At 35.2% G+C, this 288,358-nt stretch overlaps 3 protein-coding genes across 28 annotated transcripts; 2 read left to right on the forward strand and 1 right to left on the reverse strand.

Moving 5' to 3' along the window:
- Positions 1-70,270: 70,270 nt before the first annotated feature.
- TSPAN19 (tetraspanin 19) lies at positions 70,271-81,696 on the reverse strand. Of its 15 annotated transcripts, none has more exons than XM_031553803.2 (11): positions 80,679-81,694; positions 80,235-80,281; positions 79,649-79,710; positions 78,488-78,580; positions 78,313-78,385; positions 77,234-77,364; positions 76,186-76,260; positions 74,284-74,394; positions 73,009-73,152; positions 71,727-71,810; positions 70,271-70,721 (listed from the first exon to the last, which is right to left on the reverse strand). In XM_031553803.2, the coding sequence occupies exons 3-11, from the start codon at positions 79,670-79,672 to the stop codon at positions 70,653-70,655; spliced, it is 804 nt and encodes a 267-aa protein (XP_031409663.1). In that variant the 5' UTR covers positions 79,673-79,710; positions 80,235-80,281; positions 80,679-81,694; the 3' UTR covers positions 70,271-70,652. The 15 variants fall into 15 exon arrangements, with proteins under 15 accessions (XP_031409663.1, XP_031409660.1, XP_031409662.1 ...); XM_031553800.2 differs by having other exon boundaries at positions 80,235-80,284; XM_031553802.2 differs by having other exon boundaries at positions 80,235-80,322.
- LRRIQ1 (leucine rich repeats and IQ motif containing 1) lies at positions 81,503-185,864 on the forward strand. 11 transcript variants are annotated; one of them, XM_085222174.1, is made up of 27 exons: positions 81,503-81,661; positions 82,085-82,247; positions 83,048-83,159; positions 84,088-84,182; positions 85,308-85,407; positions 86,154-86,383; positions 88,193-88,267; positions 88,465-89,667; positions 90,645-90,797; positions 92,797-92,947; positions 97,125-97,318; positions 98,132-98,259; positions 103,454-103,527; positions 104,305-104,398; positions 107,866-108,042; positions 116,552-117,016; positions 118,715-118,856; positions 121,049-121,168; positions 133,193-133,282; positions 134,126-134,241; positions 134,836-134,928; positions 135,302-135,387; positions 140,325-140,423; positions 159,539-159,668; positions 161,147-161,207; positions 166,262-166,382; positions 178,782-179,356. In XM_085222174.1, the coding sequence occupies exons 2-27, from the start codon at positions 82,119-82,121 to the stop codon at positions 178,919-178,921; spliced, it is 4,578 nt and encodes a 1,525-aa protein (XP_085078300.1). In that variant the 5' UTR covers positions 81,503-81,661; positions 82,085-82,118; the 3' UTR covers positions 178,922-179,356. The 11 variants fall into 11 exon arrangements, 10 of the variants coding, with proteins under 10 accessions (XP_085078300.1, XP_085078317.1, XP_010707085.4 ...); XM_085222191.1 differs by lacking the exons at positions 81,503-81,661; positions 178,782-179,356 and adding exons at positions 81,690-81,888; positions 183,943-185,864; XM_010708783.4 differs by lacking the exon at positions 81,503-81,661 and adding an exon at positions 81,690-81,888.
- A 4,635-nt stretch (positions 185,865-190,499) lies between these two features.
- On the forward strand, positions 190,500-221,405 carry ALX1 (ALX homeobox 1). Of its 2 annotated transcripts, XM_085222379.1 has the most exons (6): positions 190,500-190,621; positions 192,266-192,392; positions 192,878-193,150; positions 195,320-195,624; positions 199,273-199,401; positions 210,982-221,405. In XM_085222379.1, the coding sequence occupies exons 3-6, from the start codon at positions 192,919-192,921 to the stop codon at positions 211,300-211,302; spliced, it is 987 nt and encodes a 328-aa protein (XP_085078505.1). In that variant the 5' UTR covers positions 190,500-190,621; positions 192,266-192,392; positions 192,878-192,918; the 3' UTR covers positions 211,303-221,405. The 2 variants fall into 2 exon arrangements, with proteins under 2 accessions (XP_085078505.1, XP_010707096.2); XM_010708794.4 differs by lacking the exon at positions 190,500-190,621 and having other exon boundaries at positions 191,749-192,392.
- The last annotated feature ends 66,953 nt before the right edge of the window (positions 221,406-288,358 follow it).

Here is a 288,358-nt window from a genome sequence, read left to right on the forward strand (position 1 = left end):
TGTAGCCTTAGCTTTCATCACTGCCACAAGCCATATGGGGGTGAAATCGGGATATTTCTCTTTAATCACCCCGTAAGCTTCCTATCACTCTCTGTCCACTGGCCTTGTACTGTTTTGCTTCTTTGCAAGCCTTTTTCTCTAAAAATGTTCATCAGTTCTGGTTAGGAGAAAGGCAGATGATAAGGAAGCTGCTCAGGGGCACACAGCTGGCTTAGGAAGGCAGGTTTGCTTTGCTGAAGATGGACACAACGGAATGGAGAATGAACCTTCCTAGTGTTCACTGTGAATTAGTGCAACACTAATTGCAATAATTTAATGCATGCTGAAACTGAATAGAATTACTTTACGCTGCCCAAATCAAAGAGACTTTTCTTTAGTGTTACACTGTCTCCCTAACTAACTTGAATTTTGCTGAGAAAGGTGTGATGCAAAGTTCTGTTCATATTTCTACTTCATTATCAGAAGCAGTTTGTCATTGTGTGGTATATTCCTCATCGTTTGTGGATTTTAATAAGAATTTCCACAAGCAGTTTCAGTTATATGCAGAAACAGGCTCCATCCATAAAGAGTTCAAGGATGGAGCTCTGAGCAACCTGATCTAGCTGTAGGTATCCATGTTCATTGCAAGGGAGTTGGACCAGATGACCTTTAACAGTCCCTCCCAACTCAAACCGTTCTATGATCAGATACTGCTTGGAGCTTAGTAACAATGAACTTACCTTAAAGATGTTCTAAATGTGAACCAAACTTCTTTATACTAAACACCAATAAGCAGAAGAATTTATATTTTCTACTGTCACATAATATGAATTAGGCTTTTTTTTTTTTTTTTTTGGATTAACCAATGATGTTATCATATGACCACATAGCTTATTGCCACAGAAGAAAGTCATTCCTGAATCCTTTTGAATTCTGTGTACAGTTAATGATGAGCTCAGGTCTGTAATCATATGGTCAATTATCTGATGACTAATTTCACTGTGAGAAAGGCATCGTTCAATTTCTAATGTCCATCAAACAGATCATCAGTTACTTAGCTTTTCTTTCAGCAATTGCAATTCTGCTAATAACATTTTAGTAAGCAAATATAAAGTAACACAAGTGTAATCATCCAGCAATGTTTTCCTTTACAGAGTTTCTGCAATCCAAAAACTTACATTCTGAATAGATGGGCTGGGGCACTTTTACTGCAACTCTTGCAAATAGGATATTCTTACTGCAGATCTTGCCATCACCTTTGCCATCTTATTAAGTTTACTGAAACTTAAAACAATCATCTTCAAATCTTGCACTGATTTAATCTTGAAAAGCAGATATTTCCAGATTCAAAACTAGAAGTGAATGTGTATAAGTGACAAAAATATGACTTGCTGATTTTGGCTGTTGTTTGTTTTTTTTTTTGTTTTGTTTTTGTTTGTTTGTTTTTGTTTTTTTTTTTTCCATGTTTTTAAGCACTAGAAGCCATTGATGGACAAAAATATTGTGATTAACCCTTACAATGTTGAGACATTGTAGGCTATTCTATAAGGCAAATGACTACACATATAGAGAGAATGCCTCATTTGCTGGTCAGACTTGATGCATCTGCTTTGTCTGTGCTGGTGATCTGAGGACAGAAACAGTCTGAGGGGGAAGCAAGAAAGGACAGCATAAGAAATGTCCTAAAGTAAAGCTACATTTTGCTGGATGTAAACATGTCTAACATCTTCTAACTATTGAATAACTGCAGTCTTAATAACATACCGAGTTCTTTAAAAAGCCCTTCTGCCCTGAAGTATTTGTATTCATTACTGTGATAGTATGTCATTCCATAAGAGGTGAAAGTAAATAGCATTCTTTTAGCTAAGATGAAGTAGACTTGCACATACCAAAATTAGAGTAAATATGAGTGTGCAGCAGTAAATTTGAATGGAAACAGTGGTAGCTGACTGTCATTATTACTGGTTAAATCATCCTTCAAGTTCATTCATGGTCCAGGGCATGAAATTGTAGGGCAGAATGGTTTAGTGGTTTGAACCTGTTCAAACTCTGTAAAATCTGTTGCGTGATGCTTCAGTTAAAAATGTCACTTCTTGTTAAATAAGTCTTTTGTATATAGATATAGTTGATAATCTCAGTGCATGTAAATGATACTTTTTCACGTGGGGACTAAATATAAAATCAGATAACACAGCATATCTCACACCTTTTGAAGCTGTCAATATTTTTAATGTTCTCTCTATCTCTGTGTTAATATTGAAATTTAGCTTCAGCTATTCCACTCAGAATATTGCATATTGTAAGCTGATATACATAAGTAATTATCCACTGTGCCAATCTGCTCCAGCTGTACTGTGATGGCTTAAGTCTCTGGGAGACTGCTTTACACCAGTGTTTTATATTTACAGATTTTAAACTATGACCTGATGCAGAGTAGGAATGCAGATGCTACACACAGAAAGTCAGGTATGCTGTCAATAGCAATCCTAATGTTTTGTACTTATCACCTTGATTGTTCTGATGACTGTGTTCCACATGAATATTGATTCTATGCTTCTTTCAAACTTTGATAGAAATCAAACAAGAAAATATACTTAGCTTTGTTGGTATAGTTTTTAAATGCCTTTTGTCAATGCCAATGTCAGTTCTAGACAGCATTGTTTCTTAATGTCTTGTCAGTAACTCTCAACTGGCTGTTGTTTTGCAACACCAGTTTGGGACAACTGAATAATTTCTCAACCTATTAAAACAGATTCAGCAGATGGTGAGCACATTTCTGAATGCATTAATTGGAACTGCTGCAAAGGAGAGAAGATTCTTGGATCTATTGCTTAACGTGGCTTATCTTTCTTAAAATGAGAGAAACGTGATAGAGGAACGTCCTAAAATTTAAATCTGAAATCTGTGTCACATATAAATTTATACAACACAGGCAGCTGGATTTGATGGTGACTTCAGTGTCCAAGCAACCCAGTCCAGCTGCCTACCTCATTTTAGTGGGGTATAGCATTAGAAATGAAGTTGTGAACTCTCATACAAATCTGTCTGGATTAAATGTGCCCTTCTGTCCCCTATTGGAGAAATAAAATGTCACGGATAATTCCCAACATGAAACAATACCATCATGTTAAATAATAAAACAGAACGCTGGAAAGACGTGCAAATCACAGATGCTCATAACTCCACAAGATTCATTGCAGGTTAAAAATACACAATCCAAACCAAGAATACTCTTATAAAATCATATTTTAACAGTTACATCTAACAAAGTTGATTATGGTACTTGTGAAAATGTGGAAAATGAAGATGTAATTCCAGTAATTGGGCCATTCTCTATACCTCTGATAATGTGAAAATATATCATCATATCTCAGTTGATGGTAGCAATGTAAAAAGCTAGCAACCACTTAGCCACATATTTTCTTGAAGATATAACAACAGACATAATCGCTGTAAGAATTTATGTCATAGTATACAAATGAAATTTCAAGACAACAAACTTAAAAACAATGGGCTTGAGTGAGCTGAAAGTTAGGTTAAGTAGTTAATAAATCACCCGGCAAATGCACAGCAAGTGAAAAAATAAAATAGGCCATGCTAAACATTAGGCATGGTAGCAAAACACTGAAATAGATCCTGAACAAAAATAAAATGTGAACTTCTTTTTAACATATATGTGGGTCTTTCTAAAAGTAATGCCTCCTATTTATTTCCATGGAAACTACAACAGATACGAAGAGCACAATAACACTGCTTGATAGGTAAAATTTTCAGCCACAGAACGCTATTGTTCAACATAGTCACCACCATTAGATATGCATTTTCACCAGAGTTTAAGAGCTTGCATGCCATTCTCATAGAAATCTGCACCAACAGAGATGACCAACTGTCACTGTCGTCGCTGCTGAAATGCATCACTCTTTGACTCATCGTGTTCACATCCACTGTTTCATCTCCATAAGCATTCGGTTATGTCTATGGGTGCCATTTTTTTCTGTTCATGAATATATGATAAGTCTTGAATGAAGTGATGAAATGGCAGAATGTTTTCTGCTTGTTTGTTTATTATTTTTTTAACTTTATTACATAATAACCCTTTAAAGAAAGGGGTTTATTTGCTTGTGGAACCACACTATATTCCTTATTTTGAATATTATACTGTAGACTTAGTTCTGAATGTTATTTTTGCTCAACACAGAGAAAAAGTATCTGATACTCGGGATTGTTCCTTACATTTGAGGTAGGTAGACTGCTTAAAAGATATACTTTCACTGTGCTTTACTGTATTTTTTTCACTTTAAAATGAGGTAAGCCAGAATGAAATCTTACCCTCACAAAGGTGTATTCTAAAATCTAGGACAGCATGGGCTAAACCCATATTAATTTGGACACTGCCTGAAGAAAAATATTAAAAATAATTAAAAAATATTAAAAAATTAAAAAAAAAAAATAAAATTTAATAAAAAATTAAAAAAAATTAAAAAATATTAAAAAATATAGAAAAATATTAAAAATAATCTACAGAGTGTCTGTGTCTGTGTGTAGGGTGTCTGAGTGAGACTTCAAGATAATTAAGTTTGAAAATGATTTTTAACATATGACCTCAGGTTACAAGCTGCTGGGCTGAGAAATTCCGATGTATTTCTTAATCTGAGAGTTGACAAGGCCAAACAGAGGGCTTCACTCATCTCTGCAATCCTACCAGTCATTACTGCCCACAGAATCTGTCATTCTCTACTTGCAGCATAACAACTGGGGAGTGAATAGAAAATCCATGTTAGATTTTCTTCATGCCTTTCTCATGCCATTTCTTATTTGTTTATTTATGGCCAAGGATGAAAATTACTCATGCCTAAATTTATCATGTTCAGCCTTAAAACTGCTTAGAATTCACCATCACATCTTGCTGAAAATTGATCCAGAACTTCTCTCTTTTGATGATTGGAGGCCTTCTTTGAACATCCAGTCGCAGCCTATTCATGTGCCAAACTTCCTTAAACAGTTTTCTGTCTCTGCATTTCATGTAAAATAATGTATATGGAGAGCAAACCTATCCCTTTCTGGCAGAGTGTATGAGACTGAGATCTTTTAAAGGAATGATAGATATTATGAAACAACACTCATGCATTATGTGCACACACTGGTTATACACAGAGTGAAGAGAACTCTTTACTACCTGAGCAGTGTTCAAAATCATGTATACTACTTTTGGTAGCCTGGGATAGAAATAATGTGGCTTTTTCCTCCCTCAGCTTCTTTCAGCTGCACAGTAATTGAAGAGATACTGTTGAGTTTTGCTCCATTTTATTTATGCTCATTCGCAAAGCTCTCTTTGAATCAAGAATTTCACCATCCATTGTTTGAAGGCTCAAGCAAGCTTGAGCATATAGAATTTTTGCATATTTTATTTAAATAGATTCTGTACTTAGGCATAGTAAAAGTCCACAAGATCTGGATTTCCAAAAATCTGCGTCTGCAGGTTTTGTAACTCCAATTACCGATTTAAATACTAAAAGCAAGGCTAGCTGGAATCTGCTAAAACTCCACTTGGGATCAGATTTCTGCTCTAAGAACTGCTGGGCTGGCAGAACTCTTGAGTTTATTGACTTTCCACTTCCATAAATATTTCCCAGATCTGCTATTTATCCATGTTTTTCAGGAAGTTGTTTGGCCAGACGTGAGGAAGAGACAGTGATATTTTCCTGTTTGAATCTTTTTCAGTCTACAGTTGATATCTTAAATCTTTGTTGTATCTGAATCTGCTTGACGGGCAGGCCTCCTTATACATCTTCATTTAGAATTTCTAACCGCAAAGATCTGACTCTTGATGTAGTGATTATTCCCCATCTGGTTTGTTCCTGTCTACTGATCATTCTGCCTTGTAGGCATTCTCATGTTTCTTAACATATCATGCTGTCTTTTCATCTGCTTCTGGACTTTCTGTCCTCTTCCTTAGATTTTACTACTGAGATGAGCAGCCCTCCTATATATATATATAAGTATATATATAAAGGATAAGTATATATTTATACATTTATATTATAGTTTTAAATCATTTTTCTATCTTTTAAACAAATATTTTGAACTTGTCTTTCAGTATGCCTGTAATTCAAATAATGTTAATCACACTGTCTGTGCTGAAACTCCCAGTAATAAAATACTGATTTATGTCATAGGAATTAATAGTTTTGAGACAAATAATGTCAACATCAGTACATTTAATCAAAAACAAACTATGCATTTAGTAAATCCATATTAAAAGAATTTATATATAAAAGAAGAGCATGAATTAAAAAATGATAATAATGGCATCTTATACTGCTAGACTATGTAAAAATGCAGATTTAAAAATAACAGGCTATAGAAAGATTGGCTGTGTAAACTATTTGGGATTCTACATATTATTTTGCTTTATATTTATTGTATTTGTGAATATTATGCATATGTGAATATTATGACTACAGTGATTCAATGTAGTCATAAAACTTGCTCTTTTTTTTTTTTTGAGAATGTTTATAAATGTGAGAAATCAGCAATTAGTGTTTTCTTGAAAATACAGTTAAAACTGACTTTATGCACTTTATGTAAAACAAAATGTGCAACACCCTCATTAACATTATTGCAGAGTGTGTTATTTATTGAGCACTCTAGTTTGGTTTCCTGTTACTGCTATACAAATGATGTATCAAAGAATTCATAGAACTTCAACGAGGCTTTTCTGTGAAATGGACTTTGAAGAGTTCTTCTAACAGCACAGTTTAAGAACAAAGTTTCAAAATAAGAGATATTCACCTACGCGGGGCTTTTGACTCAAAAGTTGTAATGCAATTTATAAGCGGTGATATGCAAGTTTTGAGTTCTTAGTTATTGTTTGTTTTCTTAGAGCTGTTGATTTATCCTGAATGCTACAATAAAACTGAGAGCCGTGTGGACTGTAGAAATGAAATTACTAAGAAATGAGTAGGTTGTGATTTTAGTTCTCTGTAAGTATCCTTTCCTTATGATCTTGCCCATCTTACAGGGTTCTAGACTATGAAAGTAGAGATTGATCACGTGCTTAGTGAAGTCAGTGGCAACATTTCCATGGTAAATAACAATTAGAATCTCCCCACCCTTGGCAATGAGTCTGTAAGCACATGAGAACAAAATCTCTAAATTACTGCAGGTATAAACTAGCAGGAGCTAGCTCCCCAGAGCAGAAGAAGTAGGCAAGAATGTACACTGCAGGAATGTGTGCCTCGGGGCAGACATTTGTAGTACTTAGAAGTTCTGTAGCTTTATGCATCAGGCTTGCTTTGAACAACAAGTACCTCCAGACTCCAGGGAAGTAATGCAAATACAGCCACATATCTAGCTGCAGGACTGAGCATCTGTTACAGGCTGGTAGAGTTTGGAAAGCATGATATATTTGTTCAGATGAGGTATACAAATTAACAAACGGAGTGCTTATTTACAAATATATGTTTTGTTCACAAAAATAGCATGTACAAAGTAATTAATTTATTGTGAATATCTACAAAGAGAAAACTAATGCAGGATTCACATGAAAGCTCCAGTTACAAAGCTGATTTTCCTGGTCTCTTATCTTTAAAATGCACTAGTCTTACCTGGACGTGACAAATAGGCACCATAAGACCTTGCAAAGCAAGATTTGTCTACTTCGTAGTACTGATAGCATTGTTAAAAAAGATGGATTTTGTTGTAAAGAAATGAAAATGTATCAGTGATTTACTAATGGATCTCAGTGAGAAAATATTCAAATAATATTATCATTCTTTTACCTATAAATGCAAACAAATTACACACAATCAAATGCTAGTCTTTAATAAAAGGAAATGTTTATTCAGATTGGGGTCAGATGATTACAGCTATGTTTATCAAATCGAATTGAACTGCTACTAAATTAGTCTGAATATTTTTCTGACTGTTTTACAGAGGATTATGTATTTCTGAAAGATTTTTACAAATTTTATCAAAAGCTGTAATAATGTGGAAAGAGAATAGAGCTTCTTACTATAAAAATAAGCTAATTAAAATGCCAGGAGGTAGAGTTTCTGCTGAGTTATGGTAACAACTTGAGTTTTGTGCCATTTTGGCAGACATGTACATGCACAACAACTAGAATACTGACTGAAATAGTGCAAACAAAGAAGCAGCAGCATCCAGGTCTCAGCATTTAACAAGAGAGACAAGAATGTACTATTGAAGGAGGAAATTTAGTTTGGAAAGTGCAGTTCTTCAAACACAGATGCACTCACAATGCTTACGCTCTTATATAAGAGTAATGTCTTGTGTTTCAGTTTTTATTCATCAGTATTATGTGCTCACTTGGGGATTTTTGCAAACAGTGAATCTACTAGTCGCTGGAATTTAATTATTTCCCTTATCTCTAGCTACTTCCATAATGATAATATTACTTTAAGTAATAAGGTTAGAAACATTTAATAAAATGTTAAAAACAATAAAAAAATAAATTGTTAAAAAAACACATTTACAAGACAAATCTTCAGAAGTCATAGATAGTTTGATCTTTTCTCATTATTTTAACCTAATTACTTTCTGTACCAGTAGATCTCAGCCTTTTTATTTAAAAGTGCATGCTATCTGTCTTATTAGTTCAATATGTGAGTTCCTTAATTCATACAGTTAGGTAGGCCTTTTTAATTTAAAGTTAAAATGTGGGCAGAGAAAAAACAAATAGGGTTTCAGCCATTTTGGATTTAGTTTATTTAGAAAGTCAATGTAGATAATAAATATGTTCTTATTTTCTCTTTACAGTACTTGAGAAGAATCTATGTTTAGTCTCTGTAGAATTTTCTCTCATATATGAACTAGAATGCTGTAATCTTTTCTGTGTCATCTCCTTTGATGTGAGAAATAGAAGGATTGCAAACCACAGAATTCCTGCAAGCAGAATCTATTAGAGGCTTAGTACTATTGCCTAAATGAATTTAGATGCACTGTTACAAAATACAGTTGATAATCTAAGAAAAAAAGAGCTCTTACTTGCAGACACCAGCCAAAGAATTATACCTATTATGTGTGGAGTGCCTAACATGAAAAAATTATCTGTATTTTTTTTTTAACACAGATTAGCAAGTAAAGGGAAAAATTAAAAAGAAACATAATAGATGTAAATTCATAATATGAGGTCTGGAAAAATTCTTAAGAGTCTATACAAGATAAAGCTTTATCATTATAGAAAAGAGTGTGATATATTTGAAAATTATAAGCTAAATGCAATTAAATTAAGGGACTAGCACATATTTCTTTCTGCTAACACTTAGAAAATTATTTTTAGTGGAAGCTAGTATACATTCTATGTATGTAAAAATGAATAAATATATATGTACGCTTGTATGCATACATGTATATATGTGTGAATATATATGTATATATATATGCATACAGCCACCTAAAAATAGATTGTACATCACTGAGAGAGAAAGAGTTGGACAGACAGATGTGTATCCTTCTGTCAGATCCACCAATTCTCACAACTCTTTGAATGCTATAGCTGTGAGGAATAAGGCTGGCTGTTTTAACAACATGCAACTAAGTACAATACGGATTTACTGCAGGAATCACTTGGTGATATTTCATGACCAGGAGAGTGGTCAGAACTAATGGTCATTAGAGAGGATGATGTCCAGTTTGGAGCTCAGCATTTTCCTCTGGAAAATATTCATAACTACAGTGTCTCCTAAAGAAGGTATCAGAATAAAGTGATATTTTGTTCATTTTGCATAGTAGAAATACTATATGCTACCAGTCTGTCTAAGACTTGCATGAGTTAAAAATAGGTCACAGTAGCGTGATGGTAAAACAATATGAAGAAAATCTACTTAACTGATAGATTTGCTTGCTTTTATTTATCTGGCTTAATTGAGGAGCCAATGCTAGATTCTAGGGCATATATTAGAATACATTTTGTCTTTTGTATGTAACGAGAAAGAATGATATTCTGCCAGCTTCACAGTTGTGAGCCATAAATGTTGTTCTCTGGCTACACAAAACACAAATTCAAAATACTGTAATAACTTCCAAGAATGCAGAAATTATTTACTTTGTGCATTTTGTTAGGCTAAGTATGATCTTCACCATTTATTATTTTAATATTCATTTATTTCTTTTCCCATGTATTAAAAGAAAGCTGTAGGAGATGAAGATCTATGCAAAATGAAATCTGAAATAAAATTGTCTGAAACAAGCTGCAAAGTTATACATTACCCTGGCATGTTGTGGTATATGGATTAGAATCTTTTCCCTTAGGATATAATGCTACTCTCCTGACAATAGCTTTTTGCTCCTGGTTATGATTTCCAAATGCAAAGAAATTACTTCAAAGCATGATTTTTATCAATTGCAAATGGAGCAGTGCGTCTAAATTATGGAGATACTTTAAAACTGCTTTCCTTTCACTTCAGTAGAAGTATGCTTAGATTCTCCGATATATGAACACAGACTACTTTTTATCTTTGAACCATTTCTACATGAGAAAGTACGTGTTTTTTTATACTGCATATAACCTTGCTTTATTATTTGAGAAACAAAGAATTCTTAGATGGTATATCAATTTAGGGTGATATTATAGAGAGTATCCCATAGAGGAAAGCATACTTGTTGTGGCATCTGAAATAAGACGTGATGACAGTAAAATAAAATTATTACTCAACCACATATTTAAATGACTGAGCATTCATTATTTTAAGAGGGCACAAATTTTTGATCACAGAAATGTCTATATTTGTTTGTTTGTTTGCCTGTTTGTTTGTTTTTAATTGTGAAGATAAATTCCAGCAAAATATTCATTGTTTGGGATGTAGGATGTAGGACAAATTTCATATACTCACTTAAATAAAATGTATTTTCTAATACATAATTAATTCTTTTTTTCCTTCTCTCTTATCTGCAAGATGAGTATTGAGTTATAAAGTAGAAAAACTACTAATATCTATGCTGAAAAATGGACCACAGGGGGCTACAACTCTGCAATACAAAGCAAGGCAATCTTGGAAGACATAGCGAAGAAGGTTGTGTCCCTTTCTATTCCACATTTATTCTCCAGTGAACCAGAGCCCAGTTGTCTTCTTTTTTGAGGTGTAGATATGTGCCATCAGTTTGGATATATCATCCTTCAGAAATTAGATAATCAGAAAGGAGGCCCAGAAGGTTCAAGATTCTGAGCCTGTGCTCTGGAACTGTACAGATCATTAGATAATGCCAAAGAGTATAAGGTCTCCTTCCTAGGGTCAGGGTAGTAAGTCGTAGAATCATAGAATCATAGAATGGCCTCGGTTGAAAAGGACCGTAATGGTCATCTAGTTTCAATCCCTCTGCTATGTGCAGGGTTGCCAAACACTAGACCAGGCTGCCCAGAGCCACATCCAGCCTGGCTTTGAATGCTTCCAGGGATGGAGTCATCCTCATCTAAGTCTGCTTACCATTGGCTTGTAACAATTGTTGGGTGATAGTAAAGGGCAGACAAATTTGGAAGTGGTTTCATTACAGCACAGGTAAGTAAGAATTTTTTGTATTTCCTTAAATTTCACATATTTGGCACCCCAAAGTCATTACCAGACTGATGGCTATTCAGGATCTTCCATTCTTTAGCCTCCTCTTCCTAAAGTACTCCGGTACTTCTTCTAGGTATGGCTGTAGGTCCACTCAATTTTGCAGTTCTTTAAGTGATAAAAATCATAAGCCAAGATATTATGTGTGGATGTTATAATATTCTGATTTCGAACGTACAGATATATTTCCTAATGACAAGAATACCTGTTAGCAAAAGAGATACACTTTTAAAAAATAGTTCAAAAAATCTAGCTATTTGATTCTTTTTTTCAGAAAAATGTTTCTTCAAATGATATCAATGCACAAACAGAAAAATGAAATCCATCAATTTCAAAGTGTATTTTACAGCTGTGGAAGATTACACTTCACAAGCAAATACGAATTGTTTTGTATCACATCTAATTGAGCCTGAAAATAATAAGAAGAATAAAAAAAAAATGAAAAGAATAAAAAAAAATGAATCAGAAGATCTTTATTGGCTAAAATAGAGTCAAAATTTAAGTCAGAGTGTGTATATTCTTTCCACTGACATCTAAATACATGCAGAGGAAGGGAAGAGCTCCTATCTAATTTCTATGCATGCAGATAACCAGAAGAAATGAAGATAATTGAATCTATTACCAGACAGTTGCTGCTGGAATAGAAGAGGCAAAATACATTATTTTCATATATACATAATACAATATTTTCATATATGAATAAAAATGAAGAAAAGCAGTGTCTCTTAAAGAAAAAAGGCAATAAGAAGATAAAAGGAGTAATGTGAATCAGTTACTTTTTCATCAGAACTTTCAGCTGAAACATGTATTTCATTAAAACTACGATTTATTAAAATACTTCACGTAAAGTTCAACAGTTTTAACATTTTGTGAAATATCTCAAAGTGCATCAAAATTAATATCTTATTGAGCTTTGTGGGGGTTTTTTTGTTTTTTTTTTTTTTTTCCTGCTGTAATAGCTCCTTAGGAGTACTTCATTATGTTCAAAGTTCAGGGCAACATTACATGCTACTCTGCATGTCTTAGCCTGGCTGAAAGAGGTTTTTGTCTTTACTTTTTTCCCCTCCCATCTGATTTAGTTCAGCCATTTGCTTCCTCTTGCCATAACAGAAAGTTTGTTTACTCTTGGCTGATGCTGTGCATTTTACTAGCAAGAGTGAACTGGTTTCTGACACAGCTCCATTAGTACTGAGAGAAAGCCACGTGGATGCTTGCTCCTTCTATTTCACTCTTTTTCATTCTTTTTTCTCTGCTTATTACACAACATGGGTTTTGAAAGACATAATATACAAGCTCTTTTCTACCTTGATCTGTGAAATCTAATAAAAGTTCAATTCAAAATGGTGACTAACAGCATTTTCTGCTAACTTTAGATATGTGCTAAGAAAAAATGCCCAAAATATCACTAGAATTGAATTTGCAGTTTTCAAGGGGTTTAAAGAGAGGGAGAGATCTGAGAACCTCAGAAAAATACCATGTCGTGGAAGTTTTGATACTGTGGTTTAACAGTGTAGAAATTTTGCTTTTTAACTTTCTCATCTGAGAATCGTATCAGGACACTAAAGATGCTAAGTAACTGTACACTTACTATACGCACACAAAGATAGTGTACTAAAAAGCTTTCTATTAGTAACAGAAATTTGAGATCAATATATGAATTCTTTAGAGATCTGCTTCAAAATATTTCAAGCACTGCAGACCAATAGGAAGCAAATGTTCAATATGCTGTCTTTTTTGTTGGCATTTCTGCAACTAGTAGAATTTTATGAGTTGTTATGTTATAAGTTATAACATATAACATAAAGTTATAACATGTAAAAGTTCAGATAAAGTAAATATTGAGTAGAGAATTTATAACCTAAATACTTAACTTTTACTTATATAAAGCATGCATCCTTGGATCAGACAAGAAGCATACTTTTCTTCCTTGTGACCTTATATGCTTTTGCATATTGCAGCATGACTCATGGCAGCACAGTGGTCTGCATGAACATCAACGTGCCCACAGTTGTCCACTGTATATCTCCAGGTAATCATACCATGAACGAATGGAGCAATTGCTATGATTCACCTGCCTCAAGCATTGAGTCTCCTGTTGTGGTCTCTTCCTCTGTTTACACACAGATTGATATGCACACACTTGTACACTCCTTTTCTTATTCTGAGTGATTTTCCATAGTAGGATATAGCCAACGATAATCTGAAATCAAACAATGCTATGCGGCCTAGTGCGTTCTACTTCTAACACATTTGCAACATACCAGTACTCATCCAGACAGAGTAGATTTGCTTACTCATGAAGAGAAACATTACTCAAAGAATAATTAAGAAACAACATATGCTTTCTTTCCCTAGATTTCCTTCATGTATTTTCTTTACAAGTCTCCATTCAACTTTAATTAAGTTTTGCCTTGATCTTCTGAGCCTGGAACACTGGATTTTTTTTTCTCATAATACAAGTAATCAGCAGATCATAGAATGAAAGGATTATGATGATATTATAGTGGTTAAAAATCTTTGAATCTGTTATCCTTTTATAAGTTTCACATACATGTGAAATATCAAGTTAATAAAGACTTATTTCATCTGTGGATAGTATTAGAGGAGTCTTAAGTGAACTCATTTAGCTCATGCTCAGTTTAAGAGTTTTTCAAGCTAACAAGGTCTGCAAAGTGACTAAGGCCCAGAAGACCCAATTGGCTTCAATAGTTAAAATTAATACAAGCAATAGGTTTTGGTAGGGGTTAACATATATCTGATTATATTTAAGATGAATAACATCACACACACACACACACACACACAGAATTGAACTGCAATGTATGTAACTCATTTATGCATCTCTGATATGAGTACTGTAATTCCTAGCTGTTTCTTTTATTTTTTTCAATGTAGAATTAGAAGGTCTAGTCTATTGCTCATTATACACTTCTGTGTGGGAAATCTAACAGGAATAACTGAAGTAATAAGATAGTGAAATGCAGAAGTGGTTATAGCTCTAACAAACCAAAGAGAAGGCAAAGTAATACAGTAATACTTTCTGACATATTAAACAGGTAAAAAAAAAATCTCTCTTTTCTGCTATACAAATGCCTGTAAAACTCTTTAAAGAAAATGCACATAATCATGAAATGTATTGTTAAGCAGTTCTACAGGGTTTTATATTTCTGAGCCACATTTGAAAATATTGATTTCCTTGCTCCTAGAATGAAAGCATGGGTTACCATGCAATCATAAGTCAATTCAATCTGTATATGAGAATAGTAGCCAAAGGATTCAGTGTCGAAGGCATAATTTATACTATACATCTCTGCTGAAAATGTATATAAGGGAATATTTTTCTGTACATGATCAGAAACTCAAACTCATTTTATAGTTTTGTATCAAAATTCTGTACTATAGGTGGCTTTTCCATATAATTTCTGAACATTTAATGTTCCAGTAGCATCCTGTTACTAAAACAAAGAAACATGAGTGGATAAAACAGAAAGCCAGATTATAACAGATAATTATGTGAAGGGGTGCAGAAATGTGTAAATCGATGCTATTTTCAGAGAACAGTCTGACACATTCCAAATCTATTTTTCCTTTCTGTAACTAAGATTTATTCTGTATGCTCAAATAACTGCAGTTAGAAAGGCAGAAAAAAATACTGTCAGTAATGTGATAATGTTCTATCTGATCAACTAGATAGAGAATTCATAATCTTGCTGACAGCTTAAAGAGGACTTTTTTTTTTAAATAAAGATTATTTTTTGAATTGTGAAAGCTATTTTATAGTTGAATTTGTCTGAACATTCAGTTATCACTTTTTAATATTTTGCCCCTGTGATGTTCAGTAATTACGTCCTTGCTATCTGTGTTTAATAGTTAAAGTCATCAACCTCTTCATAAACTCTTTTCATCTCATTCACCTTCTTTCTATGGCTGTCAAAACCTGCTCTGACTTGAACATTAGAATAAGCTTAGAATAAATGATATTTTGAGTAAGGGAAGAGTATTGTTTTCTTCAGTGCCACACGAGACATTTATTTGTTCTTCTCAGTTTGTATTCACTACTTGAGGTGTTGTGTTGTTGGTTTTGTTTTTTTTCCCACTGCCTATATCCATCAACATAAAAAAAAAAAAAAAGCCCTGCTTAGCCAGGTCTTCCCTTTTTACAAGATAATTTCCATTCCAAATTACTAGAGCTAGCCATATCATTAGCAACATTTTTTTTATAAGAAAATCCCAAGCAAATATTAGGATTTGAGCAACCAATTATTTGTATTGCAGACTTCATCATAGTCTGTAGCACATGAATGTCCTCTTTAGTCAGTCAGCACTTTATTATGTGCTGTTTCAATTGGTGTGGAGACCCTGAACAGCAGGGAAGCTACCAACATAACTCCAAATACCTTTGCCTTCATTAAGGATGCTACTGATCAGGTACATCACAGGTAGATCACAGGAATACCAAAACTATTTGTATGTAGAGCAGGAGAAAGGTTGCACATTAGATGGGAGAACATTTGTGTGACTCTTGAGCCTGGCACTTGAAAGGCTTGAAGTGTGGACCAGAAAAATGTTCACTCATGAGAGTAGTTGATTCCTTCATTAGATCCTGAATCTGAATAATCTCAGTGGCAGCTACAAAAGACGTTATTACCTGTGGATCTGGAAAGCCTTGTTGGGAAGCAGATTTATAAAGTCTGTCATGAAAGAGGTATTTTTATCATGTTGGATTTAGTATAATTCTAATATTTCACTGAAATGTGCAGTAATAGCTTAAATAATGTAATTATAATTTAATTTTGATGACATGCTATTACAGAAATATTGTAAGTTTTAATACTGATGGAATCTGTGGAGTAAGTATCCACATAGTTATTTACCTGAAATTTGCTTGACATACAGTAGATTCCTTTGCTTTTTGGCATCTTTAAAATTAAAATGTTAAAGGAAAATACATGTAGATAAGAATAGAATTTCATCTCTCTACTGTTTAAAGCAGTTAATGGCTACTTTTTAAATATAAGTAATCTTGCTAATACCTAATTTTTAAGGTAGAGACCCCTGAAAAATCAGCATTTTGTCTACTACTGCAAATCAGTTTTCCAACATGAAAGAATTGAGCTTCAATTCTCAAGTTGGCATTTCCTAATTTTTTTTAATATTCCCACTGTTTTTGTCAGTAATTTGCAAATAATATTTACACAGACGAACTAGGGAAGTACTTCAGCTCAGATAGTTCCTCCTTTCCATCTGCAGGAAAACTATAAATGATGCCAGCATCAGATAACTCTACCAATTGCATTATAAAATACTAACAATAGTCAAATTTTCACTTTTTACATCTGAGAAAGAAAAAGTGTGAAGTGATGCCTGTTTTGGTAAAGATGCTTATAGGAAAAAAAGGAATAGCTATGTTTACTCCATTTGTATAATTTATTTACCCACACTAAGAAAAGCTCAGTCTGTTTTTCTAGCTCTTACTACCTGGCTCTGTTTTCACCTGTTGAGCTCTTGAGTTAAAAGCACTGCATCTTTTGGGTTCAAATGACACCATCTACACAGTTGCTGATTAATCCTGCTATCCTTTTATTAAAGCACTTTTTCATTCAGTTTCCTTTTGAGCAGATTGCAAAGGTCATGTGTATGAGAAGGTAAATTCTGAGAAACATGGTGATGAAAGCACTGTGGTAAAACAGTATACTGTTACATGAAATAATACAAGGGCACAGACTGTTGGACTTTTTATAAAATAACAGCAGGTGTTTATTTTGACTGCACAGACACAAAATTTTTCTCCTTAGCCATATTAAATTCATATTGTCAGTATGTGACATCAAATAATAGAAATTAATAGGACATTCTGCACAAAAATGAAGAAAAGGCACTTTCTATTAAATGCATAGTCAAGCCAAGAGAGAATATGAGTTATTTTACTGACAGTCTCATGCAGATTCTTGTCCTTATAAAATATTTTTATTATTACTGTTTATTAAGTCAAGGGAGAAACAATGGTTTCTCTGTTCACTCTTAGACCATTTTGCAGTAAGAAAATGTACATGAGCAAGACTGTTTCTTCATCAAAGCAAGTGCAAGCTACAACCTTTACAATATTTAAGATGCAAGAGTGCATATTTGACCAGTTCTATGTGTTTCTTAATGTTTTGGGTTTCTCTATGAGACATATTTCATACAACATTTCACATAATCCCAGTAAAAGATTCATATTCTTTTATGAATTTTTTATTTCAGTAGGCTGATACAGCTTGATCCCTGGATCCAGGGTCTCCAGAAGGACCTAAATGCTTTAAAAATCAAAATTTGATTTGGCTAAAATGAGATTAGAAATTCCATTCTTGAAACAGATGTGCAGCTTTAAAAGAGAGGAAACTGAAATTACAGAAGGAAATAAAGTGAGGTTTTTATATACTCTCCTTCCAGTCATGTTCCTGAAGGCTGGCCTTTCGTGTTGGTTAGTTCTTGAAGGTTGGTCACTCTGAAGTCAGTCACTTTCTGAGGAACACATCCTCTGCTCTGGTCCTAGGAAACCCTTTCTGCTAGGATAGATCTGTCTATTCCTCACTTGTCTCTACAGTCTCTTTAGTCTAGTATGAGACAAAGCAGCTCTCACTGTTGCCTTTTCCCCTATGAGCTCCCAAAGGGAGCATGCCACCTCAGGATACCAACCTGATCTCATCTTGCAAAGTACAACAAAGCCCACTCAAAGCCGAGAAGGAATATCTAATACTTTGCCTCAAAGTAGGTCAAGAATCTCCCTTTATTTCTTTTCCAGGCAGAAGACAGTGTTCTCTGCGCTCTAAACAGTCAGATTGTGAGCCAGATCCACAACTATTGCTCTTCTGTGTCAGGGCAAGCTTACATCTGACTATCTTAGTCAAGTGATGCTCATTCATGTCCGTTTGCAAAAGATAATGAAGATACAATCAATAATAAACACTGGGCATGTCAGCATGAACTCAGGGCTAATTTAGAGTTTGCTCAAATTGAATTTGTATACGCAATTGTGTATTAAGACAGCCTCTAGTCACTACTGCTAAGTTATTACATGTATTTACCACTCTTTTTTTTTCTTTTTTTTTTTTTTTGCTGTTGTTGTTAACATGTTATTGCTCTATTTAGCAAAATGTTATGTCCAAAAAAAAAAAAGTTGTCTTTCTATGAGGCATTGGTGGAAATGAGTATGAGTGAATACAACTCTTGAGGAGTTTTGGCCCTCCAATTATCTCTAAAATAGTAAAAACACAGAAAGCTTCAAAGCAGTCATTTGCTGTCCTACCTTGTCAATGAAACTGGTAGTTCTAATAAAAGACAAGCAAAAGAAACCAAGTGCATCTCAGTCCTTTACCCTTTCTGAGAATAATCACACTGAAGTAAAGAGATGTAAAGGATTGGATTCCTCTTTAAGATGCAGTATATTAAAGTTTCATTTCAGGAAATGTACACCAAGTTATAGGGATGTGGTTTTTTTGTTTAGCTTTTCAGAGGGATAAAAAAATATTGTACTAAAAGATAAGACCCATGTCTCACGCCGGGTATATAATATTAAAAGAACCTCATCTCCCTTCTATAAATCAGAGCGAGACAACCCAGCAAATATAAATAATTTTGCTAATATATTTTGCAAAATACATATATATCACACTATTTTACCAACATTTTAATATACTTCCATAATAATTTCCTTGGTGAAATTCAGTTATTTATTTCCACTGTATCATTCATAATAATTTTTTTACCTTGAAGAACTTCGTCACCACTCATAAGTTCAACCGATTTTAAGATATTCGCTTATGAATCTTTATTACCATAAATTAAAGCAGAATTTTCTAATGTACAGAGAAGTGTTGTTCTAAAATATGTTTTCTGAGAACGTTACAGAGGGCTTTCCAGTTCAAAAAAGACAAGGATCTCCTAGGAGCCCAGTGGAGGGTCACAAAGATATTAAGGGGCCTGGACCATCCCTTGTGTGAGGAAAAGCTGAGTAACCAGGGTCAGTTCAGCCTGGGGAAAAGAAGACTGAGGGGAGATCTGATTAGTGTTTATAAATATATAAAGGGAGATGGGAGACAAATGATGATGAGGCCAGGCCCTTCTTGGTGTTGCATAACAATAGGACAAGGAGCAATGGCCTAAAACTTGAACATAGGAAGTTCTGTACTAACACGAGGAATAACTTCTTTATAGTAGGGGTGATAGAGCACTGGAACAGGCTGTCCAGAGAGGTTGTGGACTCCATTTCTATGGAGATATTCAATACCTGTCTGGGTGCCTACTTGTGTGACCTACTGTAGGGTACCTGCTTTATCAGGGGAGTTGGATTCAATGATCTCTTGAGGTCCCTTCTAACAGCTGTGATTTTGTGATTTATGTGTCCTTTAACTTCATAAACTGTATTTAAACTTTATTTATTTATTCATCAAACTGATTCTTGATCAATTTTTTCTTCTCTTTATTGATTTATTTGTTCTACAATAAGTGCTTTGTCACCTGTTTAATTTGACCTGCTGACTTTTCAAAATATAATCTGGGAGCAAATACTCCACCCTGGTGTATGGATGTGAGAACCACTGGCAGATGGAGTAATTTCTGAGGCAACTGCTGTTTTCAGAGAGACAGTGCTGCCTATGGCCAGTTGAACTGTGACCATATTGCTGTAGCTGAACTTTTTCATATCCCTCAGCTTGATTTCAGCTTCTCCACCTTACAAACCTTTCAGTCCTTACTAATTTTAATTAGCATTAAAATAACGTATGCTTGTTAACTGCTTGGCAATAAATTCAGGTAGTAGGAATACAAAAACCAATTTAAAACATCTTAATTGATATAATCTTGATATTTAAGCATGCAATTAAATAAATTCTCACTTTTGACTTAACTAAGTTCCTATTGTGTCCTTATTTTTTAAGAAGATTTCATTGCATTATTAAATATATTGTTATTTCATTGGGAAAATGAAAAATAAGTATATGTAAGTACCCATATATTTCTTTTAAAGATGTACATTTTTTTCTTATGCAAAGATTGTGAAATTTTGTGATACTATTTTTTTATAATACTTTAATGGGTATTATTTTTTGTACAACATTTTAATGCTGTACATGTAATCCTGCTAGAAATCACAATCCTTTTTAAATTATATAGCATCATTGCATACAATAAATAATGTTCCCTTCACCCCAGTGTATTCCACAGCCAATATCAGCAATACTTTATTGTGAAGGAAAGTTATTAGCTGCGGTCAGGAGCAATATCTCAAACTCTTGCTGGTTTATAGCTGATAAAATATTAATTCTTATGTCTGTCACACAAAACTGCAGTTGCTGAGTTACCACACTCACCAGACATTATCACATCGTAAATATTTCATAAAAAATGATGTAGCAGATCAGTGCTATTATAGATTGCTGTATTTTGGTTTGTTTGTTTGGTTTTAATCATCATGCATCTAGATATCAATACTGCCCTCTGATAGCAGTGTATTTGTTTCTCTTTATGAAGTCAAGAAGTTCCACACTTGGACATGTGTAACCCGCAGCATGTTGGCAATTAACCCTAAACATGGGGTCCAGATATCAACGGGACAAATTTCACTAAGCTTCTCAGGCAGCATCTTTTGAGTTGCTACAGAAGAGAGTCTAACTTCCTAAGGGAAACTGAAATTGGTGGTGGTTTACCGTAATGTGATAGGCTGGGAATTGCTTTGGTTCATTATTTCAAAAGCATCTAAGAAACCCAACAGCTGACTGGGAACTGATAGAGCAGGGAGAGTCAGGTAGCATGGACTGCAAAGAAGCTAAAACATAAACCTGGGGAAGTAAATGTTTGCTGGCTCCTCACTAGATATCCCCTCTAGTGAAAACTCCTCGCTAGATATCAGCTTTTGTGTGCTCTTGAAGGAAGGATACTGAAATAGACAGTTCTTTTTTTTCTTTTGCTCTTCTTAAGATTCTGTTACATACCCTCTAACATCACTGGCAACCAGTCAGAAATATCCAGAATACTTTTATCAGAGAGAGAGAACAGTGTGGCTAGCATCTAGATGATGCCTCATATTGAAAGTCCAAGTTTTTTACTAACATCAGGCTACCATAATGAAACTAATTCCGAGTTCTCAGTCTCTCTGCTGTCATGGAGTACTTTGTGCTCTGTCTTGTGTGGTACAGAAGTACCTTTCTTGCAGAACACTTTCCTATATAGTTACAGTCTTTGTGTGGTTACTTTGCTTCTTTTACTTTATTAATTTGTTTTTATTATTATTGTAGGTGTGTCTGCATTTCAGATTTGGCGATTTTCTTTCTCCAAGATTGAATTAAATTGCAGCCACAAGGCTTGGACATTGAAACAATACATCTATTTCCACTAAATACTGCAGGTATAGGGTGATCACTGAACTTCATTTTTACAAACCAAAATTGTAAGAAATGAGTATTTTTGTGACCTGAAGACCTTGATGTTTTAGTTATAGCCCATCTAATTATTATTCTCATTCTGACAGAAGCACAGTTTTCACGTTGCCCTGCTCATTCTCTTTCTTTAAGGCTACGTACACAATTTCTTCTAATTCAGATTTGCTCCACCACATGTTGTCATTTCTTCATGCTAACTTAGGCTGTGACAGAGATTTTCATACACTCATTAACTGAATTAGTTATTGAATAGATACATCATTTTAGTGTATCCTTTCTCTTTACTCAAGCCTGTATCCCATGTATGGCAGGGACAGGTTTCTGTTCAGTGAACTGCACAGATACTGCACATAGCCCTCTGCATATGTTGACATGCAACCAAATCTTTGAAGAATCTTTAGCCTCATTCTTGATGAAATACCCTCCAGATTCAGATAATGTTTTGTTTGGTTTGTTGGTTTTTTTGTTTGTTTGTTTGTTTGTTTGTTTTTAGTGATTGTAGTGACAGTCCTGCTTTCTAAAAGTGACCAGTCTTTTTAGTCCAAATATTTACATTGGTTGAATTCAAAGAATTCTTATTAATAAGAAGGGCAGAGCAATTATCCTGTGAAAATCAGATCTCCCTTGAATATATAAATCCATCTGTATTATTTTCTTTTAATAGCTTAGTATCTTGAGAAGTTAAGGGACAAATAAGCATTCCCTGCCAAGCACTCTGTGAAGTAACTACCCTTTTAACGAAGAGAAGCTTAGGAATGCATAATATATATACTTCCTATCTCCTATATGTGCCTTATTTTTCCACATTTATTCCCAGAATAACTTTCTTATTTTGTAATAAACTTGGCTCCAACGGGTTTTTTGTTTTTTTGTTTTGTTTTGGTTTGGGTTTTTTTGTAGAGTGTACCTGAAAAACACTATTTCTGAAATCTGCAAGAACACTAATTCTGGGAGTTACCTTTCTTTTCTAGTTCATTTGTTTTTTTACCTGTCATTAAGCATTCAGAAGACAATATGTCTTTTGATAGTGTACATATGATACCAAATGCATGTAACTTTGCTCTTAACTTGAACTAACTGAATAGGAAATTGTCTATAGGTTTATAGCAGATGTCCAGTGTACTCCAAAGAAAAGCTTTTTGACAGAAACAATGGCTAGTAGACATAAAACTTAATTTTGGAATAGATAATTTGACTTATAATAACTACTGAAACTAAGGTGTCTTAAAGCTATCCTTTTAAAAACAAATATTTTTATTGAATCCAAAGCGACTCCAATCTGTAGAAAAATGTCAGTAGTGTGCAAATTCAATTTTTATATTATAATTCAATTTTTACATTGACATGCTGACATTTTTCTAAGGAAATGTTCTAAACATTTTATTTTTATCCAAGAGCAATGATGCATGCACAAATATGTAATTCGTTGGGTAAAACAGCAAAAAACCTTGCTTATTTTTCAAGATTTTTTTTATTAGATTTCAGGTTTTCAAAATACTTTAAGTTTTTGTTTGCATTATAAACATTCTTAACAATCATAGCTGAAGTCCAAGATCTCTTTAAATAGTCTCTGTCAGAATAAAGAAAGGACATGGGCATGGGAAAAGTTCCAGGTGCAACATATATTTTGACTAGATAAAATATAAACAGATTACAGTTTTTCCTGCTTTTTTTTACTTGCAAAAGTCTAAGATTTATAGGAAATTAGATAATTAACTAATAATTTATTTCAATGAAAGAAATATTTTAAAATTCATTAACCTATTTGGTTGGATATTTGTCACGATTTTCAAGCATTTGCTTATTTCTTATTCACAATGAAAATCATTCTGTATATAGAAGAGTAACTGAGTATTGGTGGATAGTTTTATGTGATATGCAGATAAATTATGTAGGTTTACAATTTACATAATGCTCATATATGTCTTTAACATATTTAACTTAATATTAGCATAAGTTATTTTTTTTATTAGCATAATTTTTTTGTTTCCACATGAGCACATTTAAGAAGTGACTGGTTTCCACCACCTTTCTGATTTAAAAAAAACCCTGACACTAGCATAGATTTCAGGATCATGTTCCTCCACAATAAAACTTAACAACTTCTTTTGTGAATCCTTCTGCAAAAGTAACATATGAACTCAAAGTAGAGCTTTTACACCTGAAAACAGGTAACGATGTAGCTTGAGGACAACTGTGGCACCAAAAGGAATATACCACTGATGGGATTCTTCACAGCTGAATTTAGTTGTCTGTAGCATGGATACTGACAGCTCATTTGTTCCTTAGTCATCAGGGAGAGAAACAATCAATTTTGCCGTGCAACTTCCCTGTCCTCAGGAGAAGGTGAACTTTCTGAGATGCCTCACTTTCTCTCCATTGATTATAAAGGCAGTATATATGACTCAAGATGTCGTACATCGGGTGAGATATTCTCAGACTTGGTGGGAAATACATAAAACATTATACTGAAAATAACAGGAAAAAAAGTAACTGAAAACATGAAATTTGTATCTTTAGAGGAAAAAAAATCCTGTAATTTCTTCTTTAAAAATTTGGCCATAAAAATATGGCCATAAAGTGCATTTTCAATGAATGAATTAAATGCATAGGCCAAATCAAAATATGACTAGGATCTTTTCCTGATCATTTTAACTGTTCCAGCATGATCCATGGGACTTTTAGCTTCTGTTTAAAAAAAATAAAATGGCTTATCTATTCCTCATCCTGCTCCCCTACTTGCATATTTTACTAGTCTATAAATTCACACAATTGGTTTGCTTGTGGGATGTATATCAAACATTTGCTGCAGTTCTTCAGAGACAGAGGTGCTTATGTACCAAGACAGCATTTGTTTCTAATTTAAGAGTGTCTTAGCCTGACTAGGACTGATGAAATCTTAATACCAAACAGTTCTACTCATAAGATTTTAATTACTTTATACTCTTATATACATGCTAACTTCAGTATTCATATGTAGTTGCAATTTGAAACATCATCTTACATAAAAGTGTGTATGAGTAGTTTGAATTAGTACAGAACAAATACTGTCATCACTCATCCATGAAATGTTTATTCCTTTGTTATGTCTCCATGACTCATGATGAATTGTATATAACCCTTCAATGAATCCTGTTGCAAACCCCCTGGCAACTTGTAGATGAAAAGAAATTTGAAGATAAATAAAATATTTTGAAATATCTACAGTTCTGATTTTCTTGCAACTTGTACCAAAACGAATGTCATTTTCAAGCTATGCAACAAGCTTGGCAAGAAATAGGGAAGAATTACCTCTTACTTAGCTCTTATGATAGAATTTCTTGTGTTTCAGGAGTTTTGTTCATTTGTGTATATATATCACTAAGTACGTACCATTTTAAAAAACAGACTATTCTGATTTTCCTCCTCATTTTTAAGGATTGCATGTCTTTTTTCTCTGCAAAGTAAGTTGGAATTAATTCATATGCAGTTTGGTTTGCATAGAAGAATCCAGAAAAATCTGATTAGTTTTACATGAGATTGTTTGAACAAAGATTCATGGGACCTCCCCTCCCCTCCCCTCCCCTTCCCTCCCCTCCCCTCCCCTCCCCTTCCCTTCCCTTCCCTTCCCTTCCCTTCCCTTCCCTTCCCTTCCCTTCCCTTCCCTTCCCTTCCCTTCCCTTCCCTTCCCTTCCCTTCCCTTCCCTTCCCTTCCCTTCCCTTCCCCTTCCCTTCCAGCTCTTACTCTTTCATATTTTGATGTATGAATATAAACCAAAATCAGAGGAAATTATTATTCTTGCTCACTCATGTATGGAAACAAATCATTCCACACTTCAGTTGGGAAAAAAAAAAAAAGGCACAAAGTAATTCTCTGAAAGATCCACTCATTATGGTAGTCACTTCATTTCAGTCTTTGATTCTTTGAAATCAATGTGTCAAGAAGTTTCATTTTTTCATTTTTAGATTTTTTTGTAATACCTTAAAAAATCTTTCAGACACAGTGCTCCTCTTAAATATATTAAATATATTAAATTAAATCTATCAAAGTGCTCAAGCAAGTAGATTCAGGAGGTAACTCTCATTGCCAACTTCCAAGTTTTTTTTTTTTTTCAGTTTACTAAGATCTTCCAAGGATTTCTCCACAATCAATTGACAAATAAATTCTGTTATTCTCTTTCCTCCTCTGCTCAGAAACTTGATACAAACGGTTTCTATTATCTCAAGCTGTGTTTATGACATCATCTGTGACAGGAAATAAAATTTTAGTTGTTGTAACTCCTTTTTTTTTTTCTGTGGGTATGGGATAGGTGGGAGGAAGTGGGTTTTACAGTTGCAAAAGTGTTAAAGTGGATCCACTAACAGTCATGGCTTAAAGCAGATTTTCAGTGACATGGGCTATGACATTTGGGGAAATGTTTAAAAAAATAAAAGACAGTAAAAGCATGATTTTTTTCTGTAATGTGTACGCAGGATAGCTCTAATCTCAAATTCATAAATCACTGTGTTCTGATGCTTTATGCAGGTACAGAGTGATAAATGTAAGAATATACCTAGAGAGCTCTCTCTGTTAGGTTTCTTCAGTTTAGCACTGTTTTGAAGCCTAACATCACGCTGAACTCATAGCCTCAACAACTTGTAATTTATATGCCCTAGATGAGGAAATATAAACCTTGTGAAGTATGTTGCATGCAGAAATCTTGCTAAACCACTTTTGCTCTGAAGAAATCATAGTGATAGTGATAGGAACCCTTAACCATTTGGAATTTCATAGGTCTAGACCTGTACTGAGGAGTGAAACATGGTGAAAGGCATATGATAACTACATACATCTTGGAGATCAGCAGGCAAGAATTTAAAACATTTACTTGAAGAGTGAGAGACCTAGCTTGTAGGCTCTACTCAACTTAAAAGTGCATCAAATGACATCTTTCACCAGGCAGATGATTGTTCCAATCAATAGATCATGATTCAGTACAGATACTCTAGAGCAGTTCTGAATTTGGTGCACCACACTGCTGGGTGTTGATGGGTCATACCCTCAAAGTGAAAAACAGGAGTAAGTTCCTCAGTTCTGAATTCCAGTCCTATTTCTCAGATCTTTCAGTTATCACCTGTACTATAAAAATAAATGAGAAGATACCTTTAATTTGATTAAAAGTTGTTTAGTCACTGCTGAGCTAACTGAATAAAATTCTAACACATACTGAGAATCTCCTGAATAGCAGAATGAACACCTAGCACACTCTGAGCTCAGCTGTGACAGGAGTATGATGGCTTCAGCTGGCTAGTTTCAGCATGAAACAAGACACAATTAGTGAGGTCATCTCTGTCATTTTATTCAAGGTCAGATACATCATTTGACGTTTCTTCACATCATAAGGACTGAAAAAAAGATCATGTACCTGTTTGTCTTTTCAGTATAACAGCTAAGAGAACATAGGGCACTTCACATCAGCAGAATTCAGTTATTGGCTAGTACTCATTCTCACAGACCCGATTTGGTGCAATTTTAAAATATGTTTCAGTCTGTTCTTGCAGTAGAAATTACTGAGGTTTTATTTCAGAGACATCTTCCCATGGAGGTATAATCTCCTATGACTACAATTGTGATTCAGTAAATACAGAATGTCATTTAGAAGATTTCTATTTTTAAGCATTAGTAATGTATTTTAAAGATTACACACAGAAGTGTCTGAATCTTTACATAACATGTTGAAATTGAAGATGTATTACATGATATGCTGTAAGTTATGCCACAAGTAGCTCTCTTTTTTGCAGGACAACAGTAACTCAATTCTACATCTTTCTATCATTTGGGGTGATAAGATGAACATAACATGTTTTGTTTTTTTCTGTGTATCTTGTGCTGGATATGTCTGTCATACAGGTCTCTCCTCATATTTTTTCTTTCATTTCCCCTGCAACACAATGTGTTAATCATTCTCAGACAGAATATCTACCAAAAAAAAAAAAAAAAAAAAAAAAAAAAATCATTTGTGGCAGATATTTTGAAGCGTTCTCTTAAGGTCATCTTAATACTTCTTCATTTGAAGTGTGGATATTCACATGATGTTCGACATTCCTCTGAGAGACCACAATTTAAACTCCCTCATTTGTTCTTTCATGCCCTTTTGAAGCATTTATCTTTTACAGTCATACAGGAAGACTGAACATATGTGATCTCTTGAGATTTTAGTAATGTACACATTTGAGAATGAGTAATACAAAAATCACTGTCTGCAGAACCCATTTGGAAGATACAGAATTAACATCTTTCAAGTGGTATCTTACTGTTTAATCTTTGGAGATGTGACTATTTGTATTTAAAAGAAAATGAACTTTGAACTTAACTTTAAAATGTGATATAAAGTAAAATTAATCTACTTGTATACTTTTCCTAATGTAACATCCAGTGATATAGCTCAAGGAGGGCAACCCAACAAGAAGGACAAAATTTTTTGGTCTAGGAAAAATTATTTGATTTGTGTCCTGTTGAAAAAAAAGATCGTCTATACTGTACATGGGAGATAGTCTTCTGTTTCACCAGTTGCCATATGAGAAAACTTGAATTACTGTAAGTAGTAAAATAGAACTGTTGAGAAAAAAAATACAGATAGTCCTTTTAGTTTTTGTAATCAAAAGAGAAATCTTCTAGGATATTTTAAACTGCCTCTTTTAACAAGTGATTCTCAGTGAAAATGAAATCCAATTGTATTATGAGATTTATTCCTAATACTTAGCTAATATAAACTATTTCTGTCAGATCTCCTTGTACAGCCTGAGCAGCTCAGACTTAAACACAAAAAATCCCTTCTGGAGACTAATTTTTAATCTGCTCTGGTGTATGCATATGCATCTGTCAAAGGATATTTGTCACTTGATTACCAGTTTTCAGCTACAAATTAAGAGTCAGGTTTTCTGTTCTGTTTGGAAAGCTACAGATGTTTTTATTTGTCAGCAGAATTTTGCTGGAAAAAATGTAAACTATGAAGTAAAAAATCAATGAAGGCATTTAAAAGAACATTTAAATGGAAGATTATTAAAACTCAACTGATTACTACATTACAATTTCAGTAGCAGTAGCAGATTCTCTAAACAATAAAATAGCAATTTTGAAAATAAATTGTCACAAGGATTCTCGAGAATGTGAACAAAGTAGAATTTCACCACTTCAAAACGGACATGAAAGGTGCTTGTGCCACAGTGAGGAGAGGTATAAGGGAAAGTGCAAGGACAGGAATAAGGGCAGGCATGGATATCCTGCCCTTGGAAGCATCAGAAAATCATTGAATAAGATGACTACAGGCAAACTCTGTTTTTTGTTCCAATGTGTTTCCTCAGCAGAATCCCATCCCACCTCTTCATTTTAATATTTGCTGAGCAAATATTATAGTGAAAATAAAGATGGCTTTGGCCAGAACAGAAAGGAAAGGGAGGGGAGGGGATTGTTGAATGCCAAATGTTATGTGAGAAAATAGTTTAGGAAATCCACATTGTGAATTATCCCAGGGAAACAGAATATCCTGTAGTCCTGTCCTACTTCCACTGAATTCAAACAACTAAATTCCCACTAGCTTCATGGGAAACAGAACCGAAGCCTATTTTATGAAAAGAGTAAATGTGTTGTAATTCATGATTCATTTTCAAATTTAACTTCAAAAAATAGTTTTGCTCTTTCAGTTTTTAGGGTTATATAGGCACAGAGAAAATAATAAGAAGAGATTACTGAAAAAAATTGGACATCTATACTCTTACGCTCATGAGAAAACAAATGTAGAAATGTTGTAACTAGCTATTGAAAGATACACAGGAAATCACCACTAGGTCTTAGTATAGGCAGAGGACAATAAAAAGTTACTCTTCCCTCAGCAACATAATAACTTGATATTTGAAACAAAGAATGCCTTCAGAGAATTTTCTAGCAATAGTGAAAGGTCACCTGGACTTCCTACAGTGTGATAGACTGAAGTCTGAAGGATTTGTTTGTTTGTTTGTATATTTTTCAAATCTTTTTCCACTCTTTTCTTAAAGCAAATAGATTTTTTTGGCCTTCCTTGTAAATTATGTTGGTTTCCATAAAAACCACTCAGTTGACTGACACCTATAGTTTTCAGAAGCAGTTGAAGGAATGATTCTGTTCTTTTCCAAAACTCAACTATCAAGTGAATCTACTTGAGTCAACAAAAAAAAATTTCAGGGGGAGTGTATGGACTAACTGTATACAAGCAAAATCTAGTGGAATCTTGTGTTTAAAAGGGACTTAAATTGTAACCTAAAATTTAAATTCTTAGAGTTCAAATGAGTTAGAATTAGGGAAACGAAAAAGCTTCATCTTCCAGCTATAGGATTTTTTTGAGAATATCTTTGTTATTTCTGTTAAAACATTTATAGGCAAGCCTCTTCTTTATTATTTTTTTTTCCTGTAAGTAAAAATAGCAAAAATAATATAATATATATAATAATAATAATATATAATATAATATAATATAATAATATTATATATATATATATATATATATATGTATAATAATCTGATCAGTGTGTGACAGCAAGTTTGAACTCCATGAGCCTTTCATACCGAGATTAAGAATTTTGACTCTTTCCTTTGATCTGGATTCTTGCTTTTGGCAATTGGTCAGTTGCCAAGTGGACCTTGACAGCACTTCATGTCCACTCTGTGCTCATATGCTCAGGTTCCTCTGAAACTGTGCTGTAATTAAATCTAAGTCTGTCAACAATTGTAAGAGATTATTTTATCCCATGGGGTGGGATGAAATATTTCTGGCTTCTGACCACAGACTGAAATTTGAGACCTCAAGGCCTTACCTTTCTCTTGCTTAGTCATAAACCTATATTAACCCTAAAATAAGACATAGCATAGCAGATATTATTCAAAATGAATGCAACATCAACAAATAAAGGGAAAATACAATCAAGTTAGGGTCAAATCTGAATCCTGATAGAGGAAAAATCAAGACTTTACATACTTCAGAACTGAGTTAATTCTAATTAAAATATATTCAGTGAGCTTTTTATTTTATTGCAGAGATTTGAATTTTTTTTTTAACTAACAGCTAAAAAAAATTACTCCCCTGATTCATACTATAATCTGAGCAAGCAATTTTTATTGTTTTCTGTAACTTTTGCTCCATTAATTGACCATCTGAAGCTCAGTGTGTTATGAATATCCGTTTTCATTTTCATGAAAGAATGCACTGTATTTACTGAAAATTTGTGAGCCTGAAGGAATTTTGAATAAAATATTTCAAGTGAATTGGCATTGATAAATGAGACATCATTTGCTTAGAAAACACTTTACTGACTAAAACATTAAATACGTATTCACTGAAATCTGATTGCTGGTTTTTACTTAGCTATCTATGCCTTGTTATGGAAAGCAGGGATGTAAATCTCAGAAGTACATTTTTTTTAGTGACATTCACTGTAATTTTCATGGTAGTGATAGTTCACTTTTGAACTGAGTCTTGCATTTCTGCCAAAGTACTTCATGCTTGACCTGCAATGCCCTTGCTATTCCAGTCCTAAACCTCTCTTGAGCAAACTCTGACAGTCATGCAGACTATGGCATTGTGGATCTGTAGCCAGTTAACAAGCTTAAATAACACCAATAAATTCATTTCCACTTGTTACTTTAAGCAGTTCTTCAGAAGAGATAGCTTAGGGAAGTAGCCCTGTGTTCCCTAACCTAAATAACTTGTTAAATTGGTTATAATTCTGAAGTGACTACTTCAGAATTATAATTTCATGGTAAAACTAAATCTGAGATACTGTCACAGTGCAAATGAATAGATTAAAACTAGCACAATACCCTTTGATTAGCTGGAATCCCCTTCTGTGTAGCAGAAGTCAGGGCATGTGCTCCAAAGCAGTTGCTAAACAGGTCTGTTGCAGTGGAAAGAAATAAATGATTTTCTTTTTGACTGGCACTACCACAGTTCTTGTGAGATCATGTGATCTTTAAATCAGCTCCAGCAATTCAAGGAGGGGCCGACTGAACCCATTGTATGTTGCAGCATGCCATGTGATGAACACGAACCAGCTCTTGCCCTCTGCGCTGTTGCACATAGCAACAGGAAGACATGTGATGGCTCTTATGTGCTACAGCAAGTGCTCAGATTTAAGTGAGAGGGGTGGAAATACAGATTCAGACAGCTGGAGTTTTTTGGTCCATTGTGGTGCTAATGTTGATTGATAATTCTGGTGGAAAAATGGACAGATAAAAAAAAAACAAAAAAAACCCAGTGACCAGAACAGCTAATTAATTTTCTAAGACAAAAAAAATTCTAATAAATAAACAAATGAAATAACCAAAATCAGTAGGTTGTTTTGGTTTGGTTTTTAATATATGTTTACTATATGATAATGTAGGCAAAAAAGAATTGCTAGCAGAGGAATTGTCCCATATTCAGTAATGAAAGTAAAAAATGAAGTAGAATTTATGAATGTTTGACAGAAAAAAGTAAGATTTATTCCTTTTCCAGAGTTCTTTTTACCCCGAGATTTGAAATAGTGATGAAGAAAATTGAAGAACAAAGTGTAGAAATAGTCCTCATAGGCTTCAAGTCAGACATACACTCGGATATTGAATTTTATATATATATATAAATTTATATATATTAAAAAAATTAAATTTGAATTAGTCTACTATCTAATGGCATACTTGTGCAGTTTGGAAGAACGATGTACTCCTGGTATATCTCACAACCTCCAAAATATGAATTTAATTTTTCATTAATCTTAATTTCAGTAGATATCTAGCAGCATTTATATGTTCAGCAAGTTAAAATCTCCAAGCAGGATATTGCTGTCAGAAAGTGGTACATAATGCGTTTGGATCTCATTTGCAATGTAATAACTCAGCATAGCCTAACAAGATGGATATTCTTCAATGTTGATGGTTCAGTGATTAATTTTTTTAAATTTATTTCATTAAATAGCATTTTGGGTAACATGTTACCTCCAGTTTTGGTTCAAAACACTTTTTAGGTGTTTGAATAACTCAAAAATAATTTTGAAATTTCACGTCATACAAAATCTTTTTTTTCCCAAACAGAAAAAAAAAAAAAAAATTTGCAAATGTCTACAGAAGTTTAAATCCCATTTTGCTCATAATCTTACATTTACAGCAAAAAAATACACTCACTAGGGTATAAAACAGGATAATATTTTATATCATTTTTCCCTTATACTTTCTGAGTATGTATGTATTTGTCAAAGATACCTAAATCATACAACTATGCAGTTGATAACAGTATATGTTAGTGAATAAAAATATATTGTAAGATATTTTAGTCTATGTTCAAGCAACAGCAACAAAAATCACTCAGAATATGGTCTGCTGAATAAGGTATTTAAAGTGAAATTCTCCAAAGCATTCAAGCAAATTGGGAATTTTAGGATTTTATTAAATTCCTCTGAGATCTACTGCAAATACTATTGCAATATCTATGCAAATATTTATGGCTTAGATACCATTAGTAAAAATAATTTTGAGGAAATATTTTTTTTATTTTTTTATGAGAGAATTGCATGCAAATCATAGAAACTTATACCATATGACCATCACATTGCACAATGATTCAACTCTAATTCACTCCGCAGCACAAGCTTTCCTGAAGGATGTAACATGGACTTTGGCAAATCTAAGCTGACTAAAACAAAAAATCCCCTTATACACCCACAAAACATTATCAAACCCTGGAGGCTGTTAATATCCGTTGAACTTAAAGTTCTCTACCTCTTAAAATTTTGTTTCAGTTCCTGCCCAGGGCTTCCCCAGACCCAGTAGCTTGATGTTTATCTCCTGCCTGTGCCTGATGAAGATCCAGAAATGAGGCATTTTTCTGCCAGACTGCTTCAGGGTCTGACACAGGCTGACAGGACCTCACAAAGATGTTGTGGCTGCTTTCTTTTGAATTCCAGCTGGAGGGAGGTGGTAGTAGCCACAGAGATTCAAGAATTCAAGCAGGAAACAGGAGATCTGGATCAAGTTCTCTCCTTAGCCTGAGGGATGCAAACGCACACCCCCAGCCTCCAAGAGAGTCATGTAAGAACAATGCTGTAGGTTATTTGAGGGAACAGAAATAAAGTATGTGAAGGGGTTCTCTTTGCATTCTTCCTGCATTTTACTTCTGCATGGAAAAAACAGAAGTCAGATTGGTTTAAAGTTTTTAGCTGGGCATTCACCTGGGTATGGAGAATGTGGAAGACCCTTTAAAACAAACACTTGTTTTTATCTCAGTAGGAAGAATCAGCAAATGTTCCGGGCCTTTTCATGTCCTAGTTATCAGTGTAGGGCACCAAGCTCCTCTTCCACTTACCCTGTAAATTCCAGTGCTGAAGTGCACCAGGTAAGAAAAAATGGCATCTAAAAATGTATGATAATCATTGTTCATTGAATGTGTGGCCTTGTTGTCACATAATGAAGAGAGCTGAAGTGTAAAAGACAATTGAATATCCATCACTACTTCCCTCTCTCATTCCTTCCTCCCCTCTCTAGCCCTCTTAGAAGAGAAAGCCTTTTAAAAAAGTTGAAGGATATGTCTGCAATATTTCAGATGCATTTATATGGATCTTTTAAAAATAAAGTCATAGAGTCATAGAATAAAATCATAGAGTGCCTTGGGTTGGAAAAGACCTCAAAAACCCTCTAGTTCCAAAGCCTCTGTTTCTCAAGGCAGGGTTGCCAACCACTAGGTAAGGGTGCCCAAGACTTTACCCAGCATGTCTCATCCTGAAAACTTTGATCAAGCTCTTCATTCGCTAACTGCTCTCAAACTCTCCTTAGTGTGCTGCACAGACCAGTCCTTTCCCAGTGTCTTTTCCTTTCTGGATCCTGTACTGAAATAATTCTTCTCTTTCTCTTCATAGGAATTCTAATTGACTGACTCAAAACTTAGTTTCTAAATATAAAAACTGTATAAAAATGAGAAGCTTTATTAAATCTTATTCATTAAATACACAAATTTAAGAAATGGAAAGAAGCTGACTTAATACTTAAAACGTGCAAAATAATTAATTAGAAACAAGCCATGCATTATTTTATACCTAAGCTAAACATTTTTGATGTGAAAAGCCCTCCATTACATTCAGAATTAGATAACTTCTTCATTAGACTTGCTTTCTTGGTGCCATCATTACTGGAAATCACTTTTAAGCTGCGTATTCAGCTTGTTATGTACAAATGATTCATTACACTGAAAGTGAGATGCCGGTTTGAAATGGGATGATTATAGCATTATTCCTTCACATCTACTCAATCAAAGTAACATTATGAAAATAATTTCTGTGAATGTTTGAATATTTTGTATCAAGATTATTCTCTTGATTGTTGGAAGATCAGAGATTTCAGAGAAGTAAAGAGGGAGTCTGAAGGAGTGATTTTATTTAAAATACTGTCTCCATTCTTAGTAACTGCATAATTGGGAAAGTCATCAAAGGAAGAAAAAAAAAAAAAAGATATGATTGAAAGAAGTGAAATAGTTTTTAAAAGTTCTGAATACTTCAGCAATGGGAAGAAGAATTCAAAACAATGGACAGCAACACTTACATACATGTACATATGTATAAGAATGAGCATACTGGTTTATGTATAAATATATATGTACATATTCCATATAGATCAATATAATAAAAGATTGGTAACAAATACACTTGTGTTTCTCAGCACATTTATATGACAAGCAGTTTCCATTTTTTCTTCACCTACTTCTTGTTTCTGGATCTTCATATCCTTAAACAAATTCTGAACAATTTTTACTGTTTCATATACACAACACTTTGATGAACCCCCAGTTTTATTTTGAGTCTTGATTTACCTTGTGCAAGTGTCACTGTATACCTTTGGACTGCTGTTTCACTGAAAAATAATATTTAATTCAAATGAACAATAACCAAATGCATTTGAAGAGTCTATTGCTTGTCAGCTTGTTAAACTACCTATTGTTTAGCCAGTTTTTTTGGAAAACTTGCAGATGAAGTAACTAACAAAGAAAGAACCTGAACATCTCCTGACATGCATTCTGAATTTATTTCTCATGGCTTAGGAATTTAAAACTGCGGAGGATACAGGCCAAACAATATAATATAATTGTGATTTGTATTTATGTAGCCAAAGTGCAAGCTAGTAGATTTCAAGACTATAATCACAATAGTCGTTATTTAGGAGTAACTCAAGCCAAATGTTTAGAGGAACTTCAGAAGTTACAGTAAAGTATAAGTTGATATAAAAGAAAGAGAGAAAGAAAGAACAACCATAATCCTGATTTCACCTCAGTACTTCTACCTCTTCTCCAGGATCACAAGACTAGGTATCAGATATCTGATTTATTTTTTTTTCCAGTTCATCAAAATTTTCCCAAATGTCAGTAATGTTAGAAATGGTCAAAACTGAGAAACAAAATATTATTATTTTCCTTGACATATTCTGTTAAAATTTCAGAGGCCTCTTAAATTCTGTTTTCATAATCTTAGGTTGAGACAATTTGACAGGGTGTACTGTGCAGATCAGTAATGGGTGAAATCTCTGTATAGCTATATACTTTAGTCCCATACTATTAGTCCCTTAACCACTCTTAACAGTCTCTGTAAAAGACCAAATAAGTCCTCATGAGAAAGACTTATGAACATCTAGTGGTCCCTGCAACAAGGAACAACCCTTTCAGTACTCCAAGTTTAATCATCTATTCAGGATGGAAAGCAAGCTGAAAAGATGAAGAAAAACTTTCCACATATCTTAATGAAACTTTTTTTATTATAGACGTTCCTTGAAGCATTTTTTATGCTGACTTTAAGTCCAGCCACTTCTTTTGGTATTAATAATCCCTCACTCCTAAGTTGTAAGAAATACTACCCACATTTAGTCTGCCTTAGTTTTCCAATTTTGATATTGTGTGTGCTGCTCTATTACTGCAGTAATAGAGACAGGGAGGAAAGAACAGCACTGTTTGATTTGTTCGCAGTTAATATGTGATAGCCCTGTACTTGTACTTAATGTTTATCTGAATTAAAAAAATATGGGGACTGTTTTCTTATGTATTTGAGCATGGGTGTTGGATCCTTTGGTATCTAATTAGGCATGAGAGCTCCTAATCTCAAAGGAACTCTCTTCTGTGCAAAATGCTTATTCTCAATGACTATTTCTACAGACCTAATAGAGGCCCTTATCTCTTTTTCATATTTGATATTTACCAATGGATTCAATGCAGGAATGTCCTGCATACACCCATAAGAACACACATTAATTATAGCTGCATTGGACTTCTTTTCTTGATGAAATAGAAATCCTGTTCTCTTATTGCGTTGAGTGGCAATAATGGAAAGAAATGTCCTTCTTTATTTTATTTTATTTTTTTTAATTTTTATTTTCATTGCCAAAATATATTCTATTATATGGAAGATAACTTTTTAAAAATGTAGTTTACTCCTAAATGTTGTCAGAAATCACAGAATCATAGAATGGCCCGGGTTGGAAGGGACCTTAAGGATCATGAATCTTGAACCCCCCTGCCACAGACAGGGCCACCAACCTCCACATTCAATACTAGACCAGGCTGCCCAGGGCCCCATCCAACCTGGCCTTGAACACCTCCAGGGACGGGGCATCCACAACCTCTCTGGGCAGCCTGTTCCAGCACCTCACCACTCTCTCTGTAAAGAAATTCCCCCTGACATCCACCCTAAATCTTCCCTACCTTAACTTAAAACCATTTCCCCTTGTCCTGCCCTTATCTACTCTTGTAAAGAGTTGACTCCTCTCGTATTTGTAGGCTCCCTTTAAGCACTGAAAGGCTGCAATGAGGTCACCCCGCAGCCTTCTTTTCTCCAGGTTGAACAAGCCCAGCTCCCTCAGCCTGTCTTCATAGGGGAGGTGCTCCAGCCCTTTGATCATCTTTGTGGCTCTCCTCTGGACCCTCTCCAACAGCTCCATCTTTCTTGTACTGGGGACTCCAGACCTGGACACAGTACTCCAGATGGGGCCTCACAAGGCAGAGTAGAGAGGGACAATCACTTCCCTGTCCCTGCTGGCCACCCCTCTTCTAGTGGAGCCCAGGATACCATTTGCTTTCTGAGCTGCAAGAGCACACTTCTGGCTCATGTTAAGTTTTTCATCCACCAGGAGCACCAGGTCCTCCTCTGCAGGACTCCTCTCAAGGACTGCTCCTTCCAGTCTGTATATATGCCTGGGATTCCTCCAACTCAAGTGCAAAACCTTGCACTTTGCTGTGTTGAACCTCATTAGGTTCACCCAGGCCCACCTTTCAAGTCTGTTGAGGTCCCTCTGAATGGCATCCCTTCCTTCCACCGTGTCAACTGCACCACTCAGCTTGGTGTCATCAGCAAACTTGCTGAGGGTGCACTCAATTCCATCGTTGATGTCATTGATAAAGATGTTAAAGAGCACAAGTCTGAAGACAGACCCCTGGGGGTTGCTGCTCGTTACCAGCCTCCACCTGGACATAGAACCATTGATGACCACCCTCTGTCTGCGGTCTTTCAACCAATTTCTTATCCATTGGGTGATCCACCCATCAAATCCACATCCCTCCAATTTGGAAATAAGGATGTGGTGGGGGACCATGTCAAAGACCTCGCTCAAGTCCAGGTAAACGACATCAGTCACCTTCCCTTTGTCTGTGAATGCTGCCACTCCGTCATAGAAGGCCACCAGATTGGTTAGGCATGATATTCCCCTGGTAAAGCTGTGCTGGCTGTCTTGGATCACTCGTTCTTTCCTTATGTGATCAAGCATGTCATCCAAGAGGATCTGTTCCACGATCTTCCCAGGTACAGATGTGAGACTCACTTGTCTTTAGTTCCCCAGGTCCTTCTTGTTCCCTTTCTTATAAATGTTAGTGATGCGACCCTTCGTCCAGTCATCCGGGACCTTGCCTGACAGCCATGACTTTTCAAATATGATGGAGAGTGGCTCAGCAACCACCTCAGCCAGCTCCTTCAGAACCCTGGGATGCACACCATCCGGCCCCATAGACCTGTATGCATTCAGTCTCATGAGGCGGTCTTGCTCTGCCCTTACAGTGGGGGGGATTTACTACCCCAGTCCCCAAACTCAAGTGTTCAGAAAGGTGTTATGTCTGATTAGAAATGTGTACAACATAAGAAGCTGATTTATTTAACTTTATAGATAACCTGGAGAGTTCACCTAGTGAGAATCACTTTTCACCATCCAAGAGCTGAAAATTGTATCTGAAATGAATATCTCTGATTAAACTTGTCATTTCTCAGACTCCCATTGACTATGTCCAGTTTTCTTAAGCAGTGACCTCAGTTCATCCAAGAACATCAATGCAGTTTTAGTTCTGTACTCTGTTCTATTCTACTTTTATAGGATACTTTTACAGTATACATCTCGAACACTTCTCCCAGACACAACTATCAAGCCATGGAAGTACCTTGAGAGTTTTTCCTTCCACTTCTGCAACTCACACTGAAATAGCAGGCAGTGTAGTACTTGAAAATTTCTACTTTCTTTTTGGTATCTATTTCAGTTCTACTGATCACCTGCTGTTCTGTTACTGCCTTGTGACCACTAACCATCTGGACTTCACAGTGCCAAACCTATGATTTTATGTTATGATATCATTCTGATACATCTACATATTGTCCTAGATATGTTTTAAGATAAAGTACCAGTCAGACAGAGTCACACATCCCATTCTGTAAATGTAAAAAACATCTACTACAACAAAGCCACCAGACAACTACATTTGCCTTCGGCTTCTAAATTATGATCATTTTTAGTGGGAAAAAAATGTCTTTTTTACTTTTGAATACATTTAGATGCTCCTTTGCAAAGTGCTTCCAAAAAATAAAACAATTCCATATTTCTTCCTTTTCTAAGTGAAAGTAATAACATCTTCTAGTTAAGAGCGTTGAATAAGATCAGAAAAAAAAACCCAAAACTGTTTTTTTTGTTTGTTTGTCTGTTTTTTAAATCTTTAATGTGTTTTCTTTCACCTTAGAATCACAGAATCATAAAATCACCAAGGTAGGAAAAGATCTCCAAGATCATCTAGTCCAGCCACCCACTTACCACAAATATTTCCCCACTAAACCAGGTCCCTTAGTACAATATCCCCTAGCACAACTTGAAGCTATTCCCTTTAGTCCTATTACTATCACGGTGATTTAGCGATAGAAAACATTATTTGTACTCTCAAGTGAATAGAACTTGTCTACAAAATTAGACTTTAGTTGAAGAGAAAGATACTAGCTATGTAAAAGCTACTGCTTTTGCTACTTTAGAACAGACTTGCAATTAAGCAGCTTTGTAAGACATTCCACTATCCTTTTCAGAAAAAAACTAACAGCAGTAAGCTACAGCTGACTATAGTATCTCAGATGATAATTAGCTGCATGAACTGAACTGCATCAAGCACAGGTGGTGTGAGCAGAGATTTACGGAAGTAGCCTCCTCTGAAGAATTACCCCTGAATGTTTGGATTGCCTGGCATTACAAACAATAAATAGTAAGTAAATAGAATAAACGTTGTCTTCTATCTCTCATTTATGTGACAGCCAAAAAAACAGTGCAATCATCTCAATTTATACAAAAAATTTGTTTGACAAGCTTAACGTAAGAAAGGACTCTACAACCTTTCCTATAGATTAAATGTACTCTTTTCTACTTAATATAAGATTTGTTTATTATAATGTTTTTTTATATATTTTACAGAAAAGATGCAAATTATGAATAGATTTTGTAAAAAAAAAAAAAAAGTGCCCTCCCTGTTTGTTTCTGTTTCTGGAACTCATCTTTGCTGCTCTTTATAGTACTCTATAGAGTATGGCACTAATTACTGTAACTCATTATATACAAACTATGTAACCAATTACTAATATATCTGAAATTTTAGTCCCTGTCCCAGGCATTACAGTATAAACCATCAAAGCACCTACATCTCTACAACAGAGATCAGATTTTCTTGGACCAGTAATTGCTCTGATGTCATGCAAGGTGGTCATCTCCCCTTGGAACCATGTTTTTGAATAAATAAGCATAATTGATAAAATTAATATTTTTTTCCATAAACTGAAACTAACTGCTCGGGTTTTTCACAAAAGAAAGCAGAACATCAGTAGATGTGTGCTTCAATGTATATCAAAGATAGTGTTATCTGGCAGATAGGTGCCCTACAGCTGACAATAGCATATTTTTTTATTGTGCAGTTTTCAAAAAATAGACACCTGGAGAACTAGAAGGTAGACATAATGATTTTATGAATGATGTTAAGAGTTGGAGATCTGCGTGCGGTCACATGGCTATGATCTCATTGCAATCACAGAGACATGGTGGGACAGCTTGCATGACTGGAATGTTGTCATGGAGGGCTATGTGCTTTTTAGGAAAGACTGGCTGGCGAGGCAGGGTGTTGGAGTTGCTCTTTATGTGAGAGAACAGCTAGAATGTATTGAACTCCACCTGGGGGACAGTGGTGTAGCAGTGGAGAGCTTGTGGGTGAGAATCAAGGGGAGGGCTGGTATGGTTGACACTGTTGTGGGGGTGTACTACAGGCCCCCTGATCAGGAGGAGGAGACTGATGAGGCCTTCTGTAAGCAACTGGAAGTAGTGTACGATCCCAGGCGTTGGTGCTTATGGGGGACTTCAATTATTTAGATATTTGCTGGATGAGAAACATGGCCAGGCACGTGAGGTCCAGACGGTTCCTGCAGTGTATTGAAGACAACTTTCTGATGCAGGTGGTGGAGGAACCGATGAAGGAAGGGGTGTTGCTGGACCTTATTCTCACTAATAAGGAAGGGCTTGTCAAGGAAGTAAAGGTCAGGGGCAGCTGGGGCTGTAGTGACCATGAAATGGTGGAGTTCAAAATCTTGAATGGAAGAAGCAAAGTGAAAAGTAGGATTGCTACCCAGGACTTTAGGAGAGCCAACTTTGATCTCTTCCGGGACCTACTTGGAGCTATCCCGTGGGCTAGGGTGTTAGAAGATAAGGGGGCCTGTAAGAGCTGGTTGGCATTTAAACAGCTCTTCTTCCAAGCTCAGAATCAGTGCGTCCCTGTGAACAAGAAATCAGGAAAGGGCGTCAGGAGACCTGTGTGGATGAGCAAGGAGCTCGTGTACAAACTCAGAGGAAGAAGAATGTCCATGAAATGTGGAAAAAGGGTCTGACTACTTGGGAAGAATATAGAAATGTTGTCAGGGCCTGCAGAGATGATGAGTGATGAGGAAGGCTAAGGCCTGCCTGGAATTGAATCTCGCAAAGGTGATAAACGATAATAAAAAAGACTTTTTTAAGTATGTTAACAGTAAAAGGAAGAGTAGGGAGAATGTGGCTCCCCTACTAAGCAAGGGGGTGTTCTGGTAACAGGGGATGCTGAGAAGGCGGAGATAATGCTTCTTTGCTTCTGTCTTCAGTGAAAAAGCTCCCCTTGGGAATCCCACACCCTGGAGGTTAGTGAGAGGATCTGGGGAATGGAAGACTTCTCTTTAGTAAGGGAAGAGGCGGTCCAAGAGCACCTAGGCAACACCAATGTTCATAAATCCGTGGGACCCGATGGGCTGCATCCACGGGTCCTGAGGGAGCTGGCAGAGGTGACCACTCTCTGTCATCTTTGAGAGGTCTTGGAGAATGGGGGAGGTGCCTGAAGACTGGAGGTTAGCCAATGTCACTCCAGTCTTCAAAAAGGGCAAGAAGGAAGATCCAGGTAATTACAGACCAGTCAGTCTCACCTCTGTCCCTGGAAAGGTGATGGAACAGCTTGTACTGGATACCATCTCCAGACAACTGGAAAAAAAGGTGGTTATCAGGAGCAGTCAGCATGGGTTCACCAGGGGGAGGTTATGCTTGACCAAGTGTTGTCACTGGCTGGGTGGATGGGGGGAGAGCAGTGGATGTAGTACACCTTGATTTCAGCAAGGCGTTTGACACTGTCTCCCATGACATCCTTATAACATAGCTGAAGAAGTGTGGGGTAGATGAGTGGACAGTGAGGTGGGTTGAGAACTGGCTGACTGGCAGAGCACAGAGGGTCGTCGTTGGCGGTGCAGAGTCCAGCTGGAAACCTGTAACTAGCGGTGTTCCTCAGGGGTCTTGTTCATCAGTGATCTTGATGAGGGGATAGTGGCCACCCTCAGCAAGTTTGCTGATGATACGAAGTTGGGAGGATTGGCTGACACACCTGAAGGCTGTGCTGCCATTCAGAGAGACCTGGACAGACTGGAGAGCTGGGCAGTAAGAAACAAGATTAAGTTTAACAAAAGCAAGTGTAGAGTCTTGCATCTGGGGAGGAATAATTGCATGCAATGGTAGAGGTTGGGGGATGAGCTGCTGGAGAGGAGCTCTGCAGAGAGGGACCTGGGCGTCCTGGTGGACGACAGGTTGGCCATGAGCCAGCAGAGTGCCCTTGTGGCCAAAAAGGCCAATGGCATTCTGAGGTGCATTAAAAAGAGCGTGCACAGTAGGTTGTAAGATACTATTCTGTTAACATCAGTGTCTCAAAGCTTGCTGAGGACACAGATGGACTTGTCCGAGTCCAGGCAAGTCTTGGGCAAAGGTTGTGAAATCCTTTGTATGAACAAGTCCAGGCAAGTCCTGGGCAAAGGTTGTGAAATCCTTTGTCTGGAGAACTTTGATGGACAAGACCAGGGGCAAGGAGAGAGAGATAACCTGCAGCTAAATAGCTGTGAAGCGGTCTTTTATGTGGACTTATCTCAGGATGATGGCCATATCATGACTCTTGCTCAAGCGCCCAGGGATGTCACATAGGCAGGAGGAAAAGGAGGATAAAAGGAGGAACCGAAAACCTTGAGAGCAGGTGTCTGCCATCAGATCCCTCACCACAGAATTCCTGCGTGCTAGTGGACTCTCCTGGGCCTGCTACCTGAGTCCTGCTGCTTCCTCCTGGATCGGCTCCACAACTTCCTTCTGCCACTTGCTTGCTGCCCAAGGCCGGCCACACTGCTTCTCTCTCCCCCCCCCTGCTGCTTCTACCTCGGACCATCGAAACGTCGTGCAACGGGATGGCTGCTGGATCCTGGTGGTGACTATCCCCACTTTACGCAATTCTTGCTTCTTTCCTCTCTTTTCTATCACCCTCCTTCCCTTCCCTATCTCCCTGATTAGGATTATAATAAACTGGTTGGACTAACATATGAACCGTTGTTTCTTAATCTCATGTTGGGTATATAATATTAAAAGAACTTCATCTCCCTCCTATAAATTGGAGTGAGACACAGGTCAAGGGAGGTGATCCTCCCCCTCTACTCTGCCCGGGTAAGGCCTCATCTGGAGTACTGTCCAGTTCTGGGCTCCCCAGTACAAAAAAGACAGGGATCTCTTGGAAAGAGTCCAGCGGAGGGCCACAAAGATGGTGAAGGGCCTGGAGCATCTCCCCTATGAAGAAAGGCTAAGTGAACTGGGTCTGCTTAGCCTTGAGAAAAGAAGACTGAGAGGGGACCTGATCCAGGTTTATAAATATCTAAGGTGTGGGGGGCAGAGTGGTGAGGCCAGTCTCTTTTCAGTGGTACGTGGAGACAGGACAAGAGGGAACAGCCAGAAACTGCAGCATAGGAAGTTCTGCACAAATGTGTGCAAGAACTTCTTTACGGTGAGGGTGACGGAGCACTGGAACAGGCTGCCCAGGGAGGTTGTGGAGTCTCCTTCTCTGGAGATATTCAAGACCTGCCTGGACACCTACTTGTGCGACCTGGTGTAGGGAACCTGCTTTGGCAGGGGGGTTGAACTCAATGATCTCTGGAGGTCCCTTCCAACCCCTACGATTCTGTTATTCTGTGATTTTAAGCACAAAGAGTGATAAAATTACTTGGACAGTAAGTGATAAGGATGATTGCAGCCTAGATCTGACCATTTGCCTTATATTATTTTCCAGACAGCCTAGTCACCCCATAAGTTGGATTTCTCACTTGAAGCAAGTCCTGATTCGCTAATCCTCAATGGCCACAACAGCCATATACCCAGTGCTCCTAAGCAGGCACTTTGAAAAGGCTGGCATTTACTGCATCTCTGACAAAGTATGGTCACCTTGTGCTCCTGGCTTGATACCTAAGACCATATCCACACCAAATAATTCATTGAGTGCAGGAGAATCTGACAGACAGAGATGATAAATTCAGAGGTTAATTTTGTTACATTCCTACCTTAGTTCAGAAGATAGAAATACCTAAAAATAGCTTTTCAGAGGTAAAGCAGTTCCATGTTGTCTCATACAGCCTCAGAGATTTTGATGCTGGTAGGTTTACAGTGTGCATTTATGGCTGCCAGGAGGATCAGGAATTTTTTTCACAAAGTGACCCAAGGAGAGCAGGAGAATTGACTGTAGATGTGAATTCCCTTGCACAGGTGATCTCTCCAAAAGAATCAGTGCTGGTTACTAATATCCTCCCTTCGATCTCCAGGTCAAGACAGAAAATTACACATGAAGTGCTGTAAGAATAAACTGCACATGTGCTGGATTGTGCTGGCTGACTGGCATTTGTAGCTACGTTACCCTGTGATTGTGCCTGTAGCTTAGCTAAGACTGGACAGGGAATCATGACACTGAAATTTTGTAGAGGACTTGCAAGCTGCAGAGTAGTTATTCAATGATATGTTTTCTGGATTACTCTTTGTACTTTCCTCAATTCTTTCTCTTTTTTTTTAGTTTAGATGTAGTGAAATATTAACCTGTGTGCATGCTTTTATTGATTCATTGGAGACCATTTGTGCAAGAAATTGAATAAGTTTCCAAAAGTGATATTTATGTTTCTTGTTATGGAATGAATCTCATTTGAAATGCCATCTTTTATGTAGGTAATTTAAAGACATACAGAGAATTCTTGGAGTAAATGGCTGGGTTACTACTAGGGATTTCTTTTAGTGGTGGAGGCTTTTTCTATTCATAGAGATGATTATTTGCATTTAACGTAGAAGCTGGTAGTTGGAAATATTTTTCAATAAATATAGAAAGTTCTTCTTTAAGAAACTATTTGAATATCATCTTACATATACACTTATAATTAATAGGCATCCACACATAAACCTTGCTTGAATTATGTTTTTCAAATTCAAAGTAATACAATTAACTGGTCGAGTCCCTTCATCCTGCTTAGGAATTAGTACAAATTAGATTGGACAATGTTGATGAACCCAGACATTTTCAAGGGTCATAGCTGTTAAAAATTCAGATAATATGTTGCAAATTGCAATCCTATTAAAAGAGTAAGAACAAATCTTGTGGGAAAAAAAAAAAGGAGGACTTGTAAAGAGACAGCTTTGTAGAAAGTGACTGTTACATTTTATGCAGGTTTAAGACTTCAAAGTCTTAATTGGTTAATAATCTGAGCTTCAGTGTCAGCTCATGACATAAATGCAGACTACGTAAAATTTTAAATGACCTTCCCAGTGAACGTAGTAGCCATGATTAATGAAGTTATAATTCTACGCAGAGGAACTATGGCTAAAATTGGTTGACAATCCATTAATCTAATGGAAAATTAAATGTTCCTTTAGAAAACATACAAAAACAAACAAACAAACAAACAAAACAAAACAATGCGGACACACAAGAACACAACAAGTGTGCAAAAAAAAACAAAAAAAAAAACCACCAAAAACCCAAAACCAAAAAAAAACAAATATAGGGACACTCTTCTGTTTCGTTTAGTGATTTGTACATCCGATGATGATAACCAGTTAGCAATATCTGAGAAACTACTGTCAAATTTCCTTTCCTGATCCACTGCTCTTCTTCAGAGCTACTTCTTGCCTTAGTAAAGAGCTAAGGGATTTCAGTGCAAGAGCATATCATAGCATATCTTGTGAAGTGCTCTGAAGAAAAACATGAAGAGAGAAATTTATTATCTTCATAGGGAATGTACTTAGAATAGCATAAGGAAAAATCAGATTTGAGGAGGTTTCTATTCACAACACTGGAATAATTGAAGAGTGATTCAGAAAGGATAAAAATGACAAATAACTCTTTGGAGATAAAAGAAAAATGAAGGAGCCTGGGAAATTGTATAAGTGCACTCACCTCATCCAAAGCATTGCCAAAGTGTGCTTGCACTGCAGACACAACAAAAAAAGATCACGTCTACCTCAAAACTTTAACATTAGGTAGCTTATGTTTCCTGAATATTTAAGAAGTTAGATGTATAAGAATACCCTCTTTCTTCCTCAGTGTGGTATTTTGTTTTTGTAATCTTTTTTTTTTATTTATGTTGTTATGAAACAAAAATGGAGATGTTACTTTTAATTTTAAGCTACCCAGTAACATAACAGTATGCATTTTTGCAATCATTATTGCATCCATGGAGTTAAGAGGAGATTGTGATATAGAAATAACATTGTGAATCAGTCTTCTCATTGCTACTCAAATCTTGAAGTATTTTAGAATGTATGTTAGATTAGAGTCATAACATAAATTTAGATTCATAATATAAATTGCATAGATGCAAATTGTTAAGTCCAAATGCCTCCTAAACTAGAATTTCTTTCAAAGATTAATTTGAGATAATCTTCAGTTTAAGATAAATAAATCCTATTTTCTTTTTATAGAAAATTTTTAGAAATGCTCTAGGCAAAGCCATTTATAAGATATTAGTGGCATACTGCAGAAACATATCATAAATCTTTTCTGAGAACAACACTCACAACATTGAATGTTGTTGCTTTTCCACAGTTCTTTTTATTTCTCATCTGTGCTGCAGTTTCTTTCTTTGGAGTGTTCTTTTGCAAAGATACAGGGTATAGACCTCAAATGGATCTTTTGGCTACTGAAAAAAAAAAGACAGGGATCTCTTGGAAAGAGTCCAGCGGAGGGCCGCAAAGATGGTGAAGGGCCTGGAGCATCTCCCCTATGAAGAAAGGCTAAGTGAACTGGGTCTGCTTAGCCTTGAGAAAAGAAGACTGAGAGGGGACCTGATCCAGGTTTATAAATATCTGAGGTGTGGCGGCCATAGCAGTGAGGCCAGTCTCTTTTCAGTGGTACGTGGAGACAGGACGAGGGGAAACGGACATAAGCTGCAGCACAGGAAGTTTTGCACGAATGTGCGTAAGAACTTCTTCACGGTGAGGGTGACGGAGCACTGGAACAGGCTGCCCAGGGAGGTTGTGGAGTCTCCTTCTCTGGAGATATTCAAGTCTCGCCTGGACGCCTACCTGTGCGACCTGGTGTAGGGAACCTGCTTTGGCAGGGGGGTTGGTCTCGATGATCTCTAGAGGTCCCTTCCAACCCCTACAATTCTGTGATTCTGTGATTCTGTGATATCATCCCCTGGATATAATTACTATATTTCATTTCTTTGGAATTCAATCCCTGATTTTACTTTTCAAGAATTAAAAATGGCAAAGCATCTTCAATCATATCACATACTTGTGCAATATCACTTATCTTGAGGATGTGAGAAAATGATATGAATTACAGCTTAACTTAAACATAAGTATTTCAGACCACATTTTTTTCTCTCTCTCTTTGGAAGATAGTACTTGCTGTTCAACCCACATAATGCATCGTGTAACCTTTAGGCTAAGGACTGTATCTTCCTACCTGCCTGTGGTTTTGTACCATTCAGATTCAGTACAGTCAGACAAAAATAATTTTATGGATAGCACTTGAAAATACTTATAATTTGATACAATGGTAATTCTTTCAGGAGAATAACTTCATTTACATAACATTTTTCTGCACTTCTATATACAAAGACAGATACACTCAAGAAACCTGTACCTCATTTAGTGGAAAAGATTTTTTTTGAGAGAAAAGAAGAATATAATGAGTTAATTCAAAATAATTTTATAGTCTTTTTGATAGTGCTGTTTTAAGAAAGCTTTTGTTAGAAATATTTAAATTTTGTCACTGTATTTTTTTCTATTATTTATCAATTAAAGAAGGGTTCTCATAATAAAGAATGATAAATATTTTTTCTTGTGAGTATGGGAAGGGTTACAATGAAGAAAAAAAAAAGTACATGCAAATTCTACCACGGGTGAAATTTGTTGTCATAAATTGGAAAGTGAGTCTATGAGAACTTAATGGGATTCAACATGGTAAATTACAAGGTGTTGTGCTTGGATCAAGGCAATCCCAGGTATGTGTACAGACTAAGATTGAAAGCAGACCTGTGGAGAAAGAAATGGGGGTTCGTGTGGAGGAAAAGTTGGACATGAGCCAGCAGTGCATGCTTGCAGCCTGGACGGCCGACAGTATCCTGGGGCTACATCTAAAGAGGGGTCACCAGCAGGGTAAGGGAGGTGACTCCACCCTTGTGACAGTATTGGAATACTGTGTTCAGGCCTGGGGCACTCAGTACAAGAGGGATGCAGAGCTCTTGGAGTGGGGTCCAGAGAGGAAGGCTGCAAAGAGAGCTGGAGCATTTCTCCTAAGAGAAAAGTTTGAGGGAGCTGGACTTATTCAGACTGAAAAAGGGAAGGCTCTGGGAAGGCTTCATTGCAGCCTCACAATATTTAAAGAGAGCTTACAAAGAGAAGGGAGACCAACTTTTAACACAGTGTGATAGTGGTAGGACAAAGGCAGCTGGCTTTAAACTAAAAAAGGGGAGATTTGGATTAGATATTAGGATAATTTTTTTTCTCAGAAGACAGTGAGGCACTGGAACAGTTTACCCAGAGAAGCTGTGGATGCACCATCTCTGGAGGTATTCTCTGGATAGCCTGACCCAGTGGATGTCAATCTTGCCCACATGAAGGGGTTGGAACTAGATGATCTTTAAGGTCTCTTCCAACCCAAGCCATTCTATGATTCCTTCTATGATTCTAAGAATATTTAACCTGTCCTGTTGTGCTGCTGAAAGTAATTATCCAAGTAATTGGAGTACCAGATAATATGGCATATATCTTCATCTCCTCTGCTCTGTGTTGAAGTAAAGATGTGATTCTTTGTTGCTCCAGCTGAAGTGGATGGGACAGCCTCTGAAGGAAAGCAGGAAGTGTGCTAGTCCCAGATTCTGTGTCCTATTCTTGCTATGTCTGCAACGAAGACGCACATTTGTTGACATTGCCATGTTCCTACACTTCAAGTGACCCAGCATGAAGGTGTTATCTTCTGATGCTGAAGCCACAAGAAAAGGAGTTCATGCACAGGACAAGATTGAGCATCTGGGAGCTGTCTCGTAGAAAACTGCAGAGAGAAATGACATTATATCTGATCTTGTAGAAATTCCTCAGAGCTTGATAAGCATGAATTTCTACTTTTCTAAGATAGTACTGTACTGTAGTGGTTATGAATTTCCCCTTTTTCTTGACATTTTAGCTTGTCTGGAAGCCTGCTGCTCTGTCCTCACCATGTTATCAGTTCCTATTACCTTACTGCAAACATCATATTTATTATTTTTTAAGTTTTTCCTCCAAAATTATATGATTAGTCGAGAATTTGAGTCTTGATTACGACAACGCATTGCTCTAATCCAACCATATGTTGGTAGAAAAGAGAATCACAGAATTATAGAATAGCCTGGGTTGAAAAGGACCTTAAAGATCATGTAGCTTCAACTCCCCTGCCATGGGCAGGATCACCAACTCTGCCTAGACCTGGCTGCCCAGAGCCACATCCAGCCTGGCCTTGAATGCCTCTAGGGATGGGGCCTCTACAACCTCTCTGGACAACCTGTTACAGTGTGTCACCACCCTCTGAGTGAAAAAGGTCCTCCTAATATCCAACCTAAATCTTCCCTGTCTTAGTTTAAGAAAAAGAGCTTCAACATGTAATCTTTGTTTAGTCTAGAAGCTCTGAAATTATAAATCAAAAATAAATGTAATCTGCTTCTTTTCTTTGTCTAATTTTATTAGATTCTTTTTTAATTCTAGGAGTTTCATGTCAGACACGAGATATTTTCAGACTACACATGATTGCCACATGCTTGGAGCCAGTAAAATCAAGCTCCCTTGCAACCTACTCTCTTCCTCATCAGCTGCATCAGAAGAAGAGGGTATATTGCTACCACTGTCTCCAGGACTGCCTTGCAGGGCTATCATGAGGTTAGTGCTTTCATGATTCCAAGACTGTACAGATCTCCTGAGATGAAAACTACCCCTAAAAATTAAGCGCAGACAGGGAAAACAGTTTAGTGGGAGAACCTGTATTAAACATTACTACTTCCTTGTCTTTACAGAAACAATCCTACCCTGTAAAAGATACAAATCTAATTTTGACTAAATCCTCAGACACACTCTACAGACAAACAAAAGAGGGATAAAACTACGTTTTGTTCCTGTGATTCATAACTGATAGATGAGTCTGAAATACAAAAATCCAATCAATGTCAGGAAGGACTGAAAGGTTAAATAATTTCTTCTCTCTTTTCTGGGAAAAAAAAACAAAAAACAAAACAAACAAAAAAAAAAAAACAGAGAGAGAGAGAGACTTTTGAAAAACACCACATGAAAGTATCTGAATAGCCCTGACTTAGCATTACTTTTTAGGAAAATAAACTGTCTGAATGCAAATGACAGCTGACCAGTGTTTCACTGGTGTCATTTCCTTGCTTATCAGCCTCTGCAGCAATGGACAGTGAACTTACTCACTATTCTGCTTTAAGGTTTTTCTTAGGAGTGGGAAATACTATAAGCTGTAGATCAGCTTCATGGGAAATTTTTAGCATGGCAAAAGCATCATTTCTATAAAGAGATCAACTGTCCTGAGAACATTCACTGGCTGGAGAGAAAAGAAATCCAAGAGATTATCCTTAATTCAGTGAATTAATATGACACATTTTGAGCACAGAAAAAATAAAAACTTGTAATGCTAGATAGTTTCTGACCTGAATAACCTTGAACATGCTAAATCTTTTTTTTTTTTTTACATTATAAATTATTTATAAATATGTTCTTTGACATAGATTCACGCGTCATTCTCACATGTCAGAAGGAACGATGTGATTAAAGCAAAGTACTAGGAATTAGAAGATGTGTTGTGAAAGCTGAAGCTCGGAAGCACTAACCTCATGATAGCCCTGCAAGGCAGTCCTGGAGACAGTGGTAGCAATATACCCTCTTCTTCTGATGCAGCTGATGAGGAAGAGAGTAGGTTGCAAGGGAGCTTGATTTTACTGGCTCCAAGCATGTGGCAATCATGTGTAAAGTCTGAAAATATCTCGTAAAGTCAAAGAAACATTTTCTATTGCCTTCTGTGTTTAAGTCTTCATTCTAAAATATATGAGCTCTGCTAGACCATCCTATTATTATGATGGGAAAATGGTGTATTTTCCTACACAGAAAAAATACACTTAACTTTAATACATAAAAAAATTCTATTTAAGATTTCTGTCTCATTTATCCTTTAGTCTGTAATAAACATGGAAAAGATTTTGTTGTCAATCAAAAGAAGTTTTAAAAAACTGCCATCTATGCATGGAAAACAATCTGCAATATTATCATTGCAGTGTGTACAAGAAATCTATTTTACTGTCTTACAGTATTAATCCTAATATGATAGAGATACCACATCTCAGGCAAGTTTTTATAATGTGCATTATCACCATTATTTGATGTGAGTGAGGAACGAGTCTGACCAGACCCAAACATGGATGCAGATTCCCCAGCTCAGTGGAAGGTACACTTTAAATTCCCTCACATTTGAAATCTCCCAAACAACATGCTGAAAAGTGAGATGGCCAAACTCAGAAAGCCGAGAATCTATGTTATCACCTTATTTTACACCACCTGAATGCACTTTCTTCCTCTTGAGGAGAGAGATCCTGATTCCTTTCCTGAAGACAGCTGCCTAAGTCTTTCTTTCAAAAATGGAAAAGAGGTTGTTCCTTCCTCCTAAAAAGCAGCTGTAGATTTTTATAATTCAGTAGTTAGAGTACTCACACTCATTTGCCTGAGAGCTGTGTTATAACCTGCCAGTACTCCAGCTGCATCTACGGTCCTACCCACCACTCATTAAGTTTTTTAAGAGAGTATGTGAGAGGGCAAACTTCACCTCTGCCTTTGGAAGGGCAATTCTCTGAAAGAAAACAATGCCAGATTCAGTGGACCGCAAACAACTGAAAGCTTGACTGTCTCATCCAGGGACTGGGACACTCTTAGGAGTGGGAAAACCTAGTCTGATCTTTAACCTCACAACCCGCCTCTTTATTTTGCTCTAAACATTCTTTTGAGGAGGTTTGCCCATAGATGAGTAGCTAACCCAGAGAGGCTTGTTAACTCCCGTTTTTAGGCTGAATGGACCATGATATCATACAATCACACAATATTATGTGTTGGAAGGGACCTCAAAGATCATCGAGTTCCAACTCCTCTGCTGTGGGCAGGTTGCCAACCACTAGTCCAGGTACTAGATCATGTTGCCCAGGGACCCATCCAACCTGTCCTTGAACACCTCCAGGGGCAGGGCATCCACAACCCCTCTGGGCAGCCTGTTCTAGCACCTCATCACCCTTTCAGTGAAAATTTTCACCCTGTCATCTAAACTAAATCTCCGCTTCTTTAGTTTAGAACCATTCCCTCTTGTTCTTTAGTTTAGAACCATTCCCTCTTGTTCTATCACTGTCTACCCATGTAAAAAGTTGATTTTTCTTCTGTTTATAATCTCCCTTTAAACAGTGGAAAGCCACGAAGAGATCCCCCGGGAGCCTTATCTTCCCAAGATTGAACAAGCTCAGCTCCTTCCAGCTGTCTTTGTAGGAGAGGTGCTCCAGTTCTTTTCAAGGCCCTCCTCTGGACCCTATCCAAAAGCTCCACATCTTTCCTGTGTTGGGGACCTCCAGTCCCAGACCTGGATGCAATACTCCGGAGAGCAGAGAGGGACATTTGCATCCTTCAGACTGCTGGACAATAAAGATTATGTCCATAGTATGAAATAGATTTAATGCAATAACAGAAAAATGTTCTTTTCTCTCCACAGATAACCTGTTATTAGAGTGCTGCTCTGAAGCTGAGAGCCATGGACTTTAATCCCCTACAATCGCAAAAATATTTGAAGCCCTAAGGCAGTTCTAAAATTCAGCTAGTTCTAAAATTTGTCATTAAGCCTACCTATTTACTTCCAGCTATCACCACATCTTATTCCAGAAGTGCTCACTACCTCTGTGTACTGAGCCATGTAGGAAACTTCTGTTGCTCTCCTCACTCTTAACAGAATCAACAGAATCACAGAATGGTGGAGGTTGAAAGGATCTATAGATATGATTTGGTCCAACCTCCATACTTAAGCTAGGTCCCCTAGTGCAGGTTGCCCAGGACAACATCCATTCAGCTTTTGAAGATCTCTAAGAAGGACACTCCAGAACCTCTCTCGCCAGTGCTCAGACGTCATCAAATAAAAAATGCTTCTTGATGTTCAGATGCAAATTCTTGTGTTTGTACCACTGCCTCTTGTCCTGACACTGGGCATCACTGGGAAGAGCTTGGCTCTCACAATAAGGAAATTCAAAATTAACTGTTTAAAGAGTTGAAAATTCTTCAGCTGAATATTAGATAATCCTTTCTATTTTTCCTTTTCCTTGTTTGAACTCTGTAACTCCTGGCTTGCATCTTCTTATCTCCTGAGATTAATAGTTGCCTTCTCTTTCTGGATGCCAAAAATGATAATGTCATGATAAAAGAGCAGTAGCAACATGGAAGAAGGACAAAATCACTTGCTTGGCACCAAATAACTTCATCATTTTTCCATGTCCTGTTATGCAGAATTCCACTCCCTAGTCCTGTCTTTACAGCATCCAGTTTGCAAGCACACACAAATCTTCCACATGCTAGGTGAGTGTACAGCTACACCTGCAAATTTGTTTGGCCAGAGTCCCAGGGAGCCCTGAGGGCAATGGCTGAGCTGTGCCACTCAGAGGACAAGATTTAGCTAGTGAATTCTGATCAGGCTTAGATACAAGCAACAATCTGTGCTTTGGTTTTCTGAGCTCACAAAATAGAGTTAAAAATGTATATATATTTAAAAAATAAGCAAGAAAAATCTAGTGATTTTTTAGATCCACATCTTTGGTTTTCCAAAGTGTCTGTTTTTGTTCCATTATGTTTCTGACTTTAGCTTTAGTTAAACACAGATCCTTTTTTAAAGTTTGTATTACCATGTTATTTGTTAACCTGAGGGCACTCAGCTGATTCCTGGTTATTGCTTGATATCTTCAATAACAAGACTCTTCTTGTACTTACAAGTGTTGTAATTGTCAAATATGAAATGCTATGCAGAACCATTGTGAAGCTATGTGTCTCATGACACATCTGTCAGTAGGCACATTAAAGTAAGTTTTTTCAGCCGTTTGGGATTTTGGCCTTTTTAACCAGTAAATTGCATTTCCTAGTACAAAGTCTTTGTAACTAAAATTATGTAAATGATAATTAAGACTCATTAAGCTTCTACAAGTACAGATATGAAGAGGTTTACGACGTCATTGATAAAAGGAAAGAAAATGAACCAAGAACACAAGATGCATGCTGTCATTGTTTCCTTGAAAAACATGAATAAAATCATCTACTAAAGCTATGATCTCCCTCTTAGAAACTCAAAAGTTAATCTTTGTTTTGAATTCCAAAATCAATTAGAAATAAATTTGTGGAGAAATTTAGAGAGTCATTTATGGAGAACTTGCTGATGGTAGTAGACCTATTCATGATTTTGTTTTCAGTATTAATTCTCAAGATTTTTTCAAGTATTTTCTGTATGATTCAGTATAATTTCTGAATTTTCACTTACTTCCATTCCATTCTAAATATGAAGGCTTACTGACACCAAAAGCAGAACTCTACCCTCACTTAAATGGGCTGTAATTCCCTTCTCAGTTATTTATGACCTTACCTTTCCTATTTTTAAGCAAGCATAATTTTTTAGATTTAACTCCCAAAAAATGAGGAATTTTGCTGTTGACCTCTGGTGGTGGACAAAGAAAAACAATGTCCCAGAGCTACATTAAGAACTCCAGACAAAATCTGCAATTTTGGGTAAGAAAGCCCTCCACATTTCTGTTGACAGTATTTTTTTTAAAAACTACAGAAAAAAAGACAACGTAGCTTTGTTGTCACTGTTGTTTGTAAAATGCATATAACAAAATAAAATTAAAAAAACCAACAAAAAAATAGAAGGAAAGAAAAATTGATATAAAAAACAATTATATTGTAATAGAATTTCATTCTGATATAATTTACCAGATTTATTTATTCTGTGTTCCTGTTGTCTAAAGCCAGTAGTTCAATGGCTAGACTCTAATGAGCCTTTCCTAGCTAGCTTATTTGGGCCACATAGTAAATCACTTTTCTTCTCCTTCTCCACGCTGTGAGATCTTCAGAGGTGACAGTCGGGTCACCTGACTTTCAGCATCAACTAAATTGGGGCAACAGCTGAGAGATGAAAAAAAAGAGTCTTCCCAAAACCCTTTCATGAGGAGAGGACTGGGTACAGGACCAGAGAATCCAAAGGAATCACAGAATTGTATCACAGAATCACAGAATTGTAGGGGTTGGAAGGGACCTCTAGAGATTATTGAGACCAACCCCCAAAAGGAAAGCAAAGGAAATATTCAAAGGAAAGCAATGCCTTTGTATATATGATTTCAAACTTGTTTTAAAAATCCTTGGAGTTTTATTTTATAATCTTTTTAACTCACTGGGAGAAATCCAGTTTAGATTTCAGCAATTCTTAGGATTTTAAAATGTTCAGTAGGTATCCAGAAGTATCTGAAAATTCATCAGTTCCAGTGGAGCTGACCTCCTCATCCTAGTGTTTACTGCTGATGTAAGAAATTCATTGGGAGCTGCTGTTAGTCAGCTGCCCTTAAGGCTTGTTTATAATTATTGAAGACAGTTACAAGATATGTTAAATTATTATATGATGTTATTTCAACAGGTTAAAACTCATTAGAAACCACATAAAAACTTTTCATTAATACCATTAAATAACCTACCACCTTATTTTTGTGTCATAGGCAATTTTCTCAGATGTTACAAACACACCCTCTCATGTACAGTACTGATCTACAATGATGGCCAAGTGGATTAAGCGTAGATTCAAAATCATTAGATGTAGGTTCTAATTCCTTTGAATGCCATTAAGGTGTAAGTTGGGCAGTAACTTTTTAGTAGCAATGAACTAAATCTCTTTTTCTTCTTCAATCTCTGTTCAAACCTGTTTGTGCTTAATGCCAGCTGCAGAGACTCTTGCATAACTTGCAACAACAGCCTGAGTCTCTGCATGTGATCTTACAGAAATCATTTACACTTTCTGAACAGGAGGTTGTAGTCAGAAAGGATTTCTGGGAAACTTTTCTTATTATATCTATTCACAATTTGTCTACAAGGTTGGTCTTAGTAAATGACTATTGAGCACTTAGCTGAAATGAACCTCAATTGCAAATCAAAGAAACACCACACTGGGTCAGTTGCTGACTGATGACTTTTCTCACATTTCAAATCTTTATTTCACATAGATATCATAAGTGTATCCTTCCATTCTGCAGGAAGTAAAACTTCTGGGACTACATAAATACAGTTATTCTATGAAATAACATGTTTAATTGTCTTTAAATGTCAAGAGCCCAAAAGACAATTATGAGGCGTAAAAATTTCTTAAATTCCAGAATTTAAAAGCAAGCAGGTAAGCAATAAAACAAACAAAACAAAACAAAACAAAACAACAATCAAATAAAGAACTTAAAACTGCAAAACTATGGCACAAAACAATAACATACCTTGAATTCGGGAATATTTGTCCCAATCTTGCACACTCGAGTGAGTAATGAAGGTAAACTATGTAAGGATTTATAGCCTTTCATTAGCTATGCAAGACTCAAATTTGAGATTGCAGCATTAATCATGTTCTAGCAGTAACACTTCAATAGGATTACAGTTTATAAGTCCCCTAGTTACATTTGGAGTGTTTACTCTTCTTCCAGTTTGAATTAGATTAGTAGGTAGTGATGAGAAATGCTAGTGATTTCTGCCTCCAAACTGACAGAGTTGAGCTGCAGACACATTTCTTTTGTGAGAACAGGAATAGAACAGAAAAGTAACTACCAGCATGATGGTTATGCTGAGATCATGGCACCGGAGGGACCTTATAGAAGCCATCTAGTACCTGAAGGGGACCCACAGGAAAACTAGGGAGAGATTTTTTATAAGGGCATGTAGCAACAGGAGGAAGGGAAATGGCTTTAAACTGGAGTAAAGTAGATTTAGATATTTAGATATTAGGAAGAAATTCTGTACTGTGAGGGCGGTGAGACACTGAAACTGGTTGCAAGAGAGAATGTGGATGACCACTCCCTGGAGGCATTCAAGGCCAGGCCATGAGCAACCTGGTCTAGATGGAGGTGTCCCTGCCTATAGCTGGGGGTTGGAACTAGGTGATCTTAAATATCCCTTCCAGCTAAAACCATTCTATGATTGCATGTATTTGAAGTCTGAGAAAAACAAACAAATAAACAAACAAACCAAAACTGTTTATGAATTATGAAAAAATATGAAAGATGGGTTCAAAGATTTTCTGATTTGAACCAATGGCAAGTCTGGCCATTATTGATAGAGTCATCCTAATGTGGGTAGTTGCTGTATCAGTATTTACACATTCAAACGAGTTCTTATGACTCATGTGCTGTTTAGAAACAGAACTGTAAGACTAATTTGTTTTGGTAATCTTAAAAATTTGTACTTCCGACAGCTTAGCTGACATAGTTTTCCAGCTTGTGAGGTGAACTTCACAGAATCACAGAACCATAGGGGTTGGAAGGGACCTCCAGAGATCATTGAGTCCAACCCCCCTGCCAAAGCAGGTTCCCTACACCAGGTCGCACAAGTAGGTGTCCAGGCAGGTCTTGAATATCTCCAGAGAAGGAGACTCCACAACCCCCCTGGGCAGCCTGTTCCAGTGCTCCGTCACCCTCACCGTAAAGAAGTTCTTGCACACATTTGTGCAGAACTTCCTATGCTGCAGTTTCTGGCTGTTCCCTCTTGTCCTGTCTCCACACACTGCTGAAAAGAGACTGGCCTCACCACTCTGCCCCCCACACCTTAGATATTTATAGATCTGGATCAGGTCCGCTCTCAGTCTTCTTTTCTCAAGGCTAAGCAGACCCAGTTCACTTAGCCTTTCTTCATAGGGGAGATGCTCCAGGCCCTTCACCATCTTTGTGGCCCTCCGCTGGACTCTTTCCAAGAGATCCCTGTCTTTTTTGTACTGGGGAGCCCAGAACTGGACACAGTACTCCAGATGAGGCCTTACCAGGGCAGAGTAGAGGGGGACGATCACCTCCCTCAACCTGCTGGCCACGCTCTTTTTAATGCACCCCAGAATGCCATTGGCCTTTTTGGCCACGAGGGCACTCTGCTGGCTCATGGCCAACCTGTCGTCCACCAGGACACCCAGGTCCCTCTCTGCAGAGCTCCTCTCCAGCAGGTCATCCCCCAACCTGTACCAGTGCATACAATTATTCCTCCCCAGATGCAAGACTCTACACTTGCTTTTGTTAAACCTCATCTTGTTTCTTACTGCCCAGCTCTCCAGCCTGTCCAGGTCTCTCTGAATGGCAGCACAGCTTTCAGGTGTGTCAGCCAATCCTCCCAACTTTGTATCATCAGCAAACTATCCCCTCATCAAGATGAAGATGTTGAACAAGACCGGACCCAGCACTGACCCCTGAAGAACACCGCTAGGAACCCTGAGGAACTTGTCAAATATTATTCATAATTTCTATGAAACATGATGTCAGAAGTCTGACTTAAGCTATAAAAGAAGAGATTCAGATTTAGCCTTCAAACTTCCCCACTCTTGCCTGTATCAGATATCAGAATTCATAACAATGATTATGCATCATTTGATATACTGTAGAGTAACACTTTTTTTGCTTTGTTGAGTTGGGATTTCCTCTTCGTTATTCCCTGAGGGCTAAATTCAGTAAGAAATAATCCACAACCAGAAGTGAATTAATTTAAAATTCAGATGATTATGTTCACCTGAATCCTGTATCAGCGTGGGAATATAGCTATCAATAACTACTTAATTGCAAAAGTTCTTTTAAAGAACCTTTGCATAAAAACGCAAACAGTTTAAAATAGTAGTGATTTCAACCAGGAACACAAATGTATTCCACTTTGCAAACACCTGGTACTGCATAGTTCAAAAAAAAATTATTTTCAGCACTTTCATAAAATCCTTGCTTTCTCAAGTCAGACACTAATGAAAATGTCTACAGATACTACAGTATTAAAATGAATTGGTAAAAAAAAAAAGTAATAAAAATGCTATCTAAAGTTGTGTCTTTTTAGTCTGGATTTACTATTGATGACATAAGCTTTGTATAAATCTGTGGATGAGGTTATCTGGCCATAGTCTGGTTTTAAGCAGCTTTAGGAAAAGTGTGGAATACCTTTCTCACTGATGGAGAGCAGAAGCACTAATTGTTGCTAATAGGAGCAGACATAGACTACTGATGGCACCTGAGTTTTATAAATGAGTCTGTTATGATTCTAGCATGTGAATTTTGACTTTTACTTATCAGGAACCAGACTCAAGTAACCTTACTAGTGACAGTGGAACTATATCTGCTGATGGGAATTGCCTGTTTCCAAAAGGGAGATGGATACTTGCCCAGGAGCTGGGGGGACTTGTAGAGAGAGCTTTAAACTAGATAGGAAGGGAGAAGAGGATAAAGCCAGGCCTACTAGAGATCAGCCTGGGGAAGTGGTGTTGGGATTAGGTGAGAGGCGAGGGGCTCAGCTGAGGTGCGTCTACACTAATGCACGCAGCATGGGCAACTAGCAAGAAGAGTTGGAAGCCATTGTGCAGCAGGCAAACTATGACCTAGTTGTCATAACGGAAACGTGATGGGATTGCTCCCATGACTGGAGTGCTGCAATGGACGGCTACAAACTCTTCAGGAAGGATAGGCAAGGAGATCGGGGTGGCGGCGTGGCTCTCTACGTTAGGGAATGCTTTTATGCTACTGAGATTGTGACTGGGGACGATAACGTTGAATCCCTTTGGGTAAAGATCAGAGGAAGGGCTGACAAGACAGGCACCCTGGTGGGCGTCTGTTGTAGACCTCCAAACCAGGATGAAGAGACAGACGAGGTATTCTATAAGCAGCTGGCATGAGCTGCACAGTCGCCAGCCCTTGTCCTCATGGGGGACTTTAACTTCCCTGACATATGCTGGGAGTACAGCACAGCACAGAAGAAGCAGTCTAGGAGGTTTCTGGAATGCATAGAGGATAACTTCCTGATGCAGCTGGTCAGAGAGCCCACGAGAGGAACTGCCCCACTAGACCTGCTGTTCACAAACAGGGAAGGTCTGGTGGGAGATGTGGAGTTGGAGGCTGTCTTGGACAGAGTGACCACGAAATGATAGATTTCTCCATTCATGGTGGAGCCTGGAGGGGGAATAGTAAAACTGCTACCTTCGACTTCAGGAGGGCAAACTTTGAATTGTTCAAAAGACTAATAGAGGGAGTCCTCTGGCATTCAGTCTTAGCGAGTAAAGGGGTCCAAGAGAGCTGGTTGCTCTTCAAGAAGGTAGTCTTAAGGGCGCAGGAGCAGGCAGTCCCCCCCTGAGCTGCAAAATGAGCTGGCGGGGAAGAAGACTGGCGTGGATGAATAGGGAGCTATTCTTGAGGCTCCGGGAGAAAAAGAGAATCTACCGCCTGTGGAAAAAGGGACAGGCAACTCAGAATGAATACAAGGAAGTCATTAGGATGTGTAGAGGTGAAATCAGAAAGGCAAAAGCCCAGCTTGAATTTAACCTGGCCGCTGGGATGAAAAGGAATAAGAAACTCTTTTATAAATACATTAACAGTAAGAGGAGGACAAAGGAGAATATCCACTCTTTGCTGGATGAGGCTGGGAATGTGACCACTGAGGATAAGGAAAAGGCGGAGATTCTGAATGCCTTCTTTACGTCTGTCTTTAAAAGTCAGACCAGTTATCCTCAGGATACTCCTCTCTCTGACCTGGTAATCTTGGCTGGGGAGCACACTAACCCCCTTGTGATTCTGGAAGAAACAGTCAGAGACCTACTACTCCAACTGGACTGCCACAAGTCTATGGGGCCAGATGAGATCCACCCAAGAGTGCTGAGGAACTGGCGGAGGTGATATCCGAGCCGCTTTCCACCATCTATCAGCGCTCCTTGTTGACTGGTGAGGTCCCAGAAGACTGGAGGCTTGCCAATGTGACTCCCATTTACAAGAAAGGTCATAAGGAGGATCTGGGGAACTACAGGCCTGTTAGCCTGACCTCGGTGCCAGGGAAGGTTATGGAGTAGATTGTCTTGAGGGAGATCATGCAGCATGTGCGGGATGACTGGGGGATCAGGCCTAGCCAGCATGGGTTCATGAAAGGCAGGTCCTGTTTGATCAACTTGATCTCTTTCTATGATCTAGTGACGCATCTGGTGGATGAGGGAAAGGCTGTTGATGTGGTCTACCTAGACTTCAGCAAAGCCTTTGACACTGTCTCCCACAGTATTCTCCTGCAGAAGCTGGCAGCCCGAGGCTTGGATGGGTACACTCTTGGCTGGGTAAGGAGCTGGCTGAAGGGCCGGGCTCAGAGAGTGGTGGTGAATGGAGCTGGTGACTGGTTGTGAGTTGTGTTCCCCAGGAGTCAGTGTTGGAGCCTATCCTCTTCAATATCTTTATTGGTGACCTGGATGAGGGCATTGAGTGCACCCTCAGTAAATTCACAGATGACACCAAATTGGCTGGAAGTGTGGATCTGCCTGGGGGTAGCGAGGCCATACAGAGGGATCTGGACAGGCTGGAGAGCTGGGCTGAAGTCAGTGGGATGAGGTTCAACAAGACCAAATGCCGGGTCCTGCACTTCGGCTACAACAACCCCAGGCAACGCTACAGGCTTGGGGCAGTGTGGCTGGAGGACTGCGTAGAGGAAATGGATCTGGGGGTATTGATTGATGCTCGGCTGAACATGAGCTGACAGTGTGCCCAGGTGGCCAAGAAGGCCAATGGCATCCTGGCTTGCATCAGAAACAGTGTTGCCAGCAGGAGCAAAGAGGTGATTGTCCCCCTGTACTCAGCACTAGTGAGGCCGCAACTCGAGTACTGCGTCCAGTTTTGGGCCCCTCACTGCAAGAAAGACATTGAGGCCCTGGAACGTGTCCAAAGGAGGGCAACAAAGCTGGTGAGGGGTCTGGAACACAGGCCATATGAGGAGAGGCTGAAGGAGCTGGGAATGTTCAGCCTGGAGAAGAGGAGGCTCAGGGGAGATCTCATTGCTCTCTATAACTTCCTGAAGGGAGGTTGTAGTGAGCGGGGGGTCGGCCTCTTCTCTCGTGTCATTCGTGATAGGACCAGAGGGAATGGTTTCAAGCTATGGCAGGGGAGATTCAAGCTGGACATTAGGAAGTATTACTTTTCAGAAAGGGTGGTCAGGCACTGGAATGGGCTGCCCAGGGAGGTGGTGGAGTCGCCAACCCTGAGGGTGTTCAAGGAAAGACTGAATGTTGTATTGAGGGACATGGTTTAGTGGGAGCTATTGGTAATAGCTGAACGGTTGGACTAGATGATCTTTTAGGTCTTTTCCAACCTTGATGATTCTATGATTCTATGATTTATTAGAGTAGCGCCCAGTGACTCCCAACAAAGATCACCAAATAAGCCCTATGTACAAATTAACAAATTAACAAAAAAAAAAACAACTAAGAAAAATTACAAAATAAAGTGTTCTTATTCCACTTTACAGAGGGAGATTTGAAACAGTAAGAGATGAAAATATTTGCATAGAATGACCCCAAATGTCAGTGGCGGAGATAAAGAAAAGAATCAAGAATTTCTGAGTCTGAGATTATTCTTCTATGTAGAACTTCAAAACAGATTTAAACAATTTATATTAAATCAAGATACAAGTAACAGTGGTCTCAAGTAATTGTTTTTAGCTTAAGGTTATCCTTTCTGGTTATGTTTCTAATAGCTTCACAATATCTTTCCTTTTTTTTTCATATCATGTAATACATTCAATGTATTACATGATATATCATATGCAAAATATGATACAAAGCAGTTCTCAACACATTTATATCATATAAAAAATAAGATGCGAAGCAGTTCTCAACACATTCTGACACATAAACAAATATTTACCCATTGATATGATGACAGCAAAGGAATTACATACCTTCAATTCTTTACACGTTCCTCCATTCTCCAGAAAAGATGGGTAAAGCATTGTGATTCAGGCTCTATTCTTGATCACATTATTGTTCATTTTGAAGAATGAACTTCACTTCACAGAATGTGGTGGAGTCTAGCCCATGCGAATTGCCCTTTCTCTTGAAGAATTTATATTTTACAGTTAGACATGATACAATGAAATGCATGCAATGCAAAGGAACCAATTACAGCATTATTTGAAAGTTATACTCACTATGAGCTTAAAATAAATTTGTCTTTTTGGTGGAAGAAATTGAAAAGACTGAATGCATATGCAGAAATTTTTTAGGGGACTACTTTCCCTTTGTGTTTGTACAGCCTTGCCAATGTGGTAAGCACATTTACTCTTAGATTTTTCATTTATATTTATTACCTTTTCAAAACATAATAAATCCGTGTGGAAAAAAAATTATATCCTGGATGATGTGAGCTGGTACTTAAATCAAGAATGAATGTGATCTTTAGCAATGACATGACATAGCACTTTTGAAAGAGCATACCAATCACTGTTCTATTTGCTATTTGGATTGTCTCTGCTATGTTTAGTTTATTTTCTTTAAAACATAACTACTTTCTTACATACAGACCAGACTCTCACAGATGACTGAAGGTACTGGAGTTACAGTGAAGGTTTGAAAAATACTGGTGTTCACAGATATTTTTCAGAGATAATGAGGAAGAATCCTTTCTAGTAAGGGGAAACAATGTTAGTATTTTGAGATATTTACTTACAAACATACTCTACCACAATGAGTGATGATCATGACATGCAGAGCTATAAGACAGCAGATTTAAGAAGTGCCTAACAGTCCAAAAATTCAGCTGCATTTCTTATAAAAATGAGACTCGATTCCATGTACACATGGCTACGAGGGTGTGTGTGCAGGGACTTGCACATAACACCTTGCATGAGTATCTGTCATTCCTTCCTCATATTTTTTGCGACTGTTGGATATTCTCGACCAGGTTTGCCAGAGAAAGGTTTGAAAAGTTTGAGTCTTCAGGTTTCTACTAGAGTAAACTCAAGGGAAGGATTGTTACATAAACATACCCTTGATTAGAAGCATAAGTAAAGCATATTACAGGAAAGAAAGGGTCAGAATTCCTAAGTATGAGAAAAGGCCCATCTGTGGGGCTCTGCTTACAAGTAGCAAAATGTATGCAAGATCAAGTGGCTGCTTGTTGCCTTTGCTCTCTGTGGTGAATGAGGAGTTATTACTTCATTCCATTCCTTCCTCCACAAATGATGGAAGTCTGTGTGTGAATTATCTAAGGAAGCAACAGTTTCACAGAAGCCTTAAAAATGTGTCTAATCCTCATCAGCATATGAAACATTCAAAATGAGACAATAAAATCTAAAACCGTTATGAAATGGCTAAAAATTGATTAATTGAGTTAACTTACTGATGGCTGTGATATCAGAACATGAACCAGACTGGGAATACTGTAGATGAAAGTAGCGAAGGGTGTAGCAGCCATATTCATCCAATATTTCAGCACTGAGTCTTGAATCAGACTCAAAAAGCATTGAGAAATGCTTCATTTACATTCTGCAGCAGTATTTTGTTTCACAGAACCATAGCTATTAAATGAAACAGTGATTTGCCAAACTGCAGCAGTCTTTCAAGAACAACAATTAGTATTCTACAAAGCACTTCAAAAATATGTATGTTGCTATTCACATTCAAACTAGAATGATGTTCAAGATCAAACACTCAGTAAATTCATGGTGTTTGCAACTAACATAGTATCTAGGAATCATATGCTGTAATAGACTTTAACACTGCAGGTTGACGTTTTCATTCTGTATTAAATTAGGTCTGATCTGATAGACAGTAAACCTTCAGCTTCCCCTGCACTGGAAAAGTGTGAAATTACAGGCACATATCTCAAGAAAAAGTTAACCATCTGCATTTGTTTTATACACTGGATAGATTATGGGATGTACCACCCAGGCATTTTGGGCATTATGACATTCTTTGTCCTATGTCCAATAAACTGGGGAGAAGTGGGAATTGTCTTATGAACCCTCCTCTTCCCATGGTCTTTGTAAATGTCTAATATTAAAAGTCTAATCCTCCAAAGTCATCACGCCTTTTGCCCTTCCCCTGCGAGGATCTTTAAGTTCATCTACATTTCCAGATAACTGATTGCATAGGAGTGGAACTGAATTTAGGTAGAAATATGTGTTTGGTATGATAATCCTACTATAGCTTTTACAGACAAAGAGGCATGTGTTACAAATGATCTCTCTTGCAGTTTTGAGTTTCATTCACTTAATTTGAACGTACAGTTCAATATGTGCCCTTCTGCATGTTGTAATAATGAGTTGTGTTGTGCCTGCAAAACATAGAGATAAGAGAGTGCTTAGCAGTTGGAAACCCTTACTAATATAAATTCAAAATAGCTGCAGTTAGACTAGATCCTAAGAGATGCAGTATTTCCAACTCCAGCCAAATCCAGGGCTCAAAAAAAATGTGATTTGATCAATCTTCACAACCTTTTAAAAAAATACAGTCTGTGCCTCCCTCCCACACTCAGTCTTTTTTTAAACCTGTGTATCTTGCTGTAAACTTTTCTTTTCTGGCAGGATGAGTAGAAGTGAACCTTTAATTCACACATTATAATCTAGAACCTAATTTACGTTTGACAAAGCAAAAGAATTAGCAATGCTCCAAGACTGTGGAAAGTTTCAATCAAACTAAAGCCAGTATGCAGAATGTGCTTACATACAAGAAAACACCATAAGCTAATTGTACAGCCATTTTCTAGTAGTTCAAGATTTTGAAACTATCAGTGCATGTGAAAAATGTTGCTTATTTACAGATAGAAGTATTTTAAAGACCAGTTAACGAGCCCCAAACTCCAGCAATTCATAGGATAATTTTTCTGTGTTGGAATGCTTTACCCAGTTGATCAGAAATAAAACACTTCTTCGTCTTAAAAAAAAAGATATAAGACAATATTTAAAAATATATAACGTAAGAAAAAAATAGTTTGTACTGGGAAAAAAAACATGAACATAAATTGTTTCCAAAGGAAAATCCATGATGGTAATCTAGCTTTTTTTTTTTTTTTAATTATTAAATATACAGATTATTGTGATGACTTTACTGTCATCAGAGATAAATTCCATAAATTTTGTGATCATAGCATGATGCAGGATTGTCTTTATGTGCATTTGGCAGGTACTTGAGGCTTAAGAACGTTTTTTAAAGAGAGAAATGTCATTTTTCATTCTGAAATATCATTAGAGCACTGGGATCATATATTAATGTCACTAGATCTGCTAAAGAAAAATAACATTTACTATGTTTTTGGAATTCTAAATATTTTTATTAAGTATGGAAAATAGGATCTTGGTTAATGATTGTTCAAAGAGTTACTGCCTCAAAGAGAAATTGCCTCACTATAAAAAAACAGCTATTGTCACTTTCTTAAAGTTACATTCTCAAGCTAGGTGTTCCTTTCTTATTTGTTTATTAATGAACAATAGTGTCCTAACATCTAGTATTCTTCTATGATAAAGTAGTTTTCAAGCTTTTCATCACAGCCAAATTTTTTATTTAACTTGCTCTTTTGAGCTTATATCTTCAAAGTCTTGGATTATTAAGATAACTTAATACCTAAATTATCACATCTGTTCTAGACCAAATTGGTATTTAAAATATCTGGACATATTCTCTATAACTTTTGTACTGGAGTAGTTTATCTGCAGGTCTGCAGAAGCTTCCAATTCAGAACACAGACATGACATTCAGTGAAGAACTGACATTGGCTTAAATTAGCTTTGGATAAGTACCAAACAGAAATTAGAGTTGTCCTGTGAGAACTGCATATTCTGTTCTCTTGGGAGCTGAGCAGTAAGTGGAAACAAGATAACTATAATTTTTATTTCTTTCACAATATGAACACAAATCAATCAACTGGCATTCACACTACTGTTTTTCTAGGACTGTCTAGGCATGTAGGCACATCATTTGTGCCTCCTTACCTTGTCCAGAAATATTTTGGGAGCCTGACTTCAATTACCACGTGATTTCAAAGCACCTGCTTCATTGGTACCGGGGATCTAGCTTGGAACTCTGCCTTTATAAGAATTCAAGTTTGAACCAAGCAATAGAGTCACTCAAAGTCTCCCTAAAACCCCCAGAAAATCCCAGAAAAATTAGTCACCTTTTGTCTATGACTAACACTATGACTAAATTTGGTATAATACTGGCAGGGATTCCAGCCCCACGTATATATAGTATATATATATATATAACATTTATATATATGTATTATACATATAGTGTTCTAACAAGTGGAGCCATTATACAGATTGGAAAAAACAAGTTTTCAGTTTTGCTCTTTTCCAGAGGCTGAGCCCACAGATCTCAAGACAGCATCCTAGTTCTGAGATCACAAGGTGCTGAGTGAAAGCAGCCAGTGTACTGGACCAGTCACTGAAGCTGAAACAGTGTTCATCCAGGCACATAATGTGGTGGGGTGGATGCTGAGAAGGTAAGAGGGACATTCATTTTTGCATAGGAGTTAGAAAACTTTATGTACAAACTAAAATTTGAAGCCCTGAAATTTGTACGTACTTCATTCTTGACTAGCACTGGCCAGTAACTACATAAACAATACTGCACCAGAAATGATATAAACAGACCACTTTTTTTTCTTTTTCTTTCTTCTTTTTTTTTTTTTTTTTGGATATTTTTAGATCAGACTGGGCTTTGAATTAGTTTCCAACAAAGCTGTATGTGTACAAGTGCCAATGCTCAGGCAGAACATGAAGACAACGAGGACAGTCTCTTTAGCAGCAGGGTGCTTTTAAGCCACATGAAAGACCACAGTCTGTGTTTCTTTTCTTTAATCACACATATTTGGAATTTATGCAGTTATTATTTCCCTCTGCACTCTCACATCATATATCACTTTAGGGACATCTCCTAATTTTGGCCATACATCTTCTACATTAGCTGAACTGTAATCACTCATTACCTTTTTGAGCTTTAATACAGTGACAGCTGCAGTGAATTTTTTGCTGTGGCACAGACCACTGAAGCCACTGTCTCTGAAAACTCTTTTCTTTGAAAGTGTAGTGTTATGTGGTTCAAATCTTCTGACTTAATATGTTCTAAAGTGTAGTATACATATAAGGCAAGTACATCATGGCTTTCTGTGAATTTTGTGTTTATATTTCTATGTCTTGTATAATACTTTAGCTCTCTGTGTCATCTAGTGTCTACCTATCAGCACTGCACAAATTAGCAGTAAACAAATACTTAACTCCATTTTCTTATCTCAAAAATGAAGCTTAAAACCCCTTTTTATACAGTAGATTTTATTCTCTTTTCTTTCCGAAACTTCTTAGTAAATTCTATACTAATAATGATGTTTCTATAATTACTCCTGTTAGCAGCAGCAGCATGTATGGCAGTATGGCCAGTCTTACACGTTATTTTCATACATATGTCTATTATCTATTTGCCTATATGCTTGATTCAGCAACATTTTATGGTGAATGTTCATGAGAGGTCTTGATAAGTATTAAGAAAATACACACACCGAAGCACATTCTCCTCTCACTTGGGCAAGCCAAGTTGTCACTGAGGACAATAGGAGCTGCTTCTATTCATGCTTAAATAATATTTGCATTAGGACAACAGTTACAGAATTTGTAAATCTGCCTGGTGGAAAGACAATATGAGATCACATAATTAACAACTATTCTGTAACAAAGACACATTAGGAACAATTTTAGATTCCATAGCTGACTTTGTTTTCTGTTTTCTTGACTACATAATATTACAGTGGGATCCATTAATCAAGTTTTAATCATTTCAAGTTGTAGAAACTACAGACAAGTGAAACCAGGCTTACACTCAAACCAGAAAAATACAAGTATGTGAAATCCTTTTAGAGGACACCATAATAAAATACCTATCCAGAAAGGGAGGATGAATAAACTCTATGGGAGTACCTTAGCTTCCGCATACTCATCCAGCTGTTACTTCGCTGCATTTACTCAGATAATCCTGTTCTTTTTATCTTTTTAAAAGGAGGGGCTGAGAGGAGGTTTCCACGTGTAAATTTTTTACGTGTAACCAACCAGTGAAGCACGAATAGGTGTACAACTTACTGCACTAATGAAGGAATATCCCAAGTTAACTGAATATGAGTACTTGTATATCTGCAGAAGCCACTTCATGCTTGCCAAAGTATTTTTTATTTCTGAAAATGTATTTCTTGGAGAGAAGGCTGCATCCCCTTGCCAACTTGACTCAATATTTTGGGAAGAACACACAGAGTTTTACCAATCAAGAGTTTACAAGAAAGGATTAGAGGGCATACTAACACAGCTGAAGTTTTATTAACCATATAGTAAAAGGTATAGTACTTAACACTTTAAAACACAGTTTTGTAGCATATTGCTATATCTGTAACTATGATCAATAATCAAATACATTAAAGCCCAAATGTTAATATCCTGGTGATTACAATACATACAGTGCAATGTGAACTTTTGTTTATTATCACAGGAAGGGAACAGATCTTCTTGCACAACTGCAATGCCCAAATGAATTCATCATTAATTTGGCCAAATACTATTCCTTCTGATGTTCATAAATAGCTTCATGGATAATGTGATCACAAATACCTGAGGAAGGAGAAAGGACAGGCAAAAAACAACACAGAAAACATTGATACTTGCTCATGACTGAGTCAATCTGACTGCTGATATACGAATGACAGTGCAGAACGACGTAAGGGAGAACGACTGAGAAATATTTCTGAAGACAAAAGCTGCTCAAGCTTAGACTTGGTATGTGACCTTGAGCAAGTCAGTTAGGTCCATATCCCAGAAGAATCTTGAAATCTATTTCAAGTGACAATAACTTAGTTAAGAGTTTCAATGCCCCATGAATTTTGGTGGTGTCCTTTAGAATAGATGTAACAGTTCTTTCCTACCTGACAAGAAAGTGCTGTAAGCTACACTATATTGAAGATCATGACATACTCATATCCTGTGCTAATGAATTATGTAGTCCATAGAGTGTTTTTACTCTCTACTTTTGAAAGATAGTATTACATGTAGAAGAGACAAATTAGGTATAATTTTAATTCTTTTGGTAAAAATAAACTAACCCCATTTTCAGCTTCATGATTTAGATACTACCTAAACTTCCTTCCACCTTCTTGATAATATTGAGTTTCAAGATGTTAGTGGAATGAATTTTTGTTATCATTATTTTCTTTTATCCAATAAAATTTTCTTACAGATACATGAGGAGAGGGTTTATATGATTTTGTGATGTTTGTTTTAGCACTTTCTCCTAGATTAGGTTCTGTACAAATTCAGAGCAAAAGTCTTTTGCTCTTCAGAATTTACATTTTCATAACAGTTTCCGGCCCTTGTAAAGCAGTTTGTTTTCGCAAATCAGATCAAACATTTCCTTCAACAAGCTTTGGGCACCAACATCTGTGATGTTGCTTCACTATGTGGAGGGCAGTTAATAAACATGGCTAGATTTTATTTCTAATGAAAATTGGTGGAAAGCTTCATAAAATTTCTGAGAGCATGCCAAAGCCAAATGGCACTGAATTGATTTTTACCCCAAGCAGAATGTCTCTTTTTTTTTTTTTTACTTAAAAGTGCTCTTACCTGTGTAATTAGCAGACTGATACTAATTCCATTTAAGATCAAAACATTATTTTCAAACCATGTATCTAAATATTCTTCACAACCCTAAAAAAGTACAGATGAATATATTTAAAGAAAAATCATTTTGACTATTTAATACACATTGCATATTTATAGCATGTTGTTAGAATATATGGAATACAACTTTCTGCATTCCAAGATGGGATATTTACTTACCAGAAATCAAATAGTGATGTGTACTGCACATCTAATGATCTACATCAAGCAGATTGTAAATCTGATATTTTTGTATGGAAATGTACCATAGTCTGTAACTTAATCAAAACGATACTGCCGTTTCTGTAACTGAGAGATCACTTTACCAGTAAAGGAAAGAATATTTTCAAGTTTTCAGCGATTCTCACATTTGCAACCTGATGTATATTTTTCAGATTACCGACTATGATTATTATATTGCTGATTTTAAGAATATGTTAATTATTATAAAGCTTAAAATAGCTATAAACATAATAAAACATATAAATAAATGCTTTCTATACATTGAAGTGATGATTTGATGACAAGGAACAGATTAAAATTCCAATCTGAAAAAAGGAAGAGAATACCAGATGTCATTTGACAACATCCTTTTATTTTCAGTCTTGAATTGCCTACTGAATTATTATTATTTGCATTAGGCAGTCCTCTTAACACAGAATAATTTTCGAAGAAAATATTATGTATCTTTTTGCTTCAGATATATTTTATCAGGTGACGAGTTGGTCTCTTTGTATTAAGATATGGAGATATTAACATGAACTGCCCTTGAGGAACACATCTCACATTCCAGTATCTTGCTCTTATTCTGTGCTGAGGATACTTTGGAAATGAATAACTTAAACAGGTGAAGTAATTGCTGTCATTCTATAAATAAGGAATAGTAATTACAAGCAGTACAATACTTTTCATATACTGACACTTCCCATTATCATTATTGATTTTCACAGCATAGATTATTGAATGCCAAGATGCTTACTACATCATAAATCATGATTAAATATCCACGTGATGTTGATTGTCTGATATTTGCACTCTTGTTTTCAAGTATCTGCCTACATGACTGACATCTAAAGAGTAAAAAAAAAACAAGGCTTCGGGGTGACAAGTGACAAACTAATGATTATTATTAATATTTTCATATTTGCAAGGCAAGTCTTGATGAAAAACATGCTTTGAATATTTTTTCCAAAGTCAATTTAGTAGCAAAATTTATACCCTGCAAGGTACTTTTAAAATTTCTTACCATAGTATATGTTGAATTCCTTGGGATATCACAAAACCATTTCTTCAGGTTAGATTTTGTGCATGAACATGGGATCTGAGCATGGTTTTCCTTGTTTTTATTCTTTTCCCACTGTGTGACATTGTATCTTCCACAGCATTCCATCTAAAATAAAAGTGCTATAACTTGTAACTCCAACACTTAAAAAGTCTGTCTTGCAGAGGAATTTTACTTCAATCAACTGCAATTTATGACACTAATGACTAATTCAGTACAAAAATTGTGTGTAAGCAGTTAGCAAGGATGTGCTCAACATGAATTTCAACAAAGGAAAACATTATGAATGCTTTCTCTAATGAATGTAGTAAAAGCAGACATATTTTATAAAACGTATTAAAAAAAAAATACACAAACATTGCTTTGTTCCAACCTAGGAACTTAAAAAACACAGATTTTGAAATTTTTTTTTTCCTTTGCCGATTCTAGAATCATATCTGCAAAACTTCTTTTTCTTAACAAGAGATCTTTAGAACATCTCCCTGTTTCAACCTGTGATTTCATGGAATTGATCTTGACATTTAGGAAATTCCAGAAATTTTTCATTCTGAATTATGATGAAATTTCAAAAATGTCTATGCTTTCACTGTTGATTTTGTTTGTTTGTTGTGGAATTGTCATATTTTGTCTTCGAGACTGCTAAACAAAAATATCTAGTGTTAGTGTTTTGAATGGTTAGCGCAGAATATGTTATTCATGGTTCGGCCAGAAACTTTGGTAACAACTTCCAAAATAAATGATCTCATATATACGTTCTTTAAAGGACTTTTCCAAAAAGGAAACAAATTACATATTTGCAGACCACAAAAATGATTAACAATTAAATTAATTTGAGACTTTAAGCATTATTTCTGAGAAAGGCTTGCTGCAGTATTTATTCAAATGCCTTCACAGTAGGAGCTCTGATTTGACCTGATATCCTTGCTACTTGCCAATTGTACATGTTAGCATTCAGACATATGCAGACCAAGTGTCTTGTGATATCACACACTGTTGAATACATTAGGGAACACATATTTTCTCCAGCTGCAATAAACTTCTGTAACAGGAACAGCATCCATTCCTAAATACATAGACAAGTGTGCCAAACAGCTAATCTCAACCATGCCCGTGTAAATTAAGTAATCTGCACACACACACACACTCACCCCAACAGATATTAGTAGCAAATCCTAAAAACTCCATTTATTAAAGGAGTTATTTTGTACTTAATTAAGTTCTGATTTGTGTTTTCCTTACATTCTGCTGCACAGCATTCAGAATATTCCACACAGGTTCCTTCTCAGCCAGACTCTTATTCCCATAATCAGAAATAACTTCATCAATTCTGTTGTTCCACTGATGGTAGACCTGTCAATAAATAAATGTTTAGAGCATTTGGTAAGTGCTTATATAGATAACAGTGTGAATGCATTGTATAATCCTTGACCTTTTATTGATATTCAGATTTTTACAAGGGTCACTTGCAAGCAATCAGTTTGCTAAATATGATCTGAACCATGTCATAGCTATTGGACTCGTAGTAAAGCTGAAAGCAGAAGGAAAAGATAAAAGAGGAGATTAAAGCACAAATGTAGCGTAGGCAGACAGAAGTTGCTTAGCCCAGATGTTGTCAGATGAGCCAAAGAACATAGTTTAGATGCACCTTAGCTGTCCTGAAATAAAAAATCCTACCTGTTATTCTTGTTAGTAAGCACAGCACCTTACAATAATAATAATAAACAAACAAAAAACAAAACAACAAATGTGATGCAAATATGCATAAATGCCACACTCTTTGGTTAGGATATGTATGGCTTTGGGCTAGAGTTGTTAGCAGCTCATGTTGAACCTAGATCAGAGATCTTTATAGAACTTCTTAAAATATACCTTCAACAGCATTTGAAACAGACTACCTGATCACAGAGTGTTACAGAGAATACATGCATATGAGAACTCCTAGCCCACTGAAAGTTTTGATTAAAAAACAAAGCAAAATAAAACAACAAAAAAGCCTTCTTCAACTTAATTCAGTTGCTATTGCTGTTTGAATAACGAAGTTCAAAAGCTTGCACAGTGAATGACAAATTACTACAATTTAATATATTTCAGCAGTACTTTAATTAAGGTTGAGATCAAGTGAAATTACAAGTGAAATTTAACTGCAGTCTTTCAACCATTTTTTCAGAACAAATAATCAACTCTAGAATGCATCATTCAGTTCAAATCTTGCAGTATATAGAACCACAATATAAAACAGGGAGTACTCTATCATTACAAATTAACTTTTTTAAAATAAATCTTGATGATACAAATTGACTTTGATGGAGTAAAACTAATTTATTTGTGCTGTGCTGAACAGCAGCAGGCTTTGAAGAACCTTATAATGTTTATGAGGCAAGTGTCATGGGAGTTTTCTCAAACAACAGATTTTGGAATTGCAGAACAGGGAAGAAGCAGAATCTTTATGTATTTGGTACAGAGTGCCTTCTGCACAGTACTTCAAGGGGTGCTAAAGCTATTGGAATTGCTATTTGTAGAGAAATAAACGTTGGACAGTTATTACATAAAGTTTTAAGGCACTACAATTACTAGTGATAACAACTATGTTTGTATTTATCATAGAATCTTGTTTTTAAAAGCAAGGATATTCCATACAATTGATCTCTACGTGGATCTAAAATACAGGCTCAAATAATAAAACTAGTAATTCATTAGTATACATTAAATGCCAAGATACAAATGACTCCTAGCAATGGCACAGTAGACTGCCATTATTACCCACAAGAAAAGACTGTCATCTAATGTTTTCTCCTATGTCTTCTGAAGTCCAGGAAAAGGGGACTTTTCAGGTCATCTTTCAAAATAAAAAAAAAATATATAATAAAAATAAGCTGTCCCTGTGTCGCTGTTGATTCGCCTGAACAGAATGTTTTGCTGAAATACAGAAGATAAATTGGAAATTTCTCTTAACAATCATTTAACCATACTGAAGTCTTTAAATTCAAATCCTCTGTTGTGCCTGGTCAACATATAGAATACTGAAGTCCAAACAAATAGTGATACATCTGCAGTGAGAACTATTAGATTTTTTTTTTTAATTGACTACAAGAAAGTATTTTGTAATTAATAGCAGTCCTATGTAATAATTTATTTACTTACCACTTCTTTCTTCAAAAATATCAGTGCTGATATGGCAATCTGGGTGAAAAACACTAGGACTTGAAAACACACATACTGAAAAAAAATTTACAGATTATTGATTAACAATATTGGATAAGCAAGTGTCTTAGTTTCAGCTGGGACGGATTGTTTTCTTCACCACTTGATATGATGCTGTGTTTTAGTTCTAATAGAAAAAAAATGTTGATAACACATTTGTATGTGTTTATAGCTGATGCTTATAGTTGATGCTAAGCAGTGTTGTACAGAGGCAAGGCTATTCTCAGTGAAAGGCCCAAGGAGCTGGGAGGGAACAGAATTAGGACAGCTGACTTGAACTAGCCAAAGGGATATTCTGCACCATATGACATCATGCAGAAGGAGTTTTGAAGGGAGTGTGAGTTCATCTCACTCTCTTATGCTGCTCGCTCATAGTCGCTTTTAACATTAGATAGGCTTTTAACATTAGATCAGGCTTCAAGCAATGCACGACTCATAGTTCAGGGCAGTGTGAAAGCCACAACCTTCAGGGAAGTGACCACAAGCAGCTGTGCTCCATTGAAGAAAACTCCTGTGTCGTTATTTCCTCTTTCAGTTCTTACTGTGAGACCTGGAAGTCTCACACTTAGGTAAGAACTCCTTTGACTAGAAGATGCAGAAAGAAGAAAACAAAGCTAGTTCATGAATTTTGTTCATTTGCACTGAGACAAAATTTTCATGCCTAATTTTCATACAACTTCATGAAAGCTAGAAATGAGACATTTCTTTATCATCATCTAATAAGCCGTCAAGCAAACACTAAATATAAATAGGGTAATAGCCAGAAAGAAGTAGAAAGAAGATTTCTGGAGTCCTCACATCTTTCTGCCTCCTGATACATTTATACAGAAGACTTCAGTTTTGTTCAGATTTCACTAAAATTAGGACTTTATCTAACAAGATCTTTCTATTAGCCTGCTATTTAAATACAACATCAAGATAGGATCACTCTGGTTTCACTCACATTTTCAAATGGGTTAATAACGTCTGGAGTCTGATTTACACTTACTGTAACTAGTAGGCATCTGATTTTCTTAACATTTCCAAGGAATCCCACGACTGATGTAAAAATAATAAGAGATCCAACTCCAAGTAACATAAAAGAAACACGTACCACCAGTTGGTTCTCACCTGAAGAAACTGCATATACATTGTGTTACTTCTTTTTACTCAAGACTTCCACTTGCAAAGCGTAATCAAGGAAAAAAATAGATCAAAAACAAATCAAACCAACAAACCACTAAACCCTTTCAATGCCATTATTGAAAAGGTGGAAACAGAAGAATGATGAAAGGACATTCTCACTGCAATTAGACATGGAAGCCAGAAGATGTGTTTCATAAATTCAGATGATGGCAACATATGAGACATGAGCAGAACATACTCAGCTAAACAATGTGAACAACTGTTTGTTCACCAAAAGTTAGTAATGCATGTGCAAATCCTGTGTGGATATGAATAGAGTTCTTCCAGGTGTAAATTCAGTGCAGTCCTCCCTCCTTCTAACTGGCAACTGTCCTCTTTCCCTTTTAATCATTTTTGCCCAGATATAGAATCTAGCAGGGGGTTATCATTATTTCTATCTCAAGTGCTCTATCTCAGAAGTCCCTTACTGGATGGGTGAACTGGTGCTCCTCAGCAGAGCTGAGAAAAACTATTCCTTAAGAGCATGGGTGTTGTCATGCAACTAAAACAAAGCACAAGTGCCAGCTGGCATTTATTCTGCCCAAATACCCAGTTATATTATCTATAATCTTGCCAAATGTGGTCCAAATGTGTTCTGATAAATTATTTTTTAAAATATCGACAGATCTGCTTTATATTTCAATAATTCTTCTACAGGGCATACACAAGTTAAATAAATAAATTGTATAAATTGTAATCATAAATAAATTTTACATATATACTGATATGTGCTGTATTTTATCCTTTTTGAAAATCATACTGATGGAAAACATACCCAAAAGAAAAACAACCTATGCATTTCAATTCGACACTGCCACCTTGTGAAAAAGAAAAAGTAGCTGTGTTTGTTCATTTACCTTACAAACATTTCAATCAAACAAGTGAAAATCTATTTATACTCACATAATACACCAAATAAATTACTTCTGTCAAATAAAAGCCACAAACCAAATGTCAAAATCATAATACCCAGCGCCTGGAAAAGAAAACAAGGATTATTGTTTTCACTTAAATTATTTTTAGTAATTAATTTTAAGTTGATAAACAGGAAAGAAGAAGAAAACACTTTTTTTTTTACCAAGAAAATTCCATTGAAGACAGTTAAGGTTATTTTCCACGTTACTAATTTATCTCTTAATTTCATTCTTCTGTTTTCTGTTTTGAATTGTAGCTGAAAATATAATAATATATTCAGTCCATATGAAACAGATATAACTAAACCTATCGATATTTAGGTGATTTATTTCTTTCAGATCAAATTTAGACAGTCATCTGATGTTGAACAAAAGCTGGAAGCAACAGCAGATGCATCAACAAGGTGCATGATTTCAATTGCCTCTAACATATTTTACACATTTATATATATATACACACACACATATATATACTTTAACATTTTTTTTTCTTAACTGCTGAAGACATTTGGAGGTAGCATATATGTAGGAATACTTAGACTGAAGAGATGGCAAGAATTACATAGTCTGTCATACCTTGTCCCTAAACTGCAAAGAACATTTCATTTACAAATTCTTAATGATGCTAGCTGAAAGGAAGGAGAATCATAACAAAAATACAAGCTCCCTCCATCTACACAACTTAAATCAAGTGGGTTCGTTTTTGAAATGGTACATGCAGATTAGTGATTTCAGTGAGATCCAGCACCCAGCTCTAAGAAAACCATGAGAGCTGTCAAATGGTGTTAACAACTCTCATGTACTGAAACCAGAGTATGCTTTTCACTTTTGAAGTTAATCTCCCAATCATCCCCACTTAGTTCTTATCTTTGTGAGCTTTTTTGTTGTTGTAGATTGTAATGGGATGTGAAGAGCTTATCTCATTTCAAAGTAAACCAAACCAAGAGATGCACTCTGTCAACGATAGTATATGGGCTCTCAGTGGAAGGACAAGCCCAGATGCTAAGCAAATCAACTACCCTTGAACAGATGTGGTGTGCATTAGGACCTGAGAACCAACTGTATCACTCTACCAATTAAATTAGTATGTTATAGCACTTGCAAACATAGACAAAACCTTAATGAGTAACATTAGCATTGATGCTTTGAGCATGCTTTAGCTTATTTCAGCAGGTAAGTCTCTTAGCATTGTAAAGTATCTGAAGCAGGGCTTTGCTTTTATGTATCAGCATTACTATTATCATTATTAGATACCCTACGGGTCTATCAAGATTTTTGCATTGAGAGAAACTCATATGTTTGCCCCCCCACTGGTTCCCTTTCACCTGTCTTGTATCTTCTGTAAACATACTCCAGCATTCCGGTCTGCCTGGATTGGCGATATAAGCTGGAGAGAGTCCAAGAGCAGGGTTAGAAGATGGTGGCTTCTGCAAGAGCAGCCTATTGCAATTGTCCCATACCTTTCTCTTGTAAGGCAGACAAGCACACAAACGTGTACAGACTCATGCACATAGCCAGCATGTGCATACTCCTCAGAAAGTATTTTTAAATCCAAAGGGATGTTTTTAAAAGGAATTGTGTGTGGTTCTCATCTTTTATCAGAATTACTACAGATTCATCCTCCACTATTTGTAAAATAGAAGAAAATGATGAAGATGAAGCATTTATAATCAAAATCTATCTTGCATTAATAAGAACTTATTTTACATACAAAATGCACATTACATATGTATCAAATTTACTGATGAAAAGATTCAGCAAACACCAGTTTTTTATTTTTTATATTCCTGTTATCTGAATTATAAAAATATAATTGCTGAATTGCAGAATGAAGAAAGCTAAATCCTTCTCTAACTAGCTCTGAAATGGACTTGGCTCTATAATGCATCATGTAAACTTCAAAACTCTTACCAGATAGATTAGATAAATGCTTTTGCGCTTTCCCAGGAGAAGATCCACTGCTTTTAAGAGCAATTGAATTTCATTAGAATTTTCAAAGCTGGAATGTATTAAACCATTAATTTTATGTATTGTTTTCATTTAAAAGAGCAAAAAAAGCCTTAAATGGTTGCAAATTTCACTTGAACTCTGGCATCAAAAATGGTTCTGTTGTAATCATAGTAAGTAGACCCTTAAGATCATCTAGTCTACCCCTCTACTATAGGCAGGGACACCTATAGAACAGGTTACTCTAATAATTACATAGTTGCAATGCTCTATTTTGAAGCATTTTAACAGTGATTCAATTTCTCTTTAGTCACTTATCTAGAAAATATTGCCTTTAAAAAACAATATTCATTTTACATTTAACAGCTACAAGAAAATCTTTAGCAACTCTGAATATTTCTGTCTTACCTGAGAGAATACAATCTTATAATGATATTTCTTCCTTATGTGCATCTTAACCACATGTTTACACCTCTGTTGACCACCCCTTACTTCCTGGTTACAGAAGGCAGGCGGACAGATACTTCTTTTTTCCTGGCAAAGCTGTTTGCTGAATGCAGGACACAGTGTCTTGTGATTCCATCACCATGACAACAGTTTATTTTGCATTAAAAAATGTGTACCAAAGCCTGAATTCAGTTCAGTGATTGAACATATTTTCTTAATACAACCATACTGACACATTTACTGGTTGCATGACCCTGCAAAAAGTTAGACTGTGGATTTCAAATGGACACGTTTTCATACTATTAAGATTTGAGTGTCTTAGTGATTGCTAACATCTGCAAGAAAATGCAAGGCAGCTGCCCTTGAGTCCAGTACCTCAAGCTTAACCAGCATATGTCTTACAGTCTAGTTTAAAGATGCTGGGAGACAAAAACAAACAAACAAACAAAGAAAACAACAACAACAACAAAAAACACCCCTCTGTGCCTCCTGTGAATGGCAGACCCTCCTCAGTACCCACAACATTTTCCATGCAAATCCTGCCTGTCTCTGCCTGCCAGCTCTCGCTGACAGGCTACAGGCATTCCTTTACTCCTCGTCACGCCTTCAAAGACCACCTCACATTAAACCTATACCACTTGCACTCTCTCTGTCTCCCTAATTACTTCTGCCTAACTGAATGACGTGGACTCCTTCCAAATTAGGACAGGCTAATTTCCAGTCCTTTCCAATGAGCACCACCCCCCAGGCCCGGGCGCGAATCGCCAACTCCCGGCGCGGGGCGCGCCTTCCAGCCCGCCGCCTGAGCGTCCCGTTGCCATGGTGACACGCTCGGCGCGGTGGAGGCTCGCCTTTCCTTCCCGGGGACTGCCCGACAGCGGTTAGCGATTGGGGGGTTTCAAGGCGGAGGGGCTGTCCGTTCTTCTCTGCGGCCAGCAGCAGAGGTGAGTAGCTCCTTGGAGCTTGGAGCAACTACCCGGAGGGGGCGGGCTGCAGCTCCCAGCACGCAGAGTGCAGCCGCAGGGAATTGCCCTTCCGCGGTGCCCTCTGGAAGGAGTGGTTTTTATCAACATATCTCATGCCTTGCGCCGAGAGGAGAGCCGGGAGGGAATGAGGGTGCTCTCTCCCTGCGAATGAGCGGTTGTGAGCTGCTTCCCTGTCCCCGGGTTGGGTGAGGAGAGGGATAAACATTTTTCTTACCTGTTGCTTGCTTCTTCTGTGGTCTGAAGTGCTTAGAGCAAACTTCTGCTGCTTCTCCTGAAATTTAAAGCCAGCTATTCAGTATTTATATATTTAGCTCGCATTAAATGAGCACACTCTTTATTTTGGCTGATGTGGTAGTGATAAGTAATATTTTCTTTGCTTAGCTTTGAAAGCAGACACAACTCTACGGAAAGTAGAATGTCAGAAGATATTGAAGGAATTGAAAAAGAAATAGAAAGTGAATTAAGTAGAATCAGTGTTTCTTCCTTTGAAGCAGATGAACCTGACACAGTGGTACCAGAGGAATCTGTGAGCGACACCGAGTCAGTAAGTGTTCACATGGCTTATACTGCTTTTACTTGTGATTAAAAGTTGTACGGGATCTGTAGGATATTCAAGTAGATCATCTAATATCCATAGTATATGGTCATACGAGACCATTAATCGTATAAATTTGACACAAATGGTGGTTGACCAAGGCATCAATGGTGATTGTTTATGCGCTCACATGTTAAAAAGCCAGCCGTTTTACAACAATTTACACATCTACAGAAGTCCATTATCCCTAATCTTTGAGAAGATGATATTTTGAGTAGGAAATGTCTGTATGGGAGAGAAAGTTGAAACATCAGATGTACATACATACCTTAAATGTTTATTGCACTAAAATTAAGATTAATTTTGCTTCTGAAGGAGTTGTGACATCCTTATGGAAAAGATTCCGTGCATTGTATGTTTTAGTTTTTAATATTTTTTATTTTATTTTTTTAATTTTTGTTTCAACTTTTAATTTCTTTATCTGTGACAGTTACAAAGGAAATATTAATTGAAACATATTTCTGAAGTTTTCAGAAAATAAGCTACTAAAATGTGTTCTAATTAGAATTTAATTAAAGTGTAAGAATGGTAATAATTAATTGTTCAGTGGATGATAAGACAATGGGAACCTTGAGAATTCCCAGCACTAAAACTGTGAATAATTTTGGTAGAAAGTGCTGCTAAGTTTTCATTGAAGTTTTGTAGATTAATCCTAATTGAATCAGTATTCTTGCATATTAAGTATTTACCTTTTGCTGTAACAGTGAGATGAAAATGAAGAATTTACATGAACTGTCTTATTTTTCTAGATTTCAGATGATCTCCCAGATTCAGTTCTCTCCTATTTAAATTTCATAAAGAGCAGAAATCAAGATGCTGAGAAGGTTATACTGCAAGACTTGGAAGATGAAGAAACTACAAGTAAGCAGGGATCACAGCATATTTATGCAACTCATATTGTCACTAACAATCATCAATAAAACAATGAAAACTTTTAAGTACAGCAAGCTGTAAAACCTATTGTATCAGCTTCTGAAAGCAAACTGAGTCTCTAAGAATAAAATTATGTAATGCTGTATTCTCAGATTAAGTTTTGTGTTTGAATTGATTTTTTTTTTTCCCTAAAAGTTCATCTCATGCTAGACTACAGAACAACACAAGTTACTGAATCATTTTCTGAAACAGAACCTAGGACAGATTCTTCATGAGAATATGATATGAGATGAGGTCACTACCAGCTAAGAGTGCAGATACAATTGATACCCATAGGATGTTTAAAGTCTGCAGAATTATCAAACCAGCATTAAATTGGGAGCAGCCTTTCTGTGCCAGATGTGTGTCTGAAGCCAGGCTCAGTTCTGGAATTCTCTGTTCCATTTCAGTTGTTCACGGAACTGTGGTCTTCACATACATTTGATGTAGTTGTTTGGGAACAAAAAGTTCAATATTGTCTTTACATTTTGATATATGGGGGAGGTTACTTTACATCTTCCTATTTATAATAAGCAGTCTTTTGTTGTTGTTGTTATTTCTGTAGTTCTATGTCAGTTTTTGACCTGTTTGTCACAAGTTCTACTAAGTGTTTCTATGCCACGCATTTGATTATTTTATACTGTTTCTTTCACAAATGCAGTTTGCTCTCACTGGGCTCTTATAGCATCATTGTGTGTGTTTGTTTCGGTTGTTTTTTTGTTGTTTTTTTTTTTTAATTTTTGAAGAAAAGAATTAAAAGGAAAAAATGCTTTTTGAAATATAAAGAAGTATAGTAGTTAGGTAGTATAGAGCAGAACTGGGTACTGCTAGTGGATTTTCTTTCTGTGTACTAAATTATATATTTTTTCTTCTTCAGGTAATATTCATGAAGTAATTCCTTGCTATGCGTCAGAAAACTTGGCAGAATTGGCTTCTGAGTATAATGAAGATCCAGAACAATTTAAAAAAAGGGTATTTACTATTTAAATGATGTGTATATAGTGAACAAAATTCTATTCAGTATAGTAAATAATTTACACTTGTTTAGATAGCTTCCTAATGAGACATATAGATATATTCAGTTTTATTTGTGTTAGTCTATCCATATGGTTATCCATATGGATCCATAAGTTGCTTTTGTTGATGCTGTTCTTTGGAAATGGGACTCAACTGCAGTGCACCACATTTATAAGTTAAAATTTGGATTCAGTTCTCTTTATCAGTCCTTGAGATGTTTAGCACAGCAATTAACAAAAACAAAACTGAATAATCATTTCTTCTTTATTCCAAGAATAATATCTCAATAGTATTTTAACACTTCTGACACTTCAGTCTTACTCTTTTTGTGATGATTAGAAGGATGTTAATGCCTCAAGGACAAATCAAGAGTTATGAACCTCGGTTCTTTTATATTTTAATGAGATTTGAGAGAATACTTCGCTGAAAATTTTATAAAAACACAAACCTGTATTGAATTTAATCACTTTTTGTCATCTGTTTTTTATTAGTGAGCACTTTTGCAAACATGAATTTTTATTCTCTGAAGGCCATTGTTTAAAATAGCAAAATTACTTTCTGTGTGAATTTAGAACTTAATCTGTATCCAAAGCATGTGAGGAACATGTAGTAAATAAGCAGGAATAGATTAATTCTTGACACTGAAAAAATGAATGAAATACAGCAAATCTTTGTGTCCATAGCACTGTTTTCAAATAGACTTTTTAAAAATGTACAAGCGACTCATTCTTTGACTATCTCCGTAACAGTTTGGATGCATAATTATAGTGCTCCCATAGAAAGTAGGACAAAAACAACCCCCAATAAAAAGTTTATTTTTCCATGTTAAAAATGCAGTATACACTGAAGTAAATAAATAACACAGAAGTACTGTTTTTTTAAGGAGAATTATGGTAATATTTCTTGCTCTAGAAAATATCTTTTGACTGATCCATTTGCATTATTCATGTTCTAAGGATAGCAGTCAGCAGTGAGTTTCATTGTAAGATGAAAAACATTATGCTTGTTCTAGGAGATTTGTATAATGTTTGCTTTTAATTTTTGTTTCTTGTTTCTTGATGTCGATCTAAACTATGTTAGGTACTATTTGAAATTGAAAACGAAGACTTGAAAGTTCCTACAACTCCTAGTTATAATGAGTCCATCAGTGAAGTAGTCACTGATAACCTCTTTCTTACAGGTAAGCAAATGCATTATTCATTTGCTTGTGTTGGTTACTACTTCCTACTTTTCTGTTTTCATAAGAAGCATAATACTCTGTGTAAAAAAAAAAAAATACACATTAACAACCTGCAGTAGCCTTCATGAACTGCTTGGTTTATCTAATTTTGGAATCACAGAATTATAATTGTCTTCAGTGACTCGATAGAAATTTATTTCGGAAAATATTACCCTAGAAATACTTAAGTAACTTAAAAAAAAAAAAAAAAAAAGAAAAAAAAAGAAAAACCAACAAAAAAACAGCCCACAAGTGGAAGCCAGACTGGTGTCAGTAAAATTATGCTTATTCTTTAGCCACAACTTGTTTTATTTTTTTATACTCACATTGGTTTGGATTGTGTGCATTTGCCCCAGCCTTTGCATGTTTTTGAGTGGAATACATCAGATATAAAAAAAAACCCTGCTAATAGCCAGAGAAGGCATTTATCTTGAACACAGAGTGTAATCCTGGCACACTCACTGGTAGAATAGATATTGCTGTGGCAGTACCAGAGGTTGCAATAATAAGTGTTCATAATAATTCATATGGTACAGTATAAATCATTGAAAGAAGGTGCTCTGATTTCGTTGGGGTTATATATTGCTGGCTATATCAGCACAGAATCCTCCAGGTTGTATTTGTTTGTCAATGCATTAAGACCATGTCCTCCAAAGCTTATTATTAAATCAAATAAAAGGTTTGTTTGCTTGATTACAAATTTATAGCTGATGTTGAAATGAACATAAGCCTTACTTACCATGAAGTAGAAGAAAAATGTAGACAAGAATTTGAGCAGTGGGAAAAAAGACAAAGTGAGATTGAAGATGACAAGAGGAAAAAGTGGAAAGCTGAGAGAGAAGCACAGGAAAAACAGAATGAAGAAGACCATGCCAGAAGGGTGCAGCATATGGAGAAATTTGAGGCTGAAAGAATGGAGTTAGAGCTTGTGCACAAGGTGATTAATGATACTTAGATAATGGTTTTGCCACCTAGATTAATTGAATTCAAGACCAAATGTGAAAAAGAGAGTGCTGTCCCAGATTTTATGATCATCCTGCACTCTACCTACCTTTTTGATACTAAATGGACACATAAGACATATTTAAGAACTATCTATTGAGATATCTTTTTTATTGCGTTGATTGACAGTGAATCTATGTTGAATGATAAGTTATTCTTTTGACTTTGCCTGTACAGAATTTTTACAATACTACACCAGTACTGGAAATCAGAGTTGTACTAAATTACTCTCAAACAAGAAGTGGCCACTGTGTGTTAATGGAATGTACTCTGGATCACCCACTCCAAATATACATTTAGATGAAAAATCATAGTTAAAGTAATCTGAACCAAAATCTTTCTGTTCATAAATGCTCATGTTGGGCTTCATCTAGGTGGAAGTTAAAATACTCCCTTTTCTTGTCTGTGTCTGAGAGACTGAGTCAGGATTCACGTACTGAGTTCCATCATGATGGAATATGGCTTCACACTTTGGTTGCATTATTAGAGAATCTAGTCGTGTGTTACCATTGTGTAGAGTCTGTACCAAAGGATAACATTTGGTAATTTTCTGCAAAAGAGAATGAGAAAATTAAATAATTTAATCTTCAGATCATAGTATTTGTGAGGCCAAGATATTTTCTTATTTAGCCTAAATATTTCTGTAGTAGGAGACATGTTAATACTTCATATTCAGATAACTGATTTGTTAATAGCTGAGCATCTTGGTTGCAGCAAGGTAATTCAAGTCACCAAATTTAAGGACTTAGTAAGTGAAAAGACTATTCATCTCTGAAACCCCATGAAGTATCTGAGATAGCTCTGTTTTCAGCAGGCCACTGAATTTGTTTTTCTCTTCTCTGATTTCCTGAATCATTTTTGGATGGAGAATGGCTTTCTTTCTCTAGACAAAATGAATTGTGTCATGTTCCTCTTGGTGATAATTTGTTAACTCTATGACTAGCAGAGGTGAACTCACTTTACAGAGATGAAAGATGTAGACTAACACTCTGTATTAGAGAAGAATTGAGACTTCCGTGTTTCTAAACATGTATGAAAAGCAATGTTTATCTACCTGACTCTAGGGTGAAAGAAGTGCTGGCTTGTTTTTACTGGTTTCTTCATGTACTGCTGCCTATTTAATTTGGCTGATACTGATTTATCTTGCTTACCAGGAGTCAGGTGGTTCTGGATCAGCCTCTGGTTTTTACATAGTTATTCTCTGTTAATTGTCAATCAGATGTAATTTTAGACACAGACTTTCCTTTTTTCTTCCCCTGGCAAACAAGTTCAGTTAAAAACTTTCCTTCAGCTTCACTGAAAAAAAATTCCTGTTTGAAAGGATTATCAGAAACATACCAGCACAAAGTTGATGTTTATGCTACTTTCAGAATTTTCATTTATGATATGTTGCTGCTATAATGTACCTCTTCTTTGAATAGTGTTTTCATATGCATAGCTTTCATTTTCAGTAGTACAGAATTGAAGTAGTACAGTAGTGCAGAGGAGAGTGGCAGTTGTTTGGACCAAATACTGAGATGGTAACGCTCTGAAGGTACACATCTTTCAGTACTTGACCAAATCTGCTTCAATTTGAATGCCAAATTATTTATTTTGGTACTCACACAGCTGAGTTTCTCATTTGAATGCAGGCATTCATTCACCAAAGTGGGTAATTTCAAAGTCAAGATGGAGGAGTTGAAGGAGAGATCATTTTGTAGAATATGTTTTGTACAATAATCATTTAAGTTGATTTATTGTGCAGAAACAACAAACTGTGATGGAAGATGAGTTACAGAAGGAAAAGAAAGCTTGGAGAGACAAAATGATGCAACACGAGGTAAAGTTGTACAATGAGTTTTTCTCAAAAGACTATGAGTTCGCTGTCATATTAGAGAATGTATGTTATTGTATAACAGTTAATACACTAATTGCTGTCTATTAATAGTAAACTTGTGCCAACACCTGCCCTATTTTAAAAGTGGCTGTAGTCTATCATAATTGTTGAAGTCTATCATGATTGTTATTTTGGCCTAGGAATTAATCATGAAGCTACAGCTGCAAATAGAAGAGGAGAAAAGGGCATTTGAAGAGCAGAAAGCAAAAGAAAATAAACATCTGAGAGAACAACGGAATGCAGCAGCTGTGAAAATCCAAGCTAGATTTAGAGCCTATTTAGTCCATAAAGAGTATGCTCCCATCTTAAAACAGAGGAAAGATGAAATAAAAAAGAAAAAGAAAATACAAGAAGAAATTGAGAGAGAAATGAAAGTAAGAGAGGAAAAAATGAAGAGGCGAATGGAAGAAAGAATGCAAAGTAAAAAAGAAGAGAAAAAGAGACAAGAAGAGCTCGAAAGACAGAAGCATTTGGAACAGGTAGGGAGACGTAAGGAATATGAGAAAAAGAAGGCAAGTCTGAGGCTGGAAAGAGAAAAACAACTGCAAATAAGAGAAGAACAGAGAAAATTAGGAGAAAAAATAGCTAAAGCTGTGATAACTGAAAATGGGGAAAATAATAAAGAAAACATAAAAGAGGATAAATTGTCAGAAAATGTGGATGTATTAAGAGATGAGAAAAAGGAAGTAAATAAGCAAGTAGAGGAACAAAAGGAAGAGCAGACTGAAATGATGGGTGAGACAAACAGTGGGATGATTTCAACGGAAAGAAAATTGACACCAACACTGACTGTGCTAATCTCTGAGAAGGAGGACTCTTGTCGAGTGAATAATGAAAACATAGGTATTAATTTGGTAACATATGTAGAAGAAAATTACTCACAAACAAAAGAACTTAATAAAGAATCTTCAGGTATCCACACTTTGAAGGATGAATCTGTTGATTTTGGAGCAAATTGCATGGTAGAAAATAAGTCAAATGATACATGCAGCAGTCAGTCAAATGTCCAATCAAATACAGATGACCAAGATCAATTTTCTCTGTCTGAAACAATAAAGAAAACTGTATTTCTAATGGAGGATGCTAATGAGGAAGTCATAAAGAACTGGGACACAGTTCAAGAAGTATCTAAGTATTCCAATAGATTAATTCTTCCAAATGATATTGAAAAAAAGAGAACGAGTTGGATGAGCACATGTAAATCTTGGTCTAAAATATATGAAGAAAACAAAAGAAAGATACCAAATATTAAAAAACGATTAAGGAAAACTCCAGTTAACAAGATGCCTCCATTAAGTACACAGAAGATAATTCATAGTGGTCCTTGGAGTACTCTGCAGCAGGTAACTCAGCAGATTTATAATAAACTGGAAGCTGAACCATCACTATTTTTTGGGGGTTTTCTGGTGATTTTTTTTTTTTTTTTTTTTTTTTGGTTAGCTGGTTCGGTTTTTTGTTTTGTTTTTTTTTTTTTAATTTGTTAGTTGTGTTTTTTTGTTTTTTAAAGCAGAATGCTATTCTGGAAAAGAAGTGCTATTTTGGGGGAGAAAATTATCATTGGGAAGGATATAGATTTCAGTGGGAGTTGTTCCTCTGCACAAATGGTAAATAAGGCCAATGAGGATGATGTTTGAATTCCTGTTGATCATTTTGGAGCAGAGTGATGTATCTTCAGATATAGTATCTTAAAATTATAGAAGGTAGGAGGTCTTAGCTTCTATTTTCAGCTTTCCTTTTGTATATAGCTCTGCATTTAAGCTCCTTCCACATCTGTCTTCTTCAGAATTTTGAGAAAGACTAGTTTCTTCCTGAATCAAGACATACTTGATGGTCAACTTATAAGTGTTGTTTTGCCATAAAGAACACCTTGGTTCCCAGCAGTTAAGGAGTATCACTGTATTTTTTTCTCTATGCTCTCATCTTCATATCCACTCTAAAGTGACATACTGGACTACAAAATCCTTCAGTATGAACTGTTTCCATCTGTTCACATGCACTCATGATAGCATGATGGGAAATAATTGATGCTATTAATATAATTTTTTTTCTTCCATTCAAATTCAGTATCATTAGTACAGCATCAGTTTTATTTGTTTTAAAGTGAATGTTGAAATCAAACTGTCTTTTTATATTTTTTCCCGTTTAATAAATCAGACATATAATGTGAAAAGATTAACATATTTGTTATTTACATTCTCTAAAGTGTCAATAAAATGTAGTTTTATCTCTATCTAGAGAAAATAACCAGAATATGACGTTCTATAATAAATGTTCAATATAGTAACAGTTAATCTTCTTTATCACGTTAATTATCATGTAGATCACAACACTTACACTTGAAGATTTGCCAGCTTGTAGCCTCTCGACGCTGTCAGAGTGTTCAAATCTACAAGTTTTGACTCTGAGACGCTGTGGATTAGTTGCACTGGAAGGGCTAAGTAGCTGCAAAGACCTGAAGTATATCAACATGGAGGTACTAAGCATATTTGATTCTTTATCATAACTGGGTGAAAGCTGTCAGTGTTGCTGTTAAGGTGGTTGTGCAGTTGCATCCAAATGAATTTAGAGTCACAGAAACATAGTACCATTTAGATTGGAAAAGATTTTTGAGAGGGTCAGAGCTTGTGGTTTGCTCCTACTGCCACCCTGGACAGCGTGTAGATTTTAGTGCTTTGAAAAAAGCATAGGAGTATCAGTAAAGTACTCCCCAAAATAAACTAACAGAAGCAGATCTGCATTGTACATAGCAATTTGCGTTGCACTAAAACAGCATCCCACAAATGAATCAAACTATGCTAAGAAAAGTGATAGTATCAGCCTAGTATTATATACTAGTATATATAATAATTAGTATTACTATCACTTGATGGGTAAGTGACCTCAGTCTATCTGAGATCACGAATGGATAGGTAGGTACTGTTCACCATAGCAGTTGTTCAGCTTAGGCAGGAGTAGGTCCTTTGAAATGCAAACCCTGGATATTAGTGAAAAATACTCACATAAATGCTCTAGGAATTATATGGCATGTTACACTAGAGACATGATCTCTGGATACTTGTTACTGCACATTATCCAACACGATCTTCTAAATTTAACTTTTAACAAAAAAATTTCTGTATGCTATATCTTATTTCTGGAATTTAATTTACATGAAACAACTCTTCAATGTTTTTTTATGTTGTTTAACAACACTCACTCATAAGAAAGTTAGTGTGCCCTCATTATTCATAGTAGACTTGTGAGTAAGTAACATCTGTTCTTTCCAATATATTTTTTTCCTTACTTTTCTCATTTGACATCAATTCAGAATGTAATTTCTGTGATTCATTAACATGATCGATCTATGAAAGCACAATAACAATATGAGAGCATAATATGCGTATCTAAGCTGACAGTCTTTCTAAGTCTGGTATTTATATGCAAAAAATTCTAGATCAAATAATGTCGTGTATGGAACTGTTTTGTTTTTTTTTTGTTGCATTTTGTTTTGTTTCATTTTTATTTTATTATGAAATTTTATACCCTAAATAATATACAGGATTGTCTTACTAGGATACGTCAGAATACTTTGATGAAGGAGGGGACTTTTAGAAGATTCACTTCTATTTATGCTTTACTCATACCTTAATAATACACACTGATAATAATAATACTTTGACTGTACAGGCTGATTAGACTGTTGTCTTCCATGCAATCTGAATGCAGAAACAGCCTCTTCTGTGAGGAATTGGTGTTATGGCTTCCATAGGAGGCATTAGTGCATCTTTGCCTGCAGCTGAAGCTAGCACCTAAATCTTGGAGGCAATAGAAATTAGTCTTTTTGGTTTAATCTGTTGGTTGCAAAGGCAATTTTTTTTTTTTTTTCTTTGGTATCTGCTGGTGGAAGAGCAAAAACGAACATCAAGGGCAGCGAATAGCAAAATGAAAATCAGACTAAGCATTATTAAAACAGCCAGAGGAAGAGATGTTAAAAGAGCAAGAACTTTTGGAGAAAGAGTATTAGCTAAGAACTGTTAATGTTAGTAACCAAAAGACCTCTAAATGCAAATTTTCATTTTTAGTGCATAAAATTCCATTGAAGTTAACACTGTTCTCATTAATATCTAGACAATATAGTTTTTGCTATGGATTTTTCAGTTCAGTTTCCTAGGCTTTGAGAAGCTAGCAAAGTGTATTTGGAAAATACCCCTGTATCCTCAGATTCTCCTTACATTTTTTGTTTCAGCTTCTGGGTGTTTTCAGAGCCAGAAAGCAGTGTGAGTTACATCTTTGTTCTATACCAGTTGAACACAAAAATGCAGGTTCTGATTCATTAACGTATTTTCTTAATGGAAAAAAATAGAGATGCCCTTACTCCTAGCTAGAAGTTTAAGGTAAAAATAAGTGATGGTGATAATCTTCTCTATTTTTACATTTAATTCTGCTGATTCACTGCAGATGCTATTTAATATTCTGGTTTTCCTTTGTTACAGGAAAACAACATTCAGGTAATTGACTGTGAAAATCTGGAAAATCTCTGTATTCTGATTTTGAATAAGAACCATCTTTCATCAGTTTGTGGCTTGAATGGTTGCATAAATCTCCAGAATCTTGAACTTTCCTACAACAGAATCACTCGAATTGGTAAGAAAAGTAATGAAAAGTTATTTCAGTTTGAATAACTGAATATCTGTACTGCTTATATGCAAGGTTATACTTCCCTTAGATTCAAAGCCAGCCAACAGCTAAGCCCAAGGAGATTGAAGCAATGGATTTAGGACACACTTGTATTTTAAACTGTACTCAACTTCAAATTTATTCGTAGTATGGCTTAGCGACAGCAAGTATTTCTATGTATAAGTCATTATCTGAGTGTGCTAACCATACTAACAGTGGACGACAGCCTTTCTTTCTGCTAACATGCTGCCCATTCTGGTTCCAAACTATTTTTCCATACTTACTTCTCTCTCTTGCTCTTCATTGCTGCTGATTGCCGCAAAGCTGGAAAAAAAAAATAAGTTTAACGTGCAGTTATGCAACTCGTTTAGGAACATCTAGTATGCTAACAGCTCTTATAATAAATTGCATTTGTAAATAGTAGTTGTTAGGTCTGGCAGATTGTGGACCACTTAACATGCAGTCAACCAGGTAGCAGCATTCACATAGCCACAGACAACAGATGCATCAATACTTAAAAATTTTGGACCAAGAGGTACCTGTTGGCCAGCCGGGAATTTTTCATGTAGTGAACAAGGACTTACTTCTCTCCCTGTTGCACTGCTTGTCTGACTATGAAGTGCCTAAGGGGCAAGTATTGTGTCTCAGCTTCTGGCAAGCCATAAAAAATTGTATTGTGAGCCTTGTGTTGTATAGATTTTGTATAGAATGTTAGTAATCAGGATCCAGAGCTTTTGCAGCTGACAAAAAATTGGAAAGAATAGCACTGTCATCCTTGCTGTACTTAGTGGAGAAGCTAGTTTTTTTTGGTTTTAGAATCATACACAGAGGGAAGACCATTAGTGGTCCCTCAAAAGCAGCATTAACAGTTGAGAAAACCTAGTAGAAAATTGCCAGATTGTTACATGAAACGAAGGTCTCCAGGAAGAAAGGAACAAATTTTCCCCAGGTAAGTATTGTAGCAGGTTGAACAGACCTAGATTTAACTTCCCTATGGTGCTAGTGGCTTGGGTTTTGGTACATGATACACTGTGGTATTTGTAAAGGCCATTAAAATAGAAATTACTGTATCACTTGAGGGTTACAATACTAACACAAATTAATCTTCAGAAATTTATCTGTTAAAATAATACTTTCTTATTATCAAGAAGAAATTCCATGTGGCAAGTAATAACTTTTGTTTTAAATTGCAAAATATTTGAGGGAGGACTGAAAAGGCAAATTTCTAGCTATATTCTTGTTCCACACTGAATTTGAAAGCTGTATTTGGAAAGACATCTGAACAGGAGTAAAAAAAAATTAAGGAGATTTTTTTTCATTTCATTTGCCCTGGTTTATGTTATTAATTCTTTTTAAAGTATGTGTAGTGGAGAACTAGGTGTACAGCTGGAAAACAACTGGAAAACTATTTTAAGCTGCTGAATAAAACAATTGATTAAAGATTGTTATTAAAAATGGTTTCTGTTGTGTAGAAAAAACAGCCATAAAACACAAAATTGCAGCAGTGTGAAGATGGATAGTGAAATTCTGTAGTAGCAAGTGTATTGCAAATAAAAATAGGAAATCTAAGAAAAAAATGTTGATACATACTGTCTATAAATTTAGGATTCATACTGATATTTTGTTGTTTTTTTTTCCTAGTATATGCAAAATTAAAATAATCGTATTTATGAAGAATTTATATTATCTACAAATAAAGATACTGGAGTACCAACGTTTGCTATAAAATCATATCAGTATGCTAATGGAAAATGATTTTAAAAAAAGTTATTATTAAATGTTTGTCTGTCTTTGTGATCATTCTTTCATGTGTACTTTATTTGATAAAAATGTCTGCAAGGTTTCTTTAAGAACGATCTTTAGGATTGGAGCAACTGTGTGGAACTGTATCTTTGTACGGAAAATGTAGACTAAAATCCTGATGTACTTTCTGTTTTATTCAATATGGTGTTACATTTACTAAGTTTCTGATGAATTTGACTGGGTACACATTCACAATTGGTTTGGAATCAGTCCTCCACAGCTGCAATACAATGCAGTGTGCTTTGTTCATCTTTAACAAAGGGCATATGGTGTTGCTTTTCGTTTTTGTTGTTTATATTTGTAATACTTGCATTTTAATAACTTATTGTTATTAAAATTGTTGACACATTTTTTCTCTTTTTCTTTCCTCTAGCTAAAATATAGCTTTAGTAGGGAAAAAAATGGGAGTTAACTGAAAACCCTTTAATAATAAAAATATGAGAAATACATCTGTTATGTTTTTTCACTTAAAGATGTATGCTCACAAACAAAGTCGTTGAATCAGTAGTATATTGAAGTTCAGTGCTTATGTATTTGAAAGATGATTTACACAAGAAGTTAGAGGAAAAAGTAACATTTTGACTTGATTCACAAAAATGTGCTTTCTTTGCCTAAATTGTCTGAGTACGTTGGCTAAAATCCCCACAGTGCTAAGAATAAAAGTGCATAACTAGCAACTCTTAAATGTTTCTTTGGACCTATTGTTTTTAAGAAAGCACACCAAGGATTTTTATCAAACATCTTTCAATTTTATTTATTTTTGTTTGTGTGTATGTTTTTCATCTTCATGTTCATAGTCACCTTTTAGTACTCTTGCATCATTCATCTTTGTCATGCTTACAAGTTACTTCGGAACTGCATTAATAGCTAAGACAGAGTCCCTAGTTAACAGATTGGAGCTCTACTTAGCCAACTGGCGTGTTACTTAAGTGAGAGTTCTCTACAAATTTTTCTGAAACCATGTGCTTTCTTTAAGAGAATGGCTTTTCCCATTCCTGTTGTTGATTGCATCATGTGAAAAACAGACAATATCTTCTGGAAATGTGCACAAGATTTTCCTGCTTATTTTGGATTTTGCATGTGTATGGAAGAGATATTAAAATACCAGACATTTGTATTATATTATTCTCTCTTTTGTATTTTTTTATTGGACTGTATTTGATAGTTCAGAATAGACTGTGGTCCCACTTGTATTATAGTGTTGATGTGTCTGTTTTGAGTAATGTTCACTCTTTCTATGACAGGTGATGAGGATGAAATGTAACAAAAAAAAACTCACAAAATTTGTGCAGTACACCAAATAGGAAATTTGTAGATTCTGTGTTAACTCCTTGTATTAACCCCTTGCTTTTTTTTACTCTATGTCTAGTCTATCCTCATTGTTCCATTCTATGCTAATTTGGTGCTTTTAAATTTATCAATACTGCTACTATGAACATTTAAATACTGCTCTTGTGAGGAAGTCTTGGAAGACATTAATTTTTAATGTTCTCTGAAAGGAAATTGTTTTGAGGCCACTAGATGGTGCTAGTTCCCTTTTTATTCTTACCTGAGCATGGAAAAAAAGAAAATATAGAACTGGATCTTGCAGTCAGGATAGTATGTCATAGGTATACTTTAATTTCTTTTAGAATAATTAAAAATCTGTATATTTATACCTAAACTGTTTTTAAGAAATACTACATAACATTTGTTTCATATACAGGACGTTGTCTCTTTAATATCCAATGTGTTATGTGATCGTGTTATTTTGACTAAATGCTTCCCATTTTTAAAATTACTGTAATTTGAAGGCCTGTATTTTTTGTTGTTTTTAACTGCACTGCTAGCCTTGGAATTTAATCTTTCATTTCTTTTTTTTCTTTATTTTTTTCCTTTCCATATTCTAAATAATTGATAGTGAAAGATGGTCTTTAGTCTTGTAATCTAGTTTATTCCCAGAAGTTTATTCACTTCTGCAGAGCTTGCTCAGCTTGCTTATGGAAGTTTTGGGTAACATAAAAATGAGACGAAGTATTACGTCAAACCTGTGAGGATTACTTGAAAGAAAAGTACTTAAAACTACAGTTATTAGTTGCTCAAGCATAGTAAGTGCAGTTTATCAGTTAAAAAAAATGTTCTGATCCAAAGTGTTTTTGAACTGGTCTATTACTTAGTTAATAGGATGAGAAATTTATGAACTATACACATAGTATTTTTGATAATTTTTTAAAATATATAACTAAAGCTAATTGTTACTATATATAATACAAGTATATTGAGACCTCTTTTCTTGGTAAGTAGAAACTAGCTTTTTTTATTTTAGGATGGCTTAATTCAGGTCATACCTTTTAATTTTCAGGTGGTTTGGAATCACTGAAAAAACTTCAGCAATTAACTGTGGATCATAATCAGTTAATTAGCACAAAAGGTCTTTGTGATGTACCTACTCTCATACATCTAGACTGTTCTTTCAATCATCTGACACAAGTTGAAGGTATTGAGAGTTGTGGACTGCTTCAAATTCTGAAGTTACAAGGCAATAACCTCCAGGAGGTAAAATCCTTGAATTAAGTGGTTGTTTATTGTGCCTACATCTTTCTTACCACAGTAATGTGGTTCAGTCTGTTGATCATCTGCGCACTGCTTGCCTGGGATGCGTGTTGTTTGTTGGTTGCTCTTGTTCTCCTTTTAGAGATTTTTTCAAAGGGAAAAATTTTCATCAATGGTAGCTAAGTATTTTCTTGCTCCTAAGTCCTTGGAAAATTGGATGCTCAATAATTATATTTTATATCCCTCAATAATTGTCTCCTTCCTTGGTTTATCACATCTAGTCTTCAGTTTGTATCGTGCAATCATGACTGCTTAACATGTCACAAAATACCATTGTCATTCCAGATGTCGTGCCAGTTTAGTTTCAGGAATTTCTATTCAGCAATTCCTGAAAGTAATCTAAACTGGCACGACATGCTGAATAGAAAGGTAGTTTGCTAAGTGGACAATTAATTGTCTTTACTGCTAATGATTCTCTTACACATCTGGGAGCAGAAAACTATTGTCAATAAGCAGCAGAAACAAAATATTAAGAGTATGGCTCTTGACTCCCTTTTTTGAAAATTTTTCTTGACTCTTCAAACTATGTGGAGAACACTGAAAAATATTTACCACCTGATTTGTAGCAGTTGTTGGACAGTTAGTGAGTACATAATAAGAAACTGATATATATATATATATATATATATATATATATATTCAAAATGTGTTTTTTGCTTGTATTTAATAATGATTGATGAAAAGCATCTGTTAAAAACTCTGCTGTTGTTTCTCTAACTTACACTAATTTTAAATAATATTCTCTTCTCTACTTAGCTTCCAAGGCTGGAAAATCACGTTCTGCTAAGAGAATTATACTTGGATGACAATAGCATTTCTGCTGTGAGAATGCTTTCTTCGTACTGGTTGCCACTGTTGCAAATGCTTTTGCTGTCTCACAATAGGTAAAAAAGAACAATTCTTTCATTTATGCAGTTGATACAGAGTAATTTACTAACATAACACTTAACTAATAAGTGTAATTCTCAGTATGCTTAAAATATCACCAGCTTTTTCAGATATTCTTCGAAAGTGTGTTGTTGAGAAGTAATGGCACTGGCTACCTTTAATTATGAAAATTCAAAATAGCAGTAACTATGAAAAGTATTCTTTTTGTATTAGATGATAATTTTTGAGCATTATAACTTTATTAAAACCTTAGCGTTTCTTTTTTTTTCTTTATTTAGCAATTGTTTCTAGAGTATGTCTGTCAAACTTCATATTTCTCAGCTAGTTTATTCAAAACAGACTTTAAATGCTATTTTGAATATAAGTACTAGAGCTAAAATGTCCAAGTTGGAATGTTCATTAGGCTGCTTTTTTTTGTTTCATGTACATGATGTATGAATGCTCACAAAACCAAGTTTTAGTACTGCATACCTTCTTTCAGTCTTCAGTTTAACAGTTCAGTTTGAAGGCATAGATTAGTAAGGAGGGACCAAAACAAGCATCATAAAACTAGATGATGCCTTGAAGTATTACATAATTGTCTTTCTTTTCCATTTAAGGGAAAAAAAATGAATAATTACAATAATTACAATTTAGAAAATGTATTTTCTTATTATGATGTGTTTATCCTGAATAGGATTTGTCTCACCTAAACAGGTAGAACATACTGTTACACACAGTATAAACAATATGTTCTCTGAACTAATAGGGTTTTTTGGAGGTTGTTTTCTTTTGTTTTTGACATTTAGTTATGGCTATGTCTGTAATGAAAAATTTTTAAAACTGCATGAAAACCTGAAGTGCCTACAATGAAGACAAAATCTTAAGAACAACACAACAGGTTGTGTTGGTCTGGCCATGTAGATCTACCTTATGTCACAAGATCTTACACTTCTTATTTACTTTCCATTGCACTACTTTGTTTGTTCAGTGGCCACACTGTCTGGTCTACTAAAATTCTTCTTCTGAACTGAGAGAAAGCACATATAAATGGACGAGCAAGTTGCAAATTAGCAAAACAAAACAAACAAACAAACAAAAAACCCAATTCTTTATTTTCTTAATAAGTATTTGTACTATATGTCCAATCTTTGAGACGAACAAGACAAGATAGCCTTAAATGCACATTAAAGGCCTCAAGATTCCTGACATTTCAGTAGCCTGATCTTTTTCACCCGCTTTACGTATGCCTATAAGCCGCTCCATGTGTCTGTGCTATAGCATAAGTAACTCAATGTTCTGCATAGCAACAATGAATGTAATGGAGTAATCTGCTGAAAGAAAAGCTGTTTCTTTACTTTCATCCTGCAGCTAGAATGTTTTGTGGGTTTTTTTTTAATTATTATTTTTTGTTTTTTAAGAATGCATTGAGTGTCATTTTATTTTTACTGGTTGCAGGAAGCCTGTATAGTTGTAATGCTGAAAATCTGTATTTTTTAAAAAATGAAGTACTGCTGAAAGAAAAAAATTTACACTAATTAATAGGTCTTTGTTGTTGTTATTGTTGTTATTTATTTCTCAGATGTATTGTAAACCAAAAATTGCTACAGATAAAACTCCAAAAATATGTATTTTTTTTTAACCCTAGTGTAGCAACAAGGAATTACAGCATGTAGTGATGAACTACACGTGCATCAAATATAAAAATGCCAACAATTTTTCCACCTCTGCTTTTATTGAGTATTTTGCTGTGGCTTTTGCAGAGGGAGCATGTATTTGATTGATACACAGTTGACTGAAGTCAGTGGTGAATACCTACTTGGATTAGTTAATGCAGCACTGTGGCTATGAAAATCTGCACTTTCTTTTAGACCAACTGGAAAGCACATTCAGTTCATTTTAAAATGGAACATTTTCTTTTTTCTTATACTGTAGATAAAGATTCAAGTATGCATGAGAAAAAAATTACATATTTAATACAGAGTCAGATTTCATGTGATATTTCTATTTACAAGTAGCGTCACTTAATTCTGTAGCTTACTGGTTAGTTGATTTTTCATTAAAAAAAGTTCTACAAAGTGACACTGAATCAATCTGCCCTTCAGTTAGTCTTTACATTTTTTTTGTGCAATATCACAATAGACAAACATCCCTCTTAATTTTTGTTTTAATATGCCTAAATTCCTTTTGCTCTCTGATGTCTTCATTGTGATAACTTAAGTGTGGTATAAAAAGAATTAAATTGAAATAATGCAGTCGGCTGCAAAAATACTGTGACATCTGGGAAACTGATTTGACAAGGATAAAATTCTTTCTGAATTTGTTGTTCATGTGTTATTGGAACTAAATACATACTACTTAATAGATTTTTTTTTTTAATAGAAATAATAAAAAAAAATCAGATTAATTCTTTCTTCATGCATATTGTTTTCCCATCTTAAATATACATGGTATGTCTTTTTTCACCTATTTTCTCAGTTCATTGTAAGGCATTCTGTTTTAAGAATTTAACAAATTTTCCAGAGTCAGCATAATATGTATAAGTGTCATGGGATATAGAATCCAGTCAATCCTGAAAAAGTTATACTTACTTATAGTGTTGAGTCCTGTACTTCCCCACTCTCTTCCTAATCTAGAGATTTTTTTATTTATTTATTTTCAGTAATTTTTTGCTAATCCTATGTTTAAGGGTGTAGCACTATGTACAATACTGATGAAAGGTACTTTTTCTAGGCTATTCACGAAAAAAAGTAAATAACTGCTACATTGCCGACATTGTATTTAATTATTAATTCAAAGTATGATGAATATTGCTAATTAAAGTGTTCTTACTCTTAAACTATGGAAAAAAATAAACATTACATAACTATCTGGATTAATGTAAGGGTTTTTTTTATTATCTTTCCCTTCCTGTGAACATCAGTGATATTTTTTTCCTGTGGAAAAGCTGATTGACAGCAAGATTTGCACCATCCTAGAGTTACTGCTATCTGTGTTAAGAAAGCAGTTTTCATTTTCTGTTGCATACTTGCTACTATTCTAATCTCTTAAATCTTTTTTTCTGACTTTTTTTTTTTTTTTGGTGACTATCTATGTTCTGTCCTGCTACAACCCTAAAAGGGAGCAGAAAGAGGAAACCATTGCTTGCTTTTTTTCAAATGTATTTTACTTTTGTGTCTTCTTTGTAATTTATATCTCTCATATGCCCTGGGCTAATGTGACAAGGTCAAGTAGTATTAAGTTTTCGGTAATGTCCTTTGTCTTTCTGGTTTGAATTTTCTTAGGGGGAAAAAATTAACAAAGAATGTCAGTAAAGGGAAAGCTAGAGAATGACAGGAAAATGTTTTAACTCTCATAATGCCAACATGCCAACAACAGGCAAGGATAGTCTAGCAGTCAAATAGAATTCCTCATTCACCATATATACTTAGAGAGATCCACTAGCCCAACTCACCATAAATAAAATATTTAAGCATCATTTGTAAAAAGAAGAGTATTGTAAAAGCAGTGTTTCAGTTGCTCATATCAAGTATGGCATTTATTTTCCTAGATATTCTTGAATATGTGAATCTACAAGTATAATCTGTGTCATGGATTTTCAGTCTTTCAACCATACTGTAATTATATTTGGTACAAGTATTTAATACTGTGTATGTATTGTGTAATTGACTGGTCATAAGAACCTAAAATACTGATATTTCCTGTACTGAGTACAAGACTTCTTTTAGGCTCAATGATTCTTTAATTAATGCTTCTTCGTATTTTATTTGATTCTGTGGAAAAGCAGTAGGGAGGTGATAGAAATAAACAGAACTAGAACCAGGCCAACATTAACATATGGTTTGAGAAAAGAATTGAGTATGATACATACTCAATTGGTTTTATTTCTGTTTCTCTGAATTTACTATTAATACATTGTCACACATAAATATGTTTTTGCCAACTGAATGAGGAAGTTTTTTTTTACTTTGTTTACGTATATGGCAATTATCAGTGGGAATAAAGAAACAGCAACCAGTGCTTTGTCAAGAATTTACCCAGAATTAAGTCCAGTACTGTACTTCAGTTCTAATGCCTGTACTGGAGAGCAAGATATAGTCACACATTTCAGCAACAAACAAGCATTTTTGGTTCTGAACAACTGTAAATTTGTATAGTAAGTAAGTTACAGATTTTGAATGGTCGTGTTTGTGACCATAGGAGTTGTGATTTAGGGCTTACAAAGACAAATAATACTGCTATATGAAAAAAATACTGCTTCCCATGAAGATTAACCGTTAGAAAGTGACCACACCCAGTGCCACTTATAATACCATTCTCCTACTATGCTTAGAAGTTGTCTTTGCATGAATGGAATAAGTTGCCTGAAAGTATGTTTTTAGAAAATATAGATTTTGTATGCATTTATACGTAAACATTCAAGTTTTAATTGAAGATTTTTAACATCCCGATTCTTTTTTTTTTCCTTCTCCATATGTATTTAACATAAATCAAAAGTAACTTTTTAAGTCCAAGATCCTTTGTACAGATGAACATCAGCTCAGTTTCCTTGTGTTTATTCTTCAGCAATACAAGTAGGAATTTTGTCATGGTCTTGATGCTGATTGTTGTGCAAGAAAAGCTCCAAGTGCAAGAAGTACTGTTTCGTAGCTGTATAACTGGCACTTTATTGACACTGTCTTACAGAAGTACCCTAAGAGAGGGAGCACTGAAAATGTACTACAAGAAAGGGTAAACTTGACTATTTAGGAAATACAACTTTGAAAAAAATTACGTCAGTTTTAGGATCTAAGAAACAAATGAGTATAAAGGATGAGCAAGCTGATGATAAATGAATGAAATGGGCTAGGGAAAAGCAGATTTTATTTTCTCTCCCACATGCAGGTCTTCTGTGTTATTCTAGCTATCATGCTTAAAGAAAAGCCAATTGAAATTTTTAAATTTTACAAGACTTCAGATTCTGTTAAAAAAAAAAAATGGAATGAATTATTTACTGGATGAAAAAAAATAGTAGCATTTAAATAGTAAAACTTGAGCAGCTGTGAAGGCTAAGAAGTGCTTTTAAGTTAAAGGAGGAATTTTGGTAATTAATTCTATCACTTGGATAGCTTAGTGAGTTAGATTTAATAAATGTAAAATATTCTGGCTCCTGTGTATTTATGAACTGCTATTTTCTTTAATTAAAAAAACAATCTTCTCTTTTGTTCTTAGCTTAACTGAGCTTGTACCTTTAAATTCATTTGTATCTTTGGAAAAGCTGGATATCAAAAATAACTGCTTATCAGGTGAGTTTGTAGAATCATAGAATGCTTTGGTTGGAAGGGACCTTCGAGATCATCTAGTTCTAGCCCCCCTGCTATAAACAAAGACACTTCCATCTAGATCAGGTTTCTCAGTGCTCCATCCAGCCTGGTCTTGAATGCCTCTGGGAAGTGGGCATCCACAGTCTCTCTTGCAATCTGTTCCAGTGTCTCACAGTAAAGAATTTCCTCCTAATATCTTGTCTAAATGTACTGTCTTCCACTTTAAAGCCGTTTCCCCTCATCCTCTTGTCTTTATAAAAAGTCCCTCCCCAGTTGTCTTGTAGCTCACCTTTAGGTACTAAAAGGCCGCTATGAAGTCCCCCCAAGCCTTCTCTTCTCCAGGCTGAAAAGCTCCGATTCTCCCAGCCTGTCCCCATAGGGGAGATATTCCAGCACTCTGATCATCTTCTTAGCCCTCCTCTGGACCTACTCCAACATTATTGTATAAAAAACAGTAAGATTTGTATGAAAGCATTTTAAAAAGCTATGCAAACAAGAAGTTCTAAGTTATATTATAAAATTATTTGAATATTGATTGATTTAAATATATATAGTTCAAATATTATTTATGAGGCATACCGATAATATTTACATATTTTTCAAACATAGGTGTTCCAGATACAGCTAATAATTGTACTGTATTGGTAACAAAATTGTTTGCAATGCTTCTTGGTTTTGGTGTTGTTTGTGATTTTCACTAGAAATAGTCCTGTTTCACATTCAAATTGATACATTATTTTCTTTCCTACTTGATCACAGACCTTAAAAATGTCATTACATGCTTAAGTGGATGCAATCATCTAAGGGAGTTGTCACTCAGTGGAAATCCTCTTCTCCAAGAAAGGAATTGGAGGTAAATAAATAAATAAATAAATAAAATTACTAAATTAAAAAAAAAAATCAGCAAAAAACTGCAAATAAATGTTTTTAGTCAAAATACGTTAAATTTGACTAACATTTCTATGTTAGAGTAAATATAATTTTGATTAAAGGATTTAATGATTTTTCATGTGGGAAAAAAAATGTTAGGGCAGTGCTAGCCTTTTAGAGATTTTTGTTTGGATAGGACTTCTGTGAATGTAAATATGCATCTTTTCATGAGTCTCCTTAAAAACAGAAAGACCTACATAAATATGTAACTAAGAGAATACTGAGATGTGATATGGCATTCCATCTTGGAGAAATACATATTATTTCAACTATTAATTATCCTACACTGGTAGTTAATTTAAAAAGAGGCTGGTAATTAGTTAACCTGTCTCTGACTAGTGACCAGAGATTCTTCTGGAACTCTGGAAAAATATGCCCACTGTGGGACTAATAATGGTAAGTCCCATTCTGTAGTAGAAAAGAGATTATAGAACGTAGTGTAGGTAGCAAAGGAATTAAAACTGTGTCTTCAATTGCAAACTGATATTATACTCCTAAAGCTGTTTGCTGTCATCTATTTGCTTATTTTCTCATGACTTTAAATAGCTTTTAAGACTATAGTTTTTGATAAATTTAGGTTTGATTTACAAAAATATATGTATATATTTTGTTTTAGTGGAGATCTCCTGGTTTGTTGATAATTTTTTTTTTTATCTGAAGCCCAATATATAAGTCTGTCCATGAACACTTAAAAGTTTCTGAGAACTGTTCAGTTAAAGTACAGTAGCAGTCAATGTACAGTGTGCTCTTTTATCTTCTCTTGAATTATTGCTTTGTAGTACACAGGCCATTGAGAGCAGAAAGACAAGTTGGAAATGCAATTCTAGACTTTTGGGTGATGTTTCAGGGGTTGTAGAAGTAGAGTGTCTGTAAACACTTAGTGTGATTCCATTAAATGTACAATGAACTTTTTTAATCAGTAAGACTTTTTTTACCAGTCCTCTCAGCTAAGGAGGTCAAGTATTTACCCGGAAAAGACCTAACATAGTAAAATTTCTGAGGATGTGAAATGGAACACAACAGTTGGACTTTCTTTTCAGATGCAATTAGAAGAGACTGATGTTTTGATGAAGAAAATGCATTGTTTGGTTTTTTTTTTTTTATAATCTTAGCACTTTGAAACCATTTCCAGGCCATTTCTATAAAAATACTATCAAAGTCTGTAATTCAAAATTTATTATTTTTAAACAAAAGGTGATTAGATCCTTTTTTTAAAAAATTGTCAACTTAGAACAATTTCTTCTCAAATGACAGAAGTATGCTCCTGGTAGTACTAGATATATTTGATCTCCACTTAGCATATAAGATCACTTCCACAAACATTTACTTCATTGTTTATGTACATAATAATTTTTTATAATTAAAACTAATCCTCCTGTAGTTGCAGGACAGTTAAACATGAGATTTTACACTGCAGTATTACATAAGGATGCGTTTAAATTGTGTACGTATTTGATACTTCAGATTACCTAAGTATAGTATCAGTGTTTAGGGTATTTGTTTGTTGGCTGTGTAAATAAATTCCTGTGGGTTTTTGGTTGTTGTTGTTGTTGTTTTTTTTTCCCCTTTAATGAACAGACTTATTTCCATGTTTCATGCAGGTAATTTTGTTAATAAAGTTCAGTGACTGTGACAATATGTTAAATTCTCATTTGCATTGCTTTAATTCTTAATTTTTGAGAGAACTAGCTGTTATTTCCCTTGTAATCTTGAGGGAAAAAGCTTTCTGATTTCTCATTTAACTATATGAATGGACACTTCGGCTTACTTGACTCAATACAACTTTTGTGATTAAACAAGAGTATCATTTGTCTCAAGGACTTAAAGTATGAGATGGTAAAATATGGATTTGCTGAATACAGCATTGACCATAACTTCAGGCAGAATGTTCAGCTGAACTTTACATAACCTCTTGGTACCAACAAAGGAATTAGTTGTAAAATTTCCCATTCGGTTTAGTACTTTCATGTTCAGCCAGCGATAACACCAACAAAAGTGAAGTAGTAAGAAATTGCTTTTTAAAAATTGAACCCTTGGATCAGTCTGATCACTCCTATGGGAATGTGTTTCAATGCTGTGATGATTAATAGAGACTCTTAAGTGACAGAATATTCACCAGGAAGTTTTCACTAAGTGAAATATTGGCTCAGCCCTTCACCGAGAAAAGCCCAGCTGGAAAAACTAGCATTGAGATCCCATAGCTCTAAGAGACAATACTTCCAGCATCAATCACCTTTGATATGGCACTTTTTTAAAGTTTCACTATTCAATATCTGCTTTGGTAATTCCTCCCTATCTGTTCAAGGATTGTCTGTCTAAAATTATCAATTTATTTCAAATCTATTTCTGGCAGCATTGTTCTTAAGTTAATAAACACTGGAAAAGGAAAGTTTTATATTTTCAAAAACCTAATAATCTATTCTATTGAACCACATTTTGGAGTTTTCTAACTCAGTCATAGAAACTTTTGCTAATTTTAAATGTAGTGTGTGCTATCTGAGCAAAGTAATAGTCCTTCACCTTCACAGAGAATAATGAGGAAGTTCTAACATTTTGAAAGCTGTTATCTCTTTTTATAGCAAAGGAACTTAAAATCTACACTAGATACTTTTTCCTGTGTATCAATAACTTAATGAAAATATTGAGTGTTGATGTGTTGCTTTGAATACTTTAGCAGTATTAAAATTTTAAACGAACTAGTATAAGAAATATGTAAAGCAAGATCACAGACTACAGTAACCTAAAAGTGCGAGAATTGTTAAGTAATTTTTTTAAATAGCACATGAATTTCATTCTTAAATAAGTGGCTCCTACTGTCACAAAAACAAAATGTTATCTCATTTGTCATCCCTTTCACTGTCCCAAGTTCAAAAGTGGATTTTTTCATGTTGGTCATGCTGAATATCATATTGCTTTATGTAAATTATTATGCAAATGACTGCAGTATGAAGACTGACAATGTTTTGTATTCAATGCTGTTTTTAAATCTAAGCCTCTAAATGTCAGCAAAATCAGTACGGTACAATCCTGTGTATTGCCTACTAATCAAATACGTTGCAGGTGCTTATGCACAGGAGTGTCAAATTTTCCCGTTGATCAGGCTGGTGAAGTACTAGACATAATGAACTGAAAATATTTTTTACCTTCTCGTGTTCAATACTTCAGCAGTGTATACCAACAATGTATTGCTAAGAAAGTGATTCTTCATATCAGTTCCAAAGTTTATTAATGATAATTTTATAGTTAATATATTTACATGTGAAATAAGAATACATACGAATACTTTGTTAACTATCATTATGTTCTGCTTTGTTATATGTTTTTATTACTAAAGTGGAATTTTTAACTTCTTTTAAAAATGAAATTAATAATGACTTTTTCTTTTTTAAGACCTTCCCTATGTAAGGTCCTTCCTAGGTTACATTTTCTTGATGATGAAAACTTGCATTATAATACTTTACCCACAACTGAAAGAATCAAAGCATCGGAATCAAGAACATTTCTTGAACTTTGTCAAGTTCAAATTGAAGAAAATGTTTTACTGAAGAAAAAGGTTGTTGAAGAGGGGTATGTATTTATATGGACATAAATTGCTTGAAAAAATATGTTTTAATGTACTTTTAGTACAGTTCTCTATGTTCTTATTATGAATTTTACTTACCCTTTTGCCTGGAAATATATATTTATGTTAAGAAAGAGATTAAGATCATTAACTACAATGCAAGGAATATTTCACACATTAATATATTTGTTGGTCTTGACTTTTTTGTTTTAAATACAAGAGAAGAGGTTACTCAACTCAAAAGATTCTTGAGGTAGTAGCAGCTGGATGAGTTCTTACACACAACATAGTACAGTGGAAGGTTAATATAGTTTCTTAAAACAAGAAAGTGATAGAATCATATTAGCATGACTTCCAGTTTCAGCTTAACCAAACCTAGTTCGGATATAAGTGCCCTGATTTTTTTTTTTTTTTTCCTACTTTTTAGAATATTATTCGTATTCTAAATGATTGGAAAGCTGAAAAAGTTGCATGCTGTTTGCTCTTAAGGAGATGGGTCGTATGTCTTTGTTTATAGGTCTTTGATTTTATCAAACTTGCTACTTCATTATTATCACAATTAGTCAACCTGTAGTAAAAGTTATTTGTACCTCTTATCTTTTCATTGCTTTGCAATATATAGATATCGCAAACCACACGTATTTTCACACTTGGGTATATTGCCCATTTTCTTATTTCTGAGTTCTTTCACATTTTCTATCAGATTTTACAACATCCTTGTAGTTCTTTTAATATTTGACTTATCTGATCATGTTTGGAAATATAATTTCCTTGATCATGCCAGGTACTGAACCAGAACAAGTGGAGCTTGTGACATTTGACAATACTAAGTCTAAATTTCTGCTTGTGTGATTTGTTGGGCTGGGAAAATTACCCACATTTTCTCAGCATCTAGCTATTACCTATTGTGTCTTGTTAATGTTTAAAGGGATATTATTTTGATTTATCATTGGATGTTTTTAAAGTGCAGTAAAATCTTCATTGCTCACAGAACTGAGATTTCTTTGAAAAGATACTCATACTAAGAATTAGATTAAAATTGGTCTGGGAGAAATTACGAAGTTTTCTTTGACAGATGAAGTGTTTAGATGGTTCTTGGAACTCATATATTTCCCCTTCAGACCCCTCAAGAACACTTCTCTACTTTAATTTTTTGTTTCTGGTTTGTAAATAGGAAACGGACACTTCCTAATCCATTTATCATTTGAAATGGTACTCGTGCTTGAAAGGAAAACAAGGGAGAAAAGAAAAGTGTTTCTCTTCCTTAATTGTAGAGGAAAAAATTCTTATATTTAGAGTTCATACCTGCTTCATTGCAGAAAAAAATGCCATACTATAATTAGAATATGAATATAATTTATCTGGAGTAGAATCTCTTATAGATACATTTTTGCAAGATGATAAAATGTGTGAAGGAAAGGTAATATTCACAAAATTGAACTGTTTATTTAACCTAGGTCTACAAGAATGGACAGGTTAACAGGTAAAAAGTTGTTAGATAGTAGGAATGAGACCATCTATTATTGTAGTTAATGGTTCATGCTATTCTCTTGAGATTGAGACTTATCATTCAAACACATTTATTAATAACCTAGAGCAGAAGATGGAATGCACACTTACCATGCTCCTAGATGACCCCAAATCTGGGGGAAATGGTTTATATGCCTGAGTATAGAACTGCCATACATGAACCTAAGCATGTTGGAGATGCAGACAAACAGGAACCTTGTGAATTCAACAAGAACAAGTACAAAGTTCTTTACCTAAGGGATGACTCCTCCCATCAATAAAGGTTCAGACTAGCTTACTGGGAGTGTCTCTGCTGAAAAAGACCTTTTGAGTGTGGATGAATAAGAAACTGAATATGTCAGCTATGTGCCCTGTTATCAAAGAATTTTAACAACATCCTGGGCTGCAGCTGCAGAAAGATGGCCAGTAGATTGTGAGAAGTGGGTATCCCCCCCTTTTTTTTTTTTTTTTTTTTTTTTTTTTTAGCCCTTGCATCTAGGATACTGTGTCCAGTATTTTGGATCATCAATAAATATGTGGGTCTCTCTGAAAATACTGCCTCCTATTTATTTTTATGGAAACTATAACAGATGCAAAGAGCACAATAGCACTATTTGACAGAGCAAATACTCAGATCCAAAACACTATTTTGCAGTGTAGTCACCGCCATTAGATATGCATTTTTGCCAGAGATGAACAAGAGCCTGCATGCCACTCTTGTAAAAATCTGCACCAGCAGAAATAACCCATTGTTTCACAGCTGCTGTGATGGTGTCCTTGCTAGGAAAATATTGTCCATGCAGTCCATCTTTCATAGGCCTGAACAGGTAGAAGTCAGACTACATGAGTGTGATAGGACGGTCCAACTAAGACTGTCCCTGTTCTCCACAGTCTTCAAACTGGTATTAGGCCTGGTGTTACTGTGTTGCAAGAAAAACGTTTTTTTCTCTGGCCGTACTATGGAAGTTCAAGTCTTCAGCTTAGTCCATGCTGTGATGTAGTAGTCAGAGTTGAAGGCTGGTCTGGGTTCTAGGAAGTCCAGAAGGATCACCCCTTTCCTGTCCCAAAAGACAGTGTGCATCACTTTATCTGCTGACGACTGTGACTTGAACTTCTTTGATTTGTATGTCACCACTCCATGGACTTCTCTTTTGACTCCAACTCAGCTGTGACACCTCATCACCAATAATTATGCTATCCTGGAAACTGTCACCACCAACCTTGCATTGATTCAGATTTGCATTTGGTGTTATTTCTGTTTTTGTGTGAGCATTTCTGGGACCCTCTTGGTGCAAACTTTGTGATTTTCCAACATTGATACCATCATTTCCATATTGAAGCCAGTATTCAGCTCTGTACACATAAAACATATTGATAAACTGGAACAAGTCCAGTGCAGTGCCAGTGAGATGGTCAAGCGTTTTGAGCACAGGCCTGAGAAAACAGAACCAGGTTCTTCGCACGGCAGGAGTGACTGACTAAGACTGAGTGACAGGCTATATCTGAGAAGTTCAGACTGATTTGATGGGTTCAACCTAGCCAGTAACTAAGAATCCACAAGCTGTTCATTCACTCCTCCCCAGCCACCACAAGCAGATAGGGGATAATCAAAAGAACAGAAGTGAGAAAACTCCATGAAATAAGATAGAAATAGCTTAATAAGTGAAGGAAAGGGGAGCGAGGAGGGAGAGTAAAACAAAAAGAAAGGAACCAACAACACAGACAGAGGTTGTGCAGTATCCATTCTTGAAGGCTTTCAGGAGGTCATTGGAAAAAACTCCAAGAAACCTGGCGTGATATCAGAGCTAACCCTGCTTTGGGCAGGAGATTGGATTAGAGACCTCCTGAGGTTTCTTGCAGTGAGAATTCTTCTATGGTTTTCTGTAATTTTAGTGGAAAGAACTTGCAGATGTTTGAGTCTTGAGTGTCTTTTTTTTTTTTTTGGTCTTGTATCTTTTTGTTGTCGCTGTTAGGTTTTGATTTTCTTAATATTTTGAAAATTCATCCACCAAAATTTTGAAGTTGCTGAGATATTTGAAGAATGTCTTATCATATTTAGTCTTAAAATAAATTTCTTATACATTAAAACCCTATGTTTTGGGTTTTTTTACTAAAAATATATTTTCTTGATGACTTGAAACAGTGAAAACTGGAGATTGTGAAGGAAACTTTAAACAACTTGCTTATGTATAAGCCTTAATAGCATAGCTGCTCTATGTACATACTGGAATACTTTTCCTAAACTAACTGAATTAATATGACATTGCTAAAGAACAGGCCAAAAAATTGAGCAAACTTCTCTCTGTTTCCCATCTTGCTAAGTTATGAGCCCCTGTAGGTGCGACCTCTAGTATGTAAACTGCCAAATCTAATCACTGCTCACTTCCCTAATCCATGTTTCACAAACTACTGCTGCCTAGTTCAATTGTCTGTGCTGTTTCTGCCTGCAAGTTTACCACTCTTACCATGCTTAAAATTGCATTTATTTTTAAACTAAATTTCTCTAATAAATATTTTATATTCCATAACTTCTATATGTTTTGTAGTGAGTAATGGTATCAAAAACTAATATGAAGACTGCATCAAAAGTAATTTTTATCATATATTTTTATCATATTGGCACACATGTTGATGGTATGGCAGTAGAGGTTGAACCTTTCTACCAGTGTTCCATTACATTTTGTTGCTGTGTGACAGATGGCAGCAGAGAGGCAGTCTGACACAATGGCATCTTGACATGGAAGTGCATACGAAGCAAAGGTGTGTCACTGAATTCTCTCATGTGGAAAAAATGGCACCCATTGACGTTCATTGATGCTTGCTGAGAGTTTGTGGAGACCAGACAGTGGATGTGAATGCAGTGAGGTGCTGAGTGGTACAATGGTAACAGTGATGTGAAAGACAAGCCACATTCTGGACAGCTGTGCACTGCAGTCGCACCACAGAATGAAGAGTGTCTTGATCAGCTCACTCATGTGAATCAGCTAATGGTGGTGACTATGTTGAAAAATAGTGTTTTCTAGTTAAGAATCCCCTCTACCAAATTGTGTTATTGTGTTCTTTGTATCTGTTGTAGTTTCCATGGAAATAAGTAGGCACCATTACTTTCAGAGCAATTTACATAAATCACCTTGGCTGCATTAATTTGTTTTCAGTAATCAGATATGCAGATGTCTGGCTAGTGGAACTTTTTAAATACTATTTGTATAATATAGTGAAAATTACAAAAATTTCTTAAGCAGGGTTGCAGAACAGAACATAGAAATCATGACCTCCATCATGTATTTGTAAGATAACTTTATGACCTGCAGCTAAGCATCAAAAATAATGCTAGACAATGTTACAAAAAAAAAAGCTCAGTTAAAATTGGAATGTACTATTCAAACATGCTGTATATCAAAGTGTGCACATTCCTCTTATAAACAGGAAAGAATAATAATTTGTATTTGAAAAAAAAAAAAGTTAACTTCTCAACTAATTAACTTATGAAAATCACAGTAGAGCTGCAACAATAAAAATATGACATTAAACTAGCACACAGTTAGGAGCAGAATTATATCTATGCTTTAGTTGCAGTGGTTAGGAGAAAACTGCCTTTACTGGGCACATCTGACTTTTTTGCTACCTATCTTTTTGGCCTCTGTGAGATTTTTTATGCTGAATTTTAAGTCATTGTGTGGGTCACTACATTTCCTAGGTGTCAGTGGAGGTTCCCCCCAGACACTGCATGTTAAACTGAGAAGAGTTTGGTCTAATTTTATGAAGACATTGATGAATACTCTTGGTGGACTGATGTTATGACTGGAACTGTGATAGTCATCAATGGATGAATGACCTGAATTTCCCCATGGCTAATAATCTGTTTCTAGTGCTTTTATCTTTTCCTGAGGTCCCTGGAAGAAGCCTAACACACAGCTTTTGTTAAGAAATCTTTCTGTTCTAGCATTTGTTTGTGAAAGTAGCGTCTTGGTACTTAGGTACTAGCAAGGCTGCTATACCAGCACAGTCAAACCTTGTGATTGAAGGTTGACCTTTTCCTCTTCTGGTTTGTTCTCTCTTTCTTCTTCCACAAAACCAGTGCATTCTTTCTGACTGTGCTAAAATTCACATGGAGCATAACATGCTTTTGGTTGTTATGCTAAGTTGTTAAGGTCAAATCAAGGTGGTGATTAAACATAAGTATGTGTGCTCATCAAAACCAAAAGCCATAAAACTTCTGCTGTAGTGAGGCTGCTGTATTCAATTTTATATGACAAACTAAGCAGCCAGACAGTATGAATTCTGGTGTGTCCATCAGAATAACTGCATTTCTTGTTTTTTCTAGATGCCAACTTAAAACCTTGCTTATCATAGAATGTTATATTTAACAAAGTTATATATCTTAATGAAGAAGCAAAGCAAACAAGTTAGTATGAACAGATCCCTTTACCTATAACACCAAAAAAGTTCTTAAAGACAAAAACGAATTTACATTAACTGAAAAGGAGATCTTTAGGTGTCGAAAGTCTTAATGCTTACATATTTCTTTCTTTGTCTTCTGTAATATGTTTTGTGGTTGTTTTTTGTTTGTTTGTTTGTTTTTTAATTTTGTTCCCAAGAAGAAAGTAAATCAGTCCTGCATGTTTTCTGTGATTGCTGCTTCCTTTCTATGGTTTGAGTAACTGATCTTCAGGACCAAGTTTCTGGTATCAGGAATGCAGTCATTGAGGCACTGAGAAAGAAGCAGCTTTGACAGGATGGACGTATCCCAAGCCTATACTATTTCTCTTCCTCTCCACAGGTGCCTAAAATCCCTTTTGGCCCAAGGGAGACACTGTCCTGATTGCCACCTAATGCACAAACCCTATTTTAATAGCTACTGTCTGTTCTTTTGAGCTTCACTTTTGCAAGAGAATCCCAAATACATTTACAGTTAGCTAGCAAGTCCCCAAGAAGTTGCTTCTGTTAAAAAAAGTAACATAAGGCCTCTGGTGACCACATAATTATTTTCCACCTAAATTTTCAATTGCCTTCAGTCTTCTCTGCTGTTTCTACTTGCCACATGCATAGCCACTGAAAAAGTGAAACAGCTGTTCGAGATGCTGCTGGAACTGACAAAGGAGAGGATGCACCAGCATCCTACTCTGGTCACAGTTTTGTTTTTTTTTTTTCTTTGCTTGTTTCCATTTGTTAAGAATGAAGAATACTCAGAATAATAGTTTTAAGAGTATGTTTTTTATACAAAAGCTTATTTTGCCTAGTATGTAAAAGTCTGTTGTTTTCCCCAAAGTTATACTCCTAAGCCTCAGCAAAAATAAACAAGCAATCAAACAAGCAAAACAGTGTAAAACTGAAGTTAGGAAAAACAAAAGGATGGGGAAGAATCTGTTTTCCACCACACCTCCTCCCACCCCCCCGTCTTCTCTCTGTGTTTTGTAGAATTTTGAGAAGACTTCCTACTAAATAGGTCTTCCTAAATACCAGTATTTCATGGTGAAGAAATTACTTTTCTTACTGTGTAGGAGGAGGCACTCAGAACTTGTTAGATTCCCCAGCAAATACATATGTTGATTTAAATCTTTTTAGGAATTGCTACCATATTTGTTAAATTAAAAGGAAAACAGTAATGTGTATTGGGCAATCAAATGTAGAGCTAATGCATAATGAGTTGTCTAATCAGATTGTGGGAATTTGGCTTCAGATTTAGCCGTTCATATTTTGGATGACTGCACTGAACTTGTACTAGCAGAGAAAGTGTCTTTTTTCCTCTAATAAGGTCTGATCCTAAGTGTTCTTAACAATTGAACAATTTCTTAGTTAAACTTCACTAGAGGAAGTGGTTGTTAAGGTAACAAGTCTTTTCAAAATAAATTGTTATAAAAGCTTTGCCTTTCAAGAGTGATAAACAGGAAATTCTGTTACTCAAACTGTTGTCTTAGAACTTACTTTTTCCAGACCCCTGAGAGAACTGATTTTATTTCAACTTTTTATCTTGCATTGCTGACCTAGAATTGACTTTTTGCTCCTCTGAAAATAGCTCCAGATTACAAATCTCTGCAACTATCTCCTCTATCAAAGGAAAATGTTTTGCTGGTTCCAAAAGTACCTGCTACCTATTATAACAGCTAAACACTGTCTAAATACAGACAGCCTTCTGTATCTGTAACAATTAGTTCATATTTGCTCTTACTTGCCCTAGTCCTAGATGGTGTGGCACAACTAATCAGAGCCAGACTTCATAGGTTAATGTTCCTGGATTCTTTCTAACAATCAGATGGGAAGTCAGATGCTTTGTATGATTCTTTTACTCAATTTTATTGCTATTCCAGACTAATACTCACAGCTTAATATAAAACCCCAAGTCAAAAGTGAGCAAAGATAAGCAGGAACTTGACTAGTGTTTAACCAGGAAAAAAAAAAAGCAGAGAAATTTAATATTTCATGAACTTTAGTCTAGCACCATCCCCTATATTATAAAAGTGTTTATATTTATAAGTTTTCTCTTTTCCTGTATTCTCTCTAGTGTTGTGGTTTGTTGGTTAGAATCTAAGTTTGACTTTTCTTGCCGTAATTCTAATCAAATTTTTTAAATGGTGTTATTTTTATATTAGCTTTCATAGGCCCTAAATAAAAAATGAGTTAAGAAGACTGTTGTAGATTTTGTAACAAGATTGCATCAAGTCTTCTAACATTTTTGGCTTTGCATGACTCTAACCACACAGAAAAAGAAAGTGAAATATATGCCATACTGCCTATTTCAGACTGAAACCATTAAAAATGTTACAAAAGCATAAAATAAAATAAGCAGTCTAATATATATTATTACATTTTCTATATTACTAAAAAAAGGAAAATGTATTTAAGGTTGGCAAATACTGAAACTGATTTTCAGAGTAATTATTGTTCATTGTAAGTGTATAGAAACGTAGGGATATTTCAGAATATAGAGTAGTTTATAAAGAGAAAGTATTTTTTAAACTGTTCATAGTCTGAAATATATGTAATAACATTTTTATCTTCCTTCAGAATTATCTCTTCCATTGATGCTGTGCAGAGACAATGCTGGTATTTTAATCAGTTGATGAAACTTAGCATTGAACATCGATGCGCTCATGAGTATGGTGAACTAAGCACTACTGACAGAGATAGACCAGAAGCACTGCAAAATCATTTAAAGCGAGCATCCACTGGCTGCCTACAGGAAAATAACCTCTCTATCATGGGTGTGACAGAAAATAAACAGGTCTTGTTGGATCCTTCTGAAAGATGGATTACTACTGGCCATTTTCAGGCCACATTCATTAACTCCTCCATATCTGTGCACCAAAAGGAAAATAAAGAAGATCACAGAATGAAGCAGAAAAGCACTGAATCTTGTATTAATTACAATGGGGAGAGCAATGGCAACAAGAACATATCTACTCAGTTCACATTGCAACAGTCGGTTATAGAAAGTAATATGGGAAGAGATTTTGAGAATAATACAGAAAGGTAAGACAGATTTTGGTTTGCTTTCAAATAGATTATATGGATAGGCATAAAGAGTAAGGATTCTCTGTTTAAAACATACACATTGAGCAGATAGTATGAAAATAATATTTTGAAGTTGATTAGAAAATAAGGAATTACTTAAAAGTGATGCATGCTGGATCTCCATCTTAACAATTCCATATGATATTTAATCAGATAATATATTATAGACAAGCATGCACTTAATTTTAAAATACTGTCTAATAAGAGAATTTTAAAACTTGCTCTTGATCTCCTAACTTGCAATGCATTTATGACACCAACCTGTCAAGACACAAGTAACATTCAACATTAGAGGTGAAAATACTAGGTTGTTTGTTGAAATCTGGGGAGGATTTAAACTACAAACTAGTGTAATGTTTTCTATTGTATTGTTCACTAGACATTCAAGGCTCATCTATGTAGAGTTTACAGTCAGTATCATTTAGAAGGCAAGATGTAAAAGTTGCTTAAATCTACCATCCTACTCCCTTGACCTTAGGCCAGTCTCCTGCTGTTGTGATGACTGAGGAGCTAATCTGCCCTGCCCTTGATACTCCTCCAACATGCCTCAACTCACTTCTTACAAGTAGAGGCAGAGGTGAAGGGCTGGTTCAACTTGTTCTGTGCCCCCCAAATATTCTCTTGCATAAAACAAATTGGTTTATTACCTCTTGGGAATGTATTTGCTGCTGGTGTATGGTTCTGGTTTTGCATTCAGAGAAAACAAAGGCTGAAGTTATTTTCTCTAAGGATCCAAAAATTTTGTTATGAATTCATAATAATTTGTTTTCAAAAATACACATTGATGGGTAAACTTAATAAACATATTTTAAGAAGAAATACTTGAGTACTTTGTGCACTGCTTTCCTCTGGCTTAACCTCTGAAGTATGCTGTGACTTGTGCTGGAGCATCTTTTTTGCTAAAAGTACTTAATTATTTAAATAAATGCACTATACGAAGAAAGAAGATATGTAAATACTGGGAGAAATTTAGATATATTTTCTTAAACTCAGTGGCGAACTGTAATGTGAATTTTGTGGAGGATTCCAAGATAGTAACGTGCTAATGCAGAACTGCATTAAACTTTTTCTCCCTCAAAAACTACATATTTAGAAAGCTCAGGCACTGAACAAGCACAGGTAGCTTCTAATCAGTGCTTTTTAAGCAATAGCCAACTTAGAAAATGTACACATATAATTAGTGGCCAGTAGTGTTAAACTGGAGGTAAAAGATTAAATGGCACTTTGTCAATTTTTTTGTTTCTGCTCCACTGGAGATATTTATATCATGCAGTTTTCAGTATTCAACTTAGCTACCTCTAATATTTTTCAATATGGAAGATAAATGCCTCTCTTCTTCCCCACCTCAGACAGATTACTTAGTTATTATTAAACTATTTCTGCTCCTAATCTTTGCTTTCAGGACACTCTTCCTCTCCAGTGAATGTAGAATCTAATTAACATTGTGAATGAAATCTTTCCAAAGCTATATGGAGTGAATATGCGCCTGTGTTTCTGAACATTTATACTGCATCTAGGTTGTAATTTATAGTTTAATGCCAGAGCCTTCTAATACATAGTGCTGTTCTTTCAGTGCTTTTATGATTGGGCAGCTATGATAACCCAAGTTTGCTGATGAGGTTATGTTATTCATGAAGGTACTTATTTTAATACTAGGTTATATATGGCAGCATCAGTGATCCAGTCTCATTGGAGAAAGTACCATACCAGGAGGAAGGCTGATTGCATCAAAACAAGGAATGATCATTTTTTTGGAGAGATATCAAGACAGAAACATGCAGCTGCCACAGTAATCCAGGTTTGTTTGCAGCATTCTCTTTGCCGATTTTCAGATTCAGTAAAGAAAATATCTTACTTATTTTGTGTACTTTATATCTCATATATATTTTTATTTATGATCTTATCAATAGATTTGTTGTTAAAGTTTTTTTTTTATTCAAACACTCTAATAGAGAGCCTTCTTTACAAAATGTTTTGTAAAAGAATAAAAATACTTTCACTTTATTCACTGTTTCCCTGAATTAACTGTTATTATTTTAGTTCCAGTATTATGTTTAAGACATATTGTGCCCAAGCTCTTACTGGTGCATACGTCTATGCTATTTAACTGGCAAATGCTGTATAAGTGATAGAACATGCCTTGTATCTATACAACTAAGCATTCAACCCATTTCTCCCATTCTACTTATTTGTGCCTTACACTGTTTCCCCCTCTCATCTCCCAAAATAAAGGATACCCTCATTCATACTGCATTGGCAGTCCATCATTCATTGGCAGCTCACCGAGGCTTAAAATGTTCTATGCTAGATACTGGCCTACAAGTTAACTATGTGTGTGAATTCAATTCCATGCCTTGGCTCTGTTTAGTTTTCTAAAGAGATACTGCATCTATATGCCATGTTGCCAAGGTCCATAGATTTTTCTACATTTTTAGGCTACTTTTTCCACTATTGCTCAATTTGTTTCTTGAGTATAGTGTAGTTAGTATGCTAAGAGTTATCTGCATAAATTTATTTAATCCATTTTTCTTTGTTTCACACTTGATTTTTAAAGTTAATGTGGAAGTAAATAGACTTTTCTCTGCATTTTATGTGTCTGTATGTCTTTCATATCCATCCTTATATTCACTCTTTCCTTAATGAGTTCAGTCCACTTAGTCTCTTTACACTACACTCTACTTATCTTTTTCTCTCTCTATGAACCTTTATTCTGTTCTATCCTTTTTTAAAGGAGTAACTAGAACTGTATTCCAAAGGTAAGTATATCAGGAATTTATACAGTAAGGCAGTTAACTGTCTCATTTCCTTAAAACTTCTATAATATAATTTGTCTTTTTGATCTCGATTGAGTGCTGATCTGCATTAACAGATCTGTGTTAACAGATGTCTTACAGTTTATCATTCTGTATGTACTATTAAGAATGTTTTTTTTTTATTCTCCATTGCATTTGTAAAAACTAATGTATTTTTTGAATGAAATATATTTTTTGCATTATCCCTCAGTAATGCTCTATCTCGGTGTTTATGAATATCTGTAGGAAAAAAAACCATACCAATGAAATGATAAGAAAGCAGATGTAATATACTTAATCATTTTTATAACAATGAGGAACTGTGTGTCTTAAGCCAGCAGTATTTTTAGCATTTTATGAAGCTAGACAATCATTTAAGAAAAATTAACAAGCTAATTGCTAAACCAGAATATGAGATTTATCCTTCATGTTTTATTGCCTTCATTTTAAAGCTGTTAAATGCTGACATTTTTCAAGAGAGGTGGTTTTTTTGCATAGTATTTTAAATGTTTAGGGCATCTTTGGCTCTAATTATGTCAAAGAGTGATTTGGGAGAGAGTTGCTGTGTTGAAATTAGTTTTGCTATTTCCATCTATTTCATCATGATCTCTGGATCTGAATCTGTAGGTTGATATGTGTTCATGATATCTTGCTACTTTTTCTAGCACATAATTCCTAAACAGCTCCTTTGTTGTAATATTCCTACTGGTATTTTTATATTTTTAAATTAAGATCTTAGACAGTTAAGAGAGAGTAACTGACCTAGGTCAATTTCATGAGAAATCTCCAAGAATAGCTACTTGTAAATTAAAGACTTTTGTACAAGTGTATTTTTACTCTCAGTGATTTGGAAGTTAACACGCAGCTTTTTCTTATATAGTCTTTCCTTTCAGTTTATAGTAGTCCCTCAAGGAATTGTCAAATAATTAATTAGTTGACTCATGTTTATAGTTGAGGGAGTTGCGGGATTCCTTTCTGCTTACTTGTGGAGAGCCTCTTGAGTACTCTAAGCTTTAGACATATGCTGGCATTTAATTTGTCTTGTAGTTTTAAATGTCACATAAAGTTCAAAAAACAGATCATTGAGCTATTAAACCAGGACCCAAGATGTTTTATCTTCCTAATGGGATAACATAGAGAATCTGGATTTGGGTTTGATCTATGACTTTGTATAACATGCTTTAAATTTTTTGTTTAGGCATCTTGGAAGGGCTTTCTTTTGCGAAGGAAACTGGCAAGTGCACTAGCAGCTGTTAAAAGTGATGCAGTGGATGATAACTATGAAGAAATAAATGTGGATGATTTTATACCTCATGAAGTAAGCACATCCATTAGCATAAAAATTTCATGTCAAGTGTAAAGTATACTTTCTCTAAAATGAATATGTAAGTGAGTGTTGAAAATAAAAGAAATTGAAAGGACTACCAGGGCTAGAATGTTCAATGTCCAGAAATAAAGAAGTGTTTAGTATATATAACTCATTTAAATGTATTCATCATGGATTAATTGCTTCCTGCTCTTTGAGATTTTCTGGTAGTTATTCTGCTATTAATTTCAAACACACCATAGAACCCCATATATTTCTGTAGTTAAAGAACAAATATATGAGAATAAGGAAACAACTATTTTTCTTTTAAAGTCCTTAGTTTTTTAGTATCCTAGTAACTGATTATAATGTGTGTATAAATGTACATTTTGTTCATTTTCATGAGAGGCTGACAACAGTAATACATCTGAAAATATAGAAAATATATTGATTCAGTGTTACAAGAATCCAATAAAAGGTAACGCCTCTCTAGTAACAGGCTTATTAGCTCTACATTTATCCCATAGGTAAAGTGCTAAAGATAATGAACAAAAATACGGATAAATCAGGAAAAAAATATTCTTCTATACTTACTCTGTAGGAAAATAAATAAATAAATCCAGAAATGTTTACTAGTATAGATTTTGTTTTCTTTTTGTTGCTTTTTTTTTTTTTTTTGCAAATTATGTGGAGTTAATAATGGCCTTTAAGTTTCATAATGTTGAAATTGGGCCAGAAGTTTTGCTTTCATGAAATAAAAGCAACAAAAGAAAAAAAGAATAAAAGGTGGACAGTTGGACCGGATGATCTTGGAGGTCTTTTCCAACCTTACTGATTCTATGATTCTGTGATTCTGTGAAAAAGAAGGTCCAAATTATGGAATGTTGCTGTCAAAACTCTTATCAGTAATTAAATTAAAGAAAAAAAAATTTCCACTGGATCAACATTGTCATTGAGTAAGCAACAAAAATTTTGTGCCTCAAAAGACATATTCTACATTGGTTCTAGACTCAGTATGCATGATAAGGCAGCTGTTAATTATCTATTCACATATTTACTTGTCTGAAGCACTGTTCTCTCACATGCTTGTGGGGGTCATAGAAAACTAGATGTATCGTTAAGTGTGCAGTTCGTCAGTCTTTGATCATCTGAGTGTCATCCATCTTAAATCCCATTAGAAAGTGGTCAGACTTTATAAATAATTTCTGGTGACTTGATGACTGGGACAATTTTTTTCATCCCTTTTTCAGGATCTATCTTAAGATTTTCAGAATTGCTATATTAGAACATGTAAAAAGTTTGAGGTAGTAGTACCAAGAATCCTTTGGTAGACTGGAAATATGTATTTTTAAACAGAGATCTAGCTTAAATTTTAGGGTTGTTTTTTTAGTATTCATTTTAAAATATATACAAAAAAAAGAACAGTCTCATTAACTGACATTCTCTGATCCCTGCCTTCTTTCTAGGGTAATAAAAAGCAGAAAGTGAAAAGATTTACTTTTTTTCACCAGAAGAAAGTATGTGTTCATATGTAGAAAACAAGGAAAATGCCCTGTTTTGAATTATTCAGCCTGTAGTCCAAAATCTCATATACTTCAAGTTGGTTGAACCAGGCTTGCTTCACTCTCCTGCCCAAATAATCTTGTTTGGTTTGTTTGTGTTTGCTTAACTGAAAATTACGTGGGCAATTTTGTTCCATCTGACTGTCAGCAAGATAATCACGTCTGTACAGGTTCTCCTGAAGCCAAGGAGAAAAGAAAGGAATGAAGGAGTTAGGAAAATAAACGCCAGGTGATTTGAGTGAGTCTTGCACTGCATCACTTTCTGGTGTTACCATACATCTTTTTTTTTTTTCCAGAATCACCAAACTAGCATTTTAATTTGTGCACCAGACTCAAAGGCTGAACTGGAGATTACTGTTGAATAAGTTACTCAGTCCCTTAGCTTGTTGTGATGAAAAATACAATACCTGTTTTCTTCCACTTTCTGTATGTAGTAAATTTAAAATGTTTAATCACTGATATCCTTTCTAGACTTAAACATTTCAGAGTTCAAAATTAACTGTAAGTGGAATTCAGAAATTTCTCATATCCTGTGATGTTTATCATATTTTTTCCTCTGTTTGTTTGTTTGTTTCAAGCATATTGTGTTCACTAGATTGTACGAAATATGTAGTAGTCTTATGACTGACCTACTGAAAAGTTTGTGTGAAATAGTGATGATTGATACAGTTGTATCATATTATTAACTGTGTGCAATATAAGGAAATCACATGGATGTTTTACTTTAGCTGAAACTAGAAGTCTGGAGAAGTCTTTGCTTCTATATCCCTCCTTTCTGGCCTCGGTGTTTTTATAGCAAAGTGCTGATGCAGAGCCAAATAATGACACATTATAATGACAGGCTACCTGTTAGGCCTCAAAAAAGTGTGCAGGGAGGAGTACGTATTGCTGGGCTAAGAGATCCCATATGCTGGAGCGTGAAGGAAGAACAAAAAAAAATCTGGATGCCATTTTGTACTGCAGATTTTACTGTTGGTTAGAGTGAATGTAGTGAGAGAATAACCTTTTCTAATTACAACATAAACAAAAATAGTAAATCATGTCTAATAAATCATAGTTCACTGTTTTGTGGTATGATCATTATTTTTATATCCATATTTTCAATCTTTCACAATCTTTCATAAGATTTCAGTTACAGTGATTTCATTCTGTATTATCTAACAATTCACAAAGTTACCAATGTGTAAGCTTCTATTTAAATAAGTTGCAAACACAGTGGTATAGTAAGTCACTCGTTAGGTACCAGTCTTCATTAAATAACTTTTTAATATCTTAATTGTAAACTCAGTGTGTCTTCTGCTTTGTGGAAGTTGAAGTTTTAAAACAGCACTGGGAAAAGTGCAGTCTTTTCCAAAGATCTATTTTATCCACTTATGCATGTTGAGCAATGATATATTATTTGTACAAATCTCTGGCTCCATATCATGTCAGAAATTGATTGCATGTTATTGAACTGGAGGAAAGATCTTTATCTTACTCACAATAACATGAATAGTAATCATTTCACCTTTTCTATTACTGCTAACTTCTTGTATTCATCTCTGTTCCAATAAATTGCCAAAGGCATTCAGAGGCAATTGATGGCATTACTGTTTTATGTCTGTTTTTTATGCAGTGTCAAACAGGCTATTCCAGATGAGATGAAAGATCTGGCCAGCAGATGTCTCTGAAAGTATGAGGCTGGTATTTGGTGATATTTTCATGTCTTTCATGTGGACTTTGGAGAATTCCAGCCAATATGCTCCAGAAGGTTGAGTTCAGGACAATCTTTCATCAGCAGTCCATCCGTATAGCAAATGTTGAGCTCTACAAGGCAGAGTTCTTTATCTCTGGTGGATGATAGTTGACAATACATTTGCTTGACATAGCTCTTACTTTCTATACCATGCAACTTTAAGCGTTGTTATTTTCATTATGAAAATATGGTGTGAGTCAAATGCAAAATGTCACTGTCAGTAAGTTGAACTAATTTACTACAATCACTTTTTAAGACAATTATCTTCTGAGGACTGTGGTCATTGAGCCAACTACTGTTGTCATACAGTAGGTCAACATACAGTCAAATATCTTACTTTCATCAGCTACGAATATTGATGGTAATTTGGCACAGAAGGTACTATATTTTTGCAAAACTAGGTTTGAGTTTTGTTTAAATTAAGGATATCTAGTCATACTTTTTCAAAAAGAAAATAATGTTTTCTAAGTTTCAGCCAAATTAAAAAAAATAATAATTCATCACAACTTCCTTCATCAAAAGGAATCCACTGTTCTGAGACAAAGCGTTCTGCTTCTGATTTCTTGAATAGAATTTTTAAACCACACTCTGTTTGATAGCTTTTAAAGTTGTTTACTAGTCTTCTTCACATTTTTTGCATAACCACATCCAGACAAACTTTTTTTTTTTTTTTCCCCTCCCTCTCCAGAGCAGCTGGGTAGCAATTACACATGTTCCTAGAGTATATAGGAGCATATAGATACCTTTGTAAGGCATTTGTATAAGGCAGTGACCTATTAGTACATGGCAATTTCTTGTTCAGGCTGTCTGACTGCTTGGAGAGCTTCTAAACAACCTAGTCACCTAAGTTTGAGATGAGCTGAGGTGAATTTCTGTATTTTTTCAGGTAAATAATAACAAATTCTAGTCTATGAAATCAGCCTTGAAGTACACTGAAATATACATGAGTATTGTATTTATATATACTATATACATAGTATGTATATATGACTTAGAACTTATCCTAGCTCTGACTTGTCCTTGGGAGATCATTCTTCTTTTCTTTTGTTGTTTTTTTCTTTGTTTTTTGTTTTGTTTTGTTTTGTTTCCTTTTTGCTTTTAGAGTGTAGGATGAATAAAAGCTAGAGCATATTTTAACTCTTGAAAAGTAAAAAGCATGTGGAACAAATTTTTTTCTTAATATCTCCCACCTTTTGCAGACTTACCACTTGTCCATACTAGACACGTGCAGTGTTTTGTTTCCTTCTGGGATAATGCTGCATGATGTGGTTTGTCCCAGGTTGTGAGCTTGTGACAGTGATTCTTGTTTTCTGGCTTATGCCAGGAAAATCCTATAGGTTAGAGGGTCCCCATAACTTGACCAGATCTTGACAATTAAGCGATTACAAGAGCATGCCTGTGAATATCAGATCAGAATCAAACTTTTGTATATTTTGTGCTGCAAAGAACACAATCCCTTTTTTAAATGAAATTTGTTATGAAGTTACAGTGGAAATGGAAAAACAAAAGAGTCTCTAATGAAAATTTCCTCAGATTCATCCTTTTCTTTGAAAAAAGAAAAAGGCTCAGGTAACATATTGGGAGCTCAGTCTTTCAAATGAATGTATATGAGTAATATCTTCATATGTTTAATAAATGCCATGTTAATCTGTGGTCAGATAGGTAGGTTTTATTTTCTACCTTTTTTAGCAATTATTCTTATCTAAAATGCTGGAATCTTGTTTTCTTGTTATGTAGTAAATAGATATTCTAGCACTAGAGGTAGGTTTTTGCAGAGTCAATATCTGATAAACAGAAACATAGGCACTAGAAGTTGTGACCTTCACAGCTTATGCAGAATCCAGTCTGATTGCTTTCTGGCTTTGCATCATGTGATCTCTGTTCTATAATGCCACTGAACTGCTTCTAATATATATAGTATAACATAGAAAAGTACAATTATATAATTAATTATGCTTCTCAGTCTTGTTTCTCTAAAAATGGTTAAGTGTCACAATTGAATAAACAGGCCAAAACCAGGAAAAAATGTAGGAAAGTGAAAAAAGTCCTCAGTTCTGTGTAGTTTTAGACTCATTACTCAGCCCAAGTTTTGGACTCACTAGGAAAGTGTTCATAGGCCAAATGCATGGCTGGACAACCACATCAGCCAGATCCTTCAGAGCCCTGGAGTGCATGTTGTCTGGCCCCATAGGCTTGTACACGTTCAACCTCATGAGGTGGTCTCAGAGTTGCTCTACTCTTAACGTCGGGGGGATTTTACACCCTCAACCCCTGCTTGGAAGTTTTGGGACACGAGAGGTGTGAGAAGTCTGACTGGCCTTGAAGACCAAGGCAAATAACTCTTTAAGTGTCTCAGCTTTCTCTGTGTTTGAGGAGGACAGTTTTCCCTTTTCAGGGGAGAGTGCATTTGAGGTCTTAGAGTTATTTCAGGGGTGGGCTAAAGGAGACAGGAGCTTAGTGAGGTTGGTGGGAATTTCAAAAGATTTTTGAAAAATCCATTTCTGATGCTTACTTGAACCACTTGTCTAACTTCTAAAGCTGAAGTTACTGTTTGCCTATCTGTACTTTGTATTCCTGTGTTTAATAAATAAATAAATAAAAAGATGTAGGACCCAGAGCTTCCTTTGAAAACTGTCAGGCTTAAAGCAGAAATGCTTTTCTGAAAAAAAATGTGGGTCATGTAGGTAATGAAAGACTTTGATAAACTACAGTGGGTTTCAGACTTGTGGAGTGTTAAGTATGTATGTACTCAATCAACATTTTTTGTGAAAGAAGAATTTGTTGGTCCCTGAAATTTTCATTATTCACTTATTTTGTTAGTTGCCAAAATTATTTCTGTTGTTTTAGTCATATGTATTTAGAGAAATCACATCTGTACGTATATTAAGTGTAAGAATTCGAGAGAACAATCAATTTTCTGACTTTATTAATAATTTTGGGAAAAATACCTTTGGAGAAGATATTCCCTAATAATATATTCTGAAATGTTTTTCTTTGAAGAGTATTGTGATTTTTTTGAGTAAATCCTAATACATCATTGTTACAATTAGGCAACTACACCACTAAACTATTCTAAATTTCCTGCAAGAATGTACTCTATGGACAAGTTTTCTGAAATTTAAAAAAGCTTTTGGGCTCAATTCATCATTGTGATGTTTCTTAGGAATATATATGGCACGTGCTACTTTTTTGGCTTATAGCATTGGTTTTAGCAATCGTGAGAATGAAAGCATGCCCAGCATTCCCTTCCTACATAGAGGCAAATTGTAAAAGAAGCATTGCCAGAGGTTAAAATAACCCTTATTAAAGTGCTACTTTATTTTATCATCACCATATAACATACATGAAAATGCATGAAAGACAACTGCAGAGAAAAAGGCTATTTTTGCTATTGCTCACAGTTCAGAGATTTGTTCTCTATAAAATGACCTGTGTGTCCTGCTAAAAATATATATATATATATATACAGGTTTTTTTGTTTGTTTTTTTTTTTTGTTTTGTTTTGTTTTGTTTTTTAATAAAGTTGGTCAGATCAATGCATTTACACACAGTTTTGGAATGGCAGAAGTTTAGCTGCCTTCTATAGCTTCTGTAAGAGCTAAAAATTCGTGATTTCCTAGCAAGTTTTCAAAAATGTATATTTTAGAGAATACATTTTTAGCAAGGAATACTTAGGCTTTGGCAGAAATGAAGTCCAGTGAAAATTAAGTAAAATATTTTGTGCTAGATCAGCACTGAGTTTGAGTGAGATGCACCACTGATGCCAGGAATCAAAAGAAAAAGTTAACAGCTTTCTGCAAGATGAGAGACGGTCCAGTATGGCTTGCTCTCTTATGCCCTTTTCTACTGTGAATATCCACAGGGTTAACATTCAGCGTATGATGCCTTTTTCCTCACCACTCACGCTTGCTGCCCCAAATCCCAGATCGTTCATTCAATTTACAGGATTTCTAATACTAGAAAAGTATGTGGCGTGCATTGCTCAAAAATGGATTTTGTAATCTTTTTTGAAATAGTCATAGGATGCTGTTTAAAATTCTGCCTTGTGTTAAAGTAGCTTTCCATTTGTCTTTTTGATTTATATATCAAATATTTTCATCAGAAGATAACAAAGTAGAAAGCAAAGACATCTCCACTATGAAAAACTTCATGCTTGTATTCTGTAAAGAAAACTAGTAGAAAGATTCATTCTGAGTTTTTTTATGTATTTATTAACTCTTGTTGCCTATTGTCTTGTCTTCAAAACTATTTGGAATGTAGAGAAGGCAGATACTTTGCAAAATGTGGTTGGAATAAGGCTGTTCTTTGATGTTAAAGACCAAGAATATTATAAATGGCCTTCCTCACTAAGGGAAGCAAAAATCCAGAGAAACAAATTAGGCAAACCAGGCAGATGATGTGCAGGGTGAATTTTTTGTAAATGGAAAGAATTCTATACACTATATATGTGAAATAGTAATGTAGAAAGATTTTTTGAAAATAAAACTATGTTTTCTTTATCCCTCCCATTCTCAATATTTATTGTCATTTCCCAGGACCAAGCATGACTCAGTTCAGAGTGAGTTTTGTGTATTAATCCCCTCTTTTTGCAAAAATATTCTGTTGACTACATTTTAAATTTTATCTTAAAATACCATATGAATAAAATCCCTAGATAAATATCAGTAGGATAATTACTCTGGCTAAACTGTTACTGTCTTGAAAGCAGAGAATGAGATAATGAGAAAATGAAAGTAAAAAGATATAAAGAGTAAATTCTCCCTAATTCTAAAAAGTAGTTTCACAGTTTTGTCAGATCATTATCTTGTGATTCTGAGGCCTACCACATTTGAAAACACAGGGTAGCTTCAGACTCATAGACCTTTCAGAGTTAAACTACTTCTTTGACTTCAGAAATAAACATGAATATAGTAGTAAATACCTGCTTACATAGAACATGCAATCAAACAATATCATTTTATTTGTTTTGTAATTCATCTCAGACTGCATTTTTTTCTCTTTGTCTATCTCAGTAGAAATTGATCTAATTTTTAGCCTTAGTTTTTGGCAAATAAACTTTGCATTAGTTATAATTTAGGACAGTGTTTATGGGAAAGATATGGACAGAAGTTTCTTGAACTTACTGCTATCTCTCTGGGCATAAACACATTGAACAACATGAAAGATAATACATTTAAAAATCAATTATGTGTTTATTTTTGTTGGCCAGAGCAGATGACAGTGTGGTATATTTTTATAATATGCTACATACTTATATTAGTGCCAAAGATGCTTCTTATCAGTGGATATAATCTTAGTGATAAATCAGTTTTGTTTTTTGTTTTGTTTTGTTTTGGTCTTGCATATTTCTATCTTGCATCTTCTTTTTCTATTTTCATTGATATTTCTTTTCAGCGCTTAGAACACTGAAAGACATTTTTTAGGCTATGTAAAAAACAGAAACACATTGGAGAATATTAAATTATTAATTGTCAAACATTGGGCTAAGAAAGTATTTGTGAGAAAAGTTTCAACCTGAATTTAAAAGAATTTTAACTGAATTATGGTGCAAGCATATAAAACAAAAAGATTTGATCTATGCGCTACTTGAGTGATTTCTTTTCCCTGAAATTGACTAGAACTGCGGAATATTACTTCTCATGTTTCATGACTTTATTGATTTCTATCAGAAACAAATGCAATGAAACAAATTGGAGAGCAGAAATTCAGATAGCTAGGGTATGAGCTTGACCTGAAATCTGACAGTCAATCTTGAATCATATTCACTTTTAATGTAAGACATATAAATACCTAAGTCATTCTTGGACACATCATTGTACAACAAAATTAATTTGATTGATATTTACACGAAGTAGGAATCTACCTCTCTGCAGCTCTATTGGTTCTTGTACAAAGAGAGGAGGAGAAAAATATTTAAGAAAATTGCCATTTTCGTATACCTTAATATACCAGCAAAGATGAAGTCCCATTTTCACTGATTATCAGCTTTGGGATTTCAGGTGCCCAGAGTAGCAGGACAATAACTGTGGTAACAATCACAAGTCCCAGCCAACCCCAAACTTGTGTGGGATTTGCTGCTTCACCTGAGTACATAGAAGTCCATGGGGCTCCATGGGATCTATCCCTGCTCAGAGAGCTGGCTGATGTCACTGAGAGACATCTGACAAGTATTTTTCAACAGTCTTGGTTATCTGGAGAGGTCCCAGTTGATTGGAAGCTGGCAAACATTGTTCCAATTTTCAAGCCGGACAAGAAAGAAGACCCTGGTAATTACAGGCCTGTCAGTCTCACTTCAGTGCCTGCTAAAGTTATGGAAAATATTATGCTGGGAGTTACTGAAAAACACCTGAAGGGCAATGTGGTCTTTGGTCACAACCAACATGGGTTCATGAGGGGAAGGTCACAATCACAAATTGTGATCACAAAATCACAAACACAATCTTCTCACAGTATCCTTCTAGACAAAATGTCCAGCAGAGCACTGGACATAAACATAATGTGATGGATAAGCAATTGGCAGTAGGGTCAAAGGGGCACTCTTGGCTATACATACAGACTAGGAGGATGAGAAGTTTGTGAGCAGCCCTTTTGAAAGGGGTCTGAGGCTCATGGTCAACAGTAAGTTGAAGAGGAGTCAACACTGTGTTCAGGCAGTCTGAAAGACCAACCATACCTTGGGGTACATCTGGCTCAGCACTGCCAGCTGGGTAAGGGTAATGATTATCCTGCTTTACACTGCACTGGTGCGGCTTCACCTTGAGTACTGTGTGGATTTTTGTGTGCCAAAGTACAAAAAGGATGTAAAACTATCAGAGAGTGTCCAGAAGAGGGTTGCGAATCTGGTGAAGGGTCTAGAGGAGCAGATGTATGAGGCAGCTGAAATCCCTTGCTCCGTTTAGCTTAGGGAGGAGGAGACTGAGGGGGGACTGTGGCTAATAGCATCCTCATAAAGGGGAGCAGAGAGGCAGGTGCTGACTCTTTGGTGGCAGAAATATAATCTGAGGGAATGGCATGAAGCTGTGACAGAAGAGGTTCAGGCTGAGTATTGGGAAAATGTTCTTCATTGAGAGGGTGGTCAGGCACCAGAACAGGTTCCTTGGAGAGCTTGCTGGAGTTCAAGAAGCATGTGGACAACCATCTCAGACACATGGTCTGATTTTTAGACTGTCCTGTGTGGAACCAGAAGTTGAACTCAATGATCCTTACGGGTCCCTTCCAACTCAGAATATTCTGTGATTCTATGGCCTTGCAGACCTTGAGTGTACTTGCAACTGGATTGCATGCCCAAGCTTAAAAAATAAATCTGCAACTATTATCTGAAAAGCTAGAAGTATGACTTAATGCAATTAAAGACTAAATTCAAAGAAGACAAGTTGGAAGGAAGGTCTGATTTCACTGAGACATTTTGGTCAGATTTTCTCCCTTTTTCATCGCAGACGCAGACACCTGCAGAACTTGAATATGCAATAGTTTTGTCTCTGCAGTGATATGAACAGAGATATGATACAGTTTTCTGTATGTGAATTATACCAATGTCAGAACTTTAAATGGTAGCTTTTGCAACTGGGTTTTGTACAATCTTCCAGAAAAAAAAAAAAATAAACGTGGCTTTTTTATTAATGATTTTTTTTTTTAATCAACTACTCAGTGTTTATCAGCATGAGAATAATAACTGAGAAGAGATATGTTAGTAGTTTGCAGGCAAATATAACAGATAATTTTGTAACATGGACAACCACCTGAAAGAGGAAGTGGGGGTAAGATGGATAATGTATATTTTAATCATGAAATGAAAAAATAAGGAGAAGACTGGTAAAGAGACATCAGCAATTTCTGATGACAACATAGAATCAGTCTGGATTTTGTAAATAAAATGATAAAAATCCAAATATACTGTAATCAAAGAACAGAGAATTCCAGAACCAAGGAATCAAACATGCAAGAATGAATCACTTTTAGTGCTTGAAAATAAAAATTCAAATTTCTGTTCAAATTTAAAAATTTTTAATTAAAATCTAAGTTGGCAAATTGAAGATGTATCCAATGAACCTAGGTCAGAATGGAAGAACAGTACTGGTTCACCAGTACTCACTTACCTTGTAAATAAGAGCTTTGCTTTTAGAATCCACAAATTATATATAACCACCGTTTGAATTAAATTTTTCAGAATAACTGAAATGTCATCCTTTTTTCTCTTACAATTTCAAGGGGCTTGAAAGGCCTTATTGTTCACCAGACTTTACTTTTTTAACCCCAGATTTCTGTGAACACTATTCAGGAGTTCCATTTAACTCAGGAAAAATAAGTTTGGCAGGATCAGGCACCTGTATCTAGGTATAAAATACCCAGTTGCTCAAAAATGAGCAATTGACTCCTTGTAGTATTTAGGCCTTTAAGTATCTCATGTCTGTATTTTTTCAGAGTTTGCCAGTCATTTTTTATAAATCATGTTTACTAACAATGTTGATATTAAATTCCAATAATTTGAGATATAGGAGATGCATTTCAACAACAATAAAAAATACAATTAAAAAATCTGTTTTGTTTTAAATCAACGAGTACAGCATAGAATCTTCAAGAGTGTTTTGAGTGTGATTGCTCTGCAGGTGGCAGTTCTGATATATGATGTGAAAACACTTGAAACACAGTACACAAGACAGTTGAAAAGAGACTTTGTAAAAGTTATCAAAACTAAACTGATTTTATCAGTGCACTATTTGACTTTACTCATTTGTACAGGCTGCAATAGGGAATGAATGGCTAACTCCAGATTCCACCCATTTCCCTTCAAAAACACTCCTGATCTCAAACCAGCTGCACTGGACAAAGGTAACGTCACAAAACTTTTTACTCGTCAGTCTTTGTTCATTTCTTAGTGGTATGGTCTTCAGTCTTTATTTATTCCTAAGGGTATGCTATTCTGCAGTGATTAATATGAAAATCTATTGACATGAAAAAGACACAATTACTTTTAGAAGTCTCAGACTTCCTCCTCATTCCCAAATGTGATTTTTCTTTCAAATATTCTTTCATTTGTTTAAGTTTTTCTTTATTTTGGATTTATTTCAAGACTTTACTTCACGGTAGCAGGAAAAAAAAAAAAAAAAGATGATGTTCTTCATCTGTACATTTGGCAGTAGATTAAAAATTGCTAGTTGACACAGTACTTTAAAAATACTAAGATCTGCATTATATGACAACAGCTGAATGTTTTCAGAGCAGCTAAAGGTCATTGAGCTGTAATGTCTGCTAGTTACTTGATAAACTTTGAAGTTCTAACTTTTTGTTTTCTTAAGGCTTTTTTTCCTTGTTCAAGCATACTATTACTAATGTTTTATCTCCTACAGTTAAAATAAAGAAGTCTTATAAATGTATAATTCATTATATTTTAGGACTTTAAGTATAACTGAAGTCACCTTTTTGCCCTGTTTATTTAGTTGAAGGTAAAGTTTCCAGTGCTCATTGCACTACTAAGAATCACTTCTGTTGCAGTAATAGATTGCAAACTCTTTCAGATTTACCTTCACATTTTGGAGTCCTAGATGTGTGTTGTCTCAGTCATGCTCAGAAGTCTGTTCACATGGATAACTTTTGTTTTTTTAATAATTGTTTTCATGACTTGTGACAAATTGCAGGAGTTACCAACTGCATTTTTTTTTTCTTACTGAGAAGCATGCTAGGCCTTCAGATTCCAGTGAACATTTAGATAACTTGCAATTGTCACCACAAGCACCTTGGCAGTGTATTGACAGACCACATTCATACTCAAATACGCACTATCATAGAAGGTAAGTAAAGCAATTGAAGTGGAGGAAGGGCTAAGGAAAGGGGAGGATGCTGTTTTTTTAGCCCATTCTGTTTAGTTTATTTTTATTTTACAGACTTCATAAGGAAGAGAAATTGAGACTGTTTTCTGATGCTTTTTTTTTTAAATGATATTACCTTAAAAACTAGGTATCTTAAATGTAATTATAATTTTTCATTAATTAAGCATATGTGGATATACACATATATTTTATATATGTGTTTGACTATAATCCACAAAAAAAGAGTTTCATATAATCACATGTAGATGTTGAAATAGATATTTCTAGGACTAGATAAAGATTAAAAGGGATTTCTTATGCAGCTGTATTCTTTTGGAGAGAAAGGACTGAAATATGCTTTTATTAATTGAAATGTAAACATTTCAAATTAATGGCAGACTTTTATTAGTCTCTGAGATAAAGCTTTCCTGAGTATTAAAATAGATTTGTTTTGTATTATTTCCAAGCATCCAAAGGCACAAACAACATACCGAATAATAAGAGCTGCAAAATAGTCACACAAGACCCTCACTTATGTATCAATCTTTAAATATTGCTCCTATAATTTGTTTTCAGTTCAGAAAAGGGAACAATGTCACAGAACTCTGACTTAAAAGAAAAAAGGTTTTCATTCAGGTCTGATAAAGAAGAGAAAATTTCAGAAGAATGGTATGTTAAACTTCTGTGTCTTTTTTTTTTTTTTAATTATTATTATTTCCTTCAGTAAGAGATCTGGTCGGAAATAGGTGTTGTATATTTGGCTGTTATACCTTGCTTATTTTATGTTCCACTTTTCAAGAATCTGTTTTCTACCAAAGTAAAAGTTATTGTAGTTTCTTTTAAAAGTGTCTGAAAAACCAGCTTTGTACATTATAATTTTAAGATACGAATTATACAGACTCCTGCAATGCTTAATATTTCTTACTATGCATATGAAGTACTAAAAACTTACACTCTTTTTGAAAAGCGCATTATAAAATGCTGTGCAGATGATCTAGTGTAATATATGTGAAGTGTTTAGTATGCTATTTCCTTCCCATAGGGGTTTTAAAGATATTTCTACTGCACAACTAATGCTGAAGAGGGCCCATAAAATGAAGCCCAGAAAATACAGTAATAAAAATGTGGGTAAGTCAACAATAAATAATGATTGTAGTAATTAGATATTTCTATTCTTAAATCTCAAAATAGAGCATCTCTTTTAAAAATGTTGTTTGCACAACATTAAACATTAATTTGAATAAAGGGGAATGTGGTTTAGTGAAGACAGGTCACACTTTAAATGTCCATAAACACATCATTTTCTTTCAGGGATAAATTACTCAGTTTTTTAAAATAAATTCTGATAAAATTGAGTATTTTACAGCTGTATTAAACAGACTTTGTCTTTTTTCTCATGTATCTCTTTTCTTTATATATATATATATATATATATATGTATCTTCTAGAATTTGTAGTTCATATATTTTTCTTTCGGTAGAATCAACTTAAAATTATTTACTTACTCAAGTTAATTTTGGATTTATTTCCTATGATTAAAATGTTGTCCTTAGAATAAAATTTGTGCAGCATTATTCATATATCCATAACAAGCTTGTTTGATTGTACAAGAACTCTTGCACAAAAAAAACAGCCGGATATAATGTTGATATAATGTTGGAAATATTTCTGCTTATCATGGGTGCATAAAATTCTTTAGAAATTCTAATTAAAATTCTAAACAGAGCAGGCATTACCACACCTTGCTGTGCTTAAAAACTGTCTATAATTTGTAACAATTCTAGTTTCCTGAAGATGCATTAGCACAGCAATATAGAATTTCTTACTTAACTTTGAATTTCTTAGGTTATGTGGATTTTATATTAGACTCTGAAAGTGAACTTTTTTTCCTTTTAAGATATCTGGAAGCCTTGTCTGGCTTTCAGCTGGTCTCTGCTACACTACCGTATTACTTAGTGTTTATCCTTTCCCTCTCCAAAGGAAAACACTCTTACCAGTGACCGTCAGCATGATATGGTAATACTTGCTACCATAAGAGTGAAAAAGGCAAAAACTAGCTGGAGTGGACCTTGACTCCTAGAACTAAAGGAAAATGATTAAGATATTTCATAGGAGTCAGCAAATAATTTTTATTTTGAGTTTAGAATATAAGACAACAAAGCAATACAAAACAAGCAAACAAAACAACAACTAAGAGTAACAACCACAGAAACATAAAACCCAGAATCCCAGAACAGATGATCTCACTATACAGTATAATTTGTTAAATTAACAACAGTCAAAATAAAAACCTAGGGGACTATATTATTTCTTATTACACATTAAGTAAATGACCATTAATCTATATTTTTCTAGTAGCAGAAATGAAAAGCTACTGGTGTTGTTGCTATATATTCCATGTAGCAGTATAATCTGGGAATTCAAGCCATGGATGAGAATCCCATGGTTCTAATTGCTGTTCAATTATGGAACAAAATGCGGACTTTCTTACAAATTAATTTACAAACTGAATTTTCTGTTAGATGCTCATCTGTCACAATGCTACTGTGTTTTATCAGCTCTTTAAAGTTGGTATAGATACATGCTAATGTTTTTCTATGTTTTATGGCAAGCTTTGAATTTTTTCAGTTTCACATATTATCGTGACGTTGTTTAGTAAATGTGGCAGATCAGGCAGTAACTATTCTTTCCATATTGTTTTTATAATATTTCTTGGATTTGTCCAACTAATCTTCTATATTAGGAATCTGCCAAGCAATGTGTATTAAATTATGTCCTTGGTTTCTAGATTGCCCACACAGATCATTGTCTAATAAGCCACATTTAAATGAGTATGCAAGAATCCAGGAATATGTTTATATGATTTTGAACTATTGTACACTTTAACAGTTCTCTGTGTGAAATCTAAAACATTTGATTGCTTGTCATCAAAGCATACATACAGTTCATTTCCCCATCTCTTTCAGAGACTGAAAAGCACTGGTATTATAAACTAATCTTTGTAATATTGCCTACATTTGGGACTAGATAAAGAAAAAGGCTCATTTTTAATAACAAAAGAGCTGTAGGCAATGGATGAGGTGATCTAGGTAGGTACAAATTCAGTAGTCTGGCACTGAGTTAAATCCCTGAAAATTATTTCACAAAGACTCAGAGATAAATCTTCTGATAGAAATCCCTTAGTAAAACAATTTCCATCATTTCCCTCTGTTCTTAGCTCATGTATTGCTGATGTCTTTGTGCAGAAGTAAATATTTGAGAAAACTAGAATAATTCTAGCAATTTCACGTGACTTCACTTGAAAGTCCTTGGCATAGATTAATTTCGTACTGGTTGGATTTTTCAGAATTGAATGGTAAGCTAGATTAAGGGAAGATGACATTTTAAAAATGTATTGGAGCAACTTCAGTAGACCATCATAGGAAAACAGTGTGCTATTGTAGAATTTGCTTTTTTACTTGAAAATGGTTTGAGAATGCTCAATTACGTTCTGTCTGAAGATATTTTAGTCAATTTTGAAACTTTGTATTTGGTTGCCTGTGGAAGAAAGACACTGTCTTTCATTTTAGTGCAACTACCTCTGTAAGTCAGAAGTCCTTTCGTCAGCTCTGTATCTTATCAACAGTATCTCCAAACATTTTGCACTCTTTAATCCATGTGTAGTACTCATACGGCCATCTATATTACATGTATGAAAATATTAATATATACTTCAGTTACAATATTTTTGTAACTTCTGTCATTTAAAAGTTCAGACAGAACTTTTTAAATATAGCACATTATTATTTTAATACTTTTTTTTCAAAATCTTATTTTGATCTATTGTCTCAAGCATTTGCTAGTCTGAAGATCACAAACTTATTGCAAATTTATTTTTTATTTGAGATGAATGCCAATAATGTAATTAGTCCTTATGTGCAAAATGAATGTATCTACAAAGCTAGTAATCCAGTTATAAATGATTTTAATATTCTCACCTTAAAATTAACTGAGCTTCACCTTATTTACTGTACTTCTTCAGTCATTTCATTGGTCTATCTGATGTGGTTAGTAAAAGTGGGGTAAAATGACTTCAAATCTGGCATCCTCTGAATTAATTTGGGAGCTGCAAACATCACACAACAAGAAGAGAAACTTTCTGCTAGACAACTGGAGATTAAAAAAAAAAAGTCTAAGGTGTCACTGATTCTGCCTCAGGAAGTAGGCATGGACTAAATTACTTACTTTCATAGATATTTTCCACTATGCTCTAGTTAGTCTGCTTTGCTGCTTTGTGAGAAGTTAGCACCATCAGAACACACAGTTAAACAAAAACTGCTGCACTATGGACGTTTTTTTTTTTTTTTTTAATTTTACGTGTTTTGTCAATGCTTTATCTCTTACAAAGTCCATAAGCTGTTAGAAGTCTTAAGCAGAGTTACAAGGGAACAATTCTCCCAGGAAGAAAGTGGTACTCTTAGTATTTCTTTGTGGTACATTACTTTGTAACTTAAATGTCTATTGCAAATATAAAGATCTGTTCAAAACCAACCTTCTATGTTGCTGCCAATAAATTGCCTTAGTTAACAGAGCATCATGATACTTGTTTTCATAAATAGGGAAATAGCAACAACAACAACAGGCTATTTACTTGGCTGCAGTGTTACAGTTTGTTCCATATATATATATATATATACCTAGGTCTCTTATAACCTCTCTCAATAAATATGGATGATCTGCTACAAGGTCACCCAAGTAATAAGCTCGAAATGAGACGTCGGACATAATTACTTTTGTAAATTTATTCTTTTTGAATACTCTTTCAGTCTATCTCCTTTGTTTTCCTGTTCTCCGTCTTCTGGCAGTCTCACATATTCACTTTTGCTATGCTTGCATTGGTTGTGAACATTTAAATCCCCTCCATGCCATGTCTAATTTCTTTCTTAATTCTATTGCTAAACTGTTCTCTCTTTGCTATTAATTTCTTTGCTGTCACTTCTTTAGACAAACCTCTTCTGCCATATTGTTTCTCAGTTATTACAGAGTGTATTTGACTGCTTATGCTATGATCTTTTAACAGTTTGAAACATTTTATTTGTTGTTTTTTTTTTTCCTTTGACTTTCTGTCTCTCATGTCTTCATGCTCAATGTCATAATTACAGAACCTTACATACTTTTTCTCCTCATTATGTATCTGCTTTTCTCCTCTTTCCTTTTTTTACTTTTTTTTTTAATTGAAACTGACTAATCTATTCTGCTCAGAATAGAATTTTCGTGTTCCTGCTAGCCCATGGTTTCCTTTAAACTCCTACTTTCTTCTGATGTCAAGCAAACAATTCTTCCTTTTAATAAGAAATCCCTGAAAATTACCTTCTCTGATGTGTGTGATTTTGCATTAGTTCAGCTTGTGTTAATTAACGACTAAAGTTTTTACAGTTTAGGATTGTATTTATGTAGATTTATATACAGAATTGTACTCATCTTTGCTTCTTTGTGAAGTTTTCTAATTGAAAGGTTTGAAACCAATTAAGATTTTATACTGTAGTATTTGGAAGTGCCTATAGACTTTCGATGTCTTTAATTCTGTGAGGATTGAAAGATGGTTATCTACTGTCTGCATGTTTAGCCTCAAAAAATAACTAATAAGCTGCCCCCTGTTAACATTCTTTAGGTGTAAATAACTTGATTTAGACCACTGAATACTTATGGACCAAAGCTTTCAGAAATAGTACTTGTCATATATTGTTAATATTTCTGATTGAGTTTCAAGCTTTAAAAGCAGAATTTTGAAATATTTTGTGCAAATTTATACTTTAGAATTAATTTTCAATTTTCAGAAATTAGCTAAGCTAGCTAAGCTAGCTAAGCAGGGATCAATGGTGTTAAATTCTGGTAGAACAGTGAGCTTGATTCTCAGTTACACTTGTATTTACGTAGCTTTTTTTTAGAAAATGTAACCTTCTGTGAATATAAAACCAACGCATAAAGGTCTTTTCAATTATTAAGTGTCTAAAAGGTGAAAAACTGCTTGAAGGAATGGATGAGCCAAGACTGACCTTTGATTTTAACTTGTTCCTTTCGTCTAGACCCAGCTGTGCGCCTGGCGTTGTTCAAAAAAAATGAAAATAAACATCTCCGTGTGAAACCACCAAAGATACAGTCTGTAAATGCTGGTTACTTTGAAGGTATGAGCAAGAATTTCACTTTGTCTGTATGCATATAAGGATATATGTCCCCTAATGTCTTTTAAACAAGTCTACTTGAAATATACAACAATATGAAGAAATTGAAGAAGGCAGGATTTTAAGGTCCTTATCGATTCCTCAATGTTTCAAGTTACAGAAGTGAAGAATTTCAATTTCAATTCATTTGAGGGAGTGTGTTCTGAGATATTAATTCATAATGAACTGGCACATTATTTATTTATTTATTATTATTACTAATTTACTTTCAAGGACATAAAAGCATGCCATAAAGTAGCTAATTTTGTAAATGAAATATCACTTCAAATTTTTCATTTCATAGTCATCTTTTCTCAAGCTAGCCATTAATTCCTGATGATTGATAACATTTTTTAAAAGCAGTTATTTTGACAAATATTCTCTAAAAATCCAACATTTGACAGAAGACAAAAAAAAAAAAAAAAAGCTTGAACATGCAAATGTGTTTACTTCAACAAGCAAAAATGATTCGCTTTCCAAAAATCCATAAATGCTAATTTAGTTCATTAACTTATGAGATCACTGATAAAGCTCTCCTTGGTTTCAATACAGATGAAAATTTAAAATACCCTTCTGTTGAGAATATGAGTATTTCTGGGGCTCTTTTTTTGCTATTTTCATTACTTGTGCAACTCAAATCTGTATTCAGAAAAGTGTCACCTTTGCCATTTTATCATTTTTTATGACATAACTATACAATATCTTACTTATTCCCAATTCTATAAGGCAAAAGAAAAATAAGATAATTCACATTTACTGATTAGTAAAAAAAGATAAACCTGAGACAGGTATGCAACTGAGCTGGGTATATCTTAAATGAATTCTGTCCATTAACTTAGTCACATGAAGGGCCAAATTTGTCTCACATTCATGAGTCCATGCTCAGATTTAGCTGGAAACAGTTCTTGTGAAATTCTGAAGAGGAAAAATGTGTTTGCATCTCTGTTTTCCTTGCATTCCAGCACGAATTTGTATAAAATATGGAGTCTATATATGTGAGGCCTGATTTACCATTTCATAGACTAAGTCAGAATCACAGAAGGGTTTGGATTGGAAGGATGCTTAGAGATTATCTACTTCAACTCCTCTGCCATGAGCAGAGTTGCCACCTACTAGATACAGCTGACCAATTTCCACTGAGTTTCATCTGTTCCAGTGGCATATGCTTATATGCCACCACTTGTTGAAGTCATCGTATGCTGATGATGGACATGCAAACTGCTTCTGTGTCCTTTCAGCCAGTATCATGACTGTTCAAACCCATACCAAAGAGAGAAACTTGATCCCAGGCTAAGAACCTGTCTTTAGCCTAGCTTTCCTGCCACTGGTTTATCTGTTACTGCCTGTAAACATTTTCTTCATTGTGGAAAGCTAATATATATATATATACACTAAATATTATAGAAATTAGTTTTTAAATATATGGAGAAAAGGCACTGTGGCAGATTAGATATCAAAAGGCAAGTGCTGTATTGGCAATCTTGAACTTTGTCTTTCATTTCAAGAATGATTATACTTCTTTGGACCACTAATAAGCATGACTTCTTTCATCAACTTTATATGAGATGCTTACATGCTATCTGGTGAGCTTCAGGAAGACAAGATGTGCTGTTTGACCAAAATATGAAATTGTCCTTTTACCTGAGGCATTGCTACTACGGATAGCATGGTCAGAAAACACTAGGATATTTATCTCTATCTAAAGTGCAGTACAGAGCATTAACTGGCATACCTCTCAGTCAGAATTCAGATCTTTTGAAGTTAGAATTTGGATAACATCTTACATGTAATCTACTTCAAATCAAAGCACCTGCATGATGATTTCAGAGTTATGTTACCAGTCATTTCTGCCCTCACTCACAGAAAAATTTGCTTACTATTTCACCTCTCTCACTTTTTAACCATTTCTTCCTCTTTTTCCTCGAATAAATTTCTTTGGGTCTGTTCTGAAGTGCAAATTATTTCCATAACAAGAAGCTGGAATTACTTCATTCTTTATCCATAAAACTTGTGGACACCATGTTCTAAGTCAAGAAAGAATACAGTCCAATTCATTTTGCAGTGGAAATAAACTTCCTGGATGTAACTGTTTAATCCCTTTTACCTTCACAGACTGGTAGTCAGTGTTCTGGCAGAGAATATGAACTCCAGTCAGTCTCCTGCATAAATTAGTAAATATATCTCAAAGAAAAGGAAAAAACTGTGTTCTATACATTCCCACTTTATTTCTTTAAAGTGGGAAATGAGGGAAGAAACTTTAGCATCAATAGTGAGTACACATATGTTATCTGTTAAATAACAGAATCACTACTTTTGAAAGGAGATGCCCTCGGAAGTGAAACAATTAGACCAGTTTTAGATTTTCAAACTGGAACACATCATGGTAATGAATATTTAGGAGGTAATCTAGTTAAAGTGTAGGATGAATGTCTTTTGTCTTCATTGTGTCTTTAGCTTGTGTTTAACAATACAAGTAGAAAAAAAGAATTAAAAATAAGAGCTATAAAATAAAGGGTGGAAAGGAATGAGCTTAATATCTCTCACATAAAGCATCTTTATGCCTTAATTAAACATATTTATTTTTACATATAGTTTGTCTTGAGTATGTAAATAATTAAAATGTCAGCTCTAAATAAAAATATTGTTTTATTTGTACAGATATGATTTTCCACTGTTCATTGTTTCAGAGATTATTGAATGGTATACAGTTACTAGACAAATGGAAATATAGCCAGGCTATGAGACTTATTTGTTTAAAGTGTTATAAAAGGACTGATTTTTATGAAGATCATCTTGTTTCCAAACAGGAGGAAGTGATAAGGAAAATAATATCCTATTTTTAAAACTTGTGGAATTCTTTGATCCTATGAGACAATTAATGCATTTTTAATTTTATATACACATTGAACGAAAATAATGAGATTGAGGAGATATATGTGAAAATATCTTTTAAAATTTGAGTGACATCTTATATTTTTGTTAATATGAGTCATCATCTTTTGTTCAGCAATGTTATAATAATCTCCTAAGAGAACCTTTTTTTCACATCTGTACCATGATAGCACACAAGATAGACATAAGCAAATTCCTTTGTATTACATGCTTCATTAACACATAAGGAAGCATTATTCCTACAAACAAGAGCATACCGTTTAAAAATACAAGCAACATATGAAGGCATGGGAATGCAATTAAATGTGTGTTTGTATTTTATATATATATATATGTGTGTGTGTATGCACATACATACATGTGTGCATACACACATTTATGCATATACTCTGACTATAAATTGATATGATTTAAATAGTATAGTCTTTCTATGTTTTTCCATTTGTTCTGAAATAAAATAAATTATGAACAATTACTCTGTAGAGTCATTTGTAGTATAATTGTGCATTTTATAATATGAATGCTGCCTGTCAATCTGTTTTAGTTTCTTTAAAATTAGTTTAATGCCTGCAGTCATATAGATTTGTTGAAACTGAAATTCAAATAAGTAATATTTTTGGGCTATGGTCATATATTGTGACATTAGCTTCCAGGCCACAGAGAATGCTAGTGTGCTCTACTGCTTCTCTTAAGAGACTGGTTTGATCAAAAACTCTGAGTTGTTATCTGGAAAGCTTCACATCTTTTGTTTGGGTGGACTTTTCCTGGAATTATGTGTGAAATATTATGAAATACTGCTTCTTCTGGTGTCATTGGGTTATGCTTCCAGACAAGTTGTTGAGTTTCATTTAGCACAAGCTAGCTGATAAAACATGCGTGATAGGTTTTGTAGACAGTGATATTTCAATGGTTTCAAAATCTTGAAAAAGTTATAAAAAAGCATGCAAAAAAAAATCCATCATTTCCTATCCTGTGGCAAAGTGTGTTTTTAGGAAGTTTTACTGCTGCTTCTCTTGTTATCTAAAGGCTGTTTCAGTCATTAATGTAGTATAAAATAGCCTAAATGATTTTGGACAAAGTAGATCAGAAATTTAAGGAAGAATCTGTCTTTAACTATTCTTTTCATAGGCAGTTCCAATTAGTCTTGACTGAATGTGTAACAGAGCATCTCTACCAGCCAATGGGTTGATAATTACAGGGTGTGTAATTCCATTTATACAAAGGAAGGATGTCTGCTTCTGCCAGCCAACAGTGTGACTGCTTTGTCCTGGTGCAGTAGTACAAAACTGCAGAAGGAGGCCACTTGCCTAGCACATTGTTTTGCTACAATCTTTGGAAACAGTATGCATATTTTGGAGTCCTCTTTAATCTGGGTACCTCAACAGTTTTGTTGGGTTACCCAAATAGTTTATGTTCAATTCAGTTGAATGAAAACCTGGATTCCTGTCTGTAGAGCAGATCACATGGGGGAGTCCAGTCAAGTTATCTAAGTGTTTATTATTTGCATATGATTCATCTAAATGATTGCTGTGTTTCTCAGAATTTCATATACTATGTTCTCATTTATTAATTTATTAAAACGTATGGTTTTTTGGTGTGGGGTTTTTTTGGTTTTTTTTTTGGTCATATTTTGTCATAGCCATCAGTGATATGTGTACCATACAGTTCAAATAAGTGGAAAAAATATAACTTGGGTCACCCTGGAATGCATACGATGACCATTGCCAGGAAGTTTAGTTATATTAAAAAGGCATTGGAATGTGTTGTCAGGATACTGAAACTTGGGAATTTGTACTTCCAATTGGTAGTACTATATTCCCTTTCATTTTATGCTCATTGGTGACTAATCAGTGAAATGTGAAAAGTAGGTATATTCTTAAAACATCCTTCATCAATATGATTTTGATAATTAACTTTGATAGGTTGTTTTTTATTATGGAAATATTTATCCATTTCCCTTCAAATTCCAAGTAGAAATAACACCTCGTACTTGAACGAGAGTAAGACTGAATATAGTCTTGTGGTTATGTGTTATTATCGAAAGCTAAATATCAGAAATTCATTTAATATTTTCTAGTTTTCATCTTTCTGGTACTTCACAGTTATGAAACTCATTGTCAGTCCAAGTGAGAGTATGTAGCAGAGCATTCTTATAGTTTGTTATTACTCGTGCTAATTGGAAAATAGAACTTGAGACTTTGGAAAGTGGTAATTGTAAGATCTCCTTTGAGTTAATTATGTGGGTTTATTAAAATATTTCAACATAATGATAAACAATTTCTTAGATATTGTATATTCACAGCATTGAAGAAAAAAAATGTATGTTATTAAATAGAATTTACCCTGATTCAGATCAATGGTGCTTTTAAATATCTGTGTGAGAGTTAAGAGAAAGCACTGAGAGTAGAATGCTAATATTAAATTTTAGGTATACTTAAGTAAGTTAAGTAACCAGACTTAAGTAAAGTAAGTTTAAGTTACTAGTTATTTAAGGGCAATTAAAAGTACACTGAACTGTAGCTAATAGCTCTTTGTTGGCTGTTTTCATCTTTATAAATCAGTTATTTTCACTGGGAAAAAAAATGAAATAGCATCAGCACCCAGGAGGCAGTTTGTAAATTTTATGTTGTTTGGAAACATCCATTTCTAAATTAAATCATCATTAATTTATCTATGGTCTGAAAGGGATTATTAACCACATTCTAAATCTGATGTTCCTGCAGTCCTACTGTCTGAATTGCCATGTTTACAGTAAGATGCATTTATTACATATCTCCTGGGCTTCAAATTTGTATGCCAGATTAGGGAAGCAGTTTCTTAAGCCATGTAAAACTGACAAAATTGACAGAATTACACATTTCTAAAGAATCTAAGGTCTGTGTGACGAAATGTGATGAAAATGTGTTACAGAAATAAGTAGTGTGGAAGAGAATCTATTTTTTAAAATCAGAATTTTCTGGCTTTGTTTCTTATTATTTAGTGTGAGCTCACACAACAGAACTCTCACATTGAAATATTTTCTCATTTTAAGGAATTAATGGCTCTCCACCAACCCTATAACATGTAAAATGAGTAGGTTACTTATGTCCAGTACATCCAAAAAGAGCCAGGATAAAATAAACATAAGGAGTTGGATATCTTGGAAAAAATCTGTCATGGGTTTGGGTTAATCATCTCCAGAAGAAATTCAACTTGATGCCTGAAATGTAAGACTTCTTGGAGAAAGCAGTAAAGCCTGAGGCAGTGTTGATCTGAAGGAGTGCTCTCCATGGGTCAGAGCTGCTCTGCTGGCAGAGTGCAAACCTAGTTCACAACAGCGGTACGCTAAAAAGTTGTAAAGGACTGCAGGGGCCTTACAGTGCACGCACTCAAGCTTCAGTTACATAGTTTCAGTGGTCCAGTTTCTTATTATAAAACAAAACTAAAAAATAAAATCTGGGCCTAATTTTCCAGCCTCCTGTCCATCAATAATAATGTACGTTTTTTTCACTATTCATGGAATGAAGCAATCCTGAAATTATAGTGTAGGTTTAAAAATGAATGAATAAAATGTCACTTACGTACATTCAAGCAGTAAAGTTCAGCATCTGAATACTTATAAATTATATAAACATATGATATTTTTATTAATATTTTTACTTTTAGCATTCAGCGATTTTTTTATTTTTTTATTTTTTTTTAAGAGAGAGATAATAAGATTTTATCTTTGCCTAAAATTCTTCAATAGAAAGTTTTGGCCATAGATACTTACTATTATAAACTCTCACTGTGTTTCTAATCTTTAGTGTTCCACTGTTCTAATATTATGGGTTTCCGATTTTGACCACATATTTCACCTGCATGTGTGTTAGCTCTTTGTTCCCGTTTCTACTGTTTTGCAGACTTGTGATTTGTTGTGGTGTATATTCTCTGACCTAGAGAGATTATTTGTTCCATCAAACTTAGATTTTTATACAATATATAAGCTCTGTCACCTTTACTTTCCCACCATAGTAGTTTACCAACCTTTAACTAAAAGGAACTTCACATTAAGGGAAAGAAAAAGTACTACTGCTATGTTGCTAATGACTACCCAGTGAAGAGTTCAGAAGGAATGAGATTTCACTCACAATGTCATCAGAGGTTGATAACTAGTTTATGTCATTGTTGAATAAGGTAGCTCAATAGTTTGGATAGTTTTATTTTTATCTTCTGAGTTCTTTGCACTACTTTTTCTGTTTTCCTTGAACTGTGTGTGCAAAAGCTAGGTAGTATGGCTATCCGCTCAGCCAGTATATACATAAATAAGTTGACTCCATACTCAGATCCACAGCATTTTATTCTACATAAGGCAATCATTTTGGATGAAAAGACCCCTGAGTACTGAAGCATTTCAAATCCTTTTCCATTTGACCATTCAATGACCTGATAACTATTTCCTGTCCCTGAGTAAGGTTGTGACCCAGGTCCTAGAGTGCAAAAGACAGATAATTTTAGAAACAAGTTAAATCCAAATGGATTTGGTTGGAGGGGGTAAGGGAGAGAAAATTTGGCTAAATTCCTCTAAAATAAAGTGTTAAAGCACTTGGATTTAGTAAGCCTCATTGAAAACAATTATTGAATTTATTGTCATTTGTTTCGATGTCTGGAGACTGTGATCAATATTGAAATTGTTTGTTTGTTTCTTTTGCTTTTACTAAAAAAATATCCAAATGCAAGTAGTTCTTTTTACACTGAAAAAAAATAATTGCTAATGAAGATATCATTAAAAGGTATTTTCAGGTATATCCCAAGCCTTTTCTGGTGTAAATATTTCAAGCATTAAATAGATCTTGGTAAGTGAATTATATTTTAACAAAGGCCACAAAAAAGTGTATGCTCTGTGTCCATAGAAATGTCACAGCTGTTGCATCGCACAAAAGTTCATCTTGCAAAAGTACTTGCATTTCATGTGGAGCTATGAACAAAGAATATAATGTATACTAAGAGTCAGTTATAAGTACAAATTTTGTTTCAGTTGCACAGCATGATGCTATGTTTAATAGCAATGTCTCTGCAAACTTTTCAGAAATGTAGTTAGGAGGCCTTTATTCCAGAATATTTCATTGATTTGAGAATATATTTTTTTCAGTTTTCTTTATGTAGAAATTCTTATTTTATAGGCGTGCTAAGGAGAACTGATAGTATTTGTAAGGTTAGAGATCTACAATATTCCAATAAGGCTACTTTTCATATGACAATGCATTTAATATTGACACACATCTTAATATTTTCTTTTTTTTATAACTAATGATGTTGTGAATCAGACAGATAATTTATTTTGTTAATACGCAACATTTTTCAAGCAAAGCATTAAAATTATTTTAAAATTGAAATCCAGTTATTAAAAAAAATAATGCCATTCAAGGCTAACTCTAAGAGCAAATTCCTATGCCTACAGACTACGTTTCATGTAATCTATAAAAATAGACAGTATGTATGTTAGATGATTTTTCAAGGAATCACAGGAGTGCTTATAAATAATTCAAATATTGTATTTCACAACTGTCATTAAGAAAGGAGAATATGATTTACCTTAAGTTTTATAAATGGTTTCTAAGAGCAAATTGATTATCAAGCTTACTAAAATTGACTGTGGAAAGTCATTTCCCTAAAGCACTTTCATGCTTTTTTTTTTTCATATGGAGCAAGCTCAGTAATTTTTCAAATTATGAAAATAACAGAGATCTCTTTGTAAAAGATAGAATTTAATTTTAAAAAATTTGAAAGTTAAATTTACTGAGAATTTGCTTCAGTATCTGATGGTGTATATTTTGTAATTGAGAAATTAGTAGAAAATATAAAAAGAAAAGAAGCTATGTGCTACTAAGGCATAAAGTTCTGATTTAACCTACCAATGACCTGGCTTTGTTTGTTCAGATGACAGTTCTAAAAGTGTGCAGAGAATATTCCCCTTTAATACAGTTATTTGCCGCAAGCCCTGACCTCACTGCCTGTAAGGGAGCAGGTCTGAATTGGCCCTTTCTCTGATATCGTGACATTGCTTCTGTTGCCTCGATTGTGACCTCTGATTGCATGATACCCCTGAGAGTTCAATTTAATAAGCGTGACTCCTGACTCTTAGCCAGGTCTGCCTTCTTAGGTTTTGTCAGACTCTGTAGACCAGAGTACAAGCATATGCTAAAACATTGCATAGGCTGTCATCATAGTGTGTAAGTTGTGTGCACTGTATTCAACGTTCTCTTTCAAAGATATTTCATTTATTGCAAATGGAAATGTTTATTAAAAATATTTGGAATAAATTTTAATCATCTATTTATGTATAATTACAATTGCTCAGTATTTTTAATATATATTCCTTTGCAAATAGTTACTACTATTTCACTGTTTTACTGAGCATGCATGTTATGTATGTGTCATGCTAATTCCTTTCTTTGAAATTTGTTTTATTTCCCCTATAGAGCATTACATGTTTCTATAACTTCCAGTCAATAATGCGTTTGTTCATTATAGAAGTGTTTGAATTGAATTCCCTTTTTTTGTTGCGTAATTAATACAGTTGCACAATGAGACAGTACTGACAAGCACCCTGAGCATTATGTGATATAATTATTCAGGACAAGTCAGGTGAAAACTGAAGAATCTGATTGGAATTTGGGTGAAGGTAAGTAAAATCAAAACTTCCTAAGTATCATTGAAAATTACTAGGTTTTGTGACTATTTTGCTACCTCATTGTATTCTTTTCTCCTGTTTTCCTTCTCTTCTAACCAGAATCGTGAAGGAGACTCTGTTCAGAGACCCAGCTGCCTTGAAGATGATGATGCTGTTCAGACGTTGCTTCAGTTTCAGTGTACCTTGATGCATTCGCTGAAGCAGATGTGGAGAAGTTCAGATTTGAAAGAAAGTTTAAGCACTGTGTTACAAATGGCGGAAGTTTATCTATATACTAAAGTATATTTTTTGTATTCTCATTCCTATTTTGAGTACCTTTCTCTGTATCAGTATGTCTAATGTTTCTAATGTACTGTATTTAGGTTTCCAGACAAGAGAAGCAGAAAAATCTTGCTGCAGCAATAGAATATTTGCCCACTTTTATGGTTACATTAAGGGAATTTCTGTAAATACTTTTTTATATTTCTCCATTTCAATTGTTTTAAAGAATTCTATTTACCTTTCTACTCAGATTCTTTTGTTTTACAATTGATATGTCATGTCTGAAGAATGGAAACTACATTAGAATCTTTCTTACAAAATATGTTTTCCAATATAGGGCATTGTCTTTTTACATTCAGTCTTCCCAATGAAATGTTTTTCGTTCTTTGTAACAGTAAGCATTACAAATCCTACCTACTTTGGTCAAGTAAATCTTTTTTAATTGTTTCATTTACTTTGTATTTTGTTTTGCTTTGATTTTTGTATCTTTTCTAAGAATTCTTGTGTAAATTAATATAATTGTAATCATCTTATTTAGTTTACAAAATTGTGAAACCTTTGATTACCTGTTGCCTTATTCTCTAGTAAATTTTATAAGGTTAACTATTGAAGCTCTTTAATATATCAAGTATAATAAGTTCAGTCACTAAATTGGACTTCATGGGCTTTCACTGTTTTTTGGACCCTGTGCTAATTTCAAGTGCTTAGGTAAGTAGTGCAAGTAAGCAAAATTGAACAACTGACAAATGATACTTTCAGGTTTATTAGTTATGGCTGTCTTAACAGTTTTATCAAGTATAAACATGAGGGAAATTTAGCCATTCAGAATCATCATGCTATTTAACTTATTTATATGTCTGTGAGGTGGAGTTTGGTGAGCATTTTAGCTTAGAAATTTAGAAAGAAAGAGACTAATTTAAACACCTACTTTAGGAGTGAAATATTACCAATCAAGCTTAGGGACAATGAAATTATGTTCAGTAGTAAAACTGGAGTGGTTGCTTGTTTGTTTCCTCATTAAAAATAATTTAAATGAAGGTCAAAACAAAAGTCACTAATGGAACAGAAAAGGAATTTATTCCTTTTTCTTCATTTAGTGAGGTGAATTATTGAAACCTCCTTGAAATAAAATATATTATAAATAATATAATTAAATAGATAACGATGCCACTGTAACAATAACTGCTTCAAAATCAATATAATCAAGTTACATTCCTATAGGTCCAAATACTGTGTGAGTAAGAATGTGTGTTATTTAACTAAAATTATATATATTGTGTTTAAGTTATTGCACTTTTAATGTGTTTACCAGCTGAAAATTTCAATCCAGTTAGTAAAGAACTCTGTAAAACTGGTAGCTCTTTGAGCCACATCAATTAAGAATTAACCTGGGGCAAGTTTCCAGCAAATCATGGTTTGTTTTTTTGTTTGTTTGTTTTACTTTTTTTCCCTCTACCTGTTCTTTTTTACAAATGAAATTCCCTTTTATGAATAAATCTTTGAAACAGTGGAATTTCAGATTGTTTATTTTCTTCCAATTAAACATAACTTATTAAGAACTGGTATTTGATGTCTGTATATTTTGTTTTTTCCTTTTAAGTCTCTTGTATTTATAGTTATTTTTAAGATGAAGATAAATATATAAGAATTTTACCCACTTGGGATTTGCCTCTCTTTAGATGTAGAGTCTATCTGAGACTTTTTTTTTCCATTCAGTTCAATAAGCATTAAATCAAGCCTTGTTTATACAGTGTTTGACATAATGGCAGACCTGATCTTCAGTGGTACCTCTGGGTTTTACTAAAAAGTAGATTAAACAGCAGCCTTGGACTTAATCCGCGTAGATTTTTTGTATGTATTTGAGAATGTAAAGTTGTTCTACTGTTATGCATTACTGCACTGACAAAACTAGGAATTGTTGTCCTGGTACCTTCATCAAATGCCAAGAGCTATTTCCATTCAGCATTAGAATGTAAGCCAGAAGCAGTTTCACCCACATGGAATAAATAGCTTTAAATTGAAAATGATATGTATACATAGCAAATAGAGTAGATGACCAATTTATAAGTATTCATAATTGAACTAAATATTCACATTAATACAAGAATTTCATTAAGTTTTATTTTCAATGTTATTCTGCACTGGTAAGTATCAATCATCTATGATGCTTGTGAATATCACAAGAGTTGAGGAATGTTAAGTTCTTAAAAATAAGTTCATATATTATTCAGATAACTATCTAGAGAATATATTTACTATCAAGGATGAACATAATTAAGACTTTTTAAAATGTACATTCCCAAGCTGTGATACAACATTACATATTTTAATTTCCTGCTTATGAAAGTTATGAGGTAATATGGAATAAGTCAGCTTTATTAACGTAATATTGCTCCTGATTAATGATTTATTTATTTATCTATTTATTCTTGGCAGAGATGCCTTCTTAAGACAAAGCCGTCTCAAATTATTTTTGTGTTGTGCTTGGATTTCTCTGTCCCTGTCTTCTACTTTTAAGTCCTTCAGTATAAACAAAACTTACTGTAATGGTTATCATATTCGATAAAATTTACTCTCTTTGTAGTTTTTGCACACTTCATAGTGAGCAACATAGTAGTTACAACCTCCTGCAATCTTACAATATGTTGTGGAACTTTTTTTCTTTTTAAAGAATTTCTGTGGAAGATCTGGTGTCTTAATTCATTTTGTTTGGTTTATTGAATATAAAGAAAGATACTTATCTTACTTGGCCTCAATACAAAGTGATTATTTTTTGTCACTTGAAAATGCTGTTTCAATGAGTAACTAAGCGTGTTCTTGACTGCTCCTTGATTGCATATGCCAATCTTAAGAACTGGGAATGTATAAAATGATGTAAATCTAAAGATCTACTAAAAAAAGTTATAGAATTATTCATTTTCTCTTGAGCAATATGAACTCCATTTCTATTATTCGTCGGGAGCTTCCATCCTTAGGGAGTTTAATAATTGCCATAGAATATGAGAAGAACAGGAGATGGAGTCTGTACTAGGCAGATTTTGGGAATGATAAAGAATGTGAGTGTAGGCAGTAAGATAAACATAATAGGTTCAATCTGATTCCAGATTTACTCCTTACTCTTTTTCTCCTAGATAACTCAGCATGGAAACATTGGACAAACAATTTTATAGTAATTTTTTACTTTGTAATTTCTTAAATTCTTCAAGGGCTTTGACTATCCAAAGATTTTTGAGTATCTCTTAGCTGTACTCTCAATTTACTCTTTTGGCAGCCCTGTTGATGAAATTTGCTTATGCTGAGTTGCTGAAACAGTTAGTACATAGTCTATAGAACACCCTGTTCTACACATGGGAATAATGTGAAAGGACAATGTAGTGCTCTAAGGCTTAGTATTTGCTTCCTGTAAAAGACTTGTAAAAACTTGAGCAGATCTTGAAGAGTGCTGTTTGCAGGAGGCAACAGTTTGCATCAGGAATTTGCCTCCTTACGTATATATGGCTAGGATATCACCCCAGTAGTTTTTTTTAGAGCTGTTTTATATTCTTAAGCAGGAACCAACTAAGTTTGGCAAACATGAAGCTATTAATATATAAATAGTCCATCTATGGGTGGCAGATTGCCATTATTAAACCACTGCACTACTTTATTTTTAATTTCTTCCTCTATCACTAGCTTTTAATTGACCCAAATAAGCTATTCTTATATTATTATAGTTATTATTCTGGTCTTCAACTATTTAATCTCAATCCTTTTCCCAATTAGATCTTCAAGTCTTTTCACAAGAGTCACTGCCTGAATCAGTTCAGTACAGTCAAAAATCAGAAAAAAATTAAAATCAGTAATTGCATATGTGAGAGCTTCTGGTATATGCTTCAGATTAAACATTTCTTTAGGCTTATAGATAAGATCAGAAAGATGTCCAGGTCTTAAAGAATGGCATGAAATGAAGCTGATATTGTTAACAATGAAATTATGGAAGACAAATGAGAAATTGCATTTAACATAAATGATGGAGTGGGCAAAGTACTGACTGCCTATAAAATCATACAAGTTGGATAGACCATGAGGAACAGATTAAAGCTATCTTGAAGTCAGTGCCAGGAAAGTAAAGCTTATGAAAAAAAAAAATTGAAGGGGAATGTACTATGTCTACAGAAAGAGTAAAAGACCTTTTATGTAGAATAAAATTTTATGTAGAATAAAATTTTGTAGTTTGTGGTATATCTGTATTATCAGATAGCTGTGGTGAAATATGTTAAATAACCAGAAAATGCTGAATGAAGAATTAATTGGCCAGATTGCAATATAAATAGAGAGAATTAGCTTTCAATAAAGTGTCTTATAAGTGTATCATTGAATATAAAGTAAGACCTGAATTTGTTTCAAGATGGGGTACCGGACAAACCAAGAATAACCAATTGACTGTCTATCAGTACTGATTGCTATTGACCAACAGTAGTGGTGCTACAGAGGCAGGAATAAGCAGTGAAAGAGAAAAGAATATTTGTGAAGTCCCAAGCATAAAATTTTGTTTTCCTTGAATTCAGAAGCTGAAATTTGTACAATTTCAGTGGTTTAGGAAACTCAGTGAAAAGATTCAGCTTTTGCATAATCTAATAATAAGAGTTCAGTAAGATAACACATATGGGAGAGGCTGAAATATGTCAACTATTGACACAGAACAAACTAAGTAGGTGAAATTTTATTAGTGATGTGAATCACTCTGAAATAGATCATAATGTAAAAGACAAAAAGTAGGGAAGAAAATAGGGAGAAGAAGGGAATCCAAGAAAAATAAAACAAAACTATGGTCTTAAGGCATTTTACTCATGACTAAGAGTGTTAAATACCTGAATTCCAGGAAGGAAGAATGAATTTGAGGTTGAGATCAAGAACAGTTATATGGTGAAAAGGAGATAATTGCAGTAGCAGATGAAGAATTTAGAGAGAAGAATGTTCAGAGAAGGAAGAGTGATATAGTAGACCTTATTTTTCTTGAAAAGAATCCGAAATGTCTGGTAAAAAGAGAAAAATAGCAAAAGTTTTAGGAATACAAACACTGAGGAATAATTGTATTTCTTTCCTTTCTTTGCTTTTATAATTTTTGAAGCACATACTCCTGTGAGTTAATCAACATTCCTATATTCAAAACTTCTTGTGATGTAATTTATACTTGTGAAAGCATAAAAAAATTTTGCAGACCATTACTTGATGTGGTATTCTTTTAAAAAACATCTGTTGCATCTTTTATTCATCTGTGCACTCAAATGCTGCTATAAAAATATCTCTATTTTTCATTCATTCTGGCCCCAGATATGCAAATTTCTTTCTTCAAAGTTACTCAAATGAAAAAGTGTAACTACCCAGTCTTTCTGTGTCACAAACAAGTTTATATATTTTTAAGGTAGAAATGTGTTTCACTATCTGAAAATTCTGAGTTGTAGATGAAGAAAGATGATCTGGAGATATTATAATTTTAAGTGAATAAAACTTTGCATCAGTTACTGACACGTGGTGCTACCAACTGTCTGGAAATCTTAGGAATATTGGTAACATATACACTGAATACCTGTGGATAAGCTAAAGACCAAACATCATTCATTTTTGAAAAACCAAGATTAAAGACACATAGTGATTTCTCTTTAAAACTTAAGAGAATCTAGTAACTTTTGACAAAGTGGACTTGCAAAAATGTGTCAAACTTTCTATGGGAGAGGAAATCCTCACTTCTCCTATGCTTTAGCATAAGTTTTGTTATTTGGTCTTTTAATTATTTTCTGGTTTGTTAACAAATTTTTCAGGTTTTTACCTTGATATCAATGTTATCGCTTACGTTGTTCTTGCTTTCTGTTCTGAAGCTATTATACAGATTGTAACAAGAGTAATGTCCTTTTCAGTTGACTTTAAGTATGGAGAAAATGAAATAAAATGTTAGATTTTAGGCTTAGTATTTTTAGATTTTTTTACTAGTATTTATTGTAACATAACTTTATGGAAGGCCTGAAATATTATAAAAATCCTTTTGAAGTGAGTGGATATATAGAATTTTAATTTTTATTCAGACTAATCTCTTTATAGATTTGATACACTTCCACACAAACTCATACATATACACTCTCGGGATATATATTGCTGAATGGTAATCTGAACCAGAATACAGACAGATAAGAAAAATGTCAATGTCTTAATAGCACTGACATGAATTTTATACCCAACTCAGCTACTTAATTCCCTTATAAAAAGAACCATTTCCAGATTACATATTGAGAAAATTAACTCTGGTCACAGATTTTTTATATTAAAGGAGGAAAACTTAGAATGTTGAATAAATTCTGAGCCCTTCTTTCATATTGTAGATCTTAGTTTTCTTAGTCTATAACTTTATTTGTATTGTACTCAGTACTAAGTGAATTTTGAAGTGAATTAAATAGCCCTCTAAACTCAAAATTTAACCATATATGTTTGAACATAGTGCAGACTTCACAGTTCTGTTTCAATAAATGTTTATCACGTTAAAACTAAAACTTCTGTCTTTCCATCATCAAACAAAATCGATTTAAACAAACGGCACTGAGTCAGGTTCCTCAGCACCACTTTGCATAAAATTTGGCAAAGAGTTCAGTTGCTAACATGGTTTCAGAGCAGTCAGACTTCGTGTTTTCTGGGCATAAAATCTAGAAATGAAAATGCAAATCTGAAAGATTGCTCTGAATGTAGATGTTATGTAATCATCTTTCTTCTTTTGTGTACTGGCTTTCTCTTAACACATGTGCCTGCAGTGAGGAACTTGAGTATGAGATACTTCTAAGGCTGTGGAAAACATGCATTTGGATACTCCTTAGCTTGATTTGAGTCTCAGGCTTCTACATCCTAAGCTATAATTCTCGGGTATGTTTCAGCCTCCTTTTTAAAGCTGATTGCTACAGCACAAGGTGCCTCGATCTTGAAGAAAGACTTGGGAGAAAAAAATATTATCTAGAACTTAGGGCACTTCACCAGTAGTTCATAGATTCTTAAACCTTCTCCTATAACTAACAAGAGATTATCCAGATATAGTCTAATGTTAAATATATAAAAAGCATCATATTTTAAACTGGACAATAGTTATGCTGTCTCAGAGCACACTCTGCAAACAAAAAAATGTGACAGACTGAAATTTACATTTTTCTGGATCCTAAAATTAAGGTTTTTATGGGTCAGCATGTTGGTTTGAAGACCTAGAAAACAGTCTGTTCTTTTCCCATAATGTTCAGTTCCATGGACATTGCAGTTGCCCAGATTCTCCCGAGTAAGTGCTCTCTACTCAGATGCTCAAATTCTTCAGAAAAATGGCAAAAGGTGCCCCTGATTCAGGCCCCAGTGTGTAGAATATATAGAGGTTATTAATTTGTAACACCTAAAAATCATTACTATACTAATGCCAACTGTAAGTCTATTCCAATGGTAAATTATTACCGTGTGTGTTGTAAAAAAATATCCAAAAGATTGAAAGCTTAGAAATGATAATCTAATGAGTGTACAATACTTTAAATACTTCTGTGATGAATTTGTTTTTTGACAGAGTTTTGCCTTCTTTGATGTGTTCCTTTCTTCTTTGATATTCTAAGAGTTGTCTGGCTTTAACAATTAAAGATTATAGATCTGATCCATTTCAAAGTTGCAGAATGCTTACAGGTCTTATGAACTTCTGTGGAATTTGTGAGTGTTAGTACTTCTACGAAATCAGGTCCAGGTTTTAAAAAAGCCAGAGCTCTAATTTAAGAAAGCTATCAGGCAAATGCATGTTAATGATAATGATACATGAGATTCTCAAACACATGGTGTTCATAACTGGAATAGGAAAGTGATAATGCTGTGTTTTAATTCATAGCATAGTATTTTCATAAGAATTATATAAAGAGAGTTGGATATTTGAATGTGACTGGATACGTTTCAAATTAAAATATAGAATATTGTTGTCTGCACTTTTTGGGCACTTTTTTTTATCACTTTCTCATTTCAATAATATTTCAATAATTCTAGTATGAATGTGTATATGATACAATTTTAGTAAGTAAAACTGTGTTTCAAACAGAATTAAGTCAGAAATTCAAACTGAAACTAAGGTGCATTATTAACAATCATTTTGGAAGAAAAAAGAAACTTGCTAATTCAAAAATACACTTTTTATAACTTTTATCATAGCTTATTGTATGTATATTGTCTTTTATCACTAACTCTCAGACTCAGGCATGAATTTGTAATACTGGTTTTAAATCCCTATATAGATTTCCCTTGTAAAGGAGGAGAAGAATACAAGGACTTTAGCAAATGCATAGTTAATACTGGTTATTTTACTAGGAAGAAGTAATTCTCCCAAGAAAGATAGGTAATAGTGAGCCAAAATTTTTGTAAATAAAGATAACAAGGAACCTAGAGTTAATTACTGTTTAAGCTTATTTTTCCTCACTGGAGAATGTGTGCCAATATAACAGGAGACTCTATCTCCTAGACTGCTGTCTTGAAGTCACGTAAAATGTTTTTTACTCCTGTTAGAAATCAGATTTTTTTTTCGTCTGAAGAGATATAAGCGTACCAGTGTAGGTGCAAACTTGGAATGTACAAATGTTCAAAATGTCAGAAAGCTTTACTCCAGAACTAGGAACACTGAAAATTAATATTATAAACCTAGGAAAGAAGTGGCTTTTGCTTTATTCAAGGAAGATGAAGAAGTCTGTTATTAGAACTTTTTTCTATTTTAATATTTGGAAGTGACACTGCTTGATCTTTTTAGAAAGATGTCACATCTTCATTTTGGTAGATTCAGTGACACTCCATACAAGATTTTAATTTTGTCTTCCTGAGAATGTATGCAATAGCAAGGACATACATTATTTATGACAACTAAGGGTAATTTTTTTCACCTAATTACTAGGCTGATGATCACTATCAAGACATTCATGACTTCATATTATGGGTAAGGCAGTTCAACAGGTTCAGCCTCAGGAGTGGATTTGTTTTAATAAACATTCCCTATACTGATATAAATGGAGAACACAACCAAAAGACGATTTTATTTCAAGCTGTGATATAAGAAGTTACAATACTTTGACAATGTTTCCTTAGAACTAAAAGATGAAAGCAGTGACCCCACTGCAGCGCCAGATAAAATGGAATTGAGAAACTACAATTTTCTGCTCATGCAAAGAAAATTATAATTTTTATTCCAGGAAAAGGAGAAAAAATACTACAGATAATGTAGCAACTCTCTCACAAGCTCTTTTTTCCTCCCTAGGTGAAAAAGAAGAAATTACTCAGCTGGATACTACTTTAGATGAGAAACAGAGGAGAAAACACTTTACATACCAATGGCTTTGTACACAGCATTCGGATTATGAAACAGCAAGTTCAAAAAATATGAAGGGGTGAGATCATTGCCTTTAAATTAAATTTTTTATAGTTGTAAATTCATTTTGTAAAGTGTAACCTCGGTTAATAGTAATGAAACAAACGTGACTACGTAGTTAGCAGATCCTACACTGTATTTCTAGGTTTCAACATGGTACTTTTTAGCAATGTTTTAGTCATTGAGTAGATACTTCTTCTACAGTGATGATTAAATGATACACAGAACCTTATGATAAACAATAATTGTAGGCTTACTTCAGCAGTGCAGTCAGTTTTGTATTATAAGTAGTATTGGAAGGAGAACTTCATATACCTTGCAACTTTAATGGTATATATTATGTTTTTATGTAATTAGATCAACTGTAACATTACTTATATTGACTGATTCAATTAAGGAAGTAAAACATCCACTTTTTAACCAGATACTGTGTATTAATATTTTGTCACCAAACATAAAACCTTCTTTTACATATTCGTGCTGTATATTAATAACATGTTATAAACATACTCTCTACTTAATTTTTGTTATTAAACATGTATAATATCAATACTGTTAAAGAAAATATTAATTTTTTTCCCTAAACTATCATTAAGACATATGTAAATATATAAATACAATATAAACCATTGATATCTCTGTGAAGTCATTAATAGACACACTGTCAGGCATCTCTAATAGAATTAAACAAAATCGTAAGTAGGCAAGAATTTTAACTTCATTTTCATTTAAAAAGTTATTTGATTATTAATAAAAATTGACTACATATTATTATGTTTTATATGGAAAAATATTCCACATTTCTAAACTGTTGAAGAGTCAAAGAAATACATGTAGCAGATATTCTTCAGAAAATATGTCAGTCGTGTTCCATAATAGTAAGAGTTCAAGAACTTGTTTAAAATAGCTGTCATGAAAACACGGAGCAGAACATATAATGATGTTTGAAATAAGATGTAGAAAGTTATAAAGGTTCTTTGTTTGATTTGTTGGTTGTTAATGTTATTGTGTTACCTCTGCAAGTGGGTGTTGTACACTAATCTTTGTACTGTCATTTTTAATATTATGGTACCTTTTCTGCATGTAGCAAAACTTCAGTGGAACATCACTGATAGACTGTTTAGAACAGCTGATACATTTATGCAACTGAAAACTATTTTATTCTTATAGAAGATGAAAACTGATATAGTTACCATTTATGTCAGTGCATGTAAATACAGTCATATGTTGTATTTATCGATGTCTACAATTTGAAATTCATGTTTTATGATTGATTAAACAGCAAATTCTTAATTTTAATACTGGGAATTATTAATTATAATATTAATTTCTCTGATATTTTAACATGTATTTTAACCTTGAAATTGTTTTAAATGCCATAATTTCTAATTTGCTAGATTTGAACCGGAATGTTTCTTTGAAAAGACTCTACATAGATATTTTAATGAACCCATTACGATGATATTTATTAAAATTTCCATTTTACATTTTTCCTAGCTGTTGTTTTTTGCCTGAGTTGAATCATGTGATCTGCAACAATGGACAAGTACAACTTGTGGTAAGAACTTGTTTCCATGTGAAATTTTGCATCTAGACTTTTGACGGCATTCTCAAATGTGTATTTGGTATAAAAGCAAACAGGAGGGATTTTTTTGATTGAGTATAATTCTTTAATGTTGTCTCTGTTTCACAATCAAGTTAACCATTGATGGAGACCAGAGGAAAAACTTCAGCTGTGGAAACACGTATGTGAACATAGAATTCTGGTTTCTGGTGAGACACTGTACCAGGCTGTCTAGAGAAATAATGTATGCCCCATCCCCTGAGGTGTTAGAGACCAGGTTAAATGGGACTTGGAGCAGCCTGACCTAGTGAGTGGCAACTCTGACCACGGATCTTTAAGGTCCCTTCCAACTAAGCCATACTGTGATTCTTTGATATTTCTAAATCAACCTTCAAAATGCTTTAAAAAATGAATATGGTTCAGCACCAATTATTGACTGAAAACGTGTATTTTTGTAAATCAGATAAGCTTAAATGTTCTTAAATTCTGTAAGTCACATATCTAAATCAGTCTAATATCACTGCATTATATGATTTACTATTAATATTATTATTAAGTTAGAGTTGTATATTAATATAGTGACATTAGTAAGAACAGTGTAAAAAGAGATTTATTTCTATCATTTCTTTACTTTTTTTTTTTTTAAATTGGCCTCTGACTTTTTGTGATCAACTCTTTTCTTTGCAACCTTTAAAAAAACTTCTGTATTTCTGAAATGGGTTATTCTGTGGGCTGGCAAGAGAGGAAATACAAATGATTTAACAATCTCTAGATCTACTAGATGAAAAAACTTAGTTTCATTAATATTCAGAATTTCTTTTGATAGTAAGCAGAGCAATTTATACTGTATGACTTATTCCCAAGCTGACAATATTCTTTTTAACATAATTATGAGGATATTAAAAAAAGAGAACTTTCAAACAGTGTAGAGTTTTGCTTTATAAATAATATTAATCGTAATTTTAATTTTGATGTAGCTGTACTTTCATTTGAATGTGTTGATTCTAAGTATCTGTTCATACTGAGTATGACAACATATTTCTTGTGTGCAAAATATGGCATGTCTATAAATTATGATTGTTTATAAAGAATATGTTTATAAAGTATGACAACATATTTTTATGTGTTTCTTTATGCTGCTTGTTTTGAGCTGCTGTTCATACAGAATTGTACTAAGCTACTTCCAAATTGATTCAGTGTTAAATTTACAAGAACTATATCGTATTCACATACATAGGTCACTCCAAAATGTAATGCCTCATATTTTTTTTTCTTGGAAACTTCAGCAGATACAAAGAATGCAATAACACCATTTGATGGAGCAATTTCTCAGTTACAAAACATTATTTTTCAACTTACTCACCAACATTATTTATGCATTTTCATCAGCAGTAAACAAGAGCCTACATGCCATATTTTTAAAAATCTGCACCAGCAGAAGTGACCAGTGGTTCAAAGTTCCTGTGTTGGCATTGTTGCTGAAATGCACCACCCACCATTTCACTGTTTGGTCTCTATAAACATTCAGTAAGCATCAATGAATGTCAATGAGTGCAATGTTTTCCACATGGTTCATACACACCTCCATGCTAGATGCCATTCTGTCAGACTGCCCTTCTGCTGCCATCTGTCACATGGCAGCAAAATATAACAGAACATTGGAGGGAAGTTTCAACCTCCACTGCCATATCACCAACATCTGACTCTGACATCATGGGCCAAAGTAATAAAATGGGCGGTATTACTTTCAGAGCAGATCTCATGTAAAATGGAAGATGTTACATAAAAAAGTTTCCACTAGTTACATTATGTGTGGTATGCTGCTAAGATTACATACCTCATTCTGTTTTTGGGACAGTCTTGGCCTTTTCCAACATCTGTGGTCCAGTTTCAGCACCTTTGCAATGCTGCGTTTTAGAAATGCTTCTATAAACTCTTATAAAATTCATGGTTGAAAAAATGCAATTCTTAGGTTTTTTGAAAGTTCAGTGGCTTAAATCATGATCTGGATAACGTGTGATGAGTTTTAGGTGCAGGTGCACTAACAGTTATTTTCTAAGTAATGTCTAAAGCAGTAATTAATTTGAAGAATTACTTTGAATAATGTTATCTAAATTACACATTAGATAATTAAATTAGATGAACATGTGCATGTAAGTAGAATGTTTGCAGTAAACATGTCTGTCCACAAAAGTCTACAGCAATCCCACAACAATATTAATATTATGTGGTTTACCCGCATAACAAGAAATGTTATGGGATTGTCACATCCTGAACTATATTACACAGCCGTTCCACATGAATGAAATGTTGAGAAGAATGCAACAGGTCAAAAAATAGAAAAAGGGCTAAAATGTATATCTAATATAGAAAACAGCATTATATAGGCATTGAAATAATTATATGGTTTCTTTGCTTAGATGTCTATAGACTTTTGCTTTAAAAATATATATACATTTTGTTAATATTTTAAAGTTCAAATTGATAATTTTGCATAATACGGCCACGTAAGTGCATAGGAAGGCATACTAACTTACACTATATACTAGGCACTTTAAATAAAACCTTTCCTGGATTACAGAATGGACTTGTCCAGTAATTTTTGTTACATATTTAAGTTACCCACATGGTTAAACTATTGTTCAGCATCCAAAATGATTAAGATATAGCTTGAATTTAAACAGTACTTTTCACCTCAGAAGATTAAAGAATATGTAAATAATTTAACTTAGGACTAGGGAAATATTCAGGTGCAGAACTGTTCTAAAGGCAAATATTCCTCCTGACAAAAATTAATTTCCAACTATCTAAAGAGTTAAATGTAGTGACCAGTACAGTCTGAAGTCCAACGCAGTACTTTGTGAAAAAGTGTACCAGTATCTTAAATTTCTTCTAAATTTTGGCTTTAAGCTATAGAAGTAAATGGCAAGGTTTTAATTATCTTCAGAGGACTTTTAATGAGATTCTTTACAAACCTGAAATTAAGTTTGCTTCAGAGATTAATGCAGCTTTAAAAATTACTTTGATTGTACTTGTGTAAAAACACTTGTCTTTGTTTGAAAGAATGTAGCATAAATTTTGCATGAGAGACAGCCCTATTAGAATCTCACAAATGACCCTGAATAATGTTGTCTACAAGATTATGACACCTCAGCTTTTATGGTGGTATAAACTGGATAATAATTCCATGGGAAGATTAGTTGCTTAGAATACTGTGGCCTTCAGGGTCTTTGGAAACAGGGACATGAGAAAATTTCTACTGTGGGTTGAAACAGGTTAGATGGAAATAAGAATGATCAATTGCATTGTTTTGAATCACGTTAATCACGTTAATTGCATTATTTCAATTTAGGAGGAAGTAAAATCTTTCTAAAGATTTTGAACACACGGAGATTACAAAGTTATGAGGACTGTAAATAGGAAGGCCAAAAATGTAGAGAGTTGCCAGGATTCTTTTGAAAGATTCTTAATACTGTTCTTGCAAATAAAATAGTAACCTTAGCAACAATAATGCAGCCTGCTATCTGTGCAAAATAAAACTTTGTAAAGTCATGATCATTAAACATATAACAGACAGACATCAGGAAGTAAGAAATAAACTTTCTGTGGCATCAAGGGTATGCAGTCACTAAGGAAGAGCAAAAAATATCTGTATCTTTGGAGTTGCTGGTTTGAAAATTGCATGAAGTTTTTAAATGAATTTTACATTAAACAGCGCCTGGATAAAGACAAAGAAATAAAACAGGTCTCTATTTCGACTGAGTTAGACTGGACTACAAAGTTTGTCTGCATTGGAGAAATGCTTCTTTTGGTACAGTGAGCTGGTTTGAACAGGAAGTCTGGAGATCGTCTCCTCTAGAATAACCTACGTTTACGGTCATGACATTTTTCCTCAGAGCAAGGAACTGCAGAACTCAGCCACCTGAGGAAGGAACTGCGACTCAGTCTCTCAAGGCCTGATCCAGCAGTCTGGAAGATACTAGTATATTGTGCAAAAGTTTGGCAACATTACCACCAGCACCTTCTTTCTGAAAGGATTCTGAAAGGAATTGGGTCTTTTCAGCCTAGATAGAGAGAGGACTTAATTTGCATCCTGGGCTCCCTTCTCAAGTGCCAGAAACTAGAAAATTTTAATGTACCCCTATGGTCGATAATTCCAGCCAACTAGGTCTGCATTGGGAATTTTGTAGCTCACTCTTCAATGTCTTTTCCACGTCAATGCTGCTGGCCCTCAATATCTGGTTACTAGTATTGTTAGCTAACTGCTTTTGACGTTGAATAGCTTTTTATTTCAAAGAAAGATCCAAAAGTTGTTGTTGAATAAATATGAATTAATTTCTAGGAAAAAAAATTACTATCTACCGTTTTCAGTGTGTGGTATCTTTCAGGTCAGTATTTTTAACCTTTATCCTACGTGTTGCCATAACAAGGACCTCTGACTAAACTGAAAGATTATTTTAATTTCTATTTTGCCATACTGAGGTACTGGTAGCATGCCTCATTTCAAAAAGTAGAAGTTGATAATTAATAAAACACTGTTACCTAATGTATGATATAAATGCTGACTGATGGATATGATTTTGTAGCAAAAAAACTACAAGATTAGATTACTTACTGGGTCTTTGATTGACTGAAGTGATACATGTTCTGGATAAAACATAAATATTGCAGAAAATAATCCAATATGACATCTCTGACATTCAGCTATAACTTAAATTATAGACTGGTCAGTAAATGATCTTAAGCTGTTTAAGGTTTCATCAACCGTCTGCAAGATTGATTTTCTTCAAAATTACTGTACTAAAATGTTTTCTTTCGTTGCCGCACTGACTCAGATCAAAACCACAATTTTAAAATCGGCTCCTATTTACAAAAATGCTTTGACATAGTGCATTTGTTCAGCCTAGGCAACAATAAAGGATTGTGGTATCATTTTGAAGAAGGTTGTTTGACAGACTCTGTTTGTTTATTTGGGGTAATGTGAGCTGCATTCAGAAAATGTTACATTTTATTTCATGATTGTGTACATTCTCTCCCACTGCTTCCAGGCAAGCCCTGTAAGCAGAGAAGACACAGAGTTAGACCTTGTTTCTCTGGCCAGTGGAAGTGCTTTGACTGTGAAGAGAGAAAAAAATAAGCAGCCACACAGGCACTCAGCAAGATCTTCAAGTAAGTTATAGATCTTTTAATTATCAGCTTTAAATATCACTTTAAAATGCTTTGGGGGAATTGAGCATGCTTGGAAACCTTAATATTGCATGGTAATTATCTTTCTGTTACTTTCTTACCTGAAATATTCTCATATATTTTCTACAGTTCTGTTTAAAAGCTGCATCATCAGTATCAATGGCCTTTCTTCTTGTAATTTTAACCCACAGACAGTCATCTGTGACGTATGCTAGGTCTACTGATGAGCAAGTTGTTATTTTTTCTTTATATTATAGAGCAGAAAAATATTTTATCCTAAAAGTAATATTTTTCTATATTCTCCTTTTCTTCCTTCATTCCTTCCTTCCTTCCTTCCTTCCTTCCTTTCTTTCTTTCTCTTTCTTTCTTTCTTCCTTTCTTCCTCTCTTCCTCTCTTTTTTTCTTTCTTTCTCTCTTCCTCTCTTTCTCTCTTTCTCTCTTTCTTTCTTTCTTTCTTTCTTTTTTCTTTTTTTTTTCTTTCTTTTTCTCTTTCTTTCTTTCTTTCTTTCTCTTCCTTCCTTTCTTTCTTTCTTTCTTCCTTTCTTCCTCTCTTCCTCTCTTTTTTTCTTTCTTTCTTTCTTCCTTTCTTTCTTTCTTTCTTTCTTTCTTTCTTTCTTTCTTTCTTTCTTTCTTTCTTTCTTTCTTCCTTTCTTTCTTTCTTTCTTTCTTTCTTTCTTTCTTTCTTTCTTTCTTTCTTTCTTTCTTTCTTTCTTTCTTTCTTTCTTTCTTTCTTTCTTTCTTTCTTTCTTTCTCTTCCTTTCTTTCTTCTTTCTTTCTTTCTTTCTTCTTTCTTTCTTTCTTTCTTTCTTTCTTTCTTTCTTTCTTCTTCCTTCTTTTTCCTTTCTTCTTTCTTCCTTTCTTCCTTTCCTCCTTTCCTCCTTTTTTCTTTCCTCCTTTCCTCCTTTCCTCCTTTCTTTCCTCCTTTCTTCATTTCTTTCCAAAATGGAAAATACTGCTTCACTATAACACCAATCATAATCAAGCCACAGATTTCTTTCATGTCAATTACCAACTGTGCTGTAATGTATGCATCTTACAGAACTTACTGTAGATCAGTGACAGAGAATCACTTTATTTTTTAATCAATCTTCAACATTGTACAAATTACCAGAAGAATCTGAATTTGAAAGTAAAAGAAAAAATTGTAAAATGCTAGCATTTTCAAATTCATGTTTTATTTTGTATAACGCAGCAGGAGAAAATTTCTAATGTGAAATACTATGTTTTGTCATTTGTGTACAATGTGACATTTCAAAATAAATAAAACTTCAAAGCCCCAAAAATTTATGTTATAGAAAATATAAGCAGTATTAAATAACTGCAGCAAAATTATTGACATTTCTAAAACTATCTAAATAATGAAGTTCCTTGATAAGTTATGTCATAGTATAAATTATATTGCTTTATAAATTGGATATAATTGCCAATTTTTTTATTATTATTATCTTTTTTTTATTATTTAAGCTGACTTTTCATTTTAAAGGAAAATTAAAAGAAAATTCAAGAAAAACATGTAAAATTTTTTCTGTCTATTTTTTTGAAAATAATTTGGATTAAAGATCTATTTATATTGTATTAATGCACCAAGGGTAAAAAATAACAGAGTACAATTTGTCTGTGCTTATTTCCTAGATTTACATTCCTAAAATTAGATTTGATTTAAATTAGCATCCTAAGCTCGATTAAGTGCAACCATTGAGAAAAAATAAAATTCTTTGTCTGCCTGCCATATTGGAAAAGTTCTAATTGCATCCTGAATTTTCCTGTTTCTCTACATTGATTGCTGGTGAAGAACCACATTTAAATTAGATGAGATTCCTCACTACTATAATCCTGAATTTAGTGGCTGAGCTGCAAATATCAGTGGTAAAATTATCATAATATTCATATGTTCAGAATAGAATGTTCGCTTATCTGGAATAATTGAGTTAAGTATTATCTGCTACATTCATATTAATGTGTAACTGCTGTCTAGATTGCAACCTACACTATATTTCCATCTAGAAAAAAAAGTAAGAATCAACACAGAACTGCCACATAGAACTTAGGAGCTTTGGTAAAGAAAAAAAATGCCATTCCTTTTGAAAAGAAGAGACTGGTAGAGGAGCAGGGAAAAGCAATCCAACTGGCAGAGCCAAAAGTGTGAGAGGGAAAGAAACAGTTTACTGCATCTGATAATATAGGTATATTTTCACAAAAAACACAGATGCTTTAGCATGTTCATTCTCGTTCCTATATTCATTCTCCTTTCCATAGTCAAAGAACTAAGGAAAAAAGAGCCCAGGTCTTAATTCTTTCTATATATGTTTCTGCATGTATATCTACATAATTTTTTTCATCATGGATTTGAGGAAACTAAACAGTGATGATACATTACATTGAAATGCATACTATTTATTAAACCAGACAATACTTTTATCTTTATACAATTCATCTGCCGTGAATAAACTTTTATTATATTAGTTCAATTTGCAAAAGACTGTTGCTCTTCAGTAATTTACAATTAATTATTAGCTCTGTAGTAACCTTCATCTGAAAACACTAGATGTTTGCATATATTTTTTATATGAGAAACATATTCATTATAACATATTTTCTTGTGTATTCTCATTCATCTTAATTTGTCATTCTGAAATATTTAATTAAGAAGCCTGGAAAGTATTCTAGTAATTTATTAAATGTATTCCTATTCAACTAGCACTGAATTAGTATTGCCAAAGAGATTTTAAAAAATCCTGTGTCCATGGAGGTGCTTCCGTTTGAATTAATTGTTAAATCAAGTCTTCATACAGTTTTCTTTTTCAGAAGAATTTGATCTCAGTGATCTGGCAAGTCATAATCAATAAAATGGTCCTAAATTTATCTTACAACAACCATAATGCTTGTTGGTATTCAGAGTTCTTTTTAATTGTTGATAGGAAGTCTTCAGAAGTAGGTGCCATATGGCAGAGAGATGTTCGTGTCTATCAGAGATGTTAGGGATATTATGTATGTTTCATAAATATAATTTAATTAATATAAATTAATTCAGTAACTGCATCAATAAATTTTTCAGATCCTTCAGGTTCTAAAGGGAGGTCTAAAAATGCAGAAGTTATTTTTACTTACATTTACTCAAATAAAAAAAGTACCTAAAATATGTGCAGTACTGAAAAAAATGCATTTTATGTAGCACAACATGACTGATCATATTTTTATAAAGATACAACATGCAATACTTGCATGTTTTAATTTGGAGTTTCTGGAAAACTACTGAACTTCAACATACTTTTTGAAGACTTCTTTGGGGGTGAGTTCACATCATTTCTGAAGTTAGATCTGGAAAGGAATTTTAACGTTGTTACATCAAAAATTAATAGGTATTTCCAAAAGACATGGATGGAATAAATTAATTCTAAACTATCTTTATTCTGTTCTGTTATTATTGTTTTGATAACTAGCTAGATAGTAATTTTTATACTAATAAACAGTTTTTAAGTGGGTTTTGACAATCATCAGTTCTATCAGCCTATTCTATGTCGATGCAACCAATGTTGCACATTTAGTCTCCCGTATATCTGCATTGTCCACCACATTGTCCATATTATTTTCTTTACTCTAAAATGGTCTTAATTTTCTTTTCCATCTTGTCTTGTGAGATTCAATCTTTTGACTGGAATTTACAGAATAACAGAATACAGGATTTGTAAGCGGAATGTGATAGGGCTTCTAGTTGTTATTTAAAATACTACCTGGTATTCTTAATTCTTCTCTTCCCTGAATTTTAGTCTTTCTGATTTCAGTAAAACAATGTTTTTCAGGAAACAAAGCCAGAAAGAGAAGAAACAAAATTTGAGGCCCAATTTTGTCACCCCTTGCTCTAAAGATGGCCTTTAAATATGGCATCCACTGCAAAACATTCATCATTTCTCAGATAAATTCTAACTCTACCACTTTCTTAATCTGTGAAATTAAATTAATGAAATTTATTAATAATGTTCTTACAGACTTTCAACTCAATGGAAAACAAAAACTGACAAACTCCTGCAGTATTTTTTATTTGGCATTCCTTTTTACATATTCCACTTCTTATTCTTCCTTTTGAAAGAACCTCGCCCTTATTTTTTTATTGCCTTCCTTTCTTTTGATGAACCAGAATCCCTGAGAAAGTGTTCACCTTTATCGTAGGCTGTGCATGATGCAGCTTTACTTCTTAAAAAAATTCTGCTTTTCTACTCCTTTCCTATTAGTATTGTCTGTATATCCAACATGTCATTTTTAAGTTTTCTTTTCATTCCTTTATTCAAGAAGGTTGTCAGATGTCTTTTTTTTTTTTTTTCTTTTTTTTTTTTTTTGTTCTTAGTCTCCATTGCAAATTAGAAGTTTGTCATAGAAGTTACAGAAACTAAGGAACATTTTGGAATCATGGGATCAAATATAGAGATACTTATTTAGCAGTCCTTTCAATTTTTTTGCCATTTACCTACTTAGTAGAATTCCTTAAAGATAACAGTGAAGTTTTTGCTTTCTTCTTAGAAATACATAGAAATGCTGTAAACATATGAAGATATTTATAGTACTTATTACTTTTCCACAGTAAAATTCTGCACTCAGTCTACCAAAACCACAACTATATTAGGAATAAAGCCATCTCTACTGTAAGCTACATCTGGCAGTATGATCACATGAATGTTAGGACATGCATTTTGTCCAGTACAAGATGATGAGACAATTCAATATTCTGAATATTTTTTTGCTCAGACAATGAATAAATAAAATAGATGAAAAAGAGTTGCACTGTTCTGAAGTAGTTAAAATTTACTCGGTTTTGTTGCTTATTGTTTTGAACATAGCTTCAGTATAATGGAAATTAAAAAAGAGAGAAAATCCATGTAGTGACACTGACATCCATATAGTTTAGATACTCACTTGAAATCTTGGAACTATTAGACCTACTGCAAGGATTTCTGCCATGTAAGAGTAAATAGCAGCAGTTTTAGGTTCTCTTTGATGTGAAAGATTTGTCATATAGCTTCAAAAATATTTCTCAAATCAGTGCACAGGAAGACGTACAATTCTATAGGGTTGTTGCAGTGTATGGCAGCATTTTTTTCCCCAGTGCAATCTTTATTTTCTTTCCTTATTCTCTTTTTCATTGCTAACTTTACCTTTACTTTCTAACCCTTCCTTCAAATATGAACAGTTCTTATTTCTGCCTTGTTCTACCATAAGCTTTCTCTCCAATCCATTCTTAGGCTTTCTTTTCCATCATTGAGTTAAGTCTGTTTCTGCAGATCCTTGTCTGATTATTTGTTTTCCCTTGTCTCTAGTCCCTATAGTACCTAGCTTGCCAATATTCCTAAGATTCAGTATTTCCTAGTTTAAATTTTCTCCAAGTTTATTTGGTGTGTCTTAATGTACTATTTAGGCATTAAATAGCAGACTCTTAATCTACTTATTCTCTACATCGTTTATTATCACTACCTATATATATCCACTACTCTTGATAATTTAAGGGAGTTAGGGCCAATCTGGTGCCTCTAGTGCCTTCTTTATTCTTTCTTAATCCGCCCTTGCCAGTTCACAGTGCCTTATTTCCCATAGTTTATCTCTTCTCTCAATGTCAGTCTGTTTCTTCTGCCAGCTATGTCAGGGTATTGTTTCAGTGCACTTCCAGCCTTAATTTCATTTCTCTCTCAGATTTTAACCCCAAATCTCTGCTCATTCTTCCAGTTTTCTTCCTATAAAAGCTTCTTATCCTCATCTTCGCAGTTACTGTAGCTAGAATCTGAAAGTATATAATGGAGAGTATATAACAAGCAGGCTGTTTAGTTCCCTGACCTAGCATGACTTTCAACACTATTTTTAGGAATAGTCTTGATTAGCTCCATGTAACATCACAGTAAAGCCTGTTTCCTTGTTGACCGATGTTTTAGGGAATCTAGCCAAAAAAAAATCAAGAACATTGCCTCCAATCACGTAGAAAATTTAATTTGTATATACTTGATCAAATTTGGGCAGATTCTAAAAGCACAGATCTGCTAGTTGGCAGATTTCAAGTCATTTCTACAAAGGACAACATAAATATCTCACATGTTTTTTTCTTAGAAGTGACCAGTCTTTCAGAAAACTTCAGCCAAAGGCAGTTACTCAATCTGCAATTTTTGTCCTAAATTATCAAACTCTGGAAATAGGTAAGGAACTGGAGTAGAAAGGAGATACTGAACTTTAATAGCCAGTGGTGCTAAAAGTCCTCTTTATGTGAAGGCCGCTCTGAAACTAGTGCCTCCTATTTTATTATCTTGGCCCATGACCTCAGAGGCAGATGTTGGTGGATAGCAGTGAAGGTTGAATCTTCGTCAAAATTCCACTACATTTTGATGCTGTGTGACAGATGACAGCAGCAGGGCGGTCTGTCAAAATGGCATCTGACATGGAAATGCTTATGAAGCAAAGGTATGTCATTGAAATCAAAGGTGTGTCATTGAAATGCTCCTGGTAGAAGAAATGGCACCCACTGATGTTCATCAATAATTGCTGAATGTTTATGGAGACCAAATAGTGGATCTGAGTGCAATGGGGTGTTGGTTTTCGTTTCAGCAGTGCTGACAGCAACATTGGGTCACCTCCAGTGGTGCAGATTGTTGTGAGTCCAGCATATAGGCTCTTGTTCATTGCTGACAAAGATGCATAGCTGTTTTATTTGAAAAATAGCATTTTATAGCTATGAATTTGCTCTATCAAGTAGTGTTAGTGAGCTCTGTATCTGTTGTGATTTCCATGGAAATAAGCAGGAGGCATTACTTCTGGAGAAAACTGTGTAGTTAGGATTATGTTGTATTTTGCAGGAACATGTTTGGGTTATTATAGTTTTTGTGTTATTTTGTTTTCATGTGTAGAAAATGATTAATAAATATTGTAACTTATGTCAGTATTTTTGTAATTTCTGTAGGAATTCCTTTATGTGTGTGAGTTTCACGTTAAGAGTTTAGATTATTCAAGTATGTAATTTCCAGTATGATCTGATCAGAATAGCATCAAGGTATGATTTAACAAAAAACTGTTTAAATGCATTGTTTCTATAAAATATTTAGATTAGTCTCCTACAAACTTGAAGTCAGAGACACCTAGAAACAAAATTAATACGTTTCTCTTCACCTCTCCCCTTCCCCCCAAACCCTCATCCAAAAAAGATTACATTTTATGTTCAAATCTCCACAGGGAAGGGCCATGCATCTTTACATATTACGTGGGATTTCATGTAAGATGCTCTTGAGTCTTCTCGATATTATTAAAATATAAGTCTGAAATATAAATACATTATGTAAATTTAAAATGCAATAAATACGTTCTTCTTTTTGTTTTAAGGTTAATAAGTCATCTAAAGAAAATAAATAAAAGGGGGAACTAATATTTTGTGATCTGACTTCAATATGCCCATAAATAACAATATTAAAAAAGCAACTTATCTGAGATTTTAGCATTCACCTTTTTCATAGACCTGCTGAACCTAACTTCTTTCCAGAGCTCAAATTGATGTAAATGCTTTGCTGCTAAAGATTCGTTCTGGTCACTTTCATTAAGATGTTGAATTTTTCTTCCATGCATTCTTATGCTGTATTTGCTCTTAAGTAATACAATATGGTAAGGACTTTGAAATTATCTCTCCAGACACACAATGTTAGGTGGGTCGATAAATACCCTATGACGTCTACTATGCATCATAAAATTTCTATCATAACCTGTTTAACTAAGCTTTTCTTCTTGAACACCGAGAATTTTATTCAAAGCATTTTACATATTGCATTACTTATCAAAACAGAGGATATGTAAACCTTGACATTTGTTAAAAGACCCAGGCTTTAACCAAAAAAGACCAGAACAAATCAATAGCAGAAAACAGATTAAACAACAGAAAAGTGACTGCTTAGAAATAGAAGCATGTTAACCAAGCCCATGACAAGCTTTCAGCACGTAGTCAAAGGAAATGGTTATTTGATATATACAGGCATCTGAATGTATCTCAGAATATACTGGAGACTCCTACGGTTGAAAGTTACAATTAATTGAAAGTATAGTACATTACTGTTACAGCCTCAATCTCCTGAAGCCTACTTTGGCATAAGAGAAATTAAATTGCTTTTTTTGGCTATGATTTTGTTCCCATATGAGGGGGTATTAGAATAACTATATATCATGTTGAATTACACTTAATACACTTTATCTGGTCCTATTTAACTCTAGTAACCCTATATGTTAAGTATTGTTGCCATTGTTGTTATCATATCATTATATTGATAATAATTATTATTACTATGGATGTCAGAAGTACTGATATTTTACAGACTAAAACCGATATATTACTTCTAGTTTCTATTTAGTAAAGATATTTATGGGCTTGAAAGGATGTGCAACTTTCTGTTGCCTTTTATTTAGTCCTGTTACAAATACACTCGTGGAAGATAACATGGCAAAAAATATTATTGTCATGATTGAAATTATTCATAAATCAGAAACCTGGATGTGCATACCTGTGCACACTCGAAAGCTATGCCTTATAGATTTCTATATAGAAAAATCAAACTGTACATTTTGTTTTTCCAATCAAAAATTTCTGATAATATTCATCTTATTCATTCATTAATGCTAATATCTGAAATGCTTGTTTGCAAGATACACATTGTCTCAAGGGAAAAACGGAAGTATTGTAAATATAACTTTTCTGTAAAAACTGTGAATCTGTATTGCTATTAGTAACTCTACAGGACAAAGTTAAAAGCTTTCTGGGGAAAAAAAAATAGAACTGGGATGTAAAGTAAAACTTTCAAATAGAGCACATTCTGAAAAAGCATGTAAAGTATCTCACTATTTTTAGATATTTTAATAATGCCTGAATATCTGACCTTGCAGCATTTTAGACATATGTGCGGTACAACAAAATGTTTTCATTTGCAGTTGTTTTTTAGTGAATCCTTTCTTTATTCTTCCATACATTGAACCAAGCACCTTCCCCATTTTTTGTTATTTTCTCACCTTTTCTTAAATTAAAAAAAAAAATCTCATAAATCAATAAAATTGAAAAACTTCCCCTGAGCAGGTGTAAATACATTTATCTCCAAGGAGATAAATAAAAGAAGCCCAAGAAGTATAAATAAATACAACAAATATAAATACATTAAAAAATATAATAAAATTTCAGTTATCTATTAATTTTAGTATGATTTTTAAAAATATGTTAAAAAAAAAAAAGAAAACAAAGCTATACTTGTGAGAATCATTTGTAGATGTAATCTCTTAATTCAAAATGTTGTCATTATCTCTTACCTTCATTCCCTCAATCTAGACAAAGTTCTAACCTTCTGATGTGAACCGGTCTTTATCAAATATTTCTGAAGGAAAAAATTGCCTGCTTTAAATTAGAAGACCTTTTGTCAACATTGACAATAATTGAGCTAAGTTAATTTTAATTTACACAGGGTGTTTTTATATCTCACAGGACTCTACCTAGGTGTTTGCTTTAAACTTGCATACGGGTGTTGCCCTAATGTTTGCCACAAAAGTGTTCCTGCCTGAATTCTTGATGAAACTGCAAAGGACATGAATTAAAAATAAGCATGTAACCTTAGGGGATCAATCATTTTAGTCCTATATTTGTGGTGCATTCCATTTGTATATTTTCAGTGTTCTTTCTTCCATTAAACTCTATGAGAAGAAAATGCAATAAAATTCTTTCTCATAGTTGTCTAATACCTTCAACATAAATGAACTTTCTTTACCTACAACTTTCAATCATAATTAATATCTAAGCCACTAGCAATTCTGTGAATATAATGTCTGAAAATTAATTATAACATGAATAGGAGTAAGCAAATTTCGTTATGCTTCTATATCAGTCTCACGCATATCTCTGAGAATTCTTCTGTAGGATACTGTTTGTTCGTTCCCCATGCCAGTTCTGTTTTTCATCACTCCAGCTAGACCAATAACTAGAACAGCGATGCTGATATTAATCTCTTAATCTCTTAATATTATTAAGCTCATATCACAAATACATTCTCAGAAAAGAAGCATGGTTATATCCACTTCAAAGATGGGAAGGTGGAACACAGAAAGGGAGCGAATGAGGGAACTGGGGCTGTTTAGTCTGTAGAAAAGGATGCTGAAGGGAGACTTCATTTTCTATAACTACCTGAAAGGAGCTTGCAATGAGGAAGATGTTAGTCTCTTTTCTCAGATGACAAATGATAGAATGCAAGGCATTGGCCTCACATTACACCAGGGGAGGCTTAGATCAAATCTCAGGAAGAATGTCTTCTCAGAAGGGGTGGTTGGGCACTGAAACAGACTTCCTGTGATTGAGTTCCACTCTCCAGGTAGATGTGGTGCCTATGGAAATAATTCAGCAGTAGACTTGTATTGTTAGGTGAATGGATGAACTTGATGATCTAAAAGGTCTTTTACAACCTAAATGATTCCATAGTTCTATAATTTGCAAGGTGTGTACTTTTCCATCCTATTTTCAAGGAATATTTTCATTTTAAATTTGTTGATTGTTCCCTATAATTATCTTATTTTATTTGTCTGAATGTTCTAAGAATCATGTAAAGGATGGAAAGGATACAGAGTAGTCTGTGCTTTGATAAACACTGTCTGGATCACTACTGTAGGTAACATGTAAAGCAGACATTAGGAAATCTAACCGGCACTTCAGGCTGCATAAAGGAAAAGAGAGCCATGATGACCAGACTTCGAGATATCCTGTGGTTTGTTAAACCTGGATTCAAGGAAGCAGAGAGTATTTGAGATTTTGAAAAAATACCTTCAGGCTGAGAAGTTATCCTGCCCTATTACTGAGACCACAAGGTCAACAAATTCTGAACTGTGATTCTCACATAGAAAGTTTTGTCAGATTATATGCCCTCAAAATTAATAAAATGTTACATATACTTACAAAATATTTTACAACAATACCCTCTAAGCAATGTATCAATCAGTTGCAATTAAAAATTAAAAAAAATAATAATTTGTAAACTATTGACCCTGTAGTTTAGACAAGCATAATTCATGCTATGACAGATGCAGCTGTTTTCATGCCACAATAGAAGCATATATTACTAACTCATAAGGACTTTTTAGAAGTATCTTGTAGCAAACTACAGCAAGTCTGTAGGGATTTTTTAATGGAATAATAATATACCTTTGGTAGTAATGGTAAGGCTATATATCACTTCCAAAGAATATTAAGTGGAAAGCCAAGACATCTACATTTACAGGTTTCTGAAGTCCATCATGAAAATAATACTTAGCAGCATAGATAGGTTCATAAACAAGTGAGGCTGTTAGTCCAGAAATAATCCAGGTTAGACAAGCAGAATGTGGTCAACTTCCTGTTTTGCTGCATTGGACTCTATCACTCTTAAACTAATTTTCAAATTTATTATTGTTGGGTTTTTTCTGACATTTCTGTTTATTCAATTTTCAGAATTAAATAATAAAAATATTTCTTTAATCAAAATACATAAGTAACTCATATGTCTAATTTATCTTTATTATTGATACAATCTTAAAGATGAGTGCATAGGAGAGTCAATCTTTATCATTTTTTTCAGTCTAAACATGTAATAGATACTTCATTTTCATTTTCCTTTTTTTCTTTTTTTTTTTTTTTTTGAGGCTTTTTTTTATGGGGAGAGACACTGAACAAAGCTTATATTGTGCAATCTTTTTGTTGTTTGAAAACTTTTCCAACTACAGAAAAAAATCTTTAAGCAAGAGGCAAGGCACAATATTTTTAATAGTATTATTTTTTTCTTCAAGTTTCATTGAGCAGTTAATTTACTAATTCGAAGGAAGATCTCAGCTTTCAATTAAAGTATTATGGTTCGTAGTCAAAATAATTAATAAAATGTATACTGCTTGATTAAACAGCTACTTTGTTTTTCAATAAAAGCCTTTCTGCACTAGAGATATCTGCTACTATTTGAGGTGTTAAATAAAAGTATCTAAAGATAAGGAAATGAGGAATACTGCAAAGGCATGACTCTAGCATTTAAATCCTTTTACAAATACTCTTATACTTGAGTATATCTGAAGAAAAAAAATGAATGTACTACATTTATAGAGAGAGTAAACAAACCCACTAAAAATATGGTAATTTGTGTAGTAATTTTATTGTTTGCTTTCATAAGGTCTTTGAGTTTGCTTGTTTGTTTTTCAAAAACTACTGCCTTGTGAAAAATACCTGTATGACTTTTAATTCAGGAAAGAATACGTAATTATAAAAAGTGTGCTATCAAATTGGACATATCAATATATTTTATTATATTAAAAGCAACACGATACAGTGAAATTTATGTTTATTTGTTTGTTTGTTTTAATTTCATATATCTGTTTGTTTCTTAGAAAAGAATATATCTTCTCCAGAAAAATCAAATTTGGGTCCATCCTGTAGAGAACGGATATCATTTCGAGACCATCCATTGCAGTTCAGTGGAGGATGGGGAACAGGCAAAAAGAGGCAAAAGGCTAAAAATATTAGCTGAATATTGGAGATTACTTAACTAAATGATTCAATCAAATTTTTAGTTCCAAAAACATGGGGAACTGTTTTCTTTTAAGACTGTGAATATATATACGTTTATCTTTTAGTTTATAAGCAGTTTCAGTTAACTGAATATGTCTTATTTTATTATATATGGTTACAGTGGTTTGGGTTTTTTTCTGGTCAAATTGTTTTGTAGCTGTCAGTAGATTATCTTAGTTTGTCTTTTCAATTGCTTGTATGTTTATGTGGTGTAGGGTATAGAATCAATTAGCTCAAGAAGAATTGTTGTTCAACGAATAAGTTGAGGCTTGCTTATAAAAACTGGTCAGGATGTGGAGATGTATCAATATTTCATGCTCATATGATGTATGCCATATATCAAAACTGTAAATTCTCATTTTCTCACAAATAAAGTACATGCTTATAAACCGTGTTTTAGACTGTAACATCCAATGTCATTCTTTAAAAAGTCTGTTTAAAATGTTTTTCCAAGGCAGCAAAAATTCACAGCATATTAGAAATGTGCAAATAGTGAGAATGTGTTTATCTTTTTTTTTTCTTTTATACAGCAATATGAGAAATCCTCTTGAGTTTCACCCTAACATATTGTAATAATATGATAAAGCAACCTATTAAAATTTCATAATTTAAAATATTTCTAACATTTTCCTAGATTATTAAATAAGTATGTAAATAAATAGGTACATTTACTAACCTCTTGTTCTGTGCTGGGCTAGTGTACCATTACATCTACAAGATGCTGTTAATCCAACTCTGTTTTTTCATGTAGCCAGATTCCTTCAGTGTAAAGGAATGTAAAAAAAATGGATATCTATAGAGAGAAACAAAATATATTATATTTAAACTATTCATACTACTGCATGGTAGAAACCCTGAAGTGGATATGTAACTCATTACTTCTCCTGAATTTTTTTCTCATTGACAAACTAGGCAGAAGAGGTTCTTTGGTTTCAGAGCCTAAAGTTATTTTAATGTTTTCCACTCTGGGGGTTGAAATTGCTAATTGGATCTAGAGGAGTCTGCTTTTGGATTTCCTCATCTGTTTTTCTCCAGTATTGTAAAGCCTCAATCCTTTACAGAGTGAGAGAGGTGGAGAGGGTAATGGGGCTTGAAAATTCAGTCAGCAAAGAAGATAAATTCATATATTGTATCTGTTTTTAAAATGTGCTTAAATTTCATATGGCATTATTTTGGGAGGTGCTTTTATATGCTAACATGCATATGTGACTGTGTATTGAAAGTAGTTATCTCCGTTTTTGTGAATGCTCATATGGTTGGCAGGAAGTATTGATCTGTCTGGGGATAGGAAGGACCTATAGGGAGATCTAAGTAGGCTGGATCACTGGTCTGAGGCCAGTGGGATGAAGTTTAACATGACCAAGTGCCAAGTCCTGCATTTTGGCCACAACAACCCCAAGCAACACTACAGGCTTGAGGAAAAGTGACTGGAAGACTGCATAAAGGAAATGGACCCAGGGGTATTGGTTGACACTTGGCTGAACATGAGCCAGCAGTGTGCCCAGGTGGCATTCTGGGTTGTATCAGAAGCAGTGTTGCCAGCAGGAAGAGGGAAGTGATCATCCCTTTGTACTCAGCACTGGTGAGGCCGCACCTCAAGTACTGAATTGTGTTCAGTTTTGGGCCCCTCACTGCAAGAAAGGCATTGAGACCCTGGAGCGTGTTCAGAGAAGCTCAAACCTTATGAGGAGCAGCTGAAGAAGCTGAGATTGTTCAGTCTGGAGAAGAGGAGACTCAGGAGAGACTTTATCAGTCTCTACAACTATCTGAAGGGAGGTTGTGGTAAGGTGGGTATCAGCCTCTTCTCCCATGTAGCTAGCAATATGACTAGAGAGATTGGCCTCAAGTTGTGCCAGGGGAGATTCAGATTGTGTGTTAGGAAAAATGCCTTCACTCAAGCAGTGGTCAAGTGCTGGAATAGCCTGCCCAGAGAGGTGATGGAGTCAGTGACTTTGTTGGTCAGTTTAGATGTTGTACTGAGGGACATGGTATAGTGGGAAATATTGGTGATATGTGAATAGCTTGACTAGATGATCTTGGAAGTCTTTTCCAATCTGAGTGATTCTATGATTCTATGATTTTCACATTCAGTAATGGCTGATACAGTGGAGAACCTCTAGTTTGCAGTTAATATCTTTCAGTAACCTTGCTCATTCAGTTTGAGTCATAGACTCATAGAATATCTTGATCTGGACCATCAAGACCATTGAGTCCAACTCCTCATTCTACATGAGGCATTATAAGAATTAAACCTTATTTCTGAGAGTATTGTCCAAATGCTTCTTGAACTCTGGCAGTTTTGGTGCCCTGACAACTTCCCTGTTCCAGTAGCAAGTTCCTCATTTTCATTAATGAAGTTTTTCTTGATATTCAATCTAAAATTCCCATAATGCGTATTTAAGCCATTTCCTTGCATCCTATCACTGGTCATCTGAGACAAGAGATCAGCACTTTGCACTCCCCTTCATGATCAGGTCACCTCTCAATCTCCTCTGAGCTGAACAAATCATGAATCAGTGGCTCCTCATTAGTCATACCTTCTAATCTTTTGTTGCGCTCCATCTTAAAATACTATCAATGTGCTGTTTTTAATATCACTTTAATACTGAAAGGTCAGTGGGATATCAGTTTTGAAGGAAAGATTTCATTATTTTGAAATGTTTGTCATTTTATGCGCTAGTAGTTTAGAGTAACTGAATTGACAACTATAACATGTGCTAACTGGAGATCAAAATGCAAAACCAAACAATTGGTAGTTCAGCATTCTTGTGGATTGTTCCATCTACTTATCTAGTCTGTGCATAATATACTGCATATTATTACAACTGTAAAAAGAAATTTTTAATTCACATTTCATAAATGTTAGGTACTACAATAAAAATCAGCTTTGTACAAGTCGTCATACCTGATCTCTTTTGCTTTCTGGGTGTTTCTGAGTGAGAAATCCCTCCACGCCTAAGCTGTTTTGTCAACAACTTTTAAGGCATTTTATTTTGGTTATTTATTATTATTATTATTGTTTTTTTTTAATTATTGTTTTGTAAAGAAAAAGTAGTAGCTTTATAACATAGACTTTACTAAATTACAAATTGTAGACAAGATTTGCTGACGTTGCTCATGCACATGAGGAATAATTTCAGTTTAAGCTGGCTGAAAAGTGTTTATTGTTCTCAGGACTAAGGTGAGGCACTTCTAAATCTGAGTGAATATCCGCTGCTCTTAGTCACACTTTACAGAATGAAAGGTCAGACATAACATGAATGCTATAGCTTGTGGCATATTTCTGACATGACTATTTCAGGCTCTATCCTGCACATCAGAGAGCTGTTTTATGCTTTCCTTTTGTCTTCGGGTTTTCTCTTCTGTCGCTTTCTCTCTCTCTCTCTCTCTCTTTTTTTTTTTTTTTTTTTTTTTTTGGTAGTTGTTTTGGTTTTTTTGTTTGTTTTTTGCATTTTCTTTTTTCTTTTTTTTCTTTTTTCTTTTTTTTCCCCCTCTATCCCCTCTCTGTTGAAATGCAGCAATTCAGCAATTCCCATTTAGAACTAGAAGATATTCTTGATGTGTCATTCTGTGTGTGAGTAGAGGGCTGGAACTGAAGCTGAGTGCAAATCCCTGTGATCGCTCAGCAAAATGTGGACATCAAATTCCTATAACTGCATGTTTCTATATGCACTACTGCCTTTGTGATGCCCCGGACTTCTTCACAGTTCACTAGTGTAATCTCCTCTGAACTTTTTTTCTCTTTTCCCATAGATCCTTTAGCATGAAAGAGGGGAGGGGGGGACTTTATGTCAAAAGCACTTTAGAAAAATATCTTCCTTGAGTTAATGAAGATCAAACTTTAGAAATGTAGAATTCATTCAAATCAAGAACTGAGAGGACCAAAGTGTGTTTAATCGTTTAATCTCTAATGGGCGTAATTCACCACATCAAATCGAAAAGCTTTTTGTAAGCTCAGTACTGATCACTGAAGTGGGTTTCCCATATGATTTACATTTACTTCTGTACAGGAGTTCTGACCAAGAGCATATATTTTTTAAATACTTAAGTGATTGAAGGGTGCAACATAAAAAAAGTGTTCCCAAAACGCATAGTCTGAGTCAGAATGAGGTGTTAACAGCACTCAGAGATGGCCAACATCTGAATGAGAAAACAGCATGATAAAATGCTTCTGAATGGATAACAGGATGGTTTTCTCGCTCACATCTTCAGAGACTTCTAAAACAGCCATCCTTACTCAAATGACTACTGGTCGAATTGATTTCTGGTTTTAAGAGATCTTTAAAAAGCAGGGACCCAATATGCCTATAGGATAGACATTGCTTTGGTGCAGGATGAGTTGGTGTTAAATTTTGACTTAGTAAATCATAATTATTAAGAGCTAATAATCTATGCATTCGCTCATGCATTCATTAAATGTGGGTCTGCTTATAGAATGTTTGCATCATTCCAAAAACATGCCACAGGTGCCATCCAATTCTCACCTCAAACACATGGTGCAAAACGGTGACTTGACTTCCTACCACAATTATACTCACAGGAAGATTAATATCCTTATTATTTTAGTGTCTAAAAGATAACAAAAATTTTCTGTAGGCACAGCCTTTCCCTGATATACACTGAAGTTAATCCTGTGCATTAATGAAAGCCGAGCTAATATTTTGGGACACTGTGACACCTTAATATGCTATTCTATGAGGTGAGAAAAACAAACTTGAAAAGCAGTTATTACCGAATGGCTCCAAAAAGTCATGTAAGAGACTCAGGAGCCTGATTCCATGTCTGAGATCAAAGCCGTTTGTACTTAACAGTAGTAGCTGGGGAGAGGGAGAGGGTGAAGAAATAAAATAAAATAAAATAAAATAAAATAAAATAAAATAAAATAAAATAAAATAAAATAAAGCTCTCTTGTTTTGGTTTATTTCTTTTTACAGTCATAAATGGAAAAAAATCTAATTTCATTAATTTCATTTTTTTTAGGATTTGTAGAAAATATTACCCCATCATAGGAGCTTTGAAGCTTTGGCTGTTAGTCTTTTGGAAGAAGACAAATTACTATCACTCCTGATTTCATTGCTGTATGGGACATTACGGAAAGCAAATCTTGGTCCACGTTTTTATCTGTATCCCTTTTAAGAGCTTGTATGTGATGTGTGAAAGTGAGGTGCCTATTCATGGGTGTGTCTGTGGTTAAGAAGGAACGGGACCACTTTCTTCTTACAGAGAGGCAGAAAAATGTGCAGAAGAAAGAAACACAAGTATGGCCTTCATATAATAATGTAACAATATAGTCTAAATAAATTGTTTAAAGTAGGTAGTGAGTAGTAGCTTTAAGATAGTATGATCAGGTTGTGATTGGACCTGATCTTTAAGGTCTTTTCCAACCTAAGCAATTCTATGATTCTATGATTCTATTGTCTCTAGAGATTAACTTGTTCTCAAGGTAGATGATGGACAGAAAAATGCTGACAACACCTTGAATCCATCCTCAAGATGCTTTCAGAGTGCCAAGCTGAGCTGAAAGTTGATTGATTTATAAAGTTCCATCATGGTCAGTGGGCAAAGACTGGGTTTTGAAAAAGATTTTAGAAGAAATATTGTGTAATTCCCTCAAACTGATCATCCTTCTGAGGACTGGAAGTTGAAATGAGTGACTTTATGAACTATATTGTTATTTGGAGAGTAGATGAACAAATTGATTGTTCTTGAGCTCTGATGAACTCTATCCATTATTTTAATGACATTGGTGATGATGCAATGGGTTAGCATATACCTACCTGCTAGGCTTTGCTCCTCTCCTTGTCTTCACTTGAATGGCTGATAGACTTGTTTTGAGTAGGAAGCTTTTCTTAGTTTCTTAATTGATTCATTGCTATTTATGTAGCTTGTTATTTTTATAATCCAAATACTAAAGAAGCCCAAATACCCAGCCCAGGTAGATATGAAACAACCTCTGGCTGAAATGCAATTGCTATGTCTTTAATAAAAGATATAGCCAAAAGTATTTATATAGGTTACTACCAATAATGATTTGACAAAGTCAAGATATGATCAGAAATGTCTGTTAGTGGCTGAAGGTTGTATTTTCTTTATTCCTAATTCATTTATTTGGTAAATTACTCAGACAAATAAATCAGAGATTAGGGGGGGATTGATTGATTGTTATTATTTAGTTATTTATCTGTGACATTACTTCAAACTTGATCACAAACAAGCACTTCCAATTAGCCATGCCATAGGCAATATGCCCGACCTTCTTATCTGGAGGTGTCTGTACAAAACCAAGAGAGATTGCTATAGCTATTTAAGTAAATTTCTAATAAAGAGTAAATTCTTCCATTTCAAGTCAGCGCAAATTTGCTGTTCTTGTGAGACACTCTCTGAGAAGCACAACGTTTAAAATAATAATAATAGTAATCTTTTATTTCCTGCTAAATTCCTGTCATTAAGTGAGTGCTGTCCATTCAAAATCTCGTATTTTCTGCCACCATCACCGTGTGTAAGGGATTAGAGAGGTTATTCATTGCAACAACCCAAGTAAGCCGTAAATTTGACTCTGATTTGGCCAATACATTGTAATCCGCACGATTTAATTCAGTTCTCCAGCGATTCTCCTTTGAAAAGCCATCTTCCTTCATATGAGAAAAGAAGGTGTGCCACAGAAAGCACGATTTTTTTTTTTCGGGCGACCGGAAATGCAAATACTTAGACCGTGCAGTCTCAACTAGGCGGTATTTGCTGGTGACTTTTTCCTTCCATCACCGCTTATTCTTAATTGTCAACTCCTGTGACGATTACCTTTCTGCGACCGAGTGCCTCTTGCTGCTGACTGCAGTGACGGTCGCCCGAAGCCTTAGCGCTGTGCAACAGCCCCAGAGAGAGAGCAGAGGAATCTGTGTTTGTGCACTGACTTCCTTCAATAAATCTTTTTCCATTTTACTATTAGCGGGTTCATTCTTCGTTGCGAGCTCCATCCCACTGATTTCCGCGCGACTTTTGCTTGAATAAAAGCCAATAGCGAAGAGCTGCCTTTTCAGCAAGCTCTGCGTGCTCGTGTCCTTTTCGTTCGCTTTTATCTGCAGGTAGCCTCGGGGGCCGCTAAGTGCTTGGGCCGAGCGCCGGGGCGAGTGGCCGTGCCGATGCGGGAGGATGCGCTGCCCGCGGGGCGCTCCGAGGTGCTGGGCTTCATCCCGGCGAATAGCCGAGGCTCTGCGAGCAGGAGGAGAAGTGAGGCACGGCGCTCACGCCGCCTCATCACTTGATGAGCACCCCCCTACGCCCGTTGCTCCTTGGTACCTCCTGGAAACAAGCACCGCACAGACGTGGAAAAGGTCTCTGGCGGTGATATATCCCAGGTACAGGTTTTGTCAGGAAAAGTGAAATACACCGCAGCAATTTGTAATACAGTGGATTAATTTTGATTGCCCGAGTAGAAACAAAAAGAAGACTGTCTCTAAGCATAGACTGGGGGCCAACCTTATTTGCCAATACCAATATTTATGTGGAAAGCTTAAAATATGTTGTTTTTCCAAGAGCTGGAGTTATAAGAGGGGAGGAGGGGGAGGCCCGTGGATGAAATATTAGCAGCATATCGGTTAACCACTAAGTCCTTTTTTGTATTCATCTGGACGTTTCTGGTGAGAAGGGCGGAGAGCTGAAGGCTCGGGGATAGATGCTCCTTAATGCACACGAACGTTCCCAAAGATACAGGCTGCTCTCAGCAAAGGACAAAATAAGGCTGAGACTGTACAGAGCCCACCTCTGAAAGACGGGAACAAAATTGCTCTGCGGCTTTCAGCATCGCTGAATTACACGTTCTTTAATCGGATCTAGCACACATCGCATTGAAGAAAAAAAAAAAAAATAGTAACGGTTCTTTCAAGCAAACTAGTCTTAAAAACCAGCAGTCCTTGTCAAAGCAGCTCAATGCATCCGTTTGTTTGTGCTTCTGACGCGAACAGGGATCTATTTCTTAACCCCTGTCCCTTCTGTCTCACACCTTCCTCCAGCTTCGTGCTTGCAAACCAGAATGTCGACCCATATTTCATGCCCTAAAAGAAATCAATTCATCTGGGATGACAGGGAACCCCCACGCACTCTCCAGGCCCCTCGATACAGTCGGAGCCTCGGGGTCTCTGCGGCAATCTGGCCCGTATATTTTCAGAACTGTCCCAGTATTAATCAAGCTGCCAGCCGGGATCCAGCAGGGAACACCGCGCTGCTCTCAGGGGAGAGCTCTGCTTCTGCTTTGCTCGTTTGCAAAGGTGCAGCAGTACTCGATGCTCCGCTGTCGGAGCTGAGCGAGTGCGCTGTGGGAGACCGAGAGGGGTTGTAGGACGAAAAAAAAAAAAAAAAAAAATAGAAAAAGAAAGAAAAAAGTCAGCTGTCGTTCCTTAGATGTCTCCTACACTTAAAAATTATATTGAGTTCATTTGGGGAAGCAAGCAAACAAGCAAATGGAATAAATCACATAGGAAATCAGTTCCCAGGAGGAGGAGGATGCTAAAAGCAGGAATTTCTGCTTTAGCGTACTGCTGAGTTTCTTTTCCACGTATGAATTTTGCTCCTAAGCCATGTGAAGAATGCAGTTTGCATTTCACACCGCGCGTATCTCTGTGTGCTGGAGATGGAGGGGGGGGTGGGGGAGGAATCTGGGTCTTGGGGAGCACCACCAGTGCTGCAACACGAGCTGCAGCCTGCAGCACTGCCCCGCGAAGACAGTGTGACAGCCGCCTTCCCCGGTCCCGTCCAGGCTGAGGACAAAGAGACACCGCGGCTCTTTTCTGGGGCCCCAAGTGAGAAGCAGGGTGCTTCCCTTACAGAAAGTGTTGAGCAAGAGTCAGATCTCGGATAGGAGCAACTTTAAGAGCCTCCTTCTGCTTAGTGCCAAGCTGCTGTGAGTCCCACGGCCCAGTGTTCAAATTCTTTCTAACCTTGATAAAGAGCTGTAACGGCGGCCGCACATAGATAAAACTCCTGTCGAATTTGTTTTCATAGCACATATGTAAGTAGGCTTCATTATAATTTGAACTAGATCAAGATAAGAGATTGACCTGCGTTTACAGAGCATCTCTGCTGAAATTTCCTATGACGCTGAGATTAAACCCACACTCACAGCGTTATCTCGTTCCATTTTGTGTTGAAAGAAATATTAGATGGCTTAAGGAGAGCCACTACGTATTGCAGGAAGCGTCGAAGTTGGTGCAGCTCCGACAGCAACCCCTCTTTGTTAACGCGGGGAGCGGGACGGCGGAAGCTTCCCCTGCACCAGTTACGTCTGTTTCCCCTGAAATCTTCATTTGTATCCGTGCAGGTGTGTTACGAGGAACACCCTGAACAGCTGAGGGATTGCCAAAGCGCCGAACTGCAAGAACTGTGAAAGGTCCGCTGTCACTGCGCTTGGGCTGGGTTGTGGGCAATACTTGGGAGCTTCGGAACTTCGAGCCTGGGAAATGCTCCGGGCTCGGGCCCGGCGGAACGAGGAGCGGCCCGAGCACTGCCGGGCATGAGTGGTCCCCCTCTGCTCACGCAGCATCGGCATCGGATTGCCCGACAAACGAGGAATCCATTTGCTCCTTCGCTCTGAGTGATGTGTGAAGCTTCAGGCTTTGGGTAAAGTCCTTCCAAACAAAGTCAATGAAACACTTCCCCTTCGAGCGGAAAAAAAAACCTGTAAAACCGCCCTCCTGGACTAGAACGGAGTTTTGTTTTCTTAGGTGAACAAAAAGTGCCCTTTAGAAAGAAAGTTCGTTAAACGGGACCTGGATGTGGCCCTTTTTGCAGCTTCGCTGCCGAGCTACGAAGGACGATCTTTGCTTTTAAACATCGGAATGGCGATGTTCACTTAAAACAACAACAACAACAATAACAAACAAACAAACAAAAAAAACTCTCCAAACCCAACTTGTATCAGTATGCACTGAAATATATTGCGCCTTTTTTGCTCACGGTAATAAATTATACTTCACGTGGTTCCTTCTCACAAACAGGATGTCTGGACAATTCGGACTCAGCCGAGGTTGTGAATCTGCGACTTGTGGTTGCCGCAGCCCCCAGGGGATACTCGGGAGGTTAGGGAGGAGCCCTGGGGGGACCTTTTGCGCCTTCTCTCGGCCCCGTGGGGAGGGGCGGACACTGCTGGGACCGAACGATGGGCACGGGGACGAGCATTTCTTGGTGCATTTTGCTTTAACATTGCCCCGAATTGATCTATTGCGAAAAAAATGGGGAACAAATGAAAATAAATAAATTAATTAAAAGACTCCCTGCGTGACTTTGCCTCGGCAAAGGAGCGGCTGCTGCTGAAAACATCGCACCATCAGGGCACCTGTCTTCACTTCCCTTCCTATTTCACGGACCCTCTTCCCCCTGCAGCTGTTGGCATTTTCGGCCCCACTCAACGAAATCATCTCTCTCCTTTTCTCCTGCCCCGCGCAAAATAGCTCCCATGAAGCACCTTCACAGCCTCTCCTTCCCACTTTCCTGCATAACCGGAGGGTGTGTGTGTGGAGAGAAGCGAATGATAACCCTATATTCGTTTAGTTCACTCTCAGGCAATGTTGATTTCTTCCAATTCCCCCATAGACACTTCGTGTTTTAACTGCCCTGAGCGGAAGAGAACAAAATAAATTCAAAACTAAAACTTATATTTTTTATGCCCAGACACCCATAGCTAAATAACGGTGCTAGAAATGAGAGGGGGCAGAGGAGGTGTGGGGATGGAGGCTCCTGGGCCGTTTGGAAAGGGAACCCCCGCCGGTGTTGATGCCGTCGCTTTTTCATTTTATTTAAACAAAAGAAGAACTGGAGGGGATCGCAACGAGTGGCAGCGCTGTCCCGGCCGGGAAAGGCAAGCAGCTCCAGGGGCGGCCCCAGCGCGGAGCCGGGGCTGAGAGTCCTGAGCGGGAGATGGGTCCCATCCCGTTCTCACACTCACATTTCTTTCCCTAACGCGTTTTTTTTTTTTTTTTTTCCAGCAGCGAGACGCCTGCAGTCGGTGCGATTTGTGCGGGATTCTAATTCTTCCCTTAGGGTCTGTAAGCGCTGAGCTCAAGAAAGGACAGAGGAATGCGAGGGCGGAGGAGGCGGCAGCCGCGCTCCCCGCGGAGAACCCCGGGGTGCCGAGCGTTAACACCCCCGCCGTGTGTGCTCCCCCCCCCGGTTCACCCCAGGGGACGGAGTGCCTCCAGGAGCCCCGAGCACGGCGGGGGCGAGCTCCTTCACACCACCTCTGGCCACGAAACGTCTCTCCATCACACCTCACACCCTTTCACAGAAGGTTTAGGAGATACTCCATCTCTGGAAACACAGCGGCACATCTGCGCTCAGCCCTTGATAATAGGGCTGCCTGCCGGAGGGGAGCGCTCCCTGAAGAAAGATGCTTTTCAAAGCTGTCTCTCCTCAGCGCAAGATTTAAAAAAATGAAAAAAAATTCTTTGCCGCCTTCTCCCCAAGGACCCGTCCAAACATTTTTAAAATGTTTTTTGTTTGCTGACGTCAGCTTTCTGCTCGCAAGCTTTTAAGAACGAATGCCACGAGCGGAGCCAGTTCTCCCCTCGGCTGCATCCCTCTTTCCCTTTGAAGTCAGTTGGGGTGCGCAGAGGTAAACGAGAGCAGAATTTGGGCCCTGGAGCTAACCACGCTGAGAAGCAGCTCCGTGGTTTGTTTATTTACTTATTTGTATGTTTATTTACTTGTTTGTTTGCGCCAGGAGTGGTGGGGGTGGTTATACCTCGCGTAGCTCCCTGCCTTCAGCTCTCGGAGCGGCAACGGTGCGGACACCGCGGTGTGAACCACGGCGCTGAGTGCGCAGACGGGGCGAGGAGGGAGAGGAGCCGTCCCCGGGGTGAAGACGCTGCGGGAGGGCTCTGCTCTCAGTCCAGCGGTGGGGGCTGCGCGGAAGACGCGGCAGTGGCTCCGAGTCCAGGGCTGCCCCCGCAGCGGGGAGCGCTGCCGTCGGTGTTACGGCCACTCCGGGCTGTCGGGAGGGAGAGAGCGGCGCCGCAGTCGAGGCAGTTCTCGGGACGCCCCGGGCGGGCAACCGCACTCCTACGGTCTCACTGCAAAAAGCCCCGCTGCTGTGCTGCTGCCGCTGGGAGCTGGAGTTTTACGGTTTTACGGGCACATGAGATGCTCCTTGTCCTCGGCATCCCTAGGGTTTACTAGCTGCCTTTAAAGAGGGACGTTTATTGGGATAAAAGTGGATTGCAGGCTAAATAGCGTTGCATGTGTCTTTCATTTAAAAGACACCGAGAGCTCCGGGTTTTGGTTTTGTTTTTGCTTTTTCCTTTTTTTTCTTTCTCTCTTTCTTTCTTTCTTTCTTTTTTTTTTTTTTTTTCTTTCTTTCTTTTTCCCTCCCCCAAGGCATTTAGTGCTTTTAAGGCACAGTTATAAACAAGCTGCCGGAGCGCCGGCACACCGAGATGCGAGCGGTGGGGCCGGGAGGGGGAGGGGGTTGGGCAGGGAGAGCATCTGTTTCCTCGGGTCTGCAGCAGACTTTGCTCCTAAAGGTGCAAAGCGGAAAATGCCGCTTCTTCGAGAAAATCCAGAGAGCAAGGAGGGGACAATTGCAGCGGGCCTGCTCTTCGCCGGGACCCCTTCGCACGAGTCCACTTCCCATCTACTTCTCCATGAGAACTCGTGCAAAGAGGGCCAAAGCAAACCCCAGCCCCAAACACACGCGTCAGCCCCAATTCCCCCCTCGCCACCTCCGTGCTCCCCCCGGTGGGATGTCAGAGGCAGCGCTGGGAACGGGGCGGGTGGGGTGCAGGGTGCCACCGCCTGCGGTACAGTTCTGTGGTTTTCGGAGAGCGCACGGTGCGCCCGTGCGTGTGCGGGAGGGGCTATGCAAGTGGGGTGATGCGGGCAGCTGTATGTTGCATCAGCGGAGAGATAGCTCGTTCAGGTATCCCTGAACGTCCCTACCATTAAAGCAGCTCTTTTTCTCTCACCATGGGGGAAGGGTTCTCCAAACTCTGTCTCATCCATGTCTTAAATCCTGCTGATATGTCAGTGGACCAAGGAATGAAACACTTTTCTCATATTTTGGGTGAAAACCTCTGCTTGCTCAGTATTCACAGGAATGCAAACGTGCAAGATCATTTCTTTTTTTTTTTTTTACCACTTTAGGTTCTGATTTGCCATTCTCTGTTTGACTAGATCTCACTAACACACAGAAGTGGACTGCGAGTGTGCTGCATAGAAACCAAATTCCCTTTCAGGACAGCTTCTGAGCAACTTTTGCTTTTCTGTTTCTGTGCTTCCCATCCCCACTGCACGAACAACATTTATTTTTTCCCTCCAGCTTTCGAATCGAACTGCTGAGCTATTTAGGGAAGAAAGTGCATTGGTTCTTCACTGCTGCTGCAGAGAGCAGGACCGCAGCTACTGAGCATCAGTTGGATTGATTTCGGGAGATCCTTTACTCTAGGGTATGTGCCCCTGCAATTCCCGAGCTGCGCCTCTCGGGGAGCTGGGAAAGGGCGGAAGTGAGAGATTGCTCTCTTTTCGGGATCCCCGGAGAAATGAGAATGGGTCACGGAAGGAAAATGTCCTTCTCGCGTCCCTCCTTCTCTCCCTCCCTCCCATCTCCCCTCACCCTCCCCGCATGCCCGTGTATATGTGTGTCTGTCTGAAACACATGTGTCTGTCTAAAATGGGCCTGGAACTCCCTCCTGTGTTGGGATTAGGTCTTGGGGGACCCGGGGTGGAGTTACGGCACTTGCCGATTTTCATATTCATTAGAAATGGGAGGTTGCGTAAGGAGCCCCGCTGAGCTTCAAGATATAAAGCAACTTCAGATTCCCCCTCTAAAGACAAGACAAATCAAAGGCTCGAAGCGAAAGCAGCTCTCTGAGCTCCGAACATCTCTCCCTCCCTCCTTCCTTCCCATCCACTCCCCCTCCCCTGCTCACAGTCCAGCCTCTGTCTAGGGAAGAGGCTCTCCGGCAGCCTTAGATGATTATGGATTTTCTGAGCGAGAAGTTTGCCCTGAAGAGCCAGCCGAGCAAGAACAGTGACTTTTACATGGGAGCAGGAGGCACTTTGGAGCACGTTATGGAAACCTTGGACAATGAGTCCTTTTATAGCAAAACGTCAGGCAGCAAATGCGTGCAGGCCTTCAACCCTCTGCAAAGGGCTGAGCATCATGTGAGGCTGGACAGGACATCGCCCTGCCAGGACAACAACGGTAAGACAGCAGTTCAGCTGCGTTCTGCTCCTCCTCACAGGGTTAGCCTCTGCTTCTGCCCGGGAGAGCGGGGGGAGCCACGCAGCCTTTGGGTGCTGGCATGCGAGGGGTAGCCTGCTAAATAATAATTATAACAACACTATCGGTAACGTCAGTAAGAATATTGATGATAACAGCGATTCAAAAAAATGGGAAAAGGCGACCGCTGGCCTGGAAGAGCTCTTCACCTTTCTGCTGCCCTCTCTGCCAGTACAGAGCAAAGTCGCTGGGCTTTACTCCTTCTCTGGACGCGCAGCCCGGCCGGGGGAATAGGCAGCGCGGAGGGAGGAAGGAGCCGGGCAGGGCTGCCGGGGAAGGGCCGCGGCGGAGCGGCGGGGCCTGGCGGCTGCAGAGGTCCCACGGACGCTGCCGCCTGTCTGCTCCGCGCCTCTCCACTCCGCGCCTGGCTGGGCTCGGGGTTCCCATTCCACCGCTCTAGGAGGGGCGGCCCAGAGGGCTGCGGGCGCGAAACCCGCCGGATCAGAAAGGCACCGCCGCGGATTGGAAACGGAAGGTCACTTGGTCGTGTTCTGCTCTTTAAATAACTCTCAGAGATTATAGTATTTATCGTTATTATCGTTATTATTTTTACTAAGCCACTGAGTAATGTGCAGCCGACGTGACGTGTGATTCTTTGTACGGACTGAAAACGATTTAGGTAACTCACACGATGCTATTACATATTAGTGTTTTTGTTCCCCCTCTACCCCTCCATCGGCAAAGGAGAGTGTGCTGCGTTTTATTTATAAAACAATCCAGAATTTTGCTCTTTATTCCCCTCCGGATGGAATTCGTGTTTAGGGGAAAAAAAAATAAAAAATAATTAAAAGCCTGTCCTAAAGCAGCATCGGAAATATGATTGAAATCAGCTGCCTTAATGAGACTAACCATGTTCCATATTTTCTGGCTTTATATAGATATTGAGGTTTTTGGATTTTATTTTATTTATTTATTTATTTATTTATTTGGAGGGCAATCTTTTTTGTATGAAACAGTGCATAAGAAATAATGACAGAGTTCTGTAAGTGCAATTTAGAAAACCTGTGGAAAATTGGTTTACACATTGAAATCTTTCTTAATTAGTGTGTGCCTTAGGGGTGTTGGGGGCATTTCCTATCTATGTACATACTGATGGTAAGTATCTCAAAATTCCGTTTGGTTCAAATCACTCCAGACTGAAAGAAAATTAATTATTGAGAAAGCGAGAAAACCCAAAAGCAGGCTCCTTATCCTATGTGACATGACAGCCATCTAAGTTCTAATTTCAACACTTTTAAAGCTTTTTTTTTTGTGTGTGTGTCCATTTCTGAGAGTAAAAAAGAAAGTCCTTCTGACTCCTGTAATGCATCACATGTCTTTGTTTTGATGTGAGATGTGTAAAAATAGAAAAATAGGGAATGCTTCGATTTCTTAAGATGCTATACAGAAGTTTTTCTTGTCTGTACCACTCAGATTTTACCTAAAGACAAATAGTGCCAGCAATCCTTATACAAAGTATTTGAAACAATCTCTTTTAACATGTTAACATTTTGCAGAAACTCTCTACATTTTCCAATCATAACAAACTTAATTGGAAACAATTCCATTTTACAAATCCAAGGGAAAGTATGTGGAATCTATTGAGTTTGTAAAGAGAAGTTGATTTTCAGTTTCATTTACTTCTTGATTTGTCAGTTTGCAGCTATTTCCTTTATACTAAAATTATTCTGTATTTTCGTATAAACAGATGGACTTTTGTCTATCTGCTTCCAAGTCTAAAGGAATGTTTGCCAGTAGCTTTATACCACCTATAGGAAAAACTGTTTTGTACTAAGATTTCTTATCTGTACAACTCCAGTTAAAGCTGATTTCATGGATTATTACCTACTTTAGTGGCAGCGTAAAAACACTCAAGTACTCTCCTTACACTGAAATATTTTAGATGATCTTTTCAAATACAGTGCTCTGTTTAAATATTGTAGTTTTATACTCTTATTCTATTTGTGATTAACATTGCAGATTCCTTTCCCACATCTCACATAGAAGTAGACGTACACAGAATTCGGCTCCCTATGAAACAGTTTCATATGTACCCTTCACTCCAAATGACCATAGTTTACCAGTTATTTCCCTCCCTTGCTTTGTGTACAGTGAACTATGGGATTACCAAAGTGGAAGGACAGCCTCTTCACACGGAGCTGAACAGGCCTTTGGACAACTGTAACAACCTGAGGATGTCTCCGGTGAAGGGGATGCAGGAGAAGGGGGAACTGGATGAACTGGGTGATAAGTGTGACAGCAATGTCTCCAGCAGTAAAAAGAGGAGACACAGAACAACTTTCACCAGTTTGCAGTTGGAGGAGCTGGAAAAAGTCTTCCAGAAAACTCATTACCCTGATGTCTACGTGAGGGAGCAGCTAGCTCTGAGGACAGAGCTCACTGAGGCCAGAGTTCAGGTAGGAACCAAAATTGAGCGTTTCCTTGACAATTTGTGCATTGCAAGAACTGAGAAATGACACTCTTGGGGATTGTACAAAAGCCCACAAAGCTAACATAAATTGATTACTCTGCTTTATTTCCTTCTAGGTATAAGGTGCAGTGTTGCTGTGCTAAAATATTGCTGTTACTGTTACATATTTTTTAATAGTTTTCATTGCTGTTTTAGCAACTTGCTGAAAACACGGCAGAGCAATATCAATATGAAAGCGCTTTTGATATCTGGTAGTCATGCTTAAATTCCAGGCACCAAAGGCATGAAGTGCTAATGTGTAAAGATCCCATTAAAGAAATACATTTTAAGTAGTTCAGACTACTGATGATACAAAGCTTGAACATAGAGGATTCTGCGTGTGCTGTGGCATGAAAAGCACAAGTCTAAAGAGCACTCAAATTTCTTGTTTATATCCAAAGAGTAAGCAATGGAATTGCTCATATCTATAAATGTCTGTGTGTGTGAGTTTGTATGTGAGTGTGCATGATGTATATGTACCACAAGGACATAATAGTCACATCTCTGTTTCATACTTCAAATTAGGAAAATTGGAAAGTATGTTTGCTTGCTTTTAAACTTCCATATCCAATAGATTGTTATTCTAATTTTTGAAAAAAATGTATTTTTGGCAACTTAGTGCAGTATCTGAATATCTTAACTGCATATGAAATTGATTGATTCAGTATGTGCACTTACACTAATCCAAAGAATATTTGTGACTTTGGATGTATAATGGTGAGAAAAGAAGCTAAATGTCCAGGAAATGCATCCCCTTCCCTACTGAGATCTTCCCTTCAGAAAAGCGTGTGAATTGCATTTTGCAAGTTTACACAGATTTTAGAGATACTTTCTGTTCAGTTAATACTCAACATCTCAATTCAGGGAATAGTAGTCCCGTAGATTCTTGCAGACTGGGATTGATTTTTTCAACTTAATGGCTTGAATATGATTACAACTTCACAAGTTGTAATGGAACACATACTCTCGCATACATATAGAGAAATAGACATCAACACACATGCATACAACTGAAATTAAACCAGGATCACATTCAGAAATGAACTCCACTTATTAATTTTATAAAGAAGTGCTCTTTTCATGTCTGTTCAACCAGATGGCATCCTCACTGTTGTCATCTGAAAGTAGTCTAAAATCATCTGCCTGTTATACCAATATGATATCAATGATGCCAATAGAACTCAGTTGGGTGGTTTTTAACTCTTCAAGTTCTGTGCAATTCCTCCCCTCCAAATCTGGGACAGTATTCCAAGTAGGACTTGTATTCATTAGGATTTATTCGTGACTTAAAAAAAAAAAAAAAGTTGCTACAGTGTTAAATTGCTGTTCTTACAATTGCATAATTCTGGAGTCATGAGAACTACTTCAAGAATAAATTAACAGACAGAAGAGGGAGGGGAGAATGGAGTAAAAATTGTCAATTCGTTTTTTCTCTCACTTTGTTTTTTAGAATCTTCATACAGTAACATAAATTAACAGACAGAAGAGGGAGGGGAGAATGGAGTAAAAATTGTCAATTCATTTTTTCTCTCACTTTGTTTTTTAGAATCTTCATATGGTAAAATAAATTAATAGACAGAACAGGGAGGGGAGAATGGAGTAAAATTTGTCAATTCGTTTTTTCTCTCACTTTGTTCTTTAGAATCTTCATATGGTAAAAGTATTAGGAATAAGAGAGTAAATATGAAAACGTATGTGTCTGCATCAGACTTTCACAGACTATCTATTTCCTTTATAAACATTTTCCCCTTAAAAGATAAGTGATCTTCGCATTTCTTATATGCTAAATATGAAAGGAAATGGTGATCATTTTTATTCAGAGTAGCAACAGTATTCCATCACAAGATTAAGCAATTTAAAAAGCCTTACATCATTAGAGGAAAGCATCTGGCAACTCAAGGATAACAAGCAGCAGATTTTTACATTGCTTTGTGGAAGCAAATGGTTACTTTATCTCTGCCAAGAGTCAGTTTCTAGTAAAGCGATGTAAACAGAAAGATTTTTGGGGATTGTCAAAGGAAAAAAAAAAATTTCCTTTTTTTCCTCCTTTAGCAACGATAAATTCAAGCAAATTGTTTGATTTAGTTTAGCAGAATGATCAGCTGGATACATTGCCCACATTTCCCTTCACTGCCATTTCATCAAGATCCAGTTTAATATTTGTCCTGCATACACGCAGAGAGAGCCAACCTGAACTTAATTTATCTAAGTTGTTCTCTTTCCTGCTGCATGTCAGTGAAGTAATTGACACTCATTTTAAGGAGATTGTCAAGGTCTTTTTTCAGTGAAAGGACCTCATTACTAAATTCCCTTAGTGTGCTCTTGGTGCCTCCTGTGGAGACAGGAGAACTCTTTTTTCCTTTACTTTTCTTTTTGCTGAGCCTCGGGTATAATAAATAATACAGATTTACCAGAAAAGCCCTTAGGAATATACCCTCAGTAGTTACATGCCTGGGCCTTGCTTTGATTGCTGACTGCATTTTAAAAGATTGGACATACTAGATTTCCAACAAATTCTTGAGAATGAAAATGAGAAAAATTATGCTCTGGTTGCATGAAAGGAAAGTTGAGTTCTCCAGAGATTGACGTAAAAAAAATTAATTACAAAACGTGCTGCTACCATCAAGGACTGGAAACTAACCCTCAAAATGGGATTCACAGTCACTTTTTATAAAAGTGTTAGTGTACATATCTATTCAGGTAGGTTCACTATTCATTTAGGAGGAAAGCTAGGCAATGTCATTGTTTCCATTAAAAAAAACCCACAGCATTCTGTTAATGGCATGACTTCTTAAAAAGAGTCAAAATGAATTTGCTAAGCAATAAAGACTTAGATAATTTTACTTTTATAAAGGGATATTTACTTTCCTTAGCAGTCATTTTAGTTAAACAAGACAAGTCTTACCCAGCCCAAAGCAAACTGTCTTAAAGAAGAAAAATTTGAATGTCTAACAGTGAAAGCATGTATACAATAGATTTTGAGACAACACGACACTCAAAATATCATATAACTGTTCACTACTTAAGTATAAAGAAAGCCCTAAGCTGAGGCATTGTTTCACAACTAAATTATTTTGTAATCTTAGTGTCATTTTCTTTGTCTTCTATTGTCAGAAACTAGATACTTTCTAACACAAGTATGAAAATATCATAATATAAACTATGGTCTGATGATTTTTTTATCATCTTCCTTCACTGACAGCTATGATCCTTGCTTATAGAAAGTGGGATGGATAGTCTTGGTGCTAGCTTTTCCTGCCTTTTCATTAATGCAATTAACTGTATATACTGTATATACTGTATATATCTCCAAGAGACAGAGCATGGGTTGACATATCAAGTGAGTTGTCACTTGAAATTAAGATAAAGTCTCTTTACAATATGACTTGCTGCTACTTGGAGATTTTCTACTGAAGAACTGACTGTCAAAGTCAGCACTGCCTGACTAGCTGATTATTCCTCTTTTTTTTTTCTTTTTTTTTTTTTTTTTGAGACAGTAGAAGGAAGCAATATATACTCTTTAAATATCCAGAAATAACTACACTTGCAGTTGAGTATATGAGTATATCTTGACTATTTTTCTTCTTTACTGTAGGTTTGGTTCCAGAATAGGAGAGCAAAATGGAGGAAAAGAGAACGCTATGGGCAGATCCAGCAAGCTAAGAGCCATTTTGCTGCCACTTATGATATATCTGTTCTTCCAAGGACTGACAGCTATCCTCAGGTATGCTGAAGACCAAATGGTACTTTGGTTCTCCACTTGTTGTAGGCATGTATCTTCATGGAAGATGCATGAAGACTTTCAAGTGTTTATCTTTTTGTTTTCTTTACACAAGTTGCCAAGCGCTGCCATTGTGAACAACAGTTCCAACATCTAATATGAGTAAATAACTCCTAAAATACATGTACTTTTAAAAGAATGATCTTAGGAGCTGCATTTTCACATAAGTTATGTACTATGGCATTGGCAATTGGCAATATGTTTGTAGAGCTAATTACATTCTACACATAAAGTTATGTGGGGATTTGAATAACTTTTATGTCCATACACAAATTCAGATAAATTATGGACTTGCTGAGATTGAAAGGAATGGACTAGAATTTCAATTCTGGGATTTTTATATTCTGAGGTATACCTGTCTTAAAAACTCTGCTCATGTATGCTCTGGTAAGATGAACCGTAAAGTGTATTATCATTAGACCGTTTCATTCTGATGCATTAAACATGCATAATTTTCTTATGGACCTCAATAGGCAGTTGAATACAATTAGGCTTCTGCTAGCATGAAACATTTTTATGGACATGAATGATCAGAACTGAATCCATACAGCTTCAAGATGGAGACAGGAAGACAATAAAGCTCCCTCGAGCAATAGTAGTTTGTTTCAATTCTTCATCCTTTTTCTTTTCTTGCCTTGCCTCACTCTATGTCATTGTTTTCCTGCTTTTTTTTTTTTTTCTTCATAACACTGAATACTTTTGTACTGAAGCCATTACTTGTCATGTCTTTTGCTTCCCACATTGTTTTCAAAAAGAAAAGGCTCCAAAGAAAGTATCCCTCTGGCAAAGTCGTTTCATACTGGTATCTTGATGCTCTTCTATTTCATCAGGTAACAAAGTCTCTGCTAGACTTAGGAATACACTCATATTCAAAAACATTATTGGCAATGTCTACATAGGTTTGCTTTGGTCATGATCTGCCTTTGCTGAATCAGCTTAGTTTAGGACTAGAGAACTCATGAGTTCATTTCTCATCTATCTTATTCCAACTGCTTTACCTTTCAGAAGGCTGTTACTAAGTTCAGTGTTAGGGACAGAGCTAGCCTGTGTTCCAGCAGCTCAGAATATAGGCAACACCATTTCAAACTCTTTGATACCCATCATTCTGTGCATTAACAATTTATAATGTAACAGTGTATTAGTCCGAATTGCATCAGAAACCATTGTATGATAATTGGGATTGTTCAACCTGGAGAAGATGGGGGTTGGAGTAGATTTTATAGATGCCTTCAAGAGTTTGAAGGGAGGATGCAAATAAGACAGAGCCAGGATCTTGTCAGTGGTGCCCAGTGCCAGGACAAGAGGTAACGAGCACAAACTGGAACGCAGAACTCTGAAAATCAGGAAACACGTACATGCTGTGTGGGTTACAGAACACTGGTACAGGTGCCCAGAGATACTGTGGAGTCTCCTCCTTGGAGATCTTCAGAAGCTTCCTGGACATGGTCCTAAGCAATCTGCTTTGTGTGTTCCTCCTTGGGCAGGGGTTGGGCCAGGTGACCTCTACTCTTCCCACCTCAACCATTCTTGTGATTTTGTGATTGATACTGTGATTCTGTGATACACTCTGTGTTAAAGTAGGAGGACTCAATATTTGTCTGAGAACTATCTGAGTCCCAGGTAAGTGAGTGCAGAAAAAAACACCAACCAATCAGTAACTTGAACCACACCTAGGCAGGTGCACAGGCACTCATAGATCTCAAGGTGTTCAAGTATTTTTTGAAGGACTTTCCGGATACTCTTCAAAACAGGTAAACTGTGACACAAGGAATAGTGCTTACGCTTTGGGCTTTCTATCCCTGACTCATTTTTCTAGACTGAATTGAATCTAGACTTATCTAGTACTTTTAGGGGGACATCATTTACAAGTTTTCACAATAGTCAAGTTTTTTAGGATAAACTAATGGAATAACTAGGTCATTTGCAAGTACTTAAAATTGTCCTAATAATAATTTTTTTTAAAAGAAACACTTTTGAATTATAGGAAACTACCAGTAACAAGTATCTAAAACCTATGGAAAGTCGATTTTGTATATTCATATTGTAAAAAGATGAGAATAAGAAATAGATATCAAGGAAATTATCATATAATAGACAATGTAAGTTCACATTCTTGCTAGCTAGTGGTGATTCTTCAGTTTCATACTCATAAATCCTCACGATCAGTAGAACTATACATGTATCATGTATACAGAGTTTATTTCCAGTGAGAATACTTACAAAAATGAATATCCATATTAAAAACACAAAGATCACTAACATCCTTACATTCAAATCTTTAGAACTAGATGTTCATTTATAAGTGTGTCATTCACAGAAAATAGATGTTTGATATATGATTTGTCCTTTAAACTCATTAATCTATTTTATAGTTCAGGGAGAAAGAGATATTTAAAACTGTGATCTGCATGCTTGGTCTTAGTATTGTATTGTAGAATCACAGAATGGCTTGGATTGGAAGTGACCTTAAAGACTATTCAGTTACAATCCCCCTGCCTTAGGCAAGATTTCCATCCACCAGATCAGGTTGCCCAGGGTCCCATCCAACCTGGCCTTGAATATCTCCAGGGGTGGGGCATTCTCAGCTTCTTTGAGCAGCCTGTTCCAGTGCCTCACCATCCTCTGAGTAAAGAATTTCTTCCAAGTATCTAATTTAAATTTGCCCTCTTTTAAAGCCATCCCTCTTTGCCCTATCACTATTAGAATATGCAAGAAGTCGTTCCCCCTCCTGCAATGAGGTCTCCCTGAGTCTTCTTTTCTCGAAGCTAACCAAGCCTATCTCTTTCAACTTTTCCTCATATGATAGATGTTCCAAGTCCTTGGTCATCTTCATGGCTATCCTCTGGACCCACTCCAAAAGCTCTGTGTTTCTTGTACTGGGGACCCCAGATCTAAACACAGTACTCCAAATGGAGCCTTACAAAAGCAGAGTAGAGGAGGACAATAACCTCCCTGTTGGCCAGGGCAGATAGCTGTTTTAGGCAGCTCAGAATACAGTTGGCCTTTGAGGCTGCAAGAGCACACTGCTGGCTCATGTTCAGCTTTTTGTCCATCAGAGCCTTTAAGTTCCTCTCCACAGGGCTGCTCTTAATGAGGTCTTCTCCAATGAGTTCTTCCTATCTGGAATTGCCCTGACCAAGTGCAACACCTTGCACTTGGCCATATTGAACCTCATTAGGTTCATGTGGATTAACTTTTAAGGGATGTCCTGGTCCTCTGGATGGCATTCTTTCCTTCTGTTGCATCAACTGCTCCACTCAGCTTGATCATCATCATTACATACTGATTTTCTAGGAAATTCCATTAATTCAGTACTTGGAGAAATCTCGTATGTGTAAAAACTAATGCAAGAAATTAAATCAAATATTTTGTTGTTGTTGATATTTTTCCCTGTGTACAAGCACTCTTACTGTGACAATGACATCACTAAAGACTAGACAGCTTTTCCTATACTTTGAAATAACTATATTTCCCTGGAGATCTTGGAACACAAATCACTTTAGCTTGACTATGAATGAATGGGATACTTACTGATGTGTGGCAGAAGAAACAGGAACAAATGTGAATTTCTGATGTGCATTATATGAATGTGAAATCTGAAGATTTTTGCTTTAGTCCCATCATGGATATATTCCCAAGATGGACATACCACTTGCATTCCATCAGAAACATTACCCTATATTACAGGCAACAGAGAGTGTGGAGATCCCTGCTTAATCTCTTTGCTAATTATCTTAATCACTTACAAATTAAAAACATTATGCTGCTATGCATTGTGTGACTGTATAAATCTGAAAGGCTTTCTATAAGGAAAAAAAGCTTTTCAATTTATTTCAGAGATTAGTATCTCAGAATCTTCTATAATCCAATTTTATTTTCTATTACATTAAAAATCTTTATCTCTGAAATAGTAACAGCCTTTTTTTTTTTTTTTTCTAGATGATAATTTTTTTACTTTGCTAATTCAACTAACCTTGAATTATTTTTCTAGGAAGTGGAATTTAGCTGCTGTTTATTGCGCAAAACTTGTTGCTTAGTTGGCTGTCAAGAAGTTAAATATTTCCTAACCTATCCAAATTCTGCACACATATATAATCTCTAAGAGGCAACATCCTAATAAAGGGGGAATGAGTGCAGTATCACTCCACAAATTCATTGGCTTCATTAACAAGTGGTACTTGGTTCAGTGGTTCAGTCAGCTAAATACTTGGACTAGTGCTATTTAAAATGTCTTGGGATATCTTTCACACTATTATAGTGCTGACAAACAAGGTTTATGAGAAAAACACACCATTCAGAGGAAGAACTTGGTGGTGAGATAATTCTAGACATATATGCTTAGGAAGTTTAATGAAAAGAACTTTTATGACAGAGATGGTTCCTTTTAAAGTTGATAAAAATCTGGTCAGTGAAATTGTCTCTTCCTAAAGTAGATAGAAAATAAGTGAGATGATCTCTAAAAGTTTGTTTTTCTCTCAGTTGCCTAGCTCAACTTTATTCAGTAAATATTTATTTCATAAAGAGTTGAATTGAACTGTGTCACTGAAAAGTAGAAACATTTTCCACTCCATCTAGTCTACTCCCACACTGTGCATCTTTTCTCTTGCTAGTTCTATGAGTCCAGTTCAGTTTCATTATTCTTCAAAGTCCTTCTGAAATGTCTTTTCCTGTCTTGTTATACTTTTCTTCCTACTATAATGTACTTGTTTATCATTTTTATTTGAAAATGCAGACAAGATTTGGACAGGACTTAACTTACTTTAATGAAAAATCCAGCATGGTGCAGGTGGGAATTCCAAGAGAAGGCAAAAGTATTTTTAAGATATAAGAACTGAAGCGATTCAGTAAATAGGATATAGAAAGAGGGAGAATGCTGAAATCTCAAAAATAGAAGAGAAGATGTTAAAGTTTATACTATATCCATGAGACTGATTAATCAGTTAAGTATGTTAAAGGGCATGGCATCAAATGATTTGTTTAGGCAATAGAAGACAATAGAAGTGGTGTCAGTATACATGTGTTATGTGCTAAGCCCTTGGATCACCATTATAGTTCTGCTCTAGCCTTAGTACATATGGTTAATTCTCATTAGCAATAATCAAAATTACATGCTCCAATTAAATTTTTCATATGGCAAGTATTAGACACCACATGTTATATGACTTAAGAATTCTTTTAACTGTAGTAGACATACAAATGACAGTTAATCACAATAGTTCATTAAAGCTATGGGTACACTGATTAAATAGGAGTAGATGTGGTAGACATATCTGAGCTAGCTTCAAAGAAGCTTTATCATATACTCATGCTATCTGTCTGTGACAGCATGAAACTCAGGCTGGGCCACCACCTGGGTAGTATGTTGCTTGCCACAGATGTGCTGACTAGTTGCATTGCTGTGGCTGATCTTCCAACTAGAGTAACAGTTCTCATCTTTTTGGGTGGTGTCTATTTCACACAGGGTAGTTTGTTCATTAATTTTTTACTTTATTATTGATTCTAAAATATCACTGTTTGTGGTGAGACTTCTTGAGTCTCAGTATTTTCTTACATTATTTTTTTTTCTATAAATACTGTACTATAACTCAGTGAACGGGTTCTGGGGGTAAATTACAAGACAAATCCGTTTTTCTGAGGTAGGAACTAATTTTTAATGATATTTTTCAAGCATAAGGTATTGGACATGAAATGTAATTAATTCTTATTGTATCTGTCCCTGAGACAGCAGGGGGAGAAGTTACGGTTAATCTACAAAACTTGATGTCCTTTCAAATTCTGCGGTATTTTGCATCTTGGCAAACTGACTAATCATGTTTGTATTTTGGAGCTGTAACACTAAGTTTTTGGCTTCTAAGAGCCAACTTGCATTTTATGTGCATATTTGAAAATGATGTGTTGTAGCTGTCATATGTGCCTGTACCCAATAGAGTGCAGCTGATCTTCACAAGCTCACCAGAACCAATGTCTGCTCCAGTATAGAAAGAATAACAGACTACACTGAGAAGTATTCTGTCTAGATGTAAAGGAAAAATACAGTGAGAGTAGTAAAACCTTGGAACTAGTTGACCATGGTAGTTATTGAATTTGAATAGCTGGAGATATTCAAAACTTGACTCAATAGAGCTTGAGTAACCTTATCTAAATTCAAAGTTAGCTGCTATCAGATATTTGGAAAAATAATCATTTTCTGCTTAAATTTTTCTATGAATCAATGATTTTGCAAACTTAGGAAGCACAGGCTTCTCTACCCATACTTTTGATGTTCCTGAAAGGCCCTCAGGAAAAAAAAATATGGTGGTAAGTGGAAGGTGGCCAAATTATTTGTGCTGATGGACTAGGAACAGCCTACAGATTATACATTGTAAGCTAGTAGTTTTAAGCAGTTTAACATCAACTGTATTTTAATCTGTTTTATCTGCTTAAGGCAGCCACTTGTGCAAGCCCAGGTTGCAATTTTCTGGCAGTGCAAGGGTTGTTGCTTCACATGAAGAAAGGAGTGACGTATTGTTTGCCATTCAGTCTTTCAACAATTGTATGTTTTTCAGTTAGGTTAGTGCTTAACTGCTCAGTTAGTGTCACTTTTTCCCCCTTGCAATGTAAAGGAACATTGTAAAAATAAAGACAATTTGTCTAACTACTCTAATAATAATAACTACAAATTATATTTATTATAATAGAATAACATATATTGCATAATATAATAAGTTCATATCTAAATATCTTAAAGGAGATTCTTTTTTTTTTTTTTTTTTTTTTTTCCATGTGGAGCACTAAAACACATATCCACTCGAAAAGAAGACACGTGCTTGTATTTGTGTGTCTCTGGTCTGGATAGGCCGCTAGCTCCAATAACATGAGGAAAAAAAACTTTAAAATGCAATATATTTGGTGATGGGAGAACCAAAACTGAGTAAAAGATAACAAACCTCAGAAAATTTGGAAAAATGAGTTTATGCAATTTCCACAGGTCTGATACAGGAAGACTGAAGCTCCAGGAATATGGTATTTTTACTGAAAAAAAAAAAGTTGACCAAGAGGGATGACCTATTGCCTCAGCTTATCTTCTTCTACGTTGTCAAGCAGAAGGTCATAGGCTTAGGAAGTAACATCATAATCATATTAACAGCCATAACTCTCCAGTTATATTCTTGTCACAGCTATGCAATTCTATGTTTCTTTTCCCCTATTGGGAGGGTGTGTGCGTGCGTGTGTGTGTATAAAATATACAGTAGGTAAATATATTGAAGGGCTCTGGTAATTTCATGGTAACCACAAGAGCAAAGCTCAAGCTATTTGTGATGTTAACAGAAACCAGAGATGAACTGCATGTATGGGCTCATTCACAGTCTCTGAATTGCCTTTTATATAGTTCATGGATCACACAAGAACTTAAGAGGAAAAATATTTTCTTTAAATTCATGTACATAATGTCCCTTTTCCTTCCAACATACCAGAAGAAGGCCTGATAATTTTGACTTATTGTAAAACATTACTGTATTTATTCTTAATACAGGTATATCTTATGCATTAGATTTCCCTGTAAGTAATTTATGTTGTAAATTCTTGCTGAGAAATTAACATCTAGTATCAAAAGAGAAGTCATTCAACAAACTAAATGAACAGAAATTTGATATGACTAAAATATACTTCTGAAAGACATAACTGTCTCTTGAAAGAAGATGTAAAGCTCTTCTAGCATCTTAAAGCAATTCTGAAGTTCAGTTAACTAATTTGAATTGCTTCCTCTAATGAAGACACCGAGGGTGACACTTTGAAAATTTTAGCAATGAATAGCTTGTTCAAGTGCTTCTTTAACAAAACATTTATTTATTCTAGGATTTGTGGCTGAATACTTTTCTCATTTACACCTGTGCAATCACACTAAAGTTAAATTGAAAGAGATTTGTCTAGGATAAAAATATCAGAAAAATGAGTGGTGCTAAACATAGTTTACTGAAAATCAAACTAATAGAAAAATAGAATGAAAGAGTGATTTTTTGATACCTCCAGACCACATAGGTTATTGGACACTTTCAAACTGGACCACTGGATCTTTTGAAGTCTTCACATCATGACCATATTAAAGGCAAATCTGTATATGCTCCTATTTAAACACATATTTATTTATTTATTTATTTATTTATTTTTGGAAAACTATTCCCATAATTACATCTGTGCAGTCTGACCATCTGCAGCATTTAATATGAGGTTTCTTAAAAAGAAATCTGTGTAGGTCAGATAAATGAGACTTTGTCCCATGCACAGAGATGAGGAGCTTCCTCAGAATTAGCTCCCATATTAGAAACTACATGGATGCATTGGTTCATCCTGTTGAGAATGTTTTGAGATTAACCATTTGGCCTGGAAACATCATCAAAAAGAACGGTATTATGTTTGTATCTGCATGAAATATCATTTTTTTCCTGGATTTTTTTAGCTGCCTTGACTGTTTTCCATATCAGTAGGGAAATAACAGAAAAACCAACTGGAGTTAAATAACATGGATACGGGAATGAATAACTTGTTCTCTAGGAAGAAAGGGAAAGAATCTTAATTTGTTTTTAGTTGCTGCTGCAATTAATGCACACGTAGTCATGAAAAACAAACAAACAAACAAACAAACAAACAAACTGCAATTAAAAGATTTTACTGTTCTTGTACAGTAGGAAAGGTACAAAGAAAGACAAGACTTTGTAGAGATGGCAGAGTTTCTGGTTTTCTGAGTTCATGATAGAAACAGAATGTGTGCAGTTTGCACTTTCAAGAAAAGGAAAATATATTTGGATTTTATAGATTGTTAGCTGCTATCTTCTTTACTACTCTTCCTTATATGCTCATCACACGCTGTGTGGCTCCAAAATCCCTCCTTCAAAATAAGCTTGCAAGCAATAGTAAGCAGCAAGTCTTGAATGGCTTTTCAGTTGCCATAAACTTAAAAATCATACTTACCAACTCTTTCAGGGTCCTTTATTTCCTTATTGTCAGAACCAAAATTCTAAGATTCTGCAAAGGATCTGAATAACCTTCCAGGCAAAAGGATACTCAGTAATCTCTGAATCCTGAGCCATGAAAGAGACACTGGTACCTTCAGGAATATTGTGTGTGATTGAATGCAGCAAACTTTATTAACCAAGGCAATGGTTCAAATGGGTCTTACTAAGATATATACTTTAATCCCCCAATTAAAACACTTGTTCCACGAGGACTACATTTTTTTTCTGATTATAAGTGAAAACAGGCTCAGGGGTAGGGTAATAAGGAAGCTGAAAATCAAGTCAAACTGTGGAGGGTTTCTCATGAGCTGATGCTTTAGAGGAATTTATAAACTGCTGAAAGTAGGAGGTGAGAATGAGAACTGTTTTGTCCAGCCCAGAGCTGAGAAGGATACGGGGAGGCCTCATGGTGGCATACAGCTCCTCTGTGACAGCAACAAGACCTGAGGCAATGGCATGGAATTGCATCAGGGAAGGGTCAGGCTGGATGTTAGGGAAAAGCCCTTCACTGGAGGATAGTGGGCATGGAACAAGATACCCAGGGCAGTGGTCACATCTCCAAACTGATGGAGTTCAAGGAGTGTTTGGACAACGCTCTTAGACATAGGATCTGGTTTTGGGTGCTTCTGTGTGGATCCAGAGGTTGAACTCGATGATCCTTGTGGAGCCATCCAACTTGAGATATTCTATGATTCTATGAAGAGCTCTGAAACTCTCACTAGAGTCTCTCTCCTCCTGTAGATCGCAAGAAGTCCACAGGAAGGAGGAAAAATCCTTGATCAGCTCCCTCAGGCACCTTATTCACTTCATTACCCCTCAGCAGATCACCTAAGATATGCAGAAGATGCCTGAGGTGTGCCCAAATAGTTATGTGTATGTGTCTGTGTGGAAAGGTAATCTGCAGTCATGTGAGGAGGTGTGCCAATGTGCGTATGCCTGTATGTGTAAACAGGGAGACCGGCAAGACCAAGAATTTGGGAACCAAGGATTTGCTACCATGCTTTCTCCCCACTTTTCTGCAGGAAACCAAGATAGAGAAGTTACTTTTCTATTGCCAAAATTACCAGAGTCCAAATTAGTTTGTCAGCTCCTACAGCCTCTGCTAATACAACTGTTCAAAGTATAATTTGTAAAATAAGACTGTAATTATCTAATCCTTTCTATCTACTCTATATCTCAACTAGATGAGTTCAGTGAGCCATAATTTATCTTTAACTTGGTGGTTTGGGGAATACGTGCTGTTGCAAAGAATTAGGATAATAGGAAAAAGAGTGCTGAGTGGGAAGAATTTTTTCACTCTGGGTGACTCTCATTATTCTTTATTTCCACTGATCTCAAATCTGATAGTAAAAAAAAAAATCAGCTACAAGCATAACTTGCATTTATTAAAGCCCAAATTCATTTGCAACATGAAAATAAAATTAAGTGTGAAGGAGGAATTCACTTTATAGTGCTAACCAAAGAGTAATTGCAATTACTTCAACTTAAAGCAGAGAACAAATATTTGGGCTCAATCTCAGTGCATCAGAGCAGTGGTATACTGAATAGACAGTGGGTTTTCAGGATGAAGACAAATTTAGCAAAGTTAAAAAACAACAACAACAACCAACCCTAAAGAATACAGCTCTTGACTAGGAACTTCGGTACTTTGAATGACAATTACAAATGCCTTGTATCGTGATATATTCTGGTGTACCACAGTTTGTAAATTTTTTAAAAGCCAACATTCAGGAAGGACATGTAAGTAAAAGTGGAAAATAAATAAAAAGCTATATAAGAGAACAGTGAGTGGAAGCAAAAAATGACTAAGGAAGTCCCAGTATGCCAGAGAGCATATCCATACAGTTGTGACAGAGAAATATAGACAGCAGAGAGTTTAAAAAGATAGCACTGCTGCTGAGTCTGAAGTTTGTTTGATTAAAGCAAAGTAAATAGAGATGGATGAAAGAATGCACGGTCTGATAATGATGTGCTAGACCTCAAAAATCTTTCTGTATATTAATCTAGTAATAAATATGTGAAAAAATACCTATGTATAGAATCTATTCATAGATGATAGAAGAAGGCCTGAAGCTCAGAATGAAGTTTTAAGTGCCTGCCAAATATAGAAAACATTACACATCAAAGCTTAAATATAGGGTTACTCCAGATCTTCAGCAGACCTCACTGGTAACCACAAAGTTTGTCTCCTAGTCTGTCATGCAGTGTTTTCCAGGGATGTACAACACCATTTGTTCAGGCTGCAAGCCGAAAAAGAAACACCCTCAAGTGTAATCTCCTATTAAAAAAAACAAGCACAAAAAGAATTTTTTATCTTAAAACTATCTTTGAAAGAACTTCAGGAAAAACTCTTGGATGTATTATCAACCATGTCTGTATTTTATGGATTTATTTGTAGGTTTCTTAGGATTTAATTTCGTAAACACTTCTGAGGAGAAACTAGTTATGGATGTATTAAGTGAAATCAAGTAGAGCAGAAAACAAAAGATGAAATATCTATATTTAATATTATTCATTTTATATGTTCCAGATTCAGAACAATCTGTGGGCGGGGAACACGGCTAGTGGTTCTGTGGTTACTTCCTGCATGATACCACGAGATACTTCCTCCTGTATGACACCTTATTCCCATTCACCCCGGACAGATTCTGGCTACACAGGCTTTTCAAACCACCAGAATCAGTTCAGCCATGTGCCCCTCAATAATTTTTTCACTGACTCCTTACTTTCTGGGGCAACCAATGGACATGCTTTTGAAACCAAGCCGGAATTTGAAAGGAGATCTTCCAGCATTGCAGTTCTACGGATGAAAGCCAAAGAGCATGCTGCCAATATTTCTTGGGCTATGTAATATAGCTGTACCCTTTCTTCATATCCTTTTTTAAATAGTAAACTGAAAGCATTTTTATTTTCCATATTTAAAGGACACAACAATAAGCTGCTGTGTGTGGAATGCTAAAAATCACAATATACGTGACGTCTGCTTACAAAAATGCAATATTATATTTAACAATAAAACTTAAGAATAAACCATATAGATTTACCATGCATCAAGTTCAACAAGCCCTGTTTGTTTTGGTTTTTATATAAAAATATGTTTTGTTGTACAAGTTGATGAAATATGATTATAGAACCTGCAAAAAAGAATAAACCAATTAAGCAAATATGTCTACGCCATTGGTTCTTAGCAATTCTGTATACAAAATTAATATTTTTCAATTTAATACTTCATAATGGAAGAACTATGTAAAGGAAAATACATTTCGTATATTAGAACTGTGATGTAAATCTCTAAGAACACCATGCAGAGAAGGAAATATATGATCACTTATGTTGTAGGTGGAATTTGTAGACCTAACTTTCTCAGTACTGTGCTGCGGCTCTGAGCCAGCTTGCTGCTTTTCTAAATGCATGTAGAACTCACTGGAGCTGTAGCAATGCACAACTAACATAATGAGAATAGAAGGTAGTCCTTCATTTTATGAACTCGAGTGTATTCCTATTACAGATCATGAGATTTTTAATAAAGATATCACTAAAAGCAGAATAAGTGTTTAAGAGAGTTTCAAAGAAGTGCACAGATTGTGTAAATTGACTAGAGTTTAAATGAAATATTTAAGGTTTCAGATAGAATATCTTGAAACTTACAGAACAGCAACAGCAAAATCCCACTTCTGCTCCATTCTCATTGTTTTTTCTATGCTGTGGTCAAACTGAAAAGGAAACAGTCCAACAAGCCTTTCCAATTTCAGTCTATGGCTGATCTCAAAATGTTATAATAGTATATTTCATTTAGTTTTACAGTTTGTTGATACGTTGTTTTTTTTTTTTTTTTTCCCAGAATGTAAGACTGTTTTTCTCCCTTTAAAGTCCATAGGAAAAATCTTTTCGACTGCAGTGGCAGCAGGATTTGGCTCTCAGCTCCCAGCCTATCACAAAGGAATTAAAATGTCAGCAGACTTTCTGACATTTCTGGTGGAAAAAAAAATAGAGGAGAAGAAAAATACTTTACATCTGGAGAACTGCTATCTACTTTGATTTACTTCTCCTCCCTTTCCCCTGTCACATTCCAGGCTCCTTCAGATGAGTGAAATGTCAGCCTCTTTGAAAGCAACAGTCAGTCTCTCAGGTTCATAAAGGCAAAGTAAATTAATTGAAATAAAGTAGGACTCACACGGCTGTGATTAAACAGGATACAGGTCTCTGAGTACCCCCTGCTCCTTCTTGCTTTTCTCTCTGGATATTAGTTAGAAAAGGAGCATGGTGAGGGGAGAAGGGAAGATCAGGGGAGCACATTTTATCACAGCAACAGCAAAACTACCAGTACTCATAAAAACACACTCCCAGCTTGCCTCTGCTCCTAGTCATGAGGCTTAACTTGAAAACAAAAATAGGAGATGGGTCTATTCTGTAATCTCAGTGGAAAAATTAGACTTAAATTTGAAACCATTAGGATCAGTTGTAAACGGGTATTTTACAGTAAATTCTTAGAAAAACTATTGAAAGAGACATACATATGCTTGAATTCGTGGTTTCCTGATTCTACTCTTCTTCTGAAAATGAACTTCAACTTTGGCCTGAGTAACTGTAAAAGAGTATTCTGGCTAGAACTTATCATTTCCTTTTTTTATGATCTGCTTAGACAGAAGTAAAATGATCCTTATGATTTAAATAAAAAAGAATTTTATTAGTACAGGTAAAAATGCTAGTTTTATATAGACACTTGTGCCAGATACACAAGTAGTGGAAATGCAAGTTTTTCCTTTTTTTTTCCCTCTTCAGTTTCCTCATAATCCTTTTTTAAGTTATGATATATAGAACACGTCAAACTGATTTTCAAATAATCTTTACTAGGTTATGATTACTGGACCAAGAAGCAAAAGCCGGCAAAATTAGCCATTATTTTCCTTGTTGTCTGTCTTTTAGTTTATTCATTTATTTTGAAAGCAGAATTTGTAATTATTTTCTTGTGAAGTCCAGTAAGTTCATTTTTACAGGGCATTTTATGTAAAGAATAAAATTAAACAATTTCTAGGAATTTATTACAGTGAGAGACTGCTTGGGGAAAATAAACATCATTTTTCAAAACATTACAGCATTTTTAGATGCTTGAAGCTTCCAAAATTAAAGGGAAAATAAAAGACTGTCATTTGCCAGCTGATTTTAATTAAATGAAAGGGATACAGTTCTAATTAAATTTTCTTTCTCAGTTTTAGCATTGGAAATTATTTGTTACATGTTGCTAGCATAACTTTATGCATTCGGCAAACAGGTATTAAACCCTTCATTAAACCTGAGGTGTGATAAGTTGCAGACCTGCATTAAGCTTGTCATGCTCTTGAATCAGCCTTGTCTCAAAGAATGAATGATAGTCTGTTGGCTGCAGCATTTCATTTAGCTAATGAAAAAGTATCTTCATGTTAGATGTCAAGTACTACAACAGGGTCACATTCTGCCACTTTTATTTAGTATTGCTTTACTCCATGTGTAGATGCATTGATGTGAGCAAGACTACTCACATAGATCAAATTGTGAATCACTTGTAAAAGTTTATTCACAATGGCCCTATTCATGCAAAGAGTTGCTCACCACAACATGAGTAATTGGTTCATAATCAGGCCCAGCTTAAGGTACTATTTAACTCTGGTAAGGATGGCAGAATCTGGCCCACACTGGCTTAAGGCCAGACTCAGACTTTTTAACCAAGATGAGTAGCTCCTTATTCCATAAGCAGTGCAAATAAAGCCAAAGAGTCTATTTGTAGGGTTCTCTTTTTATTAAAAAATCTTGAGAAGAGGCATTTCTGTGTATGCAAATAATTAGAATAAATTTCTATTCAATGTAAATGATTTCATTTTTCACTGGACTATACTACTACATTTGTCAGGACTTGTGTTCTAGTTTTTTGATTGTATCCACTTAACGATTTCTCAGCATGAACAACTAATCTTTTCACTGCTTCTTCAACATGTGGTAGATGCACTAAAAACAAAAGGAGGTGATTTACATAGCCTTCCTGCCAAGTTCTTTAACTAATGTTTGAGATATGTGATCATCACGCAATGCTGGGTAGTAAATTTTTAGAACTTCTCTGCAGAGAGTCCCTGTTAAAAGAGAAAGTGAAATATTGTTGTAATTATTACTGTGAACAATTTGTGATGACATAGTGCAGAGCTGTTTTTTTTTCTTCTGTGATTGATTCATTAACAATTTGAAAATGTTAAGCCTGTGTTTGAAGTCAAATTTTCAAACAGATGTAAATTCATCCATGAAAATTAAAAGTGCTTTCTAAGATTTATACAGACTCATGTGAATGATGGACAACACTGTATTTAGCAGCTAAAGACCATCCGCTTAACATAAAGGTGATCAGAAGAGTTTGACACAACTGATGATTTCTACCTACAGTTTAATTGGCAGTGTTACACATCACAGAAATGTATCAATGAAGGCAACTTTTGTTGCTGAGAAAGAGCTGAAATGGACTATATTTCTTCACTTCTTTAATGTCATAATATTTTACACTGTCAAGTGTTCAAAAATTCCAGTTTAATATGTTAAAAGCATTTGTTTTGACTGTAAACTTTATAGTAAGGCCGTGAAGTATACCATTTAACAAATACCAACAAAATACATTGTATTTTGTACATTTAATACTGAGATATTTTAAAATGATAGAAGTAAATACTTATGGTTGCAAAGTATAAAATATTTCAGTGTTTTCAAAATAACGCAGATGAACTAATGTTTTCTCAATAAATTTCCAGATATGTGCTGGTCTGATCAGAGATAAAACTGATCTTAGAACACATAAACTGCTAAAATTCAGAATGTTTCCAGAGAAAAACTGTTGTCTTTGGCAAAAGACTGTCTTGCTTTTTTTTTTTCCCTCCAGCACTTTCATAACTAAGTAACAAGTTGTCCACGCATGTTGTCGTCAGTACACACTTCTTATCCCTCTACAACGATCATTTAGGTTTGTCAGGCATTTGAAGGATAGTGAGCAGTTACCCAAAGCTTATGCTAATGGCTACTTCTTTATCCCACTTATTTAATACCACTTCTGAGCAGCCTGAAGAAACTGAAGTACTTACCTGGTTAAACTTGGTTTACAGCTGCTTTGTATTGCCAGTGCAAAACAAAACAGCTGTGGTACTCTGGTGAATTATCACTTGAAATATTGGCAGCATAAGCATACTTACTAAATAAATATCCAGAATGTAAAGCTGCAGTAGTTTGAAAGAACATATTTTAGATTTAAATTGTGTAAAATAAACAGTACACTGGGCAAGTACGGAATGTGAGATTTGTGTATGAGAGAGGCATGGTGCAGTGAGCATGGAGGTATGATGACTGGGAATGGCAGAATAATCTTCTGGGAGAAGAGAGATTCAGGGTATTCAAATGCAGGCCACTTTAGGTGTCACTGATTTTTCAAAATAGGAAAAATCTCAGAGTGGACCTTTCAAAATTCATTGTCTTCTATAGGAATAGGGTCATTGTGAGTCCTCACGTGAAACAGATCAAAACTTCCACTTAGCTCATGTTGCTGACCTTCATAAAGATGATTATTCCCACAGTAATAAGCAGTAGAATAGACTAAGAAATGCATCAGTGCATAGGCAATTGTATTGATCAAAGATAAGGATAACAAATAAATACCATTATCAAGACTTCACTTTATAGGACAGTATTTATACTTTCTCAATGGCTAACAAGAGTGATTTTACATGAGTGCTTTTCCTTGCTCATTTTCTAGCTACAGTAACACTCCTTATTCCAACGGCTGTCAATTTCTTGATCTCTCAGAAGCTGGGGAGAATAGTGATGAACTCTGCATCCTTTTATGTAACAAAAATAATAGAAGTAGGCTTAATCTTGCCTGCCTTGTACTCTTGTGAGAATACCCATATGTGAACAAAATGCATGTTTGTCCCACAGTCACTACAGCAGTGCAGTTTTCTGCTATAATCCAGCAGTTGCAAAGAATTTGACTCTTGTCCCTCGAATTGCTCTCTGAATGAGAAATTTGTTGATATGGAAAGGGATTACAAAGAGGTCTAAATCCCTTTCTTGTTAAAAACACACGAATATCCAGTCTGATAATGATTAATAAACTACCTGTAGGTAAAGTAAGGTCCTAGTTAACACTTCCATGTTTTTGCTCTTTTGAGAAATAATTCAGCTAAAATGAAAGCTTTGTTAAGCAGTGTCCTTAAAAAAAAAAAAAAAAAGACACAAGTATGTGAATCAGTATGACTATATTTACTCAGGTGTATTTAGTCAAATGAATTTGTTTTAATCATTAAAAATGGAAAACAGACGAGATCTTGAACTATGAAAAGGCAATATAAAGCATGTTCATTGCATATTTCTTTCAAAGTGATATTAAGGGAACAACTCAGCTTCTAGAGTACTAAAAATATTTTTTTAATTAATCTTTATAAACATTAACATATAGTGGAATATGGAAAAAATTCAGCTGTCACTTGAACACATAGGATAAATAAAAAACCGAATCGTTTTGGGAGCCTTTTAGAAAAAAAGTGGATTGGAGTAGAAACCTGAATTAGTGAGTACTGTTTAACAAATGTAATATATACAGTGAGAAAGGAGGAAAATTCACTCATTGTTTGGGAGTTTATTGAATATTTGGAGCCAGATAATTCAGTGCTGGCAGAGAGGGTGAAATTTCCTTTACTCAAAAATCTCCCTATGATCAAATCCTAATAGAAGCTAGTTGGAGTCTTGCCAGGGTCTTGACTCGGGACCACAATATGATTCCTAGTAAATACTTAATAGATTTACAATGCTAAATCAAATCATTCTGAAACGACATCACTTTATATGAATGTTTTTTCATGAGATAGTCCGTTCTGCTATTTTTAAAACACTGAACTTTAATAAATCATTTTTTTTTATCTAATTGATTACATTAATAAACACACAGGTTTTTTTTTGGTAAGAATCAGAGAGACGAGGAAGGACTGGATAGTTTTTGTTTTTCCCTCTTTAGGGAAGCCTGTTCTAAAGGGAATTGTTAGTTTTAATTTGAAAACAATTCCACAAATATACTAAACTGGTAGTCCGGAGGCAGAGTATTAACTCTTATATAAACTAATTCATCTAATTCTCCTCAGAAATTTAAGCAAATAATGTAACTGAGATAAACAGAGAATCACTTAAACATGCACATTTATCTATACTTCCTACTTATGCTGCTAAATGCTTAAAACAACACTAGGTCATAAATTTGCCTTTTCATTCTCATTCTTTTGGCAGCGTTTCCTACATGCTGCACTTTTAAGAGTGCAGCTTGGTCTCCTCTCAAATAAATAAGAGCCATGGAAAGAAAAAACTGCAGCTACAAAGTAGTTCTAACCCATTAAATGCAGATGGCCCACAGGGGGTTTAATCATAAGAGAGAGAACACACATCATGCTGAAATATAGAGCTGTTTTCTATCACTTGTTACCATTTGAATGTCTATCCCAGGAAAGTGAATCCAATATATCTTCCTGGCCATCAGTTGCCCTCTGAATACTCCTTCTCTCTCTGATGTAGCTGGATTTTCCTTTAGAATGTATAGAGATGAATGAGCTTTTACCACACGTAGAAGTGAAAGAAAACATTTCTTTCTGCACCAGAACAGATGAGATTCATCATTAAGAGAATGGATTTGACCTTGTCAAGTGGACCAAAGCAATTTATAAACAAACTCCTACAGGGGAGGCTACTTTTGGCCAAGTACTATATTAGCAATGTTTTAGTTATGCCCGCTGCTACCTTACAATAACTTCACAAACATGCTGACTTCCTGAAATATAGGGTGCTGAGAGATATCGCAGATGTACCTAGAAACATTGGGATAGCACAGGTTACTTCCCTCCCTAGAGGCTGTATAGAAATATATCCATCCACCTTGCTATCTTATTCTTGCTTAAAGTTGCTGATCAGTTGTTCACTACTCAATTGAGTAATTTAAGAGAGTTTATTTATCAGAATATTACTGGGATAACAAATACAAGCTCAGTGTGTTTGTTTTGTTTCCAGGTTTAGAAAAAAAGAGTCGGTGGCTTTCTACAAAATTCAGATGATGATGATTCATTCTCTCATTTGTTCTGCTTTTTCTTTTTCTTTTCTTTCTTTCTTTCTTTCTTTTTTTTTTTTTCCCTTTAATAGGATTCTTAAATTTCAGATGGAAATTTTAACTCTCCTTCTTCCAAACCTGAGTCATGTATTGTTTTTAAGTGGGAACAACATTTCAATGGGTAAAATAGTACAGTGGTCCATATTATGTCATGCCCAACAATGATAAGCAAGGTGGAAAAGAAAGGACATGAAGTGGCTCAAAGACAGTCCTTTTGTGTAGGAAGAGAAGATTGTGCCAATCCAAGGGGGTGGCTACATGGTAAAGTGCAGGAAAGTCTCACTCAAATTATAAACTATATATCATTGATAAGAAAGATTTAGCTATGACTTCTTAGACATACCTACAATAACCTTAGTAATGTCAGCAGAGCCAGGTGATGTAATAATCTCTCTCAGCCTCCAAAAAGGGGATCATGGAAAATTTATAGAAAGTGATTAACTAACATACTCACTGTCTTAGACCCACTCTTCTTATGGGATTTATCTTCTGCAATAAAAAGGTGAAGTTACTACTTACATCATAGTTTACAGTAATATATACCCATGTACAATAATAATGCATAATTGTAATTTTTATTGAAACTGTATTAAAATTTATAATTAAGGTTGATGACTGAGAGAAATAGCTATTTGTTCAGGCAATTAGAAGCTCTAGTAGATTATATGAGAAGTGCTTCGGGCCATTAAATTTCTCAGATCTTTCAGAATGTATGGAGACTCCATCATTTATGAGTCTTATTTGAATAGTCAAGATTTTAATACATATTTTTGTGAAGGAGAAATCTGTTCTGTCCAAGGTTTAACTACTTCATCTTAGATGATCTTTAATGTTCAAAAAGCACAAGACAACAGTCTCAACCATGTTTCATTATCAGGAGATAAAAATACTGACCCTCTTGAGGTCAGAACAATGAAAAGAATTTCCCAAGTCCTTAGGAGCCACTATACTGCATATATTCATAGTTGCATAGCAGATTTATGCCTTACTCATCACTGGGTCAAGTTCCCAAGGTCTTCTGATATTAGACTGAGAAAAAATCGCCCGTCTACCACTTGCAGTTATTATTCTCAGTTATTATTCTTTATTAATGCACTCTCCTTTTCAATGTGTGCTACGTGTTTCTGAATCATATGAGATGGGACCCAGTTACAATATTAATTTCTTTAGAATTATAATCACACTTCAACTCTGATTTCCAAAAGTTTAAGGAATAATGTAGTCAAGACCTTGGGCCTTGGATCCATTATACTTACAGTGAAAATATATGAGATATAAACATAGGAAAAGAACACAGCAAAGAAGTGATTACAATTGTGAAACATAATTATCTTGAAAAATATTTTTTATAAGTGTGTATCTGTTTACTCTCTTTAAGATGAATATCAGGGTTCACTGGGAAGTTTATTACCCTGGGAAGAAATGTATTTATTTTTGTAAAGAAGAAAATATGCTTTATTATTTGCCTTAAATGAAACAAAACCAAATCTGTCTCTCTCTCTCTACTTTCACACCATGCAGCAAACATTAAAGATGGGTGATATTTAATGAAAGTTATTCTCTTCTCCCTCAAAATTTCTGTTTAAGAACTAATTCATCTGAAATCAACCCTCATGTTTTTAATCTACCTGAAAATACACTGGGGCATTTCTACAGAAGATATTCAATTTGTCCTTTCAATATATGGCACAATCACATTTCTTCAGTTTTACTCATTCTGTTCTAACCTCTAATCTAAGATGAAAAGTGCTATTTTCTATTTATTCTGTGCTCCTGTATTTATCTGGAGACTTTCAAAAGTGTTCAGAGGCAAGAATTCTAAAAACTGCAATAGCTTGCTACATAAGACATTTTATTTATATTAACTTTACCATCTCCATTCTTCTTTGGCATCCAAAATGCATATATAAAGTAGTGCTGCTACTTTCCAGTTTGAGCTTAAAGTCCTTTATTTTTTATATAAAATAGCTCAGTTAAATCTCCAGTTTGTCAAAGAAAAATCAAATTTTGTGTAAGTCTTCAAGATTTTACATATTTCTGTCTTTCTTTTTGGTAATTTGCAGGCCAGCTGTAACCCACTGTCTTTGCCTCAGGACTACTTGTAAAGCTATGTGGCAATTTATATGCTTTCTTTTGTGGAGCCCTGACAGACTGTTAGTGTCCTTCCCTGAACTTATTTGATTAATCCAAAATTACTTCTTTTTAGTTGTCTTACCTGTTTTGTAGGATGTTATGAATTTCTACAAAAAATGATTTAGTATCGTTCATTTTCCCAAATGCTCAGGCTGGGGCACCTAAAAGCAAGAATTGTCCACAATTATGTACCCAATGCCTGGCACAAATAACTTCATAAAATAATTCTTGTATGTCACCAAACTTAGATTTCTCAGTTTCTTAATTTTTACTTTTCATTCCCAACAAATCTTTATTTGCTTCTGTATGGCTATCTTCCATTTATTCAGCTACTTGAGACTCGTAAGTTAATCCTTTTAGTCACTACACAGACTCTATTTTATTTCTTAACTGTATCTTTCTCTTCGTTAGTCCAGAATCTTCTTTTGCTTGGAGTCTTAATAAAGGTTTTTATGTATGAGCCAACATATTTTTCTGCACATGTGTGTGAAATCTTTGTTTCTGCTGATGCTGTTTCATATGTGTTTCAAACTCAAAGACTTTCTCCATTCAGTGTTTACTACATAGGTGCCATTTGTTTTTATCAGTATCATGCACTGACTGTAAATATACCAGAGGTTGGAAAATCATAGTATTGTATAAATAATTCAATAAAATTTAATTAACCAGAAGTCTTTTACCACGTGAATTCTGTGGGACAGACAAGCAATGAACACCTCCCTGGATCTGAGTACTCCTTCATCTGCTGCCCTTCTGCAAATTTCAAGATCAGTGAAGTAATGGAATTTGATTCTTTCTCACTACAGTAGCATTTCATGAGGAGATACTTTAAATGTAGCTTTGTTTTTCTCTGACTGACCAATACATGAAAAAAATTCTTATATTGAATGTGGGGAGGGAATTAGTGGAAAAAGAACAACATGCATGAACTACATGCTGTTAGGGGAGTTATTTGTTTTTTTAAATACATTACTCCATATGTCACAGAATACAAAGGATTTCCTGCTGGTTTAATAGCCATGATCTATCTTCTCCCTTTTTGTCTTTTTGGAATTTTAAGTATGGATCCTAGCCATCATATTTCTCTTGCCTTATCTTGCCTGAAGATACAGTAAGCTGTATTGTTCTTTCACCTTTTAAAGAAATACAATCAAGGCTTTTTAAGGTAGAATTAGAAATCTACCTCTCTGCTTATATTTGACCCACTTTTTTGCCTTCTTCCCCAAGAATTCTGCCAATAAGTTTTCCTTTGCCCAGATGATAGGAGGTAAGAAGTAACTTTTCAGCTCCTGGTCTAAGACTTAGCTGACATCTGGGGCAGAGGAATCTTCCTTTAACACTGAAAGCAACATTAGAATAAATAACAAAGCTATTACTCAGCTCAAGGTTATCAAAGGGAATTTTACCACATGAAGTATTTGAAAGAATGAATCTAGTTTCTGTTCCCATGAATACTTAATTAAGGAATCTAGTGAAAATTTCTGGAACAGAATGGGAACTTGTACTGATGATAATCTACTTATTTATTGACGGAAGCTACAGTCACTCATGCCTTTTCTCTTTTATTTTCCTGGCAAAATGATTTCAAATATTATGGCTTCAACAGATGGAATCAGAAGGACATTTCTCCTCAAAATACCTAATGTCTTGTTGCAAGGATAGCATTGAGATTAAAAAAGAGACTGGAATTTTTTGGGAAGATAAAGGCGCTGAGCCTGGTTTCATAAAATGTAGATCCCAGTAATAATCCCACTTGTGTGATGTTCTGATATAGCAAGAAAATTAAAATCCACATTTTGTAAATAAGTTTGCAAATCCTGAAATGTTTAGATGTGAGCTTAGTTTTGTGTTGCTGTAATATAGAAAGAAAGGTTGTAAGGACAAAGTCAGAATTCTCCTGATACTGTGTTCCTTAAAACTGAAGGCACAGGTAACTATTGCATTAGGCTTTATCTTAACTGGTTTATTGAATTTGTAACCTTTATATTTAGGCAAATACAATGAGAGGTAAATGCCTAATTCTTTCACAGTTCCTACATGGATCTATCTACTTTCTTCTGTCTCTCTTAAGTGATGTCTCTCTTCATGTTCATTACTTGCAAAGCAGAAATGACCCTGAGTCTCAAAAAGCCTATGTTTTCCAATTGAGCATGATGTAGATTTTAATATGTATGGCCATATTTATAAAAAACTGTTACTACCTCTAAGGATATCCAGGATGTACTTTTAAATTTTAATATTTAGAGACAACATTCTCTGCAGAAAGTGTTGTGCAAAATATTAAAATGTAGAAATTGAATTTACATGCCTTTTTTTTTTTTTAAGATAGGAAAAAAGTGTTCAATAAAAAAAAAAGCAGTTAAAAGGCACACAGTGTGTAATCTCTACAAAGTGGAATTTGTATCCATTTTCTGAGTTTGATAAAAAAAATCTTTATTTTCAGATTTAGAAAATGTTACAGATAAATTGTATAGGCAATTACATGTGCTAGGTGGAAATAATGACTGGTAGGTATTTGTACTTGCTGAGATGAAAATATTGTATCTTTTGTGCATTTGATAAACAGAAACAAATATTAACAATCAATATTAACAATTTAATGTCCTTCCATCAGTTTTGAAACTCTGTAGTAACAGCCACTGGGTTTTATCCCCTTTCCTTGTGACAACTATCCACATACCCTGGGCTTTTAGGGGACTGCAGATCTTCCCTTTGAGACCAGGCCACAGTTGCCCCATCCCAGGCACAGCTGGTTCCAACTGGCTACGGGACGGGTTAGGTCTAGCATCTGAGTTGGTTGTGAAACACTTTTACATTGTTTCTTAATGCAGTTCTCCTTCCTAGTCTGAGAAAGTGCTCACCGATTCCATAAGGGCTTTTCTCTATTGTAGTGATGGCTCTTCTATTTGATGGAGACATATGTGAAGACTGAGATGGAAAGTAAGGAGAACATGAGGTAACATATTTTTTAAAATGGTATGCACAGGTCTGCGCAGATATATCTCTCAAAAATTTGGGGGGATAGGTAGTTACAGTGTCAACAAGTCTCTATATTCGTTACTGAGAAAGTTCTCTATCCTCTACCCTTTAAGGGGAGGGAAAGCCCCTCTGAGAAGGTCATCTGTGATGTTGCTTATCTCGGAAATGTGACTATTTTATAAATCAGGTTCAAACAACAATGTGGAGTACACAAATGTATGCAAACCTCTGAGGGCAAGTATGTGGAAAGGTTCCTCCCTCTTCCTATTTCCTTCTCCCTCCTCACAAGCAAGGCTTGCAGATGTTTTCTTCTGCTCTTTATTCTTTAGTTCCTGTTTGGCTATGACCCTTACTCCCAACTGATTTTTTTTTTTGTCAAACTTTGTTTTTTCCTGAGCCTTTGATCCTGTGCTTTGACTCTTGCAGTAATGAACATGACACTGTTAATTTGCTAGATTCATTTTACAATTGCTTACCTCCCAGTTCCCATTAACAATCACATACATATATTTTGCCAATGTCTTTCAGAAACTGATGGGCTTTCACAAGAACTGTCACTCAGGCCTAAGAACAGTGACAATATAAGCTTGTATACATAGATTAAGTACGTAGCACTATTACATTTGAGTATTCGTCCAATCTTCCTTTGTTTTTGTTTTGTTTTGATTTGTTTTCAGTTTTCCAGCTGTCAAAGATTAAAAAAGATACTAAGTTATAGAATCTTCAAGTTTAGAAGATGCTGAGCAAACTAGAGGCTAGGGATCCAGTATTAAGTCAGGACTAAAGAGTACAGTGTTTTCAGAAAGTAGTATTGTCTTGCAAAAAAAAAAAAAAGTGAATTTTTGAAAAATTATAGGTCTGAAACTTTTCTTTCCCCTAGTTTCTTTGCTCAGACACTGATACTTTTCTTTCCCTCACTTTCTGTGCCCAGACATTTCATTTCATTTCATTTCATTTCATTTTTCATTGAGAAAATTTGGATAAAGGAAAATATATATGCCTACAGAGAAAATGTTGTAGTTGTTGCAAATGAGTATCAGGAACAGCATATTATGAAGATATCACAAATATTCAACTTAGATTAGCTACGGGACTAGAAATGTTTTATTCCATGAAAGTTTTATTCAGATACACATACAAAGTGGCATACATGCATAACAATAAAAGGACAGCTTGAGAGAAACAAACATGAATTTTCATACACCTCCTTTCAACTGCTCCACTGATTTACTAGAAGCTTAAAGCTGGTGTCTCTCGTTTGAAGTAAGGTGACTCTCTAGTCAACACAAAGCTGATCAAGGAGGCTGTTTCTCCTTTGCAACAATAGTGGAGGAAGTTATTTAAGGTTACTATTGTCAGCTGCACACAGACTTTCAGACTACTTTAATTTATACCATAGGCAGGCCGGCCTCAAGCTGTGCTCAGATGATCAGAAGCAGCAGTAATAACTTGGAAACAATATTTTTTTCTTAACTCTATTTGCTAACTACTACTCAGGTAGAACAGAGGGAATCAAATGCAACTGTCATAAACTTATTGGGTGAAATGAGTAATCTATGAGAAGAGGGATAAGTGAGGTTATGGCTTGGACTGTAAATCATTGATTATAGATCTACTTTCCTACTTTTTTTCTTCTTAAATTAGATTTTTTTAAAAACAAAAATGTAATTAGAAACTATTATACACAGCCAGAACAAGTAAGTCTGGATAGGAGATAAATGTTAAGGAAAAAAAAGGAGGTAGAAAAGACAGAATAATTGTCAGTAGCCAAAATTACTTAAAGTGATTCTCCCTGAGACTTCAAGCTGACTAAGTTGACTGGAATCAATGGAAATGCTGGTGAGATCTCTTCTTTCCAGAGTTCACATTTTTGTACCCCAGTACTTGTTTCTGAGCATTATGATGACAAGTGACATCTCTAGCTAGCAGTGCTAGGAGAGGCACTTCATATTTTAGTGTTTGATATTCTAATGATTATGTTGTAATTTTTTATTTATTTGTGTCAACTAGAAATATGCAACAGAAAGTAAAGTCTTGGCTGTTGCAGAACTGCTTGCAGAAAACATTGAATTATTAATAATATAAATATAAATTCCAGGCTGGTAGATTGGCTGAAATGTGGTAATCCTAAGTAGCTTTTACGGAATGTTTTTGTTAGGTAATCAATTCAAGAGACAAATGTACTTATTCATGAAGTTGAACAATCTCCTTACTATAGGACAAAAATACATGTTTCTGTTACATCTTAAGACCTAGAACAGCCAAAATCGGGATCAAGGTCTGAACATCCCCATGTTCAGAAATATTCTGAGACTTTGTAGAGAAACTGACATGAAGTAAAAAGGAATAAAAGCAATTAAAACTTCATATTTGTAAGTGAGCTTGAACAAAATGCATACATGTTTTGGTCTAGGATTACTTTTTTTCTAGATAATTATTTTTCTTTTAAGTGCTCATATATAAGAATGCCAGATTATAAGTCACTCATGGATTTATGTCCTCTATTGCACCTCTAAAAATAATAATAAAAAATATTAAATACTAGAATTTGGAATAGAACATCTTTGGATTTTTCAGTAGTTAGTGGGTATATTATCACAAGATGTATACAAAAACAATGAAAGTTAAATCCTAATACAAAAGAAATCATAGGAGAATCTCCTCCAAATCCTAATCTTTTTTTCTTTTTTTTTTTTTTTTCCTCTGTCTTGCTTACACTGTCCTAAAGTGTTTTCACTGTTTCCTATTGGCCAAATGCAAAAGGTTTTGTGTTTCTCCTCTACTAAGGATGTTTTGCTTTGCAGGCCATAAACTCCTTTTGGTATTATTGGTTGCAGACTTATAACTCAAATAACTTTGTACTAGACTTGTCTTTTATGGTGGCCTTTCCCTGGACACTACTCTCCCTCTTCTTTTTGAATGGAACTTTTATTAAAATCCAAATAATTTTAACACAAGATCTCCAAAACATGGGTTGTACATCACTGCTGAACTTTGATTACGTGCAAATCATTTGCCATGCCCCAGTGAGACTCTTTGAAAAGTTCTTCAGGATATGGACATGAATTTATTGCTCAGCAGTTAAAAAGCTAATGAACAGTATCAGAACTCCTAGAGTCTTGAGGTGGCACCTTGCTGTGAGGAACCATGTAGTCCAAATTTCACACATTTCTCTTTTCATAGGTAGCTCTGCACTCACTATGATTCTTAGTTTCTTTCTGCACAGTTAATTTTCTTCAAACTTTTCCACATTGCTGAGTGCCTCTCAGACATCTTAAAAGAACTGAGAATACTGGTCTAGAACTTAAGCTTTAACCTCAGAGCTAGACAAGTTGGGTCAGAGTTGTAAATTTGTTGTTCAGAATATATTCTATAAGGACATGGGTACCTGTTAATGTTACATTGTGATATGTCATTCACACTAACAGTGCGAAGAAGCTCTTTCCGCATGCAGACTCTTCCTCTCATAACACTCCCTAATTTAGTCTGAAGTAAAATCAAAACACAGTAAACGGTACAACATAATTACAATTAGTTTAGATGAACATGGTATAAATATTATTTTTTCATTTTTTATAATTATTCTTATATAGATACAACTTTTTCTTCAGACATGTCTTGTATATCAGCAGGCATACTTATTGGTTCCCTGCATTGAGGCTGTAGTATGTAGAAATAGCTTGAGCTATAACACACATGGATTATTAGGCAGAGGCAAAACAATCTTGTAATGCTTCTTCATCTCTAATTTACACTTATCTGTTCTGAATGTTGTAAAACAATTTTTGTATTCTTCTATTTTAAATTCTGATCCATGATTTTTCCTTTTGGAAAGAGCTCTTGAGACTCAATAAGCAAGTTTAAAGTTCAAGAATTACAGGTGATCTAAATTCTAAATGGTGTGCTTATGAAATTGTCACTTTTGAGAGCAGAGGTGAAGCAAAACACATCCATTCCTGATCCTAACTGGAAATCTCAGAAAAAGATGTTGGAACTTGCACTTCCTTAACTTGTGTTTCCACTAGTTATTTGATAGTAAATTGTTTATGTAGTGCTACATAATGTTATATATTTTTATGTTTACCACTGTTTTTTTAATTGCATTATTGTTATCAAATATCTAAAATTACTGTTGAAAATTTATATATTTTAATTATATATTCTCAAAAAAAAAAAAAATCAGGCTATCTAACTACTATTTTGTTTTCTTTTTCTCAGTACTGATGTAATTTTTGTTATAAAGGGTAAAATTCCCCTGTATACACAGATTTAAAACTTCATAAAGCTTAAGGGATGTTTTTATAAGCTGCTGTTTCAGATATAAATTAAAGCTATACCTCTTAATCAGCATAATGCAAGATGTGCTAAAAGAAAAGAAATCATAAGTATCACTATGGGTGGACTTGGCTAGCCTAGTCAAGTAGCAGATATAAGCACCTCTATCTTGAGTTGGTCTAATGGTAAGGAAGCGGAGCAATGTCTGAAGTTGATATTTATGTTGTTATTATGAAGCTAGTATTTCATCAGAGAAATACTCTTACATATGAAAGAAAAACAGACAATTTTTTGGCAGAATAAACTGAAGCTGTTCTTAAGAGAGAGAAGCTGGAGCCAAGGAAAATTTCTTACATCAAGGAAGACACTTGGAAAAGAGCTGCAGTGAGTATCAGCAGGTATTACTGCAGCGTATGAGTCTCTGATTCCACTACAGCATATGCAAACATGAGTGTTTCTGTTCTTTGTCATATTATGGAACATTGGAAAGACAACTACGTTCACATCAGGAATATGCTGGTGACACACTATGATGTTCCAGGTTCATCTAAGCCACTTCATGAAAGGCAAATGGCTATGCCACTCTCAGGCTGTATTTTGAATACTTGCTGTATCTGAGCAGAGTGATGGATGAGCTGTGTGCAAGAAATGGCGTAAACACCTCTTAAAAAACCACAGCTGCACTTACATCAGTCCTAAAAGGCAAACCAAGGGGGAAAAAAATCACTAAAAACTGAAGAAAGAAGAAAAATGGGGCCATTTATATTTACAAAGGAAGTACTTAATTTTAAAGTACATAGAGAATGCTATGCTAAAACACAAGTTAGTTGGAGTGTTCTTTCTGCTTTTGCAATATTTCTGAAGGCTTTCCATGTCTCTTTCTGATTTTGACATTGCTCCTGTTGTGAATGTATTTCTTACTTAGATTTCTATAGAATTGTGAAACAAATAAGGATTCTTTTCTGCTTTCCTTGTAATGGGGTAAGGAGTAGGGAGGGAGGAAAGTTCTAAAGATTTTACACTCAAAGTCTTGCAAGTCATACTGCACAAACAAAATGATGTAACAGTCTATGATAGTATCAGAATCTCAACTATCATGCTTTGCTTATCTGATACCCGTAAAATGTAATTGCTTCAAACACATTTGTAATTGCAGCCATCACTAATTCACACATTCTCTTTCATTAGCTGGAAATAAAAATGTTTTTAACAGAAGACAAATGGCAACTGGAACAATTTGCTTAGAGATGTGATCAGTTTTGAATGTACTCCTAAAAGCTGCTGTAACTCAGATAGAAGTTATGGATTAAGAATAAGTTAGTAGATGAGGTTCCATTCTCAGCCTTTTTGTGATTGTCCTAATCAGTATAAGTTATACCTGAACTTAAGGTAGGCACATTTGATTACCAAAATAAGAAATAAAAGGAAAAATGTATTTCTAAGATGTTACTCATTAATAATTTTGTATATGTAAATGTCTAGAAACATAATTTTCAAAGCTATAAGGAATTCATTGATATTTTAAATTTTTCTCAATTTAGTGTATGTTTGATTTGGTTCAATGAATGAAAACGTGTATTTTTATATATTTCTAATTGCCTGAGATACCCAGCCAGTCAAAAACCCATAAATCCCCAGGTAATTTGCCTCACTGAATTCTTAATATTTTGGTCCTTTGGTGAAGATTAGAATGTAATAAAATGCTGTAGAGCAGCTGTTCTTTTCCTTCCCAGGAACTCAGAAACATAAAATAACCTCAGAAAAAAAATTATGTCTTTTTTTAAAATAAGGAGTATTGCTATTCAATTAGCTCATTTTGTGGAAACTTTGTTAACCTAGTTTAGATTCACTGCCTTTTAACCCACTTGTTTTTGTAACAAGAATTTAAGCACCCATCCACCCACCCACCCATATACATATACTATGCAAAAATAGAAACTTTCATTTCATATGTGCAGAAATATCCATCCTCGAAGTAGTAGAAGGGAAATCAAAGGACGAAATGAGATCCCAGGAGCTCATTCTAAATGCAAAGCCAAGTTTACAATAAACTGTAATTGCATTGTTTACAGGATTTATTTTGTTACTATCCTTGTGATTATTCAAATTGTAAATAAATGTGCTCCTTGCCAGAAATTTATTTTGTTTTCCAGAAAGCAGGACAGATTTCCTTCCTTTCCCTGCAATTAGAATAATGGCCAATACATGTTTGTTTTTAGGTTTCTATAGCCAATATAAGCCAGACAGCCAGGCAGCTGTTGATCTTGCAGGATTATCTTGAAACAAGCTCACTTAGCTTTAGATTGTAATTTGTCATTCAAGACAAAATCCTGACTGTGTTTTTAAAACAATTGCATTTTAAAAATTGCAACTATATAGTATATACAAGATATGAAAAATTATGTACTCTTGCATGGGAAGTGATACTAGTTCATGGTGATCACATCTGAATATTATCAAGATAAAACTCATGCTTGTATCAGCCGTGCAGTCATTGAATACAGAAGACCAAAATGTGCTGACAAGGGAACAAATTTCCTTTTGAAACTTCGGGTTTCTTTGACACAGCCAATTTGTTTTTGTACCACTTCTTTTCTAAAACCTGGAGACAGGATGAAGGCCATATGATAATTGAAGGAACCTTCAAGGGCTTAGGTAGCTTTTGAACATCAGCAACATGACTGTAATTTTTCTAAGAGTCTTATTCTGTCTAATTTGCAATATATATAAATGTACGATTAATTTAAATGGACACATATTTTTCATGAACTGATAATGTGGGTTGTTTTTTTTTTTTTTTTTTTTTTTGTTTTGGTCAGTTTTTCACTTGATAGTTTCTCAGGTGATATTTATCATTGCTTCATACTACAACATCTGCAGATCCTATGCAAGAACTGTAAAATCATTTCTGTTCAGAACTGTACCTTAATATGGAATGAAACAGAGAGAGAAAAGGAAAGGAAGAAATAAAAAAGAAATAAAAATGTTCATTATATCAAACATTTTGTTTTTAATCATTGATCTCTCTTCAGTATAGAAAACATGCACACTGCTTTTATTCTGCTTCTCCTATCTATCCATCTATCCACGTATCTCAAGCATTTATAAGTATCTGTCAACACTTTCCTCTGAAAAACTTTTACAAAGAAACCATTTGGTATTTTGTTATTTGCTAATGGGTAAATCCTTTGGTATTATACTCATATACAACACAGGACATCATTAGCAGAGGAAAGGAGTCAGCAATAAAATCAATTGGAGATTAAACTCATTCACAAATGTTCTGTCCCCACTGAGTATAGCGTTAAGTATGTGTGACTACTTCATTCAGTAGTACAGCTATTGATGGAGTCCCAAAACCCTAGTTAAGTTTTTATAAGGCTTTTCACTAGAGAACATAATTGCTATTCCCACAAACCTACATTCAATTTTCAGGGATTACTCTAAGTGTGAATTCTCAGGTATTTCTTCCAGCTGTCTCCTGTCAACCTGTAATCCCATATGCTGAGCTCTGTCCCTGCAGGGTAAGCACTTGATCCTAGGTCAAAGGTCCTTTAACTCTTGACTAATGCACCTCATTAGAAGAGGAAAGCAGAATGTCTCCAACAATTCAAATGTCATGAGAAATAACAGAACTATATATTTTTAATCGTTAAACAGGTTTGTTTTGTTGTGGACACCAGAGGAAAAAAAAAAAAAAGGCTGAGGTCTTTTCTTTATAACCAGTGGAAGCAATAAGTGTGTAGTTTTATTATGCATCCAAGAGTAAAGCAGGAACATGGACCTACATAGAGAAGAAATAAAATACTGAATATTATAATCGTATACATTATTATTATTATTATTATTATTATTATTGTTATTATGGTAGAAAATGGGATATAAATTAATAGCTATCATTATGCAGTCATTTGAACTAAAACAAACATATTAGTTAAATCAATGGCAGAGTTCTTTAGTACTTTGTTTTAATGTCATGTAATGATTTTATCCTGCGCTGAAAAAGTAATCACTTTATAAAACATCAACATTTGATTGAACACTTACACTAGAATTTAAGGGCAACTGAATCCCTGAGCTACTGTATTTTCTCCAAAGGCATTTTATTTGTTCAATCTAAAAAAAATATCTTTGCTTCAGAAACCTGAATAAAGTTACATTCTGAAAATACAGTATTTTGAATGCTTTTTTTTTTTTTTAAACTGACATCAGCAAGTCTAGCTATTTGTCATCCTTTGTAAAGAATCTTTACAAAGTAATTACATAAGCTAACATTTGTCAAATCTGAACTGTAGTAACTCAATTTTCGAGTCTCATTTATTACTATTGATCAGTTTACACACTAGCATCCAACAACCTTAAAAGAAAAGTCAACTAAAGTTTCACTTTAAAACATTTATTTAAGCAAACAAATAGTTTATCTATTCAGTGAATGGAGACATAGAAAATGAAATCTTGGCGGTACTACAGCCACTTTCCCATGATCTCAAGGTGGTTTGAAGTATCCCTAAAATCTGTCCCACCAGCTTCTGCTTGAAAAGCATTCTGGGATGGTATGTCAGATTTTCTAGACATTTTCTGCAATAGAGGTAAGCTTTATCTATGCTGCACTACCATTAGAGAGAACAAAAATACAGAAATGTGATGTCATGATCCAAGTTTTTATGTCATTACCAAGAGTATTATTATGATAATATTTAATGTCAGAAGAATTATATCATATTTTCATATGATCATATATCATATCTTCTTATGAAATTACAAAACATAAATATAAGGCACTTTTATTAGACTAACTGATAAATTTTGGAAATGTTGGACACTTTAGGCACACAATTCTTTTTTGATCTTGAGACTGTGATAGTTATAACAGTGGTACTTCTACGTCTTAGTTAATGTCTCTCATTCTGAATAAAATATGACTCCACACACATGGAGATTTGTCGGTGTTTTTAATATCAATTATTAACAATTAAATATTGAAGATGCTTGCAGCACTCTGAGTTTGCTACAATTATGTATAATATGTATCATAAATTTTGAGTTAAATTGCCACACAAATTGAGGTTTTATTCGAGTTGGAAACAGATGAATTACACAGTGAGGTATCTTTGATTTTGTTCTTTTTATTAATGTGAAAGGTAACAATTACAGCTTTCTTTAAAAATGTGAAAGACATCCAAACAGGTAGTTTCCCTTCCCTACACATAGCAGTATTTCAGCCAGCACTCCAATCCATAAGGATGACTTTTCCAAGCCAAACATCAGTTGTTTAAGGTATGCAACATGTTTCCCTCTGTCTTTATTTTAGAGCATACAGCTATGATTTTCTACCTGAGTTCACAATTCAGCTCATAAACAGTGTGTATGCTATTTTCTGCTGAACACTTGGCTCAGATCATTCATTTCTCTGAGCAGCCTTCCACTTTTGTTGTCTCAGGAGCTATTATAAATGAAAAACAGTAAAACTGAACAACCCAAGGAGACTCAATCATCCTGCATCAATAACACAGTTTAATTTGGTCTGTAGTAGTGAGAACAGAGTTACTGGACAACCTCATGTTTGTCTCACCAGTACTTATTATTTCAAAGTGTCATTTACTACAGCTGTAAACTTTAGCCTTCTGGTTTGTAAAAGTTGTATTAAATTCATCCTGCTCATTACAAAACATGCATTTGCATCAGAGTTAGTTCTCACTATCAATATTCTTTTGTACAGTGATTTTCCTGCTGGACGTTGCTGGCTGTTACAATCCTCTTTATAGCAGACTAAAACAGCCTTGCTGTCCCTCAATCCTTTGTTTACTGTCCTATCTATTCTAGCCTTGTCTTTGGTTTTACAAACTAGTCTATACAAAACACTCAAAATTGCCAGAAGAGAATCTTCTCTGAGTGCTTTAATGTTGGCTTTTAAAGCTAGAGGTGCAACGTACTATGATAATTCAAGTATGTGTAACTAACAGGTTTATTTGCAAATAACCAACAAAAGTTCTTGCTTCATCTGGTCTCAGCCTCATCATGGTACCTGATGACAACATCAATTTTACTCTTCATTTCACTAGGATTGTGAAGTGATATACCTTTTCCAAAACAAGCACTTGAGAATTTGACAGGTAATCATATAGGAAAAAGGTAAATGGCTTCAGAACGGAGCATGTTTTTCTGTGTTTCTCATAATGCCAAGAGATTAACTGTATTTGTGATGAGCAAGTGTTTCCTTTGTCTTTTCATCAAGAAACACCAGACACTGTATAGCAATGATATTCTGGTCTACTCAGATTGCTTACAAAGGAAGCAGACAGTATCTTCCTATGCAGGCTACAGATGCAAAAGAAAAGAAGATTTACTTTGGCAGAATTGGAAACACATCTGGATTTATAAAATACTTCCTCTCCTTCAAAGGTGTTGAAAAGCACATATCTCTACTCCATTTCCATTTTGTAGTGAGAAAGGTCTTCCAGAGACAGTTGTTTAGAAGCTATAATATCAAGGTTAATGTGAATGCCATGTATTTCATATTGCTACTGCTCTGCATCTGCAGTCTATTCTTTCTTATGAACAGTATGTATGCTTTCGATTTAGGAACCAGTAACATTTTAAGCCCTAAAATTAGAAGGAAAAGAAAAAAAAAAAAAAAAAGCAAGAAGTGGGGAAATGATTGAATTACATAGAACACATTTTTCTTTTAAAATGCAGTAAAAGATTCAACAGTTCAAATTGCTCAGGGGTGATCACATTTCTTTCAAAAGGTGCTCCGTATCTTGGGGGCAGTGTACGTATCAAATCCTGCTGATAGTTCAGCAGATGCTTTTTTATTGAAAGTCACAGAAAAGAGTTGCAATAAAACCTGCATTAACAGCCAGAGCTCAAACTGAGGCTGCCTCTTGATTTATGCACTCTCCTTTGGTTTTGATCTTTTAATGAATGTGACTTGCCACATTATATATTCTCCTGGGATTTTCTCCCTTACCAATCTCATTATTATACTCTCATTGTTGGTCTGATCATGCAGTTTCTTATGACTCAGGAAAAGAAAATCAACTATCAGCAGTCAGCAGTGATTATTTTGTACTTATTTATAGCTAAGTCTCCAACGCAAAATACAGTCAGATGAGTGAGAAGGTTTAAGTTGGTGTAAAGGGAGTAACATGATTTTTCAGGGCATAACATTTTGGGTTATTCCTTGTGCATCTAATTGTTCGTGTGCCCTTCATTTCTATCTAAGCTGGTCACAGCAAAGAAAATAAATTAACCCATAATTTCTCTATTGTACATAATAGTCAAACTTGATATTTATGTAGATTTTAAGCAATAAAATTATTTAGGTACACAGAAGGCAACATATGGAGAGCTCTTCAAGTTCCATACACAGCTCTTGTTAAATTTGAGACAGTATAAGACTTTACCTTATACTTGACTCACGAAAATAACTTTAGAGGAAGAATCATTTTTCAAATGTTATTAATAGATAAAAAGTAATCCAGTGATAAATGCTTCCAGACTATAACTACTGTGTGTATCTAGGCTAGACATATATATCTCAGTGTTTTGTTTTTTTAAGTCTGACTAATTGTCTTTGTCTTTAATGAGTCTCTTTTAAAAGTCTGCTTTATGTTCTCGAATACTTAATCATTGCTTTGCTTCATCTATAAATTGATAGAGTTTAAACATACACATATGTACCAAAGTGACACTACCCAAGGAAAGACTGGACAGAAATCTAATTATTTGCCATCATTCAGATCAAGTATTTTCTCCCCATTAACAGAAACTATCCTTTCTTGCTGTAAATAAGGAAGGAAAGGGCTGTGGAAATGGAAATTTTTTCAGTGTACATAAAATACACCTAAAAGAGGACCATAAGAGAAAATACCCCTACTCAGGCTCCCATAGTGGCCTGGGTTATATCAAGAAGACTAGTAAGCCTACTCATATGCGTAAACATTACACACATGTTAAAGAGTAGGAGAATGGTGTCTCCTGGATGGAAGCTCTTACAGTGTAATGAAACACCTTTGTGTATGATGCTATGTCAGTAGAACAGCATGTAGCTTCAGTACATATAGAAGCAATTATGGAAGTAATATCGGAGTCTGTCTTACCCTTTTCAGTTGGTTTCAGAATTTCAAGCTCCCTAATAACTTTAAGCTAAGTCAGAATGAACACTTTCCCTCTTCTCATCATCTCACAATAAACTTTCCATTCCTTGAATGAACAAGGAGTCCTTCAGACGTGTCACTGGTATTTATGTTAGAAACATTTCCATTAGCCAAGAATTTGAAGTTTGCCTTGGATTTAATTAATTATTTCAAATGAAACTGCAAATAGTTTAGTTATATTTCAAATAATAGTGATTTGATTTCTGGTTATTTGTTGACTTTTTGGATATGTTGTCTTGCCTTGAAACTATGGTAAATCACATGTCTAGATTTCAGTGAAACCCAAAAAAATGCAGTTTCAGATGATGTAGCTACAAAGAGTGTGTGACAGCACAAGCTTATCTGTATTGGCCACTGATAACCTGCACCATCTGTCTTGCCTCTGACACGTTAGCTGGACAAGAAGAGATGGGGCAGCCTCTAAAAACAGGAGTCATTATGAGAAGAAACAGCAGCCTTACAGAAATCAGGTATTTCTTGAAAAGTTCAAGAGATTGTGGTTTTTTTTTTTTTTGTTTTGTTTGTTTCCTTCTTTGTCTTTTACCTGCTTTAATGTCCAGTATCACAGCAAGCATGGTATTTTGTTAGTGATTTAGAGAATGACTCAACTCATTCCACCCTTAATCACTACATTATTGGTTAGGATTCTTGGAACACATTCTTACCCCGCTTCTGTAGCTCAAGACTTGAAACCTGGTAGGCTCTGACACAGTTGCATTCAACACTTTGTACCTATCCTACTGTTGCGTCACCAGGATAAAACCTTTCTCTCTTTGTTTCCTGGTACATAGCTTTGAAAATGTCAAATAATAGTCTGATTTTGTTCTGTCATTGTATTATACTGCATACATACTATACAGTCATACGTATTCACTCAGTTAAGAAAGATTAGTTGTGTATGTACGCAGAAGAGGTACTCATTTTTGTATACTTGTAATCTATATTTTATACAGGTCTGCACATGGCAACTCCCTTCCTAAGGGAAATGTTAGCTTTCTGATACAAAGACTTGTGAAAATATAACCACTAATGCAATAAGAGAGCTGGAAAATCAGTCCAAACTCATTGTTTTATTGAAAATATTCATAAGAGCAGTTCATGTCATGCTTGTGAGCTATGCAGAGTGTTTCTGGCTACTGACTATATGAAGTGGGAATTTGAAACAGCAGAGTAACTGTCTCAGCACTTCAGAGCTTAGTATAAAGACCCAGAGGATGCAGGAGGTGGAAGGGAAAGCACATGAAAAAGGAGAAATGCCAATGGAAAACTGAATACGATACACATACCCACTACTAACCACTCAGTCATATCATTAGATGTTTTTAAGTGGTTCTTCATTTTGGTTAGACAACAAAATCAATGTGTAAAAGGAGTACAGCCTTCCCTTTCATGGATAAAACTCCTTTACGAATGTCTTTTACCTCTTTCCTTACACAACTTCAGTTTTTTCCTTTCTTCCTCAAGTGATACTCATCTGAAATATGATTACTGGGAGCCTGTAGCACTCATGCTGAGTTAAATACAATTCCAACTGTGCCATTTTGACTTAGCTTCTTTAGCTCCTCCTGAGAACAGAGTTTGAAGCTTTAGGGTACTGGTTTCTGCTTTTTCAGATGTGTTTTGTTTTGTTTCTTATCCCTCTGGTTTGAAAATTAACACTGGCACAGTAGATGGAAGTGTTCTGGAAACCAACCGTAATCTTCTGAAAGCCATAATTATAGCCTTGCAATATCTCTTGCTGTGGCAAATACCAGACACCGCTACTATGACATATCAATGCTGATGCCAGTTTCTTTATCAGAATCATGGGAATTTCTAAGCTACGTAGTACTGATCCCAGAAAAGGTCCCTGTTCTAGCATCTCCCAAAAGTCCGTGAGTGTCCAGAGGGTCCCCAAAAACTAAATGTGAGAGATTCAAGAATACAAGCAATATTATCCTTCTAGTTCCAATGTAGTAATTTTCCTGCCTTAGACAATCATCTCTGTCAATTATGACATCAATAAGGTCAAAATAATAGTAGAAGTATTGTGCAGAAGCTTCTATTGTCCCATTTTGTTGCATCTTTTTCTGAATATGAACTTTATTTTCTTAAGGAGTGTCTATCCATGAACATTCACCTTTTGTGATGACACAGCACCCTCCCACAAAATGCATGTCTAAAATTAAACTACAGATGATGTTCGGAAAGGTTAGCCTTAGCCTAAGTTGCAAAATCCCTCTGGAATCCCTCCACAGTAAATGTAAAAAGGAAATGTCTCTTTTAATGCAGTATTCCTCAGTCTGTGCTCTGGAAACTAGTGGTCTGGAAGACATCTGATGGTAGTTCATGAAAATGATGAAAACATTTAACCATCCCATGCAGGAAACACCTCCAAACTATATGCAGAAATTCCTACACATGAATACAAGCAAACAGTCAATATGAGAGTGCTTAAAAGTAATAAACAAACCTTGAAAGGGTATCTGGTTGTAAATGAAAATCATTATGAGAACACTTCATAACAGAATAATTAGTGTTTTTTATTTTTTTTTTAAGATTTGGTAGACCATCAATTAAAAAAATATAAAGGAACTAAATCTTAATTTTGAGTCTTTCTCTTCCAAGTGAATTCACAAAGGTATGAAGGTTTGAATGAGACAAAATGACCTTACATAAAACTTAATTGAAATAGCAAAATAGGATAATTAATATTTATGAGGTTGTACATCCAGGACAGTAAACTCAACGTTCATTACTTAGTGGCTTTGGATGGTTGTGATTATATCATGTATTTCAAAAAGATGATTTGAAGAAAGTGTTTTTTTAAAAAATCAAGAATTTCACTTCAGAGAAAATGGCTGGAGCCTACTTTTTTTCAATAAATCTGGTGATGTTAGTTTTCGGTGCAAAGGATTAATATTAAGAAGCATATGTCAAAAAGACTTATGCCATATCACATAAAATATTCTGAACTTTGGACCGTAAAAAATCTAATCTAATAAGAGAATTTTTTCATTTGTTATTTTGTCAGAAAATTTTGCTAATTACAACAGCTATATAGTTATTTATATCAAGTGAAACTCAGTCCCATGTGGAAGGCACAATAAGGATTTCTGCTTAACAGATGGGTTTCTCATGCTTTTAATTCCATTTGGAAATTTTAGCTTTGTTGTGTATGAAAAAAAGATCAAGAAAGTCTTATGAAGGTCTTTCTGTCCAATCCAGATCTATAGTATGCTAGACCAGGAAGCAAAACTGATACTATGTGCAGTAAAGGGGTTACGTAAAAAAATAAAAAAATAAAAAAATTGTCTCTTTCAATTTGTCCCTTTGGGTGTTCAGCATAATATTTTCTAATATTAAAGTTACTTTTTTTTTTTTTCCTTCTATTATCACTCTAGATCCACTTATGATAAATTATAACAATCTATCTTATGATCATATATCATATCCTAGTTAAGAGTTTTGTTTCCAAACACACTGTGGATAGCTTCTGATTCCATTCTCAAAGTTGCTCCTCAAGACATTTGTTTCTCTTAATTTAAACCATGTCATCTTATTTCATGAAGTTTCACACATATATGAATATATTTCCCATAAGCACTCTGGATATTCACTATTCCAGGAAAAAATAAAAAAAAATAGAAGACAAACTTCTCACTGTATGTATGAGAGAAATACCTGACTTCTTTGGCATTCTGGATTTAGTTAAAGATAGGTGAAGTGCTTAAATTATATATTAAAAATCAATTCCAAGGAAGAGAAACATAGTCAACTGTGTGTTTTTTTTTGTTGTTTGTTTTTGTTTTTTGTTTGCATGATACTTATAAGGAACTGAGTTGTCTGACCAGAACATTAAGCCGAAAATAATTATTAACAATGTGGCATATAAATCACATGTTTAGATGCCTGATTGTCCAGATCAGTCATATTTTGGAGTGCACTGTTACTGTCTACTAAACATCAAGTCCAGAGAAGGCATTCCAGAGGAAATAAGAAATAAGTGAGGGCAGCTGCTTTGCAGCTGGCTCTTGCCCCAGTATGGAATCTGGATATAGCTGAGGACTGCAGCAGGACCAAGGAACTGTAAATGCTTTTCCACTGCATGTGTATAACTGCAGAAAAATAGATCCAAAATGTAGATATTTGAATTCTTGTTATGTTCTTGAGGTGTTTAAATTTATTATTTGCAATTGACATTTCTAATCATAAAGTTCCTCACATTCCTATATGTATCCAAAACTAGAAAATCTTGGAGATGATAAAAAGATAGATTTGTAGTGTATCCCATTCTGAAATGGAATTACAGAAAAGATCACGGAAAGCAAAAAGTTGAAACCAGAGAATTGTATTTCAAAGATCTGACCTGAATTCAGTAATTTCTTAATGTGATATCCTTATATGATTAATTATATTTACAAACTGAACAATAATTTGAATGAACTTGTGTTCAAGTTATGAAAGAAAAGGCAAACATAGCTTTGTATGGCATCTATGCATAATTTACAAAATTTTAAAGTTTTGAAAAAACATCAGATGCATATGAGTGGATAATTTTTAGAATATATATAATTGAAGTTCCATAATTTTTTGTTTATGTGAACATTTGTAAAAGAGTTTGAAGAACTTGAACAAATATTTTTTGGAACCTACCAAAGCTGGCAGGAGAACGAAAATGTCATTTGGCAGATCAGCTTTTGAGACTGTTCTAAGAACAATTCCAGTACTTCTATGTTCTCTGCAAACAAAATAAAGGAGGTACATTTTGGTTTTGTTCAGTTAAAATATTTTGCGTACTCTATGTTTCATCACAATGTGAAGATCACTCTAAAAAAAAAAATTAACTTTTCTGAGATAACAGAATAGGAATTTTTACAAAACTTAAACAAATTCTTTTTTAATTTTGATCTTCATTTTCTGCAGAACTAACACAATTCCATAAAAAAAATTATTTCCAAAGATGCAACTTTATGTAAGAATGCCTTGTTTTAAAAATAAACACTGAACTTACATGTTTCCAGTATGAAATAGTCTTCTTCCTCAAAGATATTGCAATTTATAATTGCAGAATAATCTTCATCTTGACCACAAGTTGTTACTTAATGAAGAATTTCCTTCTAAACATACTGAAGACAATTACTACAAAAGTGGACCAGTGTGGAAAAAGGGTTCATTTTCATTTATATTAGACTAAGAGACATTACAGATGCACTGCATGATACAGTGCAGTGCTGTATAGAAATACATGGGTTAGTTCTCAATGAGAAACAGGGAGATGAATAAACAATGCTTTGAAATATTCCTGACTGGTTCTATAACAAAGTCAAACAGTTCACTTATCATAATGCTATTTTAGTACCTCCTTTCAAATGAAGATTAATAGCAACAAGCTTCATTTGTTCCTAAATATAAAGATTTTCTCTTAATAAGCTTAACATGAGCTATACCCTCAGTGCAACAATTTTCTTCATCTCTTGCAAAAAATATCTGTCTTTATCAGCTTTTAGTTGTAATCCAGGGCAATATCTCTCTTGTAGACCATGTGCATTTTTCACAAATACATCAACAAACACTCCTTGAGGAGTACATTACTTGCTTTGGATAAATGTGCCTTATAAGGATAAGACCATTCTTTTGTGAACACTTATGAAGGACAAGAGTGAGTGTACTACTTATGAAATATTTCATTATGCAGTCTGTGGTCCCCATTATATAAATAATTATTTCCCTCTCGTCTACTTCTCTGTGTGAATATTGAACAAATAATTAAAAGGCAAAAAAAAAAAAAAAAAAAAAAGAGTAGGAAGAAATGAGTGTAAACAACTTGAAAGATGATTCATAAGCTGAGTTATGCTAGTTGCATTTCCTACTGAGACATCAAAGTGCATTTGGAAATATAAAATACATGTTCCTTTCCAAGATTTTGTATTTTGGCTCTCTTTAGGATGCTGATAATTACACGCTACAAATTCATGGAAAATATCCCTAAAATATTTTTTTCCCGTTTATTTTCACTGAGCAAGACACCGCTTATAATCATTCTCTCTTTTTTTTGAAGAGTTAGCTCTTCTCTCTGTCTTAAGGCAGTTTAATGAGAGACATTACTGAGTTCATACTCAGAATAAATACATGTTTATCACAGTCAAGTAGAGCTTTTCTGTTTGATGCCTTCAGCATGTTTGCCAGACACAAGGAAAAACATAACAAGACAAAAACATGCAAACAAACAAAAAACCTCATGAGTGACAAAGCACTAATAAAAATGATATAGTTTCGGTTATTTATTTTTCAGAATTGTTATATGTAAATGGTTTGTAATTAGATTACAGTATCTTCAGGCCTTGATTCAGTGTATTGTATTTTTAAGTAAGAAACTCTTGCTATAGTATCTCTAATACAGCTAGATTCGTGAAAAAATGAGGGTGACAAATTCACATGTTAAGTGCCTAAGTTAAAATTTCTACTATTAGTGTAGATGTTTTGTTATCCTTCAAGACCTCAGTTGTATGTGTATCTGTGGTTGGATGTCTGCAGAATTTCACTAAGCTTTCTAAGACAGAGGCAATTATGCACACATCAGTACACCAGGAGTCATGACATGAACATTCTTCCAATTTTGTGTCCAGTCAGGACTACTCTAGCAGCCTTATCAAATAAGAAAATAATTTTTATCAAATCTGGACTGACTAAAGCCAAAAAACTGGGAAAGTTGCATTCTTCTCCCATCTCCTTTGTTGATGATAGTGTCTTCATCAAACAGTCAAACGTCAATTTCATTGTGTCCTGAATGTTGTACTGGAACTAGGATTTTCTCACTTTCTAATGACGAAAAAAAGCAGACTCATCTCTATATTTTCTTTCACCTAATGAAACTTTTTATTTATTTATTTATTTATTTATTTATTTATTGCCATTTGTAATCTATTTGGAATAACATTAATAGTATTGTAACAATTTATGTGAAAGCAGAACCTTTCTACTCTCTCAAGCTAAAGCCTTTTGGAGAAGGCTTTCATCACTGGGTTAAAAAAGAATCAAATTATTTTGCAGGAAAAGTAATAATAATGCTCAATATAAGCAAAATTTGGAATTTGTGAACCCCAAGGAAGTATCTGTCTGCGTTGCAGAAATAAGATTGAAAGACAAAGATGGAGCCTGATTTGGTTATTATTCTGAGAATTTTCTGTTAAAAAGTTTTAGTGAGTCTCCCTTCTGTTTGCTGGCTTGTATAGCACACTGGTTCAGGACCCATTTTGCTTCCTTTGTGTTCCTAACTCTAGGCTGTCTCATGCTTCTCAGCAGCAGGTGTATAGGAACTGGGCAACACTCTGGTCTTATATGTTTAACTTTTTTTCCTTCCATAATTAAGAATTTTATAAATGTTTTCCTCAGAGATGTATTATATTGGGAGATCTGCAGGAAGAGAGAATGAGTTCTTATTTGATTTTCATATGGGCCCAAAGACAGTGCAAAAGAACATATCCAACATACAAGTTCTGAGTGAATTTATGCAGCTTCCTAAAAGAGTGGAAAGATGAAAAAAATTGAAAACTGACCACTATGTATAACCATTCATAATTTTATTATCTTTATCTGAGGAAAATTTCAATAACAGAAACTTATGACAAATCATCAACAATAATAATCATCTTTCATTTTTTTTTTTCAACTCCTCTCTATGCTGCTTTCACACTGATAGAATGAACATCTTCTACATTTTCTGTACTTGCCTGGAAAAATATCAACTGAAATTTTCAGAGGTTTAGCCATTGCTTTTGCTCTTTACCAAGGCATCTCAAATAATTTGGGAATTTCCAAGACAAGGATGGAGAATGTCAGTAGTCACTCACCTGAGCTGTAGCACATCCATGGAGGTTCATGGTCTAACACTATGTAGTTCAACACAAGTTCTTAGTATGTTTACTGTGTAGTTTGGAGTTCTCCAGAATCCAAATGCTGCTGAATATGTAATGATTTCAAAATAGTTTAAATGCGAGTACTTCAAAAGTAGAGAAACTCACTTGCTAAGTCAGCGTAAAAGAGTATATGAGACAGGAGTGAAATCTGAAAAAGTCTATGTTTTTTTCTAGAATATTAAGTATAGAAAAATGCACAATACTGGCTTTTAGGAATTTTTCTCTTATCTGTAGGGCTACTGGCTATTTTGAGATTTCATTCATACTTACTGGCTTCCACATAAAATAACAAAACATTTTATAAGCCATAGCTTTTCTTAAGAAAACTTAGCTGGCAAAGCTGCATAATTCTTAGTTACTGAGAATCTCAATTGGCAACTATACTGTTTTAAAGATTGAAGAATTTATTTTACCAGTAATTGACTTGGTTAGTTATTTTCTTAATAATTAGCATAAGACATGTAAAATCAAAACTGATTTTAAACACACACACACATGTAATATTCTATCCTCTCATAGATGAAAATGATGAGTTTGAAAATAATTGTATGTATCTTAACATACTTTAAGTTTCACCATGTTTTGGGATATATTTGATTATTTTTGCCACTAATTATGTTTAAAAGGTGGTTTCTTAAAATGAGCAGCCTGAATATAGCAGTTTGAAAACATACCACAATTAATAGATTGTTTTGTGCAAACTTAGTATATATTTTACTTGCTTGATCTTCTCTTGTTTTACATATCATCATCAGGATACATTTAGAGATGCCATACACTGTATACAGTTGGATGGATTGCTGTGGAGAGAACATGAATCCAGTTCTGGCATAAAACCCTTTTTAGTATTTGCTGACTGCAGTACTACAGCCATAAAACAATGGCAGTAAAAAGGAAATTAGGAGCTGATTAGCAACACAAAGTTATTAAAAGCCTGCTATGGGATCTTGATCTTCTCTTATTGTATTTCATAAAAGACATCAGATCTTTTTTTGTCAGATTTGCTCACTTCTATTTTTTAGATTTTCCACTAATTATGGTTTATTTTGGTTATACCACATTAAAACAAGATATATTATAAATATATTTATATATTATAAAAACATTGTGATTTTCTAAAAGTGTTTTATTAACTTGGAATTGCTTTTGTTACTTACCTCATGTAAAATCTTTATTGTAACACTGTAGATGTATGGTGATTCATGTGTTTGCCTGGAGAGGTCACTTTTCGTTTGATAGACCTGAACGTCAGAAGCCAAACACTCTCACTTTTCCTGAGTGCTTTGTATCAGTCTCATATTCACATTCAAAAGCCAGTGAGACATCAGAAATACTTGAGAATAAATACAGTACTGATCTCCAGATATATTCCAAGGGCCACTCCAATTTCTCCTCTTTCTGTGTGTTGCACAATTTCCTTGTTTCTTCACAAACTGATGAATGTGATGAACATGTGTTTTCCTTCCCTTCCCTTCCCTTCCCTTCCCTTCCCTTCCCTTCCCTTCCCTTCCCTTCCCTTCCCTTCCCTTCCCTTCCCTTCCCTTCCCTTCCCTTCCCTTCCCTTCCCTTCCCTTCCCTTCCCTTCCCTTCCCTTCCCTTCCCTTCCCTTCCCTTCCCTTCCCTTCCCTTCCCTTCCCTTCCCTTCCCTTCCCTTCCCTTCCCTTCCCTTCCCTTCCCTTCCCTTCCCTTCCCTTCCCCCTCTCTCCCCCTTCTCTTCCCCCTCCCTCTCCCTTCTCTTCCCCCTCCCTCTCCCTTTCCTTTTTTCTTTTTTTTCTTTTTCACAATGTCTAATGACGGCCAAAATGATCAAAGAAAATGAATGTGCCAAATACAGTGGATCAGCAAAAGTTTTAGATGGAAAGAAGCCAAAATGTATACTCAGGAAAAACAGTGGAGCTGCAGGTTTGGGATGAAATCATACAGATCAGTCCTTCTGGCAGGCTAGTAGTCAATCTTATTTAAATTCTTCCTGCTCTTACTGTCAATTCTTGGCAAAAATTCCCTGTCAGATAAAGGGACCGTGATTTCAAAACACAGTAAACTATTTATTTTACTTGATAACATGCCTCATTTGACTCCCCTTTCCCCACACACTCCAGAAGGAACAGCACATAACTTTATGGAGAGACAAGTTGGACTATTTTGGCAGTCCTTCAAAAGAGATATAAAGTTTGAACAGAAAATGCATGTAGGGAAAATATTTGCTTTTGCCCTATGATTACAGAATTACTGTATTTTGTTTTATTTGGTTTCTATTACCTCTGGGAAAGTATTTTCCATCCATGAAAAAACTAATTTCTGGTGTTCTTCATGCACATAATTGTGTTGTTTTCCCACAGCATTTAAAGAATGACAGTTACTTTGCAACTTACTGGACATTTTACCTTACATTCTTCTGCTCCTCAAAGAATCAATATGGGACATTTATGGCTTGTCACATTCCTGACGGTAAGTATATCGTCCATGAAGGGCAGAACATGCAGACTGAGCATCCCAAATAAGAAATGTGAATGAACTGGAGCAGAAGGGATCAGATCCAGAGTTAGTTGACATATCTGGAGTGTGGTTACAAATGGGTCCAAGAAGCGACAGACATGGAAGGAGAAGAGGAAGTGTTACCCTCCACATCAAGAAGAGAATAGAGTATGAAAAACCATCCCTGAAGAGTGGCCTTAAGCAAGTCAGTTCGTAGTTCCTTCATGTTATTCACTCTTTTATTTGACTTCTCTTGCCTTGCTGACATTGTAGTCCCTTTGGCATGCTTCCTATTTGTCCACTCAGGCCAGGAGCAATCCAGGAAAGGGAAGGCAAATGCCTTGTACCACCTTAGTTTTTCAAAGCAATCAATTGGGTACACACATGGAGTCCACTGTGGATCCAGCAGTGTTGATGCCAACAGTCTGATAGCCAGTGCTTTTTAGTAAAAAGCTAGAACAAGGATTTTGGATCTTGCTGAGGAAAGGGTGACAGATTAGTACCAAAATTAGGATTAAATATCACACTAGTTGAATCGTTAAATCTAAAGAAATAATTAATTACTGAAGTCCTAGGCAATAGCTGACCTCAGCATTTTTGATAAAGACATGTCTGTACTCAAAGACAGAACTCAGAAAAGGCTTCACAGAATGTTTGAGTTCATAGAAATAAAATATGTAAATACCTTTGGAAATTGAGAGAAATTCTGGTCTCTGGAAAGCTAAATTGAAATAATCTTATGTGCTAAAGGACTGTAAGTTACTAAAAGCATCTGCTAATGAGTGCATATGCCATTCCTTGAGTGTTAGATGCACATTTTTTTAAGGCATTTTCACAAGAAAGTGAGGTAGCGATTCAGTCAACAACAAAAGGATTAACACTGGATTTCCAATCACACAACTTCAAATCCCACTTAAGTATAATTTAAACCAAGAAATAAAGGATGAACGGATTTAAAAGCATAATTAGTTCATAACTGCCCCTTGAAGTAGTTTAGAATGTGCAGTGAGATTGCATTATAGATAATCTGAAAATTATATTTATCATTTGACTAGTTACTTTGCTCAGTTTTCAAAGGCAAATCTCCTACGCAAGTGTATGGGAAAATTTCAAGACTACAGAGCCCATGATGTTGCTGTTATCATAAAATATCCTGATTTTTTACAAGCAGAAACCAGGATTTATTTAACAAAGCATTTCATGTGCTGTTATTTGTGGTATTGAAGGCATAGCAGTTGGGTTAAAGATGTTTCTAATAAAGACCTATATCCAGCCTGCTGGAGGATGGTCAGGCTGTCTCCCACTGGGAGCTTGTACATGGACCTAAAATCCCTCTGGAGAAACTTACACCTTTGCCTGAAGCTAATTAGAATTCATGTTTTCATAGTGAATTAAGAGAAGTGATAGCCACTCACTCCCTAATTGCAGTTAAGCTTAATGGACAGCCTTTACTCAAAGTATCCATCCAGCAAATATTTTGACGCTTTCCTTCATTTCAGGTTTACCACTGAGCACTCAGCAGGTGCTCCCTTTTTAGAAAGGAAGTGCTAATGCCTCAAGTCCATCCTCTTACTCTGGTTAGTATGCACTTAATTGATAGCTCGCCTCTGGGAAAACAAAGATAACAAATTCAGGGTAATGATCCTGCAGATAAAGCAGCGTGGCTAAGTGTATTAACTCAGTCAAGATCAATACACTGACACCTATGATAATATGAGGATAAATTATAAGATTCCTTAGAAATACCATTGCAGATTACAAGTACTCTCCAACAGATATAAAAAAGAAACTAAGAATAATGGTTGCAGTGACTTTCCTCATTCTCAAAGGGTACTCAGTTTAAAAAATAAAAAAGAAAGTATTTTGTAGAATTCTGAGTGAGGAACCAAATATTAATGCCAGAGGACTGAGCTGAAGATAAGCGCTATCATTACTCTAACTTGTTCCACTGAAACATTGCACATATCTTTCAAAACTGAGTTGACGGTGTTGCATTCTCAACACTCTGAAAAACTCCCTAATTGTAGATTCCCACATTTCAGGCCCTGGGATAGATTTGAGCTAATTGCATTTCTCTCTTACCGTCAGAAGAGTTAAAAGATTTATACTGTTTCAGATATGTCCTGTACGATCCATGTGATTGTTCTCCTCTACTGTTCTAAGTCTGGATGAAAAATTCAGTGGTATAGAGTTAAATATTTCAAAATGCACTTCACTGTAGTTGCTGCAGCCCTTAGAATTTACACCAGCTAAGAAATTGTTTCAGGGTGATGTACGACACAACTCAGATCTTCAAAGGTTAGTGATACCTGAAGATATGAACATCTTAATACTTCCGTAAAGCACTAGGATATTACTCGGAAAACTTTTCTTTTGCACTTAGTAGCATATTCTCTTACATTGGATTTCAGAAATTTCTAAGTCATTGTACTCCAGAACCTAGAACCAGCTGGGAAGAAAGAAGCATGAAATCATATTTATTAGCTATGCTGAATTGCTTCTTTATAAAATAAATTTACAGTTTTTCTAAAGACAGATGTTCAACATTGCATTACAAAATTGTTCTGCTCCTGGAAAGATTTATACTGATTTATGTAGTTCAAGGTTAAAGAAATCATCAAGTAGTAGTCAGGCATTTATAGAAAAAAAATAATAGACTAAGTGTTTACTATGTGTTAAAAAAACAACTCTGTCACAGATATATTCAGTAAACATACACAAAAGCTGTTTAGAATCTTCCTTTTTATTTTTATTTGTGAAAAAGAAAAGCACAGTTGACCTCAAAAGAAGATAAAGATATCTGACACTTCAGAAACATTTATTCTCTTGACTTTTGCTCACTCTAAATAATTAAACCTTTTGAACAATTTTATTTTTATTTTTTTTAATTATTTTTGAGCAAGACCATGGAACATTGAAATACACTGGCAATAATCAGAATCTCAGTTACTTTTAGCTTTCAAGATCTGGACAAGGAAAAATGAAAATATTCTAGATTCTGTGATGTATTTCCTCTATTCTACAATCCCTCATTTAAAAATGAAAAGATATTGTGAAAGAAAACTTGTGAAAGAAAACACTCCTTATTTCAATGTTTTGGTTAGAGAGATATCACATCCTCCCAGATGAGGTATTCTTTTGCCTGTTTGTTTGCTTTTGTGTTTTTGTTTTTAACTTTTTACTTTCATTTTGTATTAAACTGATGCCACTGTTTACACTCAGAATAAAAAGAGCTCTTACATATGAGATAGCACAGCTTCATTATTAGGTCCTGCTGTAATATTACCTTATGGAATTTTAAGCCATAAGTAATGTAGTTATTTAAGCCATCTAAGCAATTGTAGTATATTTATTCAATATTCATGAGTAGTACTTGACAATATGACAAAAAAAGTGGTGGCAGCAGATCTCCTGCCTTCACTCTAATAGTTAATTTTGATGTTGCTTAGCCTTGAATGAAAGAGTGATTCAGTGTACACTTTAAAGTGTCATAAACTTAATGCTAATGGAAGGAGCATTCCTGTCTTCTTCCTACACTTCTCTTGATCTATACTACAATTAGCTTGTTCCATCCCGTTATCCTTCTTTATTTCAAGTATTTTATCACTGAGTAATTCTTTTAGAGAAATTTCATTAAATATATTTTTGTTATATGAATTGATTAGAAATAGTTTTATTTTTATTAGATACAGATAAATTCTCTTTATATTGCATTTTGGATCAAAAATCTACCCTCCATTACGTTCAGATATGATTTTTTTCAGATGATGTTCTTTAAGAAGCAAAATTTGAGCCCAAAGTAAAAGTTTGTGAAATGACAAATCAAGGAAAAGCTGCAATTTAGATAACAAAGAGAAAATTTCTGCCATGCCTAACTCCTCATTTATGGTCTTGTTTATGCTGAATCATGCATAGAAGATAAAAATATGAGAAGCAAAGAAATGGCTTTCTGAGAGCTACCTTTTTGCTTCAGTCATAGGTGAACAAAGAATATATGGGTACAGAAGATAAATCATTATCTCGCATAACTTATGTATCTGTGCACTGCTCAGAATGGAGGAAATGAGTACAAATTAAGTTCTTTTTGGGTAGAAGGGAAATCAAGAAATTATATAATGTCTTTTTGAAGTTAAGAGACTCAGATTGTGAGCTAACTTAAAAAATACAGGTTTCTAGATGACACAGTAAGCTAGATAACGAAGAACGCAAGACAGGATGTTTACTTACTCATATTTTATCTTTTTTTCTGAAGAACTGTTCTGCATAAATTTCTGATGTACCTACGAATCTGTATAATTTAAGAACTTCTTGAATCTTGAAACCCCTTTCAAGAATTTCTTGTTCCTTTTCTAGCCATCACAATCAGCCCTGTTCCTACATCTATGAATAGTCTGAGTTCTCCAGAAAGACAACAATCAGAGACAGACTTATTTTACATTGAAAAGAAATACAGTTTCTGATGTTGAATCTGGATCACATCTAAAGATCTCATCATTGTGAAACAGATGTAACACTATGATATGTTTTCCCTTCAGAAAGGGAAACAGAGCCAAAAATGTATGTTTTAGTTATAAATAAGCTGTTATGTAGATAACATAGCATGATGATCTGGTTTTATTTTGTATTTCATCCCACTTCTTGTTAGGAATAACTTGACTAGTTTACTGATAGCAGGTTATTAGTGGTTTCTTCCAAATATATCTCTGTATATCTTATAAACATGGCAACAAATCTATTACAGTAATTGATTTATTATAACTTCAGAGCATGTCATTATACAAATTGACTCAACAGAAGATCATAAAGTGCATGGGCTACTTTCACACTTGAAGACAATATTAAGAACTGGATTTTCAGTGATGACAATTACAGATAAAATTTTCAAATTTTAATTCCCATTGTTTCTTAATAGTCACTATGTATTTTTTTAAATAGTTTCTTAGAATAAATGCAAAACGAATATAAAAACCTTATCTAAATGTTTATGACTTTTGATGACAGCTATAGAAGTTCTTTGCTGTGTTTAGAAAAGTTGCTGAAAATGTAGATAATCACATTCAGCCAACATGTTATCTGTGACTACATATACTGAGTCCTAAATACACTCAATTTCTTTTTTATTGACTCCTTGTAGGGAATAAGTAGAATCTTCACACTTAACCTCCATACTTCTGGTCTGCACTCCTGGCTTGTATCAGTGAATAAACTTTGCTCTTTAGACTGATAAGAATATTTTCAATTCTCTGGAAATTCCTTGTAGCCTTGCTAAATAATAATAGTAAAATCATTTAGCAGGAAATGCCATTTAATACTAGGATGGAATAAATTAAGAAAGAAAATGTTTACTGTAAATAAGCGGCTATATAAAATTGTATGTGGTATCTTCTTGTCTGGTATGAACAATAAAAGAAAATACATTTTTCACATAGATGACTAAGCACACTGTACAGAAGTCACACAACTACATATTTATCACCACACATACATATGCAACATTAATTTATGAATATATTTAAGCCAAGTCATTAATATAGATTTTTAAGATTTTTCTTGTAGTAGCTATCCTTTCGAAATTCATTCCTACTTATAAATAATGGTTAAAATATTTTTTGTCATATGTATTGAGGAAATATTCTTGAGCTGGCTCAAGATAGTGTTATGGATGGTCAGCAGACACCTTACACAATCGAATGCAAGGTTTTCATTTTTACCTTCCTCTTAAAGAGATGTGAGTAGGATGTAGTCTAAATGATCTGTCTCTGCTCCGCACTTTTCTCTGGTAAGGCATGAAGACGGATCAGGTTGTCTGTGAAGGCCACTGAAGAATAAACTGAGAGAAGGTGTATGCACTGCTAGTGTCTGTGTGTATTGGAAGGTGCTGAGTTGAGATTGTTGAGGTGTCAACTTCTGGATGATGGGGAAGGAGAATATCATTTGTGCAAATACCTCTAAAGCCTTTGCTTACCTCCTGCTCAAAACTGTAGTGAATCTTCCACCTTTTTGTTAACTACTCCTTGCTCCCTTGCTCTTACTAGCAGTAAGTCTCACTGTAAATTCAGTTCTGCTATTTACAGTGCCAAGAAACTTTTTACTGTATCCATCCTAGTGTAACCGAAATCTTGGTTGTCTTGAAATCAATTGTCAATCTCCCATGACCTTCACAGAAGCTGAATTTCTTCCAAAGACTACAGTGAGTCTTCCTTTTGTATGTGATCACATAAACTGCAACTCCAGGCAAGACACAGTCTTTCTTGCTTCTCATATGCATTTAAGTATATAGTAAATATTTCATTTTTAATTACTGGTTTACATTCATACTGAGAACATAGTCCCAACATAATTGTATTTTAAGCACATTTAAACTTAAGACAGAATGAAACCATTTCTCAAACATTTTGCTGAACACAGATATCTTTAAACAAATATCTTCAAACAAAATATTGCGGTTATTTCTTCAGTTGGATCCAAATTGGCATGTGCTGAGTTGGAGAGAACCAAATTTCAACTGTACCATTACATTTCTCTCCTTTTAGAGCAACATAATTTTCCCAAAGTCTTAATGCACAAATGAACTTAGACTGTATTTCAGGATAAAAAAATATTTAAAATTGAAAGTAATTAGATTTGGCAGAATTTGGCTTGATATGAACATCTGGACAGTTGGATAAGTGATTAATATTTAAAAGAATTTGTAGTCCGGCTTACCTTCTGCCATTCATCTAAAACCTATTCAACTCAGACTTGCCTTCAAGTGGAAGTACTTGGGAAGGAAGTAAGAATGTGAATATTGCAGAAGTGTGATTTTTATCAATTTTACTTCTTGTATGAACATCCATATTTTTGTTTCCAGGTGTATTTTAACTGAATCCGTCTCAAAGGGATCATAAGAGAATCTATGAAAGGACACAATCTTTTGTGAAATCACTACTGTGAAATAGACATTCCAGACTATTCTGATTTACATAAAGGACAGTCTCAGTTTTTGATATATTAGAATAAAAAACGGTTTTATTTCACATTGATTGAACTTTCTGTCCATAGCTGGAGGATGTTATCTGTGTGAATCTACAACACTTCAGGAAAGTTTGAGACTAGGAAATCTGTGTGTCTTTTATCCTCTGAATATGATTAATGATGCTTTGTGTTTTGCAAGACATTATTAAAAACAGAAGCCTATGACTTCATTGTCTCTGACAATACTTTGAACATGGGGTCAGTTATTCCACTTTTACATTTCTTTGCAAGATTAAAAGAAAGTAAAAACAATTGCACTGGGAGGGGGGAAACTACACAGATGTGACAAAGCAAGATACACACACGTTTTCAATATGCTTCTAGTGAAAATTCACTTCATTCATAGGATACTGCTGGTAAGCAAACACTTGTGACAGGCAAATCTAGCCATCAGGAAAACATACTGGATTCAGGATTATCTCAATACCACATGCTAGAATTGTTGAAAACATTAAGCAAAGAGCACAGAGTTTGATTAGGGAAATTACAACAGATGCAATTTCTTATTTGCATTCCTGGACAGTGATTGACAAGAACGTTGTCATTGTGTAGAACTGAAAAAAATTGTGCAATATCAAGAATGTGTATGAAGAAACTGTTGATGTATTAAATATAAGTACTTTTTGTTTTCACATAAAATACACTACATTCACAAGTAGAATATTCTTTATGTTTATATGTTTTATGGGCAGCATTGTTTAAAGTGCTGGAAATCCTAGATCTTCCTTCAATATCTAAACAGGAAATTATTTGCTCTTTTTGAGCTATTCTGCTCAGCTGTGATGCATTATTTTATTGAATTTCTGCAACATAAGGGTTATTTTTTTACTGATATCTTCACCTTTTGTGAATGTCAACAGGATTCCGATTGTACAAAAAACTCAAAGGGGAAAACTTTTAAGTCCCTATTGAAATTAATGGGAAAATTCAAAATGCTTTCAGCAAAGCTGAGGTTTGCTATGTAAGTTGGAAATATGTTTGTAATAAAACGACCATCACTTTGCCCGTTGACAGAGGAAAGAACATTATCTAACATTTGCAGTTTTCTGCCATCAGAATGCTAGAAAATCACGGTGCTTCATTAGACGAATAGGCTTTTTAACTGTTTTCAGTTAACTTCATTGCAAAAATTGGTCTATTCAATGAACCTTGTCTGTAACAGGCTAAAATAGAGACACAGTTACAAAATAATCTTATAAATTATCAGGATCTTTTTTTCTTACTGCTTTTTCTCTAGTATTTTATTATTTCATTGGCCCTAAGTATGTGGTCAATAGGAAGTGGAAGAATTAGTCAACGCATTTTGAGGGTCTTCATTTTGGATATTCTTTCCCTTAACTAGAAGACTTTCCTAAAATACCTTTGATACAAACTTAAAATGTTTCCTGCAACCTGATCTGCTTTTTCACTTTCTTCTCATCAGTTCAGTGAAAATATGGAAATGTTCAGAATTTTTGGCTTGTTTGATACAAGGATAAAACCCAAAAGCTAAAAAAAACAAAACAAACAAACAAACAAAAAAAAAACAAAACCAAAACCCAAAACCCAACCAAATAAATAATGAAAAACAATTTTAAAAAATGTAATCTTCAGCACTTTGCCATCTTCCCTCTGCATGTATCCTTTGCTGGCATCTGGTTGCCTGTCAGAACTTGTTAGATTGGCACTAGCTCCCTGAGAATGGCACATGTCAAATTCCTAGTTACCACTGAATAACAAGCAGGTATTATTATAAGATTTTTTTTTTGTTGAGAGTATTCTTAGACTCATTTCTCATAAGGAAATATTTCACAAGATATGTATAAATGATCTATCAATGTCACTTGCAATCTTCAGGTACCAGATTACAGATGCAGGGTACATGTAAATCCAAAAAATATCAAGCCCCTCAACAGCTCAAGTCAGAGATTAGAGGATAGCTGGGATCTCTGAGATGAAACTACTGGTTCTTCTTAATTACCAGATTACTTCTTAATTACCATCTTCATTCCTTAAAAGGTAGGAAGCTTAAGAAGCTACTATATATGGCTCTTTACATAGTTACTATATGTGTCTGCCTGAGGAAACCTGCACAGATGATAGAGACACATAAGAGAAGGTGAGAAAGAGTAAACTAAAAAACCCCTTAAGAATACCTTGTCCTGACATATATATGTTTTTCGAATCACCTATAAGTGTGTGAACAAAGAACAAACACGCACAACACTTGTATTTAGTAAATAAAAATAAAAAATAAGGGCAATTCTTCAATTTTACTTTACTGATACTTTTGCTTTTGTTTGTGAAAATAACCTTTCCACTATAAAAAATGATTTTATTATCTAGTCTGAAATACGTGGCATGTGTCATACTTTCATGTTTTTTATGTGTAGCTATGTCTTTTATGCACTCAAGCACATATATACGCATGTAAAATATATAAAACTCATATATATGTACATTAAAAATGCTTTCTTGAAAGTGAAACAGAACTGTGTCATAGTTATTCACTGACAGATTCTGCACTTACTTAGCAGTAGTATAAATCTGAAGGAGTCCATTACTCCACACAATAATGGAGCTTATCTAGTTTTAGTTTAACCAAGAGCAGCCTCCTGTCCATTCTCCCCGGTTTCTCTTTATAATCAGTTTCAGAGGATTATTGTTCTAATATTACATACACCTTACTGGTTACCGGGCCACAATCTGACCTTAAATTTGTATGAAAAATTAAGTGGAAGGCAGATGATTGAGCTATGGTTTCTTTCAGCTTCATATCACTGCCCTTGCATCTGGCTGGGGGGGGAAGAAAAGCAGTTGCCTGATACCTTAATGTCACTTTTAAGTTTTACTCTGAAAAAGCATTGAGCGGGGTTTACTCAGAATCATTTTTCAGGCAATTCTTCTTCCTGGAAATGTGATGATGTGAAGACAGACAGAACTGAGGGAAGAAACAGTCCAAAAGCCATCTCCCTCACTCTATTATTACGAATCACTCCCGTTATAGAAGAAAAACTACACATACTCAGCATGCTTCAAAGGAGGGAAATGATGTGACAAAGCCATAAAGTTAAATTAAACAGCTCTGATCTAAACACCAATTTCATGTCTGTGTATTTTTCCTTTTAATTAAAAAGTAGCTTGAGACTGTACTTACAATATGTGACACTGAGTTAATAATATACTAAATCAGATTGTAGCTAAGTGTCATATCTACATAAAAGAACTTCATTACTTGAGTGTGGCTGATCAAGTTAATTGAATCAAGGATTTAGATTGTAATAGCTAAGGTAAAACTAACTTCTAAAAAACACATACTTTGAAGTGAAGTTTGTACTGCATTTCGAATACCGCATTGTATTGCGTTTGTACCAAATTTCATGTTAGGATTTAAAACCCTTTCACGTTTCAGCTAATCACAACTACATTTTTAGGTTAAGATCTTAATCATATTAGGCTGCATACATTTCAGAATTAGACAGCAGGTGAGTTTAAAAATGAAACTTCTCGATTCTTAGTTCATATTTTTCCTTCTCTTTTATAACAGGCAAATCTTACATACTAGAAATAAATTCAGCAAAGTCATTTGATAACATATTTGCTCTGTGCCCTCACTGATGATCTATCAAATAAATCATGTGTTAGCTGCAAAAATGTGAACAACTAATAGGGGACAAAATATCCAGTGCTTGCTTTGCTGTTAAATTAAAAGAATCTGTTCTATTCATAGAGGAACATGGCAGGATACTACTTACTTTAGCCCATAGTCAGTTTGAAGGACTGATAGAATTTTTCTAAGACCATTTGAACAAAATTACCAACAGAGCAAAAGTACAAAGTGGTAGGTATGTAGGAAGTTGTCATTTCATTTGGTAATACAATCTACCTAGAAACTACTCAGAAAAAGAAGAATAGTTTTCCATTCCAGGAAAGTTATTACTGTTGTTGTCTCTGAATTCAGAGATAGCTCCTGTTATTCTTTCCTTGGTCACTAACTATAGACTAATGAGAAAGAAAGAAAGCATAATTGCTTTCTTCATACACAGCAAAAAATTATCCTGAAAATATTGTTATCTCCTAGAAGTCAGTATGCTGGTGGCTGTGGACATTTAGGTGATGGCTAAGAGCAAGTTCTACCAACCTTTAGGCACTATTAGAAATTTTAAACTCCCCAGTATTTATAAGATTAAAACCAGAACTTCTAAGGTAGGTTCCTTTCTGGCATGCTTTGATTTTTTCTGTACTTTATGATTGAATGAATTTCGCCTAGATGTTCCTGTATTTCTCCACTGATTTACATGCCTAACATAGATCTAGATATAAGGATTAAATAAATTATGTTTCTAAAGATATGGCTTGACATGGGAGAAAGTAGACAATGTCAGTACCTCTTTTCATATTTTTGAAATTGACACAGCTGCTCAAATTACAGACGAATTTGGAAAATATTAAAAAAAAAAAAATTGCTTTTGCAAGTCTTACTTGTGGTTTTTTACCATACTAATGAATTAACATCAGTAGGGTCATCTTAATCTTCATGGAGTGAAAGTGCAATTAGGTAAATTGTTTCTTCTGAATCCAATAGATTCTGAATCCAGCTTCTACTGACTCTTTGGACAAAACATAACCGTGTTAAGAGTTCAGCACTCTTTTCTATTCAACTGTGACATAAGAGTTCACAACAAACTGTTTTGATCTTTTCTATTTCAAATCCCTCAAGCAAAATAGGATATATCTACACAACATATAATTACTTAGTTCCAAAAGAAGTGAGTTGAAGTGTATCTGTAAATAAAGCATCATTTGAATCTCCTCAATGCATTAAACATAGAAAGAAAATTTTATATTAAATTATTTTGAATGACTAAAGATTAACTAAAATTAGTATGATGCCACAGCCAAATTCAGATTGAGTATGAGGTCAAGTGAACCTATATATAACAGAAGCTATAACCTGACCCAAACTAACTTTACGATTTACTATCTCAGACTTTATTATCTCTTGGTTTACTATCTCAGAGACTGCATCATCGGTCTCTTTCCAGATTTTTTCCAGAAAAAAAAAATTAACTATATTTTCATAGGTATTATGTACTTCATTGATTTCCAAAACAGTGCTGATCTTCAGATTTTTTCACATTTGGATGACATCTTACTGATCTGATGGAAAACAATGTAAATGCTGTGCTGTATGGATTCATGGGCCAGAAGATCACTAAGATGGACCTTAGAGTTCACACCATGAATCCCAGTGCAAAATCAGTGATTTATATATATGTATATATATTTTTTTCTTTTTCACTAGGACAATAAAAAATTTGTCTGATAATGATCTTTCTTCATTAACACACTGATTACTTAAGTGAAAACACTAAAGAAGATGAAATTCTTGTTTCAATAACAATACACAGTCCTTTCCAATCTATGCATTACTGAAATCTAAAGAACAGAAAAGTAGATAAAATGTGTCTTGGATTAAAAAATTATTTGTTGTTTTCTATAGTTTGGGTGTGAAAAGGCATACATAATCAATAAGTTGCAGAGCAGTGGTAAGCTATTAATGCCAACCAAATGCAGAAAAAAATGGGAATGTTAGTCACCACTAGGCAACAGATCTTACACAATTTTTAACATGGTTTTGGTTTATGCTAGTGTTCTTGCTAATGAGCAATTCAAATTAATTTCAGCTGATGCCAGGAAAATAGCATGTTCAGCATTGTTAGGTGATATGTGTGGAATACCATTACTGTTTTATTAGACTATGAAATTACAACTCACTGTCAAGGAATAATTAAAAAAAAAAAAAAAAAGGAAAGGGTCTCTATGTAATTCCTAGCTATAAAGAATAGACATATTTTTCAATGTGAGCAGTAATAGTCCTCCTAATGTGTACCATGTATAGCACTTTATTTTGAAGTATGGAATAGTCTACTCAAATTCAAAACCACATGCAATGGCTAATGACCTGTGGAATTTGCAAACAAACTTTTAGTACTTAACAGCATTATAGAGGAGAATGCATCAGTAGATGACTGGATTTACAGTATTACCATCTAATGAAGTCCCCCTGTAAAGTGTCTCAAGTCATATTTAAGATTTTCTTGAATTTATTGTCATTACTGTTATTATTATTATTATTTTGCAGTTATTTTGTGAAATGAAAGTTATTTGGTCTAATGAGAAGAGAGATATTGGCTTCAATAATTTCTGGTAATCTACTTATTCTTTACTAGGAGTCATATATTAGTTCATTAAAAAAAAAGAAAAAAAGTTTACATTCACATGGGGAAACAAATCTGCTGAAACACAACTTAAAGAAGATTTGATTATCCTCTAAATTCAATTTCCTATATTATAAAGAAATCTTAGTAAGGTTCTGGTAATTATGAATTAGCAAGATACGTATTTCCTTTAGATTAAAAGAATAAATGAAGTATTCTATAAATACATTTTTACATTCAGGACATAAAAGTCTCTAAGATAAAGGTCTCTAATATTACACTAGTATTTCTACTGTTTTACTGATAATGTTGAAAAACTCTAAATAAATCCTTCAATGTAAATAAAGTTTAATAAAATACACATACTTGGAGAATAATCATTTATATTACAAATGTCAACTTCATTCATTAGTTTTGTTACACTTAGAGATGGGACAAAGCATGTTACTGTTGTTGAACTTTTACGTTAATGCAGAAAGCTGAAACTTTAGAATCATACAATCACAGAATGGCCTGGGTGGAAAAGGTCCTCAAAGATTGTGTAGTTTCAACCCCCCTGCTATATGCAGTGTCGCCGACTACTAGACCAGACTGCCCAGAGTCACATCCAGCCTGGTCTTGAATACCTCCAGGGATGGGGCATCCACAACCTCTTTGGGCAACGTGTTCCAATGCATCACAACCCTCCTAATATCTAACCTAAACCTCTCCCGTCTTAGTTTAAAACCATTCCCACTTGCCCTATCACTACCCACTCTAGTGAAGAGCTCACACCAAAAGTGTTTTAATTTTGTTATGTAAAATTTCATACAATTTCAAGTTTTGAATAAGGTTTCATGAATGAAATAAACCTACTAGATTATACAAATCTGGAAATGCAAGATTATTCATCATAATTATACATTATCTGATATCCTTTCCTGCTGACATTAAATGTCACAGATAATGTCAGTTTTCCAAACATAGCAATCTTTTCATTGCTCAGTGAACCCTGAGATAGAAAAATAAGCACTCACTCAGCTTAAAATACAGTTTAATAGTTCTGCATAAACAGAAGCTGATCTTGACAGATACAAATTTTTCTTCCATGAAAAAAATAAAATCAAAACTTTCTATGGAAATAACATTTAAAATATATTAAATGTACCTAAATGTACATTACTCTGCATTAATTCACATTTATCATTCAACTAGGTTGGATTCCAAAACAATTTACATTAATGTCAGTGGCGATGTCTTATTTTTGACTTTGTGAATAGATATAACAGAAGTATATCTGTTGGAGAGCACCCAGACGAGAGACACAAAAATAATTCAAGGAATGGAACATCTCCCCTGCAAGGGCAGATTCAGAGAGCTGGGGCAGTTCAGCTTGGGGAAAAGAAGACTCTGGTGAGACCTGAGAGCAGCCTTTCAGTATCTAAAGAAGGGTGATAAGAATCATAAAATCATAGAATCATAGAAATGCTTGGGTTGGAATGGACCCAAAGGATCATCAAGTTCCAACCTCTTTGTCACAGGCAGGGCCACCAACCTCCAGATCTGGTACTAGACCAGGTTGCCCAGGGCCTCATCCGACCTGGTCCTGAACAGCTCCTGAGACACAGCATCCAGCCTGTTCCAGCACTTCACCACTCTCTCTGGGAAGAACTTCCCCCTGATATCCAATCTAAACCTTCCCTCCTTGAGCTTAAAACTATTTTCCCTTTTCCTATCACTACAAAAGAAGGGGACTGACTCTTTAGCAGGGTCTGTTGTAATAGGACAAGGCGAAAAGGTTTCAAAGTAAAAAACGGAGATTTAGATGGATTATAAAGAAGATTTTTACCATAAGGACGGTGAGGCACAGAAACATGTTGCCCAGAGATTTGTTGGATGCTCTGCCCATGGAAATACTCAAGATCAGGCTGGACGGAGCTCTGAGCAACCTGATCTAGCTGTAGTTGCCCCTGCTCATTGCAGGGGAGTTGGACTAGATGACCTTTGAGGGACCCTTCCAATTCAAATAATTCTGTGATTCTATGAGTCTATGATATGAAGTGTGCAATAATGAAGTCAGCCTGGACTTTTTGTTTCCTAGCATTTACTTATAATGTCAGAAACATTTTGACTTACAGTTATCATTCAGTTAGACTTAGGCCTGATTATGTTTGTGAACTTGAAGTAAGCAATAGTTCCAAACTTTCCTCAAAAAAACAAACAAACAAACAAAGCCAAACATACAATAATCCAGTAATCTCTTTAAGAGATTTGAAACACTGAGAGTTAGAACCAAATATTTTGCAACATGATTAAGATTAAATAGCAAAAGTATGTTTGTCATTGTTTCATCTGGGATGGAATCGTTTTCTTCAGAGTATCTGGTATGATGCTACGTTTTGGTTCTAGGAGTAAAAACTCCTAGATAACACACTGATGAATACAGTTGCTGCTAAGCAGTGTTGTACAGAGCCAAGGCCATTCACAGTGAGGAGCCCAAGGAGCTGGGAGGGAACAGAATTTGGACACTTGACTTAAATTTTCCGAAGGGATATTCCATATCCTATGACATGATGCAGAAGAAATGTTGGAGGGGATGGGAGTTCATCTCACTCTTCCATTGCTCAGGGGGTTAGCTGGGCATTGGTTGGAGGATGATAAGCAATTGCTGGTGCATCACTTGTTATATATATACATATGTGTATATATATATATATTTGTCATAATTATTATCCTTTTCTTTCTCCCTATCTAATAGCTTGATCTCAACCCATGAGTTCTACTTATTTATTTTTCCTGATTCTCTCCCTCATCCCACTGGGAAGGGGGAGAGTGAACAGATGACTGTGGTGCTCAGACACCTGCCTGGTTAAAGCACAATAATGTTTCAAGTCATGATGGAAAATAGATGTAAGAGCATTCAATAAGCTTACAGCTTACAATATGTAGCAAAAAGGGAGCCATGAAAGTTCAGGGTCGATTTTTTTAAAAAATTATTTATAACCTGGAGAGCTTTCCTTTTTTCTGTTAACACCCTGCCATTTTTTATTTAGCCCTTTTTCCAACAGTTGCATCGAGTGATGGAATCTGAGATCCACCCACCTCACTAAATAGAATACTTTCCTTCTTTTTATTTTCTCCTTTCTTTTTTCTTTTTTCTTTTTTCTTTTTTCTTTTTTCTTTTTTCTTTTTTCTTTTTCTTTTTTCTTTTTTCTTTTTTTTCCAACCACAGGTGATAGTGTTCATCTCCCATTCTGTGTTTTTCCACAGATACCTTTTTTTTCCTCCAGAGACACACATTACAGTTAAATCAAAACAAAAGTTGTGTGTCTGTCTGTGGTTGTGTATTAATACTTCATTAGAAAACATTCAGTGATCTATTCCAACTTAAATTTGACGTCTAGCTCAGTGGAATGAAATGTTTATTTAAACACACCAATTTAAAATATTATTAAAAAATATTTCCCACAATAAAGATTAAACCATATATCAGAGTAGTCTGAGTGTTCCATTAGGGAAACTCCTGACCTAGTTACTGGTGACTGACAGGGCTACCCAATGTCTCCGTGTGTCTCTTGTTTAGGTTTATCAGATAAGTGATGAAATGTAACCCAGATGGTGTTAGTTTTCTATCTGCATTATTGTTGAATAAACAAAAAACTGCATAGGATTGTTTGGGACTTTTCACCCATTTCAATTCTTAATTTGTTTTTTCTTGTAATCTTCCTGTTTCTAATTAACTTCATTTAGGAGAGGATTAACTCTCTTTTTGACTTTACCAAGTCGATCATGGCTAGTTTTACACTCAGAGTGAGGCTTTCTACTGCAATTACTGTTTATGTCACAGAAACTTAAAAAAAACAACACATAATAATACTTTTATTTTTCTCCCAAACTGAGATTGTCTCCTCAACTGAAATAAATTGTATATGGTAACAATTTTATACAATTTGAAATTAAATTTTTAATAGTGTAGGTACAATTAAAAAACCTTCTCTCAGTAGTGTGAATTGTTATACTGATAGAAAATGCCTACATGTGCCAAGGATGAGAATCCTCAGTTTTGATTCTCAAAATTGACAGGGTTTCCAAATTAGTTGTACTGAGTCTGCCTGGGATGTATTTCATTTTCTTCATAGCAGCTGATATGGCTTTGTGTTTCAAGTTTGTGATCAAAACAGTGCTGATAGCATACCAATGTTTTAACAGTGGCTGACCAGTGTTTGCAGAGCATCAGGGCTTTCTCTTTCTCTCTTGCCCCCTCCAGGGAATAGATTGGATGATGCATAAGAGGTTGGGTTGAGACTACAGGGCACATACCCCAAACTAACAAAACTTAAATTAGTTTCTTGTTTTCTTCTCTTAGTAGAGAGTAAGAACCATGAATCCTCAGAGTTCTCCTCAGAGAACTTCCATCTCATCCTTAAAGTGCTCTTGTACATACATAAGTTTAATAAAATGTCTTTCTGGGCCCTACTATTTAGGCAACAACTTGTGACATTTTCTTTACTACTTCCCATTGATGATGTCATTGTTAAAACCTAGTATTTAGTATTTTGTTGATCCAAGATATTACTAAACTTATACTTCCATCACTGAAGAATAAACAGGTATCCTCCAAACTTCCTCATACATGGAATTTTTACCTACAGATACTTTATATAAATCCAGTTTACCGAGATAGATACACTTCTAGACTATTAAAATTCTCATGATACTAAAATTCTGCTGTCATTAAAATTCTCCCCTTTGTTTTCTTAGCTTTCAAATTCAGTTATGCTGAATAAGAAATAATAAGGAAAATCTTAACTGTAAAAGACATGAAATCTGAAAGATATATCACCCTCTATGAATTCCTGAAAATCTGCTTTCATGCATTTTAAGCAGGGTCAATAAAGTCTATAAACCATCTGATACTACAAAATACATTTACCCAGTAATAATAAGATATCTAGAGATAATAAAAAGGTGAAGTGCTTAGTATCTATTTCTTCCCAAATCAACAAACAGCTTTAAAGCAAAATCCTACTATTTCCATCCATTTGCATTATTTTCTCTTGAAGTCACATAAATCTGTATGCAATTACAGTATGAATCTAGTATGGAATGCAGAGTGACAGGACGTTAAAAACATTCCTTTTGAGTTGTAAATACTGCATGTTACATGGGCAACATGTTGATGGAACTAAATAAGTAAGAGTACTGCTGCTGACTTGTTGCAGGCAGCCCATTGTGTGACCAGGGTTAGCTATCCAAATAACTTACTGATTTCACAGTTAATCTTTGCTGATAGTTTAGATCACTGATCAGCATTTCCTGGAACTTCGTACATCCCAAAACTGCCATGAGATATTCCCATCCCTTTAGCAATATAGGAGTAATAAATGGATACATTTATTAAAATATGTAGATGTCTTACATAAAAATCTTAGAGAACTCTGTTCAAAATACATGAATAATCACTCATACATAACCCACATGAACAATTCATGTGTAACAGATTGTACCTTTACCAACTAGTAATACTTTAACTTACAAATTGACTCACTTTCAAAAAGTGATATTAAAATGAAGCAATAGGTGATAAGGTGTAGGACTTCTAATATCCTTAAGAGAAGTAGTAACTTAAGATCGATTCACTTATGAAATTTGTTATCTATTTTGCTTTTATCACCTTATTTGCATGGCCATCTAAAGAGAATAGTTGTTGTGAATTAATCCTGGCAGGCAGCTAAGCCCCACACCGCTGCTTGCCCACACCTCTGCAAGCAAGATGAGAAAGAGAATTGGATAGGCAAAAGAGAGAAAATCTGTGGATTGTGATATACAATTTAACAGGTAGAAGAAAAGATGCAGGAATAAAGCAAAACAAGGGATTTGCTACTTCTCACTGGCAGGCAGACATTCAGCCATTTTCAGGGGAGGAGAGCTCATCATGCACAATAAGTTTCTTGGGAAGACAAGCATCCCTCCAAGCATCCTTCTTCTCTTCCTTCCCCATCTTTTATTGCTGAGCATGATGCCATATATGTGTGTCTTTGGTCACCTGGAGTTGGATGCCCTGGCTGTGTCACTCCCAACTGTTAGGCACCCTCTTGCCCTCCTTGCTGGCATGGCAGCAGAAAAGGTCTTGATACTATACAAGCACTGCTAAGCTAAAAAAATCAGTGTGTTATCAACTGTTCTGGGCACAAATCCAAAGCACAGCAAAACATAGCATCTATTATAAAGGATGACACTATCTTAGCCAAAATCAGTACAATGGCAAACAGGCATCTCAGGAGATGATCCTCTGGGCAGAAGAAATTAAAAACAAAACAAAAAAACAAAAACAAAAACAAAAAAAAAACAAAACAAAAAACCAAAACAAAACAAAAAAAAACTTTTGAAAAGTTAAGATGAAAAAAATCTTCCAAAGATTTGTGAACAGTTCTCCAAAATACTTCAAAACTAAACCTTAATCCACATCAGACAGAACCAGAGAGAAGTGAAAAAAAGAAGTTAATATGCTCCTCATGTAACATACATTAAAGAGCATAATCCAAAGATTGAAGTATTTTGTGCTTCTCTCTATTCAATTATAGGAGTTTGAAAAGAAAAAAAGCTAATAAAGCATGACTTCAAAAGAGATGTTGGTGTACAGATAGTGAAAGAAACAACTTTCTGAAGATGTGGAAGGAAATTTTGGGCACATCATATGGATCACACTCCTCTACCAATTTATATTAATCAATTTTAATTTCTCTTTCTTTCTATGAGTTACCTAAATAAACTGATTTGCAAACTGATCAGGTGAGAAACAAGAAGTGCTCAAAAAACGTGGATATCTTTCTAAACTGCCTGACAAGGGTGGAAATAGCAACTAAGGGATGAAAAGTGAGAAATAAGCTCACATTGTTGATATTGTCAACATTTTTGAGGATTAACCAAACAAAAAGAAAGGAGAAATATAAAATGTTGCCTCACAATTCAAAAAACGCTGTAAAACTCCATAAGAAAATATAGGTCAAATGGACCTGATTTCTGGAAATGCTGTTCTGGCTGTAATGAGCGATGATGGCAATGTAAGAATATGGTAGCTATTCATTTATTTTTTTCCCATTCAAATCTTTAAACTGGTTGCCCTGATTTTGGCATTTATTTTCAAAACTTTGTTTTACTTTTCAAACTTTAATTCTCTGATATTTCATGTAATACCTAAAATGAAATTATGAAAAGCATAAAAAAGCTATAAGAATACTAAGTAGATGTATCTGTATTTCTATATAATTCTGGAGTCACATCTGCAGTATTGTGTTGTTTTCCATGTGATTCTGTTGGTAAGTATCCCACAAGCCCAGGAATTTGAATGTCTATGAAGTCTGAAAACAGGTGAGGGACTCTCAATTACATACCTGTTTGAAACTAAGCTGGTTTGCAGTGAAACTCATTATTTCATGCTTTCCATAAGACATAAGGGTTATAAAAAAGCTGTTCTGCTTTTATAGTCAAGAAAAGTTGTATGTACTATGGAAAATTGTTCTCAAGGGAATAATTCAGTACCCTGTAAAAGTGGAAGTTAATAGTAACAGTTTACAGTCCATTTCCTTCTCAAGCTGTCCGTTAACCTCAGTGTATGTCTTTCCACACTGTAGTAACTGTCTTTTACAGTCTTCTTTGCACATCTAATAACAATAATTTGACTGTCAGAAAGCAAAAGGACCCAATGGCACTTTTACAATGCTTTTGAAAAAGTGCTGTAAAGTATTAAGCCTTCTGATTTTATTTAGATTCTGACAAGAAACCAAGATTCATATTAAATAACAAGCTTAGAAGACAGATGTTAAGTATACTTCAGACATTTAGGAATCAGAATATATTTCATATTGCATCATTTTTCTTTGCCATGCACTCACAGAACTAAATTTAATTTAATGACCAGATGGTGCTAATCAGTATAACTGCTAATGCAAACTTTAATTAATCTGAGGATCTGTGCCTTCTCAGTTTGGAATCAGATGTTGTCTGCGGTGGGTTTGAATCTTATTTGCTCTGGGAGTCAGAGATGTGAAGCAAAAGCATTTCCTTAAGATTTGCGGAGCTGCTGGTGTTAAGACTGATGAGATGCTATTCTTCCAGTGAAGTTGCATAAGTTTGCACATTGACTTCAATTAGAAAAAGATGAAAATTGGGCTCCAGATTTCCTTTCACTTTTAACTGTTAATTGCCATATCAAACAAACAGATTGCGTATATGGACATGAGGATTAATACCTCTGAACCCTTCGAAGAACTCAGGTGATTTTTAATGGATAAAGGCTCCTCACTTCTGCCTTCTAGCCACTAAATTCTGCAACAAGAGGAAAGGTCCTGATCTCTGGAAATTGTGCCTTGTTAAATTTCCTTAGCAGAAAAGATGGTACTGTGTAACTTTACGTGTGGTTACTGTTAAGTCACATCCTTGCTGTAAGTCACCATTGTGCAGCTAAGATAATCAGATGTGATAAATGGCAGTGTGGCAAATCAGCCTGGGTAGTTTCCCAGAATACAGAAAATACACCAGAAGAGGCTTATACTGCTTTTCACTAGCCAATGAGGAGCCATTAACTTTGAGCTGCACTTCAAAAGAAAAAGAAAGATCGTAGGCAACTACAGAAAATCTGATGGGGAAAAATGGTTAAAGCAAGGCATAGGAAACCTTGTGGAAGGAAATTCTATTTTGGAAAGAGTTTTTCAAGGAAAAATTAAAAATATTTTGCTAAATTTATTTTCTGACTTTTGTTGTAAAACCAGAAGAAGCATGGGCTTTACAAAACTGTATGATGACAGACTTAAAACTTAATAGAAAAAGAGGAATATTCATTGATGTTAATAATGCACTGTATTGAAAATGAATTTCTTAGCAAAAATGTTCCATTACAATTTAACTAACACTTTTTCCTATTCTGTACATACATACAACTTGATAACAGAGCAGACATTATACATGCTTTAACTTATTTTCTGGAAAGACAATTGGTGACAAACAAACATAAGTGCTACAGAATGGATCCTGTCACTACTGTTGAAAATATAGAGGTTTTTTTTTTTTTTTTTTTTTTTTTTTTTACTGAAAACCTTACCCTTTGCTTTGGGAAAAAGACAGTCATGGCCTTGAAAAATAAAAGAGGCATAATACACAGTACAAGTACTTTTTAGATGCTTCCTATTCCTTCACTTCATTAATTTTGAATTTTTATTTGCTGAAGTGGTTGCTGAGCACCACCATTTGTTTAACATTCGTTTATGTAAAAGAATCCTCAAAAATAAAAACAAATAACCTTTACTCATGTCTGTGAGCCAGAAGAAGTAGTAGAAATGAAAATAGGTCAACACAAAACTTCACTCTATAGGGTTTTTTTTTTATAGCTTTTTCAGAATCACCTGTGGTGGTGCATATCTGGTGATAGCATCCAAATTCTTCAGTCACTTTAGTGTCAAAGAACACTTCAGAGGCTACAGAATTTAAGCTCTAATCTAAGAATTTCTTTTAATTTTACTCTTACATTATATAGTAATGTTGTATGTATAGAGAGTTGTTCTACAGTCCAGATGTGGTCATAATGTAAAGAAACTGTTTAGATATTTAACCAGCTGCTAAATCCTTAAGCTATAACATACTTTTCTGCTGACAAACTTCCATTTTAACCTTTTTTGTATTGTAGATTGTTATCTGTCCGTCTGTCCCTCTGAAGGGGATTTTGAATACCAAAAATATCAGTAACTCTGATCATTTTCAGTGTCGCCTTCCAGCTCTTTTTAAGAGGGCTTTTTACTCAGCTGAGTGCATGTTTACTAGCTTTTTCTTCTGCATGTAATTCTCACTCTCAAACTTATTGTAATTATAGAATTACAAGCAACTGAAGTGACAATCTCTTTATTGGCTTTATGTTCTGTATTTGCCTTGGCAACCAGATATCATGCTAGAAAACCATAAACTGTATTATATGGGTTGTATAATGAAAAACAAGTAACATCACACCATTAAGATACATATCACTGCTATTATGGTAATGAGTATAAACCTTGGAGAAATCTACTTTGAAATGTCAGTAGCTTTTAATTGTCATAACAACGTGAAATTCAAATATTAACTCAAAAAAGTAAGAAAATTTAGATTTTGCAATTTTGTTTCCTTTTCCCTTTTTTTTTTTTTAACCAATGATAAAATCAGCTTCTGTTTGTACATATACTTTTTCTCTCGTATGTTTTTGTGCTTGTTTCTTACACGCGCATGGACATTTTGGAAAATTAAAATGAGAGATCATTTCCATTCAGCACTCAGAGGGTTCACCAAAGTTGGAAAAGGTTTTAAAAATTACCATCTGTGGAAAACAGAAAAAGAGAACTCAAACTCAGGCCACCCAAACAAATATAAAATATGGCACTTAAATAATGAACCAGTTAAAAGATATACTGCAGACCACATGTTAGATCAGATTGTGAGTCTTCGTTATTCAATAGAGACTGAAATTTTCACACACTGTACTCCTATTGTGAATGACTTGTCCTTACCAACAGCACACCTGTATTTTTAACAATGTATGCCCTAGGCCTAAGATGTCCTCTTGTCAGCAGTTTACAGATAAAACCATGACACCTCTGGGCTATGCACTGAGGTAGGACGCAGATCAACAGCTCCTGCCAAAGCTCCTACCCCTAGCCTTTCACTTCCTTCCTTATGCCTCCTACAAATGGTTTTTGTCATCTTGACCAGTTCTGCCAAGACATGGGCAGAAAAATCTATTTGCTTAAACATTCAAGCTAACTATGCTGACTGGGGAACTGGAACCAGATTAGGGACACAAATTTTTCACACAGATCAGTGAGAACCAGAACAGCATGTCTGACTGTCCTTTATGTTTGGAATTACTACTGTATGTTCCCCTCCACAAGCCTCAGACTTTTGCCATCTGAGTACTGATGTATATTAATTCTCATGGTTTTAGAAAGATTTCTAGCATATGTTATTCTTGCATTTTCTTTCAATAGTTATTTATTTATTTATTTATTTATTTATTTATTTATAATCTGTTGATTTTCTCAGCTGCTGGGATAGCTTCGAACATCATCAAATGCTTTATCTCTTGCTCCTCTCAGGGACTGCTCTGAGATTACAGATGGGTTACATTGACTGGAGCACACATGAGTCTTCAGAATATGAACCAAATATTACAGTAAGGAGCAAAGCAGAAAAGTCTGAATGTCCACTCTCCATATATATAGTTCGTGGATACTATTTGCTACAGGTAGTGCATGATTCACATGAAGGGATTTGGAACCATGTTGCTGGAGATAGCTGAGAAATACATAGCTGCATTCATAGTCTGAAGAGAATCTAGGTGGAGGAAACTGCTCTTTTCCAGGCCTTTTTGTAAAGTGACAAATGGGAAGTCAGCTAATCAATTTTTATCTTTCTTTATCTAAGTTAGAAGAATAGTACTTCTGTGGTGATGTTAAATTTATTAAGCATTCTATGAATACAATTCTCTTGGGTATCTGAATTTGATTTGTTAAAAAAATACTGTTCTTGTACTAGAACTGACAGTTTAAATGAATTAGATAGTTAATTTCAAATAAAGGATAAAGAGCTGATTCTTCAGTACTTCTCTATTTTATGTTTTATATTCTGAATATTCAATTCTGATAATAATTCAGTAAATATTATTTTAGAATTTTAGAAAGAAAATCTGCTCACCAAGAAATTAAACAGTTATTGCTTTGTATTTTGTGGTATTTTGTTTCATATTTCCACAATTTGGACTAAATCACAGATAATTTAATCCTATGTTGAATTTATCTCAATTAAAAATTGCTTAGAATACTCACCAAATGTCACTGATCAATTTGTACATGCACCTAATTAATATTCCTATGGCATACATATCTTAAATTCAGTAGATGTTAAAAGTCAAATAAACATAGATAAAAAGTGAAACTATCAATAGATATTAATTGCTATCATTTCATAAAACATACCTATATCATAGAAGTATGTATATCTAATTTTAGTTATTACATTGAAATGTGTTTTCTAGAGAATTATTTCCAGTCTAAGTAACCATGTGGAAGCCGAAAACCATTAAAAAAAATGAAAATAAGATGGCTTATATCACCTGCATAACTTATTTTGTTCTTTGCCTTCAGGCTTCAAAACCCGCTTCCCATATTTTTTCCTTTCTTTAGAAACAATGTACATCAGTTTAATTTATCCCAGGTCCCAACAGAAGGATCAGATTTTAAGCATTTAATGCTGTGGTTTCAAATCCAATTTTACAGTGCTCATCATTTCAGAAGTGACAGAATCCAAAGTGAGCATTTATATTAAAAAAAATAAAAAGAAGAAACGAAAAGGAACATAACAACCGAACTGCTCAATGTGCATGTGCTTTTGTTTTCCTAAGATAGAACTTTTGTATGAAGATGTAACTTAATGATAGTTTCCAAAAATACTTCCTAGGAATAATTTTTAGTGTAAGAATTTTTTTTTATTCAAAATGAGAAAAGCTTTAAAGTAAAAGCTTGCATTTATGAGCATATTTTTATGTTTGTTCTTCTATTAGTCCTACTGAAACTAGTGTACAGGAGCAGAGATTGTAGAATAATCACTTTGCTGTTTTATGTGTGAATCAGCTTGTGTATTATCCTAATTTCTTCCTTTTATTTGGATTGGTTTTGGCTAACTTGACATCAAGTTGAATTATACAGTACCACCTCTTGTTCTGAATGTGTCGCTAGAAGAATGACAAAAGATTCAAATAATCTCTTCTGCCTCTATGATACATACCAGTGAACAATCTCTGCCATTTGAGTCAATGTGTATAGATGCGTTCACTGTCCTACTCATCAGCTCTACCACCATTAGTGGATTAGTATCTGTATTTTCACTGTGTGTATGGTCTACAGCCCTACAGCAAACATCATAAGTATAGTAAAATATCTAGGGCTCAGAGTTTTCTATCATATTTCCAGCAGGTAAGATCTGTTTCTATAAGTTCTTCCCAGCACCTCAGTGAACAAGTAGCATTTACAAGTTCAATGTTATTAACTTCAAAACTGGTCTGCTACTCTGTTGAGTCAACAAACAGTGGATTGGAGTGAGCAAAGGTACTTTTTGTCTCAACATGTAAGTCACAACTGACGGAGAACAGAAGGGTCTCCAACTTTACTTGCAGAGGAAAACAAGACCTGACAGAGGGCTTTCACAGGTGTAATAAATGAGCACCGAATACAGTATCGTGATTGTCACATATCTGTTTGACAGTAGCAGAAAATATAAAAGTTAGTGTTGGCTACCCTTCTGCTCTCCTAGAAAATCCAGCTCCCCTTGGGATACATTCCATCAGGAAAATCTGTATCTGATTATAAAACAAATATAAATTTAACAAGTGAAATAGTGATTGTGAACTGAAAATCTATGATGCTATATGATCTTTTTTTTTTTTTTTTTAACTGCACCAACCTGACTACTGAAGAAAATCATAGAATCATAGAATCACAAGATTGGAAAAGACTTCCAACATCATCTAGTCCAACCATCCTCCTATCACAATCAATACCATTAACTTACTAAACCATATCTCATAGCACCTCATCCAAATGCCTCTTGAACACTGCCAGGGACGGTGACTCTATCTCTTTCCTGGGCAGGTCATTCCAGTGCTTGATTATTCTTTGAGAGAATATGTTTTTCCTAATATCTAATTTAAATTTCCCCTTGCACAACTTGTGGTCATTTCCTTGGGTCCTATTTGTTGCGTGGGAGAAGAGACCAAATCCCTCCTCATCCCAGTCTTCCTTCAGGAAGTTGTAGAGTGTGATGAGGTCTTCCCTGAGCCTCCTCTTCTCCAGACTAAACAATCCCAGCTCCCTCAGCTGCTCCTCATAAGACTTGTGCTCCAGACCTCTCTCCAGTTTCATTGCCCTTCTCTGGCCATGTTCCAGAGCCTCAATGTCTTTCCTGTAGTGAGGGGCCCAGAATTGAACGCAGTTCTTGAGGTGTGGCCTCACCAGTGCTGAGTATAGGGAGATGATTACCTCCCTGCTCTTGCTGGCCACACTATTTCTAATGCAGGCCAGGATGCCATTGGCCCTCTTTGCCACCTGGGCACACTGTCGGCTTATGTTCAGCCAAGCGTCAGCCAACACCTCCAGGTCCCTTTCCTCTTCACAGTCATCCAGCCACTCTGTCCCAAGCCTATAGCGCTGCATGGAGTTATTGTGGCCAAAGTGCAGGACCCAGCACTTGGTCTTGTTGAACCTCATCCCATTCACCTGAGCCCAGTGATCCAGCTTATCCAGATCACTCTGAAGGGCCTCCCTACCCTCAGGCAGATTGACACTACCTCCTAACTTGGTGACATCTGCAAATTTACTGCAAACTTATTACACTCAATCCCCTCATCTAAGTCATCAATAATGACATTAAACAAGACAGGCTCCAGTACCAACCCCGGGGATACACCACTTGTAATGGGTTACCAGCTAGGCATGGCTGTCTAGCCAGTTCTTTACCCAAGGAAGAGAAGATCTGTCTGGGCCACAGGCAGCCAGTTTCCCCAGGATTGGTTACAGTATCTTACCAGAGTGTAAATTACTAGTGGTAGTACCACTGAGGTTACAGGTCTAACAATGAATCAGAATCTTCTTTGTGATCACAATATAATTAACTGAAACGACCACAAGCTTCTCAGAATCTATGACAGAAGACTGCATGGGTTACCATTTTACAATATTGGAAAGAAGCCAAAAGATTGATGTACACAAAAGCAAAATACTTTCTTCATCATGAAAGGGCGCCAGGGGTTCAGGGTTCAGACACATTAATAAGGTAACGTCACTGAATTTACACTTATACTACTTCTAGTGATGGTTGGAGGATGTTTGGCTGACAGTCCGATTCCATGGTAGAGGGTGGGGAAACTGTATACAATCCATTTTTGACACAGCAATCCCTTCTAAAAAATTATAAACTAGTATACAGCCTTCTACTCTATTTATTTATTTATTTATTTTGTAGTAGCCTATTCCTTTTATGTAGCTTCCCTTCCCTTTTCTTTGGAAGGTATGAGAAATGCCCCTTAAACAAAGCGCAGCCAAAAATAGCCAGGACACTCGATACTGAAGCTGCTCTTGTGCTACCCATTTAAGTTATGTATCAAATCTAAATTTAATCAAGGCCACATTTTATTTATACATTTCATGCATTAAACTCATTTAAACTTTTAGTCAGATTTCATTAGGGGAAACACTACCGTACATATCATACAGTAGTAAAGCTAATGTGCTTCAAAAATTTGAAAGGATTTAGAGATCGCAGGGTCTGATTTCCAAATTTCTTTTTCTGCCTGGTTCTTGGAGCAGGTCTGTATGCTGCATACAGTTTGTTTCCTAGGACACTAATACAGTCAGCATGCTCAGTAGAAATGTGTAAACACAGACATTCTCTGTAATCAGTGCTTTTGGTGTCTTAAGGCAAGATCATGTTTTTTTTAGGAAATGCAATTTATGGTCAGGATTAAATTTCTCCTTCAGACTGATAAAGTCTTGAGGTTGAATGAGATCATAATTATTGTGTCTTTTTGTCCTCCATCTTAGATCTTCATTCCCTGGGTTAGTGCTTCAGGAACAAGAAACTGAAAGAAATGTATCTGAAATGACTTAGTTTTACCTCTGCAAAAATGGAACGAAAATCTTAGTAATATATGAATAAGTATTTTAAAATTGTGAACAACAATAATATTCCTAATTATCATTGGTGTTTCATACTGATCTCTTCTGAGATTAAACAAACAAGCACACGATAAAACAGTAATAGAGCCCTAACTATGAGGACTGCTTTGAAAGTAATGTCTCCTTTTGTTATTATGTTGGCCCATAACATCAAAGGCAGATGTTGGTGGGACAGTAGAGGATGAACCTTCCTAACAGTATTCCATTACATTTTGTTGCTGTGAGACACATGGTAGCAGAGGAGCAATGTGACAGAATGACATCTGTCATGGAAATGCCAATGAAGCAAAGATAAGGAATTGAATTCCTCCACACAGAAAAAATTGCAACCAATGACATTCATCAATGCTTGCTGAACATTTATGGAGACCAAACAGTGGATATGAGCACAGTGAGGTGCTGAGTGGTGCATTTCAGTAGTGGCGACAACGGTATGATAGACACGTTCTGGATGGCCAAGCATGGCTGTCACACTGAAGAACATCTTAGTCAGCTCATGTGCATGTATTGGCATATTAATACCAAAGAACCGTTTACGTTGCTTAATATGAATTGGAAATGATAGTGGCAATGTTGGAATATCACAAAGTTTGTGCCAGGTGGGTCTTGCTCCCACAGGAACAGAAAGAACTGTCAGGACCTGCTGAACTAATGCAAGGCTGAAGGTGACAGTTTCCTGGATCGCGTCATTACCAGTGATGAGATGTGGTGTCACAACTATGAGCCAAAGTTAAAACAGCAGTGCATGGAGCGATGTCATGTGACTTCTCCATCAAAGAAAATGTTCAAGACCCAGCCCTCAGCAGGTAACGTGATGTACAGTGTCTTTTTGGGATAGGAAATAGGTGATCTTTCTGAATTTCCTGGAAAACAGACAAGTTATCGACTTTGACTGCTACATCATGACACTGACTAGACTGAAAGCTCAAACTTCCATAGTCAAGCCAGAGAAGAAGAAAACCTTTTTCTCATTACACAATAATACCAGGCCCCATACCAGTTTGAAGACCACGGAGCACATCACCAGTCTTAGCTGGACTGTCCTATCACACCCACCATATAGTCTGGATTTAGTGCCTCAGACTTCTGTTTGTTTTGTCTGATGAAATATAGATCACATGGACATTTTCCCTGCAATGGCATTGTCACAGCAGCTGTGAAACAGTGCAGATTTTTATGAGCATGGCATGCAGGCTCTTGTTCATCGCTGGTGAAAATGCTTAGCTAATGGTAGTGACTGTGTTTAAAAAAATAGTGCTCTGTAGCTGAGAATTTGCTATATAGTGTTATTGTATTCTATTTATATGTTGCAGCTTCCATGAAAATAAATAAAAGGCATTACTTTTGGAGTGACCTACATAGATTTCACTCTCCTTGTTTGTCAGGTCTGTCTTGTCTGATACACCCTTATACTGTCAGCCCAGCTGTCTATGAAGTTGTAGAATCTCATACATCTATTTTGACTCAAATATATATTGCAGACTCACAAGACAAATTTATTAATCTTCTCTACAAAAGAAAAATAAATTTTAAAAAATTCCTCTACCTTCACAAGCAAAGCAATAAGATTTTATTGTAGTGTGTTTTTTTTCTTCTCCTGGTGCAACTTCACCATAGTCCCCTGGAATGGAATTTTTTCCATTTTCATATGTATTGTATCATACAATACTGAAAAGTCAGTACATAGCAAGGTTTTAGTGACCCTGGGTATATCTGAACTTGTGATCTGCAGATGAAAGGCTTCATATTCAGTTCCCAATCCCATGACTCATCCAGTCCCCTAGCATAATTTTGGTTTGGGAAAGAAGTTTTTGAATTATGAGTGTGTAAAAAGCTTTCTGAAAGAGTTGCAATTTTAAAACAGAATGGCCTGATTTACAGACATGTTGAACCCTCAGGGTCCTGCTGAATTAAGAGTATGCAACAGTTGGAAAAGCAGACCTTCCTTAGCACCTGTCTTCAAAACATTGCAAAAAAGGTAAACATATTTCTGAAGCATCTAGAGATCATGACCTCAGCTGCAGCTATGGGGCTCATCTTGAAAAGAACTGGCTTCGATAGCATCATTCCTTCTTTCCTCAACTTGTGAGGAAACCACTACAAAGGATCTTTTGAAGATGCTGGGCATGTGGTGTGTCCTGATGGACTAATGAGACTAGGAGCTCTGCTTTCTGACAACAGAGTATGAATAGATCCCTGATCTCTGATTGTATCCCTTTGTCAAACTCTAACTTTCTGTCTGCATGTCTTTTGGGAAAAAAATAAAAAATAAAAAATAAAAATAAAAAATAAAATCTCTCCTTCTAGCAGTAAATTGCATACTGAAAATCTACTTTTCTCCAAGCACTTTGTTTTTCCAAGAGAAAGGTAATTTTTTTGTAGCATAGAATCAGGCAATCAGAGGAGGTGTGAGTAAACCTAGAGATACACAAAAGGACTAAAGTGTGCCCTGATATGTAGGTTATATCAGTTCCAGTCTCAAGCCAAACACCTCAGTAGTACCAGCATCATGGAAATCAGCTAATCCTCAGAGTAATCCAACTGTCAAAGTGAATAATTTCAGGCAATCATATTCATTCTCAGGTATGTCTCATGTTATTTAACATTCTCAGCTTTTATCTACCTTAGCAGCATGAATGCAGCTTGTGCAAGCTGTATGCTGTGGTTACCTTAAATCCATGCATACACACAGCCAACAAAAGCAATGTAATTGTTTTTTTAGGTCTTAGATAACCTCTTAGCAATTGAACTCCCTTGAGACTATATAGTTATATCAACCATTTTTCTTCACAGAAGAATTTTCGGAATGTGGTAGCTAAGTTAAAAATAATTTTAAAAAGAGTATCCAGGAAAGACATTGCCAAAACAAAGAAATAAGGAGATCAGGAAGGAGGCAAACTATCTTGGTTAAAGGACCTTGCTTAAGCAGAATCCTTATGAACTCCTCTCCTTCTGCATGATTTGCATTTTAAGTGTCTTTAACACAGACTATAGTGCTTGTCTGAAACAGAAAATGATTTTTCCGCTACACTAAAATGACTTCTGACTGGGTAAAATATAGTTCATCATAAAATGGTTTAACAAGTAAAGCCATTATAACTAGCATAGGAAGCTACATTGGAAATTCTTTACTGCTGTTACTGGGCCTGTTTGGTGAAAATATATGTGTGATTAAACTTTACTTTAGCCTAAGAAAGAGATAAATACAGTGAAGAATAAAAACAGAAAATAGAGCTATATTAGTTCTAGATTTGAAAAATTCTGTAGCTTCATCTGTAGAGGGATTTCATCTTTCAGACAAATTACCAGAGAAGGTGGAAAAAAATGTTTTTTGATCCTGTTTTGGTGCAGGAGATTTAAAGTTCTTCAGTTCTTTTTGTCAGTCAGACTAGTGAGTGCTAGCATTAAGTTTGTATATTTTCAGTGGACAAGACTATTATTCCCTTAAATGATCTTTGTAAAAGAAAACAGTTCACTTTTAGTTTGACCTGTGTTCAAACACTGCTAGAAACAAAAATGTGACCTATAAAAAAAACTTGGGATGAAATTGGACCATGTGTTTTTCTTTCTAATAAAATCCCAACTGAAAAGAATTTCCTGTAGTCCTGTATTTTATACTACACTGTTTACACAATTGAAATGCCCTTTGCATTCCAGTAAAATTTTTTGAAAGCTCTGGTGTTTTCTCCACTAGGTGTCACCATAAGGCAATGACTTCGGATTTGGAAAAGTAAGAAAAACGTTTGTTAGAACAAAGGCTTTGTATTCAGTCCTGGAGGGATAATTGTACTTGGTTACCACTAAAGAAAGCCCAGACTAGCTCTGAGACCAAAAGAAAAGTAACTACACCATAGTCAGTATGAGAGAAAGTTTGGTGTTTACCAAAAAAAGCTCCAAATCAACAAACGAAAAATAAACAACCAAATAACAAAACAACTCATGCCCCCCACACCGTCAACCAACCAAACAGAACCAAAATAGGTTGTTTCTATGAAGTTTCCTTACTGGTGCTCATGAAAGACTGAGTGTTTCATTGCAAAAATTCATTTGGAACCAGGCTAGGGAGAATATTTTGCTTGATTTTTGAGAGAATTTATCATAGTTTCATCTATCTATATAATTTTAACCTTCTCTTTTTCATTAAAATATTTAACTCAAAGCTGTCGGCCATTCGTCATGGAGTAGCAACTTAGTGGAATCCCAGTTAGAAAATCATAGGCAGAAATCACAGTTTTACCCCCTTTACCTGCAACAGTTACTGCCAGATCTGTTTTTACCTAAATGAACTATGGCTACATCCTTAATGAGGGGAGGAGAGAAGTGGGGGGAAATCCTTTTTTCATTAATTATTCACTACTAAGTTTTAATTCTTCTTATTTCTTCTCTTTAACGTAGTAATATTTGATACCATAGTAAATGATTTAGAAGCTAACTGGATCTATTGATTAAAATTTTTGTTATTATAAATGCTTTTTAGCAATTTATCCAGTCTATTTTATCAAAAAACTACTGAGGCACCTTGTGGGACTTTCTCTGTTTTTGAATTCAGGCCAGATTGTAATTGCAAAAAGCATGGCTAACTTCTGTGGCCTAATTCTTTACCACATAATTTTGGTCAAATTAGGAAATTCAAGTATAGAACAAGTCATGAAAACACGGATTTGAAGGCATTACTTGAAGGCCAGTCCATCCATTCCACATTATCATGGCATGCACTTGCTTTTTTTGACTGTTCATACATGGAAGTGAGTTAACTCTAAGAGACTGTGGCCACAAAACCAAAATGTATTTGAACATGTTTTGAACAAACATAGACTGACTTCTAAAGTAGACTATTCCTTTGTTATTTACCATTATATTGAAATTTAACACTTCCTGTGCGCTCTGAGATTTTCTTCAGTTCTGCAGTCTTTTTGAGGTTTTGTATATATATAAAAATATACCTGTGTCTTTAGGAAATCAGTGTATATATGTATTTTAGGGAATGGAAAGAAGGAGTGCTGGTTGCGAGCAAGGGTAAGGTGGTATGGAGAGCATTCTGAATTCCTGGTGAGCTCTGTAGCTTTGGGCTGACAGTTTTATTTTCATGGATCAATTGCAGAAATAAACAACATTTGTATTATTCTAATATATCTGTGAGTTAGCTCTTTTTTTTTTCTTCTATACTGAAGAAGAAACAGTTTGGTCAGCTGAAGAGATGAGGTAATAAACAATAATTTTTTTGAAAGGATCCCAATGCACTGCATGAACTACAGTGGTAGAAGGCTATCAAACTACTCTGCTAACAGATATTTCATGATTAGAGTGGAGAAAGATCAAGGGAACTTTACAACCTGCATGAACCTAACTCAAACGGTTCCTCTGGATATATCATTCTGACTTGATTTTTAGATTAAAAGTATTTTACTATAAATGCACTGAGTATCATCCACAAGACTTTGGGCTTAGAAGACAGACCATCGCTGGATGTTTGTAAGCATTATGATTTACACAGCCACAAGACTGATGTTTTCAGTTATTTGAAAATCCAATGACCTCAAAAATACCACACAATCCATGCAAATAAGAAGGAAATGGGATAGCAAAGTAGCACAGATCTCCAAGTAACTCTGGAGGTTATGGGAATTTCCTTTAGTTAACATGAAGTCTGAACATATGTAAATTGTTCCAGGAAATGGAAAAATTGGAGAAAATTTAGGCTGAAGCAGAGGATCAAAGGATTAAATTGCTAGTACCAGGATATTGGTTCAAAGAATAAAATGACATTTCCTTTTCTCTCTCTCTCTTTTTTTTTTTTTTTTTTTTTTTTAAGTTGATTATTTAGGTACAAGTTAGGTCTGAGTTTCTGTTAGCTTGATTTCAGTGAAAATTTTATTAGGAGGATAAGAGTGTTCATCACACTTTGGTTTTTGGAAGACACTAACAGTGCTGTGTGTATGTACACTATGTGCCAATTGCTTAGCATCAGTTTGGAGAACACTGACTTTCTTTTTCTAATCTCCACGTAGGTCTACATCCTATCTCTCAAAAACACTTTCTGAATATGCTATTTGAGATGACTGGCATGTTACAGTTCTATTAACGATTATCAGTGTCAGGCAACTAGTTTTGTTCCAAAAACACCATATAGGCTTCAGGTGTTTTTTTTTTTTTTTTTTTTTTTTTTTTTTTTACCATTAATCACTCTTTATCTTTAAAGTAAAAGTGATTTTTATAAAATTATTTGGTGTCTTAGAAACTTCTGCTAGGTCATAAGTGGAGATAATAAGACTACTAAGCATTTTAAATATAACACAAAATCCCAGTTGCAGCAATTTGTTGTTCAGAATTTGATTCACTGCATAACATAGATACATATAAATGCATTTGAACAAACATAGGATGATTTGCTACTAAGTCTGAAACCTCTTAATTTTCATTGCCAAAAAAGATTGAGGCGTGTTATTTCCAGGATGCTACCACCAGAAGGCAGCACAACACATCAGAATTATTTGCTGGTTTTGGTAGAAATCAGTGGAGCTTGTATCAGTAATTTTGTCTGCTGATGTGTGCTCAGGAAAATTTACAGAATAATAAGACATTTTCTATTAGTGAAGTAAATAGGAAGTTTTTCTATGAAACCATTTTATGAGCAATATCAAGCCTTCTTCCTACTGCAGAGTTCTGGAAGGTTCTTCACTTGTTCTGCTAGGCACCAAATGTTATAAATCTCATCTGAAAGATGTTCATGAAAAAGGTCCCACCGGATTGAGTCAGGCTGATTGATGATTCCTAGCTACTCCTGGCTACACTGTTTTCCCACTGAGAACACTGATATTCAAATTTTGGCAACTAACATTCGTTAAATAAACTCTGTGAGGCTGTAGGTGTAAATGAAACAGGAAGCATTATACTTGAAAACATATTATTTGAAGATGGAATACTGAGTACAGAAATTTCTTTCTTTCAAGGTTGAAGCGTTCTTCTCAATAGCCCACCATTATAGTTTATGCTTATTGCTTACTGTTGTTATTGCTTCTAAGGATGACTTTCATCAGATCTGAACCTCCACACTGCTCTCAATACAGCAGCTGTTGTAGAAAAGAATATAATGCGAGAATATATTGGTGTGAGAGTAGGCAAAAGGGGATATGTATGGAATCACATCATCTTGGGAAGCAGTGACATAACAATTTCTGTGGAGTTAGCTGCTATTTTACAAAAGAATCTAGCCAGAAATCTTTTTCAAAAGAGTCAAGAAAGCTAACATTCTTTATGTAAGTACCACTTACTGAAGTATTTTCTAGTAACTACAGCAATATACCTAATCAGTTTCACTTCTTTGGACATTCTTCAAGGAGACTGAAACAATTTCAGGACCATTTACAACATTAGGAGATTTGTATTACTTAGATAATAATAAATGATCATCAAGACCATTTGGCTCTCTACTTTCAGTATGAGTATGTTATATGAAGAAAACACAGCACCCTCAGTAAACTGGATGTCGCATTATGCATGGACAAAGGGAATAGCTGTGCTCTTCTCTGAAAAATGCATTTCAGAAAAGGAGGGAGAAACAGATCCTTCCTCATCATCTACTTCATGAGAAATTATAATGTCCAAGTGCTCGTGGCAAACTGCTTCAGGTAAGAGAGGTCTGCCTACAGCTCACCTCTGCCTTATCACCATAAGATCAACTGCTGCTAAGTGATGGCTACCAAATAAGCAGTGAAAGTGGCTAGGTGAATCCCCTTTGAAGTTGGCACTTCACTGTTGCTACTAAACTCTGTTGTAACCCTGGAGTACTGACTTTGATTAGTGAATGTTCTGGACTCCTGTTGGGTGACACGACCCATTCGCAGGAAGTTTTCCTCTTGCTGTTCATACACCACTGAAGAGAGGGATCACCAGCCACATCTGAGCACGTGCCAGTTGTTACACTGCTGCACTTCATCCCTCTCTCTTTTCCTTATTAGCAATGGCTTCCCTGTTATTGCCCACAGTCATATGTTATACAGTAGTTTCTTTGCTGATGCCCACATGCAGTATTTTATTTTTCACCCTCAAAGACTTTGTGTTTCTCTGTTTCATGAAAGCTGCTGTTTCTACCTGGCTTTAAGCACATATGTACTTTATCTTTTTCACTATAATATTTCACTGGTCCCCCAGGCTAAGCAGATTGCTGAGATAGTGGATATTTTGAGCAACAACCTCTGCAGAAAGATGGCTGCCATGCTTTGGAGCCAAGCAGCCCAAAGATTTTGTCTTCAGTGCAACAGCTGCCAAAATTTAGATGGTGTAGATAGCTGGGAAATTAGTATCAGATGTTTGGGGCCTTAAAACAGAATAGTGTAGATGTGGCCTTCATAGTCCTGCCAAGCCACATATCTTGCCAGAAAATTTGATTCATCTGAGCCATGTCAAAAATACTTTCAGATAAAATGTAATGAAAGTAGTTCACTATGATATAAAAGGCTCTAAGAGAAGTAATATCTCAAGTATTTGTATCATGCTGCTAGACTGAAAGTAGACTAGCCAGAGAATTTTCAGTCAGAAAATGAAAACATTGTTTCATCATAAATTTCATAGTAGTCATTTGCCACATGACTGGAAGGGCATAAAAGCACATTCAATGAGGGGTAACAGAACACCTTGTTCTGATGTTCACTTGCTCATCTTTCTCTTTAATGTTTTTCATTTACCAAGACTTTTAGTTCCACGGGTCAATGGTCTGTTGAACTGAAACCTGTATTTCTGATAATCACAACACACTCCACAAATAAATTCCCTGAAAAACAAAGCAATTGTATGCGCTCCTAGGTTTCTGGCACTGCAGGTATCTCCACACTTTCTCAGCAACTTCAATACTTAGCAAAGCATTCACATTCACTGGATCTCAAGAACAGGAGGAAAATAACAGTTGTGTATGCACATAGCATATATTAACCTCAAAATGCTCGAACAGCTTCTGCAGCAAAGTAAAATCTCAGACCTGCAATGACTGAACAGGAGGACCTTGGGTTACTATTTGCAAAGTGTCAATTCCAGATATAGGCTAATATTTATTTTTACTTGCTTGTTTTAAATAGACATCTAACTACAGATGCCTAAATGATTTGATCACCTCTTAAGAGCAAAACAAGCTGACCAGTTCCAGCTAGCAGCCCTCAGTGGTGACAGAGTTTTGTCACATTGCTGCTGGGCTGTGCTCCAGCATGTCGGAATGCAGCACCATCTAGCGAGCTGCAAGTGCCAGACACACACAAACTGTGATGTAAAATACATTCATATCAATTAAAAAATCTAAAATAAATCAAAGTAAAGTTCCTTTTCTTCACAAAATGAAAGTTTGCTGATTCTTGTTTTCCAATACAAAGCTCCCAATATTTTAAAGTTAAGTGTAATGATCAATCGACACTTAGTTAAATTGCAAAAAGACCTCAGCAAACTACCATTATCCATTTAGTAATGCACTATCAAAATTATAAGTGCTTATTAGATGAGTAATAAGATTGTTCTGAGGAATATAAAATTTTTTACCTTTTAAAGGGAACAAGAAGAATCGTTTTGGCTCAGAAAAGCCACCAATACTGTACCTGATCTATTTATTTTTACGAATGTAACAAAACATTGAGACCATGTGCTGGATGTTCAATATGCTGTATCACTTTGATCACTCACTATAGCAACACAAGCTCAAATTTTCTTGTGCAGAGTGCTTTGCTATACTGGAAGCTATCTGCAAGATTGTATCTAATTCTATCTCTGTTCTTGTTTTTCCTCTACTTTTATCTGTGTTGCTCTTATGACATTTCCCTTAATAAGATCTTTGTATCTTTCTTTCACTGTTGTGTAAATGCCTTTTTCCATGTCACCTTTGTCAATCCTTGAAAACCTATACAGGCAAAGCACTTTCTCTTGGCTTAAATAACTTCTTAATACAATATCCCCTTGGGAACTTTCTCAACAAGGAATCAGTTATTTGAAACAAACAATACCAGTCAGAGACCGTCCAACTGCAATTGGCAGTATATTCAGTATTGTCTCAAAAAAGGCAGCTAATACTTTTAAACAATACTTTCAAAGTCTTCTGAATAGGGGGAAAAAAGAGTGTTGGAGAAAATGTATCCCCAGGTTCTGAGTCTTGCATATTTCTTTTGTTGAGAAATTGTTTAAGAAAACCATAAATATTTTTTAAAACACACATCTAGGATTTGCCTTTCTGTTAGCAGTATCACATTTGAAACCTTACAAACAAGAGATTTAGAGGGAACATTTCATGATGTGAAACCAGGAGCACATGACAAACAAACTTATAACAAGATATAGAGTGTGCTATTGTCTACAGCACACTGACAGAATGTGAATGAAGTCATCCAGGATAATTTGTAAATTTCTCTATTAGCAGAAATGATAAAATACAGTAAGATTTGTTGCAGGAAGTTTTTATTTAAAACAAAGGAATCTGAGGAAACATCACATCTGTACTGAAATCTTTAGTTACAGAATTATTATTATTATTATTATTATTATTTTAAGCAACGTCTCTACCAAAAATAGACATTGCTCTTCTCAGGAATCTAAGTGTACCTTTTCAGAGTCTCAGTCAGTCTGGGTGCACAGGCAGAGGAAAGAAGGCAGGAATTTGGCAGCAGGCCAGCTCTTGACATTCCTGTTTTTATTACTAGCTCCAGAACACTTCTACAGCTTTACAGAAAAGAAACAATTTGGATGCAAGTGCAGCTGGTGCACAAAAACATCATCTCTTGCTAGAAAGTGTGATTATATCTTTTCCTCAAAGCCTATATGTTGATATAAAGACATTTCTAACTTCTAACATATCTAGTTTCAAACAACAAAATTTTGTGCATGTTCTTAAAAGAGTAGAATCATAGAATGGCCTGGGTTGAAAAGGACCACAGTGATCATCTAGTTTCGACCCCCCTGCTATGTGAAGGGTCACCAACCATCAGACCAGGCTGCCCAGGCTGCCATCCAGCCTTGAATGCCTCCAGGGATGGTGCGTCCACAACCTCCTTGGGCAGCCTGTTCCAGCGTGTCACCACCCTCTGTGTGAAAAACTTCCTCCTAATATCTAACCTAAATCTCCCCTACCTTAGTTCAAAACTATTCCCCCTTGTCCTATCACTATCAGCCCATCTTCATCACAATATAACTTACATTTGGTTTAAATATGATCATTATATTTCTGTTTTTTTTTTCTTTTTTCTTTTTTTTTTTCCCTACATTCTTTTTCACCTGTAAAACAGTTGAGTTCTTTGGCATTTCCGAACATCTGGAGAGCTTGTTAGATTCCTGAACATATCAGGTTTGTAGCAGCTGTGCAGTTGATGGATGGTCTTGTATTGTTTTCCAAAGTGTTTTGGTCATAAAGATTTGTCCCCAACCAAGAAATCTTGTGTACAATACCAAAAAATTATTTATCTCATGAGTTAGTTAATAATCAAAAAAAAAAAAAAATGCTAAAAAGAGAGTTTATACATAGTTTAGATCAACTTATTTTTGTTGACCTTTTTTTTTATGTCCTTGAAAGTGGACAAATAAATGTAATGTTATCAAAGTTTTGTAACAGTAGTGGCTTCAATAATAAAAATGCAAGGTCATACAATCATAAAATTCTCCATGAGACAAAGTGAACTTCTGGGCAAACAAAGAATGATTTGTACTTTGATCCAATTTAGTAGCTCTGATGCTCACAGAATCACACAGAGTGAACTAAAAGTGTTGCTGCACTCCTAATGTACTTCCTCCAGGTCTTGACTCATTCCCTCTCATATTCTTCTAATGGGGCTAGCCATTGATTCAGTGATTCACTGATATCTATTCTCTTATTACAAAGCTTGCTTATGACTGTGCTGTTTTCTTAGTCTTTTTCAATTTTCTTTCTTTTTTTTTTTTTCATTTTGTTTTGTTTTGCTTTTAGATCCTCTGGTTGCATTTATACCTACTTAGTAGTTCTCAGCTCTGTTAGTTTTCAGAACTTCTAGATGTTACTCTGAAAATAAAAGAATGGTATAACATCCTGTTATTAAATCCAGATACAAATGTAACTGTGATGAGTGAAGGCAAGTTAGTAAATAAATTTTAAATTGTATTTCTAGGTCGAGATTCTGAGATTGAATTTGCCATACTGATGACTGAAATCAATTTACAAACAAAACTGAAGATTGTAATTAACAGTAATTTCAGTTCTCTGGACAATTTCTGTGTGGCTTGATTCACTTTTCTATCAATATCTCCTGCCCAGGTTGATGGTTACAATAAAATAAATTGATTCACTTTGTCCCTGAGGAGATATGTGGATTTACCATTACAAAGTCAACATTTACCAATGTTTTTCATGCAACATTAAATCAGCGCTGTGTCTACTTTAGCAATCAATACAACACAGTGGGTGAGGATCGTTAGTGAGACAACTGATCCTGATACCCACAGGATTTCAGGTGTATTTATTTCAGATTAGCTAGTCTAACCAGGTTATGCTTGTTAACTGTTGGTGCACATTATATGCAGTGCTGAAGGATATCTTCTTTAATTTAATATGAAAGATATCCACTAATCACACTGAGGACCCTCCAGGATGTATGCTTAAGGCACAGTAGACAATAGGAACCAGGAGATCCATTTTAGAATCATGCCAATCTGAAATAGAATGTTAATATCCTTAGAAATATCCTGAGACATTTCAGTTCATTGCTATTCTAAGCATGTAAGGGAAGTGCACTGCTTTCAGAAATGCTTGCAATGGAAAATACTGATAAACACTGAAATATGCAGTTAGCAGATGCATAGAAAAGATGCAGTAAAGTGTATCTGACGATCATATTTTCAAGAAAACATTCTAAATCCACCCAAATTTAAACTTCACTTTGTCATAATTGTTGAATTTGTAT

This window comes from Meleagris gallopavo, chromosome 1, assembly GCF_905368555.1.
Source record: "Meleagris gallopavo chromosome 1, MGAL_WU_HG_1.1, whole genome shotgun sequence".
Lineage (NCBI taxonomy): Eukaryota > Metazoa > Chordata > Aves > Galliformes > Phasianidae > Meleagris > Meleagris gallopavo.

Bases quoted from the DNA above. Each gene is read 5' to 3' on its own strand.
- TSPAN19 (XM_031553793.2), bottom strand. From the start codon at position 80,723: ATGCACATAAGGAAGAAATATCATTATAAGATTGTATTCTCTCAG. The intron at 78,386-78,487 runs GTAAAAAAAAAA...TTTCTTTTCCAG, and splicing joins TCTTCAATGGAATTTTCTTG to GCGCTGGGTATTATGATTTT. The intron at 73,153-74,283 runs GTAAGGAAAACA...CTTTTATTTTAG, and splicing joins TGAATGCTGTGCAGCAGAAT to ATGGAATGCTGTGGAAGATA.
- LRRIQ1 (XM_010708783.4), top strand. From the start codon at position 81,851: ATGAGCGGTTGTGAGCTGCTTCCCTGTCCCCGGGTTGG. The intron at 133,283-134,125 runs GTAACGTCACAA...CTTACTGAGAAG, and splicing joins ACCAGCTGCACTGGACAAAG to CATGCTAGGCCTTCAGATTC. The intron at 159,669-161,146 runs GTGAGATCATTG...CATTTTTCCTAG, and splicing joins AGTTCAAAAAATATGAAGGG to CTGTTGTTTTTTGCCTGAGT.
- ALX1 (XM_085222379.1), top strand. From the start codon at position 192,919: ATGATTATGGATTTTCTGAGCGAGAAGTTTGCCCTGAAGAGCCAGCCG. The intron at 193,151-195,319 runs GTAAGACAGCAG...CTTTGTGTACAG, and splicing joins GCCCTGCCAGGACAACAACG to TGAACTATGGGATTACCAAA. The intron at 199,402-210,981 runs GTATGCTGAAGA...TATATGTTCCAG, and splicing joins GGACTGACAGCTATCCTCAG to ATTCAGAACAATCTGTGGGC.